Source organism: Myodes glareolus, chromosome 27 (genome assembly GCF_982192425.1).
Source record: "Myodes glareolus chromosome 27, mMyoGla1.1, whole genome shotgun sequence".
Classification (NCBI taxonomy): Eukaryota; Metazoa; Chordata; class Mammalia; order Rodentia; family Cricetidae; genus Myodes; species Myodes glareolus.
This window is the reverse complement of record NC_142052.1, coordinates 44,353,404-44,558,816: the sequence shown is the minus strand read 5'-3', so window position 1 is coordinate 44,558,816 and position 205,413 is coordinate 44,353,404. Positions and strand designations below refer to the sequence as shown.

General features: G+C 41.1%; 2 protein-coding genes and 5 non-coding genes across 10 annotated transcripts; all 7 read right to left on the bottom strand.

Annotated features, from left to right (window-relative positions):
- Positions 1-18,972: 18,972 nt before the first annotated feature.
- Bmpr2 (bone morphogenetic protein receptor type 2) lies at positions 18,973-131,735 on the bottom strand. Of its 2 annotated transcripts, none has more exons than XM_048428779.3 (13): positions 131,274-131,735; positions 80,553-80,723; positions 79,028-79,198; positions 57,889-57,999; positions 56,177-56,268; positions 54,554-54,784; positions 52,758-52,872; positions 49,155-49,315; positions 47,619-47,766; positions 39,538-39,674; positions 35,164-35,336; positions 28,636-29,918; positions 18,973-26,463 (listed from the first exon to the last, which is right to left on the bottom strand). In XM_048428779.3, exons 1-13 carry the CDS (start codon positions 131,347-131,349, stop codon positions 26,216-26,218), a joined length of 3,117 nt encoding a protein of 1,038 aa, XP_048284736.3. In that variant the 5' UTR covers positions 131,350-131,735; the 3' UTR covers positions 18,973-26,215. The 2 variants fall into 2 exon arrangements, with proteins under 2 accessions (XP_048284736.3, XP_048284735.3); XM_048428778.3 differs by having other exon boundaries at positions 18,973-26,466; positions 131,274-131,732.
- A 37,362-nt stretch (positions 131,736-169,097) lies between these two features.
- Nop58 (NOP58 ribonucleoprotein) lies at positions 169,098-192,785 on the bottom strand. Of its 3 annotated transcripts, none has more exons than XM_048428733.3 (15): positions 192,543-192,784; positions 188,779-188,855; positions 186,586-186,638; positions 183,665-183,786; positions 181,899-182,035; positions 180,297-180,361; positions 178,815-178,949; positions 177,392-177,537; positions 176,577-176,703; positions 175,549-175,712; positions 173,896-174,030; positions 173,538-173,599; positions 171,534-171,667; positions 169,755-169,918; positions 169,098-169,353 (listed from the first exon to the last, which is right to left on the bottom strand). In XM_048428733.3, the coding sequence occupies exons 1-15, from the start codon at positions 192,585-192,587 to the stop codon at positions 169,303-169,305; spliced, it is 1,617 nt and encodes a 538-aa protein (XP_048284690.1). In that variant the 5' UTR covers positions 192,588-192,784; the 3' UTR covers positions 169,098-169,302. The 3 variants fall into 3 exon arrangements, with proteins under 3 accessions (XP_048284690.1, XP_048284692.1, XP_048284691.1); XM_048428735.3 differs by lacking the exon at positions 192,543-192,784 and adding an exon at positions 186,275-186,383 and having other exon boundaries at positions 188,779-188,861; XM_048428734.3 differs by lacking the exons at positions 169,098-169,353; positions 169,755-169,918 and adding an exon at positions 170,522-170,580 and having other exon boundaries at positions 192,543-192,785.
- LOC125396761 (small nucleolar RNA SNORD11) lies at positions 176,434-176,517 on the bottom strand. Its single transcript, XR_007230891.1, has one exon. It is a non-coding gene; the product is annotated as a small nucleolar RNA SNORD11 (small nucleolar RNA).
- On the bottom strand, positions 177,273-177,355 carry LOC125396762 (small nucleolar RNA SNORD11B). Its single transcript, XR_007230892.2, has one exon. It is a non-coding gene; the product is annotated as a small nucleolar RNA SNORD11B (small nucleolar RNA).
- LOC125396767 (small nucleolar RNA SNORD70) lies at positions 186,403-186,487 on the bottom strand. Its single transcript, XR_007230896.1, has one exon. It is a non-coding gene; the product is annotated as a small nucleolar RNA SNORD70 (small nucleolar RNA).
- On the bottom strand, positions 187,759-187,844 carry LOC125396766 (small nucleolar RNA SNORD70). Its single transcript, XR_007230895.3, has one exon. It is a non-coding gene; the product is annotated as a small nucleolar RNA SNORD70 (small nucleolar RNA).
- Positions 192,786-204,898: 12,113 nt separating the features above from the next.
- Positions 204,899-205,004, bottom strand: LOC125396763 (U6 spliceosomal RNA). Its single transcript, XR_007230893.1, has one exon. It is a non-coding gene; the product is annotated as a U6 spliceosomal RNA (small nuclear RNA).
- Between the last annotated feature and the right edge of the window lie 409 nt (positions 205,005-205,413).

The window sequence follows — 205,413 nt, the reverse complement described above, 5'->3', positions numbered from 1 at the left end:
GTTATTTTGATGACCAATTTCTTGAGTCCTTTGTATGTTTTAGAGATAAGGCCTCCGTCTGATGGGGGGTTTGTGAAGATCTTTTCTCATTCTGAAGGCTGCCATTTTGTCTTAATGACTGTGTCCTTTGCTTTACAAAGGCTTTTCAGTTTCAAGAGGTCCCATTTACTGTGTCTCTCAGTGTCTGATACTGGGGTTATATTTAGGAAGTGGTCTCCTATGCTAATGTGTTCAAGTGTACTTTCCATTTTCTCTTCTATGAGGTTCAGTGTAGTTGGCTTTATGTTGAGGTCTTTAATCCATTTGGACTTGAGTTTTGTGCATGGTGATAGATATGGATCTACTTTCATTCTCCTACGTGTTGATATCCAGTTATGCCAGCACCATTTGTTGAAGAAGCTGTCTTTTTTCCATTTGATATTTTTAGCTTCTTTGTCAAAAATCAGGTGTTCTTCGTAGGTGTGTAGATTAATATTTGGGTCTTTGATTTGGTTCCATTGGTTCTCCTGTCTGTTCTTATGCCAATACCAGGCTGTTTTCAGTACTGTAGCTCTGTAGCAGAGTTTGAAGTCATGGATTGTGGTGCCTCCAGAAGTTCTCTTACTGTACAGGATTGTTTTGGCTATCTTGGATTTTTGCTTTTTCATATGAAGTTGATACTCAATAAAATACTGGCAAATCGAATCCTAGAACACATCAGAAAAATCATCCACCATGATCAAGTCGGCTTCATCCCAAAAATGTAGGGATGGTTCAACATACGAAAATCTATCAGGGTAATCCACCATATAAACAAACTGAAAAATAGACTGGGCAATGGTGGCGCACGCCTTTAATCCCAGCACGCGGGAGGCAGAGTCAGGTGGATCTTTGTGAGTTCGAGGCCAACCTGGTCTATAAGAGCTAGTTCCAGGAGAGGCTCCAAAGCTACAGAGAAACCCTGTCTTGAAAAAAAAAAACTGAAAAATACAACCACATGATCATCTCATTAGATGCTGAAAAAGCCTTCCACAAAATACAACATCCCCTCATGATCAAGGTCTTGGAGAGAGCAGGGATACAAGGAACATACCTAAACATAATAAAGGCAATATACAGCAAGCCAACAGCTAACATCAAATTAAATGGAGAAAAAAATCACAGCAATCCCACTGAAATCAGGAACAAGACAATGATGTCCACTCTCTCCATATCTATTCAATATAGCTCTTGAGGTCCTAGCTGGGGTAATAGGACAACAAATGGAGATCAAAGGGATACAAATTGGAAAATAAGAAGTCAAACTCTCACTGTTTGCTGATGATATGATAGTTTACATAAGCGATCACAAAAATTCTACCAAGGAACTTCTACAACTCATTAACACTTTCAGTAATGCAGCAGAATACAGGATTAGCTCAAAAAATCAGTAGTCCTCCTTTACACAGATGATAAATGAGCTGAGAAAGAAATCAGAGAAACATCGCCCTTAACAATAGCCACTAATAGCATAAAATATCTCAGAGTTACTCTAACCAAACAAGTGGAAACCCTATATGACAAGAACTTTAAATCTTTAAAGATAGAAACTGAAGAAGACACCAGAAAGTGGAAAGACCTCCCATGCTCTTGGGTTGGCAGAATTAACGTAGCAAAAATGGCAGTCTTACCAAAAGCAATCTACAGATTCAATGCCCATCAAAATTCCAGAAAAATTCTTCACAGACCTCGAAAGAACAGTATTCAACTTCATTGTGCCTTTTTAAAATGTCCTTAAATTAGGTGGTGGTGGCCCACACTTTTAATCCCAGAACTCAGACAGAAGGCAAAGACAGGTAGTTCTCCAAGTTCAAAGCCAGACTGGCCTAAAGAGCAAATTCCAGGGACAGCCAAATCTACACAAGCATTCTTGTTTAAAAAAAAAAAACTAGGGCTGGGGAGATGGCTCAATGGTTAAGAGTACTGGCTGCTCTTCCAGAGGTCCTGAGTTCAATTTCCAGCAACCACATGGTGGCTCACAACCATCTGTAATGAGATCTGGCGCCCTCTTCTGGTATGAGGCCATACATGGAGGCAGAATGTTGTATACACAATAAATAATAAATTTTAAAAAAAATAAAAAATTAAAAAAACTAAAAATAATAATTAGTAATAATAAATAAAAATGTCCTTGATTCCCCAAGGTTTGTATATTCAATTAAATCTGCAGGAGCTATTCTTGCAACACATCCTCTACAACTCCACCCAAGGGTTGATCATGCCCCTTAATGCCTGTACATGTCTGGAAACCCTCTGTATTTTGTTAATCTGCGTGTGTTTGTATAGCACTTGGTATCTCTCCATATTCTCTAGTCTCCTAATAGCAGTCTCTTAGTCTTCAAGATCAGAGACCAGGGTTTTTCTTCCTCTTCAGCCTTCCCTTCATGCTTGAGGCAAGTGCTTCACAACGCTGTTGAGTGACCGAGAGTGTAAGCAACCACGGGAGGAGAGAAAAGCCCGTTAGGGACAAAGTGACCCAATGCTGGCTCGTGTTACTTTAAGTCCAGGAAACAGGTAATCCTGAAATCCGCAGCTCTGCACACCAGACAGACAGACAGACATCCTTTCTCCTCATCCTTTTAGTGGGAGCCAGACAGCTGATCTCTTGACTCTCCGTTCTTGGGTGTGTAGGCATATAGAATGGAAAGCGGCAAAAGACAAGCTGCCAGGATGTGTATAGGGGACTTTGCAGAGACGGTGCAAATTTAGGGACCACAGTGGGGAGATGGTGAGGTCTCAACTAACCCTGGCATCTGTCTCATCAGAGTTACTCCCTGTCAGCCTTCCCCCTTCCCCCATCCCCGATCCTCAGGATCCTGTGACCCTTCTCCCAATTGTCTAAGAAGAAAGGAAGATCTGATGTAGATGAACGGTAAGAGGGAGGAGACCTGGAATGGGCCCTGAAGGAGCTGAGTCATGGAATGCCTTCAGCCAGGCTGCAGTAACTTCTTACGTAGCATGGCCAATGGAGAACAATAATTAACCACTGTGCCAATTACTTCTTAGGCATATGGCAGATGGAAAACAGTCATTGAAGCCTTTGAAATGAAAGCCAAATCATTCCACTTATGTCAGACAACAGAAAGGGCCCATCAGCATTCACACAAACACCAAAGGATGTGCTAACTTCATGGGACAGTTTGTGTGACTTTGACTTTAAAGGGGTAAAATTTTAAATCTTTTCCCATTCTCAAGGTGCAATCATAGGATTTCAGGAGGAACGATACTTTGGGACTCATGTAGTGCAAGCTCTGTATTTCCAAGAAGGATAACTAAGGCCAGTGAGCTAGCTCTGTGGGTGGGATGCTTGCCAGTAAGTCTGAGGACCCATGGTTGATCCCTGGGACCCACACAATGGAAAAGGAGGCCCTGGAGTTGTGCTTTACTTACATATGAATTCTCTCTCTCTCTCTCTGTCTCTGTCTCTCTGTCTCTGTCTGTCTGTCTGTCTCTCTCTCACACACACACATGCACACTAAATAAGCAGCTAACTGAAGGTAAGAGAGGAAAAGGTAACTTCAGAAGGACACATGTGTGATAACAGCCAGGGCGAGCCCCAAGTCCCCTGAATTTTCAACATGTTCACTGAGCAGAAAGATGCCTGTAACCTGGGCTCTGAATGTAGCTCAGTGCTTGAGCCTAGTGTGCAAAGTGATCAGTCCCATAAAATAAAGTAAAACAAATATCAGAGGATTGCCTGGGCCTGAGCAAGGTGCTCAGAGTCAGCTAGGGCCTGGGGGATACAAATACAACATACAAATAAATACAATATATGAAATACAAATTCAAATCTAAAACCCTCTCAGGAAACAAGACAGCAACCTTCTGGTGTCTCCTCCCCCTCACGTGGGGCCACAAAGCAATAGCCTGGGTTTTTTCAGAAGTTGTAGGTTTTAGGGTCTTTGTGTAGCTCTCGTGTGAAAATGGGGGGAACCATGGAAATGAAAGAAAAGTTGCCAGACAGTGGGGGTGCACGCCTTTAATCTCAGCACTCAGAAGGCAGAGGCAGGTGGATCTCTGTGAGTTCCAGCCTGGTTTACAGAGTGATTTCCAGGACAGCCAAGGCTACACAGAGAAACCCTGTCTCAGAAAACAAAACAAAACAACAACAACAAAATTGTTAAAAGACCAACGTTAAGTAGGGTAATATAAAGTGGAAACTGCCTTCTTAAGGGCTCTGCTTCTTTAAGAGCAGAGGAGACACTGGCAGGTCATGGATTCTCCCAGACTAGATCTGAAGTCATTTAACAATTGTGAGCCTCGGTTTCCCCATTCTCAAAACAAAGCCATTGTATATTCAATAATTGCTAATGTTGCTTTCTTTCCTAATCATTGAGAATAATATTAGAGCCATTCTCAAGCCTCACACCGTGAACAGAATGAAGTCATATCCCAAACTAGTAACAGGTTACACTGAGTGAGGCTGCTGAACAAGGAGGTGGCTGATCACTCATTCAAACCCATATTTATTAGCTGCCTGACCTTTGCCACGCCCAGGGTTCTGAGAACAAAAAGAAAGGCAAGGCAGCAGGGCCGTCAGCTGAGAGGCAAGATCTCTGAGAGGCTTTCTGCAGCCGAAGATGACATCTAAGTATTGTACAGGCCTGACCAAAGAGCCAACAGAAACCATCTGATTAAAAACGGGGGGCTGGGCTCAGTGCTCAGAGGCTAAGAGCACAGCCTGCTCTTCCAGAGGCCCTGAGTTCAATTCCCAACAACCACATGGTGGCTCACAACCATCTGTAATGAGATCTGATTTGGTGCCCTCTTCTGGCCTGCAGGCACACAGAATACTGTATACATAATACATGAACACATTTTAGAAAAGGGGGAGGGGGGTTGTTAGAAGAACCTAGGTAGTGACAGCCTGGGCTCACTGCCCTTAGTCCCCCTTTGTGAGAAGTGAGGGCTGAGCGGCTTCTCTAGAAGCCCTTCAAAGAGCATCCTGACCTCATGCTTTCTGTAAAGGGTGTAGTGGGTCAGACAAGGCAAGGTCAAGCAATGTGAGGCTAGCCTGATCTACACAGCAAGCTCCAAACTAGCCCCGGTGTCTCTAAATAACTGAATAGAAGGTTAAAAAATGACCCATTCTAGGTTTCAAATATGTTAGATATAACAAAAGGACACTCAAGAAACAGTTGTTTAATGTATGAATTAATCCATTTGCAAAAAGATTTCATATAAAATAGAATTTTTTAATATTTATTTATTTATTTATTGTGCATGTGGTTGCTGGGAACTGAACTCGGGACCTTTGGAAGAACAGGCAGTGCTCTTAACCTTTGAGCCATCTCTCCAGCCCCTAAAATAGAATTTTAATTGGCTAATAAGGAAGAGTTTAATCCTAAAAATAACTGGGCTGGGTGCTTGTGGTGGTGTATTCCCTGTTAACCCCAGCTGGGGAAGCTGGGATGGGAGGGCAGGAATAAATGCTGCATGGCTAGTTCTGGACCCATCTGGGGTCCATGAGGATGTGCCTGTCTCGCAAAAAATAAGAAGTCAAACCAAAACAATATAACCAGCCTAAAGGATGGTGGGTAGTGGTGGGTATGATCAAATAACATTCTATAGATACGTGTGTGTGAGTGTGTGTGCGCACACGCATGTGTGTGTGCACGTGTGTGTAAACCCTAAACTGAGAGCCTATTCCACCTTGTCTTTAGGTCAGAGAGTTTGAGCTTATTTTGCTCTTTCAAAGTTTTGTGTGTCCTGACCTAGGGTGTGGTTACTTGGTGTTTTGGACATTAAGATGCCCATAGAGTTAGATCTACTCCACCCTGAACAAAGGTCAGAGAACAAAGGTCAAGCATACTTCTGCTCCTTCTTTTGAAATAGAAGGTTTGACTCAGGGAGGGGTTGCCTGTAGGACACTTGGTCTATGGGTGGATTCACTGCCCCAAACATCAAATACTTTACTTTGGAATTAATGGCTTAATGTCTCAAGTATTGGAGCAAGTAACTGTACTGGCTGTCCTTTGTATCATGTTAAAGCAGTCTTTTGCCTTTTTGCCTTCTTCCCCCCTTTTATTGTTTTCCTTTCTTTCTTTCTTTTTTTTTTTTTTTGAGACAGGGTTTCTCTGTAGCTTTGGAGCCTGTCCTGGAACTAGCTCTTGTAGACCAGGCTGGCCTCGAACTCACACTCACAGAGATCTTCCTGCCTCTGCCTCCCGAGAGCTGAAATTAAAGGCGTTCGCTGCCACCACCCGGCTTGACCTAACATTTCTAATCCTCATGCCCCTACCCTGGAATGTACAAACCTGCTGTGGCTAAGATCATGGCAGAAGTCACCCCGAAAAGGTGGCTCACTACATACATGAAAACTAAATCTATCTTGTACGATTAGTACACACTCACAGGACTGGAGAGAGGGCTCCATCGGCAGTGTGACTGCCGTGAAGGACGAGGCTCTGAGCGCAGCACCCACACAGAAGCTGATGTGAGCCGGGGTGGTGACACATGCCTTTAATCCCGGCACTCAGGAGGCAGGGGAATCTCTGAGTTCGAGGTCAGCCTGGTCTACAGAGTGAGTTCCACAACAGCCAGGGCTACACAGACAAACATTGTCACAAACAGAAGAAGGAGGAGGAGGAGGAGGAGGAGGAGGGGAGGGAGGGAGGAAGGGAGGGAGGGAGGGGGAGGAGAAGGAGGAGGAGGAGGAGGAGGAAGAAGAAGAAGGAGGAGGAGGAGGAGGAGGAGGAGGAGGAGGGGAGGAAGGAGGAAGGAGGAGGAGGAGGAGGAGGAGGAGGAGGAGGAGAAGAAGAAGAAGAAGAAGAAGAAGAAGAAGAAGAAGAAGAAGAAGAAGAAGAAGAAGAAGAAGAATGGGAGGAAGGAGGGAGGAGGAGGAGGAGGAAGAAGAAGAAGAAGAAAGAAGAAAAGAAGAAGAAGGGAGGAAGGAGGGGGAGGGGGAGGAGGAGGAAGAGGAAGAAGGAGGAGGAGGAGGAGGAGGAAAAAGGAAAGAAAGCTGATGTGTCGGTATGTGCAAGTAACTCGGGGGTGGGGATGAGGGGAGGTGAGACAGGGAAATCCCTGCCTGGAACTAGTCCCCATGCTTGGTGAGAGATCTCAAAAAAAAAAAAAAAAAAAAAAAGATGAGAGTGATTTCTGGCCTGCTTGTGTACCCACAAACAACACACACAACAAATGCATACACACACATACTAATAAATTAACAACAGCAGCTGGTTTTGGCTGGTAAAAACTATACAAGATGCAAGGCCAGACAAATCCATTTCCTTTTATTTCTTAAAAGTAAACATACCCACAACACAGCAACAGAGTCAAGGTTTAACCCTGGCCACAATTACAAATCAACAAATTAGAAATGGCTCAGGCTAGGATACAGGGTTAAATATAGTATGTGTGAGAGCCCTGGGTTTGAGGCAGGATATGGGGGAAACCCAATAAACTCTGTGAAATAAGCCACTTGTCTCAGAAATGCAAGGTCCCACGCTTTGCCAGACGTAGGTATAGAACTACTGCAAGCCCCAAGTGGGGGCTTGGGTCTTGCGAGGAGTCCCCAGGGAAAAGTCTGGCAGTGTTTGTTTTCCATGGAGTGGACAGCCTGTCCAGCCCCACCCCCTTCCTTTACCCTGTAACAGTAGCCTGCTCTGTGTCCTGGACAGTAAGTTCCCTATGTGTTCCCTCTCTAGCCTCTGGATAACAGTGCTCCTGAAATGGAGCTTCGACTGCTCTGGGAATCAAAGGGGAGCAGGGGCTCTGAGCCTCATAAATTTCAGGTGCCACTCTGGCTTTCCGAGTTTTAATTCATTGTCTCTCCTCTCTCTCTCTCTCTCTCTCTCTCTCTCTCTCTCTCTCTCAGAGATATCAAAGTCTGAAGTGTTTTAAAAGTTCTGGGACATAAAGGGAAATAATACTATAATTTCCAATGTCTATTTTTCCTTTTTTAATTGGTAGAGTTAATTTCCTTTGCCCACTATCTGTTTGGAGAAATGGTGAACAGGCTGTTCAGAATCATAAAGGGGACCCTTTACATTTTACTCTTGCGTGGTATTTATTAATAAAGATGCATGATGGTTCAGAAGTAAAAGTGCCTTCTGACAAGCCTGCATGAGACGTACACACACAGACCACACACACATTCAGACCACACAGACACAGACACACAGACCACACACACACACACCCCACACAGACACAGACAGACAGACACACAGAACATTTTTTAAAAAGCCGCAGGATGGCAGAGTGGAAGTACCTGATATTGGACACGTTGCTTTCTATGAAGTTGGCAGCCCTCACATACCTGCGTGGCTGTGTTCTTCTCACCCTCTCGCATTACACCAATGCATGCTTATTTGCATGTTAAATGCTCCAGTGGAAAGACAGTCTGTACCAGAAAAGCCTATTAAACGTACTGGTGAAGAGTCAATGTCAACGTAGAAAGTCAAGGTTTTCGGATAGCGGATATATTTAAAGTGGCACACCTGGATGTAAGACCCGCCTCCAGAAGCCCCTCACGCTTCGGTGTAGAAAAACAGAAGGATTTCAGGGCAAAGTGTACGGGAGATTTCACCCAATTTTAAAAATAGCCTGCCATCACTGTTTTCTTTGGCAGAGGCAACTATAAACTAGACAGCAGAGACATAACCAGAAAGAAATTGTGAGCGAGAAGCCCTACCACTGCTTCTCAACTGTGAAGGTGAAGGCCAAGTAAATGTCTGTGAGGCCAGCAGCACAGAGCTCTACCACTGCTGTGACTGTGACCATAAAGTCGGTGGCTAACCTAGAGATTGGTTCTCCACCAGGCTGACTGGAAACCCTGTGTCTCATTGTCCTCACTACAGAGCAACCTTCCCTTTCCTTTCCTTGACCATCTCCTGTAGGGGATTATTACTTTCAGGTGTGTGACTTTGTTTACAAAGCATTTGATTAACTGTAAAGCTCTGATTCTGTGCCTGTCTAAAACTCCTGATGGTCCTAATGAGGAGATGAACGGCCAACAACGAGGTACAAGCGAGGATAGGTGGGGCTGTCAGACAGAGAGAAAAAAGAACAAGGAGAGGAGGACATGGGGGGCAGCCACCCAGCCACCCACGTAGTAAGAAGGAAAGAAAAGTGCTCAGAAATAGAAAAAGATAAAAGCCCAGAGGTGAAAGGTAGTTGGGATAATTTAAGTAAGAAAAGCTGGCAGGAAACAAGCCAAGCTAAGGCCAGACATTCATAACTAAGAATAAGCCCCCATGTGTGATTTATTTGGAAGCTAGGTGGTGGGCCCCCCAAAAGCCAAAAGAGTAAAACACACAAAAATTTCCTCTATGCATTTTTTTTAACACTTTGAGCAGTTTCTACAAAAAAAATAACCAAGTAGGGGGTGGAGAGATGGCTCAGTGGTTAAGAGCACTGACTGCTCTTCCAGAGGATCTGGGTTCAATTCCCAGCAACTACAAAGAAGCTCATAACTGTCTGTAACTCCAGTTCCAGGGGAACCTCACACGCTCACACAGACATAAATACAGGCAAAACATCAATGAACATAAAATAAAATAAAAAAAAACCAAGTGAACTTTGCAGATGGGCTGGGCTTTTGCTTGTTTTGTGATGGGGTCTGTGTAGCCCTTGCTATTTTAGAACTCACTATGTAGACCAGGCTAGCCTCGAACTCAGAGATCACTGGTCTCTGCCTCCCAAATGCTGGAGTCCCTTGGTGATGGCTGGTGATGTTCACATAATGAACAAAGTCTTTTCTGTTGCTTGTTTTTGGTGCTAGGAATGAACACGAGACAGTCACTCAGTATATTTCCAGCCTGAATGTTTATTTTTTTGGTTTAAGATAATCCAGTTGGGGATAGGATAATACAGGTGTTTTTTTTTTTTTTTCTGTAGTAGTCAATTCTCAAGAATGAGTACTGAATCCTGTTTACATGTAGGTTGCAGAGGATGCAGAGCAGAGAAGTGGGCAAGAGTGGTACCCTGTGCTAATGAGGACAAGAACAAGCAAGCTGTCCTGCTTCAAAGTGGGTGGCTGGCTCTCCTCTCCAGTGCACTTAAAATGCCAAGCATTTCCTCCGGACTTTGTATTCGTGTTATGTCTGGAGTAAAGGTTCTTGGAGCAGGTACAAACTAAAGTTTACAAAGACTTGGAAGTAACAAAAATGAATAAATCTTGCAGAGTGTAACTCAAGATTACTTGCTCTGGGGAAGGTCCCGGTCCTACTTAGGAGGCATTCACATAAAAACACTTTTTAAATGTTTTGTAGACCAAACAAAACACAGCTGGCCCCGTGCTCACCACAGTGCTATCTTCCTAGAGAGCAGACACGAAAGTATTCGCTCTTAATTGTCACATGTGTAAATGACACAGAAAATCAAATGTAATTGAGGGGAGGGTTCTAGAACAAACATGATTTGCTGAAATCCTAAAGGAATTCTATCCCAGCTCTGGTAGCCTGTCTGAATTCTTCAAACAGCCTTGGGTTGGGAAATAGAAAACATTTCCTTGTAAACCTCTTGGGAAGCCTTCTTTATAGTCAGAGATCACTATTTGCTGAGCCAGGTACAAATGTAGACAGCAGACTCTATCACTTAAAGTGTCTGGCTTACCAGGAGCCATGTCTCTTTATAAATTAATTACCCTGGAGCACAATTAATAAAAACTCAGGGTCAGAAACTGGGGTTCAACCTGAAGATCTGAAAAGCAAAACAGCTAGCCACTGGCTATTTTCTTGAACTCAGTCTAAAATAGTGATCCTACCTCCTGGAATCTCAGAAGGAAACAGCCTGAGAGCTGTCTTCCCCATTTTATATTCCTCTCTAGGGCTGGGATTAAAGGTGTGCACCGCCAAGTTTCTATGGCAACTAGTGTGGCTACTGGGATTAAAGGTGTGTGTTACCATAATCTGGTCTGAAAGGCTGACCAGTGGGACTGTTTTACTCTCAGATCTTCAGGCAAACTTTATTTATTAAAATACATTTGAAATGCCACTACATTGCCCCAAGTATTCTGTTATTGAAACAGAAAACTGGCTAGTACATTATTTAACAATTGGTGTGTGTGCGTGCGCACACGTTTGCATACTAGGGTGTGTGAAGGCATATGTATATGTTTTGGTTATGCATATGGAGGCTGGAGGACAATCCTGAGTTCCAGATTGAGTCTGGAGCTATCCACCTTGTTTTCTGTCTATTTTTTCTTTTACATTTATTTGTGTGTGGGTATGGGGGGACAGGAGTGCAAATACGCTACGGTGAACATGTGGAGTTAAGGACAATTATTTGGAGTCTGTTCTACCATGAGGACCCTAGGGATCCAACTCAGGCGGTCAGAATTGTAGTCAATCACCTCTACCTTCTGAGTCACGCTCTCGCAGGCTGGCAGGTTGTTATGCAGGCTAGTTAGGGTGGCTGTCTCTGCCTGCCCAGCGGGGGTTACAAGTGTACAGCAACATATCCAGAGTTTTTTATGTGGGTTCTGGTCTTTATTCTTGCAAGACATGAGACATCTGTCCAGCCCTTTTCTGGGGGGGGGGATACTCAGTAGATCAGGCTGGCCTTGAACTCACAGAGATCCACCTGCCTCTGTCTCCCAAGTATTGGAATTAAGGGCAAGTGTCACCACGGCCTGGCTCCCAACCTTGTTCTTAATGTTGGTACATATGTTAAGATAGAAAGAAAAAAAATTGAGGCAGAGTCTCTGTATGTAGTCCTGGCTGTCCCAGAACTTGCTCTGTAGATCCAGCAGGCCTAGAACTCACAGAGATCCCTCTGCCTCTGCCTCTACTTCCTCAAAAAATTAAATATTGAGAAAGCCAACTTATATTCTCACAGAACTTGGCTAAACTTTGACAGGATTCTGTCAAATGCTAGAGTTCTTATGAAAGACCCCTTTTCTGACGTTTTAGAAATTGTAGATTATGGGCTGGGGAGATGGCTCTGCTGGTTCAAGTACTGGCTGTGTAAGTCTAAGAACCCAAGTGCTGTCCCTTGGAGCCCGAGGAAAGTCAGACTCCGAGGTTCTCCTCTGTCTGTAATTCTAGTTTGTCCAAGGTAAAATTGGAGGCAGAGACAAAGGCAGCCCCAAGGCCAGCTCCTCTGGAGTAGGGCAGGTACTTAAGTAGTAAGGAGTAGCGCGAGAGACCTTGCCTCGAAGTAGAAGGGAAGGATCCATATCCTTCACGCATGTGCCCTAGAACACACTGCCCGCTCACACAGATGTACACACATCCACACACAAACATAAATTGTAATTTACATTTCACTGCAAAACTCCAGTGACATCCTAAGATCTGGCTTTATTAGCCCATTCTCTTCTGGAGAGGGCCAATCTGTGTAGACCTTCCACCAAGCTCAAACTTCAGCCAGTGGAAAGCACTCAACCTAAATGTACACTGTGCTCTCAGGGCCTGCCCTGCTAGCTGGGTTTGGAAAATCAAAATGAAACCAGTACTGGACTACTAGTAAGAAGGTTCAGGGGCAAAGGTTCTCGCCTCCAAATCTGTGGTTGAATCCTGGGACCCACACGGTAGGAGGAGATAACAAACTCACACAAATTGTCTGTTGACTTCCATATACAGGCATGACACTTGTGTGCTAGACATGCACACTCACAAATAAAAGTAATTTTAAAAAAAAAGGTGGTTGTGGATCTCAAGAGGCAGAGGCAGGCGGGTTTCTGTGAGTTCGAGGCCAACCTGCTCTACAGAGCTGGTTCCAGGACAGCTAGGAACATACAAGGAAACCCCTGTTTTGGACACCCATCCCCCAAAGAAAACATTACAAGCAAAATTTGACAAGGTAAGTCTTTGAAAGGAAAAAAAAAAAATCCAGCAATTAGAAAACTAGGAGCGCCACCTAGGGGCCAGGTGGTACAAGGACGCACTGCTCCTGGTTCATTACCATCTCCTGGAGGGTAACTGTGGCTAGAATGAATTATCTCAGGAGTGGTGACGTCTGGTTCAGCAGATCATGGCTGGGTGTTGGTCTGATGATAAAATTACAACTGACCTCTGTCATCAAGGTTGACAAAATTTCCTCATCAAACTGAAGAGCCTTCTTTTCCTACATCCATGGAGATTCATGAAGATTGCATGATTTCTCATTTTACTAAATGTGATGAGTAAAAGAAAAAACAGTAACAGTGAAGTGTAAAATGAACGCATTTGAAATACCTGAAAACACACTCTTCTGAAAGCCACGGTGATGTCATACATCACAGCCACACTCCCCAACCCACTTTTTGTTCTGCTCAGCTTAACTCCACATGCACACATCCTGCAGCCTACCTCACAGATGGTGTGCAGTCAAGCTGCTTTCAGAGAAACTCAGAAGACCTAAGATCTAAGAGTGACTTACACGTGCATGTGTGCATGGATGTATATAGTTCGGAGAGAACTATATACACAGAGAAACCCTGTCTTAAAAAAAAAAACTAAAAAAAAAAAGAGTTAAAAAGGTAGACAAAAAAATCTTTTTTTTTTTTTTTATATCACCTCCACCTCCTCAACATCTCCGTCACCCCGCCACCCTCAATACTGGGGAGGGAGAACCGGAAATTCATACATACTAGGTAAGCAGTCTATCACCCCATTTTAGCCCTTTATAAACATTATTTTTATATATCTTGTGTCTTTTTATTGTTACTGTGGACAGTGTTTTGCTAAAGTAGGCATCCAAGGATAACTTCAGTTCTTTGAGAGTAAAACGCAGGTTACCAGGTTTGTATGGTCAGCTCACTTTTTTTTTTTTTAATTTCTTGAAACAGTTTTACCATGTATCCCCGGCTGCTGGCCTTTATTTTTTGGTTTTTCAAGACAGGGTTTCTGTGTAGACCTGACTGTCTCTATAGACCATGATGGCCTCAGACTCACAGAGATCCACCTGCCTCTGTCTCCCAAGTGAGGTGATTTAAGGTATGCACCGCCACCGCCTGGCTTTGACAGTCCTATTTCTGCATCCTGAGTGGTGAGGTTGCTGTCATGGGCCCACATCCCCAGGGCGAGACTAGAGTCCTCCCCGCCCCAAGGCCTTGATGTACTATGTGAAATAAACTGACCTATCAAGGTGTTCATCTAAAAATGGACCTTCTCAAAACAAATTGACTTCTCAAAACAAACAGAACGGAAAGCCCTGTTCTTAAAACATTTCCACAGAATAGGTGAACAGTGACTACATATGTGTTTGGAGTCCAAAATTTGAACATCTGATTTAATAACAGGATATATCAGAACTTCTAAAGGTAACCTGTCATCTGAACATGCTGAGATTTTTCTTGCCCCCGTGAGAGACATTCATTTCCCTGCCTGACCGGGACCCAGATGCTGGGTCCTTCCGATCTGGGTAACTCTGGTTTGATCTGCTATTTCCAGTTCACCGACTCACCTTGGCGTGGGTTCTTGTCATCTCTTGGCGGTGCTGGTCTGTATGACTTGATTCACAACTCCCTTCCCCTCAGCCCAGCCATTCTTCATCCTCCAAGAGAGCTGGCTGCTTTGAAACCTTCTGGTTACATTCTTTCTCCGACTCCCAGAGTTCAGACTTCCACCCCTGCCTATCATCCTCCTCTCCTCTCTCACTTTGAACTTCTGTTTAACATCCTCAACCCTACTTTTTGCTGTGGTGTGTGTGTCTAAGTCAGAGGTTAATGTTAGGAGCCTTTTTGTTTGTTTGTTTAATAGAGTTTCTCTGTATAGCTTTTGGAGTCTGTCTTGGAACTCGCTCTGTAGACTAGGTTGGCCTCGAACTCAGAGCTCTGCCTGCCTCTGCCTCCTGAGTGCTGGGATTAAAGGTTGAGCCACTACTGGCCGGCATCAGGAGTCTTCTTAATTTGCTTCTTAATTTTTGAGACTGTGTCTCCCAGTGAACCTGGAACTCATTGGCTGGGCTCAAATGGTTGACCAGCAAGCACCATGGATCCTCCTGCCTCTATCTCCCCTGTCCTGGGCTTACAGGTGCATGACACAGCCAGCCGGGTACTGGGCATCTGAATTCAGGACCGCACGCTTACATGGCAAGCACTTTTACCATCTGCCCAGCTCCATAATTTAATTTTCTGAGATGGAATTTCACTAGATAGCACAGATTGGTGTGCTGAGCTCAACAATCCTGCTGCAGCTTTCTGATTTTTGGTATTACAGATGTCAACCGCCATGCCAAACTTTTTTTAGACAGGGTTTCTTTGTAGCTTTGGAGCCTGTCCTGGAACTTGCTCTGTAGTCCAGGCTGGCCTCAAACTCACAGAAATCTGCCTGTCTCTGCCTCCTGAGGGCTGGGATTAAAGGTGTGCGTCACTACCTCCCGGCTATGGCAAACTTCTTAATCCAATCTTGATGTTTTCACTGTCCCTGCAAATGTTCAATTTCTGGTACCCAGGGCTGTGCATGTTGTGGGATATTAGCTTAAGACGTGTTATGTTTGTTTATGCTGTGGAATATGTTTAATGATGTAGAGGTGTTGCATTTGATTCTGTGAAGTTGTGTTATTTTGCCTGTCTAAAACACCCGACTTGTCTAGTAAACAGACAATAGGTAGGCAGGAGAGAGGATAGGCAGGGATGCCAGGCAGAGAATAAACAGGAGGAGAAGAATGTGAAGAGGGAGATGCCAAGGGCCAGACATCTAACCACACAACTGCCACAGAGTAAGAAGGAAAGAAAGGTATATAAAATAGAGAAAGGCAAAAAGCCCAGAAGCAAAAGGTAGACAGGATAATTTAAGTGAAGAAAAGCTGGCTAGAAATTAGAAATAAACCAAGCTAAGGCCAGGCATTCATAAGTAAGAATAAATCTCCATTTATTAATTTGGGAGCTGGGTAGTGAGCCCCCAAAAGAGCAAAGAGTAAAAAAACTAAAACATACAAAAACCAACCAAACAAACAAATTACATGTGTGGAAGTGGCAGTCCTGCTGAGAGGACCAGTGTTCCTCTCAATTAATTCCTACTTACATCTTTGGACAGTTATTAAGGGCAAATTGCCCAATTCATTAAGACTGAAGTAAGTATCCTTCTTGTGACTTCTGCCACATTTATAATATGCACTATAATTTCAAGTCTTACTGCTGAGAGCAGGGCTTTTTATTTACTATATGTGCATGAGTGTATGTCTACATATAAGCCTGTGCACTGTCCTGGAGGCCAGAAGAGGCATCCGACCCACTGGAACCAGAGTTGGTTGTGCTCAGTAGATGTTGTGAGCTACTATGGGTGCTGGAAATGGAACCTCGGTCCTGTGGAAGGGCAGCCAGCGCTGTTAACGGATGAGCCATCTCTCCAGCCTTAGCAGGGTTGTTTTTAATCTCCAGTATGTTTGTCACACATCAATGTTTAAAACTCTTTTCCCTTCCTTAAGAAATAATTTTCTTTGTATGACTGCTTTAACTACGTGCATGTATGTGTGCCACAGCCGGTGCTCACAGAGCTGGAAGAAGGTATCAGGTTCCCTAGACTAGGAGATACCATGTAAAAGTTAGGAAACAAATCCTGAGCGTTTGTCCTCTGAGAGAGCAGCAAATGCTCTAAACCTCCATGTCTCGCTCCCTTTTCTTCCAGTTTCTAAAAACTTTATTTGTATTTTTTTGTTTTTCATGACAAGGTTTCTGTGTAGCCCTGGCTGTCCTGGGCAGATCCGCCTGCCTCTGCCTCCCGAGTGCTGGGAAGAGAGACGAGCACCACCACCCAGCTCTAAAAACTTTACTTTTAGATTAGTTGTCTTTGGGACCTTTCAGTGAACATAGCCTACATGTGTGATCCCAATGAACTCACTGGTTTACCGAGCTGGACTTGGGCGGGCACTTCTTTGGTCAGCTGGTGCCCTGTCCACACACAGAGGCATTCCCACGAGTCTCCCCACACACCACTGTGCCCTTCTCTCCTTCCGCAGGAGAAGTTATATCACACTTTTTGTTATCTCTCAGTTCATCTTTTCAATTCTGAAAAATAAATAGTACCAATAAAATGAATGTAGAATTTGGCCTTTAAAAAGAAGTATAGAGGGCTAGAGAGATGGCTCAGAGGTTAAGAGCACTGACTATTCTTCCAGAGGTCCTGAGTTCAATTCCCAGCAACCACATGGTGGCTCACAACCATCTGTAATGAGATCTGGTGCCCTCTTCTGGTCTATAGTCACACATGCAGAAAGAACACTGCATACATAATAAATAAATAAATCTTAAAACAATAAAAAATAAAAAATTTAAAAAAGCAGTATAGAACAAATAGAAGATCAGTCACTTGCAGAGAGGAATATAAACTGGGGCAATAGACCAGAGAGGCATAAATGAGAATAATTTTACTTTTGGTAAGTCATTATGGGTTATTATTACACGCTTTTCCTAAGTTATCACATTTCCTCTAAGGACATGTAGTTCTCACCTTAACACCCTATAGCAGGTTCTATACTGAACTGAGCAGTGTCCCTCCACCTAAAGTATCACTTAGGGTGACACCAGACCCTGTGGGAGCAGCAGAAATGACCTTGGCAGGGGTTGGAGAGATGGCTGAGCGGTTAAGAGCATTGCCTGCCCTTCCAAAGGTCCCGAGTTCAATTCCCAGCAACCACATGGTGGCTCACAACCATCTGTAATGAGGTCTGGTGCCCTCTTCTGGCCTGCAGGTATACATGCAGAAAGAATATTGTATACATAATAAATAAATATTTTTTTAAAAAAAATGTCCCTGCCACCTGGCAGAGTAAAAGCACCCCCTTTGAACATGCTTGCTCTATAGACTGGGTAAAAGTACCCCTCTTGAACATGCCTGTTCTACAGACGGGGTAAAAGCGCCCCTCTTGAGCATGCTTGCTCTATAGACTGGCACCGGACTCCACTGCGGGACAGGTAGCCCACACACTGAATCCATCTAGAGACAGACACAATGTGTCGTCCTCCCCAAACACATGCTGCCTTTTAAGCAAGTATTCTGGCTGCTATGTTAGCAGAAGCTTGCAGTACCGGCTACTCTGGAGGTAGAATCAGGGCAACACAGAAAGACACATAGGAGGAAGAGGAATCTTCCTAAAACCTAAGGATCTAAACAGAAAGATTATCCAGCGACTTGGGCACCAAAACAATTAAGTGACCAGAAGGAAAGAGGAGCAGTGGCTCTGGGCAGCATCAGACACTTCGATTTGTTCTTGACTACTCTAACCATTGAGCGGACTTTACTCATGTTTATGAGTTTTCCTGGCCACAAGCAAAGCTCGAAGACTGGGGCTGGGCGGTGGTGGCGCACCCCTTTAATCCCAGCACTCGGGAGGCTGAGGCAGGCGGATCTCTGTGAGTTCGAGGCCAGCCTGGTCTACAGAGCGAGTGCCAGGATAGGCTCCAAAGCTACAGAGAAACCCTGTCTCGGGGGTGGGGGGGAGCCAAAAACAACAACAACAAAACAAAAACAAAAACAAAAAAACAAAGGATCACTGGGTTTCTATTCACCACTTACCAGCTCTGAGCTTGAAGGAATTTTCTGAACTTCTACTTTTCCACAAGAGAGGGAACAGGTATTTGGACGTAAAGTAAGATGATGTCTGGCATAGGCTGAGCAGCTGGAAAGCAGCAGCTACGGCTCTAACTGCAGCTGATACTTTGTATCACACTGAGTCAAGTAGAACGGCTACGGCTCTAACTGCAGCTGATACTTTGTATCACACTGAGTCAAGTAGAATGGCTACGGCTCTAACTGCAGCTGATACTTTGTATCACACTGAGTCAAGTAGAACGGTTACTGACTCTACTGCAATGTCTCGAGGATACCACATTAGCATTGGCAATTTCTGCAGACTGCATGAGATTAAAAAAAAATACACTTTATGGGGCTGGAGAGGTGGCTCAGCAGTTCACAGCCCTGGCTGCTCTTCCAGAGGATTGGGTTAAATTCCCGGCACCCACATGGCGGCTCACAAACAGTGCAACCCCCAGTTCGAGGGGATCCCACACCCTAGCACAGACATACGTACAGGCAAAACACCGATGATCACAAAGTAAATAAATCTTTTTAAAAATACACTTAATGTCATTAATATGATCTTTAATAAATGGAATAATGCACCATTTTACAGCAAGCCTTTCAAACCTAAAGAACTGCCTTAAAACTTCCTTTGCCAATGTCTCTGTCTCAATACAATCTTTTATTTAGGTTTATATATATCAAAGCATTTACTTACACTTATTCATAGAAAACTCTTTAGTGGCTTAATGTCAGCGTTCATAGTGGCATCCATAGATAATACAAAAGAAAGTGATCTGCTTTATTTCATACTCACACTGCTCCATCAAACACAACTTATACAGCATAGCAAGGTCTCAGATGGCTTATACAAAAGCAAAATAACTGAAAGTAATTATTCATAAACTCACACACGATTTTCTATCTGTAATGTAAGAACAAAATACACCAACAGAAGATACCCGTTAACAAGAAAGAGGGTTCCGAGGAGGAGCCAACCTTGTCAGCCTCCCCAGAAGTGAATACTTGGCAGCTGATGTTTCTCCTGTCCGTTCAGAAAAAACACGGCAGCCACACATCTCCATGTTTCAGCTATAACAACCTAAGAGTTAGTGTATTTTACAGTTATCCATGAAATTCACTTGAAAAATTAGCAACAGAAAATTCAGGATGATTCCAGCTTACACAAACACTTATACAATACAATCTATAGATACGGAGACATAACATACAACGTCGCTTAAATAAATAAATGTTACCAGGAAAGGATAAAAAGCCACAGAAGTCAGCAACTCAATCTTGAATCGAAACCTAATTTCTTTGAATTGCATTTTTTAGTCATTAGTTTTCTTACCCTTACACATCTTTACAACTGTTTCTTTTATATACTTAAGACTGATAACAAGGTAGGGAGCCTGAGACAAGAGACTGATTACAAACAACCCCACTGCTAAGATTTAAACAGACAACAGACCAATTGGAGCTTAAGTTGGTCTGACTTAAAGAAGAACTGACTGGCTCTGCCAGCGTGAACACCGGTTACCAGAGATCACCTTCTCATCACTACAGCTGCGGTCATCAGCTCACCTCCAGAAGACAGTTTTATAATGCTAATTATCTCTTAAGAAAACTCTATCTCAGAATTACTTTTCCTAAGCTCTCTTATTATAAAAAAAAAAAAACAATACACACACACACACACACACACACACACACACACACACACAAAACAAAACAAAACATTGGCTCCATCACATGTAACCACGGAACCAAGAACAGAACGTGTTTAAGCCGTTGCTTTAACTCCAAGGCTTAAATCTGCCATACCATGTGGCCAATTAGTTGAGTCATTCCTTCTATTCAGTAATTACAGAACTGGGCAAGTTTTTACGATTAATGAAATCAAATATCATGTCAATGTGAATTAAGTCAAATAATATGATGACACATTACTATGCAACAAACACGTTTAAATATCCAGCTAGATCTAATTGCTTGTTTGCTGTCAACTGACGGGTCAGAGTACAAACAGACGAAAGGCGCCCTGAGATTTTAAGTAATACTATGTCTAAAGGTGATTCAAACCATGAGATGTTTCTGAAATTTAAAATACAAATAAAATGGGGGGAGTCTTTTAAAAAGAAGAAACAGTTAAGTTGTAATTTCAAGTACAGTCAATTTTCTTTAAAATTCAGCTACAAACTGTACATCCTAATGAAGCAATTTAGTTCTAAAGATTCCTTCTGCTCCGGATTTTAATGTGGGCTCCAAACTAAATTTTACAAATGAACATGTGTGTTTACAACGTTCATTAGAAACATCTCAAACACCATAGTAAAGATAAAATTGGAATTCTAAAGGTTTAATAGATTTATTTGGGGCATAATTTTAACATATAGTATAGCCTCTTGAATATTTACTTTCAAATCTATATGCCATGAGATAAAATTTGAAGATTTACTTTCTATGCAAACACCCAACTTTAACTACTTGAAAGTTAAATGAAAATCGTCCCAGTCCACCCACTCTATGCTGCAAAAACAACGGTAAGCATTTCAAAAGTGGTCTACAAAAATACAAAAATATCCATGGATAATACCTGATTTTTGTAGGGTCTGCTTTTGAAAGTTAATTCTGCATCTAGTGTTTAATACAGTATTTGATATGAAGAAAAATGTACAGGATTTGTTGTGGCTCAATCACAATACTAAAACTCCCTGTGACGCAGTGCGAGTTTAGAGAAAATGATACACAATTATAAATGCTTATATGCATGGCTTTTTAGCTCTACCTGTGCAGATATAAAATCATAAAATACACTTTAATAGAAAATGTAGCTAATACAAAATTAAGTGCTGATTTTGGGTGGTATGATGATTTAATTCAATGTCGAATGGCGACATCTGGACTGAGTCCTACCAAGCTGCTGTGCTATAAATTAACTGGAGCAATTCATCTGAACATAACATAGAATTCTATGTGCTTTTAAATATAGATAAAGCCATCAAAACAGATGAGCAGAAAAGACCTAGCGGAACCGGGACAATTTTATCTGATGAACAGGGTTAGCTGAGAAGCCTGAAGCCGACTAAGAGCAACAGAGAGGACGGCCATCTATTCTCTTTTCCCTGTGAAGTATGAGAAACACACCAATCACATGTGAGAGAGAGAACAGGTATGAAGAAAGCTCTCCTGACACAGGACTGCCTGTCAGTGGAGGGACAGGCAGGATAACCCATGAGGGGATTTAAAGAGAGGACTAGCAGGTGGCCACCTCTGTGGGCACACGGAGAGGCCTGCTCAGGAGGTAGCCAGCCAGCCTGACGTAATCAATCAGCAGGGTTAGGAAGGGATCATGTAAGGAAGTTTTTGGACAAAGTTTGCATAGTTTATAATCTAAACAAAAAGGTTAAAATGCAACTTTATCTTCTGGAAAACAAAAAACACCACAACCCGCTGTCAGTCAAGGGTGTGAATACTGAAAATTATCATAGCTTAAAAAAAAGATTCCTGGGGTCTCTGCGGGAGTGTTACACACTTCCTGAAATCGCAGGTCTAGAACATCAGCTAGCATGCGTGAAGAATCTATCTTTTAAGGAATTAAGGATATAAAGTAATTATATATGTATTTTAAAAATCTGTGTGAATAGTCATGTAATAACATACACAAGACAGGTACTAAGTTCAACATAGGCTTTAAAAATATGGTATAAAATAAAATACAATATCAAATACTAGTGAGGGACTCACGAATGTCCATAAATATGGGAACAGGAAATGTTTATTGGATTTTTTTCATCTTAAATGACTTGTTAATAGAGACCAACTGTGCAACAGAACAGCTACAGCTTACCGGGTATTCCTTTGGGATTCAGAAATCAAACTTGGAAATACTCTAATAAAAATATTTGCCAAAATTTGTGATAATTCCCACGGACTGACTATTGAGTGACCCTTCTCTGTTTTCTCATTCAGAACCAACATACAGTTTCTGGAACAAACCACACATGTAAGGAAGCTATGACAACCTGCCTTATAAAGATGGGTATTAGCAGCCGGGCAGTGGTGGCGCACGCCTTTAATCCCAGCACTCAGGAGCCAGAGGCAGGTGGATCTCTGTGAGTTCGAAGCCAACCTGGTCTACAAGAGCTAGTTCCAGGACAGGCTCTAAAGCTACAGAGAAACCCTGTCTCGAAAAAGCAAAACATTACTACTAATAATAAAGGGTGTTAATTTTGTATTTTTCTACATCATATACATCTTATTTGGTTCTTTGACTTAACATTTTTTTCTAGCATTGCTAAAGCAGAAATTTTACAGATGGAGTCAAAGGATTGACAAGACTGAAAATGTACATTAAATTTTTTTCTAAATCTAATATGGGATCACTTTAGGGTCTCTCTGTTAGTTCCCTCAGCTTCCTTCACCTTCCTCTTAAAGTTGACTTTGCCTTCAGTTCTGCAATGTATCAGACGAAAAGCAACGTGATTTTAGGGTGTAGGCTGAATTTTGTACTGAATTAGTAACTGTCTTTAAGCAATAGTGATTACCTAACTTCTCAAACCATTAAGTTATCTGGCGTGGCTTATATACAAGTCACAATCTGCTGGAGTAAAAATGTCAGTGCATTACACATCTGTCCATGAAGGAAGCAGACCGTGTGTGGATGAAAGAGATGTGCAGAAACGAACCTGGGATTTTACCCTAGGTAAACTTGGACAAATTAGGTATCATCTCTTAATGTTTCCTTGTTCGTAAAATATGAAAATTAATTAAAATATGGCTGCTGTGAAGATGAGAAAATAGTGCATGTACACGCCAGTTTCCAGAGTATGTCCTTTCACAATGTCCTCAGTAAAAGTGGTTTTAAATTATACATTTAAATGTTTTAGGGTTTTTATTTAAATCACTTTATTCTATACATAATTCAAATTAAGTTCTTTCCATTACTTAGTTTTGGTATACGATTAGGATTTTAAGATTTATTTTTATATTTTTAGTTATGTGTACGTTTGTGTAGGGTGTCATGTGCACGTCAGGAGGCTGTGACCAGCCATGCGGCTGCTGTGAGTTCGACCTGGGTCCTCGGAAAAGCAGAAATCACTGCTAGCTGCCTTGCTGCTTCTCCAGCCCCACAAATGGCATTTTTTAAAGAAAATGTCCTGTTATGGTTCTTTAAAGATTATAATACTGTTCAGGGAAATATTTTTGAACTGAATGACTTTTAATCAAAAGACCCAACATTAATTTTTATGTGAAATCTTGTGGTAAATTCAGTTTCAGCTTCAAAAATCAGATAAATAAAGTGAACAAGTAATTTAAGTTATTAAAGCGATTTTTGAGTGCTCTGTATTATAAATTCCAAAACTTATTAAAAGGACCTATGCTTTCTACCATTCCTATTTTTCAAGCAGTTACCATGTATTAGTGAAAGGAATTATTTGTTTTAAACTTATCTGCATGAGATTGGAAACGATACCCTTTTTCTTTTAACCTGGCATATTAATTTTTAAAGCATTTCATAAATGTATTAACCATTAAAGACTGTTGGGAAATTCACAAGTGACTGGCCTTAACACAAACTATTAGAATGGAAGGCAGTTTTCTGACAGAAGAAGACCTGCTGGACCTCCAGGGGTCGTTTATTCTCAGTGCTTCAGTTAGAGATGGAAGGAATATAATTTATTTTGATTTAAAGTTGTCCAACAACTGAAAAAACAAAAATCCTGAAATGCATCTGAAAGACATATGGACAGAAAAGGAAGTAAAAGACACAAATTATTTGTTACATAGATAAAAAAAAATCATCACTATCTGAAATAAACTGATGTCAGAAGACAAAATTTATACTAAGAATCTGAGTTCGAGGCCAGCCTGGTCTACAGAGTGAGTTCCAGGACAGCCAGAGCTACACAGACAAACACTGTCACGAGAAAAAAAAACCCAAACCCAAACGAAACAAGACAAATCTGACCCACAAGACAGGCCAATAAAGCACAAAAGGGAGAAAGGGGCCCCGGGCAAGAATAAGACCATCTTAATCCAAGGACTGAGACTCCAGTCAGCAGCGCAGCTGAATAAATGTTTTAAACGTTGTCACATCAAAGAAGTGCAGCAGATGGCAAGTCAAAGAAGGCTCCTACAAGTAAGTCACAAGTACTGTGGACAGTGTACTGGGAAAAGGGGCTGGCTGTCTTTAGTTAAATCGTGAGGGTAGAGGATTACAAATGAGAAAATGGTGTTCAGGACACAAGAACTGAGATCAGGAATTTGGAGACTTACACTTAACTTTTTTATCTCCCCCTGCAAAAAATTAAAGCTTAATCAGATAATGCACAATAAGAATTCTGAGCATCTGAAAACAGAATCATTTGTTTGCAAACTGGCGGGAAACGACGCTTAGGGAAAATCCGTATCTGACAGAAAGTGCTTTATTAAAAGACACAGCGCCTGGTTTACAGATCATTCGTGACAAAAGGAGAAGCGGAGAGAGAGGGACTGTGACCTCACCGGCACGCTGTCACCAGAAGGCAGGCTCTGCCACAACACGAATAATAGATGCTGCTCAAAGTCGAGGACCATGTGAAATTGGCAAAGGGAGAAATCATGAAAACAGGATTAGCAAAGAAAGTTACTGAAAGAAAGAGGGTAAATCTTAGCTGTCTCAATAGTCCTAAGTCTGGCAGCAAGCCCTTCCTCCACAGGACTGGGCGTGCTGGCTGACTGAGCTCTCCACACAGTGTTTTAGGTCATGGGAAGAAGAATCGTTTTCAAAGCTGTCAGGCTTTGCTGGGAAACAATAAAAGATACTGTAAATTCCAAACTATGAGTTTTTCTGAAGTTATTATAAATAGGAAATGTAATTTAATTTGTGATGGTCAGAAAAACCAAAGTTCCTACACTACATCACCTTGCCCATCTACTTACTTAAAAATTCCACGTAAGTTTAGCTCTATAAATTTTCTGATAAAAAGTATTTATTAAATAAATGAATATGGAACATGAACATACATAGAAAAAATAAAATGGAAACGGCTAATATTTGCTTCCTTCTGTTTTGTTCTATGCTCTCTTATGAACTTCCAAAATCAGAACCAAATATGCTTATTAAAATGCCTGGAAGGAAACACTTGGTATTTGGAAGGCTAAAAGACAAAGGCATTTCAAGAACGGTTTTGGTACGTCCTTTTTGGAGCCCTTTGAACGGTGTCTATGCATTCTCCCTAAGGAGGAAGCAAGAAAATGTTCATCTTATCGAAGAATGGGGGACAAGTTTCAACAGTGGAAGAATGTGTGCCCTGCTAGGAGAGAGCTGGTAAGAAAGCTTCTTTGTGGTCTACAGACTATTGCACATTCAAATAAAATACGAGAGAAGAATGTCCAACAGATAACATATAAACGAAGCCTGGGTACAGACACCGCTGCAGTCGGGCCCGTCTTAATCTGCTTCTGCTTTAGTGACCTTTAGAAATGGTCCAAACTGATTATCAGCAATACACTGGTTTTGCTTTTTTTCTTAAAAAAATATTTTGAGACCACTTTTGATACGCACACACATAATGTGGTCATAACAGACAAATATAACTTTAGCAAGACTAAACAAAAGTGCAAAACTTAAAAAACAAAATTAAAAAATATGGAAGCATGAGCTAAAATTTTCTGCATAGCTGAAATCTATTTAAAGCAAGTCCTGGTGCGGGGGTGGGAAGGGGTGCTGACAGGAGGTTAAAGCAGTTTGTTTTTTAAATGTCTTCTGCATGTTTAAATGATGCAAAAAAATAATTTCACTCCATAAGATTGAAAACATCTCACAGACAATTCATCCCCACATCCTTAGACACCATGGTGGTGGCAGTGCCCCCTTCTGCGAGGTACACAGCAGTGCTGGATTTAGAATGGCCTGCTCGGTCACTCCCATTGTTGTTGACCTCACAGTCCAGGGGTTCAGTGGAGATGACCCACGTGGAGGGGCGCCACCGCTTAAGGGAGTAGGGAGTTTTCACGCGTTTCTTGATCTTTTCCCCTGATCCTGATTTGCCATCCTGCGTGGACTCTCCTACTGAAAACAAAAGCACAAGAGAGGAGCCGTATGAAAGGGTGGCATACAGTTCAGAAGTACACAAGGTAGCTTGGCACGCACAGGTGAGTTCAATCTCAGGACCACTGAAGCCCCGCCCGTGGTGTTTATCTGTAATCCAAGCACTGCGGGAGTGCGAGCAGGAGGAGCAGAAGCTCAACACTGTCCTTGTCTCCACAGCTACTACAGAGCCCAGCCTGAGCTACCTAAGACTCTAACCATACCAAACGAAACCAAACTGGATGGGAAAATAAAGGGGCTGAATTTCACCAACAGGTTCAACCAGCATCTACAGACCCAAATGGGATATTTCTTATAATATGTAATGCTAGACAGTTTTTCTAAGTAAAATTCAACCAATTCATCTTTGAGACATAATTAAAAAAATAAATAAATCTCACAAGAACTGATAAAATTCAAAATTCTTTCCATTTTGTTTGTTTAATTTTTGAGACAGGGTTTCCTGTGTAGCCCTGGCTGTCCTAGAACTCACTCTATAGACCAAGCTGGTCTCAAACTCACAGAGATCCAACTGTTTCTGCCTCCCATGTGCTGGATTAAAAGTGTGTGCCACCACTGCCCGGCAAGAAGATTCAAAATTCTTAGTTGCATTTTCAAATCCTCTTGCTCTGGTTCAGACTCCAACTTGCTAAAAACACTTATCATTTGATTTAATGCTGAAATGTGGACTAGGAACGGAGTGGGTGATGCACTCCTGAAATTCAAGGTTCTCAGGAAGTTGAGGCGGGAAGATAGTGAGTTTCAGTCCAGCCTTTGGTACAACGAGTTATAAAGTGAGTCCTTATCTCAAAAAGACAAAGCAAAACAAAAAATGCTCAAAGTGGATCAAACTCAAAAGGTCTTTAACATGTAATGGTTTTACAGGGACGAGCATTTTCCCGTAATTCTCTGTTCTCATATTTGACAAGATGCTTCGTGGATACAGAAGCAAGCGAGGTGTGTCAACTAGGTTGTAATATAAACCACTCAAGTAACAGGCTAGGATTCTTTCTCTCTCTCTCTCTCTCTCTCTCTCTCTCTCTCTCTCTCTTTCTTTCTTTCTTTTTAACACAGGGTTTCTCTGTGTAGCCCTGACTGTCCTGAACTCACTCTGTAGACCAGGCTGGCCTCATCAAACGTAGAGGTAGGTATGTCTGCCTCTGCTTCCTCAGTGTTGAGATTAAAGGTGTGTACCACCGCCACTTGACTTAGGTTTTCTTTTCTTTGTGGTGCTGGAGAGGAAAACCTGGGCCTTGTTTACAACACAAGTGTTCTACCTCTGAACTCCATGTCCAGCCAAGGGGCTAGACTTGCTGTTTGGAGACCTTCTTCCAGCCCACACATTCCGTAGTTTAAGAGAGCATAATTATGCATAAGCATGACTCTTTTTTCTTTCATAAATGCAAACAGAAAGAGAAATTATTTTACCTAATAATGACTGTTAAGAGATTCTGGTGAGCTCTCCTGTCTTGGGCTGTAATCCCACTAGAGCAAGGGACCACACAGCAGTTTATCTGTCTGGGTTCCAGCCCACAGCACTGTGCTGTTGTGTGTGAGCCTCAATAAAGAGGGCACTTAAGGAACTGAGAACAACTTCAGTGCTTCCTGAGACTTCTCTTGACTCCTAGGACTTTCTTACTGGATGTGGTGGCACCGGCCTTTGATCCCAGCACAATGTGAGTTTAAGACTGGCCTGGTCTATACAAGTCCCAGGGCAGCCAGGGCTACAAACAGAGATCTTGTCACAAACAAACACGAAATACATATAAAGACTTACTACGTTAAAACTAAAAGTAGATTTAACATATGATTATGTATAACAAATGCTTTAGAAGTAGAAGTAGCATAATGTTGCTACTTGGTGCTCTGACACTAATAGGTGCTGATTTAATCTTCTCTGTCACAACAAGTGCATGAGCCACATCATAAAGAAGCCATCAAACAACATATAGATTAAGCTGGCAATTCTTCTGACCATCGTGATACTAGCTTTTTAATTTTCAATGACCAAAAAAGAAGGAGAAAGGGAGGGAGAAAAAAGGTTCATTTTCCCCACTTTACTACAATCTAATCCTTCTGAGGCCCAGTCACTGTCTCTGGAGATGACAGAGGTGAAGACTCTGAAGGACACTTCCCCACAGCCCCACTTACTCTGTATACTGCTGCCATCCAGGATATTTGTGGCTGACAGATCCAGAGAACTGGGCCTCTGTGCTCTTCTGGGCTTCGAGGGCCCAGGATCTGCAACTGTGCTTGTAACACCCTGTGCAACTCCATCTTGTTCGGAGCACGGATTGCTGTTGTTGTTATTGGAATTAGTTCGGCTCCCTTCAAGGGGCCGTTCCCGCCTGTCTACCAAACGGTCCAGAACCCCTTCATCATGGCCAGCTTGCTGCTCTCGTCTCAGTAAAGGTTCATGCTCATCAGGACTGGAATTAATATTCAGCCGGGTATCCTCGCCAATAAACTGATTCTGCAGCATTTCTTGAGCCCTCTGTGCCACTATGTTGGCTGCCTGGCCAGATGGCACCGTCCCATTGGCATACTGGGTTGTGGCGACATGGGAATTAACATTGTGGCTTCTACCTGCCACCCCATTCATAGTCACCGTCACTACATGGGGTTCTGCGGCATTGATTGTATTCATCTTGGCAACTCCAGTTTCTACCTGTTTCAAGTTTGATTTGTGCTTGTTGCCAAATTTTAGCCGGGGTTCTTTTGTTGAATTTTTGGTGTTCAAAGGCAAACTAGTGGGTCTCTTAGGCAGGTTCTGTTGCTTAGGGAGAGGATAGATCTGAGCAGGTGGAACATCAGGGATTAAGCATGCCTGGCCATTTGTAGCCTGTGTGAAGTCCTGCTGTCCAGTTACTTCCACTGCAAGCTTGATGAGTGGATAGAGCAGGCTGGAACTGGTACTGCTCAAGGGGTCTGGCCCGCTGAACTGCTTGAGCGAGTGCTCCATGAGGTTCTCGTCAGAGCTCTCCTTGAGGTTCTTATCAACTTCCTTTGGGTCTAGCTTGTTGGTCTCCAGGTCTTCTTCCGTCAGCTGCAAGCAGACAGGGGTTGGCCCAATTGACTGTGCGACATTCGTGGCATGCAGATTGGCTTCATCTGGGTACGGCATCTCAGAGATGGTGGTCATGCCCGTACTCGGAGTGAGGCCTGTGGTGTTTGTGGTGGTGGTGTTTGTGGACAGGCTGGTGACGCTTGTTTCAGGGCTGGGGATCCGAGCTTGTGCTTGCTGCCGTTCGTAATTAATTGAGTTTCGGTTCTTTTCTCCTACAGTCAAAGGCGTGCTGCTGGACATCGAATGCTCCGAGGAAATATTCTTCACAATGCTATCAGTGTGATGTATGGAGTCTTCAATATATGAGGAAGAAGAATAATCTGGATAAGGCCCAATTTTTGGCACACGCCTATTATGTGACAGGTTGCTTGAAGAAAGAAAAGAGAAGGAGTGAGCACGGGACATAAACTTAGGACAGCTGCCTAGTCCACAGGGTTCAAAGTCCAGCTGCTTTTCACTGTATGCTCTGCATTCTGTTACTGCGCGTGTTTATTTAGTATGTCTGGGTACATGTGGAGAGCAGAGGTCAACGTGTGGGAGTCACTTCTCTTCCAGCATGTGGGTCTCAGGAATCAAACCAGGCTGCCAGTCTTGGCAGCGAGCACTTCACCCACCAAGCCAACTCACCGGCCTATTTCACTCTTAAATGATAATTAAGAGATTACTTCAAAATCCTAGTAAGTGTTAACGGCTTGCTGAATACAAATTTCATTTTGGCTTACAAGAGTTAATTTAGGGGGGCTGGAGAGATGGCTCAGAGGTTAAGAGCACTGCCTGCTCTTCCAAAGGTCCTGAGTTCATTTCCCAGCAACCACATGGTGGCTCACAACCATCTGAATGGGGTCTGGTGCCCTCTTCTGGCCTGCAGGCATACACACGGACAGAATATTGTATACAAAATAAATAAATAAATATTTTTTTAAAAAGTTAATTTAGTGGCTGGTGGGATGACTCAGTGGTTAAGAGGCTCAGCCGCTCTTTGATTCCCAGCTCCTACATGACAGACAGCTCACAAGTACCTGTAATTCGAGTCCCTGGAAAGCCAGCGACACCTTCTGGCCTTAGCAGCACTGCAGGAACATGGGGCATACACATTCAGGCAATCATATATACAAAAAATAAAGTCTCAAGCCGGGCAGTGTGGCGCACACCTTTAACCCCAGCACTTGAGAGGCAGAGGCAGGCGGATCTCTGTGAGTTCGAGGGCAGCCTGGTCTACAGAGTGAGTTCCAGGACAGCCAGAGCTTCACAGAGAAACCCTGTGTTGAGAAAACCAACGAACAAACAAAAACACCTCAAAAATACATATAAAAGAGTTAATTCTGTCTGCAGGTAACATTTTACTAAAAATTCCTAAAGATTCTACAGAAAGTTGTTAAGCTAATAATCAAAATCTACAAAACTGGAAGTAGCAAAATGAACATGAATTGTAGTTCTGTAAGCATTGACCATGAACAACCACAGTTCCCGGCAAGCTAGCATTGACCATGAACATCACAGTTCCCATTCTGTCACAGGTGTAGAGACAGAAGTCGCGTGGCGCTTATGGGGTGAGGGTTGGAGGGTTGGAGGGAATGGAACAGCTCCACTGGAAATGGACAATGGTGATGGTCACGCAACAATGTGAACACACTTCACGTGTCCCTATTTCACAGTGGATAATATAATGCAGAAAATGTTACATTTCAACCACACCTTAAAAACAAACAAACAGGGCTGGAGAGATGGCTCAGCGCTTAAGAGCCTGTTCTTCCAAAGGTCCTGAGTTCAATTCCCAGCAACCACATGGTGGTTCACAACCATCTGTAATGAGGTCTGGTGCCCTCTTCTGGCCTTCAGGCATACACACAGACAGAATATTGTATACATAATAAGTAAATAAATAAATATTTAAAAAAAACAAACAAACAAAAAGTTACTTGGAAAAAGAGAAAAAAAAGTTAATTCTAAAATATCACCTATAATTTTATAATAACAAATACATCTTTTATGAATTATATACCTATACAAGCAACATTGTTTTGTAAATAGAGGAACCATGGGATACATTTATTTTATTCCTGTAACCCTAGGTCCAATAGTATATGCACAACAAATATAAACTAGGTTCAAATAACCAAGTGATAAAAAGAACACAGAATTTGTTCATTCTTCCAAAACATCCTCATTTAAGAGGCACATGCTAACAATGGAACATACCTTTCTGCAGGAGTCACTATTGGTGTAAGTTTCTGTAGAGCTAAGCTATGAGGCAGAAGACGGCACTCGGATAAAGGAACAAAGCCGAACGGCCAATAGCTAGGCACGAGAAAGGACAGGTGGGGCTGGCATGGAGCGAGAATAAATAGGAGAAATTCAGGGAAGAGATTGAGGGTTGAGAAAAGAAGAGAAGGATGCCAGGGGTCTGCCACCAAGCCAGCCATGGAATAAGAAGGAAAGAAAAATGTATAGAATAAAGAAAGGTTAAAAAAAAAAAAACCCAGGGGAAAAACAAAGACAAACGGGATAGCTTAAGTTAGAAAGGCTGACTAGAAACAAGTAGAAACAAGCCAAGCTAAGGCCGGACATTCACAAGTAAGAATAAGTCTCTGTGGTTTATCTGGGAGCTGGGTGGTGGCCCCCACAGAGGAGAACCCACTGGCACCATCGCTCCCAGAAGAGACAGCTCTGGACTGTCCTGGCACACTTAAAAGAGGGTCTGTAAAGGAGACTAGCATCTTATGCGGGAATGGCAGCAACCACGAAAAAGGAAGCTAAGGAGATACGGAGAAGTTAAGGCACAGTAAGATGAAACCCACAGTGCAAACAACCCTTATGTGAACTCTCATTTAGGAGAAACTTGGGAGAGATGGAGGTACAAAGAGCCATTCCAAGTAGAGGTGAATAACAAAAGGGGGAGGAAAACCAAAGTAGAGGCTAGGAGTTTTTTTTTTTTAATCATTCAAGAAAAATTCAAAAGTATTTAAAGTAGAAACTTCAGCTGACTTTTTTTTTTAAGACTTTATGTGTATAAGTATTCACCTGTAGTGCCTGCAGAGGTCAGTGAAAGGAGCTGGACTTCCTGGAACTGGAGTTACAGACGGTTAGGAACCACAATGTGGATGGGAGCTGGGAACTGGAGTTACAGACGGTTAGAACCACAACGTGGATGGGAGCTGGGAACTGGAGTTACAGACGGTTAGAACCACAATGTGGATGGGAGCTGGGAACTGGAGTTACAGACGGTTAGGAACCACAATGTGGATGGGAGCTGGGAACTGGAGTTACAGACGGTTAGGAACCACAATGTGGATGGGAGCTGGGAACTGGAGTTACAGATGGTTAGGAACCACAATGTGGATGGGAGCTGGGAACTGGAGTTACAGACGGTTAGGAACCACAATGTGGATGGGAGCTGGGAACTGTTGGGGAATATTATTTTAGGGTGTGTGACTTTTGTTTATGCTGCATTTGTTTAACTCTGTGAAACTGTGGTTCTTTGCCTGTCTAAAACACCTGATGGTCTAATAAAGAGCGGAATGGCCAATAGCGAGGCAGGAGAAAGGATAGGAGAGGCTGGCAGTGAGAGTATAAATAGAAGAACTCTGGAAAAAGAGGAGGAGGAGGGCGTCAGGGGACAGCCACCTAGCCACAGCGTAAGAAGGGAAGTAAGATATTCAGAAGTAAGAAAGATAAAAGCCCAGAGGGAAAAGGTAGATGGGATAATTTAAGATAAAAAAGAGCAGGCAAGAAACAAGCCAAGCTAAGGCTGGGCATTCCTAACTAAGAAGAAGCCTTCTCGTGTGATTTATTTGGGAGCTGGGTTGTGGGCCCCACAAGAAGCCAAAAGAGTAAAAACAACCAACAACAGGGAACGGAATCAGGGTGTGCTGAGAGAGCGGCAAGGGCTCTAACTGAACCATCTCTGTAGTCCCTTCATTTGACCATTGACAGATGTACAACCTGCATATTTTACAGATTATAGGGAAGCAGAAATACAGAAGAAGATGGAAGAAGGCTTCTCTAACGTGTAGAGTGAGCACTTCTATTAGAACAGGTAGTCTCTTTCTACTCTCCTTGATTTGTGATATGCCAGTGTCAAATTAATAGGGATGTTTCGGCTGTTCAATTTTCGAAACGGTTTTAATCTGCAGTCCAGACTGGTCTGGAGCTCAACACATAGTCTAAGTAGGCCTTGAACTTTTGGCAAACCTCCTGTCTCAACCTCCAAGTTTTGAGATGGCAGGCATGAACTACCACGCCTGGCTTCATGTTTTTAAAAAATAGTTTATTTGATTTTATGAGTATTGGTGTGAGGATGTCGGACTCCCTGGAAACGAGTTACAGATAGTTGTGAGCTGCCATGTGGGTGCTGGGAATGGAACCTGCGTCCTCCGCAAGAACAGCCAGTGCTCAGCCCCCAAGCTGTCTCTCCAGTCCTAAAAAGCCTTTTTATTTAGGATCTAAAGGTACAGTGCCAGCAAAGGAAATGTTTCATAGGACAGCATTCACAGTGGAGCCGAGAGAAGTGTCCGTGTGTTCTGTAAGGACTACTGGTGAGGCAGTGCACGAGTCTCGTGTCCACTACAACAGTAGCAGATACACGGGCAGAGTCACGTGTGCTTAAGAAACAAAACACTAATAAACACAAGACAGACAAAGTACACGTACAAGTTATAAACTTTTACAACTATAAAAATGTTTTATCTTTAACATTAAAGTTAAGTTACACTAATTCCCCCCTCCCCTTTTGGTTTCTTGAAACACGTTTTCTCTGTGCAGCTCTGGCAATCCTGGACCTTGCTCTGTAGACCAGGCTGGTTAATAAAGAGTCATTGCTTTTACTGGATCTTTAGATATGAAATTACAGATTCTGTCTTGTATTCACACCACATAAATATTTTCAGTATAAGAATGGAAACAGGCTAGAGAGAAGGCTCGGTGCTCAAGAGCAGGTGCTCTTCCTGTAGAGAATCTGAATTCACTTTACTGCTCCATAGCTCACAACTGACGAAAATCCTAGCTCCAGAGGGATCTCACGCCTCTGGCTCCAGACACCCAAACTTGTGCACATCGCTGCTTCCACCTCCACACACACACAATTAAAAATAACAAAAATAAATCTTCTTAAAAAAAGAAAAGACTGAGGATATTGGGGGGCTGCAGAGATGGCTCAGAGGTTAAGAGGCTGCTCTTCAAGAGGTCCTGAGTTCAATTCCCAGCACCCACAACTCACAGCCATCTGTGAAATCTGATGCCCTCTTCTGGCCTGCAGGCAGAACACTGCATACATAATAAATTTAAAAAAAATCTTACAAAGAAAACAATTTAAAGCTGGGCGGTGGTGGCGCATGCCTTTAATCCCAGCACTTGGGAGGCAGAGGCAGGTGCATCTCTGTGAGTTCGAGGCCAACTTGGTCTACAAGAGCTAGTTCTAAGACAGGCTCCAAAGTTACAGAGAAACCTTGTCTCAAAAAACCAAAACCAATTTTAAAAAGACTGGGGATATTGAAAGAAAAATGCTACACAAGCTATCACATTACTAGGCTGACTTATCAGTGTTTATTTCCTGTTCTTCACATGGTCTCCGTTGCCAACAGTTAAGTGACAGCCATGAGCCCCCAGGGTCTTACCGTTCATTCTGCATGGCAGTAGACATGGGGTTGACCGTTGGGCTCACAGACTTGTTTCTCTCCCATATCATCATAAGTTCAGCCATTCTCTCCTCAGCACACTGCGCCGTGAGCCGAGCCTCTGCGTCCTGGTCCCAGCAGTCTTCAATCGTTTCCTTGAGTGATCTCACTGCCTACAGCACAACAGACATCAGAGAGCATAATGTGACAACTGTGCTCAGGGTTTTAATTTAAAATATGTCAAAGAAAATCAGGTTGTACATATACGTATGGTTTTGGGTCTTTTTTGTGGTTGTTTCCTTTTTTTCTTTTAGATTTATTTTTATTCTGCATACCATATCTATCTGGGTTTTTCAAGACAGGGTTTCTCTGTGGCTATGGAGCCTGTCCTGGAACTAGCTTTTGTAGACCAGGTTGGCCTCGAACTCACAGAGATCCGCCTGCCTCTGCCTTTCAAGTGTTAGGATTAAAAAGCATGTCACTATGCCCAGCTATTGGTTTTATTATTTGTTATAATATTTATTTATTTATTTATTTATTTAGGTTTCAGGGACTTAATTAAGCTACAGCCCCAAATGTCCAATTTCAAACAAACAAAAAAAAAATGACAAAGGAAACCAAGTATTGTACTTGAAATTTTAGCACTTGGGAAGGAGAGGCAGAAGGTCAGGACCTCAAAGATATTCTTGATCCTAGAATGAATTCTTTGAGACAAGACTGGGATACATGAGATCCTGCCTAAAAACAAAAAAGCAAAAGGAATGCAAAGAAACAAGAATATGTTATCTATTTACAGGAAAATAAAATCTTAGCAGAAATTGAGAAAGCACAAGCATTAGAGGTGTCAAAAAATTTTAAGTGAACCAAAGAACTAAGAAAACAACAGATGAAGAACTGAATTAAGAAAACATCTCCTCCTCCCCCACCAGACAGGGTTTCTCTCTGTAGCCCACTCAGCCTGTTCTGGAACTCACTTTGTAGACCAGGCTGGCCTTGAACTCAAAGAGACCCGCCTACCTCTGCCTCCTGAGTGCTGGTAATAAAGATATGTCACCATGCCTGGTCTAAGAAAACAATTCCTTAAAAATAATTTTATTTATTTATCTATGTATGTATCTACCTATCATCAATCTATCATCCATCAGGGGAATCTATTAAATCAGGGGAAGTCACTGTTGTAGACATGCTCTGTAAGTTAAGTTAAAAGGGTTCTCCAACTTGAAATTTAAAAAGTAATTCCAGGTAAATATAAGAGTCAATAACCTTTGTTTGTTTTGCTTTGTTTGGTTTGGTTTATTTGAAGACCAAGCTGGCCTCCAACTCACAGAGATCCGCCTGCTCCTCCCCGACCCCAGCGCTGGAATTAAAAGAATGTTCCACTATGCCCACCTTAATTGCATTTTTTTTTAAATAGCTCTTCCTTTTTTAAAGAATTAATAAGCCTTTGGTCACTTTAATAAGCTACATACTTCCTCCCTGACTCTTTTTTTTTTTTAAAGATTTATTTATTTCTTTATTATGTATACAACATTCTGCCTCCATGTATGGCCGCACGCCAGAAGAGGGCACCAGATCTCATTACAGATGGTTGTGAGCCACCATGTGGTTGCTGGGAATTGAACTCAGGACCTCTGGAAGAGCAGCCAGTGCTCTTAACCACTGAGCCATCTCTCCAGCCCCCCTCCCTGACTCTTGAACTGCATTGCTACTGTAGAGAAACTTTCTTCTTTTGGCTATACCATCCATATCAAGTTTAAATGGATTTGTTGGACGTAAACCAAATATTAAAAGTCCCTCACTTAGCAACCTCATCTAAATTAGAAGTTAAGAGTTTTCAGATAAATCTGTATATGCTGCATTTCCCACAATGGTAGGGTTGCCAACAAATACTTCAAAAGAATAGATCTCAGGTATTGCAGTGAAATGAAACAACGTAAGGAGGATGAAAAGATGAAGTTGCAGTTGATTGTATAACAAACTCTCGGAGATTTCACAGACGGCAGCGCTGGGGAATCCTGGCAGAGTACACTTCACCCCCTCACCTGCCTAAGGAACTGCCCAGGTCTGCATAGCAAAAACTGCCATTTGGAGGCAACCGTGTATATGAATTTAACAAGCTCTTTAATAGCCATATACTTAAAGATTTCAATCTCATCTCAAACATAAGATAGATTTGAGGTTAATCTCTTAACAAAGATGACCACTAAGATAAAGCTCAATCTATCTGAATGGATGCACAGGGACTCTCTAGTCTCTCTCTCTGACACGAATGAAAATATTCTATTCTGCTGAGGCAATCTGTAAGTAGGACGGGAAAATATAAGTAAAATGATTTAAATTATTAAATTTCTTCATGTTCTTTAATTAGAGCTAAGAAAATTAATTTGTACTAAGTATTAAAATGTAATAAATACCTTCAGAAGTAATCATCATTACATTACCACCCTAAAAAGAGATCACTGAGGAAATACGAAGCAATACAACCTTCTGGAGATAAAAAATAGGATTGTAGAAATTGAAATAAAAATTTTAATTTTTATTGAGGATGTGTAGTAGAGGTCAGAGAACAACTGTGTAAATCAGTTCTCCCCTTCCACTTTGTGAGTTCCAGGAGTTGAAATACATCATCAAATATGGTGGCAAGGGCCTTGACCTGATGGGCCATCCTGCCATCCCAGGAAATTAAAAATATAATGAACAAATAATTGATACAACAGTGTTAGTAAAGAAATTAATGGACTACTCAAAAGGTAAAGTTGAGCAAATGCTGAACAATTAGAACACTGAGAACCAAACGGAAGCTGAGACGCAGTGCAGTTGGTAGAGGGCTGGCACACATGAAACCCACATAAACCAGCACAGCACAGTGGCACACAGGCACTTCAGAGGCGAAGGCAGGAGTTCAATATCCCCAGCTATGCAGTTAGTGTGATCTCACATAGCCCTGTTTCCCAAACAAACAAACAAAAAACAACAACAGAAGGGGAAAAAAAAAAAGAAATTCAGACCTGGAATGTCAGGTGGTTCAATACTAGTTTAATGAAAATTCCAAGAATAAAGAAATGTAAGGAAAGAAGTAATTTTCTTTTCTTTTTTGGTTTTCTGAGACAGGGTTTCTCTGTAGCTTTGGAGTCTGTCCTGGAACTAGCTCTTGTAGACCAGGCTGGCTTCCAACTCACAGAGATCCACCTGCCTCTGGCTCCTGAGTGGTGGGATTAAAGGCGGTGCCACCACTGCCCAGTCCAATGGAATGTTTTCTAAGTTGCCTTGATCATGGTGTCTATGCACATCATAGAACTACTACTAAGACGGTCAACACGGGAGAGGCGGAGGAGGAGGCGTTCAAGTCATTTTCAGCTGTGTAGGGAGTTTAAGGGCAATCTGGGCTTAATGAGATCCTATCTTGAAAGAGAGAGACAGACAGAAAGAAAAAGAGAAAGAAAGAAGGAGAGAAAGACAGAAAGAAAGCTGATAAAACAAAAAGCAACGGACGGTCTGTGTGAGATGGGTGGGAGGGTCAAGGACTATTCAAGGTAGTCTGACAACCTGAGTTCTGAGTTCAACCCTGGGAACCCAGTTAAGTAGGGTTCAGTGTCCTGAATGCATGAACCCAGCACATGTCCTGTGGCCTAGAAGGCTAGGTACACTGGAGAAGAGTGTGGGAGAATACAGAGGGACCCTGTCGTGTGACTTCCACAAGTGCACCACAGCCCCGACAATGGAGTAAGACTGGCCCACACCCAAATTCTCATTATGAAGACTGGAGGACAGAGCACATCTTCGCAACTTTGAAACCATTACTCTGGTGATTTATTACTCATGTGTGATACTAAGATGGAAAGTTTTTAAACATGCAAGGATTTGTAATGTTTAACACCAAACATATAGTAATATGTATTACTTAAACAGAATTTCATCAAAAGAAGAAAATTATCTAAAGAGAAAGACAAAGACTTGAAAAAAATGTTTGAGGAGAACCTAGAGAGAACAGAAAAGACAAGGAACCAGGGAATCTACTGGACGGTGTTTTTAAAATAAGCTTTTCCAAAAGCAAGACCGTAAAGCAATGAAATAGTATGCGTGGTTTCTACGAGTCCAAGCTCAGTATTTTGTTGTATAGGAAATGTTTAAATAAACACAATTCTGATGTTTTTGCTTTATTTAACTTTTTAGATCTACCTCTACACCACCATCGCCAATCTGACTTTGACAGTGTTTTACACTGAAGCCCAGGCTGGTCCTGAATGTGTGATTCTGTTGCCTCACCCAGTGGTGGGGTACAGGCATGAATCACCACAGCTAGGCGGCTTCTATTTTTTGCTTCAAGAACATTTAAACTTATCTAGTTCTAGTCAGAAGTCCTCATTTTCTTACCAGGCTGTTTTCTTTCCAGGCTTCTGGGAATTTGGGTCTCTGTTTTTCTCTCGACACAAGAACCTGCATGTCCTCAAAAGTGGGATGGTTGCCAACTTCTGTCTGGAAAGCCATCTGGTATTCTGGTGCAGACTCACCTGTGTATTTATGGAAAGAATAATTCTAATTATCATAGAGGATAAAATAACAGAGGTATTTCTAGTATCAAATAAACACAGAAATCATATGCATTAAAGCCTTTCAAGCATACATGCAAATTTCAGATACTTTATTGTTGTTTTAGTCTATTGTTAATATTTAGAATAGTCTCAATTTTTATTGATAAATGAAATAGTTTCAATGCTACACAGATATTTTACTTATCTTATTCTTTGGTGTTGGGGATCAAACTCTAAGCCTTAAATATGGTAAGTATGTACTTGAATATTGAGCCCTGTTTTTAAAACAGTCAAGTATTCTAACAACTCGGGCTCTGCTGCATAAAAAAATAATTAATTTTTGTAAATTTTAAAAATACTGAGAGAGGGTAAGAATGTATGGATTGTTTTGACTATTCAAATAGAAACAAGATCTTGGCATGTTCTGTGGAGTTTTTTCATCTGGGTCATTATAACTCTTTGTTCTTGTGCCCGTGAGATAAGGAAGGCAGACATTACTGTTTTGCTGACAGGAAGATTGAAGCACACAAGAGTTAAGTGACTTTTCCAAGGAAGAGACGAAGCCGAGATTAGAACCGAAATGCCCTAACCTCCATCCTTTCTCATTTAGCTTGTTATTTTAATACATAGAGCAGGGGTGAGGAGCCAGGAAGACTGTGGGTCTCCTATAGGCCAGTGGTTCTCAACATGTAGGCTGTGACTCCTTTGGCAAGCCTCTATTTCAAAAAATATATGACGATTCATAACAGTAGTAAAATTGTAGTTATGAAGTAGCAACAAAACTGACTTTATGGTTGGGGTGTCAAACATGACGAACTGTACTAAAGGGTGGCAGAGATCAGAATTTGAGAATCCTACTGTAGGCCACTAGATTTTTATGTATTAGTTGTAAGGGGTTTTCTGTATAGTTCAGTATGTTTATTTATTTATTCGTTTATTGGTTTTTATCAAGGCTGGGTTTCTCTGTGTAGCCTTCGCTGTCCTGGAACTCACTCTGTGGACCAGGCTGTGCCTCTGCCTCCTGAGGGCTGGGATTAAAGGCCTGTGCCACCACTGTCCAGCTTCAGTCTGTTTAAAAACGCACTTAACTTTATCACATTTTGTAAAAGTCAGAATTATTTCGTCGTAAGCTGCAAACGGTACCTATTGATGGCACACACAGTTATCAAATACTGGTAGAATAGTTAATGATGATTTAAAATTCTAGATTTAAATACTACTTGTTAAGAGGAAAACTTAAACAATGACACGGTCATTGTCATAATTTTTTATAGGACCAACTATAGTATGGCTCAGGGGTAGAGCAGCACCTAGCACGCAGGTGTCCGGGTCTAGTCCCCAGCCCTGAAGAGACAGACCTGCTGCCATGGTGTATGCCTGTAATCTAGTCCCTCAGGAGGGGCAGCAGTAGGATCTAGGTCAGAGCCATCCTTGACTGCATAGGAATGTGAGGCCAGCCTGGAACAGAGAAAACCCTGTTTCTAAAGCAAAACAAAACTGAAAAATTGTGATATTTGAAACATTCTGGCTGAACTAGAACAGAGCCACTGACTTCATAAGGCATGGTGTATTGTTAGTATTTAGAATAGTTTCAAATTTTGTTGATAAATGCAATAGGGGTTTCAATGCTATACAGGTATTCTACTTAACTTATTCTTTACTGTTGGGGATTGACCTCAAGGCCTTAAACATTCTAAGTACATTCTTCAACACTGAGCCCTGGATACCTTTTTAAAGTATACCATGGAGTTGTATCTCAGACTAGATAGGTATTTTAAATTGGTTTTGACTGGTATTAAATTTAGGAGTGAAATATTATAAGGAATACTTAATACTTGAAATTATGCCTGAACTCTGATCTCATGTTAGAAAATAAAGAAAAATGCCAGGATTTAGTACATCAAGCAACCAAATTTAAGAGGAGAGACTGAAACATCACTCACCAAAGAAAATCTATTTTTTTTAAATTTTTAAATATTTACTTATTTATTTATTATGTATACAGCATTTCTTCCATGTATGCCTGCAGGCCAGAAGAGGGCACCAGACCTCATTTACAGATGGTTGTGAGCCACCATGTGGTTGCTGAGAATTGAACTCAGAACCTTTGTAAGAGCAGGTAATGCTCTTACCCTCTGAGCCATCTCTCCAGCCCATCAAAGAAAATCTAAATCTAGTTTTTCAATAAACACTTATTTGGAGCTAACTTTACTAATACTCTGAGGACACGAAGATGTTAAATGCCTGTGATGATGGGAGATACTGGCCTTAACAGATTTTCTTAAAATTTTACAGTCACTGGATTGCTCAAGGGAAGTCCTATAATCTTAATTTCTTTCAAAAACCTGAAAGGTACCTGAAAGCTAATCTCATTTTTCTGTCTGTCTGTCTGTCTGTCTGTCTGTCTGTCTGTCTCTGTGAATGCCTGCGATCGATCGATCATCGATCTATCTATCTATCTATCTATCTATCTATCTATTATGTCTGTGTGTATGCCTGCAGGCCAGAAGAGGGCACCAGATCTCATTACAGGTGATTATGAGCCACCATGTGGTTGCTGGGAATTGAACTCAGGACCTTTGAAAGAGCAGGCAATGCTCTTAACATCTGAGCCATCTCTCCAGCCCATGAAGACTAATTTCTAAGGCTGTCCTCTGACCTCCACATGCCATGAAGACAAAGCACTTGTACCCATGCCTCTGTAGCCAAACATACATTAAAAATAATAAGTTCTTTGGGCTAGAGAGATGGTTCAGTGATTACAAGCAGTTGATGCTCTTGCAGAGGACCTGTGTTTGGTTCCCAGTATTTATGTAGTAGCTCAAAAACATCTGTAACTTCAGGGTATCTAATGGCCTCTTTTGAACTCAACTGGCATCAGGCATTCACATGGTACATATTCACATGTGGAAAAAAATATCCATACACATAAAATTTAAAAATCATTGTGATGGTTTGAATAAAAATAGCCCCCATAGGATCATATATATTTGAATGTTTAGTCACCAGGAAGTGGAACTCTTTGAAAGGAACAGAAGAATTGGGAGGTATAGCCTTGTTGGAGTAAATGTGGTCTTGTTAAAGGAAGTGTGACTATCACTGAGGCCATTGAGGTTTTAAAAGACCATGCCAGATTCTGGTATGGATCAAGATATAGCTCTAACTACTTCTTCAGCACCACGCCTGCAATGCCTGCCATGCTCTCTGCCATGAGGATAATGGACTAAGCTTCTGAAACTATAATCAAGCTCCTAATTAAATGCTTTCTTTTATTAAAAAAAAACTGCCTTAGTTATAGTGTCTCTTCACAGCAATAGAAAAGTGACCAAGACAATCATAAAAGTAAAAAATAAAATAATAAATGCTTCAGTTATCTATCAATATTCCTTTCTAAACTTCTCCATAATTAGATCATCCTTCTGACTTAAATATTTCTGTTAAGTTCCTGGCTGCTGTTCTATTTTTCAGACCTCGAGGTACTTCCCTAGAACCAGATTCTTTCTTTGAATTTACTTTTGTTTGGTTTGGTTTTGTTTTGTTTGAGACAGGGTTTCTCTGTGTAGCCCTGGCTGTCCTAGAACTCACTGGCTTTGAATTCAAGAAATACACTTTCTTCTGCTCCCTGAGTGCTGGGATTAAAGGAGCGCACCATCACTGCCTGGCTGAGTTGACTTTTTTTTTTTAAAAAAAATATTTATTTATTTATTTATTATGTATACAATATTCTGTCTGTGTGTGTGCCTGCAGGCCAGAAGAGGGCACCAGACCCCATTACAGATGGTTGTGAGCCACCATGTGGTTGCTGGGAATTGAACTCAGGACCTTTGGAAGAGCAGGCAATGCTCTTAACCTCTGAGCCATCTCTCCAGCCCCTGAGTTGACTTTTTAAAAATATTTTTTGCTTGTTTGTTTTTCGAGACGGGGTTTCACTGTTTAACAGCCTTGGTTGTCCTAGAACTCGGATCTGTAGACCAGGATAGTCTACAAACTCACAGAGATCTGCCTGCCTCTACCTCCCAAGTGCTGGGATCAAAAGCATGTGACCTGCCTTGAATTTATTCTTAATGTGCTCTTTCTATCTACTTCAAAGGCAGGACTGTGATAGGTACTGTGATATTTAATTAATCCTTTTTTTTTTAATTTGGTTTTTCGAGACAGGGTTTCTCTGTGTAACAGCCCTAGCTGCCTGGAACTAGTTCTTTAGACCAGGCTGGCCTCAAATTCAGAGATCCACCTACCTCTGCCTCCCGAGTGCTGGGATTAAAGGCTGTGCCACTACACCTGACAGTGATGGGTCTCACTATGGTATTTCCATATATACTTACCTCTCTTCCCTCTTCCCTGTCCTCCCCCTGGTCACCTGTTTACATGTCACATGTACTGTAGTATTCCTCTCTCCTTTTCTCTGCCTCCCCCTCTCTCCTCTTATGATCCCCTTTCTCGTTTCAGAACCTAAGGCCACATCTGCCCCCGTAAATAAAAATTAGTATTTAGAATATGCATATGATAGAAAGCACAAGCTTTGTTCAAGGTGGCTTATTCACAGAACAAATCCTTTCTAGATTCATGCATTTTTTAAATTAGCGTCATGATTTAATTTCTTTTCATGGCTGAATAAATTTCCATTACTTTCTTTTATCCATCATCTAGTTCCAGTTCTGAGCTAACATGATTACTGCAGTAATGACCAGAAATGGGTAAATAGCTCAGTCACAAGAGCTAAAAATATACTCCAAAGTGGTATTGCTGTGTTGTGGAATTATCATCTTGTACACTGTAAAGATGTGGCACTCTTGATTGGTTTAATAAAAAAGCTGAGGGCTGGGTGTGGCGGTGGCACAGCCTTTAACCCCAGCACTCGGGAGGCAGAGGAGGTGGATCTCTGTGAGTCTGAGGCCAGCCTGGTCTACAGAGCGAGTTCTAAGACAGTTAGGACTGTCCCACAGAGAAACCCTGTCTCGAAAAACCAAAAAAAAAAAAAAAAAAAAAAAAAAGGAAAGAGAGAGAGAGAGGCTAATTTAAGTTATAAGAGCTAGTTAGAAACAAGTCTCAGCTATTGACCAAGCTTTCATAATTAATAATTCTCGATATGGTTACTTGGGAGCTGGCGGGCAGGACAGAAAAATTCACCTAAATTGCTTGGTCATATAGTAGGGGTTTTTTGGTTGTTGTTGTTACTAAGCTTTATTTATTTTGTGTGCATGTGTGTGTGCGCATGCTCATGACTGACAAGTTTGTAGAGTTTCTACTTCCATCTTTACGTGGGTTCTGGGATCGAACTCAAGTCATTAGGTCTATGTAGCAAGAGCCTTCACCAACTGGACCATCCTGCCAGCTGATATGGTGGTCAAAGAAACTTCCATATTAATTTCTATAGTGTCTCTGCCAATTTACTCCTGTCAGCAGTGATAGTCTATTCTGTCTTTTTTTTTTTTTTGGGAGGGGGGGAAGGTTCAAGACAGGGTTTCTCTCTGTAGCTTTGGAGCCTGTCCTGACACTCACGCTGTAGACTAGGCTGGCCTTGAACTCACAGAAACCCTCCTGTCTCTGCTTCCCAAGTGCTGAGATTAAAGGCATGTACCACCACCGCCCTGCATGATAATCTATTCTATATTAAGCCATCATATATATACTAAAATAGTGTTCTACAAATAAGACTTAATTGCCTTCCTACTAACAAAACTAAGGGGTTTTCAATTCCTTTTGTGGGAATTAAATCCAAGGTCTTTGCACATGGGAGGCAGGTACTCTACCACCGAGCCACATCCTAACTATTCATATTGTTCATAATTGTTTATTACAACAAAAGTAAAGCTAGGCAGTAGTGGCGCAGGCCTTTAATCCCAGAACTCAGGAGGCAGAGGTAGGTGGATCCTCTGTGAGTCTGAGGCCAGCCTGGTATATAAGAGCGAATTCCAGGACAGCTAGGGATGTTACACAAAGAAACGCTGTCTCGAAAAAGAATGAAAACAAAAATAAGTCATAGTTAGTACTTTTAAAACAAACAAATATGTTTCTGGTGGCTGGGAAGATGGTTCATTAGTAAAGTGCTTGCTATACCAGCATGAGATCCAGGGTTCAGATCCCCAGTACCCATGGAAAAGGCTGAGCCTAGTAATGTGTACCTAAACACCAATGCTGGGAGGTAGAAACAAATGGATTCCTGGAGTTTGATGGTCAGCAGGCCTAAGGAATCCAAAAGCTGCAGGTTTCGGTGAGAGCCCTTGTTTCAAAAGGCAAAGAGCCATCAAGATATCTGGTGACAATCTCTGACCTTCACACGAATGTGAATATATATGAGCATGCGCGCGCGCGCGCGTGCGCGCGCACACACACACACACACACACACACACACACACACACACGCACGCGCGTGTCCCTCCACTTCTCTGGGAGCAGTGCGTATGACTGCACACAGGGGAACTGTGCAGCCTGGATCACATGGAGAACACTTGTAAGTCAGCGCTATGAGAGCAAGGATTAAACAAACAACAAACAAAACTTAAAAATATTAAAATAAAAATAGGTTGTTGGTTATATTATGCTAATATAATAAAGAAATAATTCATACATCTTTCTAAAACTAAAACTATGTTACAATGTTAAAAATACAAACCAAACAAAAAAGGTGTGCCAAAACCCCAGTTAACAATTACTGTTATTTTCAGAAAAATTCTTGGTTAACTCTCTGTGGTTCTAATTTATAAATATACATTGGGTGTATACATATATACATTAAACTTACTGAATATATTGGATGTGCACATATATTCATTAAATTTATTAAATGTATGTTGGATGTATACATATATGCATTAAACTCACCAAATATACTGGATGTATAGTATATACATTAAATTTATTAAATATATTGGATGTATACATATATACATTAAATTTATTAAATATATGCCTTTTTTTTGGTTTTTTGAGACAGGGTTTCTCTGTACAGCTTTGGAGCCTGTTCTGGAACTAGCTCTTGTAGACCAGGCTGGCCTTGAACTCACAGAGATCTGCCTGCCTCTGCCTCCCGAGTGCTGGGATTAAAGGTGTGTGCCACCACCTCCTGGCTTAAATATATACTTTTAAAAGATTTATTTTTATTATTTTTAGTTACATGGATGTATATGTGCACCTGTGTGTAGATGTCATGTGGGTGCAGGTGGCCAGAGAGACCAGTGGCATTGGATCTTCTGGAGCTAGAGTTACAGGCAGTTGTGAGCTGCCTGAGATGGCTGTTGGGGCCTGAATTTGGGTCCTCTGGAAGAGCACACTCTTAGCTGCTGAACTTTCTCTAAAGACCCCAGAAAATTTACATTTAAGTACAATTACATTGTAGTAAGCTACATAACCATTAGTTCATTTAATCAAATATTGGAATTATAAACTAGTTTTATGTGTGTCTATGTGTATGTATGCCACATGTACAAGGGTGTCTAAGGAAGCCAGAAGGTGTTGGATCCCCCTGGAATTGAAATGGGGGCTGAGGACTTACTTACTATTGGAATAAAACTATTTAGATTAAAAACCTGAGTCATTTTTAACTAAAAAAATTCCGATTTATTTCATTCTGTTAATGACATTTTTATTCTGAATACTCCATATTCAGATGGCAATGAAATTAAGGTTTAAAAGAAAAAAGATTATTACATCCAACTGAGTTGAATTACATCCAAGTGAGAAAGAAGATACAACTCTATTACTTAAGAAAACTGACAAACCACTGGGTGATGATGGCACACACCTTTAATCCCAGCACTTGAGAAGTAGAGGAAATGGATCTCTTTGAGTTCTAGGACAGCCTGGTCTACAAAGCTAGTTCTATGACAGCCAAGGCTACACAGAGAAACCTTGCCTAGAAAAAACAAAACAAACCAACAGTAAAAAAACAAAGCCCTGATAAATTTAGCAGTGGTTCTTACCGGGGAAGAGGTCTGTACATCTCATGAACACCTCCCAGTAGATCAGCCCCAGCGCATACATGTCCACTTGCTTCAGCGCGGACTCACAGTCCCTCAGGTTCACGGCTCCTTCCAGCACTTCTGGCGCCATATAGCGAATTGTGCCAACCTGATAAATTAAGAGTTTTATTTTAAAGAAATAAAATGCAACATATGCTGAAGATCAAACATTAGCCCAGAAATCACATGTAAACTTTACTGGTGTTGGGGCTGGAGAGATGGCTCAGTGGTTAAGAACACTGGTTGCTCTTCCAGAGAACATGGGTTCAATTCCCGGCACCCATATGGCAGCCTACAACTGTAACTCCAGTTCCAGGGAATCTGACACCTTCATACCATATGCACATAAAATAAAGTTAATTTTTTTAAAGATTTATTTATTTATTATGTATACAGCATTCCTTCCATGTTTGAAGAGGACACCAGATCTCATTATTGATGGCTGTGAGCCACCATGTGGTTGCTGGTAATTGAACTCAGGACCTCTGGAAGAGCAGTCAGTGCTCTTAACCTCTGAGCCATCTCTCCAGCTCCAATAAAGTTAATTTTTTTTTAAAAATTTACTCCTGTTAATGAAACTATCCAACCTGAAGCAGCAGGCCACTGAGCCCTTTATACACTGTACGTTAAAATCTCTCCCTTCTCAACATAAAGTAAGTGTTCCTATGAGAGAACAAAGTAAGCGTTCCTTTGCCAAGTTTTAAAAATCTGGCTGGACTATGGTGGTGCACACCTTTAATCCCAACACTTGGGAGGCAGAGGCAGGTGGAGCTCTGTGAGTTCAAGGCCAGCCTGGTCTACAGAGCTTCTTGTGTCTAGTTCATTGCCCATCTTTGCAGTATAATCAATAATGCAAAACAAAAACTGTCAAACGTGATGAGAAAATTCCAAAGCACTATGTACAGAAAATTTTTAAAAAATTGAATAATTTTAAAAATTGCAAATCTTTACCTACCTACATCTATGTATGTGAAACAGAGAAAAGGGTCAGGAAGGATTTGTTGACATTGTAACCACAGAGCAGACTTTCCTATCTCAAACTTGATAACCTTACTCTTGCTTCAAAAATCAATTCCTGGCTGGGTCTGGGTAGCATTTGCCTGAAATCTCAACCCTCAGAGGAGGATGGTAAACTCAAGGCCAAATCTGGCCATATAAAGAGAATCTGACTCAAAAAACAAATTTAAAAAACAAACCAACAGAAAACACAATCTAAAAAATTCCCTTTAATAACAAAAAAAAAATCAATTCCTAGATATTTCTCCCTAACGTTTGTTCAAATGAGCTAGAATTTTTCAAAATGAACTGATGAGTTTTACATGGGTCTTTATACAATGTATTTGGTAGTTCCTAACTTCTACCCTAACAACCTGCAGCTCACAGTTTTACATGGGTCTTTATACAATGTATTTGGTAGTTCCTAATTTCTAACCCTAACAGCCTGCAGCTCACAGTGCCCAGGATAACTGTTACAGTGTAATGATTTTGTAGACTCACCTCGCTTATAGCTGCATTATCCTCCTCCCCTGGGCGCACCAGTCTGTTTCCAGTCAGCCTCATGGACAAACCAAAGTCACTGATAACACACGTGCCATCATTTTTTACCAGGACATTCCTGCTGTTTAAATCTCGATGGGAAATTGCAGGTTTATAATGATCTGTTTGGATAATTTCAAATACTTATTAATGCTTAAGTAGAATTATTGGAGATTATATTAACATGAGATAACAGGCGCTACATACATGTAAATAAATGTAAGATAGTACTATTTTCCACGCATTATAGCTGTCTGAAAAATGGGGCTGGGGAAAAGAAACCTGATTATCAAGGTACATGCCTGCAATCCAAGCACTTGGGATGTAGAGACAGGAAGATCATGAGTTTGACACTAACATGGTTACACAACCCAAATCAGAACCTCACAATTTCAACATATTACCACTTTCTAATAGTAACTATTAGTAACTAACTCCTCTTACATACACAGTTAATCAAGTTGAACACTCAACTGAATCTAACAGTAAACACAGATCTAACTATTGACACAAGCGAGTTTTTTCTCTTCATTTTTTTCTGTTTTGTTTCCACGGTTGTGGTTGGTTGGTTAGTAGGTTGTGGTTGGTTGGTTAGTAGGTTGTGGTTGGTTGGTTAGTAGGTTGTGGTTGGTTGGTTAGTAGGTTGACTGGTTTTCTGTAAGTCAGGCTGGTCTCCATGGAACCATCACTCATCTTCAGAGAAACTTCTACAGCAAATGGAGACCATTACAGAAGGCCACAGCCGAGCAAAATGTGGAGAACAACTCACCAGGAGGTATAAGCCCCGGCTGATATACACACAACACAACACCTACACCTAAGCCTCAGAACATCACGAGAAGGGTGAACAGACCACAAGAGCCAGAGGACCAGGACACCTGGTGAGAGACAATCTTCTGTACAGGACAGGCAAGCTGCACCCATAAAACCCCAACAATATGGTAGCCGAAAGAACACCTGAACAATGACATCAGGTGGTAGGCCAACAAAGATGGGGGAAATGTGACACAGCTTCGTTCTAGGTAAAGAGCTAAAGATAATTAATGACTGCTGAGACAGAGAATCAGTTCTTCCATAGAACGAGCCCCCAATTGGCTATATAATACCAAGTGGTCAGCCCTAAAACACATTTACATATGAGCAGCACTAAACTGATTCAGTGAGATGTATTATTTATTTATTATTGTTTGTTCAAGATAAAGTCTCAATATGAAGCTCTGGCTGTCCTAGAGCTTACTATGTTGGGTGGCCTCAAACTCACAGAGAGTTGCCTGCCTCTGCTTCCAGAGCGCTAGGAATAAAGGCATGAGCCACTGTTTGAGAAAAATCATCTTTGTTTAAGCAAAGAAATTTCAGGCAGTATTTGACTTAAAACCTTGCTGAATCTTGCAAACCTTGAAAGGGGAATCAGGATGATATTTTAAATTCTGCTTTAAGCCAGCTTCTGAAAGGAGTTATCATATTTAAAGTAAGGACCCAGGTCCAGAGGCTGACGGCTAAAACACCGAAGCAAGCACACCGGCTGCTGACACAGGCAATAACAGGTCAATCTTGTGCCCAAGGAAAGATGTCGAGTAAATGAGCCAATAAATTATTCAGAAGAAATTATTTATATATGAAGCATCAACTAGAAAAGATGATCCGTGCTATTATATAATGGAACAAAGATCTAAGAAACGGATACATTAAAGTCTCCTCCCTAACGAGGTCAGGGACACGACAGGAACAGTGGAGGTTACAGCATGACAAAATGTGGTCCCGGAGTGGAAACCCGAGAAAGCACAGAGACTCGATTTTCGCAGCCACACTAATTTAGGGGTACCTGTGATTTGAGTATATTTTGAAACAAAGTGAGAAAGTAAATGTATTTAAAAGAGGTGCTCTGGACAACTAGTTAAAGAACTCATGAAAGCTGAAGAAGGCGTAGGCTATAACAGGGAATGTAATACAGTTCCAAACTACTGGCCAACATTGCCTTCCATTCCTGTTTAACAACAGAACCCAACCTTGCCTGAAGAGCAATTCACCCAACAAAAACAAAAAACAGAACAACTATATTTTTGGTCTCCAGTGGGTAAGAATGAATTAGTTCTAAGAAACAAAACAGGTACACAAGAGGAATTTTTTTTTAATATTTATTTATCTATTATGTATACAATATTCTGTCTGCAGGCCAGAAGAGGGCACCAGACCTCATTACAGAGGGTTGTGAGCCACCATGTGGTTGCCAGGAATTGAACTCAGGACCTTTGGAAGAACAGGCAATGTTCTTAACCACTGAGCCATCTCTCCAGTCCCCACAAGAGGAATTTTTGAAGGTGGAAGGGGACAACTCCTTCTCTCCCCCACCCTACTGGAATATAGCACAATGGACAAGGAAAAAACTATGAAAATGTGATCCACATGTAAGGGACGGTACAGAAAAATACAGAAGCCTTATGTCTAATATCATGCTGTCAAACCCATCCTTGAGACCCTCACTTTAGGTTCTGGTTTTGTTTGTTGCTGGGGACTGAACCCAAGAGCCGCACGCACGGTAGTCAAGGGCTCTATGTTCTACCACTGGCCTGTAAGCTCAGTTCTCTCTCTAGCTGTTTCTTCTTCCTTCTCCTTTTATGAGACAGGTCTCACACTACGTAGTCAAGGGTGCTTAGATTCACTAGGTGTCTCAGGGTGGCCTTCAACTCACAATCCCCCTGTTTCGACCTCCTGAGTATGAGGATTATAAATTAATATATGCCAACTTAATTGACCTCTTTAGATTTTTTTTTCTAAAAAGCAGGGTCCCGCCACCACTATGCCTGACCCTTGAGAGATTTTTATATGTATATGAGAAAGATGAAAATTTTCTTTTTTTTTCTTTTTTCTTTTTTGGTTTTTGAGGCAGGGTTTCTCTGTAGCTTTGGAGCCTGTCCTGAAACTTGCTCTTGTAGACCATGCTGGCCTTGAACTCACAGAGATCCACCTGCCTCTGCCTCCCCAGTGCTGGGATTAAAGGCGTGCCACCACCGCCTGGCGAAAATTTTCCTTATTAATAAAACCACTGTTATATCTTCCCTCTCGGTTCTAGCTAGCAGGATATTAATTTATAAAAAGATGCTTGAGAATTACAACTTATGGAATAAAAAATTCAAATAATATTTAAACTAATACATTGCAATTTATTTCCATAAACAAAACAAATACAAGGAAAATACAGCCTAGTTAAGAGTATTAACCTAAGGTTCACAAATAGACTTCAAGAGATCTTAAAAACCTCTAGGATTTTCTTTGCCCGGTCTTATGATATCCGGTATCAAATGTAGGGCCTTACACAAGCTAAGGAAGCATTCTATCGCTGAAATATACTCTCCCTAAATAATTTTCTCTAAAATTAGCTGTATGTATATTTTTAGAAGGAAAGTCTTCACATTCTTAATGAAAGCCATGCTTGCTTTTCTTTCTATTACATTCAAGTATATTTACTCATAATGGACTTTTCAAACAACTGGTTAATATTCATATTTTAACAATATAAATTATGGATTTTCTTCTAAAATATAATTAAAATTTTATTCCTCTTACCTCCTCGTGGCAATTCCGTGTGAAGATAAGCCAATCCTCTAGTCACAGAATGAGCCAAACGGCAAGAGTTTACCCAATCACTTGTATGGAGACTCAAATATTTGCATAGAGATCCCTATATAAAGGAAACAGTATACCAAAGAAGTTACATTTATGTGCTTCAACAAGAAGAGGCAAGTTAGACAACCTTATGAAGGATTTCATGAAGCACTAATGATAAAGATAAGGTATATCTGAAAAGAAAAGTGAGAGAGGGTGTGCTGGCTAGTTTTATGTAAACTCTGATACAAGCTGTAGTCCTCTGGAAAGAGGGAACCTTAACTGAGAAGATGCCTCTATATAATCAGGCTGCAGCCTAGCCTGTAGAGCATTTTCTTAATTAGTGATTGATGTAGGAGGGCCCAGCCCATTGTGGGTAGTGTCACTACCGGGCTGGTGGTCTTGAGGTTTTACAAAAAAGTGGAATGACCACAAAACAAAACAAACAAGTCAACTACAGTGGCACATACCTTTAATGCCACCACTTGAGAGGTAGAGGCAGGTGAATCTCTGAATTTAATGCCAGCCTGGTCTACACAGCGAGTTCAAGGACCCTGCCTGGAAACAATTAACAACAGCAACAACAAGAGCCTGTGTGAGTCCCTGAGAGGGTGAGCAGGAATGTGGAAGAGGAAGCTGAATAACCCTTTCCTCCCCAACTTCCTAACTAGGACAGCAGAAAAAAGGAACTTAAGTATCAATTTTTAGGTTTCAAATATTAAATTATGGATGATTACTTCCTTTTAAACATTTCTTTGGGCTACCAGATTAACTTGGGAAAAATTTTAAGCCCAAATTTTATAAACAATATTGTTATGGTTTATAAGTAGAACACATATGTCTCCTGTAAATCTATACCATCGGCCCTCTATACCTGAAGACTTCACATCCTAGGGTTCAATCAGCTACGTAAAAAATATTTAGAGATGGAGATGTGGCTTGATGGAAAAGTATTTGCTCAGTATACCCAGACCCTGGTTTTATCTCCAAAAGAGTCAAGAAAAACAAACAAATAATAACCCAAAGAATCTTTGCATCTGTACATAACATTATTTTTTCTTGTCATTGTTCCCTAAATAAATGGTATTAACAACTACTAACATGGCATTTACACAGTATAATAAAAAATGATATGAATGAGTAATAAGCACACACTACATGGCATTCTATATAAGGAACTTGAACAGCTGTGATTTTGGGGTGTGAGTGTGTGAGTGTGTGTGTGTAGGTATCCCAGAAGCAACTGCTGAGAATGCTAAAGGATGACTGTATATATCTGTTCACCTCAAAGTATTCACCTACAAATTACAATGAGCTTCTGATTAGGCGAGGAGCTTACACAAGAATGAATGTCAATCAAGGTACTGAAAAGGTCTGGCTAAAGAAACAGAGAGAAAGTTAGAGAAGGAAAGAGGAAAGGGTAATGAAAAGAAGGCGTGAGGGAGGAATAGAAGGAGTGAAGAAAGGAAGGAAAAGTGAGAGAAGAATAAAGAGAATCGTTAGTGTCTTGTTGTTATAGCCCAGGCTGGCCTGAATTCACAACCCTTCCACTTTAGCCTCCGTTCTGTGCCGGGATCACAGGCATGTGCCATGATACCTGGCAGACTCATGTATCCGATTCAAATTCTGGTCTAAGATCCTTATTTCACAGCAGAACACTAATAACACATCTATAAACAAGTAAAACTCTGTAACACATCCTAAAAATCTAATGGAAAGTACAATACATGACAGTAACGTTTTTATGAAGAACTTACATTGGGATAATACTCCATCACCAGCAAATACTCCATGCGTCCATCTGCAGTGAGTCTCTCATCTCCAACTATAAAGCGAGCAATGTTGTCATGCTCCATCAAAGGCACTCTGTAAATGTTTTTTTCATTTATAAAATTCTGACGGTTTGCAAAAGAAAATACTTTTACAGCAACTGGACGCTCATCCAAGGAACCTTTATATACTGCTCCATATCGACCCCGTCCAATTAGCTGCAAGTAAAGGCAAGGTATTAATTAATTCATATTAAAATTGAACAATTAAATATTTAAAAGAAAAAAACAAACAAACTCTAATTCCCCACTATATACAGCAGCTCTCTTTTGCCCTCAGTTTATCCCAGTACGGAGAAGCAACCAATGTCTGTGTATGGAATGACCGAGGAAGCGCCTACATCACTAACCTTCCAATAGATGAAAGCTAAACACTCTGGGCAGAACTACAAGAAAAACCTAAATACACTGAAGAGTTAAGAGTGTAAAGGGCACCAAAGCATAGAAGAAAGGGACGCATGTGGTGAGCTACCAGCTGCTATGGGCTTCAGCTCGAAGGCAGACTAATCAGCTTCGAGCAGTGCAACTAAAAACGGTACAGGGGGGTCGTTTGAATGGGTAGAACGTCTACAGAGCAAGGGCAAGAAGCCTCAAAAGGATGAAACCAGAACAAGGGAATTCAGTGAACACTGATACTAGCTAAATATAATAACTGAACTAAGATTTGGGCTTCTGCCCAAGTGTTACGTTTGTAATCTGTGTCCACCAGTAAATCGCTTACAAAAACAAGTAACAAAAATCAACACACAAGGCTGGAGAGATACTCAGTGGTTGACAGCATGTACTAACCTTCCAGAGGACCTAAGCTGGGCTCCCAGCACCCACCTCACAGCTGTGAGGAGTGGCTCCCAGCCACCTGTATTTCCAGGTCCAGGAGAACCAGCACCCCTCCTAACACCCATAGTACCGCACTCACACGCACATACCCATATGCATACACACACAGGTAATTATAAATTTTTAAAAACCTGTAGCCATTAGAAATGAGCAAGAATCTGGGAGTTCTACAGTATTCTACACACAGTATCTAGAATAAAAATCTACTCAATACACAAAGAAATAGCAAGAGCAAAATGTCACCGGTCTCTTTATTTTGGACTTCTGGGGAAATTTTCATTAAAACAGGTTGGGGGATCTATTGTCATTTCTTTTATTTTTTCTTTTTATGTTGTTTATTTGTTTGTTTTTGGTTTTAGAGACAGGGTTCTCTATGTAATAATACTGGCTGTCCTGGAACTCACTGTGTAGACCAGGCTGGCCTCAAACTCAGAGATCCATCCGCCTGTGCCTCCCGAGTGCTGGGATTAAAGGCGTGCACCACCATAGACTGGTTCCTTCACTTTATTTTTAAATGGGTCTCGCTATGTTACCCTGGAACTTGCTACACAGACCAGGTTGGCCTGGAATCTGAGGAAATCCTCTGGCTTCTGCTTCCTGACTGCTGGAATTACATGTGTGCACCACAATGCTCCAGAAACTTCTACCCAGCTCCTGAGGCTTCAGGAGAGCAAGGAGCAACCGCAACAGCTGACCGTCTCAGCACAGCCTCACCTCCAGGAGCTTCAGGTTATCCAGGTCCAGAGACGGCTCTGACGCTGCCGCTTCCATCATGTTCATGCTGTGAAGACCCTGCTTCCGGTCTCCTGGAAGAGTGAGAAGTTACTGATGAGAGACCTTCTTAACATGAAAACGTTCATGCTGTGAAGACCCTGCTTCCGGTCTCCTGGAAGAGTGAGAAGTTACTGATGGGAGACCTTCTTAACATGAAAATGTTCATGCTGTGAAGACCCTGCTTCCGGTCTCCTGGAAGAGTGAGAAGTTACTGATGGGAGACCTTCTTAACATGAAAACGCCACCTTTCTAGTATTGCCGTCAAGAAGAGCTACAGCAGGGGTTAGAATAACTCATTAAAATAGAAATCACTGACAAGTGAAGATGAGCAATAAGCACCGTGAGAGCATATTCTGTGTGATAATTCCACGACAACTCAGTATTAAAGTGTAAAATCCTAATACTGAATTCAAGAAAATTTTCATAGATTATTCAAACGAATGAGTAAGTGCTGATTTCCTAAACAACCCATCACACCTAAAATCTATTAGAATTGGGGTCTAGAGAGATATCTCAGTGGTTACAGCACTGACTGTTCTTCTAGCAGACATGGGTTCGATTCCCAGCACCCACATGGCAGCTCACAACTGTCTGTAATTCCATGATCTGACACTCTCACACAGACATACCTGCAGGCAAAATACCAATGCACATGAAATACAAATAAAATAATTTAAAAATTATTAGAACTGACTAGACACCCAGTGAGAAATTACTGGCTTTATAATTTTTTAAAAAAATAGCATTATGGTTATACAGTTTTTAGGTTGTTACAGAGATAATACTAAAGTACTTACAGATCTATGGTATCTGTGTTTTGATTAAAAGAGTTCAGTGATATGAAAGGCGTAGTGAGTGGGGATTTAGAGTTAAGTAACTCTGCCTGCAAGTAATAACTGCTGCAGCTGGTAACACACATTTTGGGTAAGTTTAAAACTTCTTGTTGGATGGGAGCTAGAAAGAGGGCTCAGCAGTTAAGAGCACTGGCTGCTCTTCTAAAGGTCTTGATTTCAATTCCCAGCAGCCACATGGTGGCTCACAACCATCTATGATGGAACCTGATGCCCTCTTTTGGCATAAAGTCAATAGAGCGCTCATACATACATAAAGTAAATAAATAAATCTTTAAAAAAAAACCTTGTCGGGGCTGAAGAGATAGCTCAGCTTTAAGAGAACTTGCTATGCCTTCCAAAGAGCTGAGTTCACGTCTCAGCACCCACATTAGGAGGCTCACAACCACCTTAAACTCTAGCTCTAAGACATGCAATGTCATCTTCTGGCCTCCTCAGGGAACACACACGTCATAACATACAGAGACACACGCAGACACATAAATAAAAATAAATTTTTTAAAACTGGGAGAAATGTTTGTTGAAGTTGAGAATTGAAGCTACTATAGCTCAGAGTTTCTGTTTGTATATATATTTTCCACAGAGATTTTTTTTAAAGAAAGAAGCAATAGGGATGGCAAGATGGTTCAGCTGCTAAAGATGCTTGCCAACAAGCTGGGTGGTGGTGGCGCACACCTTTAATCCCAGCACTCAGGAAGCAAAGATAAGCAGATCTCTGTAAAAGAAATTTTTTAAAGAAAATAAATTCTGATTTAAATGGCATTTTCCTAAACAAGATAAAAAGTAGTATTTTTTTTTTACCTGTCAATATTCTGTATCCAAAACATAAGGCGACTATCAAAACAGCTAACACAGAGACCGAGGCCAAAGCAATGATTATCGTCTCATCGCGATTAAATGAATGAGGTGGACCTAAAAGAAAACAGAAAAGTATTTTATTTAATACTGACAAAATAGCTTTTAGAACAGCTATATGAATTATTAATATATAATCAAATTAGCAATATTTTTGCATAAAAAGAAATTAGAGAAAAAAATTAATCAATTTGATAGTTACAAATGACATGTTTTGATCACAGATTATCTTATGTAAACTTAAATTTTCTGTCAGGATTGGTTCTAATTATGAAAATATCGACTATGCTGGAAAGAAAGAGTGCACACTGCTCTTTCAGAGTCTCGGCACCCATGTCACACAGTTCACAATCATCCGTAACTCCAGCTCTGTATGATTTCACACCTCCTCTGGCTTCTGAGGGCACCTGCAACCACACACACACATATCCTGGCCCCAACATTCATATTTGATTTAAAATATATAAAATATCAACCGTATCACAGAACAAGACAGTATACTTAAACACACAGAACTAGAATTTTGGACTATATTATTTTTAAAAAGAAAGGGCTCTTGCCAAGTAGCTGTGGTGGTTTGAATGAGAATGGCCCCCTCCCAGCTGGAGGAACTATTTGGGAAGGGTTAGGAGGTGTGACCTTATTGGAGGATGTGAGTCACAGGGCGTGGACTTTGAGGGTCTTTCTATCACAAAAAAAACCTAAGGCAGTAGCTGAGCCTGACCTTGAACTCATGGCAATCCTTCTGCCTCTGCCTCCTAAATGCTGGGACTACAGGTGTGCACCACTAAATCCAGCTTCATATTTTGCTTTAAAATATGGCTTTAAACCTTGAGTTCGGTAGCTTCAACAGGTTGCTTGACTCTTGTGTGCCTCGTTTCCTCCTTTATAAGAAGTACCTGTAGCTCACATGTCAGTTACGAAGCTGGATGGGAGTCTAAGTGCTTAGTTTAATTGCAGCACTTGGGAGGCAGAGGCAGGCGGATCTCTGTGAGTTCAAGGCCAGCCTGAATTCTGCTAGTTCCAGGACAGGCTCCAAAAGCTATAGAGAAACCCTGTCTCAAAACAAAACAAAACAAAACAAAACGGGTCATCAGTATTGACATCTTTAATATTAATGAAAAGGACCTTTCTTTGTGGGAAGCTAAATCTACACTGAACATGAGGCTCAGTCCCTCTCCTTATCTGACCTTGAGAAAAATTCTTTCTATGTGAACCCGTGAACCCGCATTTACCTGTTTGCAGAATGGGAACACAGGTAACTAAATTACAAGGCCATTATGAGCATGGAAATATTTATATGATGGCGCCATTTTATGGGTCACATTATTGACAGCAAATACCCTTAGGGATAGACATGCAATAACTACAATACACCTAGAAAGAGCAGTAGGAGAACAAGGATTCGGCTACAGTAACTCTGTGAAGAATAGGAACAAATGTCTTACACAGACAAAGAGAAACTGAAGGATACATATGTCAGCATGGTTTTAAATAGCTATGAAGAACAACTAGATCCAAGCAGTATATATGCAAGACAGCAGTCTTTACAGAACACAAAATAACTACTTAAAAGTCAGCAGTCTAACGTAGAATGAGATCTCCTAGGAGTGCCAAGGTCACAACCATCCACACTTAATCATTCTTTACATTCAATCAAAATAAAATACACTATTATATTTTGAACTTTTAAACTTATGATTCTTCTTTGCTTGTGTCGTTCTTGTGTGTTTGTTTGTTTTGGTTTTTTTTTTTTTTTGAGAGAGGGTCTTACTGTGTCTAATTCACTTTGTAAACCAGTCGGGTTTTGAACTCACAAAGATCCTCATCAGTGAGGCTTAGGTTGAGCCTCACTGGTGCTGGGATTAAAAGCATGTATCATTTTGATTGACAATTTTATCATTCCTTATAGTCAATTAAAATCAAGCATAATATATATTAAAATTTTCTTAGTTGTGTTCAAACTAGAACTTTCTATAACAGATATGAAACCTCAAAGGCAGTATTTCTCCAAAGAATTTATCTCAAATTTTGCACAACAAAATGTCAAAACCAGTATTTCTATAGAATATGTAGATGCGGTGAAATACTCTTAAATTATAAGACAATTACTAGATACTAACAGACTTTAACATACTGATAACTGTAGTTAACAACTCTTACAGCATATAGTATTTACTATAGATGGAAAGATTGTGTATAGACACCCATATTGGCTAGGGATCTAACTCAGTGGTAGAGTGTTTGCATAGCATGTGCAAGGCCCTGGATTTGCTCTCCAGTACCACAGAAAAAGAAAAAAGCCATCCAACTGACCTCTGTCTTCTTCTAAACTAAAAAGCTTCTGTAAAGCAAAGGACGCAGTCAACAATACAAAACGACAGCCTACAGAATGGGAAAAGATCTTCACTAACCCCACATCAGACAGAGGTCTGATCTCCAAAATATACAAAGAACTCAAGAAATTGGTCACCAAAAGAACACATAATCCAATTAAAAAAAATGGAGTACAGACCTAAACAGAGAACTCTTAACAGAGGAATCTAAAATGGCTGAAAGACGCTTAAGGAAATGTTCAACATCCTTAGTCATCAGAGAAATGCAAATCAAAACAACTCTGAGATTCCATCTTACACCTGTAAGAATGGCCAAGCTCAAAAACACTGATGACAACTTATGCTGGAGAGGTTGTGGGGAAAAGGGAACACTTCTGCATTGCTGGTGGGAGTGCAAGCTGGTACAGCCCCTTTGGATGGCAGTGTGGCGATTTCTCAGAAAATTAGGAAACAACCTTCCTCAAGACCCAGTAATACCACTTTTGGGTATATGTCCAAAGGATGCTCAATCGCGTAACAAGAACATGTGCTCAACTATGTTCACAGCAGCTTTGTTTGTCATAGCCAGAACCTGAAAACAACCTAAATGTCCCTTGACCGAAGAATGGGAGTGGGAGGGTGTTGGGAGGGGGGCGGAAATGGAAACTTTTATAATTTAATAAAATTTACAAAAAAAAAAAAAAAGAAAGATGTGGTACATTTATTCAATGGAGTACTACACAGCAGAAAAAAATAACGACATCTTGAATTTTGCAGGAAAATTGATGGAGCTAGAAAACAGTATTTTGAGTGAGGTAACCTGTAACATGAGGGGGGCCAGCTTGTTTGTTGGGGGTTTCTGTCCCGCCCAGTACCCCATAGCCAGCAAGCCCAAAGAAAACCACACAAAGATCTCTATTAGTTATAAAGCTGATTGGCCTATTAGGTCAGGCTTCTTACTGGCTAACTCTCACATCTTGATTAACCCATTTTTCTGCTCTATGTTAGCCATGTGGCTCAGTACCTTATTCAGTGGGACAGCTCACATCCTGCTGCTTCGGTGATCTGGGCAGGAGTGGGAGGAATAAGCTTCCTCCTTCCCAGAATTCTCCTGCTCTCCTTGCATCATTTCCACTTCCTGTCTGGTTTCCCCACCTACACCTCCTGCCCAGCCAATCAGCGTTTATTTAAAACATGATTGACAGAATGCAGACAATTCTCCCGTACCAGTAACCCAGACAAAGAAAGACAACTATCACATGTACTCACTCATAGGTGTTTTTTAAACATAATGCAAAGAAAGCCAGAAAACCACAATCCCAGAGAACTTAGACAACAATGAGGACACTAAGAGAGACATACATAAATCTAATCTACATGGGAAGTAGAAAAAGACAAGATCTCCTGAGTAAATTGGGACCATGGGGACCATGGGGGAGGGAAGGCAGGGAGGGGAGCAGAGAAAAATGTAGAGCTCAATTTAAAAAAAAAAAGAAAGAAAGAAAACCAAGACTAAAAACTCTCCACTGGATATGATGATGCACACCAGGAGTCCTAGCAGCTGGGAGGGGAAGCAGAACATCAGAGTTCAGGACCATCCACTTCAGTACAGTCAGTCTGAGGTCAGCCTGTGCTTTTTCTCAGAAAACCAAACAAAAATAAACAAAACTTTTTTTTTTTTCACCCGAGACAGGGTTTCTCTGTGTAGTCCTAGCTGTCCTGGAATTGCTCTGTAGACCAGGCTGGCCTTGAACTCAGAGAGATCCGCCTGCCTCTACCTCCACAGTACTGGGATTAAAAGAGAGCGCCACCACCACCTGGCTGCATTTACTAGTTTAAGATATCAGTGAACAAGGGCTGGAAACACAGCTCAGTGATTTAAAAAAAATCACTTCTGCTCTTACAGAGGATCCCCGCTCAGTTCCCAGCACCCACATGGCTCACAACTGTGTGTAACTTCAGTTCTGGGGCATCTGACATCCTCTTCTAGATTCTGAGTGCAGACAAAACACTCCTATACATAATAAATAAATATCATCAAATAATGATCACATTTTATTTTGTTAAAAGGAGGGGGAAGGTGGAAAATTAAAGACAGGACAAAAAGAAGAAACACTGAGGTAGCAAGATTAGTAATATTTAAGTAGAGACAAATAAGAAAAAAACAGCAAAGAACAAAAACCATGGTGAATGTTGTCTTAAAATAACTTTCTTCACGTCAGACTTGGCATTCTATTAGGAAATAGGTATCAAAGGAACTATGATTTTTTTGATATTTAAATTAGAATTTTTTTCATTCCCCTTTGTAGTTATTTTAATAGATATGGTGGTGGTGATGATGATGATGGTTGTCTCACTATGTACTCTTGGCTATCCTGGAATTCTCTCTGTACTAGGCTGACCTCAGACTCACAGAGATCCACCTGCCTCTACCTTGGGTGCTGGAAGTGAAGGTGTGCACCACCACATCTGGAAGATTTAATTTGTTAGAGCAGTTTTAGGTTTAGAGAAAAATCACCCAGAAGCTCCACGTTTCTATTTACCTACTCTTCACCTCCCTGTAACTTGCTCCTGCCAGAGCTCCCATGAGTGTGCTGGGGACCAAACTGTGTCCCACTCCCTGATGCTCATATCCCTACAGAGACCAAAGCTCCACAGTAAGACTTTCATGGTGGGAATAGTGCTTCAGAAGAGTTATTATTAGGGGGGCTGGAGAGATGGCTCAGTGGTTAAGCGCACTGACTGCTTTTCCAAAGGTCCTGAGTTCAATTCCCAGCACCCATATGGTGGCTCACAACCATCTATAATGAGATTTGGTGCCCTCTTCTGGCCTGCAGGCAAAACACTGTATACATAATAAATAAATAAATCTTAAAAAAAATAGAGTTATTATTAGATGGGAGGTAGTGGGGGCACCTTTAACCCCAGGACGAAGAGGAGGAAGCAGTAGAATCAGGGTTTCCAATTTTGCCTACATAGTGAGTTTGAGGCCACCTGGGGCTATACCAGACCCTGCCTCAAAATATTTTTAGGAAGAAAAAGTTGTTTCATTTTATGTTTTACTTCCAGAGTTTCACAGTGCTAAGTACACACTGCATCGCTGAGCTACAGCCCCAGGACCCAGCATCAGTTTTCTCATGACTCACCACCTAGTTTTAAATTGTAGAGGTTATTTTCCCTACTTTATAACGTCTTTTGAAGTATAAAAAATTTAACCTTAATGATGTAGGTGGGTCTTCTGTATTTCTGTTGCTTTCATTGGTTAATTAATAAAGAAACTGCTTGGCCTGATAGGTCAGAACATAGGTGGGTGGAGTAGACAGAACAGAATGCTGGGAAGAAGGCAATGAGGCAATCGCCATGAGTCTCCTCTCTGAAACAGACGCAGGTTAGGATCTTTCCTGGTAAGCCACCACCTTATGGTGCTACACAGATTACTAAATATGGGTTAAAGCAAGATGTGAGAATTACCCAATAAGAGTCTGAAACTAATGGGCCAGGCAGTGTTTAAATGAATACAATTTGTGTGTTGTCATTTCTGGGTGTAAAGCTAGCCTTGCAGAAGCCAGGCGGGAACACAGCCCGCCGTTCCTTCCACATCTTAAAGTGAATCTATTTTCTTCTTTTATTCCCTGTTATTTTGGTATCATATCTAAAAATCTGCTGTCAAATTCAGTCATAAAGATTAATCCCACTCTTTCACACATCACACAGGCAGACAATGATGGGGCTGGAGGGACAGGCAAGTAGTAGAGTATGGGGGTACGCATACCCACCAAAATAGAAAGTATTTTATTCTCAAAAACACTAACACCTCTGGGAGCTGACAGTAGCTCACTACAGCAGCGTTTGCCCAACCTGAGAGGCAGCACCACTGGAGGGTGGGAAGGCTTCCTTCCCGTTGCTGGTGGTTCTAAACACTCCGTATTTTTTCCCACAGAGTAAAAGGTATTTAAATATACAACTGAAAATGGAAAAATAGGAGCATGAAATTCATTACCTCAAAATAAAGAGGGTGAAAAGGCGTCAAGGGACTTTTAAACACATTAAATGCCAGACTAATGGTTAAATGTCTCAAATTAGGAACATTCCAGGTTCTGTCACATGGTCTAAAAACTTGAAATCACTGAAAAACTGCCAGGAATAATACTTTAATATGTCTATCTGTGCGTGTGCAATAAAAAAAAACTGTTAACCGGAAAACTCTTTTTTACTTCTTCAAATAATTTTTTTTTAAAAGAGTTTTATTTTAATTATGCATATGCATGCCTGTCTGTGTGTGGGTATGTGTGTGTGAATGCAGGTGTTCCTGCTAGAAGTGTTGGAGCCCTCGGGAGCCTGAGAATAGGCAGTTGTGCTGTCTGATGTGGGTGCTAGGAACCAAATGTGGGTTCTCCATAAGAGTGGTATGAGCTTTTTGTAAAAAAACAAAAAAATTAATTAAAATACAATCACACCCCACAGTGGGCTCTTGAGTCATCTCTCCAGTCATTAAAATAATTCCTTTTATGCACTATGTTATACATACCATACCTGAAATGTCTTACTGCTCAGCCCTAAAATACCCCTTTTTCCTCTGTTAGTGTTCTTGGTTAGATATTCAGCTAAACACAAGCAATGCTAAGCATGCCCGTGTGCAATGGCTGGGCTTTCACAAGCGAGTGCTTCCTGAGTGCGGCACAGACAGGGCCTTGCTGTCTGCCTCATTGGAGCCTGGGATGTTTCTGTTTACAAACCCTGGAGCCAGGCGGGGGCTCCTGCTGGAGGCAGGCTGTCTGCTTCCTTACTACACTCGGCTTTTGTGTGGGTCTGTGTCAAAGAAAGAACAACATTGTTACATGTGCAGCAACCAGCAGGGAGAAGCTCAAACAAAACACACTGGTGGTTATGTCAGCTGCTTAATCTTTAACCACTCTGAGCAGAGAGGCAAATGAGGGCTTAGATTGGCTTTTTTCGAGAAATGTATTTTTCATAAAAGCAAAGGAATACAGTTTCAATATTAAGAGTATAGTGACTTTCTGAGATACTAATTAAGATTGCTAAATTACTTCCAAACTATATCACATAGTTCAGTATTTTCAACAAATATTTCTATAAGGAATGAATAATGTTGACTTAACTAATATGCCTGGAATGGTACCTACACAATAAACACAATCAGAGTACTATTTACTTTTAGCATTCTTGAACAAACTGAATAGGGGAGGAGCTTGCATTTCTTTTTACTTTTCAGTCAGTTTTTAACACTAAATATTTAAGGTCAGTTTAACTTGTCTGGTTAAATATTCTGACTAGTTCTTCGATTACACAAAACAAAAATAAACAAAAAGCTATGGTGTTTAATTGTCAAGACATTTTATGTCCAATTTACAAAAGAAGAGCAGAAAAAGGAACATACACACATACACACGATAAAGTTAAAATAAAATAGAAAAAAAAGAAAAAGGCCATTAAAGAGAAAAAAAACAGAAAGACATCTAATATCTGACCTCTTTACCTTTCAGTTTATTTTTCTAAAAAAAAAAAATGTGGTTTATATGTCAGCTTGTAAGCCTAACATGAGTGTGCACCGACCTCACAGGAGCTCATGAAGGTCAGGAGAGGGCGTCAGAACCGGAGTTAGAATGGTTGTGAGCCACCCATGTGGTGCTCTTAATTGAACGTCTCCCCTGCCCAGTCTTTTACTTTTTATAATTATCTTATTCCTTGTTTTCCAGTTACTTAGTTATGATTTCCCTCTTTTTTGTAACTTTATTTATTTTAAATCTGAAATGAAGGTAAAGAATGTAGTCTGTAAAACCGAGAGTAACAGAAACACAAATATATGACATCATTTATATGAACAAGGGTCTAGAGGGTCAGATTCTAAGATCACAAACTACAAGTGCAGTCACCAAGGCTTTGGAGGAATCAAGTAATGGGTAGGGGATAAATAAGTGTGGCTTCGATTTTGCAAGATATAAAATACTTTTAGAGACTGACTATACAACAGTGTAAACATATGTACAAGCTCTGAGCTTTACACTTAAAAACGGTGGTCTGTGGGGCTCAAGAGATGGCTCAGCGGTTAGAACCCCCCTTTTTAGAAGAAAGTTTATTTTTTAAATAGTGATTATATACAGATAAATAAAAATAAAATTCAGTAGTACAAATGTCAATGCTTATAGAGTACTGATACTGTTAGCAAGTCATAACGTAATTATATAAGTTAGATCTTGAAATGTCTTATTTACACTCGAAATAGTTCTTAAATTTATGTCTCAATTTTTGAATGACTGATGTGAAAACATAGAGCTATTCAGTGTCCTTTTTGCTGTTATTGTTGTTGGTGGTGGTTTTTTTGTTTTGGTTTTTTGAGACAGGGTTTCTCTGTGTAGCCCTGGCTGTCTTGAAAATCTCTCTGTAGACCAAACTAGCCTCAAACTCAGAGATCCTCTTGTCTCTGCCCCCTGAGTGCTGGGATTAAAGGCGTGCACCACGACGGCCCAGCTGAAGCATCATCTTAACGTGCCTAGTCTCAACAATGCACACACATATCTGTGTTCTTTCAAACTTTCCTTATATATGTAGGATTCAGAAATCCTCCTCTTAGTCTGGATATATATATGAAAAAGAAAAACCAAATATTTTTTTCTTTTTTGGTTTTTTGAGACAGGGTTTCTCTAGCTTTTGAGTCTATCCCGAAACTAGCTCTTGTAGACCAGGCTGGCCTTGAACTCACAGAGATCTGCCTGCCTCTGCCTCCCAAGTGCTGGGATTAAAGGCGTGCGCCACCACCGCCTGGCTATTTTTAAATCATTCTAAAACTCATCCTATTTCTTTATATTATTATGGCAAAGTAAGCTGACCTATACTACTTATATACATTTAGTTATTTCTGTTTTGCTGTAACAATGTTCCAATGAATAACTTTGTTTCTAATCACTTTAAATCACACACTTTTTAAAAGATTTATTTATTTATCTAGCTATTTATTTATTTCATGTGCATTTGCACTTTGCCTACGCATGTCTGTGTAACACTGGAGTTACAGACAGTTGTGAGCTGCCACGTGGGTGCTGGGAATTGAACCTGGGTCCTCTGGAAGAACAGTCAGTGTTCTTAACCACTGAGCCATCTCTGCAGCTCCCTAAGTCACAAACATTTACATTAACATTCTGGGTATTCTTGGGTGTCAAGCTGACTATATCTGAAATTAATTAAAACCCAAACAGCTGGGCACACCTGTGAGGGATTTCCCTGAATGATTATATGAGGTGGGAAGGTGCACCCTAAATCTAGGTCACCCTTCTGGTGGCAGCCCACTTAAATGAATGAAAAAAGGAAATCTTTGCTTTTCACCTGCTTACCCTCACTGTAATGGACAAGTCCATCTATCCCGCTGCTAAGGCATTACTTTGCTGGTATATATAGTTTACTTCTTGGGATTCCAATATAAATGGAAGACTAGCAGCTCTCTGGAAATCTCTGGGACTCTAGCACCACCAAGCAGGGACTGCTGAGACATTCAAATCCTGAGGACTGAACAACTACTATATACTCTGCCTTCTGTGTCTCTGTCAGGAAACAGCCATTGTTGGATTACTCAGCCAGAGCCCGCAAACCACTCTGATAAATTCCTAGACTAGGGGCTAGAGAGATGGCTTAGTGGTTAAGAACACTGGCTATTCTTTCCGAGGTAGGGTTCAATTCCCAGGACCTCACTGTGGCAGCTCACAGCTGTCTCTAAGCACAGTTCCAGAGGGCCAAACTGACACCCTTACACAAGTGAAACACCAACATACATAAAAATAAATGGAAAAAAATAAATCCCTAGACTAATACAACAAAAGGACTAATTCTCAGAATTCCTGAGTTTGAAATTTATTCTCTGGGTTTTTCTTTTCACTGAGTGAATCAAGGAAAGTAGAACATGCAATGTACCCCAGCACTTTCAAAGAGTTATTAATCATGAAACACATTAATGAATTAAAACCATCACAACATGAATAATACCAAACATACCCCTGGGAGATCTCTATAATGATCTGAATATCTGTCCCCCTGAATCTGCAGCCACATGGATTGTGTTCCTATGACATTACTAATCATTAGTAACCGAAAGTCAGACCAGGATCATGGGCTGTGTCGCACAGCAATCCTCTCACATTTATTACCATGGAATAACTTTCAAACGGCTAACAACTTAAGTAATTATTTTAGAAAACATAACTGAACATCTCTGGTGTTTAGACTTTCAAATACTCAGGCAGCTGAATTAGCTCAGGCTACTGTAATATGTATCAGGTAGAACAGTTAAGAGTGTTGATTTATTTCCTTACAAGTTACATAAACAAAAATTATTCAGAATTTTGGCCAAATATTTGAAGTTGTCAAAAAAATTGCTAAAGAGCTCATGCTGTTTCTCCTGGGAAGAGTTCTAACCTGGAATCACATGCATGAGGTGGAAAAATGAGATGCTGGAAAGTGGGAAGTCCACGACAACACCCTAAGGATGTTTGTATACGTGATTAGACAGACTCGTCACTAGAGTCCCCAAGAGCTAGAGCTATAGATGGTTGTTGGCCAACATGTGGGTCCTGGGAATGAACCCTTTGTTAACTTCCTATTATATAAGACAAGATATTCTCCAATAAATGTTATTCGTTGGTGAGTGTAAATCTTTTATATTTGCAGACAGTAGCTCACTAATCATACAATGTACTGACCCCATATAGTTAACTGAGTGAGGGCCTTTTGCTTTTATTAAAGTGACAATTTTATATAGTATTATTCATTTCTAATATGAAACATGTTGAAAATTGCAAAACTATGTGCAGATACACTTACACCATCAGCACTTGAAATTGATTCCCCTACATTACAATTTACTGTGTGTTGCCACGGTTTGAACGTGACCTCCTATGTCCATATAGTGGAACTTAATATCCAATGCAAAGGTGGAATCTCTATAAAGGGTAGTTAAGCCAAGAGAATTTTGCCCTTATGATGGGTTAATGAAGTTATAGGCATTTGTTCCCTATAAAAAGGATGAGTTTGGGTCCAGTTCTCTGGGGCACACCTTTAACCCTAGCACTCAGGAGGCACAGGCAGGGGAACTTCAGAGGTTATGTCCAGCATGGTCTACAGAGCAAGTTTCAGGATGTCCAGTTTAGGCAGAGAAGGAACCATCAAAAACAAAAAGCTGGTGAAAATGCATTTGAAAGAGGGGGCCATCCACTAGCCCCAGAAAGAAGTCACATGGTTCTGGCTTTAGAGTCAAGGACACAAGAAAGGGGTTACAGAATCTCCCTTCATGACTAAGGAAAGCCGCTGAGGCCAGGCATGTGTCACGAGTGTCCCTGAATGAAGGCCCAGAGAGGCCACTGTGTGAAGCTGTGAAGTTTAAGCCTGGATTGCCTTGGAGACCCCAAGATGTTGGAGGTGCCAGAGTCGTGGAATCTGTACATATAGCCAAGGAGAGCTGCTAACAGCGAGTGGAACCAGCCCAAGAAAGAGAAGTGTGTTGCAGTCAACAAAGGCAAAGGAAGTTGGAGACCTGAAGAGTGCTTTGATACCAGACATGGAGATGCAGAGTTTAGTTTACTCTGTTGGATTCTGGTCTTGCTTTGGCCCAGTATTTCTTCACTATGTTCCCCTTCCTCTCTCTGGGAACAGTAATGCATATCCTGTGTCATTATATGTTAGAATCATGATCTGATTTTTCATTTTGATTTTACAGGGGACTGCATTAAAGACTACATGAGTCTCAGAAGAGACTGAACTATTAAACAGTGCTGATACTGTGATAGACTATGGGAACTTTTGAAGTTGGAATAAATGCATTTTGTATAATGATATGGCTACAAGCCTATGGGGGCCAGGAAGTGGAATGCCAAGAGACCCCATTATAAACAGTTGTGAGCCACCATGTGTTTGCTGGAAATTGAACTCAGGACCTCTGGAAGAGCAGCCAGGTCTCTTGATTGCTGAGTTATTTCTCAAGATTCCATTCTTTATTTTTTCTTTTTTTCAGTTTTTCAAGACAAGGTTTCACTGTTTAGTTCTGGCTGATCTGGAAATCACTTTGTAGACCAGACTGGCCTTGAACTCACAGAGATCCCCTGGTCTCTGCCTCCTGAGTGCGCCACTACTGCCAGGCTCCAGATCCTTTTCTAATTAATTTAAAATAATCAATTACTTTCTTAAAATATGCACACTTTTTTGTTTTCTTTTCTACTTTTAATAAGTATAAAATACAACTTGTTTTGCCTCTCAAATAAACGAAGATCTTGAGCCATCCTTACTTCCCATTTTTCTATTTAATTAATGTCCTTACAGAAACACTAAAAACTGAAGCATTATAAAGTTATAGTAGCTCACAGCCTATTTGTGGCCCCATGCCAGTATTGGCTTTTCTGATTGTGGGCTTTCTTTCCTACTTTGGTGTGAGATAAAGGTATTTGTTGCCAGATATCAGAAATTATAATTTCTAATCTTAACAATACAGAATAAATTATGATGTTATTTCCTAAACTTGGATTTAGATGCAATTCAATCTTTGTTTCTCACTGTTTGGCCAAACTTCAAAGTAATGAATGATATAAGTAAAAGAAAATAAAAGAATTTCACATTTATATCCTGGCACACAAGAACTTCCAAGGTTCAATAAAATAAAATAGGTTTATTCAATTAAACACATATACAGTCTTTTGCCCGCTTTTCTACTGACTTAATTATCTTGTTTACACAGTTAGAGAGCTTAATTATAGCTATTTCAGATATCTTATCATGAAAATGTTCTAATAAATTTCCAAAAATATAATAATTATGTACTTCTGTCAAATTGTGACTTTATAAATACATAAAAATTTCTTCAGGGTATAATGAGATAAATATTATAGCTATAAACTCATCTACTTAGAAACTAATTTTATTTTTAAAATTATGTGATGCACATGCATACATACAGGCAAAACATTCATATACAAAAAATAAAATTATACATATATATAAAACTTGTAGTTACACAATTTAAGAAAATACTAAATAATGAAGGAAACATATAATTCTTACTGATATACAGTTAAAGTGAAAATCATGACAAGGTTCTTGAATTTTTAGAAATATGATTGAATATTTTCAAAAAAGAATCTATCCCCTCACCCAGCTCATAATAAAAAATAAATATGCCCATTATGTAGTGATATTTTGTTTATGTTTTAACTAATAGAGCTTTCCTGAAGATCAGAGAGGCAGTGCAGCCAGCCACTAGAGAGACCTTTTACTTCTTCCCGTGCTTAGACCGAAGGACGATCCTGTCCTCAGACTGCATCTCCAGACTCCATCTGTCTACCAAACCTCAGCTGCCCTGAGCACCTGTCTCCTCCCGTCATATCACTGCTGTCTCTATACATCCCGCCATATATTCCTCTCTCCACACAGACACATCACTTCTGTCTCCACCTCCCTCGTGCTGGGATTAAAGGCATGTGTGAGTTCTGTTTCTCTTTTGGACAGACTCAATCTTGTGTAGCCCAGGGTGGCCTGGAACTAACAGATATCCCTCTGCCTCTGTCTCCAGAGTCCTGGGATTAAATGTGTGTGCCACCACTGCTTCGTCTCTAGCGACTTAGCTCTGCACTCTGATCTTCAGGCAAGTTGTATTTGTTAAAATACATGGTATCACTACTTTTCCCCTTTGCAGTCAGAGGAGGAAGTCTGAGGACAGGATCTCCCTTTCGGTCTGAGCATCAGTAGAGGTAAAATTTCTCTCTAGTGGCTTGCCTCTCTGACCTTCAGGCAAGCTTTATTTGTTAAAACATAACAAAGTATCACTGCACCATCGCTTGGGTACTGATGAAACACATCCTGGAGTCCCAACACCCAGAATTCAATCTTGGCTACCACTTGTTAGTTATTTAACACCAGGCAAATTACTTTTACATAGCTAAGTCTTCGTGTCCTCAACATAAAATAAGAAGGCAATTGTAATTAAAACTTTAACGCATATGAGTAATAAAAGAACAGTGTGTGCTATACACTGAGTGTTCAGGCGATCAGCTGCCTCACAGCCCCCACTCCATCACTAAGCACCTCACAGGATACTGAAGTTCAGTCTAGCTCTGTGTCCTGGATGAAGTGAACAAGTTTAACTGCTGGGCTTATCCCACATGGAATAACATTCTTTACCATTTAAAGTTTAACATAAGTATTCCATGAATAAAATCCCATTAAATAGCTATCTACAATGACTGTCTTAAGACCAGTGGGAAACCATGCAAACAGCAGAACTGTTAAGGAGCAAAGAAAGGGCAGTGCCTAGGGAAAGTTAACAGATTCAGACAGGGACACCAGGCACAAGAAAAACTGTGCATTCCCTCTTCATAAAGTAAGCTCTCAGAGGGAAGAAAGGAAGTTAAATTTTCTTAATTTCATAATTTTGTCTCAAGTCAAGTCTACTTTAAATTGTATATAAATAGGTACAGAACTACTGAGTACATTTTTAAATTTAGATTTATTTTTATTTTATGTGTATGTACCTTGCCTGTATGCCTGTATGTGCACTACAGTAGTGCAGTGTCTGTGGGGCCAGAGGAGGGCGTGGATTCAGTGTGAGTTACACGCAGGTGTGATCCACCATGTGAATGCTGGATATTGAACCTGGGTCCTCTGTTATCTCCCCAGTCTCTGAGCTATCTCTCCAGCCCCAAGAACTACTTAGCACTTTCTAAGGTTCCCACAAAATGAAAGCAATCAAATATGCTCTAGAACTCTAAAACAGACTACAGAGAGGAGAAAAATCTTTGAAAACTGAAAATTGAGGTACAAAAAAATCTAAGGCAGTAATTATGAGCCCTTAAACCTTATTTCTGGCCAGTCTGGCCTTAGAAAATTATCTGTTAACATTCTCTTGACTGAACAGACTTTCAGCCTCTGACTGCAATCTCAGATCTCATACTAGGAAATACTAGGAATTACAGAGAAAAATAATTAGCTTGGATTTCTAATTATAAAATTATTTTTCTTAATGACAGTAATTAATCTCTAAGGAAGATACAACAAGTAACTAAGCTTCAATTGCCAAAACTGGAAACAGCAATGGCTTTTTTATTTCTCAAACAGAGAGTGAATGTCCCTCTGAACTGGAAACAGTTGGTAACCTACAGTAAGAGTAGACTCCACAGAGTGGACAGAATGTAACAGTGCTCACATCTCTTCTCAACACTGATAATTAAGTCCCAGTATTTAATTACTTTAAAGCGCACTACATTTATGTCTCAACAAAAGCACCAGTAGACTTTTTATCCTTTTAAATCTTTTGATAACAGCCCCAAAACACAGGAGGGATCAAGAGTCTGTAGTGATTTTATTGATAAATGCTTATCTTACTGTGTCTAAAAAATATATGCAGTACAGTTGTATAAGAATTCACAAACTCACTAGGCTTAGAGGCACTGCCCTTTAATCCCAGCACTCACAAAGCAAAGGCAGGTGGAACTCTCTGTAAGTTTGAGGTCAGCCTGGATTCTGTAGGAAGACCCTATCTCAAAAAATAAAAACCAAACCAAAAACAGATAAAAGAATTCACAAAATCTATAACTTTTAAGTACAGACTAAACGTAAATAAAATACTACAGTAGTATATTATTTGTGTTTTAATAAATAAAGCTTGCCTGAAGATAATCAGCCATACAGGCAGCCACACTAGCGGCCAGGCGGTGGTGGTGCACACCTTTAAATCCAGCAGCCACACTAGTGGCCAGGCGGTGGTGGTGCACGCCTTTAAATCCAGCAGCCACACTAGCGGCCAGGCGGTGGTGGTGCACACCTTTAAATCCAGCAGCCACACTAGCGGCCAGGCGGTGGTGGTGCACACCTTTAATCCCAGCACTGGAGAGGAATATAAGGCAGAAAGAGACAGCCCTCAGTCTCAGTCTCAATCTGAGGATTCGTGGAGGAGAATCACCCATTTTTGGTCTGGCTGCTTTACTTTTCTGATCTTCAGGTTGAACCCCAATAACTATTTCTAGGTTTTTATTATTCGTGCTACAGAATACCCCTTCTCCATCATCCTAACTTTACATCAAAGCAATCTCTGAATGACTGGGCGGCTCTATGGCTCAGCACAATTAGATACTCATTTATGGTTACACCATTGGCTGCCATGTTTCCCAAAAAAAATTCCCACCACATCTTAAAAGTCCATTGGTGTTACAGACTTTAGTTAGTTACTAATATACATTCCAGAGTGTCTAATGAAGTCGGGAATGTTTTATTCTGAAAAGAGCTTATTTTTTTATCCCCCAGTGACCTATATATTCTTTAACCACTGCTAGGTCAGCTAAGAGCACTTGCTGCTCTTCCCAAACACCTGAATGCAGTTTCCAGAACCCACATCAGGTGGCTCATAACCCTCCTGTAATTCCAGTTCCAGGATCTGAAACCCTTTTCTTGCCTCTGTGGGTAGCTGCACACATGTGGCGGACACTCACACAGGAACACACATACACATAAATAAAAGTAATGTATGGTTTCTGAGGCTAGAGAAATGGTTCAGCAGTTAAGAGCACTCACGGCTCTTCCAGAAGACCCTCAATGGTGGATCACAACCATCTGTAACTCTAGTTCCAAGAGACATAAGGCCCTCTTCTGGCCTCTGCAGGCACCAAGCATACTGCACACACATATATGAAACCAAAGCGCCTATATACATAAAAACTTCTAAGTGCTTTTTAAAAGAAATAAGCTGTTCAGGTAAAAATAACCTTTAAGGAAATGATTAGAATAAACAAAGACTACTAAGTACTTTCTGCTATTTTCTAGAATGTAGCCTTACTATGTAGAGTGATGAAGTGTTTTCTTTATAAATTCTAAAAGAGGCTCTATTTTTCAAGGATGTTTGTTTGAAAATGTGATCATAAAATGGGAAAGCTTTCTGGGTTCTAGTATTACTTTAAAAATTAAAATCAGTGCTTAAAATATTCTGATACTTTTTTTTTTTCTGAGACAGAGTTTCTCTGTGCATCAGCCCTGGTTTGGAGCTTTGGAGCCTGTCCTGGATCTCTCTCTAGACCAGTCTGGCCTCAAACTCAGAGATCTGCCTGCCTCTGCCTCTTAAGTGCTGGAATTAAAGGAGTGTGGCACCACTGCCCAGTCTGATGCCTCATCAGACTGAGGTGTAGAGACAAGGAACTAAAAGTAGTGTTTTGTACTTAAGAATGAATATAAATGAGGGGCCAATAATTTTTGTTTTGATTTGCACTTGCTCTTGTAATTATACAGTCTTTGTCTTCTTAGCAGGAAGCAGTATCCAGCTTTCAAATGACATACCTCCATTATATAGGGAACATTTTTTAAATTTTAACATTTTGTGTATATGGAGGTTTTACCTGCATAAATATCTGTGTACCACAGGTATACAGAAGAGGGGTATCAACTTAATTTCTTCAAATATTTTTTTATGATTAAAAACAGAATTCCTTTCAAGATTTTGATAATATTTCATACTTTGTACACTTGCACAAACTCTTTGCTTATATGTTCAGCATTTACTGTACTCTCACTATGTGCCCAACAATATAATGGTTCATAGGGACAAAAGGGCAATTTTTTAATTTAATTTAATTTTTTTTATTTGTGAGTATTTTGCATGCATGTATGTCTGTGCACAATATACATGACTAGTGCCCTCAGATGTCAGCAGACAGCACCAGATGGGACTAGAATTACAGATGTTTTGAGCCACCACGTGGATGTCGAAACTCAAAACAGGGTCTTCTAGCAGAGTCGTGGGTGCACTTAACCATTGAGCCATCTCTCTAGCTCAAAAGAGCACTTTTTAAAAAGAAACAAGTCTGGTACAGTGGTACATTCCTGTAATTGCAAGGCTCAGGAGGTGAAAACAGAAGATTTTGGGTTTGTAGGTAGCCTGGACTGCACAGAGAGTTAGAGGCCACTCTGGACTAACAAGGTGCTCCAAGAGACAGAGTGGGGGAAAAGGCATAGCTTCTTTATAGTCCTTCAAACTGTAGTATGGTTATGTCAGTAAGATGCAATCATTACACGCCCGATTTTCACTTCCTTTCTTATTTTGTTAGTTTAGGTGTTTTGCTTGAATACTATCTGCGCATCATGTGCATGACTGGTGCCCATGAAGGCCAGAAAGGGCGAACAGAGGCCCTGGACCTGGAGTTACAGACAGTTGTGAGCAATCATGTGGGTGCTGGGGATCAAGCTGGGTCCTCTGCAAGAGCAGCCCACTGTTCTTAACCACTGTGCCATCTCTCCAGTCCCAGGATTCTTATTTAGCGAAATAATTATTTTCAAGATCATTATGTATTTTTCATAGTATTTACTGGTATGTTTATTTATTTACTAAGTTTTTTTGAAGCAGGATCTCATAAAACCCAGAGTGGTCATGAATTTGCTAAATAACTGAGGTTGGCCTGAGCTCTGAACCCTCCTATCTCCACTTCTCCAAGTGCTGGGTAACAGGCATGCACCACTTTTCCTGAGTTTATAGCTGTTTGCTTCAACAGTTACATAATATTTCATATGAAACAGATATGAATTCTATGTATTCTCATCTATTCTCTTACTTTTATCTATTTAGACTACTATTGAACCACAATATTGTTATCAGTGAAGTTTGACACTGAGACAATGTTAAAGTGCCCACTTATTCCCTTGACCCACACTGGCCCTTAGCACACTGTAATTTGAGTGTATGTGTAGACACACATGTATGTACCTGTGTACATACAGCTGTGTGTGCACTTATGCGTGTGCACAGGAAGCTTGATGTAATTCCACAGGCACTGTCCAGCTGGTTTTCTGAGAGAAGGCCTCTCACTAGGACGTGAGGCTTTCTTTTTTAACTAGGCTTGCTGGACAGCAAGTTCCATTCTCTGCCTGTCTCCCCCAGAGCTGAGATTGCAAGCCCATGCCAACATGACTAGCTTTTTCTTTTTTTATGAGTTCTGGGGACAGAACATTTTTGCTGTTAATTATAGGACAGTCTAGTCATTATAGCAGCTCAATTTCTGCTTAGCTGAAAAGTCCTTTTAGCACTTCAAAATAGCTAGGAAGAGGGCTTCATGGGTTAAAGCATCTAATGCTCTTGCAGAGAATCCAAACTTTGGATCTCAACACCACACAGAGCAGCTTACAAACACTTGTAAAGCTACCATTTCCTTCTTCTGGCTTCCTCTGGCACCTGCACTCACAGCCTCAAACAGATTCTTAGGACAAGGGCAAAAAGTAGCCACACTCTTTGCTAAAATATAACAAGAACGGATGCTGGGCTAGTTACAAATATTATTCCCCTCTGAAACCTCTTGCGCTTGTCTGCCAAAGCCCACATCACTCTCAGCACTACTGTCTCCCCAGCTCCTGGTATGAGCTTCCAACATGCCATTCCCTGGTACCACCTTCTGCCTTTGCTACTTTTCTACTGTTGTGAAAAGACTCAAGACCAAGGTAACTCATAAAAGAAACAGTTTACTGGGGACCATCATGGTGGGGAGTATATGGGGCAGGCAGGCATGGTGCTTAGCAGTAGCTGAGAGCTCACATCTGATCCACAAGCACAAGTCAAAGAGCTAACTGGAAATGGTGTAGACTTCTGGAACCTCAAAATCCACCCCCAATGACACACTTCCTCTAACAAGGCCACACCTTCTAATCCTTCCCAAACAGTTCCACCAACTGGAAACCAAGCATTCAAACATGTAAGCCTATGGAGTCATTCTCATTCAAACCACCACAGTATATATATAATACATGTATGCATATTTTAAAATTTCTGTCTATATCAATAAGCTGTATTGCAAGTCTCAATTACACAATCTATCTCTTCCCTCTAGTCTATAGTTACATGCATATCCTTTATAAAGGACATTGTTGCTAATGTTTATTTTGTTTGGTTGGCTTTTTTGCTTAATTTGGGTTTTGTTTTTTCATTTGAGACAGGGTCTCATCATGGAGCTCTGGCTGGTCTAGAACTTGCTACATAGACCAAGTTGGTCTAAAACTCACATAGATTGACCTGCCTCTGCCTACCAGTGCTTGGATTAAAGGCGTATGCCACAATGCTGGCTGTTGTCTGTTTCTTGCGTTACGATTTCTCTATATTTCTCACACTAGACTTTAATATATGACCTCCAGTGGCCCTTCTTCCTTAGCCTCCAGAATAAGATGGACAACAGGCGCACACCTCTAAACTATAGCTATAGTTTTCTTTTTTTTTTCTTTTCTGTTATTGTTTTATTTTTCAGACAAGGTCTCATTGTCTAGCCCTGGCTGGCCTAGAACTGACTATGTAAACCAGGTTGGCATAAACTCACAGAGAGCTTCTGTCTCCCAAGTGCTGGGTAAGATCACGGACAGGCACCACCACAACTAGCTGTAGCTTTCCTGATATCACTAATTCCCTTCCTTAAGGTTTTGATTTTTTTGTTTATTGAAACATGATCCTGTTATGTAGTCCAGACTGGCCAAGAATTGACCAGGTATCTCAGACTGTCTTATAATCCTACTGCCTCAGTCTTTGGAGTTCTGGAAGTACAAGCACACACCACCATTTTCTAACAAAAGGAAAAATATATCTTTATTCAGACTTAGTTGGTGATATAATGATGCTTTGCTGGTGCTGCTAAATCTCTTTTGGGGCTTTAGATAAAATTTTACAAGGCTAGAATTTTCCCTTTCACTTCCACTAACCTTGAATGTTATCTGTTTTATATTTTCATAAAGCAAGAAATTATAAAGAAGTTACTGTAAGTACTTACTGAGTGGTGTTGTATCAGGAGGTGGAAAATTCTCAGTAAAGTTGACATTACATAAATCTGTACTACAGCAGCAAAAACGGTATGTTCCATTCTGAATAGAGGGTGGGGTGGTAGTTACTACACATTCTTCATAGTGACACTCTTGGGGATCACCAATGTGAGACCAACATCCTATAAAACAATATTAGAATAAGCTAGGAAACAATACAGTAAGTAAAACCGCAAACTATGAAATAATTGCAGTAATATAAAACTAAGTAATATATAAGTCATAAAACAACCTGAAAAAATGGTAGAGAATACAACAGACATTTCATGAGGGGAAAAAAAAAAATCAACCAACAACATGGTTATGATTAACTTTACTACTATTATAAGAATTATTCCTAAAACTGCCGTCAAACTATTTTAGATTTAAGTTCTCCTAATTTTTAAAATAACAATATAACCAAGTGCAATCATAACCAAGTGCTAGTGACAGATGCTCTCATACAATTCTATAATAAGCGCATGTATGATGGAAATTTTGGAAAAATCCATAGCAATTTTAATGTAGAGACTTTAAAGTAATCACACATGTTATGATCTACTAATTCTACATCAAAGAATCTACTTTAAAAAAGATCAGACACAACCTTTATATATGTTTAACGTTTTTCACTGCAGGATAACGCATTCAGTGAAAATCTTGAAACAACATCTTATCCAAAGCACGTAAGTAAACTGTGAAACATGTACATAGGAAATACGGTGTTGAGGGACAATGTTTTTAGAAATTATTTACAGTAACGTGGGGGGAAGGGCATGGAATTATTATATAGTATTATCCTAATTTTCAAAGAAGACTGGTAGACATGTAACCATTTTACATGGAAAATATACTTAAAGGAAACAAATCAATATGAAAATAATATTTCTTAAAGAGAACTGAGTAACAGTCCTTGGTTTTTCTGAGTAGTTTTTTTTCCCATTCATTCTTCATTCACATACATTAACTTATAAAGACAAAGATGTTATTAAAATAAAATGTTATTAAAATAAAATGTTATTAAAAGGTCAGGCATAGTATGCCTTTAGTCTCCACACTTGGGAGGCAAACAAAGGCAGATCTCTTTTGAGTTCTAGGCCAGGTTGGTCTACAACGAGACCCTATCTCAGTCAGTCAGTCAGTCAGTCAAACAATCAATCAATCATCTTGATCTACACAGTGAGACCCTATCTCAGTCGATCAAACAAACAAACTACACTAAAAGTAAAAATTTTTCTACAAATGTGGAGCTTTGTGGGTGAACATACAGATAAATGCATGGGTTTACATACTTATTCACCATTTTCTGGAGAGGGTTTTAACTACCTACACATCTTTGCTAGACAAGCTCCAACTGTATGAAAAACAATGCTGAAAATATGGCCCTGTGGCAAAGAGTTACCTATGTGCATGACATTCTGTGTTTGACTCTCAGCACCAAAAAGAAACACACACACGGGGGGGGAGGGGATTTTAAGTTAAAAAACAATTACTTGCCTTGTTTCACAAGATTGATGTCCCCTTTGGATTTCTCCCACAGGCCATAGCACGTGCTCCCTTTGGAGCACAATATTGTCCCATTTTCATGAGAGATTCTGCTCTCACCGATCCCAAGGTCTTGTTGATAGGGATCTTTAAATGCACACAGCCGTTCTTGATTCTGGGAAGCTAAAAAAAAAAAAAAGGAATTAACACAATAATAAACTGATGCTACTTTGATAATACTATTGACTATAAGAATCTGTAAGATTTCTTTATTAATATACAACATAATTTTTTTAAAAATTATAAATTTTCCTACTAAATTCTTCAAATTTCATTGCTGAATAAATTTTTACCCAATAATTTTCTTTTTCAAGATTTATTTTTATTATTGTGTGTGTATGAATGCGTGTGTGTACAGGTGCCCCAGAGAGGCCGGGGAGGTGGATGGCCCTGTAACTGGGTTACAGGTGACAGTTGCTGGTAACTGACTCAGGTCCTCTGTGGGCACAGCACACATGCTTTCAACTCCTGTCTCTCTCTAGCCACAGCCTCTGGCAATTTCCTTTTGCATGTTAACTTTTACATCCATGCAAGAACTTTTCTAAAATGTTTCCTGAAAAGAGTCTTCTTTTACTCATGTAACTCTTATTACTATTTCAACTATTAAATATTTTTGCTGTTCAAAAAGAGAAAGACCTTGTTCAATGGACATGGTATTGTACACATTTAGTCCCAGTACTGAGGTGGCAGAGGCAGGCAGATTTCTGAGAGTCCTAGGCTAGCCTGTACTGATAGTGACTTTCAGGACAGCCAGAGCTACAAAATGAGACCCTACCTCAAAAAAAGAAAAAGAAATACCACGTTCTAAATCAACCTTTAAAACAAAGAGGTAGGCTGGGCATGGTGGCGCACACCTTTAATCCCAGCACTTGACAGGTAGAGACAAGGTGGATCTCTGTGAATTCAAAAGCAGCTTAGTCTGCATAGCTAGTTCCAGGCCAGCCAGGGCTACGTAGAGACCCTGCCTTACACAAACAAACAAACAAACCAGATCAAAACCAAAAACAAAAACCCTAAAAGCATAAGAATTCTAGCAAATATTACAGTATTCACTTCTATCACTTTACAGTCATTTGTATGAAGATACATTATTAGACAGGATAGCCTGAGGTGTGAGAATAATGAAAATGTACATATGGTTTCTTTTCAGAGTGATGTGTATGTTTTAAAATTATACTGTGGTGATGGCTACATAAATATCAAATTAACAGAAAGAAATCATGGAATACTTTACCTCAGATCAATGAATTTCATGATATACAGATCATGTCTGAGTAAATATACATGTTATATATGTGTTGGTTTTTTTTTTTTAAGGGACAGTCTTACTTTTTAGGACCGACTGGCCTAGAACTTTGTAGACCAGCTGGCCTCAAACTCACAGAGACCCACCTGCTCTGCCCTTCAGTGCTGAGATTAAAGATGTGCACCACCACTCTTGCTAAATGGGTTTTTAAAACTGAGACTATTTCTGAGCAAAAAGAAAATGATTTTGCATTACTTAAAATGGCCAGATAAAGAAATGTTCAATGGCTCCTCATATTTAAGGGACAATCTAATGTAATTTAATGCCAAGCCCTCTTTCTTCATATATATCCATGTGATTTAACTGATTCCAATAGAGCATTTGTCATGTAACTCGGTCATTAGCCAGCACTGTGAAAATATCAAAAAAGTAAAAGGTTATCAAAAAGCAACATTTGATCTTTAATTTCTTAAGACAGACTTTACTTTTGTTGGAGTAGCAAGGATAATCACTAGGAATACCAATAGTTTCTTAGGGCTTTCTGAATCAGTTTTGCATTTGAGGTACAGAATTGGAACAGTATAATTCAGGAGCACTTTAGCAAAGCATACTATTTATCAAAATAATGTGGGGTTTTTTGTTGTTGTTGTTGTTTTTTGCGCTTTTTGAAGATAGCATTTCTCTGTAGCTTTGGAGCCTGTCCTGGAACCAGCTTTTGTAGACCAAGTAGTCTCAAACTCACAGAGATCCTCCTGTCTCTGCCTCCCAAGTGCTGGGATTAAAGGCGTGCACCACCACCACCTGGCCAAAATAATGTTTCTGAATATAACAAAGAAGTCTAGAAAAGGATATGCAGGGCCTAATACCAGTGTGTCCAGCCAATTCACACAAATAGACCTGCTACATTTATTGGTATGCAAAGTACTTTCCAAGTACTGGGCCAGGTAACAGACTAGATGAAAGTTGCAGTTATCAAATCTTTGGTTATACAGTTTATTCAGACAAACTGAACCACAGACAGCAATTAATGGAAAAGAAATGTGTCTTGATGTATATACTTTTAAACTACTTTGCAATCTTGTAGAAGATATTTACTAATATCTAAAGAGCACAATATATATGTAGTGTTACCGATTAGAAAAATAGGTATGCCAGGAGACGGTGCTGCACACCTTTAATCCCAGCACTTGGGAGGCAGAGACAGGCGGATCTCTGGGAGTTGTTTGAAGACAGCCTGATTTAAAGAGCGAGTTCCAGGACAGACTCCAAAGCTACAGAGAAACCGTGACTCAAAAAACCAAAAGGACAGACAGACAACTGAGGTAGAAGGCGGCATCACTGGCACGGTGGCACAACTGCTCCCTTCGATACACACAACATTTCAAGAGGAAACAGCACCAGGAAGTAAGGGTCTGCTCAGAACACGAAAATGCATACTCCAAATCAGTCCTTCACACCTTTCATGAAAGACCAGGGCACTACAGAAGAGAAGTCCGTTTTATCAGAGTCTGGTAAAAGCTGAGAAAAGTAAAACAAATGTGCAGATCAGACAGGGTTTCGAAGGCATCTGGAAGCCCAAGAAGGAACGCAATGAGAGCCGCACTGGAATAAATAAGAGATGGTTGTTTACATGAACAATATTCTGTTCTCGGGGTGGGGTAACTAGGACTGGGCTCTACACCATTCTAACAGCGGGAAATGACACCTCAACCTGAACAATCTAACCGTTTCTTGAACACTGCAAGCAGTTCCACTGAAAAAACAAGGAAGAGAAAATACAATGAGAAAATTCCAACCAGTGACCTAACCCCAGATGTTCAAGTCCTGATGCAAAAACACAATAAACATGGCAATAAAGGCAACCTGAGTCCTCCAAAAACTAGCAACTCCACAGCAATGGTTTCTAAACGCCTCAAGTTATTCCACAGAGCAGAAATGGGAGGAACAGTACCAACCTCTTCTTATAAAGACATAACAAATAAGGAAAAAGTACTGACCAATTCCCCTGCTTAACGCAGATGCAAACATTCTCCAAAAAAAAAAAAAAAAAAAAAAAAAAAAGCCGGCCAACAGAATTGAGGAGCACACCAAAAAGCTCATTCACCACAGCAGAGAGGGAGGGCTGATTCAGCACACATAAGTCAATACATGTAATAATCACATCAATGGCCTCAGGGAGACAGATCAGTTTCATACCAACAGATGTAGAAAGAGTTTTGACAAAATCCAACATCCTTTCAAAAAAGCCCTGAAAAGACTTACATATGATAAAAATATAGCCAACATTAATTGTACTACATAGTAAAACCTGAAAGCATTTCCACTAAAATCAAGAACAACACAAGGGCATTCACTTTTTGATTTGTTTTTTAGTGTGTGTGTGAGTGTGTGTGTGTGTGTGTGTGTGTGTGTGTAGGTCAGAAAACGTCATGAGATCATGTGGGTCCTAAGGATCAAATTCAGGTCATACAAGTACATACACCTGTTGAGCCATCTTGCAAGAAGGAATGTCCCTTTCTCCACTTTTTTCCTGAGACAGGATCTCACTGTGGAGGCCTGGCTGGCTGGGAACTCTACTGGTCTCTGCCTTCCCAGTGCTGGGATTAAAAGCATGAGCCACCACCTAGCTCACTTTTTCCATTCTTACTCAACATACAGCTGAACATCTTAGCTGGAGTGATGAGTCAAGAGAAGGAACGAGGATACAAAAAGGAAAAGGTCAAACTATCCCATTGCAGATAACATTCTACAGTTCTTAGACACAGGGAAAAAAATGTTAAATTTCCTAGCCATTAGAGAAATGCAAATTAAAACTATATGGAGGCTGAGCAGTGGTGGTGCGGTCTAAATCCCAGCACTCAGAAGGCAGAGGCAAGCAGATCTCTGTGAGTTTGAGGTCAGCCTGGTCTATAGCTAGAGTTCCAGGACAGCCAGGGCTACAGAGGGAAACCCTATTTCGAAAGATCAAAAAAAAAAAATCTACATGTTGCTCCATCTTTCATGATATATAGTTTTTTTATTATTTTATACTGAATATGCATAAATAACAATACATGTTAGTCTAAAAGTAGCCAAAAGGAGAATGTAGGAATGAACTCCCTGGTGGTAGCTGACAAAATGCTTAATGAACACGCATCCAATCATAAAACTCTCAACTTAGGAAAGTCAAAGAATAGAGTTTGCTCAATCCATGAGGAAGACTTAAAATAAGGGGGGAAAAGGTGGATTCCAACAGAGACAAAACAACCTTGGGTTTATCAACAGGCCATCTTATTTAATCTAACATTTTGAGAAGAGCCTGTATTTTTTCTGTCTACAAAGTATGATATCTATAAATCTGAAATTCAAGAAATTATACATAATTACAGAGAAACATGCTTCAAATTCTACAAAACTTTTTCAGAACTCAGAAATAGCCAGTTTATATGCTGGAAAGATTTAAAAGACAAAAATATTACAATGATAATAGTTTACTCACGGGTAGATAAAAATTGGAAAATAAAGTAAGAAATTTAGTTTAGAGAATACAAATAAAAATGAAGCTGTTTTAATAAGACAAAATGTGGAAATGAACAAACTGTGGAAAAGAAAGAAATGATTAATATTCTGAACATCTGCTAGATTCACTATAAATGAATATAAATTTCTCGGAAAGCCAGGCTGCCCTGGAACAGACTGTGTAGCCCAGGCTGCCCTGGAACAGACTGTGTAGCCCAGGCTGGTCCTGAAATCACAGTCCCTGCTCTAAGACATTGCAAGAAGTACCAGCGTCAGTCACAACACTGGCAAAATGTTTCAAGCTTCACTGCCATTCTGGGTGTCTAAACAACCCAGAAGTCACACAATACTGATCCCCCAGTAGCTGAAATAGATTTATCTGCACTGGAGAAGTCTACGCATCTTATCTCTGCCCTGGAACAAAGTTCAGGGACTAATTCTGGGTAGGCTTCTGCGCTTGGCTTCTGTTTATCTAAGTGTCAAAATGAACTGTGTAAAATAAACAGTACAGAAACCTTGCAGGCGTGGGACACAACTGAAGGACTGAAGAAACCGTCTTCTTTTCCCAGAACGCAAGTGTACCAGAGAGAGGTTGCTGCTGGATGTGTTCTTCATTCACTGTCCGCCTTGTTTTACTTTTTGAAAAAAGGTCTCAGAACCTAGAACTCTTCAATGAAATGAGGCTAGCTAGCCTGAATCCAGGAAGGCGCCTGTCTTTGCCACCTCAGCAGCAGAATTACTACACTAAATGTTTAGTTTCTTTTTTTTTTTTTCTTTTTTTAATTTGAGTACTAGGGCTCTAAACTAAGTCTCTCATGTTTACAGGGCAAGCATTTCATGAACCGAGTCAACTCTTCAACCTCATGAATATCTTTTAAAGATTTGTTTATTTTTATTTTATGCATGTTTTTCCTGCATGCCTGGCACCCTTGGAGGCCAGAAGAAGGCATATCCCCTGGCACTGGAGTACAAATGGTTGTGAGCCACCATGCAGGTGCTGGGAACTGAACTTGGGGCCTCTGAAAGATTATCAAGTGCTCTTAACCCCGAGCACTTCTCCAGCCCTATGGATATTTTATTTTAACAAAAATAAACCCCAGAAATTTACTATAAATTTAGATTTTTTAATTAAATTATAATAAATCAAGCAAAGAAGACCCTTATTTTCCAATGTTACAATGCATCATTTTGTAAAGCAAATAATCTGTTTTTAATTTATTAATTATGCCCTCATCTTTATGTAATAATGAAAAATGGACTTGGGACCTTGCACATACTAGGCAAGTGCTCTATAGAGTTACATCTCAGCTCTTAATTTATATATTTTTGTTCCCAGCTTGCAACATATTTCAATGTTATTCTGTTAAGCACTGTCATAGTTTCAAATTGAGAGAACACTGGGAGATTAAAATCATCAGAAGATACCTCTTTAGTATTTTCTTTGTTGTTGGTGGTGGTGGTTTCTCACCCTCTCAAGACAGGGTTTCTCTGTGTAACTCTGGCTGTCCTGAAACTATGTAAACCAGGCTGGCCTCAAACTCAGAGACTGCCTGCCTCTGCCTCCCGAATCCTGGGATTAAAGGCGAGCGCAGCCATATCCAGCTCTTTAGCTTTTTCTTGAGTTTACTGCTGTGCTGAGGACTCCTGAGAGCCAAGAACTCTCTGTATGGTTATATTCACGGCTGTAACTTGTCACAACAAAGTAACGCAAACCAGAGCCAACAAGAGGAAACAAGGCCCAGACTTCCTGAATCTCCATAGTATCAGAGTACAGACTTAGTCCTCACTGCTGAATTGTGAAACACATAAAATATTGTCTAAATATTGTTCCAATTTTAATTAATAGTTTGATCATGTAAGCATTTTTAGTCTGGTACCAAAATCCCAGATTCACAGAAGAAAAGGAGATGGTTGGCACAAGCTATACCATTTGCACAAACAATATAAGTATGGTAAAGTATTCAAATCAGTTAGGGAATAGAGGGAGTGTTGGGAGCATGAAGGTCCTTGCACCCACAGACATTCAGGGAAAACAGAAATGTTAATCACACAGGGGTGTCTCCTTAATGGGAAGAAAAAATAAAATACCTGCCTTCCATTCAAAAACTGAGAGTGGACATTGTTAACAACCTGTAGACCTTTTTGCTATCTGTGGATGCAGACGTCACCCACCTTTTACTGTAAGAGACAGGCCTTGTCCAAATTCCCCATAATAATTATTCCATACTCTCCCTCCCTAGACCGTCATCTTTAGCTCCCAGAGTTAATAAAACATAACCTAACTGGAGATGTCACATGTATGATATAACCTGCTAACATCTATGCTATGGTCAGAGACCACGCCAGATTCTAGGGCTTTTAGCTACAGAACCCACGTTCACAGTCACATGCACTTTGTGAAGGCGTTTCTACTGTGCAGTCAGACCTCAAGGTTTACTGTGCACCTGGAACGGAAATAACTGTTGCCTGGAGACTTTTCCCCAAATTGCATTGTGTTTTAAACAGGCTGACAACGAATGTCCTGGCACTAGACTCCCAGAAGTCTCCCTGCAGATTCATTCCCTGCCTGGACATGTGCAGGGACCCCTCAGCGGGAGCACTCCCAAACACAAACTCCCACATGCCAGCCAGTGGCCAACTTGGACCACCGCGCTTTCTAAGAACAGCCGTCTAAGGCCTGTCATTTTAACTCTTTCCCTGAACAGATTCCTAAAGCAACTAAAAGCTAATGAACACACATGCACAAAACACATCTCAAACAGAAACAAACAAAAAAAACAAAACATATTGTTCTTTCTAACCCAGAGCAATAACAAGACTACACAAAAGCAAGTAAGACAGTCCCAAGCCTCTAAGAGACTTTCCATCCTGGGACAGGCCTGACAGCCTTAGAGTCAAACATTACCAAGTGCTGTGACGTGGGGACAGCGTCCCACACCTAGGGACGCAGCACGTGTGAGTGAGTCTTAGTCCCTCAAAGTGCTTGTATCCAGTGATATAAGCAGACAAGTAATAAACACACAAATAAATATGTTTATTGGAAGACTCTGGGTGGCTCAGTGTTTCCACCCTCACCGCGATGAGTGGCCATTCTATGTCAGAGGGTGTCTACAGATTAGGTGTCTTCCTTCACCACCCTCTACATTAGTGACACAGATGTCTTGCTGAATCTGGCGTTTGCCATTTCAGCTATGGCCAGCTCTGCCCTCCCCCGGTGTCAGGGCCACCACACCTGCCTTCTACCTGAGTGTTGGTGATTGGAACTCAGTACTCGTGTCTACACAGACAGCAGTTTACCTAAGTATCAATCTGTCTCCTCAACCCCACAAATGGTCATTCTTATAGGGTACTCTTGAAAGAGAGGTAAATTTTAGAATATAATAGAAACATGCTCTACCATATAATAACCTTCTTTGGGAAATACAAAATAAAACTTTTTGTTTGTTTGCATCGAGACAGAGTTTCTCGGTGTAGTCCTGGCTCTCCTGGAACTTGCTCTGGATACCAGACTCCAGGCTGGCCTCAAACTCAAGAGATTTGCCTGCTTCTGACTCCCAAATGCTGGGATTAAAGGTATACACCACCATCGCCCAGCATAAAAAAAAAAAAAAAGACATTTTAAATGTCTTCAATTGGTGCTTTTAATTTCAAGAAATATATTTGTTGGGAATAACTCATGTGGGGCTCAAAACAGAAAAGAGAAAATGAAAATAGAAGACACTGAAAGATTATCGTTACTGTTTTCTACGTGGGATAATATAAATACTACTCAGTGTTGATTTGATGTCAAGAATACGCAACCATTTGTGGGGGAGAGGTGGCTCAGTAGTTAAGAGTACTTGCTGCTGGGCTCAATTCCCAGCACACACACGGCGGCTAACAAATTGTCTCTTCTGACCTCCACAGGCTCATGAAAACGTGTGGAGCACATTCATACACTCAAGAACACACATACACACATTCAATAAATAATTTTTAAAAGAATATACAACAATCTGATGATCAAAATGTTCATCAAGTGTGGAACAGAAAGTGACTTCCTAATCTGAGAAAGGGCATCAATGAAAAACACAGCTGCTGCTGTACTCAATGGTGGGAAAACAGAAAAACTTCCCTTAAGATCAAGAACAAGAAAGATGGTAACTCCTTCAAACACTATGTTAAGAAAGTCTGCAAAAATCGAAGATGAGAGGCTGGACAGATAGCTCAGTGGTTAAGAGCACTGCCTGCTCTTCCAAAGGTCCTGAGTTCAACTCCCAGGAACCACATGGTGGCTCACAACCATCTGTAATGGTTCTGGTACCCTTTTCTGAATTTCAGGAATACATGCAGGCAGAACACTATATACATAATAAATAAAATCTTTTTTTTAAAAAAAAATTGAAGGGGCTGGAGAAATGGCTTAGAGGTTAAGAGGGCTGCTCTTCCAGAGGTCATGAGTTCAATTCCCAGCAACCACACGATGGCTCACAACCATCTGTAATGAAATCTGGTGCCCTCTTCTGGCCTGCAGGCAACCACACAGGCAGAACACTACATACATAACAAATAAACTTTAAAAAAAAATGAAGACAAAGAACAGAAAATGAGCTGGGCAGTGGAGGTACACCTTTAACCCCAGCACTCAAGGATGTCTGATCTGAGTTCAACACCAGCCTGATCTGCACAGTGAGTTCTAGGACAGCCAAGGCTACACAGAGAGACCTTGTCTCAGAAAAACAAACAAACAAAAAAGCAGAAGACACCAAATTCGGAAAGGAAGAAGCAAAGATATTTGATTGCAGGTGACAGGGTCTTGTACATAATAATTCAAAGGGAATCTTTTATTCTTATTTTTTTTTCATTTTATGTCTTTTGAGTGTTCTGTCTGCATGTGTGTACACCACGTGTATACAGTGTCTAAGGACACCAGAAGAAGAAACCAGATCCTCTGGGTCTCAAGTTCTAAGTTGTGAACCACCATATGGGTGCTGGGGATTGAACCCAGGAACTCTGGAATAGTAGCGAGTGCTCTTAGCTGCTGATCCATGTCTCCAGTCCCAGGAATATCAATTAAAAAGAAATTAGAGCTAATAAATTCATTCAGCAATGTTCCAGAACATAAGATCAATATATAAAAATCGACTGTATTTCTACCCACTAGCAGTGCACAATCCAAAAGTAATAGTAAGTGCAAGATTCATACACTGAAAACTAAAAACATTAATGAAAAAAATTAAAGCTCTTAACAAATATTCCATTTGCATAGAATGTCAGGAAAATGTTGTGGGCAGCAAAACTTCCAAATTTATCTGCTTATTCAATGCAATTTCTATCAGTGTTTCCTTCCTTGCAAAAACTAGCAAGTGACTTTTAAAATTTATACTGACATAAAAAACAGTCAAACAGCTAAAATAATCTGACCAAAAAATAAACAAAGTTGGATGATTTATATATCCTGATTACAAATCAACCAATGAAACAGTGTGGTATTCTCATGAAGAAAAACATGTACATCTGTGGAACAGAAGTTGGGTTTTCAGATATATACCCCAGTTTGTGACAGTCGTGCCTTAGCCTCCTAAGGGCTGGGTAACAGGAATGCATCATTATATCCAGCTTGGTAAACTTACTTTATTTCGTTTTATTTACTTATTTTTAAAGAATTTGTTGATTTGTTGTGTACACCGTGTTTTGCTTGTATGAATGCCTACACACCAGAAGAGAGCACCAGGTCTTACTATTGATGGTAAGCCACCATGTGGGTGCTGGGAATTGAACTCAGGACCTCTGGAAGAGCAGTCAGTGGTCTTAACCTCTGAGCCATCTCTCCAGCCTTTGTGAACTCATTTTAAGACAACACCAAGGCAATTTAATGAGGAAAAAAATTAACCTTTCTAACATACAGTGTTTCAACTGAATAACCCTGTACAAAACAATAAAGTTGAAGGCTCCTAGTTTCAATTAACAAAAATTAACTAAAAATAACTCAAAGGATTCTAAAATCCTATATACTCTTCAGAAAAAAAGCAGAGTCCCAGCACATCTTTGTAACCCTGGATTATGAAACAATATTGTAACTACAACAGTAAAGTCATAGAAGAGAAGGTAAAACAGGAGGGAGGGAGGATGGGAGGAAGGGAGGATTCCTCCTGATCTTAGACTGACTGCACTGGTTTTGCAACATTCTTTCGCTAGGTGAGCACACTTTTGTTGTTGTTGTGTACGAGGGTGGTGTGTGCAAGTCTGAGTTAAGTGGTTGTAAGCTGCTGATGTGAGTGCTAGAACTGAACTTGTGTCCTCTGGAAGAGAAGGAAGTGCTCTAACTGCTGAACCATCTCTCCAGCCCTGGCCTCAACTCCTGATCCTACCTCAGCTTCCCAAATACTGGATTGGAAGTGTGCTGCCACCACATCAGGCTTACCCAGGTGAATTGTTGGTGGCCCTATCAGAGGAGCAGCAGGTAACATCTGAAGTTCAGGAGTCAGCCACTAGGAGGCAAAATCCTGACGGGTGAATCTCACACAGGCAAGGCCACAAGACTACAGACTCCAGGGTGTGTTCTGCTTCTGCGGGGCTTTCACCGGTTTGCTGCAACTATCCTTCTCTGGCATCTGGCACGGCCTGTAACGCAGTGTGCTTATCTCATGGGAATAATCCCATTCTACTGGGCATTTTTTTACCTGTGGATTATTATGAGGATGATTTCTTCCTAAACTGTACTGACTAACTGATAATAATCATGTTAGTTTAAGGAGAGTTTTGATGATGAAAAATACAACAAGGAAGTGTCACACAGCTAGAACACGGGAGTTTCTATCGGGGAGCAGTATAGACTGTAGCTGAGGTTAATGATTAAAAAAACAAAAACAATGGAGCTGCTGGAGCCAGGCTGGCTCTAATTCTTTCTATCTCAATGTTGGGAAATGTGTTCACAGGCTTCAGAGTGCATCATACCTGAAACAAAGCTTTGAAAATAACTTAAGGCTAGACTAGATGTTTTTGTCAATAGTTTTGAGATGAAAAACCCAAGAAGATAATCTAAAGTGTTAGAAAGGCACAGAGTTGAATGAGGAACTCATCAAGGTCAGGGAACAAAGCAAAGCAGCCCAACTGTTACCAGCTGACGACTTTCCTTGTTAGGGTTGGTTAGTGAGCAAAGGTGATGATCAACTCCTTATGCCCATTTTACCCTCAATCACCTGATATAAAAAAAACTATTGATCAGTGGGTATGTACCCTAAAGATCTAAAGCAGAGCTGACTGATTCTTTTTCATATATAAACGTTTAGATTTGTGATTCCTTTAAGATTATATTTCAAGATAAGTAATAAAGAGATTGGCCCTTTCTTTGCAATGGTGAAGTGCAGTCTGCCAGTAAAAGAATATCTTGCTTGCTTACATACTGTTAACCTATAACAAGTTGCTTGGGTATGAATGTGCCTGGGTTCTTGGGATAATTTGTTTTTTACCTGTAATACATAAAATGTTGAATTATGTTAACAGATAGGGAAGACATGCTGCTTTGTACTTGTAGTCATTGTAATCATTCACTTGAAAAACAGGATGTAGACACACTGCAATTTTTATATTGCTTGGAAGATTTTACTAGGGTATATAAGCTGAAAGGGGAAAATAGAGGGAAAAAATGAGTTAGAAGGAAAACATCAAGGATGAGAGAGTTAGAATAAAAACATGGAAAACATCAAAAATGAGAGAATTAGGAAAACATGCAGAGTTAAAAGGATAAGGAAAACACTGAGAGGGAGAAGGGACATTTCTGGAGAGAGATGGACTGACAGCTAGGGAGCCTGCATGGGACCTACCTAGACCTTCTGCGTGTAGGTGACAGTTGTGTAGCTTAGTCTGTTTGTGGGGCCCCTAGCAGTGGGACCAGGATTTGTTCCTGGTGTACGAGCTAGCTTTTGGAACCCATTCCCTACAGTGGACGCCTTGCTCAGTCTTGATGCAGGGGGAGGAGCTTGGTCCTGCCTCAACTTGTTATGCCAGGCTTTGTTGACTCCCATGGGAACCCTTACCCTTTTTGAGCAGTGGATGGGGGAGTAAGAAAGGAGCTGGGGGAGGGAATGAGAAGAGAAGGAGGGAAAACTGTGGTTTGTATGTAAAATAAATAAAAAAGTTTAAGTTAAAGAGAAGAGAATATTAAAGAAAAGAGAATATAGAACACAGAATGAAGAACAGAGACTAAAGAAGGAAATCTTCAAGACTGTGAGGGTGTCTTTTTCTCTTTACCCCCTAGAAGTCAAGATACACTATTAAAAAAAAAGAATGATGTCATGGACTCAATGGCAAAAACTACAGAAAAAGATAATAATAAATAGGGCTCTAAGAAAATGGGTCAGTCAGTTAAGTGATTACCACTTAAGTATAAGAACTGAGTTAGCATTTTCCAGAGTTTACTGACTGACCAGCCAGACCAGTTGAATTAATTAGTTCTAGGTTTAGTGAGAGACTCTGTCTCAAAAATACAGTGGAGAAATGGCTCAGCCGTTAAGGGCATTGACTGCTCTTCCAGAAGTCCTGAGTTCAATTCCCAGCAATCACAAGGTGCTTCACAGCAAACTATGAGATCTGGTGCTCTCTTCTGACCTGCAGGCATTACATGCAGACAGAACACTGTATACAGTGGAGAGGAACTGAAGACATCACACAAACACAGACGACCACACACAGGGAACAAAACAGGAGGAATGATGAGTGTCGACAGCTATGATTTATATACTCAACTTTTCATACCTATCAACCCTGTAATTCTTTGCCGGGGGTGGGGCCTCCATGAACTGTGAGAAGTTTAGCAGCTTCTATCCAGCTAATTAAGCAACTTGTAGTTACTATAACCAGTAAGGCCTCCACACACTGTCAATGTTCTTATACACAAAATCACCCCTGGCTAAAACCACTATGACAGTCTGGGCCTGGTACTGAATGGCTTTAATCCCAGCGCTGCACCTGAGCTAGAGGGAGGCATATCTGTGAGTTCAAGGTCAACCTGGTCCACACAGTGACCAAACCATCCAAGGCTGTAGAGAGAGGATCTATGGGGGGAGGAGGGGAGTAACACCCACTATGGTAGTGGAATGAAACAATATGTTACAGAAGAACCTCAAATCACCAATAATAAACCATTACTTTACATTAGATATTAAGAATTTCTTGTAAATATAGTCAATCTTTGTGAACTAAAAATAAACAATATTTTCAACTTCAAAAAAAATCTTAAGGAACTTTCTAATTGCAAAAACCCTTTAGAAATCATCTCCTTCTTCATATGGGGGGACACACTAATAACTGTCATTTAAAATCCAATTTACAAACTGGGTGGTGGTGGTACATGTCTTTAATCCCAGCACTTGGGAGGCAGAGGCAGGCGGATCTCTGTGAATTTGAGGCCAGCCTGGTGGTCTACAAAGCAAGTTCCAGAACAGGCACCAAAGCTATACAGAGACACAGGCACCAAAGCTATACAGAGAAACCCTGTCTTGAAAAGCCAAAACAAAGGAATGAATGAATAAATAAATAAATAAAATCTAACTTACTATATTACATTATGCTAGTTCTTTTATATAACTCATTGTTTTCAATAATAATCCCCATAAACATATATATATATATATGTAAACATGTAAATACTGGTACTCACAAATAAATAAAATACCTTTGAAAGTATACAGAAACTAAAAAAAAGTTGCAAAAACTTCACTATATATTCTCATACTATTAGAATTTTAAAATAAATGTAAATTTTACATGTTCATTTAAAAGTCGTTTCAATAAACCCAAACTATAATGCAAGGTATTCTTATATAGACCAACAACACTCAGAAGTTCTTCATCTGCACAATTTTACTAAAAAGTGATACAAAATTCACATTTATTCTAAAGGCTTAGTGCCAGTACCAGTCCTGTTTTCATACATAAATATACTTGTTTTAAGATAGGATCTCAGCCACTTGGTGGTGGCGCATGCATTTAATCCCTCCCAGCACTTGAGAGGTAGAGGCAGGCAGATCTCTGTGAGTTTGAGGCCAACCTGGTCTACAAAGCAAATTCCAGGACAAACAGGACCACACAGAGAAATTCTGTCTCAATAAAACAAAAAAGTTAATACAAGAGATATTTAGTTTGAACTGAACTGTGACAGAAGTTCATGACTCATGGCTGAAAAGGGAATCCTGAGCAAAGTTGGGGAGACCATGTGAAGTCCCGAAAACCATAAACAGTTCACTGGTGCTGGAATGCACACATGGAAAAACAGTGCTGCAAATTAGGCAGGAACAAGAATTATAGATCCAAACTGAACTAAAATACAGTTTGACATTACACAAAACTATCATCTATTCTTGCATAAATTTCTTAGCCTCTTTGAACATCTCAACCATACAATGGAAATAAAAATCTCTCCAGGGAAGGTTACGAAAATAATTTTTAGATGGTCACATATGCTTCTAGACAGAGTAACTTAGAACTGACAGGGCTGCTGTGGTGCCTACTTGGACATTCTGGCAAGTCAACATGGGAGAGAGAGGGGAATAATCGAGAACCAAGGATCATTCTAAAAACCTATGCAATAGTGAACAATACTATGAATAACTTAGAAAAATAGAATAGCTTAGCAGGCAAAGTGTCAGGACAGAAATAAACACATACTGTGGGCATATAAAATATTTCTAGAGGCACATTAAAAATTGAGTATTTATAATGTATCAGAAGAAAAAAAATCAAAAAATACCCTCAAAATACCAAGGTGTTCAAAAACAGTATCACCAAAACCATGGGAATAAGAGCTGTAAATCTTGAAGGGTTGGATGGGGTAAAATTAGCAAGGCTGAATGTATACAGCTAAATCAGGCTGGTCAAAAACACACAGAAAATACAGCTGTTATATAGGAAACATAAGCGAAAGAATAAGAATTACTTCTTAAAAACAGTTATTGTGGTGCACACCTGTAATCCTAGCAACTTGGAGTTCAAGTTCATCCATGACAACACGAAATCCAAAGCCAACCTGGGCTATAGGAGACTCCATCTCTAAATTAAATAAGTAATTTCCTATAAAGCCACCTGGGCCCACAAGGAAACTAACAGCAGGATGACAACAGTCTTTAACTGAGACCACCAGACTCCGACGCATGACTCCAAGCCCACAGTCACACAGATGGCCCTGGCTATCTTGATGGGTCACCAAACAGACATGAATGTGAAAGACCTGTGGAGGTAGAGGGAGTGGGCGGAAGGGAGAGAGGTGGGAGAGGAAAGTGGTATTGTCACCACACTCGGGGCACCTGAGAGAGGAGTGAGATCACTGAGCTATCTCTCCAGCTCCCTTTCTGTTTTCCATTTTATATTTTATATATGCTGGGGAATCAAACTCAGAACCTTCAAAAAGCCAGGTGAGCATTCTACTACCGAGATACCTTCCAAGTCTTTTTGCTAGCTTTAATGAGTCTACTAAATTTTTGTCACATATACCTTAATTCCTCTATCATTAATAATAAGCAAAACAGGAAAGTCCAATTTTAAGAACGGAGGGGATAAACAAGCATCCTTATGAAGATCTGAATGCTTTTGGAACAACTGTGTATCACGTCGTTCCTCTTTTAATTTAAACCTTCTGCACGTGTTCTTCTACTGACTGCGCAGTTGTTGACCCGCATCCCACCCCTTTCCCTTCTGATTTTTGGAAGGAGGGAGTTTGGTTTTTTTGTTTTTTATTATTAAAACAAGGTCTTACCATGTGATCTAAACTCACCTCAAAGTCCTAATCTTCCTGCTTCTACCTGAGCTGGGCCAATCTCTAAGATTATTTTAAACAACGTTTTCCGCCTAACTCATTATACTGCTGCTTTGGGGACGGGGGAGCTGGGGAATGACTGGTACCATTTTCTTCTGGAAACAAAGATATTCTAAACGTACGGGATCTAACCTAAGGAAAGTGAAACTCTGCTGCCTCCCATTTCCCAGTCAAAACTGCATTCAACAAAACACCAATCTAGAAGATTTTACTTTGTACACTAATTAATACACATTATTTTAAGTAAGTCAAGCATTGGGGAAAAATTACACTGCTAAAACAAATAAGTACATAATGAAAATTTAACTTTAAAATGAAGGTAATAAAGCTTCAAAAAAAAAAAAAAAGATGTGGGGAAAACCTTACTAGCTCCACAATGTAACTCAACCAAGATATGCTTACATATGCTTGTGTATTATATTTTATAGGCAAAGCAGGCAAAAATCTAAAGACTACAGACTTTGGTCCTAGATCTTGACTTCTGTCTATTATATCAAACAATCCCCTTAACTGCTTATCCTCATGTTCCTAGAGAATTAAACAAGAAATATATGTCACATATACTGGTACTACATATGTAATTAACATGTTAACATACAATTAACAACCTATTAGATGACCAGATGTTATACACATATAATGTTCTTATGCTTCACAAAGCCACTGTAAACACCGAATTAATGAATACTGAACAACTGCCCATATCCCTATGAAAATTACAATATTAGACTCCTGTCGAATTCTCATCAATACATCATCAGTACAGTGTTTTTCTGTTTAAATGTAACTTATTAAATATGTTAATATATATTAGAGATTTCTTAACAAAGTCTGCCTATACAAAACACACCCAAATCTCCATTATCTTTTTTTTCCTTTGGTTTGGCTTTTTGAGTCAGGGTTTCTCTGTGTAAGTTTTGGATGTCCTGGAACTCACTCCGTAGACCAGGCTGGCCTCTGGCCTCTGGCCTCAAACTCACAGAGATCTGCCTGCCTCTGCCTCTGCCAGGATTAAAGACATGTGCCAACACTGCCCGACCAAATCTTCATTATCTAAGGCAAGCATTTTCTCTATAAATAGAAAATCCTTGGCCAAGCATGATGGCAAATGTATTTAATTCCAGCATTTAGGAGGCAAAGGCAGGACTATCTCTGTGAACGAGCCTAAAACTCACAGTCAGCCATGGCTACACAGTGAGACCCTGTCTCAAAAAAGAAAAGGAAAGGGGCAGGGAGGCCTTCTTGCAATAGAAGCACTAGCTAACACTTGAGTACTACATTTGTGGCTGAATGAATTAAGGACACGACCACTCCAAGGTATGATTGAGGAGTTTTTTGCTTTGTTGTGTTTTTTGTTTGTTTGTTTTGGTTTTTCGAGACAGGGTTTCTCTGTGTAACAATCCTGGCTGTCCTGGAACTCACTGAGATGCCCCTGACTATACCTACCAAGTGCTAGGATTAAAGGCATACCCCACTCACTATGGTGGAAGGTATTTTGGGGTTTTTTGGTTTGGGTTTGGTTGTTTTTTTTTTTCAAGACAGGGTTTCTGTGTGTAGCTTTGGAGCCTGTCCTGGAACTCACTCTGTAGGCCATGCTGGCCTCGGAAATTTTTATTGTAGACATAAGGAAGAGTACAGTCAGAGTCTTCTGGAAGAGTCCAGAGCAGGGAGGGGAAGTAATGCTGTGAACAAAGCAAGCAGACTGAATGGGGCCGTCAGAGGAAAGAGAAAGGGAGAGAGAGAAAGAAAAAGGGGGGAATGAAGGAGACAGAGAGAGAAAGAGAGAGAGAGAGAGAGAGAGAGAGGACCAGAAGGAGAGAACCAAGAGACTGCTCGCCCAAAACGGCAAGGTTATGTAGGAAGCAGAAGCTGGGGAAAGGGAACTCCACGAGCTGGAGTTTAAGGGTGGGGGCAGGACGAGAAGAGCCGAGAGGGACCCCTGGTACGTACTGGTTAAGCACGGAGGCCAGCAGGCTCCCTGGTGCGCCAACAGGCACTGCAGTGAGCCATTTGTCCTGTTTCTTTTGGATCTGACTGACTATTCTGAATAGTGAAATAATCACCAAAAAAGGGTAAAAATTAGAAGAGCATAGCATTAAACAGACCATTGAAAAGAACATTTATTTATGAATGAATTGGCTTTCTGGAGCTCATTTCTTACGAAGATAAACCTTGTTCATCTTAGACACAAGGCTTTGGTCTTGATGTGACAGAATTCGTTGACTCCCCATGGGAGGCCTTACCCTCTCTGAGGAACAGATGGGACACAGAGTGAGGGGAAAGTGAGGGGAGTGCGAGGGGAGGGAGGGGGAACTGGAATTATTATGTTAAAATAATAACATTTATGCTTTTCAACAAGGATCCTTTAAAGCCACGCAGTGGTAGCAGATCTCTGAGTTCAAGGCCAGCCTGGTCTACAGAGCAAGTTCCAGGACAGTCAGAGCTGGTACAGGAAATTCTGTATGGGGGAAAAGAAAGGAAGAAGAGAGGGAGGGAGGGAGGGAGGGAGGGAGGGAGGGAGAGAGGGAGAGAGGGAGGGAGGGAAGGAGGGAGGGAAGGAAGGAACACTTGTTCATACATTGAGAACTAAAAACCAGATGACAGTGCTAATTTGTCCGACCTGAACAGGGACTGTACATCAGGTTGCTGCACAATGAAAGACATGGAAAATTAAGGGAACACAGGAAAACAAAGGGGCCCCTTACCATCTGAGAATCAAGACTTCTGGCATAATTAATAGAATTTACTGTGAAAGTTGTCTACACAATGACAATACTCCTTTTGCACACATTATTTCAAATAAGAACACTATGATGGGGCCACATGAAGGTGGCACAGACTCCGAGCACGTGGGAGGCAGAGTCAGACAACCTCTGTAAGTTCAGAGCCAGTCCTGTGGTCTACAAAGCAAGCTCCAGGCAACCAGAGCTGTTACTTAGGGAAACCCTACCTGCAAAAACAAAACAACACAAACAACAACAAAAAGAATATTGTAACAGCCAAGAACGATGCTTAAGGCAGTATGACCCTACGGAACGGGGTTCTCCTTTCCCAGCTGTAGATCTGCAGTGTTCTAGGAATCACAAATATGCTATGGTCCATTTGCACAGATAAAAGCCATTGTAGCAAATGCAGTACTGGCTCTCTGAAGAGAATGTTCAGAACACTACGTAGCCCTGGCTGGCCTGGAACTCACTGTATAGACAGACTAGGCTGACCATGAAGTCACAGAGATCCACCTGTCTCTACCTTCACTTCCTCCTAAGTGCTGGGAATAAAAGTAGGAGTCACTACACCTAACTCAGAAAACTTATTTGTACATCTAAACAGACACAAAAATTTCACTTTTCAATACTGTAGCCAAAAGAATTGGATAAAAAGCCAACATGGGGGCTGGAGAGATGGCTCAGCGGTTAAGAGCATTGCCTGCTCTTCCAAAGGTCCTGAGTTCAATTCCCAGCAACCACATGGTGGCTCACAACCATCTCTAATGAGGTCTGGTGCCCTATTCTGGCCTGCAGGCATACATGTAGACAGAATATTGTATACATAATAAATAAATAAATAAATAAATAAATAAATAAATAAATAAATAAATAAATATTTTTTTTAAAAAAGCCAACATGGGCCGGTGACGCACACCTTTAATCCCAGCACTTGAGAGGCAGAGGCAGGTGGATCTCTGTAAATTCAAGGCCAACCTGGTCTACAGAGTTCCAGGACAGCCAGAGCAACACAGAGAAACCCTATATCAAATAAAACAAAACAAAAACATTGCCAACACAGTGCTTTTATACAGTACAATCTGAGTACCACAGTGGGATTCTAGTACAGTACAATCTGAATACCACAGTGGGATTCTAGTACAGTACAACCTGAATACCACAGTGGGATTCTAGTACAGTACAATTTGAATACCACAGTGGGATTCTAGTACAGTACAATCTGAATATCACAGTGGGATTCTAGTACAGTACAATCTGAATACCACAGTGAGATTCTAGTACAGTACAATCTAAATACCACAGTGGGATTCTAGTACAGTACAATCTGAATACCACAGTGGGATTCTAGGACAGTACAACCTGAATATCACAGTGGGATTCTAGTACAGTACAACCTGAATACCACAGTGGAATTCTAGGACAGTACAACCTGAATACCACAGTGGGATTCTAGTACAGTGCAATCTGAATACCACAGTGGGATTCTAGTACAGTACAACCTGAATACCACAGTGGGATTCTAGTACAGTGCAATCTGAATACCACAGTGGGATTCTAGTACAGTACAACCTGAATACCACAGTGGGATTCTAGTACAGTACAATCTGAATACCACAGTGGGATTCTAATACAGTGCAATCTGAATGACTAATCACTCCCAAAAGTAAAGAGCAGCATGAGGTCTAACTTACAACAAATGTTTCTTGTCACCTGTGTTAGTTTGTAGCATGTAACAATCAGACCTCACATGGATTCAGTGAAGTGAAAATACATCCATATACATAAAGATAAAATCTAAAAATGAAGTAAACTGTGAATTCTGTATCTATAGTGTTCTTGTGAAACACCTTTTATAAAAGTTTTAAAGTAAAACTTACCAAGGATGATTGAACTTTACCTAGCAAAATACCTCAACATATACATAAACGTGGGGACATTATCACTTCCTTCACCATTAAGAATTTTTCTTCTGTCCCCTTAAATATCTTCAGAATTACAAAAGAAACTTATCTGTCTTTGTCCAGTTTTTATTTTGAAAATACCTGAAACTTACAAAATTAGTGGTTTTTGTATAAGTCTCCCAGTTGCCCTTAATGTTAACATATAATCATAGTACAAAACTGTAAAATTTAGTACGTTTAGTAAGTTCATTCATTCATTTGTTCATTAGTTACTGGAGGGGTCTCATATCGCTGAGAAGGACCTTGAATTTCTTATCTTCCTGCCTCCACCTCCTAGTGCAGTGCAAGGGATTGAACCAGGAGCTTCACCCATGCGAGGCAAGCACTTTGCCAGCTGAGCCTCATCTTCAGCCAATGCAAGCCAGGGTATTTATACTCCTAGAATTATTAATTTACTCAATCTAACTGAATTTCAGCAATTTCCCACAGATATGTTTTTTCTGACCTAGATTCAATCCAGCCTTTTGCCAGTCCCACTATAGGATAGCTCCTCAGTTCTCCTTTCTCTTTAAAGAGTGAGACTTTAGAATACCGGCAACTGACTGTGTATCGTGTCACTCAACTGAGTTACTCTGTTTCCGTCTGATTAGTCTGAGATCACGCTTTTCCAGTAAGTACACATGGAGGCAATGCTGTGTCCTAGATATCCAAGATGCATTAAGCAAATTTATGGAGGGACACTAGTTTAGATTTGGTTTCTGTACTAGGCTTCAACCACCAAGTCTAAACCAGAATTCAGTCCATCACTGTTAGGTTCTAAGTAACCAAACTCAACTTCACAATAATTTTACAATAGTTTTCCCCAAAATAAAGAGATTCACTGAAACCAACCAGAAGAGGCAATTTCCCTGGGCTAATGGTAGGAAGTCCCATATGTTTTAAACCCTACAGCTTTGTACGATCAACCCGTTTTTACAGATTTTCAATTAAATTTTTTTAAATTTTTTTTTATGTATCTACATATTTTGCCTGCATGTATGTACGTACACCACATTGGTACTGGTGCCAACAGCAGAGAGAGCACTGGATCCCAAGGAACTGGAGTTACTTGTGGCTATCAGCTACCATGTGAGTACTTGGAAACCAAACCCAGTTCCTCTGCAAGAGCAAAAAGTGCTCTTCACTATGACATCTCTCCAGCCCTCCTTTTTCTTTTCTTTTCTTTTCTTCCTTCTTGTTTGTTTTTCAAGACAGGGTTTCTCTGTGTAGAGCTGTTCTAGAACTAGCTCTGTAGATCAGGCTAACCCTGAAGTCAGAGAGATCCATCGGCCTCCCAAGTGCTAGGACTAAAGGTGTACACCACCACTATCCGGCATTCTCCCTGCATTTAAAAAAAAAAAAAGATGTTTAAAATTATGTGGATATGTGTGTATCTATGTGGGGATATGCACATCTTTAGGTGCAGGTATTTAAATATGAAAAGCCACCTCTTCTCTCATGTCTGTTTATGTTGGTATAGATTTGTCTCAGCTCTAGCCTATTGAAGTATCTTAAAGCTGATTCTATACTTCCAAGTACCCACATAATTTTCTGAGTACTTCCTAACTTTCCAATATCGTTAAATGGATCCAGCTATATCTTGGTTTTCTCTTCTCTGGCCTAGTCATCAACCATTTCTCCAGAGTTGGCTTTTTTTTTGGGGGGGGGGGTTGCAGGGGCGGTTGTTTGTTTCAATTGGAAAATGTTATGAAAAATCGAGATCTGAGCGATACTATAGGCACCATAACTTCCAGATCCTCTCAGTTGAGAGGGTTAGGAATCCTGGTCTCATTTATCCACACACTATTTTATTTATCTGTTAATACAAGTAAAATGCTAGGAACAATTCAGAATTGTTAACTCACGCCTCTGTGATGCAGGAACTAACCAAGCACATATGTTTGTGTCACTTCATCTCGTCTTTAATCTCAGTTTTCTGAAACAACTCAGGATAGTCTTTTCTTCTCCAACGTTTTCAGCATGGTGCTATTCATTCACAGTCAGCTTCATTGTTACTTTTGTACTCTCCCCACTTCCTGGGTGACCTGCATGGTTTATTTATTCTGGAGCTCATATACCTGCTTTAATGAAGAAGAGAACTGTTCCTTTGGCTAATAATTTGGAAATAGTAAGAAAGCTCAGCATCTTTTTGAAAAAAAAAATGTTCACTTAGTTCTTAATAATAATGGATCAATTCAAGACATTCCAGACATGTCCCAAACATAAAACTCTATCTCTAGTGTCCCAAATGATAACGTAATAAAAACAAGATAAAGACACAGATAAAAACACAAAAAAACTTATACAACTATTGTTTTATGATTCCCTTGTTTTTCCAAGATAGTTCAAATGGAATTCGAAATAAAAACATGGGTAATCTTCCTGTTTCCTTGTAGATCCTACGCCCTATTTCCTGTTTCTTTAAAATCTCAAGATAGAACATTGATTAGAATGCTTGGGAAGGTCTCATTCATACAAGAATCTAAATTTGTATTTTAAAAGCACTTGTATGTCTCTTACATGCTGGAAACAATGCTAAAGGTTTCATATATATTTCCAACTGAGAGCATTGGAAAAGATCATTAACTCTGGCATGATTCACACGGATTTGCCCAATACCCACCCTATCTTTTATACCTCAGTACGTCAATATAGACAACATCTGATAAGACAAAGCTAAGAACAAAAATTTTTTAGGAGTAAGGGATGCATGATTGTAATCTCAGCACTTAGGAAGTGAAGGCAGGAGGATTGCTATGATTCTGATGCCACTCGGGGCTATCGAGTAAGTCCAAGTCAGCCTGGAATACAGAGCAAAAGTGTCTCAAAACAATAAACAAAAAAACTATAAAGATCATTCTCTTATGGGAAGGAATTTAATCTACTTGTATGATTAAGTAGATATTTAACAGTGGCAACTAAAAAGCAGCCATAAATATATGCTTCCTGTGAAGAAATGAGAATATGAAATTAATTTTCCACTTAAAATGTATAAAGGTAAAAAAAAAATCACCCCATAGAAGATAAAGCTCTTTCGGTATTTTACTGGCCATCCCAGGCTTGATCACAGTCAAGAACAATCTGATCATCTTCACACAATAGAGGGGCTTTGGTTTTTCTCAATCAATCCTGTCTATGAAATACTGTTAAAAGAATCTCTGCACAATAAAATGTGAACACAGTATTACTAAGAAATACAATTAACAATGGGACTCAAGAGCACACGTTGCTCTTTCAAAGGACCTAGGTTTGGCTTCAACCAACCACATGACAGCTCACACCCTCCTGGGATTCCAGCTCCAAACGCTCTAAAACCTTGAGGCCTCTTCAGGCTCCAGGAACACATATGGTCCACATACATACATGCAGGCAACACATTCATACACATAAGATAAAAGGCAACTTTAAATGTCTTTTAATGTGAAAGTATCTGAACAAGACAGATCGTACCAGTAACTTCAATAACCAACAAGGTAACCACTCAATGGACAGAACAAAGTATCAGCATTCAGGACAACGCATAGATGCTGCTACTCAAGCATAAGGCCCAGGACGCACCCACTATTAATATCGAGGCTGGAGTGTTGGTGAACACTGTACTTCCAGGAGTCTCCAAACACTAATTACAGATAAGTACCACCATGCTCATTTCTTGCTTCTATTGCTTGCCTAAATTATCCAACTACTTCTGTTGCATATGACATCACAGAAGGAAAGATACAGACAAAGCAACTCAGTATCTCTTCCTCTCAGTCTCGCCTTACTTGAAGTTGAAGGTAGAATTCTGAGAGGACATGTGTATCTTAAGAAGTAAACTGGGGGGCTGGAGAGATGGCTCAGTGGTTAAGAAAACTGTCTATTCTTCCAGAGAACCTGGATTCCATTCCCAGCACCCACATGGAAGCTCACAACTGTCTGTAACTCCAGTTCCAGAGTTTCTGACACCCTCACACAGACACACACGCAGGCAAAACACCAATGAAAACAAAATAAGGATAAATAAATTCATTTAAAAGAAGAAGAAGGGGGGCTGGAAAGATGGCTCAGCGGTTAAGAGCATTGCCTGCTCTTCCAAAGGTCCTGAGTTCAATTCCCAGCAACCACATGGTGGCTCACAACCATCTGTAATGAGGTCTGGTGCCCTCTTCTGGACTTCAGGCATACACACAGACAGAATATTGTATACATAATAAATAAATATTTTAAAAAAAATAAAAAAATAAATAAAAGAAGAAGAAGTAAACTAACTGGGGCCAGTTAGTTGATGGATAAAAGTTCTTACTAAACAAGCAACAACCTAGTTTGATCCAGAACCCACATGGTGGAAGAGAGAACTGACTTTACAAAGCTGTTTTTTGACCACCACACATGCACCATGGTGTACGTGGCCTCAAACTCACTAGCAAAAGATGGCTTTAAATTACTAATACTCCTTCCTCGGTTTCCTAAGTGCTAGGGTCACAGGTGTGTGCCACCATGTTCAGTTTATGGGACATGTTTGTGTGAGGCAAGTACTCTAACAAATAATGAGCCACATCCCTAGTCCAAGTCAAATATTTATGTATCTGGAGTCTGGATGGTTCAGTGATTGAGAGCACTTACTCCTCTTTAGGGAACACAGATTTAGTGGCCAGCACCCATATGAACACTTAAAGTCTTCTGTAATTTTAATTCCAGAGATCTGACATCCTCTCCTAATCAACTATGATCTCTGTGTGCTCATGTACACACATGGTAACATACATATACTCAGGCACACACATACACATAAAAGAATTATTTTTCTATCTGCATTTTCAATGGGCACTTCACAAATATTTAAAAAATAGCAAAGTTTATGAGAATGATCTAAATTTTTAATTACTCTTTCTAAATATTATTTTTCTATCTACATTTTTAATGAGCACTGCACAAATATAAAGAATGCCAAAGTTCATGTGAATGATCTACATTTTAACTATTCTTTTCTTCAAATAATGTTAAATGATGCTTTAAGAAGTATGATTTATCAAAACAGAGACCATACAGGAAAGAGAAAGGCTGGGTATTTTAGGGCCTTTGACGGCTCTCATTTCCTGTTCTTTGAGTAAGAGGGTCACAGTTTTGTTTTTCCTTTGGCCACACAATGATGTAGGCACCCTGCCAACACACAATCTTTCCTTGTCAAGACTTCTAATGAGTGAATCAAAATCATGATGGCTTAGGAAACAACCATTCAATAACAGTTACTACTACATCTGATTTTCTTTTCAGGCTTCAGGACCATAAAACTCCATTAGCATCCAAATTAAAATATAATAAAAAACTGGAGACTAATGTTTTAAATGAAGTTCAAAAAGTGTCCAGATGGCCTAACAGCAAGGAAAAGAAACAGTCTTTAACACGACTTGAATCACAATAGGTTTTTTCCTACTTTATTAATGCTGTTATAGTAAAATACTGACCAGAAGGTCAGACAGACAGTTCTGTGAAACATATGCAATATAAAATCAAGTTGCTTTTAAAAATATAAAAAAATTAAAAATTAAATATATACAAATGGGCTGGAGAGAGGGCTAAACGTTTAAGAGCACTGGCTGATCTTCCCAGAGACCTTGAGCTCAATTCCCAGCAACCACATGGTGGCTCACAGCCATCTGTAATGGGTATAATGGGATCTGATGACTTCTGTCATGCAGGCATACATGCAAATAGAGCATTCATATGCATAAAATACATTAAATATTCTTTAAAAACTAAATTAAAGTTTAAAAATAGAATAAAGTAGATTTTAAAAGTCTAAAGGTAGAATCCCTATAAAGATTCGTTTATGTGTTTATATATGTTTTATAAGTGCATATGCTCATTCATGTCTGTATGTAGATGTTTTGGTATAGAAGGAAAGGAGCATAGAATTCACGTTACAAAGTGTAGCAGAGGGGCTGGAGAGATGGCTCAGAGGTTAAGAGCCCTAGCTGCTCTTCCAGAGGTCCTGAGTTCAATTTCCAGCAACCACATGGTGGCTCACAACCATCTGTAATGAGATCTGGTGCCCAATTCTGGCCTGCAGGCACACATAGAAGGAATGTTGTATACATAATAAATAAATAAATATTTAAAAAAAACAAAGTGTAGCAGAAAACAGAGTGAATAGGGATAAGTGTTTGAGGTGGATAACAGTTACTGTGCCAATGAATTTGATCAATCATTCTAAATTTTATACAATACAAATCATAGGGCCACTCTGTACCTCATAAGTATACAATTAAAATATGCCAGCATCTAATAGGGATTTCTGAATTAGCTCAGGATATAGTGAAGCCTCTCTCCTAGCTTCGACTAGTTTGTTGGAAATCTCTTGTGTTCAGTGATTAACAGATATCTGTTTACACCTTCAAAGTTGTCCAAATTACCCTTTTTTAAAAAATATGTTTTGGCCAGGTAGCACATGCCTTTAATACCAACACTTGGGAGGCAGAGGCAGGAAAAAGATCTCTGAGTTCCAGGCCAGCCTTGTCTACAGAGCGAGTTTAGTTCAGGATCTCTCCGACTGCTGGGATTACAGGTGTGAGCCACCACCATCTAGCTTATATATATATATATCGTGTGTGAGTTTTATGCCAAGGTGTATGTGTGCACACTTGAGCACCTGCCTGATGCCAGCAGAGATCATACATGGGGATCAGATTCTCTAGAACTGTAGATCCAAATGGCTGTGAACTACTCTGTGGATGTTAGGAACTCATCTAGATCAAGTATTCTTAATCACTGAGCCATCTCCCCAGGCCTGAGAAGTCTCTTTTCGTATTATACCAAAATTGGACAAGCACCAATTTCTTTTTTTTTTTAAATATTTATTTATTTATTATGTATACAATAGTCTCTGTGTATATGCCTGCAGGCCGGAAAAGGGCACCAGACCCCATTACAGATGGTTGTGAGCCACTATATGGTTGCTGGGAATTGAACTCAGGACCTTTGGAAGAGCAGGCAATGCTCTTAACCTCTGAGCCATCTCTCCAGCCCAAGCACCAATTTCTTAAAAGTTATGCAGCAGAATCAGAAAACATGTAAGCTCTTCGTACTGTCTATACATGGTTCCTAGAACATATGTAGAGGTGAGCTGAGAAGGCGAGACCCACACTGAGCATGGGCAGCACCATCCCTGGAGTTGGGACCCTAGACTGCATTAAAGGGGGAAGTGGAAAAGGCCAGGTCAGCACTAACATTCCCTTCTCAGCTTCATGAGCACCTAGATCAGTGGTTCTCAACCTACAGGTCTCAACTCCTTTGGGAGTCACCCAGCAGAAACCCTTGTAGCGGCAGAAATACTTGTAGCTCTAATTGTGCAGTACAAAACAATAAGAAGGTAAACAATGAAAGGACTGTTAAATTTAAAAAAAAATAAATTTTACTGTTTCTTCTAAGGATATTCATTAGTAAAACTGTTTTGTTGTGTTTCTTTTGCTTTTCAAGACAGGGCTTCTCTGTGTTGCCCTGGCTGTCCTGGAACTCACTCTATAGACCAGGCTGGTTCTAACTCAGAGAGCTACTTGCCTTGGCTTCCTGCGTGCTGGGATTAAAGGTGTGCGCCACCAACAAACAGCTGAAACTGTCATTTAAAAAATACAGTTCTCAGAATCAAAGAACACAATGTAAATTCATAGTTTGGTCTTACTGCCTTGATGGTAAGATGCCAGCTGTGTCTTTAGTATAAACTATCAACATAGTGAAGTAAACAATTTTATTTTAAAATAACATCTTAGAACTATCAAGAAATATGTTTGACCGCTCACATTTCCCTAAAAAAGTCTTGGAGTATATCCACCCCACCCCAGGGATGCATGAAGAACATTTTGAGAGTCACTGAGTATATTACTCACTACTAGTAATGAAGATACTGTTGTCTGTATCAAATCTACCCCATATACATGCAGACACAGTGGCCATTGCTGTTGGACACTAACCTAGAAATTAGGGATCTGGTGAAAGAAAAAAATTAGCACTGAGATGATTACAAAGGAATCATTTTATTAAGTATTTAAACTGTACTTCTACATAGGTAAGAGAATAAAGTCCATACTTGAGAAAGAAGAACTGAAAGTTCAAAGCAGCCTACAGTATGTAATAAATGTGAGTTACTGTATCGAAAAATAAATAAATAGGGCTTGCAAGATGCTTTAGTGGATTAAAAAGTGTGTGCAGCCAACCCTGACAACCTGAGTTCAACCCTGGGACTCACATACGAAAAGGCAGCTAGGCCCTCAAGCTGTCCTCTGACCACACACTATGGGAAGCGCAAATTCACACACATAAATCACAGAAATACAGATAAATGTAACTTTTTTATTAAAGAAACCCTTAAAACACAGTTCTAATCACAATTACTATAATATAATTTCAGGGATAATGACACAACACAAGGGTAGCGTGTTTATATATGTGTGAGACCTTGGATTTAATACCTAACACCAAATATTTGGCAAAATAAAATTTAGCTATCGCATAAATATTAAACATTGTATGACGGTTCATTTTGTCAATTTTATTGGATTAAGAAATGGCTGGGGCCGGGCAGTAATGGTGCACCTTTAATCCCAGCACTCAGGAGGCAGAGGCAGGAGGATCTCTGTGAGTTTGAGGCCAGCCTCCAGAGCAATTCCAGGATAGACCCCAAGGCTACAGAGAAACCCTGGGGGGAGGGGCACTGTTCCTGAAAACACTTCCGGGGAAGATTTGCTGAAGGAGGAAGACTTGTCTTGAATGTGACTACCACCATGCATGGGGTCCCTGACACTGACATTCTCCTTTCTCTGTTTCCCTGCTCCGCTGAGATGCCAGCAAGCACTGCCAAGGCTGAAAAGCTGGAACCACTCCCGACATGCCTTCCTCACCAGGACAGATGGGCAGTGTCCTAGTTTCCTTTTCAGATGCCATGACAAAACACCCTGACAGAAAGAAACTCAGAGGAGAAAGGGTTCTTCACCTTCACAATTCTAGGTTATAAGCCACCCCTGCAGGAAAGTCAAGGCGGCACCTTAAACCAGCCAGTCACATCCAGAGTCAAATGCAGAGAGAAAAATAAAATACACGAATGTCTACTTGTGCTTGGCCACCTCCCTTCACTTTTACTATCCATGACCCCCTGCCTAAGGCATGGTACCACCTAGTGGGCCAGGTCTTCCCATATCAATTAACATTGAGCAATCAAGACAATACCTCACACTCAAGCCAACCTGATCCAGAAAAGCCCTCACTGAGACTCTGTTCTCAGGTGACTACATTTTCTCAAGTCAACAATGAAAACTAGCCACCAGAGCTGGAGAGATGGCTCAGAGGTTAAGAGCACTGGCTGCTCTTCCAGAGGTCCTGAGTTCAAGTCCCAGCACCCACATGGTGGCTCACAACCATATGTAATGAGATCTGGCGCCCTCTTCTGGCCTTCAGTTATACATGCAGAGCACTCATATATAAAAAAAATAAAGTTTAAAAAAAAAAAGAAAACTAGCCACCGGGACTGGAAATATGGCTCAGCAGTTAAGAACACTGACTGATTCTTTCAGAGAATCCAGGTTCAATTCCAAATACCTAAATTCTGCTCACAACTGCTGTGCCAAGGGATCTGACACTGCTTTCTGGCCTCTGAAAGCACCAGGCATGTAAGTGATACACAAGCATGTGGGCAAACACTACATACATAAAAACAGCTATTACAGGCACAGCAAGCTGCTTCTTGTCAGGTATCTGGCCACCTAATGAAAAAAGTAAATGATACACATTTTAAGTAAAAGCTTTTAAATATTTTATTCTTCAAGTACATCCTCACAAATACAAAATCTGTCTTTCTTTCTTTTTTTTGGGGGGGGGGAGTGGAGGTAGCATTGCTTTAGAGAGGATTTCTAACAGAGCCCTGGCTGTCCTGTAACTCAGTAAGACCAGGCTGTATTGGAATTCAGAGAGATCCGTCTGTCTCTTCCTCCTGAGTGCTGGGATTAAAGGCATGTGCCACCACCACCCAGCCTGGCTTTTTTATTTTATTTTATTGACACAGGATCTCACTATGTCTCCCTGACTGGCCTGGAACTCATAACAATCCACATTTTAAGAGAGGGTTTCTCTGTAGCTTTGGAGCCTGTCCTGGAACTAGCTCTTGTAGACCAGACTGACCTCAAACTCACAAAGATTCGCCTGCCTCAGCCTCCTGAGTGCTGGGATTAAAGATATGCATCACCACAGGCAGGCAAGTTTCTATATCTTTAACATAGGAGAAAAAAAAAGTATTAGTCTGTTTAAAAATACATGGGAAAGTGCCAGAAGCTGGCAGATCATGCGTTTAGTCCCAGCACTGGGGGTGGGCGGTGGGGTAGAGGAAGGTGGATCCAGTCTGAGGCTAGCCTGGTCTATAGAACGAGGACCAGGACAGTTAGGGCTACACAGAAATCCATGTCTTGAAAAGCTAAAAGGAAAAGGAAAAGGAAAAAAAAAAACTACACAGGAAAACTAAACAAGTTTTACTAATCAGTATTGTTTCTTAACAGAAGTAACAATGCTATTATTATAGAACCAGAGAGCTTCAGAGTCTTAAATTTATTCTAAAAGTCTACTTGAAACAATAAAAATCTGTGTCTATGTAAAAAGAATCCCTATTCCACCCTGTTGTTCATTGTCCCCCATTCTCCACCTCATTCTCTTTCTCTCGGCTGCTCTTCTTAGGTCTCAAGGAAGTGTGGGGTTTTGACCAACTGAATGTCTGGCTACCATCCAGCATTAGCTTAACGAACTCTTGGCAACAGGACTATTGGGCATTATAGACTTTGCCTAAAATAGGCAGGATGCACAGGCAAAACTGTGCAATCAACAAAGCTCTTTACAAAAGGTTTCCAACTCTTTTTTGCTACGTGTTCCTTCTAAAAATTTTCCAGCACTTAAGATTTCCAACATTTTACTGCATCATAATCACAGAGCAAAAAGAAAAATATGGACAATCTGGAAACCTTTCAACGAAAAATAAACTATTAATTAAATGATATACTTTTGTTATGAAATGTAATTGATACACTGAGACTCTGTTTGATACATGATTCCTTTATCTGGAACTCCTCAATAAATTTTTTCCAAAAATAGTTATAAAGATTAACAGTTTTGTTCAGCCTTTTGTTTTAAAACTAATACTCTAAAAATACTTATTTATATCATGTTAAGGTATTGTATAATGAAAACAACATCTTACTGTTTATACCAAATAAAAGACTAACCACATACAATACAGGGTAAGGATAACCAATCTACATGAAAGACAATCTTACTAAACACCTACAAATTCATTAACAAAGAAAACCACTTATATCTACTCTCATTTCTGTACACCTTTCCCTCAAAGTGTTTCAGCAATGTTCTCAACATCCTGTGACCATATCTACTACCTGAAAAAATTGCATTCGATGGATTAAAAGAAATCTGTTAAGAGTCTATTCCACTGTGCCATGCAGTGGGATGAGACGAGAAGTACTGCTGGGAGCCCTCACCAGCGCTCCTTCACTCGCCATTAACTGGGTAACATGCGAACAAAAGACATGGACACACTGGACAGACTGAATGACACCCAACTGAAGGAAAACTGCCACTCTCCTTGGTTCAGATAATAAGAATGTTATTAAAACGTTCATTTCACTAAATGCCCTTTTAAACAATTTGAACTTTTTGTAATAGATGTATACTAATTGTATTGGGTTTGTTTGTTTGTTTGTTTGTTTGATTGCTTGCTTGCTTGAGACAGGGTTTCTCTGTGCAGCTCTGGAGCCTTTCCTGGAACTAGCTCTTGTAGACCAGGCTGGCCTCAAACTCAAAGAGATCCATCTGCCTCTGCCTCTGCCTCCCAAGTTCTGGGACTAAAGGCATGTGCCATCACCGACCGGCAAATATTATTTATTTTTATTTCATGCACATTGTATTTATGTCTGTGTGAGGGTGTCAGATCACCTGCAACTGTAGTTACAGGCAGTTCTTAGCTGGACATGTGGTTGCTGGGAATTGAACCCAGGTCCTCTGAAAGAGCAATAAGTGCTCTCAACCACTGAGCCATCTTTCCAGCCCCAGAACTAGTTCTTGTAGACCAGGCCGGCCTCGAACTCACAGAGATCTGCCTGCCTCTGCCTCCCAAGTGCTGGGATTAAAGGAGTGCGCCACCACCACCCAGCTACTAATTGTATTTCTAAATGTTTTAAATTAGCATACTAACATGTTTCATTATGGCATTTTCATACATGACACTTATTTTTACTTTGTTCTTATCACTTTCCTTCTCCACTGCCTTCCCTCATCCCTTATCCTCTGTTGCTGGGCTCCATCTCTTGCTCCCTTCTGCTTCTGTGTCACATAAACTCTCAGTCTGTCCTTCCTGCCTTCCATCTCCATTAAGACAGAAAACATGGTGTTCTAAACCTGAATTATTACACTTAGCATCCATGTTCCTGGAAATGTTGTGATTTTATTTATCTTTATGACTGAATAAAATATGTAGAAATTTTCTTTATCCACTCGTCTACCGACTGATATCCAAACTGGTTCCATGTCTTAGTTACTGTGAACAGTGGAGTAGTAAACAGATATGCAAGTATATCTTTAGTATACCGTATAGACTCCTTTACATGTATACTGAGGAGAGATACAGGGCAGGCTATACAGCAGTATACCTGCAGTACTCTGTATAGACTCCTTTACATGTATACTGAGGAGAGATACAGGGCAGGCTATATAGCAGTATACCTGCAGTACTCTGTATAGACTCCTTTACATGTATACTGAGGAATGATGCGGGGCAGGCTATACAGCAGTTGTATTTTCATTTTTTGAGGACCCTCTATCCTGACTACTACAGTAGCCATAACAGTTTCCATTCCCACCAGTGTTGGGGACTGTGGACCCCCAGACCCTGAATTTCCTATGACCCCTTGCCTGCAGGAGTAAACATCTTGTTTTCCTGTGTTTGCAGCTGCTCTGAGCACGAGACCCTCAGGAGTTCCTAATGACAGGGGAGTGGTTTCTGGTGGGCTTGCAGCTGAGAGTTAGTGCATGGCCACTGCACAGGGGAGACCCTGTATGAGCTACCCTGGAACACAATAAAGTTGACTTCTTGGGGAATTCAAGGATGACCCATATCTCTGTCTCGTGTGTGTGTGTGTGTGTGTGTGTGTGTTTCAATCTCCAGCCCCTTGCCCAGCTTGCAAACCGTACAGTAGCCTGAAGAGCACAGAGCAGAGTTTGCCTTACACACCAGTAAGTAAAGGGTTCCTTTCTCCCACATCCTTACCAGTATTTATTATCTTTTGTTTTACTGTTAACAGTCATGCTAACTGGGGTAAGATATAATCATAAAGCAGTTTTTTGTTTAGTTGGTTTTTCAAGACAGGGTTTCTCTGTGTAGCTCTTGTTATCCTGGACTCACTCTGCAGACCAGGCTGGCCTCAAACTGAGAAATCTGACTGTCTCTACCTCCGGAGCCAAGGATCAAAGGTGTGCACCACCAAGCCTGGTTTTAGACAGTCAGGGCTAGAGACCTTGTCTCAAAAATAAATCAATATAAACGTGTGTGTGTGTGTGTGTGTGTGTGTGTGTAAAATAAGCTCAAAGAGGTAAGACATGGCTTAATTTACTCATTATAACTTATGTTGTATTTCATTTTTTACCCTTTAATGGGGTTTGTTGGAGTTTTTGTTGTGGGGTTTTGTTTTTGTTTTCTTGTTTTTTCCAGACAGGATTTCTTTGTGTAGCTTTAGCTGTCCTGGAACTTCTGTGTAGACCAGGTTGGCCTCGAACTCATAAAGATCCGTCTGCCTCTGCAAAGTGCTGACATTAAAGGTATGCAACCTCACAAGTTTTTATCTTTAATCTCATCTCACATTTCAACATATTTGAAAATGAGATTTGTCTTTTTTTTTAATTACTCTGCCACCCAAGTGCTGGGATTAATTAATTGCATGTGGCACCACACCCTGCAGGATTAGTTTTACAATCTCTACAGTTTTACATTCTAATTGACAATATTCTTTCTTAGTGATGTTTTTGGTTTGGTTTTAATTTGAAACAGGGTCTCACTATGAAGCTCTAGCTGGCTAGAACTTGCTATGTAGACCATGTTGGAACTCAGAGAGCTACCTGCCTCTGCCTACTGATTACTGGAATTAAAGGGATGTACCATTATGCCCAGGTTTTAGTGGTGACTTCTAAAATCTTTAATGAAGCTGGGTGGTGGCGGCATACACCTTTAATCCCAGCACTTGGGAGGCAAAATCTCAAATTTTCAGAGCTAAGTATAACAACTGAGCTAACATATGCCACACCTCAGCTCACCCTATTTACAATTTACAATCATATATTTACTTGGTGTTTGGTCCCAGTGCCTTCTCCTGGCTGCTCCAAAGAACTCCATAACCAAACCAGTTCCTTAGCCAAGCCTTAAGGAAATTTTAAGCCCTTGTTCCTGTCCAGTCACAATGACTTCTATAATATCTATACTGCTACGATCATTTTATTATTGCCTATAAGCATTCTGTATATTTTATTACATTTTATATTTTGATTGTTCTAGTTAGGATTACTACCACTGGGATGAACCCCACAACCAAAAGCAACTTGTGGAGGAAAGGGTTTCTTTGGTTTACACACCCAGAGTCACAGCCCATTGAGGGGAGCCAAGGCAGGAACTTAAACTGGGCAGAAACCTGCAAGCAGTAGCTGATACAAAGGCCATGGAGGAGGCTTGCTCCTCATGGCTTACACAGCCTGATTTCTTAGAGAACCTAGGACCACCAGCCCAGGGATGGCACCACCACCATGGGCTTGGCCCTTCTCCATCAATCACCAATAAGAAAATATCCAACGATCAGAGCTCAAAGGAACATTTTCTCAATTGAGGTTCCCACCTTTTAGATAACTCGAGTTTGTGTCAAGCTGACATAAAACTAGCCAACACGGTTCTCCAGTTATTTACTGAGAGATGGGGCTCTAGCTATGTTGCTTAGGTTGGTCTCAAACTCATGGGTGATCCTTACTCAACCTTAGCTCACCTAGCAGCTGGGACTATAGGCATATGCCAAACCTGGATACTTTAGCCCATAACTTAATAGCTGAACACATATCAAATATTGGAATCAGGGAGCTGGAGAGATGGCTCAGTGGTTAAGAGTATTGCCTGCTCTTCCAAAGGTCCTGAGTTCAATTCCCGGCAACCACATGGTGGCTCACAACCATCTGTAATGAGGTGCCTTCTTCTGGCCTGCAGAATATTGTATACATAATAAATAAATAAATATTTAAAAAAATATTGGAATCATAGTTCACACTTCTGTATGCTAACACTCATGTATGACTGCACATGATAGATATTTAATGAATATATGATGAATGCAAAACAACTGATGCAATAGAAAACTGTCAAACCAAATAGTACATAATTACTTTGAAGTGATTAATCAATTCATTCTAGCTTGCTAAATTTACAGAGAAAACAATTCACAGAATGTAAACATTAAAGGCACCTCAATATGATCAATTCTGCCTTATAAAATGAAAATGTATTGTGAGGAAATATAATTAAGAATTGAAGTTTGGAAACTAGGTGCTGTAGATTATTTTAAGGTGTGTTAGTTTTGTTTACGCTCTGGAACATTTGTTTAATGATGAAAAGATGTGTTTGATTAAATAAAATTCACCTGTGGTTAGGAGGCTGCAACAGCAGCCAGCTGACAGGAAGGAGTAGGGAGGAGTCAGGTGGGGAAGGGTTTATAAGGAGGAATGAAAGAAAGCACGAGGACTTCTGGGGGACATGAGCTGATTGCTATTCAGCCTCTCTGTGAAGCAGGATTCGACCTCAACTTCTGAATAGATTAAGTTCTTTTAGTAGTTTTGAAAGAGTCGGTGCCTAAGAGAACAGAATCTCTTCAGGCTGTGGGTAGCGGCGGAGTTGCGGTTGCTGACTAGGATAGCCACAGTTTAAAAGGCAAACATTAGAAAGGACAACAACTGGGCATGGTGGCTAACAACTGTAAACCCAGCACACGGAAAGCTAAGCCAGGTTCAAAAACAGACTTGAATACACAGTTAGTGCCATGTTACCATGGGCTATATAAGGGACCCTGTCGTCCTCCCAGTCCCCCCAAAAGAATAGAGTACTTGACATGTGAGCTCAAGCTACAACCCAGTGAAGGAGCATTTACCTGAATTATATACTAGCAACAGAGAAAACAGCAATGAGAAACTTATTGAGGTTTTTCAGGTTTGGTTTTCTTCAGTTTGTTTTGGTTTTCGAGACAGGTTTTCTCAACGTAACCCTGGCTATCATGGAACTCGCTCTGTAGACCAGGCTGGCCTAGAACTCAAAGATCCACCAGCATCTGTCTCCCAAGTGCTGTGCTGGGAAAAAGTTTTAAAAGTCAAAATATCCTGGGTTGAAATTAAGTTCTGCTACATTCCAGGAATTTCTATGCCTAAATATTTGTATACGTGAAAAAAAACAAACACATGTAGCAAAGTTTATAATAACTACATGAAACAAAATATTTAGCACAATGCCTCTAACTAGAAAGTTTACAAACTAACAAAAAACTGTTAAGTAATTAGATTTTGTTAAAAGTATATGTATGCCATTCAGGAGTACTGACATTAAATTTTATCTCTGGAGTCTACGTGGTGAAAAGAGAACTCCCAGGTTGCCCTCTGACCTCCACACGTGTTCATGCACACACAAATGAATAAATGAAAATGACAAGTTGGGGGGTGGTGGCACATGCCTTTAATTACAGCATTGGGAGGCAGAGGCAGGTGGATCTAAGTGAGTTCAAGGCCAGCCTGGTCTACAGAGTGAGTTCCAGTACAGTCAAGACACAGGGAAATACTATCTTGAAAAACCAAAAAAGAAAAGGATAAAAATCAGCCTGCACTGCACGTGACACATAGCAGATACGCAAAATGGGGACGTTCCTGCTGATCAATAGCATTATTCTCCACAGTATCTTATACACAAGTACTTTATAGGTGTTGGGGTTATTTTTTGGTAAATCCTTCGCAAAACTCATTCCTTTAAACATTCATCTGCTATAGAAATCCACTGCTTCTCCAACATAATTCTCATGCCAATTGCTAAGGACATGACTCAGCTGAATCTCACAGGACTCTCTCAGCACCTTAACAAAAAGATGTCATGTTCTAAACAACAATGCTATAATTAGTGGCCTAAATAAGTCAAATAGGCTGGGAAGATTTCAAGAATCTGCTCACCTAATTTACAAAATGAAGCATGCAGACCAAAAGGGCATCCTTTTGTAATTTAGTACTAGTTCCTGTTAACTTCCTTGTGACACTGATATTTACTTCATTCAGAGTTCTCCTTCAACTACAGTTGTTTGCTCTCAGTAATGTCCCCAAGCTAGATACGCTGGTGTACATCTACAATCCAGTACGTGAGACGCTAAGAGAACGCACTTAGACATCGTCTCTTCAGAATGCTGACAACACTGTTCTTGCTCCTTTGCCTTTCTCAGTAAGAATTACAGGCTACTGTGGGCTGCACAGTTAAGACCGTCTCTTAAAAATAAATCAAAAAAATCAAGATTCACAGGACTCTCTACTATCAAAACTACATTTAAAATGTACAAATTCATAAAGCTACAGAGGCTAGACAAGCTAGGACTAGGTAGAGATCAAGAGATGGGGGAAGTCTACTAGACTCTTAAAGCTCAACTTAATACCAGAGACAATCCTTCTTTACTATGATGAGGATGAAACCAAGGACTAATGGCCCTTCTTTTTAGCTAAAAGAAAAAAAGCAACCTGATATCTTTTATGCTTAATTTAATTTTAATTATATGTGTTTGAGTGTTGTGGTAGTTTGAATATAACTGGCCTCACAAGGAGTGGCAGTATAGGAGGTGTGGCTTTGTTGGAGTAGGTATATAACTCTGTGGAGGAAGTGTGTTACTGTGGGGACATGTAAATGGAGACTGCGTGTTAATTTCCTGGCTGCCCAGACCCAAATAAGCACACAGAAACTATATTAATTACAACACTATTTGGCCGATGATTCATGCATATTTCTAGCTAGCTTTACATCTTAAATTTACCCATTTCTATTAATCTGTGTAGCACCATGAGGTAGGTATGTGTCTTTCTCCTTCAGCAGTTACATGGCGTCTCATTGACCCACCTACTCTCTATATATCTCTTCTAGCCTGGCTATATTCTGCCCTGCTATAGGCCAAAGCAGCTTTATTCATTAACCAATAAGAGCAACACATATACAGAAGGACCTCCCACATCAGGGCAGGCTTTGAGGTCTCACATATGCTCAATATACCATCCAGTAAAACACACCACTTCCTGTTGCCTCCAAGCTGTAGGGCTCTTAGCTACCTCTCCAGGACCATGTCGGCCTGCACACCACCATGTCCCTCCATGATAATGGAAAATCTCTGAAACCGTAAGCTGCCAGCTCAATTAAACGTTTTCCTTTATAAGAGTTGCTGTGGTCATTGTGTCTCTTCACAGCAATAGAAATTCCTCACTAAGACAAGTGTTTTGCCTCCACTTATGTTTGTGTACCTGGTGCCTTTGGAGGCCAGATGGGGGCACTGGATTCCCTGGAACTGGATTTGCAGATGGTTGTAAGGTCCATGCAAGGGCTGGGAATAGAACCTGGGTCCTTTGTTAGAGCAGCCAGTGCTCTTAACCACTAAAACATCTCTCCAGTCCCCAACCCAGTATTTTGCTTTTAAAAGAATGACTTAGCCAGGAGTGGTGGTACATGCCTTTGCAGGGCAGAGGCAGGCAAATCTCTGAGTTCAAGGCCTGCCTGGTCTATGTAATGAGTTCCAGGCTGGCCAGAGCTACATAACAGAGAGAGCCTGTCTCAAAATTAAAAAAAAAAAAAAAAAACTTGAAGAAAATAGAACTTTTCAGAAATCTAAGTATAAAACAATGACAAACGATGATTCCTAGAGAGTGGCTGCATAATCGGTAAAAGGTTAGTGCTAAAAGATAAAATAAATTTATAAATTAACGTTCTTCGTAACATTTCATCAAGCTAACACATGGGTTTTGGCCAAAGGACAAAAACAACTCAACAGCATCGCCATGTGAAACTGTGTTTCCAAACGCTAGGGCACAGTTTCATTGAACTGGGTTAGTCTTGCCTTCTTATCACCGCAACACTGCTTTTGGTGCAGTCTAAATATAAAATACTCTTCTGCTAGACCGGTCCCTAGGGGTTCTAATCACTATGAACACATGGAAACATCATAAACACATCCTCAACCAGATGATGTCATCATCACACTCCTACTCTGTTGTTTTCCACAACCGAAGCATCGCGTCTTCAAGGGAAGGATTTATCCACCGACATTTTAACATTATAAATGAAATCAAAATCTCAAATATCTGCTATAATTTGTAGCAAAATGAGAGACTACATACAACTGAGACACAATTCAGTTGATCAATTATTCTTTAATAATTAAATGTAAAATTTTAAATATTTAAAATAGTTTTGATTTTTGGGGGGGTTGCTTGTTTTAAATGCATAGGGGATTTTGGTTTGGTTTGGTTTTAGCTTTTCAAGACAGGGTTTCTTTCTCTGTGTAGCACTGGCAGTCCTGGAACTCCTCTGTAGCCCACTGCCTTGCAGGGCTGGGATTAAAGGCATTGACCACCATTGTCCAGCTTAAATGTATGTTCTTACATAGTCCAGATTAGCCCTGAATTTACTATGCGGCCTGGGATGACACTGAAATTCTGGCCCTCCTCATGTTCCTCCCCAAACTCCTGCCCACCACAGTTTACACAGTGGTAGGGACTAAGCCCCAAGTTTTCCTACACACTAAGGAAGCTACAATGACAGCACATTCAAGTTTTTTGTTTATTTGGTTGGGAATAGACGGTACTTTCTGAAACTCAGTTTAATAATGTTTCCCAAAATGGCCTTGAATTCCCAAGTGCTAAGGTTATAGGCCATCACCCACAGTTTCTAAGTCATTTTATACATTCAGGGTAACACTGTATGTTATATGAATGTCTTGCTTTGGAGCAATAAAGTCCTGATCTTAATCTCAAGTCTCCCACTTAGTGTACTTGTCTACAAAAAGAACAATAATAATAATAGTGTGTTGAGAGCTCCAATGTGAAGCTCTTACCTAGTATGCTTTAGACCCTGGGTTCAAAGCTAAGCCAGATGCACACAGGAAAAGAAAACAGAAAAATAATATTGTTCAGCCTGTTTAAGCGACGGTGAGATAACAGATATAAAAAGATACTAAAATATACTAAATGCTCAGGAAATGCTGGGGCTGGAGAGATGGCTAAGAGCACTTGTTGTTCTTGCAGGACCTTAGCTCAGTTCCCAGCACTCAGAAGGTGACTCCATGGGATCCAATACCGTCTTTTGGCCTTCAAGGGCACCAGGCATACATTGGTACACATACATACATGCTGGCAAGACGTTCATACATATAAAACAAACATAACAAAAATCTTTAAAAAAAAAAAAAAAAAAAGTTTGAGCAAAGTCAGTCTGGTCTACAGAGCAAGTTCCAGGACAGCCACGGCTACAGAGGAACTTCATCTCAAAAAACAAAACAAACAAGTGTTTGTGATTCCTCCCTTACTCCCTCAGCAAACAGATTTACTCAGTAATTGTAGTCACTGTCAAATGATACGACAACTTAAATTTAGCCTTTTCTAAAATATCTAACTTTCTGAACTTTTCTCTGTAAAGTTAAAAGCAGGATTAAAGTTGAACGAGAGAGAAATTGGTTCATGAAGTCATTAACGGTAGGGCTAGATCACCTGTGTGGTGTTTTGTAGAGTATAAAGCGTCCCAGGCATCCTTAACTATGTAACCCAGAAGACCTTGGGGTTCTGAGCCTCTGACCTGCCCTTTCCAAGTGCTGAAATTACAGGCTTTACCATCACAGGATAAGACTTTGGTGGTGTCTGGGTAGAGGTGGTAGTGGTGGAACTGGGAAAAAGCAGTCAGAATCCACACACATCATGAAGGCAACCAAGGGATTTTGACATCAGATTGAATGAAATGAGGAAAAAGGAAAGAGAGCGAGAGCGAGAGAGAGCGAGAGAGAGAGAGAGAGAGGAGAGTGAGGGGGGAAGAGAGAGAGAAGAAAGGGGAGAGAGCGGTGGGGGGGGAGAGGAGGGAACAAAGACTAACTCCCAGATTAAACAACTGGAAAAGATAGGATTGTCAATTTGCTGAATGATGTAAGTTTACAAGACAAACTAGAAAGCACCCCTCAGTTCAGTCCCAAGCTGGGGCTGCAGACCTGAGGTAAGGGCACAAACATCAAGGACACATGGACTCAGTCTCCAATATCAAAAAATAAGTGAGAGCTGAGCTTCTAGATGCCAACTAAAGTGACACACACCAAAATCTCATAATTCAGGAGGCTGAGGGAGGAGTTCTGGGCAGCATGGGCTACATAGTGAGACCTGGCCTTAAATAAATTAATTATAATTCAGGTTACAGATTAATTATAAAAACTAGGTTTGAAAGTTACACATGTGCATACATCAATATGTCACACACAGTATAACTTTAAATGGTTGCATGGAAAACATTTAGATCAAAACTAAGATATGTAAAGAGGAGTTTGGGGCAGTACCTACCCTTGAGTGAGGCCCTGGGTCCCATGCTCAGTTCTGGGGTGGGGGCTGAGTATGATATTCAAAAAGTCTCATGTCTAGTCAGGTAGAGGTGGCGCATGCCTATAATCCCAGGACTCGGGAGGCAGAGGCAGGCAGATCTCTATGAGTTCGAGGCCAACCTGGTCTACAAGAGCTAGTTCCAGGACAGGCTCCAAAGCTACAGAGAAACTCTGCCTCAAAAAATAAATAAATAAAAATAAAAAAGGCTCATATCTAGGTAAAGACTGTGATTTTTTTCTACTATTCTTTATCTTTCTGATATTTTCTAATATTTCTGAAATGAGTATTGTAGTTTTTCACAAATTTTTATTTTGAAGTAGTTTTTGTTTTACAGCAAATTTTAAAAGTAGTGTAGAGATTGTGAGGCGGTGGTGGCGCTTGTCTAGCATGTTTAAGCATGTGGTTTGAACACACAATGACAATTGATAAAAATTAAGAAAAGACATACACAAGATTGGGGAAAATGCTTGCTGAGCAAGCGTGTAGACCTGAGTGTGATTCCTGTTTAATCAAATACTAGTAATAAGTATTATAGTCTTTAACAGCTCCAAAATTCAATAGCAACAAAAGTACTGAGCGCTAATTAAAACTCAATGATGAATTGTAAGAGTCAGAGATGGCACTGTGGGTAAAGGTGCTTGCCTCCACGCACAATCATCTGAGTTCAATCCCAAAGTCCCACATGGCAGAGAACCAATGGTTACAAGCTATCCTCTGAACTCCCTGTCAGCAGAACTCACTGACTCTCTACTGTAATGCAGGTTCCATGATGTATCAAAATGAAAGAAGTAACTACACCAAGTAACACTCCAGAGAGGATACAGTAATCCAGAGACCCTCCTCACCTGATAGCTTCCCGGAATGAAAAAATTCCCTCAGTTAACCCCCATGACCCCTTTACACACTTCACATTTCATAATACTGAAGTATAATTACTCGTGCTTGTTGTGCCGCTAAACAAAACAGGATGCTAAACTATACCTTTCAAGAGCAGTGCTAACTAATCATGTTTACCTCATCTTGCCAGACATTATTTTTCATAATTCCTTGGCAACACCCTATACTTTAATGCGATTCCTTCTGTGCCCATTAGATGTACTACTCAAACAATGTTCTATTCTGTATGTGGGTTTTGTTGTTGTTTTGTTTTTTGAGGCAGAGCTTCTCTGTGTAACTCTGATTGTCTTAGAACACATAAACTCATAAATTCACCTGCCAACCTGCTTGCTGGGATTAAAGGCATGTACTACTACTACACCCAATTTACAGTGTGAATATGTACATTTGAAAATGCTTAAAATGAGCTGGGTAATAGTGGCACATGCTTTTAATCCCAGCATTCAGGAGGCAGAGGCAGGGGCATCTCTGAGTTTGAGGCTAGCCTGGTCTACAGAGCGAGTTCCAGGGCTACACTGAGAAACCCTGTCTCGGGAGAGGAAAAAAAAAAGCTTAAAAAGACAAATCTTACATATTATGAATATTATAACAAGACCCACTAAATTATATATTTTAAGTGGCTGAACTATATGGTATATGAATAAAAAATCAGTAAAGGCGCACTTAAATTATTTGAAGGCCTGAAGACGCAGTGGCGAGTGCCTGCCTAGTATGGACAGGATGTCCTCAGTTCACTCTCGAGCACTGCTCAAACAAAAAAGCAAAAAACAAAACCACATTAACCTAAGTTTAAACATCAAACCATGTATGTATGTATGTTAGCTCAGGTACATAATCCCAGCCCTTGGATGGCCGAGGCAGGAAAACTGCTCGTTCAAGGTCAGACTGGACTACAATGTGACATCCTGTTTCAAAAAACAAACAAACAAAAAAAGAAGCAGCTTAAAAAATTAACTAGATCTCACTGACTTACAATATATGATATTTCAAAGACTGAGCTGAAACTAACCTTAGTATTATTTACTTTCAATTTAAAGGATTGGAATCAAAATGGCAGACAAGAGAACAAATGAAACCAGGTCTCTCTATACAGCCCTAGATTCTGGCTGGCCTGGAACTCTACCTGCCTCTGCCTCCCCAGTGCTGAGATTAAAGGTAACCATGTCAACCCTGATGAATTAATCTTTATTAAACTTCTAATTATGTAAAGTACATTTTAAAGTCCTTTCCAAACTTATATTTTTAGAGTAACAACTATTTTTAGAGCACTCCTTACATATCTGATGTACACCAATCTTCTATTTTCACTAAAGCATAGCCCTACAGAGCCCTTCTTTACACTTTTGTTGGGCTACTTCAACATATGCACTCATATAAAACCATTTATTTATTTATTTATTTATCTATTTATTTATTTATTTGTGGGGTTTTTGGGGGGCAGAGTTCCTCTGTGTAGCTTTGGATTCTTTTCTGGAACTCATTCTGTAGACCATGCTGGCTTCACACTCACAAGAGATCCACCTGCCTCTGCCTCCCAAGTGCTGGGATTAAGAGCATGCACCACCACCTTCCTGGTGATGAATGAAACATTTTTAAATTATGTGTTTCTCAATGTAATTTGTTACAATTTTAGAATGCCTCAAAATTTCTCCAATCTAAGGTAAATTTGAAATACTGGGGCTGTGATGTATCTCAGTGGGCTAGAGTTTTGCCCAGCATGCACAAGGACTTATAAAATTTGACCATTATCAGTGTAAGAAGAAAAAAAATACACATAATAAATAAGCAAACATATCATTCAAAGTGCTTATATGCCTACTAATAATTATGTAGGCCACTGGTTTTTCTCATTCAATATGCAAAACACTACATAAGTATAGTGTCATCTAGGCCATGCCTACGGTTCCCAAATGCCAACATGGAGAATCTGCCCAAAGTAAACCAGCAGTAACTGGAAGCAGGAACTCGGGACTTCCGGTTCTAGTTGCAAACTTCACTTAGGCATCATTTACTTCAAAGATAATTAAAGCCTAGGAGAGGAATCCAAAGAGGGAAATCAGGAGGGAGAGGAGTAGCAGCAGAGCAGAGTTCCGTAGACGTCAAAAGGCTGCAAGTTGACTGGAGTTGGCCATTAGAAAACTACTGCTGGCCGGGTGTGGTCGCTCACTCTATGTTCCCGCACTAGAAAGGCTGAGATAGAAGACTGCCACACTTTGGCTACAGAGTGCGTTTGTCAAGCTAGCCAGGTTACACAGCAAGATGCTAACTTTAAAAAATAAATAAATAAATAAATAAAAGCTAAAGAAATGAAGTCCTGGTGGCATCTGCACTGGAAGGCAGCATAAGGAAGAAGCGTAGGCTAGGAAGCCCAGGAAGTGCTGTTTTCACTGCTCTTTTTACAGAGGGCTTCACGGGGGAGGGGTATTTTAAAAGAGAATTGAGAAGAGCAAAAAGATAACCAGAGAAAATAAAAAAAGAGAGGTAAACAGGAAGAAATTTCAAAATTCTAACAGCCCACCAAGTGCCATCCTTGCTTCAAATAGCATGCCCTCTAACCTGTATCTGGTCAGGAGATACATGGCATGACATAGCCGAGCAGGGACAGGCGTCTTTTCTTTGTATCACCCCATTAAGTGTTACAAAATAACTGCAAACAGTATGCATGACAGATGTCTGCTAGCTGGTACTTCAGTTCTCCCTTCTGGGTCCTGCCTATCCTAACACTCCTCTACCTACCCTTCTTCTGGATCCTACCTATCCTAATACTCCTCTACCTACCCTTCTTCTGGATCCTACCTTTCCTAACACTCCTCTACCTACCCTTTTCTGGATCCTACCTATCCTAATACTCCTCTACCTACCCTTCTTCTGGACCCTACCTTTCCTAATACTCCTCTACCTATCCATCTTCTGGATCCTACCTATCCTAATACTCCTCTACCTACCCTTTTCTGGATCCTACCTATCCTAATACTCCTCTGCCTATCCATCTTCTGGATCCTACCTATCCTAACACTCCTCTACCTATCCTAATACTCCTCTACCTACCCTTTTCTGGATCCTACCTATCGTAATACTCCTCTACCTATCCATCTTCTGGATCCTACCTTTCCTAATACTCCTCTACCTATCCTAATATTCCTCTACCTATCCTAATACTCCTCTACCTACCCTTTTCTGGATCCTACCTATCCTAATACTCCTCTACCTATCCATCTTCTGGATCCTACCTATCCTAATACTCCTCTGCCTATCCTTTATCTGGATCCTGCCTATCCTAATATTCCTCTACCTATCCTAATACTCCTCTGCCTATCCATCTTCTGGATCCTATCTATCCTAATACTCCTCTACCTATCCATCTTCTGGATCCTACCTATCCTAATACTCCTCTGCCTATCCTTCTGGCCACTCCAGTCATGCATATTTGAACAAAAACTGTAAAAGGTTAAACTTTGTGTCAAGCACTATATTAACAATAAAAGTGAGAACATATACATGTTTGGTTAAGGCAACACATTCTAAAATTTTTCTGTCCAAGTCCTAAAAGAAATTCATACTTTCTAGAAGTCATTAAATCCATACAGCTTACGGATAAACAAGTGATAAATAAAATGTGAAATAACTGAGATTTTGAAAATACACGGTGGGTCATATTTTCTTCTCTGATCACTTTTCTTATTTATATCAAAGGCCAAATTATTACCTAATGAATTTCTTTTCAGAATACACACTCATTTTTATAAAGACAAAATTCATACATTTATTTTAATATATTTATACTATAATTGCATCAAGCAAATTCAAAATAAAATTATTTCATAATACTAATAAAATACCTGCTTACTTTAAGAATGAGTAAGATCCTTTCTGTCAGGGCTAGAGATGGCTCAGCAGTTAAAAAGTATTGGCTGCTCTTCCAGATGACCAAGTTTGATTTCCAGCACCTATATGGTAGGTGACTCACAACCTTGTAACTCCAGTTCCAGGACATCTATAACTCCCTCTTCTAGCCTCTGCAGGCACCAGGCACACATGGCGCACACACACATACATGCGAGCAAAAAACCCATACACATAAAACAGTAATTTTTAAAATCCTGTCATTTATTACCAGCTTATTTCTAATTCCACAGAAGATATCCATAAATTATATGTATTCTTATCATATCCACCTCCAAGACTAAAAAAAGAATTGTTTTAAAACAAGTCTACTTTATATTTCATCACTTAGGAGGGGTGGAAAGAGGTAAATTCAAGCCCAGCCTCAGCTCTACAAGTTCAAAGCCAGTCACGCTTCAGGAGACCTTGTCTCAAGTAGATAAAGTCTGTCATACTCAGTCATCTTCACTGCTTTTGAAAAGGACTGAAGATTAATCATTGAGACCTAGGACCAAACATGGTAGCTGTCTATAGTCTCTGAGCTTGAAAGACTAAGTCAAATTTTATGCCAGCCTGCGCTCTATCATGAGACCTCGTCACAAAACCTAGAAAATTTAACTGTAAAGGGAACAGTTTAGTATGCAGTAAGTCCCTGTGTGTTACTAAAGATATAATTAATGAATTTCTGGATATCCAGCCCCTGTGCACTATTTTTTCCCATGCGACTACACTAACTGACCTACCATTCGCACGGCTTCCCTAGTCACTTGCTTCTTAATGAGGCTGCACTACTAGCCAATTCACTATCAGGCAAAGTTTTTTTCTGTTTGGTTGGTTGGCTTTGGTTTTTGTTTTGTTTCTGTGATAGGGTTTCTCTATGGAGCCCTGGCTAGCACTCACTAGGTAGACCAGGCTGACCTCGAACTCACAGAGTGAAAGTTTTTAGCATGTTCAGAACCATGGCAGTGCATGACCAGTACCCGTACCATTACTTTACAAACGCCCAAGCTTCCTTTCAGATCTCACGCTCCAGTTACAGTGAGAGGAAGCTGTTGCTGGCTCTGCTGCTCCTGCTGTCAGCACCGAGAAGGTCGGAAGGATGCAGGCTATAATCCCAGCTCCTCAGTTTACTGTGATGAGTTACTTAAAATTCTGCACTTAATTTTCTCTCTCCGTAAAAGGGAAATAAAAACCTGGGCTACAGAACTGTCAGGAGGATCAGAGGAGAAAATATATGTAAAGCTCTTTTAATAATTGCTGGTGCATAGCAAGCACTCAGTAAACACCAGTTATTACAGCCCTAGGATCCAGCTTCAAAAATGCCATCATCTGGGACTATGTAACATGGGGGGGAAAAGACTATAACCACGTTTATACAAGGATTCTTTACATATAAGACCCTTTTAAAAGAGGACGAAATTCATTTACCAAATAGAAACTTTTGAAATCAGTGTTAATTTTTCTCTGACTTTTATCAGATCTGGTCACAAAATGATGAGTGCAACACTATAAAATGAGAATCTGCATTCTAAAATGGCCAAAAGAATTTAAAACCAAAGCACTCTTGTATTTCTGCCTGCAGAATGATTGCTTACGTGTCTAGGCCATTTCTGTCCTTTTCATATTTTACAGGAGCCGCATGGCTAGAGAATTTAGACAGTTAACAAAGAAATTTAGAGGAAAACATTTCAGTTTTGCTTCAGAAAGAAATGAAATAATCAAAAATATTAAAACATCAAGTTTCAAAATGTAATCAAATCAGATCTTCCAATGATTTTAATACTACATAGATTTATTACTAAAATACTCAATATAATGGGATGGAAAGATGGCTCAGTCGTTAAAGGCTAGGCTCACAACCAAAAATATAAAATACTAAACATTAATCAACAAGAGACAATAGTATCAAATTCACAAACGGAAACATCAGACGTTTAAAATGTAAATTAAACAAGTAATCTGTGTGTCTGATACAGCATTGAAAATTTTACTGAATGTGAAAATTACTTTTAAAAATTTGGAAAACCATTACTTTGTCTACACACTTTAAAATGCATACTTCATGTGACTAAGAATTCATTCCTGAAATTTTCTAAACGCAAATCACGAAAATTGTTGCTTGAAAATAACTGCAATGAGAAAATGTACTGTTTTTTTTTTTTTCCTTTTCTTTTCAAGGCGACTGAGAATTAAAAAGGAAATGGCCAAGGGAAAGGGGAGGGCCGTTTCCTTTCACACGTTAGTAAATGTCAAAGAACTTTCAGGAGTCAAATCTCCTAGAAGTCTGATGCGGGGTCAAAGTTGTCTCAATGACAGGAAAGCCAACAGACGCCAGATGACTAATAGCAAAGTTATCAAAACACTTGTGTGCCCAGCAGTAACTCCAGAAGCATACAAAGTACAAATGTCCAGGCTGAGAAGACAGAGAATAGCTAAGATTCTTGCGAGCAAAACAACATTAACGATGGCAGCAACAAACAGTATTATACAACGTATCAAGATTCTCACACGCTGCTGCCTTCCTCGACATTATTCTATTTATCAGGTAACATTTTTAAATAACGAAAAGTAACATGAATTCCCAAAGAGAGATCCAAATGTAAAAATAAGGTTCAATCAAGTGAGTATTTAGTTCTTCCTACTGTAAGCCAAATCTGCTTCTTTACATTAAAAAAAAAAACTACCAGCTCTATCTCCAAAATTCTAATAGACACAATTCATTAGCGATTAAAACATTATTTTTAATCCTTGCATTACCTCACAGCTAAAAATGTCAAGATACCACACCCAATATGTCTTTCTACCCCCTCCCGTGGGGGAGGGGTCAGGGAATACGAGAGTGGGGACGGGAAATTACACGAAAACAGTGCAGGTGATTTCCCTGGCAGGTTCCTCCACCGGGATCCGAGCGCACACGTTGAGAAGGGCGAGCACAGGCCTCGGCCTCTGCAGACTCCCTCCCTAGCCACCCGCTGGGGTAGGAGCCCGGACGCGCCACCCAGGGCTACTCACCAGCCGTAGTGCTGACCAACAGGGCGGTCCATAGCAGCCAGGGCACCCGACAGGGTCGCTGCAGCGAGGAAGTCATCCCTGGGCCAGCCAAGAAGCAGGAGGGCAAAGAAAAGAAATCTGGAAAGTAAATTCGGGCGGAGAAAGCCGGCCAGGAGGCTGCTCGTCTCTCCGTCTGATTTATCCTGCCCGGATTACAATGCAGTTTGAAAGGACAAATGGCAGATGCGAGGACCTAGCTGGAGAGCTCTCATTCCACTGCAGAATTTCCCTTCATTTCGCTCCCTCGATGCTGGGGGGCTTCATTCGCCTAGGACAAGGTGCCTCGGCTCCCCAAACTGAAGGCATGTCCGTGGGGGGAGGAGAGGGAGGAGAGAAGCAGGGAGTCCAGAAGAAATGCCTGCAATTATTTCCCTCGTAGCTTCACGATATCAAAAAAATATCCAGATCTGGGAGAAAACATATCCAGAGTGCCGGGGGTGGAGGTGGGGGGATGGAGGGCGGGGACTCGCTGGGGGCACTGAGGATCAGAACAAGTTCCCGATCGCCGGGAAGGGCGCAGCGGGGCGGGCGGCGGCGCCCGGCCGCCCGAGTCGCATCGCTCCGGACTCGGAGTGCAGACGGTAGGGTCTCCTTTGAAAGTTTCGCTTCGCTGCTTGCTTCACTCGGATTCCGACATCAATAAATCCTCTCGGCCGACCAGGTGGAAAAAGGTGCCGGCCTCCATGGGCAAGCCCACGGCTTCCTCGGAACAATCGAGCGAGGGTCGCGCAGGCAGGCGGGCGAGCAGGCCGGGCCTCGGGGCGCGGGGGAGGGGAGGCGAGGGTCGCGTCGCGGCAGCCCCGGCGAGCCCCGGAGCGCCGCACGCGGGGAGGTGCGGGGCGGCCCCGGCTGGCCTTCCGAGGGCGCTCGGCCCGCGGCCTCGCTGTCGGCTCTTCCCGCCGCTCGGCTCCGGCCTGCAGGAAATCCCAGAACCGTGGAAGAAGCCCGGTCTCCTCCCGTCGACGGCTCGCAGGAGCGAATCACAGCACAGCCCGAGGAAGAAGAAGAAACCGCCGTCGCCGCCGCCGCCACCGCCGCCTCGCTCTCCGCAGCTCTGGGCGTCGCGGGCCGAGGGCGGGGGGCGGCGGGAAGACGGACGTAGGTGGCCGAGGAAGGGGTGGGCAGCGGGGGCTTGCGAAACACCCCGCGCCCCTCCGGGAAGCGGCTCCGGCGGCTCCGAGCAGACCAGACACAAAGGGGGGAGTCGCCGCAGCTGCCAGTCTGAGGCGCTCCCGGTCACCGGAGTCGCCCCGCCTCCGCCGCCTCCTCCTCCTCTCTCTCCCCGACCCCTGTCTGTCTCGGGCCTGTGGTGCAGCGCGGGCGGCGACGGCGGCGGCGGCGGCGGCGGCGGCGTCGGCGTCGGAGAGACGCACTGCGCCTGCGCGCTCGCGGCCACGCCCGGCCACGCCCCTCGCTCCCGGGCTGGCCCTGGCGCGGCGTCTGGTCGCCCGGGCGGACCCTGGGCAGGGTGGGGCCGGCGTGGGGCAGACAGCCTCGTTTTCCTCCCCTTCTCCTCTTCACACCCGCGTCCCTCCCGCACGTGGATGGCGCGGCGATCTGTGCGAGCGTATGTGTGTGTGTGTGTGAGAGAGAGGAGAGAGGCCATGCTACCCTGGGGTCTGGGCGGAAAGCCTGGAGGACGTCCCGCCGCCGTTGTTTGCTGCGGGAGCCGAGACCCCTGGGCCGCGTCGCCTTCCCCTCCCCTCGCGGTGCAAACAAAAGCCTCGGCCTCCGCGGTGAGGACCGCGACGCTGCCCCGTGCGCGCGCTAGGCCACCCGGGTCGGCCTTTTCCTCCAGCAGCCGTCCCCGCGGCCTCTCCCAGGGAGGGTTGTGTGCACAAAGGCTGGAGGGGCTTTGCAGGAGAGCTGCGGCCGGCGCAGACTTCTGCCTCCAGGTATGGAGTGGGAGCCTGTCTCCTCACTCAACCCGTGCAGAAGGTCTCGCCCGTACCGCAGTTTCCCAGGACCGCTTTAAGCATTTTCTTTATTTCTTTTTTAATCACAATTTGGTTAGATTCAGGCAACCAGGATAGGGGAGGGGACTATGACTATCCCCTGCGGGGGGTCAGCCGACTTGGGTGGGATTTTGCTAGGGGGAGAGAGAGGAGAAGGTGATGTGCTTGGCGCCATGATCGGAAGTCTGGGTTTAATTCTTTAACTGCGAGGTGGAAAAAAATTGCGTGGGAGGGCGATCTTAAGAGATGAAGTCTAGCCCTCCCTTCTCCCGGTAGACAGAAAGGCTGTTCTGAAGGCTGGTTTTGCCGGTCTTTCATTGTGGCTAAAGGCTGTTCCAGGATACATTCACAAATACACTCCTCAAGTTTGCTTGCTTATTCAAGTCTTTTATCTCTTTATCTGAACGTGATATTAATAAATCACATTCCTTAAACTGGTTTCTGTTATCATAGTAAATATCTGCTATAATTAAGACTTGTGGTAATACCTGCCCAGGGCTCTTTGGGTTTTTTTTAGCTGAAATATTTTTATATTGTTTATCCTTCAGGCAGAGAGAATTTTTTTCTATGAAATAAAATCCCTTTTGAAAAAGAAGGAGCATATGCATTGCTCTTTAGCTTTACTGCCATATTTTGTTTTGACTTAAAGGCCTAAAATAAGGAACTGGCATTGTTTTAACATTTAGCTTTCAAAACATGAAATCTAGTTCTCAGAGAAATGACAGATGTTGAAGGTGCAGGAAATTTATTAACTGGTAAAATACAATTTTTCTCCCTCGAATTGCGGCCAAGTACTTTATTATTCAATTATTATTTGCATAAAATTTTCCTAAGAAACATTAAGTGCCCTTGTACATGTTATGTATGTGTAATAAATTATGTAGGAAGAAGTCTTAGGAAATTCATGTAGGAAAAGTTCAGGCCACTAACTTAGCAGGAATAATTAATCAGTAGACCTTGATATGCAGCTCATTCCTTTTCTGTTGCCCTTACAGCCACTGAGTTGAGATGTGATGATTCACAGTGAGAAGGAACAAAAGTTAGCAATGACTTAATCTACTAGAGAAGACAGGCAGTACAAGTCTAACGAGTGAAAACAGAACTGATAGTAAGATCCTATCCAGTGATCGGGATGGGCTAAGTTTTAGTAACATCCCACAGATCTTGTTAGCTTACTGAGACAAATGTATTTACCCTGGTTTGTGTTTGGTAGACGCATTAGTGGACCTATCACGAGTGGGATTTGTGTGCAATTTAAGAATATCTCTGTGGAACCAAGGCAGGCAGAGCTAGAGATTACGGCTGGACTGAGTTGTAGCATAGTTGCAAATGAAGTTTCCACCAATCTTCAGGGACTCTGGAATTGGGGTGGCTTTTCAGTGTTGTCCCAAAATGTGGCAGGACACCAGGTCTCTATCAACCAGTTGTTGTAGAGAGACTGCAGGGAGGGATGGAAGATGACCTTAGTCAAGAAAAATCCTCAAGGAAGGATCTACCTGTCAGTTACCAGGGCTTCCAGTGTTTGGAGAAGGAATGTGTCCTGTAGATCTACAGAACTCTGCATAGTGTACTTCTCAGGGATTCCACTCACTGCATTCCCTGAGGTACCAAGCTTGCTGGATGCTTCCCTAAGACATGGACTTTCAAGATTGCCAGAATAGGTATCATAAAATTTAATTGCTAGATGTTCAAAGTCTTGCTCTGGCTGTTTAAAAAAATTTTTAAAAAAATCTTCCGTCAGAAGCAATGTGTATTCACATTTTATTGACAGGTGAAATCACATGGCCAAATCTTACATCAGGAGAGTTTGAAATAGAATCCTACTACATTATGAGAGGGAGACTGAGAACTGTGAAAGGCTTTGACATCATCTTTACATCCAAGGGCATTAGTGGACCTATCGTGAGTGGGGTTTGTATGCAATTTAGGAAGATCCCTAGTACTCGAGTTGCCAAAGGCCCTACACATAAGAGGGTATCCTAATATACAGGGATAACTCAGCAATAAGGAACCCAGATATTGACAGGAAACAACACAAAAATCCAGTAGTCAGGCCAACACCATTGGAAAAACTGACGTATCCTCATTGTGTATCGTGGTCCTTCATGGAGTCTGTCTTCCCTTTGAATTGGAGAACTAATAAAAACACAGCAAGACCCCAGATTAGGAGGGGATGTTAGTTTGGGGATTTTAATTGGGACAGTCTCCATATACTTACTGCCCTAGCTGCTCTGAACCTGCCACTGCTCCTCAGTGCCCTGATTACACATACAAGCCAACTGCCCTTGCATAAACAGATTATTAGAACCGGAGTAAAGTTCAAAACAATCCATGTTTTAGCAATGAAGACACATAGGAGTTGCCTGAGCTCAGAAACACTGAATTCTTCTAAGAAGAGACCTTATGATCATTTAAAAAAAAAATTAAAAAAAAAACTGAACTCCAGCAGAAAAGCAATGCAACTATCTGATGGTTGGTGTGGAAATATCTATCCAGGTCAGAATAACAGAAAATAAAGCTGCTTCAGGGCTAGAGAGATGGCTCAGCCAGCGAGAGCCATTGCAGCTCACTCAGAACACCCAGTGTTTGCATCTCAGCATCCATGAAGGGAGTCTCACAAACTTCTGAAACTACAGCTCCAAGACATCAAACAACCTCTTCCAACCTCCAAGGGGACATGCTCACACATGTGCACGTATTTTCTCTCAGATACAGTCACACAAAACTTCAAATTAAAAAAAAAAAAAGCTTCTTAGAAGTTTTAGGATTTAAAGCTTGACGGTGGTGGAGCACACTTTTAATCCCAGCACTTGAGAGGCAGAGGCAGAGGAAGGCAGATCTCTGAGCTCGAGGCTAGCCTGGTCTACTTAATGAGTTCCAGGACAGGTAAAGGTACATAGTGAGACCCTGTCTCAAACCCGCATGCCCACGCCCCAAAAGAGAAATTCTCAGAAAACTTAAATTCTCCACAACTTGTGTATCGTTATTCCTGGGGTAAGAGGAAGTTCCAGGATTCTAACTCACATTGCTCAACAAGCACCTTTACCCATGAGCCATGACACTAGCCCCATATTTTCCACAGTTTACGTGATTTGCCCTGGATTTTTTTTACTGACATAAGAGCTCTTCCTTACTGATGCCAGAAACTGGCTCCATTGCTCTAAGAGTAGATACATGGCCTATTGTTTCTTTTCCTTTCTGTCTGTCTTTTTTTTTAAAAACAGGGTTTCCCTGTGTACCTCAGGTTGTACTTGCTCTGTAGACCAGGCTGCCCTTGAACTCGGAGATCTGCCTGCCTCAGCCTGGGAGCTCTCAGACTAAAAGTGTGTGCTACCACCATCCCATTGTTAAATCTTTTACAGAGGCCTGTAGTTAAAAGACAAAGCACATAATTAAAACAGGTTAAGGAAAGCTTAAAACCGAGTACTGTTCTCTGAAGTCTGTCGATCACATGGACACCCGCTCACTAGACCTTTGAAAGTATTATTGCTTAGCTCCAGTCCACTAGCTATGTCCCTAGAATCCAGTCCCATCATCTACATCTATCCATCCACCCCAAACAAGAAACATATGAGATAAGATCTCACTGGATGACTTTGTCTGGCCTGAAACTCACTTTGGAGACCAGGCTGGCCTTGAACAAACAGATCTCCCTGCCTTTGCTTCCCAAGTGCTGGAATTAAAACATGTGCCACTTTGCCTGACCCTATGTTTACATATATGTGTGCATGCACATATGTGTGTGTGCTTTCTTGCTTCCTCATGCCATGGCATGCATGTGGATGTTAGAAGACATCTCTGTGGAGTCCGCTCTGCTCCCCCTTCACAGGGAGTCTGGGGGTTCAAGTTCTGCCTTTAGATTTGTGTGGCCAATGCTTTTACCTGCTGGGCTATCTTTATTCTGTGAAACCACGAGAGAAAACTACTCTACCTTAGGACTCCAAAGGAGAGGCCTGTTGGAGGAAATGTTACTTGGTCTGAGACTTGTATGATGATGTGGAACTAATGGCTAGGCAGAAATCTTGCGAAAGAATCTTTGGCTTAAAAACCTGACAAAAAGAGCAGTACAATGACTCATCAAGGAGCTAGACAGTGGTGGCGCACGCCTTTAATTCCAGCACTTGAGAAGCAGAAGCAGGTGGAGCTCTGTGAGTTCAAGGCCAGCCTGGTCTACAGAGCGAATTCCAGGGCAGCTCTGGAAACCCTGTCTCAAAAAAGGAAGGAGGGGAGGAAGGAAGGAAGGAAGGAAGGAAGGAAGGAAGGAAGGAAGGAAGGAAGGAAAGGAGAAAGGGAGAAAGGAAGGGGAAGGGAAGAAGGAAGAAAGGAAGGAAGGAAAGGGGAAGGGAAGAAGAAAGAAAGAAAGAGAGAGAGAAAGAAAGAAAGAAAGAAAGAAAGAGAGAAAGAGAGAAAGAAAGAAGAAAAAGAAAAAGACAGACACAAGGTCCTCTCCCATTTATCTTTGTACACCAGACTTCATACTAGGAAGTTTTCATACAAAGAAAACAGTCAAACTGTGTGCCCTGGCCGAGCTCCATGTTACCAAACAACATAGTTCCTCAAGCACACAGAACCTTGAGCCTTTGCACTCGGTTGTTTTGTCTGCCAAGAACATACTTTACCCTCCATGTCATGAATGCTCACCATTCTTCAGTCAGGTTAGACAATACTATCTGTAAGAAGATGACATGGGGACCAGCAAATGGCTCAGCAGGTAAGACACTGGTCCTCAAGCCTGGCAGTCTGAGGCTGACCCCCTGGTCCTTTAACCTCCACACAAGTGTTATGGTGCTCAAATACCCTTATACATATACATGCAAATTAAAGAATAATTATTCCCCCTTTGCTTTTTTTTGTTCTTGGAATTTTTTTGGTTTTTTGTTTTGTTTTGTTTTGTTTTTGAGACAGTGTTTCTCTGTGTAGCCCTGGCTGTCCTGGGACTCACTCTGTAGACCGGGCTGGCCTCGAACTCACCGAGATCCACTTGCCTCTGCCTCCTGAGTGCTGGGTTAGAGGCCTGCACAGGCTCCTTTTTGTAAATGTCTAGTGCACTGTCACACTGCACTTTGGTCACTGGCTTTCATTACTAGATGGAAAAACAACTTAAAATGAGAGACTGTATGAGGGGGTAAAAGGGTGGAGGGTGGATGTGAAGGGATGGGGAAATGATTGGGATCAAGATACATGATGTAAAAGACACATAGAATAAATAAAAAGAAAATGAGACACTGTGTAACTGCCTGATAAGTCACTATCCCTAGCAAGAAGCTTAGTAGTTTTCCTCAAAAACACTGTTGAAACAAATTGTTTAAGACTGTCCCTAACATATGAGAAACAAGCCGGGCATGGTGGTTGGAGGCCTTTAATCCCAGCAGGGAGACAGAGTTAAACAGATCTCTATGAGTCTGAGGGCCAGCCTGGTGTACACAGTGAGTTCCAGGCCAGCCAAGGCTACAAAGTGAGACACTGTCTCAAAAAAAAAAAATCAAAAAATTAAGACTAAGAATAGAGATGAGATATTGAAATTCCTGAAGTCCATGCATCTTCTATTTAACCTTGATGTGGGATAGTTAAAACAGTTAATATCCACAGCCATAATCCTTTTATTTCTAGCTACAGATTTTAAGGATACTTTTACATTTCATTCCTACATCAAAAGAGTCTTCTTCAGGTTATATTCACAATTACTGTGCTTTATTAAGGTTTATGTAGAGGGGTATGATGGAGGGTTGAGACAGAGTCTCACTATACAGTCCAGGCTAACCCCTAACTCATAGAGAGCCACCTGATGTTGCCTTTAGGTGCTGGGATCAAAGGCACACACCACCGTAACTATTATCCTTTTAAGTATTCTGTTTTCACCTGCTCATAGCTAGAACACAAATTGTTCTACTTAACTCAAATGCTAATATGTGTGCCCCTAAAAAGTCAGACTCCCATCTTAGCATATTCATTTAGAGATCAGGAACTTAGAGAAGTTGCTAATCAATCAACAGCTCTCATCAAACCCCTCCTGAAACCTTACTTTGCAAAAATATCAGTATTCATCTTTGGAAACTGTGTTTCTCAGTGATGAACTTCTAATGTTCGTGCTAAAGCATAAAGTACATTTCTCTAGTTATTTCTTTTTTGTTTTGGTTTTGTTTTTTGCTGTTGTGGTTGTTGCTTTGAGACAGAGATTCACCATGTAGGCCTGGCTGTCCTGGAACTCACCTTGTAGACCAGGCTAGCCTTAAACTCCGAGATCCATCTGCTTCTGCTTCCCAAGTGCTGGGACTAAAGGTATGTGCCACCAATACCTGGCATCCTCTATTATTTCATAGTTAATATGTGAAAATTGCATTTCCTTAGAAAGATTCATGAATCAGAGAGCAGTGACCAAATCCTCTGCTGCTACAAACCCAGAAAGTGTCCAATAAATAATAACCAAAGTGAAAAGCCAACTAAGGACGTAAAGCAAGACAAACATTGGGTCCTATATAAGATTTCTTGTGCCTGGAGGGTTGGCAGGGGGCAGGGGAATCATAATGAATATCCTATTTATTACACATTCTACAGATGTTTGATAATTTTCCAACACTTTCTTCGGTTATTAAGCAAGTTCACATTTTTCTCACCCAGAGCCTAAGGCTTCTGCCTGAGCATTTGAAATGCACTCAAGTTTAAAAACAAGACCTTCTTATGGCCTTGCATTCTAGTCTTCCTGGCTTTCGATAAATATTTATCTGGCCCTTCATACTGACCTCCAAATAACTGTGCTGTACTATCTGCTTTCAGAAATTACAAAGATAATTTCAAGGGCACAATTTGTGCAAGAATGAAGCTACTGGAATACTCATACTCCCGGCCTTCACCCTGAACAAGATTAGGACACATCCATCCTTTTGAGAGGCTTCCTAAAACAAAGAAAAACCCACATCCAAAATGAGTTTCTTCTTTCTCAATCTAGAATTCCCCTAGTTAAAACCAATTAAATATTTAGAGACGGCTTCCAGACAGAACTAATGGCGAGAAATGTGAACCTCTGCTTGAATAAATCCCTTCTTCTTGAGAGTTAAAGAGCAACTTTTTTTTAAATGTGTATGAGTGTGGGCCTGTGTATGTCACATATATGCTGGTGTTCTTGGAAACCAGAAGAAGGTATTGATTCCTCTGGAGCCGGAGGTGACCTGCCCTGGTTAATGAGAATCAAACTTGATCCTTTGGAGGAGGAGAAAGTTTTCTTAACTACTGAGCCGTCTCTTAAGATTCAACTTTTGTTTTTTGCTCTTTGTTTGAAGCAAGACCTGGCCCTTTAGCTCAGGCCTAGGACTCACAGCAATCCTCCTGCCTCAGTCTTTCAAATACTGTGATTCTAGTTCTGTGCCACCATACCTATCTAAAAGACCAATTTCCTAAATCTCTTTTGTGGTAGGAAATCAAATCATACAGCAAATTTGTATAATTTCTTTTTAGTTTATGTTCAGTACTGTTTAGTCTCTGTGTATATGTGTGTGAGGGTGTCAGAAGCTGTAGCACAGACTCTAATTGCTCTTATAATAATAAACACCTGCAGTAAGATATCATGGGCAAAAGCTGCAGGTTCACAGAAGCAGAGCGGGCAGCCACTCTTACCTCTAGCAGTGCTCAGACCAAAGGGGCAATCCTGTCTCTACGAATCCTCACACTGCATCCTCAGACTGATTGCTCGTGCCTGTTCAGACTGACTACTTCAGACTGCTGCCTCAGACCACAATGAGCTCCTGTCCCCTCCTGCCTTATATTCCTATCTCCACCCAGCCACATCACTCCTGTCTCTACCTCCCTAGTGCTGGGATTAAAGGTCTGTGATTCCAAGTACTAGGATCATCTTTGTGTGAGCTGTTTCTCTTTTAGACTGGATCAATTTCGGGTAGCCCAGGGTGGCCTCAGACTAACAGAGATCCTTCTGCCTCTGTCTCTGATTCCTGGGATAAAAGGTGTGTGCCACCACTCCCTGGCCTCTAGTGGCTTAGCTCTGCACTCTGATCTTCAGGCAAGCTTTATTTGTTAAAACACAAACAAAATATCTTTACAAGAAGCCCTGGAATTGGAGTTACAGCCTGATAGGAGCTGCCATATGGGTGCTGGGAATTGAACATGAGTCCGTGGGAAGAACAGCCACTGCTGTTAACTGCTGAGCCATCTCTCCAGCCCCAAGCAAATTTAAATTAAAATCTTTGTTTAAATTTTATCTCAAAAAAATTTTTTTAATATTTATTTATTTATTATGTATGTATACAATATTCTGTCTGTGTGTGTGTGTGCAGGCCAGAAGAGGGCACCATTACAGATGGTTAAGACCTCATTACAGATGGTTGTGAGCCAAGATGTGGTTGCCGGGAATTGAACTCAGGACCTTTGGAAGAGCAGGCAATGCTCTTAACCACTGAGCCATCTCTCCAGCCCTCAGAAAATTTTTAAAACATAGCCAGATGTTGGATGTGGGAGGTCCTTCTGTATATGTTTTGCTTTTATTGGTTAATGAATAAAGAAACTGTTTTGCCCTATAGCTAGGCAGAACTTAGCTAGGTGAGGGGGAGAATAAACTGAATGCTGGGAGAAAGAAGGCAAGGTCAGATAGAAACCATGTAGCCCCATGGGAGACAGACGCTAGGGACAGAATTTTACCTGGTAAGCCATAACCACGTGGCGATATACAGATTAATGGAAATGGACTAGTTTAAGATATAAGAGCAATCTAGAAATATGCTTAAACTATTGGCAAACAGTATTGCAAATAATATGTTTCTGAGTGATTATTTTGGGGCTGAGCAGCCAGGAATGAACAAGCAGGCTCCTACAACAAATTGGCATGCCAACATGGTTGACTGTATCCACATAAAACCTGAGAAATCTTGAAAAGGAATTCTAGAAACAAACAAACAAAAAAAAAACAGAGTTTAAGGCAGCTTCTTGCTCTGTTTGCTAGTGGCTCCTTTAAGAGAGGTTTTCCTGATTCAGCAATAAAGAAAAAAAAATCCTGCAAAGTTTTGAAACAGTGGCTTCCTGGGTCATGCTGCCAGCAGGAACTCTGGTTCCTTCAGGAGACTGAGCATTTCAGTGAGGTTTGTGAGCATCGTGTTGTGTTACAAACTGCTTAATGGCATGACACAGACCCACTACATACTTGGAACTGGGGCAGTATGTGCAGCTTACAGAGGCAATGAACATGCTTCTGACATGTTGGACTGGGCAGAGCCAAAAGACAAAGCAGTCTTAGTACCAGCCAGGCCTCTGCTTAGCTTTCTAAAAGCTCTCTAGGATTACAGATACACAATAGGGCAGATTCAGACATAAAAGAACTCCAAACGAGTCACAATGTGTTTAAAAAATGTACATAGGTTTGGAACAGAGAAGAAAAAGAGTAAAGAGACAGTAAATGTAATATAAAAGAGTACAGGCAGTCATAGATTAAAGAAATAAAGATAATAAAATAAATACTAAAAAGTAATAGAGTAAGAAAAATAATCCACAAAAAGGGAATATACACAGAGAGTCTGAATTATATATACTATTGTGGTTTTTTTTTTTGAATTTTTTGACTGTGAAAGAGCTAAGTACAGAGAGACATTTCATTGTATGGGCTGCTAAGATAAACCAACATAAAGGTATCCTGACTTCAGAATTTGGATTTAAGGATATATTGCTTTGGAAAAGAGGTTTTTCCTTTGTTTCCACAGAAGATGAGAACCTGTGGATTTCTTCCAGACTAATGTAGTTTGATAGACCAAGACCCCCTGAAAGGTCACCATAAGCACCCCCAAAAATACTTCACCCAATAAAATTCAGGAAACAATACACCCAAATTCCCAAATATTGTTTATAAATGTTTATTTACATTTAAAGTGGGATATACTATGGAGATTTGCATTGGTATGGATCTTGGTTTATTGATACAAATGTAAGGTCAATTTTGTTATATGTATATTTCTGCTCTTGATTAAGGCATTGTGTTTGTGCGGCTTATTTAAAAATGTAATGTATATTTAAGAAATATAGGTTAATAGATAGTCATCTATAATAGTCAAGCTTATAGTCATGTTAGTTAGGTTTTCTAGATGTACAGAGATATATTTCAGATGGATAGGGATTCTTCAAATCTTTCAAAGACCTTCAGAATATGGCACTTAAATTTAAGAATTTAGTACTTTTCATGACAATGAGACACATCTGTTCCTGGCAGCACCAATCTACTTCAAGAGGATGACGGGCATTGAAGAGGCTCCTTATGGAGTGTATTAACCATTTGGACAAGAAATTGCTCTTGCCTGGACTGCTTGATGAACTGGACATTCAGGATCCACAGAAAAATGACTGCTGAAGTTGCCTAAAGAAGGTGAACCTAAAGAGGGTTCCTGATTCATGAAAGAGTCTGCCAGACATTCTGCAGGACACAGAAGAAAGCAACTGATGGACGTTGTCTTTACAAGGCAGAGCAGATTTTGGTGTTGTGAGTTGAAGGCCAGCCAGGATCCTGTCTGCAAACAAACGAGATAAATGGGTCCAGCAGGGTGGCTCAGAGGGTGAAGCACTTGCCACCGAGCCTGATGTCCTGCTGATCCTCGGAAATCATGGGGTAGAAGGAGAGAAACGCTCCTGAAGGTTTTCCAATGACCGTTATATGCGCATATGCAACCCTCATACACACCAGACAAATGGGGGTGCGTGTCTTTAATCCCAGCTCTTGGGAGGCAGAGGTAGGTGGGCCTCTGTGAGTTCAAGGCCAGCCTAGTCTACAAAGTGAGTTCTAGGACAGGCAGAGCTGTTACACAGAGAAATCTTGTCTTGAGGGGAAAAAAAAATCCTAAAAAATAAACACTAAACAATTTTAAATTGAAAATTAAAGTAGTATTTAAAATGTAATCAGAAATCATGTTATCATTAACTCTAAAAATTACTAAGAGTCATACCTAAAAAGGACAGGAGTTTAAAAGCAACAACAAAAAACTCCTCTCCTCCATCATTAACCTTAGAAGCAGTATGAAATCAAGACGATAAAACCGGCCACTTCGTTCCCATGGTCTTTTGCCTGATATTATCAGCATATTTATAAACAATTTGGTTCACTGAGAACAATGCCTGGGATCTTAAGCTGTTTTCAGATACTGACAGGGAACACAAATGCAAAAATTAAAAAAACAAAATCTTACTTAAGAATGTAGAGCTCAATAAAAATCAATAAAACATCTTAACTTTAGGTCTGAAAGTAGGTTCTGGACGTTGCAAACTTTGCTGGGATTCCCAGTGACCTTTCTGTTCCCCTTTAAATCCTTTAAGCAGGAGGCAGAGCTTTGATAAGAGCACAGGAAGCCCCAGTTGAGATGCAATCTCTTGTTGGCAGACTTGCTTTAATGTTTTTCTCAAAGATTTCTTACCCAGTAATTCCAGAATTCAACCCCATGCAACTGTTGCAGCAGCCGAGGTGATATAACCCAGGAGCGACAGAAAGGAGTCACTCTGGTCTCCTAGTACTAAGGGTAGGGGAAGAGACATTAGCAGGACGGAATGAAAAACAAATGGCAAGAGAGTGACAGATGAAGTTATTGGCTCACTAGCTTACACTTAGAAAATCAGCAAGCAGTTTTGGAAATATCACTGCAACAACAGCAAGGTGCTTGCCTTCTAGAATAGGCCCAGGAAGGTAGATGTCTAGGCCTTGTTTGATCAGTCAATAAAGTTTATTTAAGTTTTGCAGATTACAAACCATTGCTGCACCTTTTGCATTTTTATTCCTGTACTTACTGATTATTCTTTTGCGTTGGCATCTTCTAGAGCCGTCATAAGAAATACGGTTGGGTATAGTTCAGTGGTAGAGTTCTTGCCTTGTGTGTGCAAAGCCATGGGTTCAACCCACAGGATCACCAAAAAATATAATATAAAATGCATAATTGTTATATAATAATATAAAATAATGACAACCTCAACATTCAGGAGGCTGAAATAGTAGGATAGTCAAAAATTCAAAGCTGTACATGGAATTACAGAACAATTCGGGAGGCAGAGGCAGGTGGATCTCTTTGAGGTCAGCCTGAATGACAGAGCTTGTTTGAGGACAGCCAGGGCTATGCTGAGAAACCCTGTCTCGAACCCCCAAAATGATGATAATAATAGTAATAATAACAATAATAATGTTCTCCTTTCTATCACAAGCCCCAATCATGAGTTACAGTCCTTTTATTCCTAATAAACCTCACTGAAAGTGGGATGAACGTAGACCGAAGTTTCCATCCTGCCTGGTCCCTCAGTCATTCAGTCCCAGAAAAACACACAGAGGCCTATATTAATTATAAACTGTTTGGTCTATTAGCTTAGGCTTATTATTAACTAGCTCTTACAACCTAAACTTACCCATAATTCTTGTCTATGGTTAGCCATGTGACTTGGTATCTTTTCTCAGTAAGTGAAAAGATACTTGCTTCCTCTGCATCTGGCTGGTGGCTGCATCTCTGACTTTTCTCTTCTCAGAATTCTCCTAGTCTGGCTATCCCACCTACACTTCCTGCCTGGCTACTGGCTAGTAAACCAATATGAGTGACAAATCTTTACAGTCAGAAAGCATTATCCCACAGTAGGGGAAGGTGGGAAAAAAAGAAACAAAACATAAAAAGTAAAAAATAGTTGTATTTTAAAAATATTAAACATATGAATAGTTATTTTAGTTTGGCTTATTTGCCCAAAAACTCTCTCTCTCTTTCTCTCTCTCTCTCTCTCTCTCTCTCTCTCTCTCTCTCTCTCTCTCTCTGTGTGTGTGTCTGTCTTTCTGTGTGTGTATGTGTATGATGTGTATGTACATATGTGTACGTGTTTATTTATGTCTATGTGTGTATGTTCCTGTGGTCAGTCTTGGGAGTGGTTCCGCAGGAGCTACCCACCTTGTTCTCTGAGACAGGGTCTCTCCCTAGGGTCTGGTACTTGCTGATTAGGCTAGACTGAACGGCAAGCCCCAAGGATCATTTGTCTGTATCTCCCCAGTGCTGGCATTACACGTATTGGACTGCATGCTAGCTTTGGAAAGCTCGGTCCTCATGCTTGCATGGCTGAACTATTTCCCCAGTCCGCTTTGCCACTTTTCAAGAAAAGAAAATTGCTGATGAAGTAAAGGAATTCTTACTTTCATTAACAGTGATGCAGTATATAATGCTGGGAAATCATCTGGTGTCTGCCTCCTCATGTGGAGAACAGGTATAATCAAACACACCTAATTCTCATAGTTGCTAAGAGAACTAATTAACAACTTTAAACCGCTTTGAAATCCCATATGAAAGACACTTGATTTTTATCTGGGAAAGACAGATAACATAGGTATGGGAGGTCAGCCCCTTCTCCAGAGCAGAACTGGGTTCTCACTTGTTCAGCTTGAATTTCTACTTGGCAAATGTAATTCAGCAGAGGGATGCTATTATGCAATTTTTAAAAATATATGTTTCAAAAGCATATAATAATTCCCCCCAGGACTTCAGCCTCATATTTTTTACATAGCATCAAGAGTGAGTACACAAAGTGATCAATTTAGCTTAGCCCTCAGACAAATGTAGCACACCAAGCTCTATGTATGGTATTGAAATTGTTTTCTTGCTTTTTCCGTAAATACAAAATTGCAAATGTTAATTGGTTTTAAACTTTCTCTTAAACATCTTTCATGACTCTGTTGGGGACCGGAAAATGACACAGCTTACATGCAGTAGCTGTTTCTCTCATTCTAACACATGGGTTCCTGGAGATAGATTTCAAGTTCTCAGGCTCAGCCACAAGGCCCTTTACCCTCCTGAGCCACCACACTGGCCCTCTTAACTATTTGTAGCACAAAATTCTAGCTGTACTGTGCATGTCCCAGAAACAACGTCTAGAGCTCATTATTTTGTTTTGAGACAAGCCTGGTCCCTAGGCTGACCCCAATCTCTGTTGGTGAGTATTACCTTGAGCTTGTGGTGCTTCTAACCTCTAGGTACTGTGATCACAAACATGTACCTTTAGACCTGGCTGTCCAACTACAAAATGTTCATTTTCCACCCCTGCCCTTTAACTGATGTTTAGATGATTGTATCTAATCATATTATTTGTATGATGTAACCTCATAACTAACATGTGACCATGTATAGGAATGTATTTATATAGATATACATATGTATCCTCCAAAATATTTATATCAATTTATACAACTATGTATATTATTTACTTATTTAATAATCTAAGTGCTGATAGTAAAGGCATGTGCCACCACCCAGCCTGTTTTTAGTGTCTTATCTAATAAGTTATTGTACTATCTAGTATTATGGGCATCTATTTCTGTGTTTTATCCTAAGAGTTTTGTCTCTTTTTTTTTAAAAGAATGATTTACTTTATGTGTATGAGTGCTCCATCTGCATGTATGCCTACAGACCAGAAAAGGGCATCAGATCTCACTATAGATGGCTGTGAGCCACCATGTGGTTACTGGGAATTGAGCTCAGGACCTCTGGAAGAGCAGCCAGTGAGTGCTCTTAACCATTGAGCCATCTCTCCAGCTCAAGAACTTTGTCTGTTAAGTTTTTTATCCATTTTGAGTTAATTTTTGTATATAGCATATAGTAGAATACTAACTTTTTTTGTCTGTGGATATGCATCTACTCTAACACATTTAATTGACTACATTGTCCTTTCCCTACTGAATTATCTTGACATCTCTTCAAAATTTCATTGATCTCATCACATTACAAACATTAACAAATATGCATAATTTTTATGTTTTTATGTATATGTTTAGATAAACTTAATTGAAACTTTAAAATTAATTGACTTGAAGAGGTGGTAAGGAGTGAGGAGAGAGGAAGGAGGGAAATGCAGTTGGGATATAAAATAATAATAATTTAAAAATCATTTTAAAACAAAAATAATTGATTCTAAAATAACGAGTCTTTTCATTTGTTTATTTTATCTTATTTATTTCTACCTTTTTATTGATTATTTGTGAATTTCACATCATGCACCCCAATCCCACTAACCTTCCTGTCCGTGCATATCTGCCCTCTGTCCTTGCAACCTCCCCACCAAAAGAAAACAAACAACAACAACAAAAATCTCAGTGTGGAAGTTATGGTGTGTCACTGTGTGTCACACAGTCTACCCTTTCGCCCAAACAACTTCATTTGCACAAGTTCATTGCAGTGAGTTATTCGGTCAGGTTCAAGGCCTCTGGCTTCTGCTACATCCTCAATACTGGATCCTGGAACCTTACTGGGACTCCTCTCAGATAGCCTCTTGCTGCCCCATGTCATGGAAATCCTGCAGCTTTCGTTCTGAAGGACCAGCCCTTTCATGTGTTCCAACAGTTCGTAGATGGGGTAGATGTTGGGGTTATCCAACTCAGAGCCCTGGATCTGGACCTGGGTGGTAACTGAGTTGGCCAGTCTGCCTGTTCTCCCACACCCACACCACCAGACCAGCTCTGCTATGCTGCCGTGTGTGTGCATGTATATGTGTGCGTGTGCATGTGTGTGTGCATGTGTGTGTGTGTGTGTGTGTGTGTGTGTGTGTGTGTGGTGGGACAGCTTTCCCTCACCACACCACCAGGCCAACTCTTCCACGCTGCCCTGTGTGTGTTTGTGTGTGTGCGCACACGCGTGCACGCACACGTGCTTATGGTGGGGCAGCTTTCCCTCACTCACACCACCAGGCCAAGCTCTACTGTGCTACCAGGCAAAGTGTGGGAGCCCATCAATGAGAGGTGGAACCAACTCACCTGCTTTCACGCTTCTGGGGCCAGTTCACACTGCACAGGTGAGGGATGGCTCGCTCTTGCTCACACAACCAGGGTCAGATCTACTGTGCTGTGTTGTGAATATTATTTTAGTTGGACAAAGATGTGTTATATTTGTTTATGCTACAGAATATTACCTTAACTGTGCAAAGGTGTGCCGCTTTTGTTTATGCTGCGTTTGTTTAATTATGCAAAGATGCATTTATTGCATCTGTTTCAGTTTGCCTGACTAAGGTACCTGGTTGGTCTAATAATGGCCAATTGCTTGGCAGAGAAAAGATAGATGGGGTTGGTGGGCAGAGAGACTAAGTAGGAAGAGAAATCTAGGCTCCAAAGGGATGAGAGGAATGTGGGAGATGCCCGGGGTCAGAAGCCAGGCAGCCAGGCAGCCTCCAGCTGGACACAGAGAAGCAGTGAAAATAAGATACACAGAAATGAGAAAGGTAATAAGCCCTGTGGCAAAAGGTAGATAAAGAGAAATGGGTTAATTTAAATTGAAAGAGCTAGCCAGAAATGAGCCTAAGCTAGTGTCACCTCTTTTGGCAAGTTCAGCAGTCATATCTCTGTGAGTCCTGCATGTCCAGTTCAGACAGCTTGCTACCAGGCAGTCCAGGAAGGAGCAGTTTCTTGCCCAAATGGCTAGTCAACTCCATAAGGAGCCTCTTCGATGCCCATATCTTCTCAAAGTAACTGATGCTGCCAGAAGCAGACATGTCTCACTGTTGAGAAAAGTTTAAGTTCTTAAAACCTTTTAAATACCCCCCCAAAAAAAAACAAAAAAACAAAGCAAAACAAAACAAAACAAAAAAAACCCTGGCTGGTTGTGGTGGCACACCCTGGTAGGATTTGCTGAAGGAGGCAAAGACGGAAGGATCACAAGTTGGAGGCCAGCCTGGGCTACGCATTTAAAAAAAAAAAAACTGAACAAATCTAGTAATCTAGCATTTAGAAAACTAGCACTGGAAAGCTTGTTTTCCAAACGAGTGATAATCTTAAAATTCAACCAAGTTTCCCTTCTTGCTTCTTTGAAAGTTTCTTGAGAAAGAGCCCCAAGGATTCTTTTTGCTCCCAGTCCTCTTCTCAAGTGAAGATCCTTCTTGGCAAATAACACACACTGGAGGAATTCTCACCACCAAGCAAAAGTGGGAAGAAGTCAGCCCTTGGGTGTTTAGGCTGCACGGGAGGGCGCAGCCAACTGCCTGCAGCAACTCAAGCCAACTCATAAACAAAGGGCAAGCCTAGCTCTGCAGGACGCAACTTGATAGGAAATCAAGGAAATTCAACAACCTCCCCCCACATTACACAGTTTGGACTTCCATTTTTCAAAACACTATTATTTTCCCCAGACTTCGCCTTGAACTTTCTGTCCTTAGGTATGTCCCTTCCTGCAGATTCTTCAGAAAGTCTGTCCTCATGTCCTCGGGATGGTCAGATTCGGTGCAGAGGATGACCATGCCTCCTCAGAATGCCTGGATTCTAGCCCAGCTCTGGAAGCTACCAGAGTGATCCTTGGGCTAATGACCCAAACATTGCTTCTGGCTGTGCACAGCGACCCACGTCTTCGGTCCTAGCCCATAGACAGAGGCAGGCAGATCTCTACGGGTTTTCGGCAAGCCTGGTTGACGTAGTGAGTTCCAGGTCAGGCTGGGCTGCCTGATAAGACTGTCTCAAAAACAAAATAAAACAAAAGCCATTTTTTTTTCTCTAGACCAGTGGGACTGCTCAGTGAGTTAAGACACTTGCCCCCAAGCCTGACCACCTGAGCTCAGTCCCCAGAACTCATGGAAGACGTCGAGGGAACCAGCTACAGGAAATTATCCTTCGATGACACCTACATTGGTGTTGACACGCTTGCTCTTCATTACTTCAGACAGGGTCAAGTTTACGTTTCGCAGGAAAGTATTGGCTGTTGTGAAATGCTGTATAAAGGGAAAACACAGTTATTAGTTTTCCACTTCAGAAGCACCATTATTATATCTGTCTCCATAGCTCAGTGCCCTTTAATTTCCCTTAAGATTAAGGTCAGTCTCGGCTTCACTATTATCATCTATTGAACAGCCACCAGAAATTTTCTAAGATATAGTCCATATCTACCCAGAGATAAACAGTTGTCTTTGACACTTCCGTCTCTGCCTTTCTCTCCTCTTTTGCCAGGAACCCAAAATTATTTTCTTTTTTTTTTTTTTCCTTTTTTTCTTTTTTGGTTTCTTGAGACAGGGTTTCTCTGTAGCTTTGGAGCCTGTCCTGGAACTAACTCTTGTAGACCAGGATGACCTCGAATACAGAGTTCTGCCTGCCTCTACCTCCCAAGTGCTAGGATTAAAGGTGTGCACCACCACCACCCGGTTTGAACCCAAACTCTTATGCTGGATTACAACCTTTTGTCAATCTGTAAAGAGAGCTACCTTACTAGTTTGTATAGACACAGGGTTTCTCTGTGTAACAGACCTAGCTGTCCTGGAACCAGCTCTTGTAGACCAGGTTGGCCTTGAACTCACAGAGATCCGCCTACCTCTGCCTCCTGAGCGCTGGGATTAAATGCCAACACCACCACTGCCCGACTTGAAAGAATTATGTTAGGCTGAGCATGGTGGTTCACACCTATAGGGCAAATAAGAAAGATTTCCAAGAGTCTAAGGCAAGCCTGGGCTATGTAGTAAGTTCTAGGCTATCCTGGACTAAAAGTGAGACCTTGTCTCACAAGAACAAAAAGTAAAGTTTCTTCCACCTAGCAAACATTTCTTTTTATGCTTATCCAGCAAAACTCAATCCATTCTCCAAATTCCAGTTCCCCAGTAGCCTTCCCAATGAAAACCCTGGAAGTCGCCCTTCCCTCCTGCGGCTCCCCACCACTTTTTTCACGCACATTCCTTGTACATTCGTCACTTTAAAAGTTAAGACATATTGGGGCTAGAGAGATGGCTCAGAGGTTAAGAGCACTGGCTGCTCTTCCAGAGGTTCTGAGTTCAATTCCCAGCAACCACACGATGGTTCACAACCATCTGTAATGAGATCTGGTGCCCTATTCTGGCCTGCAGACATATATACAGACAGAACACTGTATACATAATAAATAAATCTTTTTTAAAAAGTTAGGACATGTTATGGTGGGAATGTATTATATGTGAGGCCACTGCCCCAGTGTTCCTGGGAGTTAGGGGAAGAGCAGGGCTGCGTAAGTGGGTGCTGTTACATCCCAGACTAGAACAGGAGTTCGTCAAATGTGTTCTGGAGAACTGAGACAGGTAAAAAAAAGAGATAGTTCCAGATGAGAACACGTATCAGGTGTTCCTCAAGCTACATCGATGAGTACAGTCCCTGTCTAAGGCCACCCTGCCTAGGATCCTCTGTCTTCTCTATGACATTCCTCCCCTCTCTCATGGCTCTGGTGATCAAACCCAAGTCCCTGTGTACCTTGCCTTCCTGAGACAAGGTCTCGGTATGTCGTTCAGACCGGCCTCAAACTCTGGAACTTCCTGCCACCCAAGGAGTGTGATTCCAGGTATGAGCCATCATGCCCAGGTTCTCTCTTCTCTCGAAAAAGGAGTATGATTTCGTGAAACAACGCAAATACTTTTCTGTCCTTTTAAGTGCATTGTTACTGAAAAAGAAATGAATTTCATGCTGCTGTGATAAACTATCAGGCATAGTAAGCTAGCTTCATGGGGGCCAGAAAGCGCCCAGGGTGAGGAGCACAGGCTTCACCTGCTGAGGACTGGGGTTTGCTCCCCCCCATTCACCCTTAGCTATTGAATCATCCCTCCAGCTCCTCCATTGTGTGTGTGTGTGTGTGTGTGTGGTTTTTTTTGAGACAGGGTTTCTCGGTAGCTTTGGAGGCTATCCTGGAACTAGCTCTTGTGGACCAGGCTGGTCTCGAACTCACAGAGATCCTCCCACCTCTACCTCCCGAGTGCTGGGATTAAAGGTGTGAGCCACTCTCCGTTATCCTCCTAAAGCCCCTACTTTTGTTTTCTATAATATTAACTGTTAAGTTTCAACCTAAGAGTTCAGGAGGACATATTTAGGCCATAACAACCAGGCTAAGTCTAGATACTTCGCTTTGTAATTTTGGGGCATTGCTTAATCTTCGAGACCTTGAAACTCTCATCCATGAAGAGGAAGTAATGACAGTTATGTCTACCCAACCTCTGCAGCCCAAAATTCCACTAGTTTCCAGTTCTACCATTTCCAGGTTATCCATCCCCCCATGCTGTGTCTCCTGGTTCCTGGTCACACTGCTTAGATCTTGAAGGAAAAAAGGCTTTCTGTTAGGATTATTCTAAATGGACATATTTCAGTGCAGGAAAATATGTAAATAAGTTAAGTATGGAGGCAGAGGAAGAAGGAATGTAATGTGGAGAGAAATTCATACTTATGAAGCCAAAGTCACCAAAAAGAGATCTTGGAAAGTTAGATTTCTTCCCTGTGTCGCTCAATGCCAAGTTCAATGAGAAGACCTAAAAGGCCCTCACATCAAATCCATTGCCCCAATTCCCTTTCTTTTTGCATTAAATCAAACACATCCTCACCTTTTAGCCTTTGAAATTGCTAATCCCTCTGCCTGGAGCCCTTTCTCTTTTTTACTCCCCATTTTCCCCACATTGCCTGCTTTTACTTTCTATTTATTTATTTATTTACTTATTTATTTATTATGTATACAATATTCTGTCTGTGTGTATGCCTGCAGGCCAGAAGAGGGCACCAGACCTCATTACAGATGGTTGTGAGCCACCATGTGGTTGCTGGGAATTGAACTCAAGACCTTTGGAAGAGCAGGCGATGCTCTTAACCTCTGAGCCATCTCTCCATCCCCTGCTTTTACTTTCTTCAGCCTCTGCTCAGATAACAGACCACTGGAAGGCCTTTCCTATTCACCCCGTTTATAAGGTCGTCATTATCCTGATTTTATATATATATTTTTTTTTCATATGATTTATCTCTATAGAAAGCTATGTTGTGTAAATGGGGTTTGTCTCTCCCATTAAAATGTATTCTCCACAGAAGGCAGAGACAGGTGGATCTCTGTGAGTTTAAGGCCAGCCTGGTCTACAGAGCGAGTTCCAGGACAGGCTCCTAAGCTACAGAAAACCCCTGTCTTAAAAACAAAACAAAACAAAACAACCAAAGAGTGGAACAAACACCAAGGAAGGCACTGTGAAGGCTCCTTGCCAATGGATGTTTGCCTGTGTGGTTTCATGGATGTTGGCGGTAGACATGAATCTCCCAAGTCAGGCGCAAAGGACCTTTTCCGCTTTGATCACAGAGCATAGTGTGCTCATCAACAGACTAAAAGAAAATGAGGACATGACCACTCCCAAGTACGATTGAGAATAGTTTTACTGTAGGTATGAGGGAGCGTATCCAGAGCCAGAGGCGTCTGGAAGAGTCCAGACTGAACACAGCCAGCAGAATAGACCAGGCCATGAAAGAAAAGAGGGGGGAGGAAAGAAAGGAAAAGAAGAGAGAGAGAGACGGGTAGGCCAAGAGAACCAAGAGAGAGCACATGGGAACCAAGTGAGCCTGTAGCCCAAAGGGCTGAGTTATGAGGACCAGGAAGCTGGGGAAAGAGAAACGGAAGTTATCCCTTGTTCTGGAGAGGTTTAGGGTAGAAGGCGGGGGCGGGGGTGTGAGAAGCGCTGGGAAGAGCCACAGGGACTGAGTGAGGCTTGTCCAGGAATTTCTTTGACCTGAAACACACTTGCTTTAGTTTCTTTTGCTCTTAGGTTCAAGGGCTGGAGAGACGGCTCAGAGGTTAAGATTGTCTATGGCTCTTGCAGAGGACTTACGTCTGATCCCAGCACCCACATCGGGCAGTTCACAACGGCCTGTAGCTCCACCTCCAGGGGCTCCAACACCTCTGGCATGATCCAGCAATTGTGCTCACTTGCACACCCCATGGATGGAATTTTCTTTGGGCCGCCAGCTCACACATAACCACATGGAGACTTCTTATTAATTATAAAAGTGCGGCCTTAGCTTAGGTTTGTCCCACTAGCTCTTATAACTGAAATAATCTCATTTCTTTTAATCTACATTCTGCCACATGACATTACCTTTCTTCTATCCCACACCTGTTTCTTCTTCATGTATCATTGGCAAATCCCGCTTTTTTTTTTCCAGAGTCCTCTCTGTCCCCAGAAGTTCCAGTGAACCTCTTCCTGCTTAGCGAGTGGCCACTCAGCTCTTTAAACCAATGAAGCCAATCATAGGGCGCCTTGACAAAGATACATCTTCACAGTGTAAATAAATATTCTGCAACATTTACTCCTTTTTGTCTAAATAAAAAGAAAGGTCTCAACTCTAATACCTCCACATACAGAGAATTAAAAATAAAACAAACCTTTTTTTAAAAAGAAGAAGAAGAAGAAGAAACTGTCTCAGGAGATATGTGATCTTCTTTCATCTGTGTATTTAAATGTTTTCCTTAAAATGGGAGACTGTCAGCAGGGCATGGTGTTCCATGGCTTTAGTCCCAGCACTCAAGAGGCAGAGGTCAACCTGATCTTACAAAGAGAGTAGAAACCGGGGTCTGGAGAGATGGCTCAGAGGTTAAGGATGCTGATTGTTCTTTCAGAGGTCCTGAGTTCAATTCCCAGCAACCACATGGTGGCTCACAACCATCTACAATGAGATCTCTGTGCCCTCTTCTGGCCTGGCCTGCAGTCATACATGGAGGCAGCACACTGTATTGTATACACAATAAAGTCTTTTTTAAAAAAGAGAGAGAGAGAGAGAGAGAGAGAGAGAGAGTAGAAACCTTGTCTCAAAAAGCCAGAGAGAGAGAGAGAGAGAGAGAGAGAGAGATTGTCAGAGGGACAGAGGGCACACAGTACCAACTGAAAGAGCTTTAGAAAACCAAAACTGAGCCAGGCAGTGGTGGCAAACACCTTAGTCCAGCACAGGAGGTAGAGGCAGGTGAATCTCTGACGGGGAACTTCCTTCAGTCAATGGCCTTTGAGAGGCTGGACCTGATTGGGCATGGCTTTCGTGGGAGCCCCCACTTGGCCTCTTCCCACTGTTCACACCTGGATGTTCAACCCCATTCCTGTTTCCTCGTTGTGATCCATGAGTTTCCCTTTTAATAAAGAAAAACCTTAGTATACCCTATTTAGAGCTAGTGTGGGATTATTTGATTTGTGTTCCCCCATCTGAAGCATTCTGTTTCATCTGGTGCCCAATGTGGGCACCAATCTGTTATCATTTCCTGGCCACCCAGATCTGAAATAATCACAGAAACTACATTAATTAAAACACTGCTTAGGGGGCTGGAGAGATGGCTCAGTGGTTAAGAGCGTTGCCTGCTCTTCTAAAGGACCCAGGTTCAATTCCCAGCACACAGAAGTCAGAGGCAGGAGGATCTCTGTTTGTTTGAAGCCAACCTGGTCTACAAGAGCGAGTTCCAGCACAGACTCCAAAGCTACAGAGAAACCCTTTCTTGAAAAACAAAAACAAAAAATCACTGTTTGGCCAATCACTTAGGTGTATTGCTAGCTAGCTCTTATATCTTAAATTAACCCATTTCTATTAATCTGTGAATTCCCACATGGTTGTGGCCAGCCGGTAAGGTCCTGTCCTACCGGTAAGGTCCAGCATCTGTCTCCTGCAGGGGCTCCATGACTCCTCACTGACTTTGCCTACTTTCTCCCAGCATTCAGTTTAGTTTTCCTGCCTAGCTTCATTTTGCCCTATCATAGGCCAAAGCAGCTTCTTTATTCATTAACCAACACAAGCAACACATATACAGAAGGACTTTCTGCACCAGATCTCCATGAGTTGGAGGCCACCTAGGACTACACAGTGACATCTAGACAGCTCAGTGGGTAAAGGCCCTGGATGCCCGATGAGGCAAGCGTGGAACCTTCAGGTAGAAGGAGAGCGACGATCCACAGGGCTGTCCTCTGACCTCTGTATTTGCACAGTGGCAGTGCACACCCTACCCCAACACACAGAGAAGAAAGGAAGGAAGGCAGAGACCAACATCTCTCCTTTAATTGTAATCAATGTGCCCACATAGTAATATAGTAACCATGAGGAAACTCGATGAGAGGTCTGTGGAACTTTGTGTTACATTTGGAAATTGTCTGTAACTGTATTATGACTCCAAAATAAAAGATTTTTTCAACATAGAAAATGGGAGAAAATGATTCTTCCAGCATGCACAGGCTGCAGCATTCACTTTAAAATGCATTATTCAAAAAAATAAACTAAAATAAAATGCATTATTCCTCCTTGAAAGTGTTCTGACTCAAGGTAAGGAGGCCAGCGGGGTGGAGAGCCCTTAGAAATGATCTCTTAACACTGTACACCCTGGCTTAGAACAGAGCACATTAGCATTTGGTGTAAGGAACAGAACATTTAGGAAGAAAACCTTAATCCATTCACATCGGCAGCATAAGGACCTGCCTGTCCTTGCCGGTGGCTTTATTCATCTGTCCTTGTTTTCTGATGGACGCTGGGATCTGCCATCTGAAAGAACATTTTCCCACTGATTTCCCATGCTAGCCTGGGGCCTCCCAGAACAGGGGGGCGAGCCTTTAAGCGGAGCTCTGAACTTGGGGACGGACCCTAAAAGCATGATTATGCTCAACGGCTTCCTGCCTGATTTTCCCTTCCTTCGCTTGGCCGCACAAGCACAAAGTTCTAAAGATAAAAGGCTTCCATTAATACCAAACCAAGGGACGCTGAAGAGATGTTTTTTTCTGTGGTTAGGTCATAACTACAATTTCTCTCTCTCTCTCTCTTCTCTCTCTCTCTCTCTCTCTCTCTCTCCCTCCCTCCCTCCTTCCTTCCTACCTCTCTCTTATTCCTCCCCCTCACCTTCTTCAAATGTGCTTAAAGTAAGGCTTTTGACTCCCCTGGGCTATTTGCCAGAATTTATATTCTAGCAGTGCAGCATTAGACACATCTTAAGTGTTTTCAAGATGAGTAGAAGCAAGTACCTCGAAGGCTGTCAGCTTCTTTTCCAATTTCCAAGGAAGGGAGGAGCCAGAGCAATGGAAACAGTCTTTCTCTCCTATGCAACATTATTGTTGTATACTTCCCTGATAGACATGGTGGCAGTTAGGGCTTTCTAAAGGAATGCAACCCACAGAACGACTATATATCAAAACAGGGCTTGTTAGGCTGGCTTACACGGTATGGTCTGGGTAGCCCAACAATGGCTGCTTTCACACTGGTGTGGCTGAGAAACCACTCGGGCCACCAGGCTGGATGCCTCAGTTAAACACGCATTCTGCCAACTGGGCTCCCTCTCCGCCCTTCTCATACTAAATTAGATCTTGGGAAGTGTTCTCTTGGAGGTTTACAATCTGCTGGAAGAGGCAGATACAGCTGGGTAAAGAAACAGCTGCATACATGAAAAGTTACAGGTAGAGGGAGGTGGTTGATGTTAGAAAGACGGTCAAGGGGCTGAAGAGATGGCTCAGCGGTTAGGAGCACTGGCTGCTCTTCCAGAGGTCCTGAGTTCAATTCCCAGCAACCGCATGGTGGCTCACAGTCATCTATAATGGGATCTGATGCCCTCTTCTGGCCTATAGGTGTACAGGATGACAAAGCACTCACATGTTAAAAAAAAATAAAGAGAAAGAAAGATGGTCAGAGGGCCTAAGTGAGGAAGTACCACAGAAAGTGAACCCTGTGCGCTGGCTAGAGTAGCCAATCATCCACTAACAGAGATTCTCTGAGAAAAGAGCCACTGTTTGATTTTGTCATTGTGGGAGAATCACAGAGTGTACTTATGATGATGTGAGCCTAGATGATATGGCTCGGCACACACTCAGGCTATCTGGGAAAGCCTGTTGTTCCTGCGCAACAAACCTGTCCATCTGGTTTCTCTGCCGACAACTTTAAGTATCTAAAGATCCAAGCATATCTAAACAAAACAGGCCCAGCAAAATCCAGACATGGTCACACTTGCCTGCAAGCCTAGCACTGGGACAGTTAAGGCAGGAGGACAGGAAATCTGGGATAAGGGTAGAAAACCTAGCAACGCCTTGTTTGAAAACAGGAAAGAAAAGCGAAGAAGAAGGAAGGAAAAGCAAAAACAGTCCGTGGCGGTTCATACTAGTAACCCCGACATTTAGGAAGGGGAGGAAGGAGATCAGGCATTCAAAATATACACAATTTTTTTTTCTGAAACAGAGTTTCTCTGTGGCTTTGGAGCCTGTCCTGGAGCTACCTCTTGTAGACCAGGCTGGCCTCAAACTCAAGGAGATCCCCCTGCCTCTGCCTCCCAAGTGCTGGGATTAAAGGCGTGTGCCACCAATGCCTGGCAATCTACACAAAATCTAACCAAGACACTAGGCAAAAACTCCACAGCTCTATCACAACCTGTCTTCCCCAGCGACGAGAATCAAGTTCAGGGCCTGCACAGGTCCACTAACCTGTCCACCTTCTGTCTTTTTACTGTCCCTGCCTGACAGGCCCCAAGCCTGGGTAAGTTTAACTCTGCTTTTTGGAACCTGTATTCAGACTGTTCAGAGAAATCCATCCTTGGGTAAGCGATGCTTTTCTGAATTCATGAGCCTACCCTGCCACAGTGGTCACTTCCCTTGTCCCTCTCAGCTCCTGTCACGCCTCAAGAGGTGACCTCATGCCTTCTACAGAAAACAGGATCTAACTCCCAGGAACAGGTGGCAAATGCAACCCAGCCCATAACTCCCCTGTTTCCTTATCCTTTTTTGAGTCCAGTCCTTTCTTCTGGATCCTGGGTCCCCTTCTCTCCTGTCTTCTTTGTGACCTTGCTGTGAGTAAGGCCAGGCTAGGAGGCTCTTTCCCTTTAGCAAGTGAACATATACCACACTCCCTTCAAACTTAAACATGAACAAAGACCTCTGTCTGGGTCCCATTTGCCATTCCAACTGCGGACTGGCTGTTCTCCTGTTGGAGTTTTTCTCTCTCCTTTGTACAAGGTCTCCTTCCCTCTATCCAGAGTGTTTGCTAAGCCAGTCATACTGATGTATGCCTATAATCCTAGCACTTGGGTGGCTGAGGCAGGAGGACAGCATCAATTAAAGACTAGCGTGGGCTATCTATCCACAAGAGCCTGTCTCAAAATTAAAAAAGAAAAAGAAAAGGAAAAAAGCCAGATGTGGTGATCCTAGTACTTAAGGGGAAGTGGCAGAAGAATTCCTTTAAGTTTAAGGTCTGTCCCATCTACACAGGGAATTCCAGGCAAGTCAGGCCTCAGAGTGAGATGCTATTTCAAATCCAATGAAATTAAACAAAATGCTCATCTTTGATTATTCCCTTCTCTTGTGAAATATCCAATTATTCAGGTCTCTCGCAAATCACTAGAAAAGTAAGAAGAAAAAGAGAATTATATTGGCTCCATTTATTCCCTTGAGAATTTTTCCTTTTCTTTTCTTTTTCTTTCTTTTTTTGTTTTTTCTTTTCTTTTCTCTATCTCTCTCCCTCCCTCCTTCCCTCATTCTATTCTTTCTTTTTTTTTTTTAAGACAGGGTTTCTCTGTATTACCTTGGCTATCATGGAACTCACTCTGTAGACCAGGTTGGCCACTAACTCACAGAGATCCGCCTGCCTCTGCCTCCTGAGTACTGGGATTAAAGCTGCACACCACCACCGCCCAGCCACAAACTTGTTTTCATATTTTAAAAAAAGGCAGTAAAAATTAAAAGGTTTCCTGTCATGTAACTATAGAATTAGAGTCCAATATAATATTGTAATTTGAGTTTGGTTCAAAAATTATTTCCAATTTAAAAAAACAATCCTGTAGGGCTGGAGAGATGGTTTAGCAGTTAAGAGCACTGACTGATCTTCTGGAGGTTCTAAGCTCAAATCCCACAACCACATGGTGTCTCACAATCATCTCTAGTGGAATCTGATGCCCTCTTCTGGCATAAAGGTGTGCATGTAGATAAAGCACTCATATACATAAAACAAATAAATAATTTTTTAAAAAAATAACCATTTGCTTTCTCCCCCTATATTCCACAGACTTTACTTTTCTTCGTGGATATGTATTTGTATGCTTTTTCTTATATGTGCATGTTCACTTGCTGGGGTTTGCATGCACACATGTGGACATGTGTATGGAGACCAGAAGTTGATGCTGAGTGCCTGTCTCAATGGCTCTCCACCTTATCCTTCCCTCCTTCCCTCTCTCCCTCCTCCCTCCCTCCCTCCCTCCCTCCCTCCCTCCCTCCCTCCCTCCTTTCTTCCTTTCTTCTTTCCTTCCTTTCCTCAAGATTTTATTTTTAGCTGGGCAGTGGCTGCACACACCTTTAAATCCAAGCACTTGGGAAGCAGAGGTAGGCAAGTCTCTGTGAGTTCAAGGCCAGCCTGGTCTACAGAGTGAGTTCCAGGACAGCCAGGACTACACAGAGAAACCCTGTCTCAGAAAACCCAAAACAAGAAAGATTTTATTCTTATTTAATGTGTATGAGTATTTACCTGTCTGCATGTTCGTGTACCACATATGTGCAGAGTCCAGGGGAGCCAGAAGAAGGCTTTATGCATGCTAGGCACATGCTTTACCCTGGAACTGTATCTGTAGTTCCAACCTCTAGTTCAGATGAAAGAAAAAAACATCAACAGGTTTTGCAACACTGCTGATCCACGAACAACACAACATTTCGGGGAGGCGTGTAAATCAGCTGGGTTGTGGTTTGAAGAGGTCCTGTTTTTATGGCAGAAAAATGATTGTCTTCCTCCAGGATACCCATAAGTCTGTTCCTTCCAGGCTTGGACGCTGTGGTTTTACCCATGGGCTCCAGCCAGTCGCCTGAGAAGGCTGTGACTTGGCACCACGTCAAAGTCTTGCCACGCCCCCTCACCCCAAAGCTGAGATTCCTGGCAGTCAAAGAGAGGGTTTTCTCCAGAATACAATTACAGTAACGCTCTGTCCAGCCAGCCCCTGGGTTTCACGGGATGGGAGGACGTCTGAAATTTTGGGAAGTGGAAAGAAAACCCAATTTCGAGAATTGATGAGAGATTAAGAAATAATAAGGAGTAAGCGAGACAGATCTGTCGAGGAAGGTGCTTGCCACGAAGCCTGGTAGTTGAGTGGATCCTCGGGACCCATAGAAAGGTGGAAGGTGAAAAACAACCTCACAAAGCTGTCTTCTGACCACTGCACATCCACTGAGCTACACAATAATAATAAACACAAATTTCAAAAATAAACTATCGGAAAAGAAAGACTCTAAGGAAGAGTAGGAGAAAAAAGTCCTCACAGAACAGGAAGGAGGGGTGGGACGCTCAATCATGTCCAGGGCATTGTAGTTAGTACAGGAAAATCATTTAAAGTCAAGTCAGATTTTAACATATATCTATCAGCCGGATGGTGGCACACACCTTTAATCCCAGTCCCCTGGAGGCAGAGGCAGGTGAGTGGGTCTCTGTGAGTTCAAGACCAGCCTGGTCTACAGAGCGAGTTCCAGGACAGCCAGGACTACACAGAGAAATCCTGTCGAGAGAGAGAGAGAGAGAGAGAGAGAGAGAGAGAGAGAGAGAGAATACGACTCTACAAACTCTACAAGCTGAGCTATGATGGTGTTCACCTTTAATCCCAGCACTCGGGAGGCAGAGGCAGGTGGATCTCTGTGAGTTCAAGGCCGAGCGAGTTCCAAATCAGGCTCCAAAGCTACAGAGAAACCCTGCCTCAAAAAACAAAACAAAGACAAAAAAGAATAAATAAATAAACAATACATATTATTTTATGTATATTATATATATATATATATATATATATATATATATATAAGTGCTTGTCTGTATATCTGTATACCTGCATGTATATCTGTGCACCATATGTGTGCCTGCAGCCCTTGGAATCCAGAAAAGGGAGTTAAATGCCCTGGAAGTGGAGTTATATACTGTTATGAGTGCCATGTGGGTGCTGGGAATTGAATCCAGGTCCTCAGCAAGAGCAGCCAGTGCTCTTAAATGCTGAGCCATCTCTCCAGCCTCAAACCAGATTATTTGTGTTAAATGCAGTCAGCATTTCACAGCCTAATGTTTTAGGAAAGGAGTTTTAGGAATCAGAGAGGCAGTTCTGTCTTGTGACTCTTTCGCTATCAAGGGAAGGCCAGGTTTCAGTAACCCCAAACCCGTGGTGACTTCTCAGCTTGGAGTATAAATGAGAACGCAAAGTCAAGTCAAGGGAGGAAATTGGTCTAAACAAGTTATGTTTTTTCTACTCTTTGGATCCCATTTTGCTTCTCACTGGAAATATCTTGGTGGTGATACTGTTGAAGCCACTACACACACACACACACACACACACACACACACACACACATTATCCTGGTGTGAATCTGCAGCTCAGGTTTCTCAAAAGGCAACAGGCAGGAGCATCACTTGATTCCAGTAGTTCAGAGACCACATTGCAACACCTCATCTCAAAGCATAACAAAACAAAACAATAAAATAGAAACAAAAGGCCCTTGAAGATTTCTGCAGGGAAAAATCAATAACAATAAAACAGTTAATAGTGTTACAGTTTTTCATTAGGTAGGCATCGCCTGTAGCTCTATTTATTTTTATTTAAATATTTATTTTTTCTTTATGTGTGAGTGTTTTGTTTGCATGCATGTATGTGCCACATGTGTGTCTCATGCCTGAAGTGTATCCCTGGCTGGTTGGAACTGGCTCCATAGACTAGGCTAGTCTCAAATTCACAGAGATCCACCTACCTCTTGTCTCCCAAGTGCCACCACATCTGGCTGGGAACCAATTTTAAGAATGGGTGTTATGTAGTCTGGGCTGGCTTTGAACATGGTCTTTCTGCCTCAGTCGCCTTCCAAGTGCTGGGGTTATAAGCATTTACTACCACACCTAAAGGAACTTTTGCATAAGTTAACTTGAGGGGCTAAAGACATGGCTCAGGGGTTAAAAGCACTTGCTGCTCTTGCAGAAGAACCTGGTTTGGTTCCCAGCATCTACATGGTGTCTCTCAACTGTCTGTAACTCTATTTGTATGCCATCTAAAGCCCTCCTCCAGCCTCAGGGGTACCAGGCAAGCATGCGGGGCATACACACACATGCAGACAAAGCATTCAGATATTTAAAAAACAAAAACGAAGTTGGGTGGTGGCGGTGCACACCTTTAATCCCAGCACTCAGGAGGCAGAGGCAGGAGGATCTCTGTGAGTTTGAGGCCAGCCTGGTCTACAAGAGCTAGTTCCAGGACAGGCTCTAAAGATATAGAGGAAACCCTGTCTTGAAAAACCTAAAAAAAAAAAAAATTAAAATCAGACCTCTTTTCTTAGCTACGGTCTCTCCATCATGCCCAGCTTGTCGCTGACCAGCGGATTTTATGATGTAAATAGGTGCATTTGTTGTCTGGCTGATTCTTTTCCTATAGTCTAGAACATTTTTAAGTTTGCTGAGGTCCCAGTCCCACACAGGCTGTGTCTCCTAGACTTCTATACCACCGAAAGGCTCACAGGCAGGCATCTAACTGCCAGTGCTCAGAAAACGACAGTTTTGGGGGTTAGGATGGATGAGATGAGCCAGGTGCGGTGGCGCACACCGTTAGTCTCGGGACTCGGGAGGCAAAGACAGGTGGCTCTCTGGGAGTTTGAGGCCAGCTTGGTCTACATGTCCAGTCCTAGATCAGCAAGGACTAAAGGACTACACAGCAAGATCATGACTCGGGGTGAGGTGGGGAGGTGGATGCAGCTGTATCTCAGTTACCCGTCAAGCAGTCTCGGCTGCCGCTTGTCTTCTGATTTCGTCCAATCACAACACCTTACGGTTAGAGGAAACCACAGGCAATTCTCAGAGACTCCACCTCTGCCTCCTAACTTCTGTCTTTATAGCCCAGGTCTCATCGTCCCCTGAGCTGGCCATCTGGAGCCTCTGAGGGCAGAAGCTACTGTCTTCTGTCTCCTCAGGCTGACTTGCTGCTCGGATCAGTGCCAGGCTAGTAATATGTGTCCCCCAAATAATTGTGAGTCAGGAATTTCATAAAGATCTTGAAGCATTTAGAAATAAAGAACTCGAAACAAAACTAAACAGTACACTCTGGTTCTTAAAAATAAGATTTTTTTTTATTATGATCATTTAAAAGATACAGGGCAAAAGGAGAGACCATGATGAACAGCAAAACCATATACCACACTTAACAATTAAGCATCTTGCTATACTGGCTTTATCTATTTATGGTCGTGAATTTTGCTGAACTACTTGAAAATAAATCAGATGTCAGGATACTCCTCCCTATCCTTAAACACTAGGGTCATCCTATATGACTATAGTTTGTAATCATTCTTACATCCAAAAGCCACACAGATCTCCCAAATCATCTATTCTTTTTCTGTTTCTAAGATCTCCAATCTCTTTTCTAAAGGAACCAGGGTAAATCAAGACTCACACACTGCATTTGACTCTTTCAAATCCCTTTTAATCCAAACCAGAGGTCAGAAAGCCTTTCCGAAGAGCAGGCAGGTTCTATTTTAAACTTGGTGCTGTTTGCAGATACTGCCGATACTCAGTTCCATTGGAGCCACACACAGCCAGAGCTATACCGTCCAAGATAATACTTCAATGAATGAGTGCAGTTGCTTACATGTTTTACTTAGAAAAGATGGCTAGAAACGGAGCCTGGTGGTACAGATATGTGATTCCAAGTATTGAGGAGGCTAAGGCAGGCTAAATTCATGGCCCGTGTGAGTTCAGTGCTAACATGGGCAATTTAGGGAGGCCCTGTATAAAAATGAAAAGGGTTCAGCACTGGAGGGTTTGGCATTCCCAGGAATGCTGCCAATCTCGGGTGTAGAAACCACCGCCTCCTTACAACTTTTTGTTAAGAATTACGGCAGTTGTTGTAGCACACACCTTTAAAACCCCAGCAGTCAGGAAGCTGCAGACAGTTTAGAGGTAAAGAGTACTTGCTGGGGGGCTGGAGAGATGGCTCAGTGGTTAAGAGCATTACCTGCTCTTCCAAAGATCCTGAGTTCAATTCCCAGCAACCACATGGTGGCTCACAACCATCTGTAATGATATCTAGTGCCCTCTTCTGGCCTGTGGACATACACACAGACATAAAATATATATATAAGCCATCTCTCCAGCTCCCCCGGCACCAAACCTCACTGCAGAGTGGTTAAGATGGTCTTAACCACTGAAGGATCTCTCCAGCCCCCACTCCCTACTCCTTTTTAAAGCAGAGTAGATTTAAGGAAAAGTGGGAAAAGAAGTCCCTAGAGCAAGAGGGGCTCCAAAACGTGAACACACATGCCCAAGTAATTTCTAATGTTTGTGTTGCACTTCCAGATCTGAATGTTTGATAACACGCTGGAAAACAGACCCAAAGGTTGGTTTAAAATGTGAACGTCTCTGAAGGATACAGGGTAAAAGTGTGAAAGAGACCCAAACCTTCATCTGCAGTGAGAGCTGGGCAAGGCGATCTTGGCTCCTGGCAGTAAGATCTACTATTCCCGTCCACTAGCACTGACACATGAATGTCTTGAAAAGTGTTGGCACCCATAGCCAAAAGTGCTCAATTACTTGACACCTTTGGTTACTTTCAGGAGACACACTCAAAGCTTGCTACAGTTTACCTTTCAGCTTTGAACGTCGCATTTTCTGAGGATTTAGGAAATGTTTAATAAGCTTGAGCACTAGAAGCCCTTTCCTTGTACCAGCGGAAGTCAAGACCTAGGAGAATCATTTTCAAAGTTATTGATTGACGGGGCTCAGAAGGCTTGGTGGGTTGGCTAATTCCAAGAACAGAGGATTCTAGCTTCAGAATCAAGCTGAGGGAAAGCTTTGGTGGTCAGTTATCCTGAGCCTCATCAGCAGAGTAAGCAGGCTCATAAATAAGACTTAAAAGCGCAACCAGTGCTCTTACCAGCTGAGCGTCATCTCTCCAGCCCCCATTCTATGCTTTTCAATGAGATGGGGGGGGAGTATTTCCTATTGTCTTTATGTGGAGATGTTTAATAATACATATATAAGGGAGCTGGATGATCATAGTACACATGTTTAATCCCGGGGTGGGGGGAAATGGTTTATTTCTGACATTTGTTCTGGTGTCTTGCTGTATAGCAGACTGGCCTAAAAGTAGCTAAGATTACATTAAATATCATTTGTTAACATCACTAAAACAATGGAAAGAACCTTGTGACAACTGCCAGAAGTTAGAAGGGGATGAGGCTCAGCTGCATGTTGTGAAATACAGTAGCCAGGGAACAAGGGGCTGTAGGTACACAGGTCTTTCGTCCTTTTCTTCCTGGCGATTGGCAGGGCCATTTGACCTCTGGCTCCCTGGAGATCCTGCACTAGCACTGGCTTGAGGGTATAGTTTAGAAAGAACTTGGCTCTCTTTTGTTATGGTGATTCCACCTGTAAACAAGGTTCCAGCCGCGCCCTATACGCCTGCCTCCCCCAGCTGATTCGGCCTGAGGCGCCAGGCGCCTGTCATCCTATTTCACTGCTCCTGATGGGAGGGGGCCGTGCCCTTTTGAACCCTCTTGCCCACTGGTATAAATACCCGACTTGAGTTTAATAAAGTGACAATTTACTCTTCGGTAAGTGAGCAGGTCTCTTTGTGTGTGTCTATTTAAATCCTTAGGACAGTCGTCCATTCTCATGGACTCGAGTCAGGAAAAGCGCGCGCCTGAATCGGGCCTGGGCATCCACAGAAAAGTGCGGAGGCTAACAAGGGGCAGATAACAGCACATTACAAAAGATGGGAGAATTTTCTGTTGGTAGTGGTATTATGGCTTCATGCTACTTGACAATGCTTTGCCTACTGAGTAATATCCTCAGCCAACAGTTGATCTAAAGGAATTTACTGGCAGGTGTGGTAGCCACACCTCAACACTCTAGGCCAGCTTGAGGGACAACAGCTGAGACTTAATGTGACATCAAAAAATTATGCAATTCTCTCAAGCCCCCCCCCAATAAATTCAAACATGCCATTTAAACTTAAAATCCAAATGGCATATCACGCCTTCTATTTAGTGTGCTAGGTAGGTAGGTATGACCACAATCCTTAGAGTTGAAAACAAGACACTTAGAATCCTAGCACTCTAGAGGTAGAGGCAGGTGGATCTCTGAGTTTCAGGACAGTCAGAGCTGCACAGATCTGGTCTGAAAACAAAAGAAATAACAAATTGTGACAGAACCCCTTTGAACTGTGTGCCAGTTTTTTTTTTTAATGGGAGTTATTAGCTATCTCTATCATACTTTACAGAAAGTAATTTTAGCATAAAAATTGGAAGTCCGTCAGAGAGCTCTTACCGTGGACCTCATCTCACATATTGACTTACAGCATCCATAACTAGTTCCCGAGGACCCAATGGACTCCTTTGACCTCCACAGGCCTAAGGCATGGGTATACAAATGAACGTGAACCCCCACCCCCCACAAATCCCCATGTGCACACCCAGGAAGCTGTAGTTCAGAAGTCAGGTTCTGGGTTCAATTCCCAGCACAAACATGGGACCATTTCATTTCACCCTTTAAGACTAGGGACTAGAACTGGGAATGTAGTTCAGTTGGTAAAGTGCTTAACAATTATAAACAAAGCCTCGGATGGGTTCCACATCCTGACATGTGTCTGTGGATCCTGGCACTTGGGAGGAAGGGACAGGAACATCAGAAGCTCAGTTCATTCTTGGCTACACAGTGAGTCTAGGCATTAGACCTTGTCTCAGAAACCACACTTTAAATAGTGATTGATGATAACCACAACCATTCTCTTACTGAAGAAGGTAACCATGCTTTCTTCACTCAGTTTTAAAACCCTGAGAAGACAAGAAAAAACACAAGATCTTAAATTGGTCCATCCAATCACCACCTTCAAAAAAAGCTATTTTCGCTGGGCAGTGGTGGCACACGCCATTAATCCCAGCACATGGGAGGCAGAGGCAGGCAGATCTCTGTGAGTTCGAGGTCAGCCTGGTCTACAAGAGCTAGTTCCAGGATAGACTTCAAAGACACAGAGAAACCCTGTCTGGAACCCCCCCCCCCAAAAAAAGCTATTTCCAATTTTGAAATTTCCAATCACTTTTCAACAATAACAATCAAAATTCAATTAGTGCTAAGTCAAACATAGACAGGGCTAAAGATTCTCTACATAAAACATAAAGAGATCACAGAAATGGCTTACAATACAAAGAAAATACTTTTATTTCTGTATCAAAGACTCTAAAGTTAACAGTTGTTGACAAGACACAAAAAAGGTTTGCGAAGTTACAGATAATCATTATTGGATTTAATCTCCCTTTATTATTTTACAAAGCATCTGGTACACCCCCAACCCAATCTCAAGCATGATGTGTTCAGGTGACAACATTAGGGTTCCTTCCCATTAGTCCTCAGCTTCTTTCTTTTTTTTCTTTTTCTTCTTTTTCTCTGGACTCTAAAAAAAACAACAAAAAAGCTGTTGAAATAGTGTTAATATATTAACCTATCCTTATAAAGTGTAATATCTACTCCCAGAAAACAAATTTTGCAATAAAATCTAAACCTGCAATTCCAGGAAATCTTGGGGTGTGGGGGAGGGACACAGCACTTTGCATGCACAAAGACTCCAGCTCAATCCTTCCTTACAGTAAATTTTTTTCATGGCAAAACAAAACAAAACAAAAACAAAAAAACACTAAACGAGAAAAGACCTCTATAACAAAAATACTATTATACTATTAGACAGTTTTACTTTTATATTACATTTTCCTTATTAAACACCTGGTCATTTCTGACCTGGAATACAATACAATTATTAATAAACTCAAAAGATAAAGAACAACCACAATCACATACAGGAACCGCTGTGCTGGTGCACGGCTCTTCCTCAGAAAGTGGCTCCTCCTTAATGTGTTTCTTTTTATCCTTCTTCTTCTTCTTCTTTACAGATGGCTCCTCTTCCTCCTGTTCTTCCTCCTCCACTGCTGCCTCCACCTCTTCCTCTTCCTCCTCCACTTCAGCTGGTATAGAAAGAATTAGAATTGAATTAACTTACTTACCTCAAACCCTAAAATATTTTTCTTTCTTTGGTTATAGTCAACTCTTCAGTGTTTATTATTATGATTTTTATTGCCTAACACTATTAACCATAAATAATCTAGACCAAGCTCAGAAGTATTTTTTTTCACGATCAGCTATTACTTAATAGAAGTCAGCAATAAAATAAATCTCTATGCAGCCTGATGACCTGGAAGCGTTAATTACATTAAAAAAGGTCAAGAAGTGAGAGCTTCTGAAAACAAATTTTGTAATAAAAATTTGTAATAAATTGCAGGTTTAGATTTTGTAATCCTGCAATTCCAAGTGCCCACTGCACAAGTCTAAGGACCTGAGCCTGGCTCTGCTCCAGTCCCAATAAGAAGTCAGGCAAGCGCTGCAAGTATGTGAACCCACAGAGGGGACAAGAACCTGGAACCTGTGGGCCAATCAATCTAGACAGACAACCAACCACAGCACTAGTGAGATCCCGTAGCAAACACAAGAACTAAAGCAGAACACACTCAATGCTTACCTCTAATCCCTGAAAACACAAGCGTACACCCGCAACACACGCACAGGGACGCTAGTCTTGTGAGCCTTCAGTGAGAGGTGAGTAAACAATACACTGAAGATACAATAAACACTACGGATAAAATGAAACAGGGAGGTGCAGAAGGCGAGTTACACATGGCTATTTCAACACAAGGGGCAGAGACGAAGGAAAAGTGGCGCCAAGTCAAGATGCTAAGAACTTTGTGAATTGTGTATATGGTAGATGACCGGCAGGAGCATCAGAGAGCCAATGGTCCAATACATAATTGTTAATCAAGGAAACCACTCTGGAACATGCTTTAAAATACTAGAAATAAGACTGGTTTTGTTTTTACATTTTTCAAATCTTTCAGTAATAGAAACAAGTTAAATTAGTCTGTTATAATTTTTCTATCAATTCTCTACACTTGTTAACAATGTAACTGACAACAAAGGCATTTAGAAACTAATCATTGCATCATTTACTCTAAGCATAAAAGCAGGGACGCAGTATTAGGTGCAATACATGGGGCACTTGCTTATTACCAACTTGACTGGTATCGTTGAGACACTCTGATAATGAACAGCAGTCTAGTCAATAACTCAAACAATGAAGCTGCCTGCACCAATGTACTTCTCTTCTTAATCATGCAACTAAAACGCAGGGGAACCAACTTAAAAGTCACCTAACAAGTATTTCACAGTAGATAAAGTCTTTGTACATTTAGTAAAATCCCGAATTCTACTTATTTATAAAGACACCAAAATCTAATTTAACAACAGCCTAACTTATCAAAGAACAGATTGGCATATTTTAAAGCACTATCAGTTTTCATAGAATGCAATGGTAAACATTTCTACCATACTTAATCCATAGTTTTAAAGATCCTTATCGAAGAATCTTTAAAAATTAAAAATTTGTGGGGAAGCCTACGGACTCCAATTTCTGGATCCAGTCATATACAGTGTCCTCAGACTTCTGTGTATACTGTGCCATGCAACCCCCAACCCCAACAAAATAAATAAAAATGTAATGTTCTTTGATTAAAAAAAATTCCAACTAACCTTTAATTTTAATCTTGGCTTTTTTTGCTTTCTTTTCAGTGACTTCATCCTCTTTATCCACCTCTTCTATTTTTCGTTTTTTAGAACAAGTGGGAAGTGTGGAGTCACCAGAGGGATCATATGTCTTCACTTCACTGAAAAAACCAAATAAATTGTGGAAAAATCTTTACAAATATCTGTAACTAAAATAATTCAAGAAAAAAAGCAGGAAAATACTGTTGGATAAAGCAAAAGCACATGATGTGGTTTCATTGTAGCGGTTTTAGGGTATTTTAGGTAAGTCAATCACACTCAAAGTGAGTCAAATTCTGATTTATATTTAGAATTTAAATTCTATTATATAGAAAAACGACAGCATTGGAAGGAAAACAATCAAGTGAAATCACTTTCCAATTAACTACAAAGCAAAACTGCACTAATTGCAAGATGTTACACAATCCCATTGAAGACAAATCTTCACCACAAGCTGAAAAATGGTACAAAGAACACATCGATCCCCTACGACGTGAACTAAATCTCATTGCTGTGGTACAGAAATCTGAAACCAACTGAGGAGAGTTCTGTCCAGCAGGGCTGTAGATGAATGGCTGCTCAACTTTATAAGCTGTAAATACCATTTAATAACAGAGCCACACAAATCCAGCAAATGATGGAGTCTATATGCTTACAATTAATGCTATTAAATATTGTTCTGTCCCCTTCTAAGCTATAACGTCATTAAAATTCACACATACCTACCTAGGGATCATAACCCAAGAGGCTGTGACACTAAGGAGAACAATTTTGAATTCTAACAGCTACGATGTATATAGCAAGATCTCATATTTTTTGTTTTTTTATTTTCAAAAGACTGTGTAGCCTAGACCAGCCTCCAACTTGCTATCTAGGGCAAGGACGAACATCATTTCTAGCCACACTGCATCCATTTTCCAAGTGGCTACTGATGAACCTTGATACACAATTAGTTTATCATAAAAGACGCACAACTCCACCCCAATCACTGCAACTCACAAACATTCCACCTAGGCTACCGTCAAATGATAACCAAAGCATCCCTCTACATCCAATTATGGTCTCAATGCTTCTTTATGACTATGAACTCTATTTTCTAAGCCTGCCTGGGGTGTTTAGAAGACATTTCAATATGGATAACTCTTTAAGCATACTACAAAGTCAGTCAAGTGAGTGAATACATGTTTATGAAGGACCAGCAAGAGGGCGCGATGAGTAAATGCATTTGATACCAAGCCTGACCACCTCTTTGCAATCGCTGGAACTCACAAGGTAGAAGGAGAATCAACTCTAACTTCCACACAAGTGCCATGGCTTGTGCACACACATACATCCCACCCCCAATATATAAAAGAAAAAGCTGGAAGAATGAAAAACTAAATGGCAAGGAAAAATTATGCACATAAAAGATGTGTATAGTCAGCATGGTGGTGGCTGTAGTTAACATGTTCCTGAAAATTGCTCACAGGATTTTTCAGTATTATCCACAAACACAAAAGATCTACCTGCCAACTTGATGTTAAGTGACTCCACAATTTCAAACATCTGTTAAAATACTGATACACTAAATAAATGAGACTTTTGTCATCAACTTCCACTCCAAAAAACCAAACCAAACCAAACCAAACCAAAAAAAAAAAACCACCAAAACTCGTTTTCCTGTGTGCATGTCCTGACAGCAGAGAGCTGGCTGCCATGTGGATGCTTGGACTCAAACCCAGGTCCTCTTCAAGAGCAGTAGGAGCTCTGAACTGCCGAGCCATTGCTCCAATCCTGCCAGTTTCGAAAATGATTTATGCTATGCGTATGAGTGTTTTGCCTGCATGTACGTGTATGTACAAGGGTGCCTGGTTTTGAGACACCATGTGGGTCTTCTCCAAGATGACCTCAACGAACAATCGTAACTGCTCATCCATCTCTCCAGCCCTTCAATCCAGAGTCTACGATAAGAAAACCTTAAAAAACAAGCGACTTTCATCCTATGTACTTTACCTTTTGTGTTCGTACTTTTCTGCTTTTGCTAATGCTTTTCCTGTTCCACTTATTTTTCTTATCTAAGGAGAAAAATGAAAAGCACTAAGTCAAAATCTACAATACATCCTCTATTGGATAGCATACAGTAGTATGTGATAAATTCTTTCCTATTGAGTAAACATATTCAAACAAAAAACATTGTGTAATACGTTCTTGGCTAATGTAAAGTTAAATCAATAGCAGAAAATAATACTATTAAGCATACTAAGAAACATGGGGGAAAAAATGTTACCAGTTGATTTTTGTGTTCATGAAAGTGTTAATTTATTAACTTCTGGAAGGCTAACATCTGCCGCAAATAGGGTGTGGTTCTTACCCCTCTGTCCTCCAAAATTCTCAATCTGGCCTCTAATTTGGCTCTGTTCTCAACTCCCATTGCAGAACTGGAATCTTCACCAAATGCATCGTATCGGATAGCTAAAACAGTTTTGGCTGCCAACATCCGAGAAATCTATTAACAAAACATAAACCAGACAGCAATGCTTATTTCCAAGGAGATTATAAATCCTCAATTGTTTACTCAAGAGAAAATTACAGAAAAATCACCATATTACCATTTATTCTGGACTAGAACAAAAAGGTCTAGTCATGTCTTTCTCTCTATCCTTTTCTTGACCTAAGTTCAATCCCCATGATCCACATGAGGGAAGCAGAGAATCGATTCCTGCAAGTTGCCCTCTGACCTCCACAGGCTTACACACACACACACACACACACACACACACACACACATACACACACACACACACGAATACCTAAAGGAGAATTTCTTCAGGGCTGCGTCTGTAGCTTGTTGCTGGCATAGCTGTCACCTAGAATGTGTGAGGCTTTAAACTCAACCTCAGACACAGAGAGAAAAAGAATAAGACTAACCAATGTCTTGTGAATTCTTCTTCAAACTAATTTACAGTGTCTACTTAATCCTTTATTTCTATCAGTGTTCTCTTAATTTCACAAAACTTCAGTTTAATCCTATTCAATTAGGTATCTATAGAAGCACACAAATGTGTAAAATAGACACCCAAACCTGCTTTTCAAGAAGTGTTCAACACAATGTATATGCTACATGTAATACCGGTTTTCTTGCTAAACAATAGGGTAAATTACAATTTATTTTCATTTAGTGTATAAATTTTTACTTTAATACTGCCACAAATTGAAAAAAACTAAAACTAACGTTGAGCCCCCGCCCCCAAGACAGGATTTCTCTGTAGCTTCGGTGCCTGTCCTGGAACTCACTCTGTAGACCATGCCGGCTTTAAACTAACAGACTGAACTGTCTCTGACTCCCACGTGCTGGGATTAAAGATGTGCACCACCACTATCTGAAACTGAAGTTTTAATGCATACTATAATTAAAGTAGTAGCAAAATGAGTTTGGGGGGAGGGATAAAGTTGAAGGATTAGAAAGATGCCCCCACAGGGGGAAGGGAGACAGAGAAATAACTACTCAGCAGTCAAGAGCACTGGCCTCAGTCCAATTCCCAGCACCACAGGGCTGCTCACAACCATCTATAATGAGATCTGGTGCCCTCTTCTGACCTAGAGGCATACATGCAGGCAGAGCACTGTATACAATTAAAACAGAAAGAACTGCCATTCTGATGGTGGCAATCTCCTGTAATCCCAGCACCTGGGAGGCAGAGGCAGGTCAATCTGTGTGTTCAAAGCCAGCCTGGTCTACAGAGTTACAGGACATCCAGGGCGACACAAAGAAACCTTGTCTTGAAACACCAAAAAACTAACAAACAAAAAATGGCTCAAATATTAACAGTATTTGCTGGTCTTACTGAAAACCTGGGTACAGTTCAACATAGACACAGTAGCCCCCAACTGAAGCTCTCTAGCAGCAGAGTACAGGCATGAACACAGTATACACACATCATACATAGGTAGCTACAAACACACGCAAACAATGTATCATGAAAAATAAAAAAAAATTAAAAAGAAGTCAAAAAGCTCAACTCACCTTTCCTTTATGTTTGGGACTTGTCTGGCCTACAAGGGAAGCATGATAAATGAGTCCATATTTAGGGGTGTCTCGTCTAGATTTGAGGGCCCTGAAAAGTGCTTTTTCTGCGCCAAGAATCTGAACTGTAGAAGCTGCATGCTTGGCCAAATTCAAAAGAGAACCTACAAAATAAACAAATACAAAGCTTTAAAAAAATGTATTTTCAGTTATATAAAGGTTCTATACTAGTATATTGAATTCCCTCAAAACTCTAAATGTTATTATATTATTCCTACTGCAAGGAAAGCTATGATCTGGAGAATTCAAACTCAGTACCACGGGAATATGAATGATGTAAACATCAGCAATTTGATCCATCGCCCAAGACTCTTAAAATAAAGTATGCTATTGCTATAGATACACTCATATCAATGGTATAGAGCCATTGTTCTACCCTTGCCGCAGAGATGAACCAAACATTTCTAGGGCAGGAGAGATGGCTCAGTGGTTAAGAGCAATCAATGACTGCTCTTTCAGAGAATCCAGATTCAGTTCCCAGCACCCACATGACAGCTCACAACTGTCTGTAACTTTAGTTCCAGAGGATCTGACACCTTCACACCAATGCACATAAAATAAAACAATTTAGAAATAAATGGAAACAGTCCATGTATCGTGACCTTACAGCAAAGGGGACTTGGAGTATGACACTGCTAACAGAATTATTCCAGCTTAAAAGAGATCTGTGATGAAGTATAGCAATGTATCCAGTTAATACTGTAATTTTAAAAATTTATTCAAATCTTGGGCTGATGAGTGTTTCTTCTTGATATTGAGAACTGACTAAATTTATGGCTAAAATATGAAAACAAACTAACTTTAGCCTTCTGACTAAGGACCACAGTGTCTCAGAAGAGGTAGTGACTGAAGATGCCCTCATTATTCAAAAAGAACTCAGGCAAAGCAACAGGAATCATCATTGAACCATGGTCCTCAGTCTGTACTAAGTGTTACACTTGTGCTACAAGTCACATTAAAACTGTCACCTGCATGAGCAATGAGTCGTGCTCCTACCAACTCCCCAACCATGACTGTAACATTGGGTGCGATGGCCATCATTCGATTTTGCAGATACTCATATAGCTGAGTTCTATACTCAGAAATTTCAATCACCTAAAATGAGGAAGTCACAAAGGTTATGGGTAAAGAGCATATGATGCATTTTGAAATTAGATTTCAATAGATACGAGTAGAAACTGTCAGTAACTTACTGACAGTTAAGTCAGCACTACAATGGCTGGGGCAAGACCAGGCCGGTGAGACCAATCCTAGGTGCTCGGCAACAACTACCTCTAAAATAAAATAAAGCTAGTCATGCTAGTTTGTGTTTGTAACCCCAGCACTCAGGAAGTCTGAGGAAAAAATTACAAAAAAATCTAGAATTAAGCAATCCAATCGGTATTATCTTGATAGTCTTAAGAAACTAGGTTAAATCACTTTTCCAAATATAATGCTCAGTCCAGGTGTGGTGGCGCAGGCCTTTAATCTCACAATTGGGTAATCTCTGATGGTGGAGACAGTGAAATCTCTGTGAGTTGTAATCCAGCCTGGTTTACATAGTGAGTTTCAGGACAGACAGGGCAACAGAGACCCTGTCTCGTAAAACCAGAACCCCCCCAAATAATAATATACATAATATAAATTACATCATGTTGTCATTATCACATAACCCACACCCAGTAACATGGCATCAGATGAGGTAGTGACTGAACACCTTCACAGAACGTCAGGTGAACAACAAATGCAAACATCATCATTGCCATTAGCAAAGACAACTACAGTCCCGGTGGGTGTATCGTACCTGGGTACACAGATGTAGAATGTTGCAGATATCTTCCTCGGAAACCTCTGTTCCCATAGATATCTCTGCGGCTGCTTTCACCTCTGCTTCTACCTCCTCTGACAGCAATTCAGAGAGAGTCGCAGATGCATAGTTCTTCCTGTCGCCTGTAGAATGCATAAAAGATGAAGCAGAATCATTCTCAAATATTGTAAAAACAGCAAAGAGGAGGAGGGGAGGTAACTCAAATAGTGGCACACAAATATCACTAAGTCTGACCTAGGCTCTTATGTAAAACTGATTTAGAAATAAATTTTTGGCAAAGTGGTGACGGCACACACCTTTAATCCCAGCATTTGGGAGGCAGCCTGGTCCAAAGAGAGTTACAAGTTACAGGTCATACAAAGAAAATATCTCAATGCCTCCCTCAAAACAAACAAACAATCCAGTCAGGCTGTGGAGGTGCGGGTCTTTAATCCCAACACTTGGAGACAGAGGCAGATGGATCTCTGTGAGTTGAAGGCCAGTCTGGACTACAGAGCAAGTTCCAAGATAGGTACCAAAGCTACACAGAGGAATCCTGTCTTAAAAAATCATAATAACAAAACACCCCAAGAATTATTTGGAAAACAAAAAAATAAAGCATCTTATAAACATATTTTATAAAAGGTGACAGATACAAATAGGATTAAGGGTCAGGCAGTGGTGGTACGTGGCTTTAATCCCAACATTTGGGAGGCAGAGGTGGGTGTATCTCTGAGTTCAAGGCCAGCCTGGTTTACAAGGCAAGTTCCAGGACAGCCTATCTCAAAATACCCCGACCCCTGAAAAGAATAGAATTCAGGATACCATAAGAGGACTCAAAGGGTGCAACATTCTGAAACTATATGTGTGTGTTTCAAGATAGGGTTTCTTTGTGTCGTCTTGGTTGTCCTGGAACTTGCTCTGGTGTCAGTGCGAACACTGTGACCTGGCAGAAACTCTAAACTTTAGGTGGACCTCACAAAGTCTTAATAATACACCTTGAGGTTACTCAAGATCTAACATTGCCATCCTACTGTCTACTCAGCCTGCTTCTTAACCTGCTTCTAAGAGAACAATGCAGCAATTAACCTCATTTGCCTTGGATTTCTCATGGAATCAACTTTTAGAGCCTAATTTAATGCAAAGCTGTAATCTTAAAATATACCATAAAAGCTGAAAGCATCATTTATAGATACTGGTTGATAAACAATAATCTTTGTTCTCTGGGTCAGTTGAAACTAGTGGCTTTGTTACTTGGAAAGTTATTTAAAAGAAGTCACTTAAAAAGCTCAGTTTTAAAACAACATGAAATAGCCACATTTGAAAATTTAAAACTAATTCTACTAAGTTATATCAATTTTTTATTACTACTGAGTTATAGTCATGTATTTTCAACACAAAGGGTAAACAATCGACTTACCAACTTTCTGTAAACACTTGCAGTATGTCAAATTATCTGAAATAATTTTCCCTAACTCAGGGAAGTGCCAGCCATACCACTCCCTACACCGCATAATGTAGTTGTTTAGTTCTTTATCCAAGTCATCTAACAAAGCTGCAATATGAAATAATAACAGAAGCAATGAGGGACTGATAACAAATTGTCTTGAAGCATTTTCAAGCATTTAGTGGCATTAAGTACATTCACACTGTACAACCATTATTAACACCACCCTTTTTCAGAATTGTTCCATTATGCGACTAATTGAAAATTTATACCCCTTAAAAAGCAACCTCTGAGCCAGGTGGTGTTGGTGCAGGCCTTTAATACCAGCACTCAGGAAGCAGAGGCAGGTAGATTTCTGTGAGCTCGAGACCAGCCTGGTCTACAGGGGCTAGTTCCAGGACAAGCCCCAAAGATACAGAGAAACCCTGTCTCAATAAACCAAACCAAGCATACAAATGAAAAGGCAACCTCTGGAGCCAGGTGTGCTGGGACACACCTTTATTACCAGCATCAAGAAGAGTTTTGTTTACATAGTGAGTTCCAGGACAGCTACATAGTGAAACTCCATTTACAAACAAACAAAATGTACAGATATCAGTCATGGCTCAGTGAGTGAAGTCACTTGGTGTCAAGCTGGACACCTGAGTTCAATCCTTAAGATGCACATGGTAGAAGGAGAGAACTAGATTTCCAAAGTCGCCTCTGACTGTCACACAAATGCTATGTGCACACTCTTCTCCAATCCCCAGGAATCTCTAGACAACTTTCTATCTGTGCCTGTTCTAGGCAACTCTTTTATGTTTGTGCTTGATGCCCTCCAGAGGACATTAAGAAGGATCCCCCAGAACAGGACAGTCGTGAGCTATGGTGTGGGTTCTGGAAATTAAATCCTGATTAAAGGTAGCAAGAGCTACCTTTCCGCATTGTTTGGCTTCTTTCATAGGTGAAGTCTTCCTCGTTATGGCATGTATTACATTCTTTCTTTTAAAACCAAATGCCATCGCAGGTGTATGCACCTGTATCTACATTTTGTTTATTTATTGATTGATAAAAATTTTCCTTTTCAGCTAGTATAAATAATCCTGCTATGAATAGAGGTGTGGCAACCAAAGGGACTACTAACCCCAAGATTTTAATTTGATACACATTTAGTAATATGTTGGTCAAAGCTGTTTTTATTACTTCCATGTTTCTTAAAATTGTTCAACTGATGAGTATCTAAAAAAGATAGGTGAAAAACAGAACACTTAAGTACACAAATCTTCCTTGAAGTTTTAGCACTTACAATGAACAAAATTGTTATATAATATTAACACGATTCTAGGTTTATCATTTTCTACTTTGCTTCCCCAGTTATCTACTCACTGAAGTTCTAGTTCATCTTTAACAGACAAAATTATTAACAGCTGAGAAAAAAAACAGAATTAAACAGATCAGATTCTGCCATGTACTTACAAATTGCCTGAACAATCATTGTGTCTACTTTATCAGCACTGAATTTCAATCTGTATCGAGACAGGCTGGGGAGATGAAGACAAATAAACAGCATTTTACAAAGGACTTCAATTAACGCATCCCATTCCTACCTTCCCCGACTTGTGCAGCCGTATGAATGGGTAGCTAGTGCAGGACTAGAACTTGCATAGCAGGACAGGATGGCCAGCAAATGAGCTCCAGGACCAACTGTGTAAAACCCTACACTCTGGGATTTTAATGCTGCAAAGCCCAGGACTTTATGTGAGTTCTGGGGGACCTGAACTCAAATCCTTATGATTGTGTGATAAATACTTCGCAACTGAGCTAGCCTTGAACTTGCCACAGAGCTGACCACTACGGCCTATGTATTTCCATATGAATTTGTTCTGGTGGACAGAGTGGTTATATTGATCTTGTAGGGCTGTGTGGCTACACAACAGGACTTCAAAGCCCCCCCCCAAAAAATCGTAACATTTGTATAACATCTAAAAACAACGTTTAGGGGAACAGCAGATGTGAAGGTATCAAATCTCGCCACTGAAGACATTTGTAGCCTTGCTCGCATATTGCAGGGTTTCCTTTACATTACAGGACATTTTCAGTATCTCTGACTTTTAATCACAAAAAGTAATCATTTTTTTAAGTGTTGAACTACTTTTGTTTGTTTTTTGAGACAGGGTTTTTCTGTAGCTTTGGAGCCTGTCCTGGAACTTGCTGTGTAGAGCAAACTAGCCTCGAATAGAGACCTGTGTATCTCTGCCTCCGAGTGCTGAGATTAAAGATGTGTGCCACCACCACACGATGTGTTGATTTTTAAATAATATGCTCACAACCTTTCGCTTTTCCCCCAAAACAGGGTTTCTGTGTTAGAGCCTAGCCCAGGAAATCTATGTCCCAGGTTCTAAGAAAGACTCTGTCTCAAAGAAATAGGGAAAACAGAAAAGGACAACCTTTTCTGGGCTTAAGACATACACCACGTACAATTGCACATAGCAAAAAAAGTTCTTTCTCAGACCACAGCAGAGAAAAGACATGAAACAAGCAATCCACCACTAAAGGGGAGAAGATAATTTATGAGATTTTAAAGAATACAGGCAATAGCTGGGTGTGGTGGCCCGCACCTTTAATCCCACCACTGTGGAGGCAGAAACAGGTGGATATCTGAGAGTTCCAGGATAGCCTGGGCTACTCAGAGAAACCCTGTCTTGGAAAATAAAAAAATACAGTAGTTCTGGGGCTGGAGAGATGGCTCAGCAACTAAGAGTATTGGTTACTCTTCCAGAGGTCCTGAGTTCAATTGCCAGCACCAATACTGTGGTTCACAACCATCTATAATGAGATCTGGTGTCTTCTCCAGGCATACATACAGCAGAACACTGCATACATAAGAAATAATTTAAAGAAAGCCAGGTTCTGTGGGTTCATATCACTTATCAGCTATACTGAAGATGAGCAACAGTTTCTTCATGTGAGCAACTGTAGCATCTTCCTGATATTAAATGAATACTTGTAATACTTTAAGAACAGTATTTAAATGTATGTATAAAATTGAATATTCTTAATTTTTCTGTTAAGTCTTACCTGTGAGCTAATCCAAGACACATGGCTGCCATCTCACGTGGTTCCACCCCGGGAATCAAGCCATCCATTTGCGATCTAATTCCCCTCATAAGTTCATTAACAACAGGACTGTGGATACAGCTGAGATTCAGTTTTTCCTATAAGAACATTTATATTAGATAAAAAGGAAATTTTCCTGAAAATTCATCTTTGTTGGCTTTCAGATAGCTCAGAGTAACAATCCTGCCTCAGACTCCTGGAATGACAAGCATGAGCTACCACACTGGATTCTGAAATAACACGAACTATTAAAACAGAGAGATAGTTCAGTGAATAACAGCACTGGCTTTTTGCAGAAGCCCTGAGTTTGATTCCCTACATCCCCACAGTGCCTGTAACTCCTGTCCTAGGATCTGATGCTCTCTTCTGAGCTCCACAGGGACCAGGCGCACATAAAGGCAAAATATTCATACAATAAAAATAAAGACATTTTTTTTAAAAAAAGGAAAGAAACAAAAACCAAAAAAAGTTCACGGGCCAGGAGGTGACTGGCACAACTTTAATCCCAGCACTTGGGAAGGGGAGGCAGAGGCTGGCAGATCTGAGTTCAAAGTCAGACTAGTCTATAATTAAGTTCCAGGACAACCAGGGCCGCAGAGAGAAATCCATCTCTACCAGGAGGAAAAAAAAAGTTGATGGAAACTAAATATGAAAAACTTCCAGAGTATTAAGAAACAATAACCACAAAAACCAAAACACCATTTTAGCTAGGCTAAGGTTTCAATGCTGTAAAACATTAATAAATCTGACAAGAATTTTTCTTGCTTATTGGAGTGAACCACTGCTTTTTTAAGTATTTATTTATTACGTATACAATATTCTGTCTGTGTGCATGCCTGCAGAACAGAAGACAGCGCCAGACCCCATTACAGATGGTTGTGAGCCACCATGTGGTTGCTGGGAATTGAACTCAGGACCTCTGGAAGAGCAGGCAATGCTCTCAACCGCTGAGCCATCTCTCCAGCCCACCACTGCTTTTTGTTTTTATTTGAATTTTAAGATTTAAAAAAATCTGTGTGTATGTATGTACCTACTTGAGTTTCTCTGCACCGTGAAGTGCAGGTGCCTTCAGAGGTCAGACGGTGTCAGATCCCCTGGACGGGATCTGAAGCCAGGTCCTCTGCAGAGCACTGTATGTGTTCTCCACCACCCAGTCATCTCTCCAGCCCCTTTCCTAACTTTAGAATTATGGAAGTTATTTCTATGCTACAGCATTTTAATTAAAAGTAAAGGCAAAACGTTTCAATCTTTAGGTCTTTCCTCTGGTGATAAGCATCTCTTATATACCACCCCTCCCCCAGTAATAGTGGGTAAGAAGTCTTCCACCAACTTCCCATCTCTCCAGCCCCCCTGAGCTATACTTTAATTAATATAATCTCAAAAAACTCCTTGCTGGCGTATACCACTATACTTCACTTCAGGTTTTCTCTCTTGTACTTTTATACCAGATACTAAGAGCTTCCAATGCACACATCTTTACTGACTGTATTGAATGGGAAAATGTTTATCTAAGGATTATCCTAAAATGTTAACAGGGCGAGAGCTTCTTTATCCTTTTTTGTTATCTGTTTTCTACAATGTACAGGGGACAGCTGTTTCTGCAACTTCTACTTCAGTTTCTCATGATGCCTAAAAGAAACATGGATTGTGAGAACACGTGACATCGTGACATCTGACCACATAGGTCTGACAGGCATGGAGAACCGTGATGGCCTGGCCTTCCTTACCTTTATCACCCCTCCTAGTTTAGCGTCAGCCACAGCCAGAGGTTCATGGGCTTCTTTTACTATTTTCTTCAGAACTTTCTTCAGCTGTTTATTGATTTTACCCTCCATCAGAGCTGTGAATGCTTTTTGGGGAGGGGGAGAGAAAGTTTTAAGTAATAAAGCTCTTCTGATGTAAATTTTAAAGCAAATACTTGCCCTTAAAGAGACTCACATGTTTCATGTATTTGTTTTTTACACCATTCATAAATGCCCGCCATGGTGGTGTACACCTTTGCTCCCAGTACTTCATAGACACAGAGGAACAGGAGGATAGGAGTTAAGGCCAGCCAGTGAAATCCTGCCTCCATACATAAGGTTTTTAGGATTCAACTTTTTATAGCTCACTGCTATAGGTTTGGCAGGCCTCAAACTTATGATTTTCCTTTAGCCTTCCATTGCTGGGAGCTAGAAGTGTCCTGTTATACCTGGCTATTTCATTCTACTGTTCAACACTGTTTTCCTAGTATTTATTTTTTTATAAAGAGACTTCTTCCTTTCATTCATTCCCTACTTAAATTTTTTAGTCTTTTGGGTTGAGGATAGAGTGTTTGCTTAGCATGTGAAAAGTCTTGGGCTAGATCCCCAGAAACACACACACTTTAAAAGTTGAACTTCATATTCTTAGTTTAAATTTTTGTTTTTACATATACGGTTATTTTGCCTAATGTATACCTGTGCACCACTTGTATGTCTGGTGCCTCTAGAGGCCAGAAGACAGCATCAGAGTCCCTGCAACAGGGATCACAAACACCTGAAAGCTGCCATGTGAGTGCTGGGAATTGAACCTGGGTCCTCTGGAAGAGTTTCTGGCTCATCTCTAGTTTGTAATCTTCACATAACACAATATTAATTTTGATCTAGCAAAATAACCCTTCTCTTAATTTTTTTCTGAATAAAATCTCTACACTAGAATTACTCTAGATTCTATTCTAGGTTATCATATACAAAATAGTTATTTCACTAAAAATGAAATTCAAAAATTAAATGTGTCAAATATTTTAGGAAATAATTTCAAAAGCTGGGTGTGGTGGTGCATGCCTTTAATTCCAACACTAGGTGGCAGAGTTGGGTAGATTTCTTGTGAGTTCAAGGCCTGGTCTATACAGCAAGTTCCAAGAGAGTCAGGGCTACAGAGAAAGCCTGTCTTGGGGAATGGGAAAGAAAAAAAATAACTTCAGGGGACTGGAGAGATGATTCAGTGGTTAGGCACACTGGCTGCTCTTCCATGGGTTCTGAGTCTAATTCCCAGCAACCACCAAGGCAGCTTACAACCCTCTATAACTGTAACCCCGTGGGATCTGATGCCCTCTTATGGTGTGCAGACAAATCACCTATTTAATATAATAAATAAATTTCTCAAAAGAGTAACTTCAAACAAAACAGGGGCAGCAAGATGGCTCAGTGGGCCAAGGCTTTTGCCACAAAGCTGAGCACGAGTTTGACCTCACCCCCAAGCCTATGTGAAGAGAATAAACTCACTAGCTGCACAATGTTAAAGGAATAAATACTTCCAATATATAATATTAATAAGATCCCAATAGACTCTAAAGCTACAAAATTTAAATTGCATACTGTGGTCTGTAGTTACTCAGCTTTGGGGCTGTCATGCCAAAACTGCTTCATAGGACCAGGGAGATGGCTCAGTAGGTAAATGCTTGCCATTCGACCCTGCACAACTAAATTAAATTCCTGGAGCCCACGAAAAAGTGCAAGGAGAGAAGTGAAATCACAAAACTGTCTTCTCGTTTTCATGCGTGTATCACGGCACTGGTACCTGCCTGTCCCCACAACTGCCTCAGTTGGTAAAGTGCGTGCCTAACAAGCTTGAACTCCTGGGTCTGAGCTCCAGCACCTAAGCAGAAGTCATCCTTGGCTCCAGGCCACCTTTGGCTACACACACCTGTCTTGCACTGAACAAAATAAGCTGCCTTATGACAGACATACACTTCTAACTCCTGGGAAAAAAACTTGTCTGTTTGATAAAAACATTTTATCAGGTTTCCTGAGATCAGACGTTTTAGAGGTCTCCATGACAGCATTCCTGAAGTAGTTTACTCATTTCTCTCACTTAAAATTATATCATAAATTTTCTGTGCTACTATTTATACCAGATCTCTCTTCACAGGGCTGTTAATTTATTAGCAATTAATGGTAAAGAAACTTGCTTTGTGTGCTGGGAGGTTGGGGCATGCAGATCTGTGAGTTCTAGGACAGTTAGAAACTGTCCTATTAGAAACCCCTAACAACAACAAAAAATCTTGTCTAGTTTTAAACCATTCTTCCTTATAGCCCTTTGCTATCAAATAATGGACCGATTAGTGATCCAGAGCATGCCTGTCATCCATCATAAAGCCAATGTTGAAGGCTATGAATCACTCTTTCCTTTAAAACACATATAAATCCATGCCCCTTGGTGGTTTGCATGTGCAGAGTACCTACCTACACTTTAAGTAACTCTACTTCCCTTCAGTTTTGAATATTGATATGCTTTTGTATTTTGTATTTCAGGTGGCTACCTTCAGCTTCACCTTAAATTACATAAATATTAGACTAGGTACATGACCACGTTACCTTGGTCCCTTGTAGAACAGCTTTTACTGAACTGTGCTTCAGCATTAGGCTACTGGTTTCCACAGGGAGATCAATCTAATCACTTCTCATCACATGGGGGAAACCAGCCCTATAGTGAAAAAAGCTACCTCAATGTTGTCTCAGTGGTAGTGACGAATGGGTTAGATCACTGGAATTCACTTCCAATAAGGATGCATCATCGACAACATTGAGTAAGATTAACTCAAGCAACTGAAGAAAATAACCTTTTAATAAAAAAAGTCAAAATTTTTAATTAAAAAAGTAAAATAAAGTTTCTAGTCTTACTTTACCTGCTAATGCTTCTGCTGTATCCTGAAATTTCTCAAAATGTTTTAGCTTTACTCTAGAATTGAAAGAGAACAAATACATTATTGGAACAGTAATTCTGCAAAAGTTACATAGCCAGAAAAAGAGAAGCTGGATGTTTCCATAGCATATACTACAATAAACTTGCTAGATGTGATGCAACATGTTTGGAATTCCAGCTACCAGGAAGTCACAAAAGGATCACAAAGTCAAGGGCAGTGCAGGTAACTACTTGAACTCTGTTTCAACTTATTTTAAAAATATATAAAACAGCAGGGTGAGGTTGCATGTGCCTTAATCCCAGCACTTGGGGAGTAGAGGCAGGAGGATCTCTGTAAATTCAAGACCAGCATAGTCTACACATTAAGCTCCAGGGCAGCCAAGACTACAAAGAGATCCTGTCTCAAAAAGCTAATAAAAAGTTGGCAATTTAGTTTCAGGTTATAAGGACCAGGGTTGTTATGATCGTTTTGTCTCTTTAAGAGACAAGCCACGCCCACTCCCTTCCTGCCTGCAGTCTCAGACTCCACCCTCTCTCTTCCTGTCCCCGCTCTTGGAGAGGTTGCCTTTTTCCCCTCTCTACCCTTCTTCTCTCCTTTTTCCTTCCTCTCCATAACCCATCTAATAAATGTCTAACTTAATTTTGTATGGTACGTTTGTCCGTCTCTCTTGCCCGCCGGCCCCAGTCACATGGAGACCATCAGCATGGTCTTGTGCGCTGTCCCTGCTTGGGACCCTGGCAGCTTGTAACAAACTCATCTGCATGGTGTCTGCCTGCCCTTTGCCCACCTAGCTGGGGACGCCCAGGGGACCAACCACCTTGGTTTGTGAGGACCTGCAGCAAATCCATAATAAGGGTTCTATCCTCAGCACCACCAGCCACTAACTAGACAAAAAAACCACCAAGCATATGTGAAAAGTAACCTACTACCCACCGATACCTTGAATCCCAGTGTTCGGAAGACCGAGGTGTACCTCTGAATTTGAGGCCAGCCTGGTGTACAGAGTAAGTTCCATGACAGCCAGAACTACTAAAAAAACCCTGTCTCCCTCTTCTCCAAAAAACAAACAAACAAAAGCAAACCTATTGTCAGATTTGCTTTCCAATATTGCCTACAGCATTTACATTCACAATGTTTTATGTACAAAGAAATGTATTCATTGCTGTCTCAGTGGTAGTGACGAACTTTTGTTAAATCACTTAGACTCAGTTCCAAAAGAATACATCATTGACAACAATGAATAAAGATTAATCCAGCAAAGCAGATGCCCTCTAAAATGGAAAAACTAGTCTCTATATGCCTAAAACAACATTATTAGCTAAAACGAAGTTTTTTTTACCTGGGAAAGTAAATGCTGGTATAGTCCATCAAATGTACGCTTAAAAGCACATAGATTATAACAACGAAGTCCTGAGTTTATCTTTTTTGGCCCTGTTCTAACCCCATTTCTACCTTTATGAAGTGCCATCAGAGTCTCTCAAAACTCTCAAGGATCCACAAAGATATAAATTGAATCACATTAAGCCAATTAAGTTGATTTTCCTCAGTGCATCATGGACATGATGCACTTTGTTCAATAATGCTATTGTCGATGGAGCACCACAATATGATTCATTTTGCCCTTTCTATAGGTTTATCACTCTATTCTTTTTTGTATTTATTAGCAGTAGCAGATGAATGATCCATAGCTATGTGCCCTCTGAATCCATCAGTACCAATAGGATCATCAAGTGTCTTTTTAGGACCACATGCATCCAGTGGGCTATTTCATAAGGTGACTCACAAATGGTGAAACAGCAACCCTGGATCTACCTTGAGGAAAAGCCTACTACTTTCCCCAACCCATTTAGTTACCAAAAGAACTGGAGGAATCACAGCATACTTTTCTAGAAGTTACAACCTAGCTGATTCACTACACTCTAGAGCTAGGAATAAAAGTCATATGGAAGATACAGCTACAATTACTGCTTTTAAAAGAAATTTACACTTATTTTTGTAACATGTTTGTTAGTGCCTTCAAACATGTCATAAAACATTAATCTTGGGGCACTGTCCACTGTAGTCTACAATACCAACTAGCTGTGATAGCCTATGTTCTAAAAACCAAAGCTGAAAATAACTCCCAAAGGGGCAACTAGTATAAGTGCCTAAATCCTTAGATTCAATATTACTTACATTTTATTTGCTTTTTCTGGAGTTTCGAATTCTTTCCACAAACTATCAACCTCTTGAAGTTTCTTCTCATTTAGAACCTGCAATAAACCAGTTTTCTTCAAATGGCAGTTTAGACACACCAGTCACATTCTTCAGACGGCAGTTTAGACACCAGTCACATTCTTCAGACGGCAGTTTAGACACACCAGTCACATTCTTCAGACGGCAGTTTAGACACACCAGTCACATTCTCCAGGCTACACCACTCAGGCCGCGGTGGCGCCTGCCTTAATCCCAGCACGCAGAAGGCAGAGGCAGAGGCAGGCGGATCTGTGAGTTTGAGGCCAGCCTGGTCTACAGAGCGAGTTCGAGGACAGGCACCAAAGCTACAGAGAAAGACAAAAACAAAACAAAAAACAGGTAGAAAAGTGTTTCTTTTATTTTTTTATTGAGCTGAGCTAGTTTCTAATATAGCCTAAGTTTTGGTCAAATTAATAGTTAACCTAGTTACAGTCTTAGAGAACATTTCCTGTGTTTTTTCCTGCCTACTGGTTCTTAAATTGATTTTTTTTTAAACCTAAGCTCTTAAACATTCTTCTATATTGATACATGTCAAGAACAGATTTCTGGCCCAGCGTGGCAGCACACACCTTTTACCCCAGCACTGGGGAGGCAGAGGCAGGCAGAGCTCTGAATTAGGGGCCACAGAGCGGGTTCCAGGACAGGTTCTACATCTACTGAGAAAACCCCGTCTTAAAAAAAAAAAAAAAAGAAAAAGAAAAAAAAAAAAAGAAAAAGAAAAAAAAAAAAAAGAAAAGAAAGAAACTATTGGAAGATAACATTTGCATTAGCAGAGCTGTTGAAAGATTATTTCATGGATGTGACTGTTCTTCCTGCATGCAAACATGTACAGCACAGGCGGGAAGAGGTAGGTTCTGGGAAGCTAGGCCCTCTGCAAGGACAGGCGCTCTTAGCCACTATGCCATCTCTTCAGCCCCCACTGTCATAGCTAGAACTAAAGTTAAAGCCACAAAGGAAATGTAAAGTCGTAGTGATTCATATTTATCCAAACATTTACAAAAACTGTTAAAGCAAACAAAACTTTGGCTATTATATTCCCAATCATGCTACTATATATTGTTTCTGAACAAAACGTTTGTTTCACAATTATCTAATTTTATATTTAAAAAAAAGTCCAATTGGAGAATGGGGTTTGTTATATAGATAAAACTGGCCTCGAACCCGACTATTCTGTCACAACCTTTCAAGTGTGTTATAGGCAACATCCATTACACCGAGCCACCTCCATGTTTAAATCACTGATTTTCACACAGGGAAACTGGAAATATCTGCATACAAAAAAACATTTTGTTTAAACTAAGATGGAACAATTTCTAAGTAGAAATAGTGTGTAGTTATTGCTACCATAAAAATCCTTGGGGGCTGGAGAGCTCAGTGGTTAAGAGCACCGTCTGCTCTTCCGAAGGTCCTGAGTTCAATTCCCAGCAACCACATGGTGGTTCACAACCATCTGTAATGAGATCTGGTGCCCTCTTCTGACCTGCAGGCAGAGTACTGAGAATACTGTATACATAATGAATAAATAAATCTTTTTTTAAAAAAATCTTTGGCATTGTTATAATGTTCTCAGTTTAAAAACACTTCTGCGGTTTGGAGAGATGGTTCAGAAGTTAACTCTGTCCTCCCAGAGGTCCTGAGTTTAATTCCCAGCAACCACATGGTGGCTCACAAACATCTGTAATGAGATCTGATCTCTGGTGTGCAAGCCTACATGAAGGTATACATAATAAATAGATATTAAAAAAACCACTTCTTTGTATATTACAGCCTGAACATGCTGAAATACATATATAAAACGAATTACCCAGATTTGCTTCAAAATACATCGGTAAGGGAGCAAGATAGAGGTAACACAAAATTAGTCTGTTAAAGGTGAATGAAGCCAGGATGGTCTACGTAGTGAACTCACCCTATCTTAAAACAAACAAGCAACAATGATTCCCAAAAAACCAACCCAAATGTCTCCCTACTGTGAAATGTCTTACAACAGAAAGTAGGAGGGCTGAGATGGCTCAGGAGGTGCAAGTGCCAATCTAAGCACAATGCTCAGAACCCATCTTCTGAGCTAGGAGAGAAACACCACAGAGCAACCCTCTGTCCTCCACACACACACTGTCTTGCGGGACTGAAGAGACATAGTTCCCAGGACCCACACTACAACTCATAATGGCATCAAGCTCCAGTTCTAAGAACTTTAAAAGCCCTCTTCTGGGATTCGCGTGCATGGGCTGCAGATAAACACTCTCTCCCTTTCCCGCACACACAAAATTTTAAAATTTTTTTTGGGGGGCCAGCCAAGGCTACATAATTAGACCCTGTCTCAAAACAAAACAAAAACCACAAACAAAACCACAGAACTTTTAGACTTGTTTTTCTTTCTCCCTTTTTTGCGACAGACTTATTGTGCTGCCGTGGCTGGCCTAGTACTTGCTATAAAAGACCAGGCTCGCCTCAAGCTCACAGAGGCCTTTTGCCTCTGTAGTGCTGGAATTAAAGGCTTGTTCTGGGGTAAGGTTTATTTAAATCAGATGGAGATGTGTATGTGCAGACACTGTATTATAAAATTCAAGCTTGAAACTATGAACTCCCCGATTCACACAATTACATCACCTAACAACATATCGGCAAGCCTCACACAACCCAAATTGAAAATCATGAGCACCGTGTCCCCAATCTTCCTACATTTAAAAACAAACAAAAACCTTCTTTCAATTACATTCAAAATTTCTCCTTGACAATTCAAGCAATCTCACTTAATCCAAAAAAAAAAAAAAAGGAATATGACACTCGTAGTTATGGGCGGTGAGGTTCACTGTAGATATGGGGGAAAGCACAGCCAGGAGCATCCGGAAGAGTCCAGCCTAAGTCGGCAACGAGAGAGGAAAAGACGGAGGGACCAGGAGCCGAGCGACCATAAAAAGGCCGGGTTATACAGGAACCAATGACGCCGGGTAAAGGGTCCAGCCCAGGAGGACCCAGTAACAGGTGGATTGGCGGCTAGTCGGCTCTGATACGTTAATAGGCACCTCAGCAACCTGACCTGGGTTTTGAGACCTAACATTTATGTTGTCTACATTAAAGCACAAGCATTTCCCTTCCTTTCGTCTTCCTGCTATAGTCACACTGCAATCTTTTAAGAAGATTAATAATATTATTAATATTAATCTTTCAATAATAATAATAATAAGCAATCTTTTAATAAGTCAAGCCACGCTAGGTCACTACTCAAAAGCATCCAACCATGCCGTTAGGACCCTGATCTTGAACTCGGGCTTTAATAGTCTAAATAGTTTCCAATCTACATAGAGGGAATCTGCGTCAACAAATGAATGAATGAATGAATGAATGAACTGACCTTAGGTTAGGGATGCAGCTCTGTGGTTGGCTGAACATGTACTAAGTCTTAGGTTCTATCTACCGCGAATATTCTTATAAAATGAACGCTTTACTATCACTCGCACAGGTCCTGTCCATCTTTCAAACTGAGCAAATGCTCTGAAGCTGAGCAGGTAACCCTAATGCCCGCCGAGCCACGTGCTCACCTCAACACCCGGTCCCTTCACTTTTTCACTCCTTTCCGGAGCCCAAAAACTTAAAAGACATTCGGACCTGCTCGTTGTGTCGGCCTCTCTCTAAGGCTTACCCCACTCCCAGTCTATCCCATCCACACAGGCATTTGGGGGCAACACCTCCATCGGACCTACCTTAAAGATGGCGTAGCCAACGGACGTTTCAAACAGGACCAACATGGTGAGGCCGGGGCGCGGCTAGCCGCGAGCTCTCACGCCGCTGCAAACCCCGAACCTCTCGGCCACCGACGGCCCGCTAGGCCTCGGAAGCGGGAGCGGACACACGCTCGCCTCCCTCGGAGCCGCTAGACCACGCCGCAGAAGCGTCCCACGCCTCTCCTCATGAAACAGCCAGCGTGCGAGTCTCCTTCTCTAAGGATGCTGGGGTGCCGGCGTCACTTCCGGCCGATCTCCGCCGCAGCGGAGCGTGAGGTCACTTCCGGGCTTTTCCCGCCGGCGAAGTCGGGAGAGGAGGGGGGGGCATCAGAATATCGCGAGACTTCTGAGGCCCTGACCTGGTAACTTGACATAGCTGGTTTGTGCGGTTAAGTGAAGGAAAGTAAATTCTATATGAATTAAATGTATAGTTTATAAACATAATGTATACATACGTATATATGTATGTATACGTTATATATATTTACACCTCATTATGCCCCGCCCCACCATATGAGTGACATATTTTATCTTTAAAGAATTACAGAGTTAGCCGGGTGGTGGCGCACGCCTTTAATATCAGCATTTAGGAGGCAGGAAGATCTCTGTGAGTTCGAGGACAGCCTGGTGTACAGCGTCCGTTCCACAACAACCAGGGCACCACAGAGAAACGCTGTCTCAAAAAATCAAAATAAAAAAAGAAAGAAAACTTCAGAGATGACTGGATCAGTGTGTCTGTTGTTGGCATCTGAATTTAAAAGGGCCAGGACTTGGCTGTTTATTTTGTTTCACGTCAGAACAAACAATACTGTGCATATAAATGCAGTCTAAAACTTCAAAAGGGCCTGGTGTGGTGGTGCACACCTTTAATCCCAGCATTCACAACCACAAAGCTGAGGCTGGCAAATCAATGCGTCCGAGGTCGGTTTGGTCTATATAGTGAGTCAAAATAGCCAGGGTTATGTGGAGAGAACTGTCTCAAAACGCCTAAAAAATGAAATTGATATTTACTGCCTTTAAACTTTACTCCCTTTCAAACCTTGCCTTGAAGAGAAAACATCAGAACAACACCAAGGCTTTTTTTTTATTTAGCCGGATGTTGTGGCATAGATCTTTAATCCCAGCACTCGGGAATATTGAGTTTTAAGAATATGTAGAGAGACACTGTTTCAAAAAAAAAAAAGTTTTATTTAGCAGATGGCTCAAGGATTGAGAGCATATTTTCTTGCAGAGGATTAAAAAAACTTTGTTTTTTATTTTACGTGTATGAGTCTTGTTTTTTTTGTACATAAGTGCACTGTGTAGTGTCTAGAGCCCACAGGAGTCCTGGAAGTGGAGTTGTAGGCAGTTGTAAGCAGCCACTTCAGTGCTGGGAACATAACCCGGTCCTCCGCAAGGGCAGCAAGTGCTTTTAACCTCTGAGTCCTAACATCATGACTTTTTATACCTCTGAGTCATCCCTAGTCCCAACATCGTGACTTTTTATACCAGGACCATTCCTGGTTGTTCTCTTTCTCTGGTCAAACTGGTTTTGAGCGCATTTCGTTTATAGCTATAGATACCAACATCTTCTGTTTTTTGTTGTGTTTGAGATGATCTCAAGGCGTGAATTTAAGCCTGTCTCAGTTTTATGGGAACTTTCAACCTCAGTGGCAGGGTTTATTTTGAAATGAGGTTTTATGTATCTGAAACTGGCCTCAAACTCCCATGAACTGAGAATGAACTTGAATTTTTGTTTTTTGTTTGTTTAAGACAGGGTCTCTCTCCATAGTCCTGGAAATTTGTAGGCTATGGTCACCTAAACTCACTGAGATCCACCTACCTCTATGTCCACAGTATTGAGATTACAGCCATATGACACCACACTGAGTTTATTATTGCTGGGGATGGAACCCAAGACTTAGTGTATGGTAGCCAAATACTCCACTAAGAGTCACAGCCCTCTTTTGGTTTTTTTGAAACAAGGTCTCTGTATCTAACCCAGCTTGGCCTTGAATCACAGTCTTCCAGCCTTGGCCTCCTGAGTGCTAAAATTAGATACTTAGATACCTGTGTGACCAAGTATGTTCAGTGACTGAATTTCAATACCCCAGTTCTGAAAAGAATGACCTGTAGGAAATAAAAGGGGATTCTAAGGGAAACCTGGGGTGCAGGCAAAAGCACAGTTGATTAGAACAGTTAAATTAATCGTATTTAGGAAGACAAGAGAAACCAAAGATAAGGGAGAGGAGAGAAAGGGCCTAACAGTATAATGCGGGCAGAGAGTAACACCAAAATAGCTTGATTTGGGAGAAGACTGTGGGAAGATGGATGAACTAGAAGAACTATGTCTCTTTATAGTTCTGGCTCCTTCTATTTTTATGTCTTGTGTCCTTAGTAGGTGTCATTTCCTAGAGAGTTCTACCTGCAGTTTATGCTTGCCTGTGTCCAAAGAACTATGTGGTGTTGTTCATCATAAGATCTGATTAGGTAATTCTTTTAATATTTAAATAAAGGAATGCCTTCAGGAAGTAAAATTCTTTTCCTTACAGCTAAACATTTGTATCTGCCACTTCCATAATTCCCACAATCCCAGAATTTGGGAGGCAGAGACAGGCAGATTTCAGTGAATTCGAGGCCAGCCTGGTCTACAAAGTGAGTTCCAGGACAGCCAGAGCTGTTACACAGAGAAACCCTGTCTCAAAAAAACAAACAAACAAAAAAATCAAAAATGAAACAAAAAAATCTCAGAAAAGAAAAACAACCCAGTGTTGCAGTTCAAACACAGTTGTCCACTTGTCGTGGAGGAGACTAATCCCCAGGGTTTTGTGCTGGTGGGATGTGTATAGAGGTGCTGGGCACAGTCGTGGCATGCAACTTTAATCATAGCACTCAGAGACAGAGACAGGTGGATTTCTGTGAGTTCAAGGCCAACTTGGTCTACAGAGGGAGTTCCAGGACAGCCAGAGAAACCCTGTTTGAGGCGGGGGTGGGGGGCAGAAGAAAAAAAAAGAGAAAAAGAAAGAAAAGGAAAGACAAGAAAGTACAGATGTAATCCCAGCCATTCTATTTAGAGTAAAGCTTTTGGGAAGTAGTTAGATTAGATCGAGGTAACCTCCAAGATTAGATCCTGGTAACTTTCTAAGGAGAGGGCTAGAAACCTCAAAGAAGCGTACAAGTGGTCCAGCCAAGATGATGACCTATCCAAGAGAAGCCTTGCAAGAGCTGTGTTGTGCTGCTTGGACCTCCAGCCTCCAAACCTGTGCATGAAACACTCCTCTCCCAAATTTGCTTTAAAAGATTTTTCTTTTTTAAGATTACATTTATGTGTGTGTGTGTGTGTATGTGTGTATGTGAATGGGTTGCCTGTGTGTGTGTGTGTGTGTGTGTGTGCATGTACGTTACCATGAGAACCACAGCATGCTTGTGGAGGAGAGAAGACCACTTACTGAAGTTGGTTCTCTGTTTCCACTATGTGGGCCCTAGGAATTGTTGGACTCTAGAGTCCAGTCACCGAGGAGGAGTCGCCCCCAAGAGATCTTCTCTCCTACTGCAGTTGATGTAAAAGCATGAGGATTTTATTAATTCTGTCATGACAGAGTCTTTCAGCATTTGAGAGGTCAGAAAGACCTCGAATGGCTGGTACAGGCTATTTTTAAAGGAAAAAGCCACAGAAGTAAGGGGGTGTCTGGGGGTTGTTCTTTAACTATTATGATTGGTTTATTCAAAAGGGCTATTACCACTAATTGGCTGGAGAGTGGTTGCCAGATCAGATGAGGTAAGAGGAAACATCTGAGGGTCACTTTGCCCCTTTCCCAGGGACTGAGTCAAAACACCAGGAACTGAGTCAACACCTAAGGGTTATTTTGCCCCTATTCAATAACTGAGTTCTATCTGGAGAACATTCACAAGGACTCAGGGAGATGATGGAAAGTTCCCAACATTTCAGTGTGTGCATGTGTAGTTGTTAGGTCCTTGGTTGGGGGGGGGGCACTACTGCTGAGAGACCTCAGAGATGGCCTCAGAGTTGTCAGAAATGGCTTTAGAGTTATTTTAGAGTTCTACAGGAATCAAACTCAGGTTGTCAGACTTTGTGACAAGCACCTTTACCCACAGAGCCATCTCACTGAACCCTCTTTGCTTTTTTGTTTTTGTCTGTTTTTATTTTTGTTTTTGGTTTTGTTTTTTCAAGACAGGGTTTCTTTGTATAGCAATGGCTGTCCTGGAACTTGCTCTGTAGACCAGACTGGCCTCAAACTCACAGAGATCCACCAGCCTCTGCCTCCTGAATTGCTGGGATTAAATGTGTATGCCACCACTGCCTGACTTCTTCCTGCATTAAAAAAAATCTTTTAAAATTATGTGTACATGTGTAATTCTATGTTGGGATATATGCATCTTTAAGGACAGGCACCTTTGGAGTCCAGAAGAGGGCATCAGATCCCCTGGAACTGGAGTTTCAGCTTTAGTGTGGGTGCTGGGACTTGAACTCAGGTCCTCTGCAGCAGTAGTCTCTCTTTTAATTGCTGGATGTGATGTGATGGGACCAGCTGTCTCCAGCGCCTGCTGCTATGACATCCCTGAAGTCACTGATTATAACCTGGAACTATGTCCCCTCAGGTGCTTTTTTTAAATCTGAGTATTTTTATCTCAGCAACAGGAATGAAACCCAAACAGCCATGGAGGGAAATACCCAACATCCACTATGGCCTCACATCTATACACTTAGACATGAGCACACAATGCAACATACATATCGTATCATGCACATAAAGAATATACATTTTTCTTTTCTTTTCTTTTCTTTCTTTCTTTCTTTCTTTCTTTTTTTTTTTTTTTTTTTTTTTTTTTTTTGGTTTTACGAGACAGGGTTTCTCTGTAGTTTTGGAGCCTGTCCTGCCTGGAACTAGCTCTTGTAGACTTGTAGACCTGGCTGGTCTCGAACTCACAGAGATCCGCCTGCCTCTGCCTCCTGAGTCCTGGGATTAAAGGTATGTGCTACCACCATCTGGCTGAATATACATTTTTCAAAAGTAAACATATATCCAGGACAGGCACCAAAAACTACAGAGAAACCCTGTCTCAAAAAAAAAAAAAAAAAAAAGTAAACATATACCACTAACCAAAATTGGCCATACACTAGGACTTGAGCAAATTTCAATGAATTTTAAATTCTATAGAGTATGTTGTTTGATCATAGTGAAATTAAGCTAGACATTAGTAATAAATTCATAGGAAATTCCTTCATGTTTTAAAAGTTCAGAATAAACTTCTAAATAATTGGTGAGTCAGAGAAGAGATTACAGTAAATATTACAAAATGAAACAATGAAACTGGCTGCAACATGTCAAATTTTGTGTTTGAAGCTAGAACGATATACAGAGTAAAATTTTGAGTTTTAAGAAAATATTGTAGCTGGGTGGTGTTGATGCAAGTCATTAATCCCAGCACTTGGGAGGCAGAAGCAGGCAGATATCTGAGTTGGAGGTCAACATGGTCTACAGAATGAGTTCCAGGACAGCCAGACCTATACAGAGAAACCCTGTCTTGAAGAGAAAAAAAAGAAAATAAAAAGAAAATATTATGTAAACCAGGTAGTGGTGGCACACACCTTTAACCTCAGCACTTGGGAGGCAGAGGTAGGCAGACCTCTTGAGTTTGAGGCCAGCCTGCTCTACAGAGCAATTTCCAGGACAGCCAGGGCTACACGGTTTTAATTTTCAAAGAAAAAAAAAACATTCTTATCTTCTGGCCTCCACCTTCTAAGAAACAGAGACTGGGGTTATAGCTCAGCTGATAGAGCATTTGCATGACATGCATAAAATCCTGGGCACACATGTGATCCCAGCATTGGGTGATGGAGGCAGTGTGATCAGAAGTTTAAGGTCATCCTAGATCATACAAGGAGCAGGTTGTAGATCAGCACAGGATTCAAGAGACCTCACCTCAACGCAACAGAGATCAAGGTTGTGGAGGTGGCTCAGTGGATAAAGTGCTTACTTCAGAAGCATGGAGAGCTGAATCTGGACCCCAGCACCCACATTAAAGCCAGGTGTGGTGCTTCCTTGGTAACCCCAGTTCTGGAGGGAGCAGAGGCAGGAGGATTCCTGAAGTTTGCTGACCAGGAAGTCTAACAATAACAAGCTCCAGGTTCACCAGGAGACACTTAGGATGTATTGGCTTATGCCTGTAACCCCAACATTAAGAAGCTAAGGTAGGAATATCAGTTTGGGTTCAAGGCTGTGTGAGTAAGTGAGTGAATGTGTGTGTGTGTAGAAATTACTGGGGGTCAAACTCCAGTCCTGTACAATCCTTCCACCACTCAGCTACACCTAGCCACTTCCATAGGCTATAAGGGGCCTTATAATTCCATTTTATTGTCCTCCCTATGGTTGTAAATCACCAAAAAATGAAAAATTAAAATCTTCTGTACTAGAACCAGGATTTAATCACTTATGTAAGTTGTTCAATTTTGCCCCCATTTTCTTTGTTTTTTTTTCTTTTTTGTTTTTTTCTTTTTTTTTTTTTTTTTGTTTTTTGTTTTTTTGGTTTTTCGAGACAGGGTTTCTCTGTAGCTTTGGTGCCTGTCCTGGAACTAGCTCTTGTAGACCAGGCTGGCCCTGAACTCACAAAGATCTGCCCGTCTCTGCCTCCCGAGTGCTGGGATTAAAGGCGTGCGCCACCACCGCCCGGCTTTGCCCCCATTTTCTTATCTTATGAAATGAAGTTAAATGCTATTTTACAGGATATGTTTGTGTATACATGTATACACATACACATATATATGCTTGAGTGTGGCTATTTGTGTACATACAATACATATGCAAGACTCTAAAACGGGGTGCTAGTCATTAAATGTGTAAACGTTGTAGTTTGGAATTTTTTTTGTAGTTGGATTTTAAAAAGATTTATCCTTTATTTGTGTATGTGTGAACCTAAGTATGTTTATGTGCACCATGGACAAGTAGATGTCCATAGAGGTCAAAGGCCAAAGGGCATCAGCTCCTGTGATTGTGAGCCACGTGTTTGGTACTGGGAACTCCTCTTTCCTGCAAGAGCAGTAAGAGTTCTTAACTACTGAGTAGTCTGTCTATTGCTGCCCCACCCTCCTTTTCATTTTGAGATAGCCTCATTGTGTAGCTCTGGCTTTCCTGGAACCTGCTATGTGTGCACCAGGTGGGCCGTGAACTCACAGCAATCTTCTGTCTGCCTTTCCTCCAGAGTGCCAAGATTAAAAGCACATGCCGCCATGCTGTCCCTGTAATTTGGACCTTAAATGCCCTTCAAAGGCATATGTATTAAAGGCTCAATGGGGTTAGCCGCAACAGTGGAAGGCAGTAGAAACTTTAAGAGGTTTAGTTTTAAGGAGAGGTCCTTAAGTGAAAGTGGGAACCAAGTCCCTCCTTTTTTCCTGGTTTTTTAGTCAAATGGTTGGTTCTACATGAGTCCATGATGTTGTGCGACCTCACCTCAGCTCAAAAGCAAGCAGAATGTGCAACTGACCATGGACTAGACCCTCTGAAACCATGAGTCAAAATTAACCTGTTCAGACCACCGAAGGGGGTGCACACCTTTAATCCCAGCTCTTGGGTGGCAAAAGCAGGAGGATCTCTTAGTTTGAGGCCGGCCTGGTCTACAAAGTGAGTTCCAGGACTGCCAGGACCACACAGAGAAACCCTGCCTAAAAAAGAAACAAACAAACAAATAACTTTTTTTTGGGGGGGGGGGACAGGATTTCTCTGTAGTTTTGACTGCTCTAGAACTTTCTCTGTAGACCAAGTTGGTCTTAGATTTAGAGATGTGTCTGCCTCTGCCTCCGAAGTGCTGAGAATAAAGGTATGAGCCACCACCCCTGGCTAAACCTTTTCTTCTTATAAGTTGATTATTTCAGGTGTGTGTTACAGTAATGGACAAGTAACAGGAAGATGATCTGTCATTCAGTAACTCTGAGATGCTAATGACTTCTAAATCTTTCTTTTCTCTCTCTTGTTCAGAATATGAAAGCTTACTACTGCTGTGTTTCCATTTTGAGATTCCGCAGAGAAATTGAAAGTAGGCATGTACCACCTCACCTCCAAACCTGGCTACAGAGATGACTTTTTTGATGTTGTTGTTTTTCTTTCTGAGATTGTTTCCTTCTGTAATAGATCTGATTGCCCTGGAATTCACTCTGTAGACCAGGCTGTCCTCAAACTCAGAGATCTGCCTACCTCTGCCTCCTAAATGCTGGAATTAAATGATTAAAGGTGTGTTCCACCACTGCCTGCCTCAGAGGTGGCTTTTGTTTTGTTTTGTTTTGTTTTGTTTTTTGCTTTTTGAGACAGGGTTTCTCTGTGTAATGACTTTGGCTGTCCTGGAACTTGCTCTGTAGACCAGTCTGGCCCTGAACTCTCAAAGATCTGCTTGCCTCTGCCTCTCAAATGCTGAGATTAAAGTCATGTGCCACCACCGCCTGACTGCCAGAGCTAGCTTTTTAATAAACTTGTTTCCTTCTACCAGTTCCTGTTGCTTTCCCTACCAATTTAGTTCTTCCCTAAAATAGCAAGCATTACAGACTTCAGATTCCAGTCACGGTTTGTGGTAATTTGTTAAAACACCAGCAAGAAATTCCAACATTAATTTTGTTAAGTTTCAATACTAAATGACATCATTTGAATATTCTTTGTGAAGAAATACAGCCATTTTTACTTAGTATGGTGGCTATTTCTGAAAAAACACAAAAGATTGGGTCTGAGCTTGAGGCAGGTGGGATAAACAATTGGATGTTGGGAGGAGACCCCGCAGGGATCAGACCTGTTTTGTGCTTTTAAGGCAGAGCTAACCAAGGGCATAAATGAGGACTTTGGGATTGCTTGCAAATCCATAGTTAAAAACACAACAGCTGCAGATACACTCTTCTTACATAGTTGCAAACAAAGCGTTAGTCTTTTCAAAGCCTGCCTTGCTTAGTAGTCAGTGCTCACCAATAAACACCCTTCAGTCTGTAGTATAGATACTGTTAATGGATTTGTTTTTCTGGACATCGTAGAGCACACCTAATTCTAGCACTTGAGAGGTGGAGGAAGGCAGGATGGTTTCTACAAGTTTGAGGATAACTTATCTCTATCATGAATCTGAAGTCAACTAAAGGCTATATAATGAGAACATGTTCCAAAATACAAACAAGCAGCCAGGCATGGTAACAAGTCCCTTAAACCCCAGTCAGTACTCAGGAGGAAGAGGCAGGTAGATCTTTGCATATGCATTCCTCTACATTGTAAATTCCAGGCCAGCTAGGACTACATAGTGGGAGTCTGTCTCAAAATGGAACAAACCAAAATGAAAGCAAAAACTCCTGTTGAACAAGCAATCTTTTAGATTTATAAAACATCATATATTAATTGTGCAAATAGGCTTAATTGGAACATTTCCATATATGTTTTTAATGTACTTTGAACATATCCATCTACCTCATTTTCTTTCTTGTCTCCTCTTCCCTTTCCATTGAATCTAACTTACATTATTGTAAGAAATTTTATGTTTTTTTAAAAAAAGATTTATTTATTTTACATGCTGTGTTTTTTTAAATATTTATTTATTTATGATGTATACAATATTCTGTCTGTGTGTATGCCTGCAGGCTAGAAGAGGGCACCAGACCCCATTACAGATGGTTGTGAGCCACCATGTGGTTGCTGGGAATTGAACTCAGGACCTTTGGAAGAGCAGGCAGTGCTCTTAACCTCTGAGCCACCTCTCCAGCCCACATGCTGTGTTTTGTGAGCCACCATGTGGTTGCCAGGAATTAAACTCAGGACCTTTGGAAGAGCAGGCAGTGCTCTTAACCGCTGAGCCATCTCTCCAGCCCACCCACCCAAGAAATTTTATTTTATTTATTTATTTTTTAAAATATTTATTTATTATGTATACAATATTCTGTCTGTGTGCATGCCTGCAGGCCAGAAGAGGGCACCAGATCCCATTACAGATGGTTGTGAGCCACCATGTGGTTGCCAGGAATTGAACTCAGGACCTTTGGAAGAGCAGGCAATGCTCTTAACCTCTGAGCCATCTCTCCAGCCCCACCCAAGAAATTTTAAATTACATTTATTTATAAGTGTGTGGGCATGCATGGAGCATGGCCTATGTATGGAAGCCGGAGCAAACAGGTAGGAGTCAGTTCTCTCTTTCTACCATGTGGGTCCCAGGGATCAAACTTAAGTTGTTACATTTGCAAGTCCTGCTGAATCACTCAGCTGGCCCCTGATCCTGTATTTTGCATGGGTTACATAGTGAGACTGTGTTGTTCTCTACTTGCTCCTTAGTCTCTGGCCCTGGTAAGAGGCTGGTACAGTGCAGTCTCAGTCATCTACTATCTGTCGTCATTGACTCGACTATCAGAACATGTCATATAATTGAATTATGTTTGGGAGTTGCCTTCTTTCACTCTGCATAGTGAGTCAAAGTTCATCCATAGTGCGGCATGTATAAGCACTTCACTTTTTATAACCCCAATAATGTTCCATCATATTAAGGTTTTTTTTAAAAATTATATTTATTTATGTATGTGCACATGTATATGTGAAGTTCAGAAGACAAATGTAGACAGATTTTTCTTTTGGGCCTCCGGCTCATAATAAAAGACACAGAGGCTTATTATTAATTATGAAAGCTTGGCTTGTTGGGTGGTGGTGGCACACACCTTTAATTCCAGCACTCGGGAGGCAGAGGCAGGTGGATCTCTGTGAGTTCAAGGCCAGCCTGGTTTCCAAGAGCTAGTTCTGGGACAGGCCCAAAGCTACAGAGAAACCCTGTCTCCAAAAACCGAAAAAAAAAAAAAGAAAGAAAAGAGAGAGAGAGAGAGAAAGCTTGACTTTAAGCTTGTTTTTAACTAGCTCTTAAAATTCAAATTAATATTTTTTAAGCTGCATTCTTCCACACGCTCGTTACCTCATCTCCATTTGCCTATTTTGTTTCCTTTGTGCCTGGCCAACAACTCTGCCTTTCTTTTCCACAAGACCTGTCTGACCTCTTCCTGCCTAGCTAAAGGCCATTGATCTTTTTATTGAACCAATCACAGTGACACATGTTCACACAATGTAAAGGAATGTTCCTGTTGTCTACAGATAACCTGAGGAAATTGTTTTTCTCCTTTTCCCACGTTGGTCCTAGAGATCAAACTTACATCCTCTGAGTTGGTAACAAGCACCTTTACCCAATAAGCTATCTTACTGAACATGAACACATATATATGAAAAGTCTTTGGTGCATGCTTTTCTTAAAAATTTATTTTATGTGTGTGTTTTGTCTGCATGTGTATGTTTACTCTGTGTGTATAATGCTTGTAGAGGCCAGAAGATAGTGGATCCTTTGGAACTGGAGTTACATGGTTGTTATCTCCCATGTAGGTGCTGGCAATCAAACCTGGGTCCACTGGAAGAGCAGCCGGTGCTCTTCACCACTAAGCCATCTCTCCATCTACCTAAGATTAAATCATCCATTTATTACTCGACAATCAGCTGTTATGAATAAAGTTGTGTGAACCTTTGTGCACTTGTTTTTGTGTGGCTGTGTGTTTGCATCTCTTGAGTATGTGGGAGAAGAATTGCTAGGTCATATGGTTACGTTTCACAGTTTAAAGATATTTCTACTTCCTGTGTATGTGTGTTTCAATTTCTCCACAGGCTTTCCACTACTGGTTATCATCTTTTATACAGTTAGCCATCTCAGTGGGTATAAAGTGGTATCTCTTTGTAATTTTCTTTAAAAAAAATTTTTTTTGCAGTGTTTGAGATCAAACCCAGACCTCTGCACATGCTTTAGTCCCTGTTGTCATTGCTGGTTTTTCCCCAAGACAAGTTCTCCTTATACAGCATAGGCTGGCACTAATATAGGCCAAGGCCTGCACACCGAGCCCACTTGTCCTTTTGGCTAGTGATGGCAGGTGATGTTGAGCATCTTTTCATAGCCATTTGTGCATTTTCATTGAGAAAATAATACCTACGCCCACAGGACAGTTTTTACTTTCATTTATTTATTTGGTTTTTCAGGGCGGGGTTTCTCTGTGTAGCTTTGGAGCCTGTCCTGGAACTTGCTCTGTAGACCAGGCTGGCCTCAATCTTGAGTGCTGGGATTAACTTGAGTGCCCGGCTCAGGACAGTTTCCAAAAAGAAAATCAGAGTCTGCTTTATTGTTATCATTAACAGACCAGACACTCTTTCTTAGGGCTGTGGATGCTGGGAGAACACTCACCATCAAAGCAAGTCAAAGACAAAGCTCTCTGAAGTGCTTTGGTGGCAAGATGCTGGACAAGTCAGGGTGACCTCTCACTTCATGTTCTTGATAGAGGCCTACAGCATGGGGATGGCCTCAGCATAAAAACTATGTAATGCTTCACAGATTTTCATGTCAGCCTTGCACAGGGGCTATAATAATCTTTGCTGTATCCTTCCAATATGTGCTAAGTGATTGCTCTATTGGTCATTTTTAAATTGGTTTTTCTTTTTATTGCTGAGTTGTAATAAATTTCTCTATATATTTTGATTTTAGGTCTTTGGCAAATGTATTATTTTCAAATATTTCATTCTTTTTGCTGTCTTTTGAACAGCAAAAGTTAAACTTTTGATGAACTCCAGATTTTCAATTTTCCTTTGATTATTTCTGCTTTTGGTGTCATACCTGGAAGTCCACCATTGATCTAATCCAAGCTGGGTGGGGTCGTGGAAACTTGAAATTCTAGTACTTGGGAGGCCAACACACCGAGAGCTGAGGTTCCAGGACAGCCTGGGCCAAATATAAACACCCTGCCTCCAAAAGCAAAATCAACAAATATAAGTCATAAAGATTTGTTTATATTCTCTCCTAAGAGTTTTACTTTTAGGTCTTTGTGCTG

Coding starts and splice junctions, on each gene's coding strand:
- Bmpr2 (XM_048428778.3), bottom strand. CDS start 131,349: ATGACTTCCTCGCTGCAGCGACCCTGTCGGGTGCCCTGGCTGCTATGG. Junction 56,269..57,888: donor TGGATACAGAATATTGACAG/GTAAAAAAAAAA, acceptor TCACTCTTCCAG/GAGACCGGAAGCAGGGTCTT. Junction 52,873..54,553: donor TGATGGAGTATTATCCCAAT/GTAAGTTCTTCA, acceptor TCCTTTATATAG/GGATCTCTATGCAAATATTT.
- Nop58 (XM_048428733.3), bottom strand. CDS start 192,587: ATGTTGGTCCTGTTTGAAACGTCCGTTGGCTACGCCATCTTTAAG. Junction 176,704..177,391: donor TTCTACATCTGTGTACCCAG/GTACGATACACC, acceptor TCCTCATTTTAG/GTGATTGAAATTTCTGAGTA. Junction 169,919..171,533: donor AGCCAAGATTAAAATTAAAG/GTTAGTTGGAAT, acceptor TTTCTATACCAG/CTGAAGTGGAGGAGGAAGAG.